Source organism: Pelobates fuscus, chromosome 12 (genome assembly GCF_036172605.1).
Source record: "Pelobates fuscus isolate aPelFus1 chromosome 12, aPelFus1.pri, whole genome shotgun sequence".
NCBI classification, from domain to species: Eukaryota; Metazoa; Chordata; class Amphibia; order Anura; family Pelobatidae; genus Pelobates; species Pelobates fuscus.
In genome coordinates, this window is record NC_086328.1 from 23,245,065 (window position 1) to 23,533,422 (window position 288,358).

The 288,358-nt window shown below is 42.0% G+C and overlaps 5 protein-coding genes across 7 annotated transcripts; 4 read left to right on the forward strand and 1 right to left on the reverse strand.

Annotated features, from left to right (window-relative positions):
• The first annotated feature begins 420 nt into the window (after window positions 1–420).
• On the forward strand, window positions 421–123,943 carry PIEZO1 (piezo type mechanosensitive ion channel component 1 (Er blood group)). Of its 3 annotated transcripts, none has more exons than XM_063437630.1 (51): window positions 421–1,469; window positions 38,937–39,032; window positions 53,456–53,578; window positions 55,394–55,436; window positions 56,301–56,457; window positions 66,898–67,072; window positions 67,947–68,160; window positions 74,664–74,835; window positions 74,963–75,076; window positions 76,742–76,832; window positions 80,991–81,088; window positions 84,185–84,445; window positions 84,826–84,937; window positions 85,889–86,067; window positions 86,465–86,613; window positions 86,777–86,953; window positions 87,800–87,888; window positions 88,052–88,212; window positions 90,248–90,424; window positions 90,685–90,810; window positions 91,209–91,409; window positions 91,527–91,731; window positions 91,842–91,946; window positions 92,038–92,191; window positions 92,561–92,804; window positions 94,346–94,442; window positions 94,952–95,120; window positions 95,807–95,896; window positions 96,692–96,768; window positions 96,954–97,028; window positions 97,515–97,615; window positions 98,012–98,123; window positions 100,890–100,961; window positions 102,614–102,789; window positions 102,919–103,055; window positions 103,159–103,365; window positions 103,519–103,777; window positions 104,425–104,613; window positions 106,372–106,546; window positions 107,448–107,553; window positions 107,782–107,929; window positions 108,034–108,248; window positions 108,457–108,615; window positions 108,904–109,051; window positions 110,604–110,792; window positions 110,900–110,992; window positions 111,294–111,466; window positions 112,398–112,520; window positions 120,264–120,343; window positions 122,174–122,372; window positions 122,968–123,943. In XM_063437630.1, exons 1-51 carry the CDS (start codon window positions 1,406–1,408, stop codon window positions 123,215–123,217), a joined length of 7,506 nt encoding a protein of 2,501 aa, XP_063293700.1. In that variant the 5' UTR covers window positions 421–1,405; the 3' UTR covers window positions 123,218–123,943. The 3 variants fall into 3 exon arrangements, with proteins under 3 accessions (XP_063293700.1, XP_063293701.1, XP_063293702.1); XM_063437631.1 differs by having other exon boundaries at window positions 102,617–102,789; XM_063437632.1 differs by lacking the exon at window positions 96,954–97,028.
• Window positions 123,944–124,323: 380 nt separating this feature from the next.
• Window positions 124,324–158,631, reverse strand: CTU2 (cytosolic thiouridylase subunit 2). Its single transcript, XM_063437633.1, has 15 exons — window positions 158,520–158,631; window positions 157,366–157,440; window positions 153,139–153,217; window positions 150,986–151,045; window positions 150,764–150,824; window positions 150,559–150,668; window positions 139,201–139,463; window positions 137,541–137,676; window positions 133,751–133,882; window positions 133,219–133,310; window positions 131,788–131,888; window positions 131,213–131,363; window positions 129,203–129,260; window positions 126,603–126,661; window positions 124,324–124,881 (listed from the first exon to the last, which is right to left on the reverse strand). Exons 1-15 carry the CDS (start codon window positions 158,570–158,572, stop codon window positions 124,821–124,823), a joined length of 1,491 nt encoding a protein of 496 aa, XP_063293703.1. The 5' UTR covers window positions 158,573–158,631; the 3' UTR covers window positions 124,324–124,820.
• A 5,846-nt stretch (window positions 158,632–164,477) lies between these two features.
• Window positions 164,478–186,720, forward strand: RNF166 (ring finger protein 166). Its single transcript, XM_063438305.1, has 6 exons — window positions 164,478–164,703; window positions 180,039–180,195; window positions 181,499–181,611; window positions 183,044–183,158; window positions 184,437–184,544; window positions 185,012–186,720. Exons 1-6 carry the CDS (start codon window positions 164,537–164,539, stop codon window positions 185,075–185,077), a joined length of 726 nt encoding a protein of 241 aa, XP_063294375.1. The 5' UTR covers window positions 164,478–164,536; the 3' UTR covers window positions 185,078–186,720.
• An 11,294-nt stretch (window positions 186,721–198,014) lies between these two features.
• On the forward strand, window positions 198,015–216,450 carry SNAI3 (snail family transcriptional repressor 3). The gene is made up of 4 exons (XM_063437634.1): window positions 198,015–198,332; window positions 207,494–208,045; window positions 215,815–215,908; window positions 216,060–216,450. Exons 1-4 carry the CDS (start codon window positions 198,173–198,175, stop codon window positions 216,142–216,144), a joined length of 891 nt encoding a protein of 296 aa, XP_063293704.1. The 5' UTR covers window positions 198,015–198,172; the 3' UTR covers window positions 216,145–216,450.
• An 18,795-nt stretch (window positions 216,451–235,245) lies between these two features.
• On the forward strand, window positions 235,246–283,869 carry NAE1 (NEDD8 activating enzyme E1 subunit 1). Its single transcript, XM_063438295.1, has 20 exons — window positions 235,246–235,318; window positions 239,418–239,521; window positions 240,852–240,912; window positions 243,487–243,517; window positions 247,604–247,675; window positions 253,602–253,681; window positions 253,773–253,882; window positions 256,598–256,707; window positions 256,830–256,892; window positions 257,505–257,568; window positions 257,648–257,739; window positions 258,207–258,266; window positions 258,347–258,480; window positions 261,364–261,439; window positions 261,552–261,591; window positions 263,904–263,990; window positions 276,125–276,217; window positions 277,702–277,816; window positions 279,449–279,498; window positions 283,646–283,869. The coding sequence occupies exons 1-20, from the start codon at window positions 235,269–235,271 to the stop codon at window positions 283,753–283,755; spliced, it is 1,602 nt and encodes a 533-aa protein (XP_063294365.1). The 5' UTR covers window positions 235,246–235,268; the 3' UTR covers window positions 283,756–283,869.
• The last annotated feature ends 4,489 nt before the right edge of the window (window positions 283,870–288,358 follow it).

The window sequence follows — 288,358 nt, forward strand, 5'->3', positions numbered from 1 at the left end:
TGATGAGAGAATTTTTCCAATTCAATTGTTTTGGCCTGAAATGTGAAATTCACTTGAAATTCAAAAAAAATTACATTGTAGTGGATTTTAAAATCCTGAACAATGCGAATACAAAGGAGGTGAGAATACTATTAATGCAACACGTAGTATTTGGAATTAATGGTTCATTCCATTTGAGGATGTTATAAGTGATGTGAGTGGGCAAGCTGAGAGCTATGCAGTATGCACAGGCCCAGAGGGTCTTGCGGCATGTGAATGTGTGCAATACCGCGCTGCCACCACCAGGGGGCGCAGTCATCGTGCTTTCCTCATATTTTTGGGGGTTTGAAAATGTTGAAAAAAAGTGAAAGAAAACGTAACAAACAGCCAAACAGGAGCCAAGAATAACAAGAGATCGTGACGCTGGGGACGGCGAGCTCTGGCAGCAGCCCCTTGGGGACTGGTACCCTGCTAACCCTGCCTGCTGACCCTGGCCTGGCACACTCTGCATGCCAGGACATCCAGCTGCAGTGCCCATACACAGGCACCATGGGTCTGACATGGCACTCACAGACCCTCCTGCATCAGGCTGCCAGCTGAGGGCATACAGTATCAGGTGACATGTGCCAACTGCAACATTGTATCTACAGCTTCACTGGGCACAGAGAGAGAGAGGGAGTTTCTGGTGGGTGATCTGTGGGCTGGGTATGGTCTGCGACCCTGGTGTACTGGCACGCTGATGCCCCCTTAGCATGGACTGGCAGACTCTGATGATGACAGCAGGCGGTGGGTAGGGGTGGGGGGCAGAGTTTGTGTCCTGGCTTTTGGTGGGCTGCCCCTGGAAGCTCATCCATGCACACACAGAGGGCAGTGCCCCTGCACCCCAAAGGCAGGGATCATGCTGTGGGTGTAACCAGAGGCTTTATTTGGAAGGAAGTAGAGGATAGTTTTAGGTATCAAACACACACACACACACAGGGAGGAGACTGGAGTTCTATGAAAGCAGAGAGGGAGGTCCATGCCTTGCAGACTGAACATGTGGGGAGCCTCACTGAGCTGCTGGACCCACTCCTAATCCTGGGGAGGATCTAACTGGAAGAGGGCAGCACACCCACCCCTGATACTCCCACCTGTGTTAGAGGGTGCCCTGTACCACTTCAAACGGACCTGGACTCTAGGAGGTGGATCTGGCTGAGGAGGAGGGTGTCCTGAACATGTCTTGTGTGACCAAGTAACTTTCACTCAATGGGACAAACTATCACTCAAACTTTGCAATTCAGACCTGGCTGGCTGAGGACTTGTCCCTTGAGCCAGGGAGAGATGGATATGGCTTGAGAGTACCCCCCAAACCTCTGATTGCATAACTTCGTGCTGGGGGGGGCTGACCCCCTCCTACTTTTTTATAAACATTGCATAAACTTTGGAAATGGAGCTCCAGGTGCTATGTGGAGCTCTGTTTTGGATTGTGCTGCCCCTCTCTCTGTTGGCAGGTAAGTCACAGTCAGTTTTGTTCATTCACTTACTCTAGCCTGGCATGGGGTACACAATTGGCATTCTGTGCCCCTACCCTAAGCCACATGGCGGCAAGATAGGGACATCATTACTGTAGCAAGATCATCACTCAAAATGTAACTGTGTCAGTGAATCATATCCTTTACATGTATGTTACCATTCTGAAAGTGTGAGCCATTGCACAGGGCTCTGTCAGTTTTTTTTTTTATTTTTTTTTATTAGTTTTTTTTTATTTATTTATTTATTTATTTATTTTTTTTATTTTTTTTTTTTTATTTTTTTTTACAAGTATTCATTCTTTATTTTCTGTATCACTGTTTTCACAAAAGTCCAGCTCCTTTTCCCTTTCCTGTATGGAAATATTGACTGAATGGAAAGCCCCTTTAACTGAGAGGCCCATCTCTCAAACAGTAGGTGTTGTGATTTATGAAATCATGCTATATTTAGGGAGACTCCTGCATTATACAATGCTTAACCCCTTCTTGGTAATCCCAACTTTTAGTACAAGCTAAAATATTAGTTTTGATTATTATCCCTGTGAAAGAATACGGTTTGTTTGGTTTTAAGGCCAAAGTTAAAAAATACCAAATATTTTATTGTAAAATAAAAGTATTGAGTTGCATGTTTGGTAGTGGATACGTGGAAATGCCTGCCAGCATTGGTTGAGTAGACGTATTAAATATTGCACCTCCACTTGTTAACTGACCTCTCCCATAACATTCCCTACCTAAATACATTCTAATTAAGGGCAAAGGTTAATGGGATTCCCTAACACTTGAAGGTCCTGAGGTTTTGACACCTGTTGTAAAGAAATAGCTAATTGCATGAGATTCACATTAGGTAATGGGTAGCCTAACTATTGTAATATATATATGTCTGGATTTATTTATTTTAAGGAATAATTATTTTATTTGTGTTTTTTTTTTTTTTACACTTTTATTAACAAAAAGGATTAAAATTATAGTAAAACTTTTTTTTAAATAATAGTTCCAACAGTCTGCAAATTGCATGGCCAAAAATATTTAGGAATCAGAAAAACAAAAATTGTGCTCCTGTAGGTAAATCTTAGACTGTTTTATATTTAGAATTGCGTTTTATGTATAGTTTTTGTAAAAAAAAATTATAATTGGTATTGTAGCCAGTAGAAACACAAATGGCAACTTTTAGGCAAAAATCGCTCATCTGGGTACAGTCTCCATCTCTGGCATATTTTAACCTGAATTTTACAATTCTTATTTCAATTCGCAACAATTCAGAATTTATTGAATAAACGGCTTACTGTTCGAAGTAAACAATTACAAATGGTTAAAAATATCCCATGTTAGCCGATCCTGGGAATATTTTAGATTTAGAGAATATTTTTCATCCCAACTATTGGTCTAAAAATGTTTCAAATGCCATTTTCACTTTACTGTTTAGTTAACAAACCCCTAAGCAAACTGTATAACAAAACCTAAGCGTTTATTCATTAAATGTCAAGTAATAGTGTACTGGTATCCCAATTGCAAAGTCTGACCAAAAGTGATCAATTTTAACCTGAATTTTGCAGTTCAGTTTTTCAGTCCTTGATCATGGTGGGAAATCTGTCACCATGGAAACAAACAGGATCCGCAGACGCATTTTGGTTTCCATGGTGACAGCTTTTACAGAGTTAGCTTTGCCATACTGTACTCTTAGAGATATGTTTTAGAATTCTCCCCGGACAGGATTGTTTATTAAAATGTGATTTGTCAGGAATACAACCAAAGTGAAGGTGAATTTCACATCTTAGGCCGAATAGCCCAGCTGGACGAATTATCCAAATCCGCTATATTTGTACGTCTGCTATTTTGGCCTGAAATGTTCAGTTTACTTTGAATTCAAGTTGAATTTCTGACAGTTCACAGTTTAGCGAATAACCTGTAGGTTTTGAGAGACTTGTTGCCAGTCTCAAGAATGCCCAGTACCAAATCCAAGGCCTGTGCTAACTACACAGGGGAGAGAGTAGAAGTCCTTGTCTCCCAGCCCTGTCTGTGTGCGTGGTGTTCAGTGCTGCATGTAGGTTTTTAGGTAATGTTTACACGGATCCTCCCCCAGACTTATGGAATGTACAGTCCCAGCCTTGCATCACTCTGCAGGCAAAGGCTTGAAATGAACTCATAATCCATAAAATAATATTTGCCCTTGGGGTGATTGAACTGCTGGTGATTCTCCTCATTCTCATGGATCTCGTGGTTTTACAGAAAGAGAATTCTGTGTCTGCTGTAACACCTCCGCCTTAACCCACTGAATGCCAGGGGTGTTGGGGCCCATCCTTGGCATGTAAAGCGTTAACCATTGACGGCGCTGTGCCTCTATATTCTACCCATCCGCTACCACTGTGGCATTAGTCACCCCCTCCTGTCCACCGTATAATGGGCAAAACAGGAATGAGAAGTCTTACACAGTCATGGCTTATTCACCAACGTGCGAATTGTCAGGGATTCAAAGTGAATTTCAAACCTTGGCCACAATACCTGAACTGGGGTCATAGCTCCATTTTACTTTCCAATTCACAATAATTCACACTTTACTGACTTCCCTGTAAACGTCCCATGATTCTCAGCTGTTCGGCTGGCAAAGGATCATGTGTAATGGTGTTTTCAAACCTCTGCAGTGCCTGGGCTAGTCATGCCTTGTACAGCCTATCCCTGTGGCCAGAGTTATGTTTTCAACTTTTTTCCAGTTCTCATACACGTTGAAGGCTGGTTCCGTAATGTCCCAGAACTGATCCACAGGCCACAGATTATTCCACTTACTGATCTAGGCATAGTTTAGGGTACTTCATGTGTGGTTAAAATAGTTTGTGGTTTGTTTTGGATTTTTGTTGTTTTTTGTGTGTCATATATCCGCTGCCTAGCCTCCTCTTGCAACTTAATAACTGCTCCATATAACGTACACTATCACTAATGAAACCTCCACCCATTGTAGAATGCTACGTATCTCTATTCTAACCATGCATTGACACTCTTTCTAACTGTTAATGCAGAACTGTCAACAGTGGGACTTCTGCAGAACTGCATAGCTAACTAAAAGTTAAAGTTTGGTGTTTTTAATTAAATTATCTTTTTTATTTTATTTTTTATAATAATGCATGTAACCTAGTTTAACCCCTGCAGTGCTATTCACATGCATGTACAGCACTACTGAAGGAATGCTTAAGTATGCATGCAGTATTACAACAAATCTGTGTAGATTTCAGAATGCTCGAGGCATCATAGTCCCTTGAAGTTGCCCACAGCACCAGTAAGTGCGTTTGTGTTTTGTTTGTTTCTTTAATATTGGCAGAAGTGGCAATTCCTCTTTAAGTTGTCAAATTTATGCTCTGAATCTGCGTCACCAGTAATGCAACTTGTCACTGGTGACACCTATAATGGGTATGCCCACCTGGGAGCGATGTGGCATGTCACCCTGGCATCAAGCACGCCTCCTGGGTGTCCCCAAGCATGCAGAGCTCTGATGATGCACTCTACGCATGGTCCTAGTGCCCGTTTTATAATTTAAGCAAGCGTTTCTGATGCTTTTTCACTGTAGTGCCTGGGGACACTTCCCTAGTGTCCCTGGATGTGGGATGTCAGGACAGAACCCCGGAATCATGACTCTGCCTCCAAAAGCAGGACAATTTGGATCCCTGGTCCTAGATGTGGGATCTACAAACTATAACTTGAATTATATCCAAAGTGTCCTTTCTTCTCAGGGGAACCAGTGTAAATCACATCTCTCAATATTGCTCCTGAGAAAGCAGTGAAGGGGCATGACTGCTACAGGAGTTCTTTTAATGATTGCATCTAGAGTGGCATGTCGGTATGCCGAATACGATGTTCGCTTGGTGTACCCAAGCTGATAAATGCAAGTCGCTTCTATCCCCGCTCCACATTTACACTATATTATCGTATTTTATTTTCTGTGATTAACAAAAGTAATAAAAATTAAAAAAAAAAGTCACTTGCAGGAGGTACACTAGCAGATTGCTTATACACTTGCAAATCTGCAATACAAGCACCCTAGTCACTGTTTACGTGACCGTGCCAGCACTGCAATGGTAAAAAAAAACACTGGTCTCCATGCTCAAGTTCCACCTCTTTGACTGAGATCATCGAGACTTATGATTTCAGACAATCCAATCCTTTTCCATAGGAGGCGAGTGCACATGTGCTGCGCCAATCAGATGATCTCTCTGAGACCATCAGACTATGATAGCAGAGTTATACTCTATATTACGGAAGCGCCTCTACTGGCTGTTTCACTGGCCGCCACTAAAGACCTTTAAACCGTGCAAGTTATGCTGTTATGCAGAACGTTTCCAGTTGCAGGGTTAAGACAAGGCAACTAGAACACTTTATTGAGATGAACTGGTCTGGGTGCCTGTTGTGTCCCTTTAAAAGAGATTTGCACTTAGTACTTTTCATGTAAATGAAACAAAATACATATACTGTATTTCTACTATATTGTTTGTGATTTATGACGAAAAGAAATCTAATGAGTAGAGTGTTGATACTCGTTAAAATGGGGTTTTTGAGAAGTGCACTAGACCGATTGCTCAGCATTGGTTCCAGAATGCATTCTTTAACCAGTGGCACGCCACATTCCTAAATGATTTCTAAATTTTCCAGTCTGGGCATGGAACCGTGTAATTATGTCTAGTGAGAATGTGCCTGTTTAATTGGTGGCATAATAACAGGATCGCAAACAATAGCACAGCGTCTAGGAAACTGAATGCATTGTCATAACGTTAAACTTCGTAAATCTTCACGTCTGCATGAACCTAGCCCACATTTTAATGCACTATATAGCGAATGCATTTAAAAAAACTACACATTTAGGATATTAAAAAAATTTAATACATCCAATCAAAGTTCTCTGTGGATGCACTGTCTAGTGCAGGGCTAGGCCACCTTTGGTACTATAGATGTTGTGGACTACAAACTGATGTTTTTCAAGCATTTATGGTTTTAAGCATTCTGGGAGATGGAGTGCCAAATGTTGCCTCCCCAAGGTCTAGCGGGTTTACCTGCAGCTACAGGTAGACCACTTTCTCACCAGGAAGATACCCTCCATACAAGAGGTCCTAATTTTTTGTCTATTCCCCAAACCGTTCCTTTTTTTATTAGATGCCTCTTTCAGTTCCTTCCATTGACAACGCAACATAAAATAACACTTGCATGTTAAAATACACACACAGGAGCTATTCAGTAATCCAGGGTTTCCAAAACTGTTTCTCAGACTCCAAATAGCTCGCATTTTATGAATATTTCTTGCATCTGTGCAGGAATGTTGGACTTAGTAGAAAACCTATCTATCTAAATGTAGATCATGCCCTATATTTGTTTTGAATACTACATTCCCGGCTAGAAACAAACTCTTATTGAAGTTCTGGCTCCGTTCATATTTTATCTGGGTCTCGGTAATTCAAGCCCTTAGTCATGTGACTCCAAAAGAGGCAGCTGATCTCTTAACAAACCATAGCAGAAAAAGAATGTCCGTGTTGTTTGTGTTCTAAACGGTTTTATTTGCTAAACATGCTGGATCAGCGACGTATTTTATTTTTTCCCGTCATGTCGTTAATCTACGATTGTCATTATGATTGATCTACATGGTTAGATGCAGAGATATGTAAAAAACCTGTACCCTGGAACAGGTGTTTGGGTAGTGTTGCCTAGAGGTGGAATTCTGGCTAGTACTGCCTAATTATTCAATGTGCTATACAGATAGTGCTTTAACAAAATAAGTAGAAACACATTTAAAATGCTAAAAAGGTACATTTGATTTATTTATTTATTAAACTTTAAGACTTTGCAGCTTCAGCAGTGATTGTTGGCCAGACCAGTGTCAGGATACACTAATATGCCCAACACTCAGAACTTAAGTAAAAATAAAGAAAACCCTAAGGCGTATTACCGTGTCTTAGTATGGCCGGATATAACATATAAAAGAAAAAAAAACAAAAAACACAAGACCGTCTGAGGTCAAGAATACAAATATCGCGTAAATGGTATGCAAGCCAAAGGTCAAGGAATATAGAAGTCAGAATAATCAGAAGCCAAGCCAAAGATCAAGGGATACAGAGATCGGAATAGTCAGTAGGAAAGCCAAGGTCAAAATACACAAGAAACCATACCAGAAACACGCTCTCGGATAACCAGAACGGAAACCACGACAGGGCACAGAGAAATGAAGGAAAAAGGCTAAGGTGCTCCTTGATTGGCTACAGGGGAGCATGTGACAGTGAACGTGTGTGTGTGTGTGACGTCACACACACACACGTTTCCCAAGTTAGGCACTCAAAGGGTTAAGTAAGAACCTTTAAAAGGTTCTAACTTGCAGCGGCCGGCGTCTCTAATGATTACAGACCCGGCCGCTGTGTGAGGGGAGAAGTGCCTGTCAGACCACAGCAGGCATCGCAGGAGGAAGAAAGTGATAGGCGGCATTTCCATTAACACGTGGGAATGCCCCCACAACGAGAGTCCCATACCGCTCTCTGGCAGGAGCGGACCCGGACGGCGGCGTGACAATCAGGAAGTGACTCCGCTAATCACAATGCAGCGTTCCTTGACATTGCTATAACTATCCAATTATTTCAGTTGTAGTTTCGTTGTTGGCTTTGTACAGTAGAAAGTTGACACCTTAACTACAGGTCAATGAACACTTTTCAGTGAAGTCCAACAACAAAGACTGTACTATTGAACCCCCAAAAAACCATGCCGATTGGATGGGAGAGGCCCAAAGGCTGAGCTTATGGTGGAAGACTGTCTATTAGCGTTGTGCACGGAAATACATTTTGTTGGGTTTCAGTTAAGTCCATACGTTTTGGTTCTAATGACGGTTTGAACTGTTAATCCCTACGGGGAATGAATGAATCCAATAGGTGGCATTCACTCGCAACAACCCCCTGAAGGGGGTATTCAAGTTGGGAAGTCCAACCTAGTCAAGAGACTGTGTTTCTATTTCTCTTGCGCCTGACACTTCTAGAAGATGGTACCTTCACCCAGTGTTTAGAAGTTTCAGTCCCTCCAGCTGTCACCAGTGACGGCTTCAGCGCATCGGTTTTATCTATGGAGGATCCCCTGTAATTCATATTTATTTATATATTTTAAATAAACCTGAAGCAGAATCTCTACTAAGCTTTCTATAAGGGCCATACTCGTTGATGGAGCACTATTAATGTAGGGGTACGCAGATTCCTCATGCGAATTACAGAATGGACTATGCATTTGACATCTCTGCACACAAAGTATTCCTGTAGTCTAGATTCTAAACATTGCAAACTGATACCATCACCACATCGTGGGTTGTTTGCCATGATTATGGTGTTTATTCTTAAATGTTGAGCTGTGGGTAACTGACCGCAAAGAGAGACTAATTTAGGTCAAAACACTACAGTTGGGTGAAATAGTTGCACTAGGTATCCTAGAGTCTTTCACGCTAGCTTTTTAACTAATTCACTTTTAAAAGTTGAGTTCATTCTAGTGTTCTTAGAATGGAAATATCTGTTGCTAGATTTCTATTAAAGTTTAATATTAATCATAATCGCACTTGGCTGCCAGGTCTATAGACGACAGTCAGTTTCGCTTTATGTGAAATTCTTTGTGGTTTCTCCTCTCATTGTGTAGGGATATTTCTCGAATAGCTTCTTATTTTTGCGAAATTTAAAACCCATGCGTTGGTAAGAAAACCAGTGATTTATATTTCTATGAAAATGTCTCATCTCGTTAATCAAAACTATATAATTTGGAGTGTAGTGCTGTGTAATTTTTATTTTTTGTAAAAAAAAAATATGTTGTAATTTTTTTTTATATATATGTATTTATTTCTCATTAAAGTTAACTTAACTTAATGTGGTTTACACTTTCCCTAGGTTAATGTGAGCTCTTACATAAGCCAGATGAAATTTCTAGAAATGCTATTCTTATGTGTGTTATATCTCGCAGCATTAACCCCGTGACCTCCTAAATATTCTGTGAAGTGCTATCAATTGATGTGCTGACTTGTCGAAGTGCAGTCACTGAGAGGGGCTCTTGACATGAGTGACATGTTTGGCTCCAGTTGATCTACGGTCATTCCCAATGGGTTATGTAGTGACAAAGGGGAATGACTGTTTTCCTTCGACATGGACTTTCTGATATAGGGGGTATAACTGGTAGTGCAGTGATGGTTTTCCTTTTGACATTTCAGCTGGCTGAGCATCATGGGAAATGGAGTAGATAACAGGTTAGCCATCTTTGTTGTAGTCCTACAGTGTTCATTACTCAAAATACAATGAGCAATGTGTGAGGAGGGTTTGCAACACTATAACAAGGATCACTGGGGGCAGGAAATTGTGTATAATTCTAGTGTATAAATCTTCCTTCCTTCCTATTTTTTTTTTTTTAATTTAATTTAAAAAATATATAAGAAATTTTAACAGCGCTAGGCATACTGACCGGGTACCAGGATATTGTAATGGGCTTTGTATTTGGCACAGTAGTGTTTAAATTTCCAGTATAAAAATATCAGGACATGGGAGTACTCAGACAGGCCATGTGTTTGCGTCTGTGTGACAAAGGAAACTTCACCACTGATTCTTGGATGGGACTATTTGCCAGCCTTTTACCCTGTGACTATGGCCCCTGCAATAGAACCGGCTAATATACCCTAAACAGGCTCTGTTTGTGCAATTGGGACTATATGGTTAGTTTACTGAACAACCGCACAAACAGAGACCACCCTGGAGCTTGTTAACACCTATTAACAACTTGGAACGTTTCTCACCGCAGTGTTCTAATTGTTCGTCTGGGTGGCCGCGATTCCTACGAACAACCATGAGGTGACGGCCATCTTGTTTGCATGAACGCAGGCAGCGGTGTTTGGGCATGAAACTCATGGAACTGAAATCGCATACAGAAACTCCCGAACACCGCTGGACTTCCATCATCGCTTGCGTTTGTTTCTATTCAGCTTAGAAGAGCACTGTTCGGTGAGATTATTCGTCTGGATGAAGGGAACAAGCTCCAGGGTAAGACTATTGACTGCGTTCGGTAGTTTGTTCACTTGCAAACTACCGAACTAGAGCGGCCGCAAGCCCTGATTCTCTGGAACTGTTTTGGGCATGAAACCATGCTTGCGGATGGTCAAAAAGAGACTTCCATGAAACTTTTGAACCCCTGCTCTGATCTGGGTGATTTTTTTTTTTTTTGGATATGTTGTTCACCCAGATACGGGCTATCCGGGAATGTAAAATTTTTGGGGGTTTATTATGTTTTGGGGTACTTTCTGAACTTCGTGAAAATGTGTTTTTTCTGCCTGGGATAATTGAGTTACTTACAGGACTTTACTCAATTATTTCCCAAGCAGAGGGAGGGATTGTGTGCTGTACATGGGCGTGTCACAGACTGGATGTTTGCTCTGATTGGTTTATGTCCTTTGTGTTCCTGTGCCCCATCAGGTCCAGGGGGTGTTCCTCTGGCCTGGAGAATTGTATAAAAGCCAACCTGAACTATTAAAGCTGAGATCATTTTGCACCTTCATGAAGTTTTGGCTCATGTTTGGGGGATTGGAGAACTACACTCTGGGGGGATTGCTATAATAACTATACTCCCCTGAGTATAATCACTAAGCTCTTGTAAGAGCTTGTTCCTGCTACGCTCTCTGGACTAAGAGAGGCTTGCCCCCTGGAAACTGGATCCTGGTCATAGATCCAGGGTGGGTAGGAGACGGCGAGATTCCAACCAAGCTGCGGCGGTTCGTGGGGTTCGCAGTGCTTATGGTACCCATTAGTACTAGGAAGCAGCGATTGTTGGAGGTACCCGGTTGGGGTGCCAGGCGGTCCGTCACAGTCTGCGAAGGAATGTTTTGAATCCTGCTGAAGAGCTATGAGTGTCAGGAGAGGGTACAGGGCAGACCCGTGGCTGGGAATAATCTATTTGGAAGGACTGCTTAGAGTTGGGCCTATTCTAAGAATTCCATGTTTTGGGGTACAGTGGAAGATCTTGTTAGTGTGCTATATTTTGGGTGCAGGGGAGACGTATGATGTGATGCTCGATACTGGGGTACAGGAGTGACCAGCGTGAGAGGATTCTGTATTGTGAGTTACTGGGAGAGCTGTGCTGCAGTGTACTGTATTCTGGGGTACAGGGAGTGGGTGTCTGGGTTAATTCATTCTATTTAGCAGGGTTGCAGGATGGAAGTTGTAGGATTGTTGGGTTCATTGTTGCCTGGGTACAATAAGAGGAACTAAATACTGAAATCTGAGTCAGTTGATGAGATTCCTTACAGTTAACCACCCTTTGGTGTGAATTGAGTGTTGGGTCTGAGTCAGGCACATGAGTCAGGGAGGAAAACGTCTTGTGTTAGAATCACGTTAACCCTCTCCCCTCCCAATGAATGACTCACACTATACATTGTCATATCCTGGACGAACTACCTACCTTCCAGGTATTGTATAGTCAGGACATTTTGTTTTCATTTGGCAGTATGTGTACCTGGACTGCAAGGTCCCCTTCGACACATACAATGTATCAGTCTAGAATAGATTACTGTATTTATAAACCATGTATTATTACTGGAAATGTCGCTTTTAACATTCCTGTGTTCTAAATCCGAACAAGTTCTGCTACTAGTAATCAGGGCGGCTTTAGGCTTTTAGGAGCTCTCATTAAAATGTATTGTCTGTTTTTTTTTGTTTTTTTTATTAATGTATTTATTTAAATGAATATAATATGGGGTTATTAATTTAACTCCAGATGTAGCTAATTAAAATCTTAATGCGATAATTTTAGGCAAAACATGGCTAATCTGAAAAAATACATCTCCAACTCTGTTTTATAGTCCTTAATTGGCATTTGTTTTGTTCCCCCCCCCCCCCCCCCCCAATATTATACATTTTATGGGTTTGGATGGAACAGATGTTTACATGTGCTGTTGGGGTTAAATTACCGAACTCTTACAACTATACATCAATAATATACTGGAGGGCTTGTAGTCTTGTGCAATAATACCTTTATTTGTGCAAAGGTGGTACAGTCAACATTTCAGTCCCTCTCTGACTTTTTTTCTTTTTTTTCCAATATATAAATATATTTAAATCAATAAAATCTGAATTAACATCAGTATGGACAGTTTCAATTATGTAGCACAGAAAAAAAAATGTGAGCAATTTAAAATGGAGGACTCCCACAAAGGAAATGCAGGTAATACCAGACCATCAAGTGGAAAGTCTGACAAATAAAAGTTAATTTGGTGAGAATTTAGAGACCGGATATTGGGCCCCCAGTAATTAAAAAAAAAATGACAAACCCTACACTGGGCTTTCACCCAATCCAATGGAAACACATTGGCTAATTTGGGCTGACAGTAGGTTTATCAAGAGTTGGCCAGATAAGGAGGATGGACCTTCTGGAAGCTGCCAAAAGCATTTGACTAAATCTAGAATATTTCAGATAATGGCAGAAAAAAAAAATACTGAAAATAACCAGCAATGGAAGTGTAATAGGGAATCCATGTAAGATTGAATAGGCCCCAAAACAATGGTATAAATCTAGGGTAATTGATTATACTAAACTTACTTTTAGTGGCTGCCAAAGAAAGGGGGGAGAGGGAGGGGAAGGGGGGGTTATAGGTCAATTTCAGGAAAAGAAAACGAGAGAAAGGGTGAAAAAATAGGAAACCTATTAATTCACTGCATACAAACATAAACACAAATAAATTCACCCTATTCTCTGTGTACAACACTTGTCACTATCTGTGTAAGACCAGCATAACAATATTTTGATCATCAGATGTAAAAATCTAAAATTATGTAAAATATAATAAACACAAAAATCGTAAGACCTTGATTTAACCCCTTAAGGACCAAACTTCTGGAATAAAAGGGAATCATGACATGTCATGTGTCCTTAAGGGGTTAAAAAAAAAAAATTGCCTCGTGAATAATCTTTTTCAAATTATTTTGTGTTCAGGCAATCCAAAATTATAGCTTGTTTCACAGCATAGACCCGGTATATAAAAATAAATTTAAACCTAAAAATAAGTTACAAAGTATCTATCTTAATTAAAAGCAGAGATATTTATGTTGAGACATTTTACTTCGTAAAATATGTAAGCAAGCAATACGTGTCTCTGTTTGGACACCCATATATAGGTTAATAGTTTATAAAGTGCAGGTTGCTCGGCGTCCCGAGTCTTCGCGAGTTTGTATCTGCACAAAGCTATGATCAGGGTCTTGCGTGGACTGGATGCTGGTGATAGGAGTCAATTCCTCTCCAAAATCGCATTTTAATGAGCATATGTTTAAATAAAAGTACATTTTTTTTTTCAATATTTAATTATGTAAGATAGATACTTTGTAACATATTTTTAGGTTTCATTTATTTTTATATACCGGGATTCATGCTGTGAAACCAGCTGTAATTTTGGAGAACCGGAACACCAAAGAATGCAACTTGTTTAAACCCTGCTAAGGTCAATAGTAACATTAACATTTCAGAAAACCAAAAAGTAAGGCTAGCCATAGATAACTGGCTTTTTTTTTTTTTTTTTGTCAATCTTTGTTTTTATTGAGGCATATGATGGTACAGTACAGAAAATAAAGTGATGGGTTAATGCATGTAAAACATACAGTTTGCATAAGTGTACACAATAGTTGCATGTATTCCCAAGAGTATCAGCCTCTTTTTTTTTTTTTTGTTTTGAAAGTTTAACAGTAGAGTTATCCGTATAGGTTACACAGACTAAGCAAATAAAAGAGTTACAAGATAATTACGCTTATGGTTTGTTCGGTGAAGACGATTTTAAGCAAGCTAGAAATGGGTGCAATACCTCAGATAATGCTAATAACAGGTTAAGAGCACGTATAGCGAGATTGCATGTGGCCTAGTACAGCATTTGGTGGTAAGTTACATTATGTTAGGCTACCCGAGGGGTCTACCAGGTAGTACACAGGTATATGTTTTTCGATTAAGTAGCATAGGTTAGTTTCTGTGGTAATCATTCCAGTCATCTGGACTAGGGTAATACACTGCTAAAACATAACATATTTAACAGAAACAGGACACGCTGATTCTGGGCTAAGACAAAAACACTGCCCCGACATCTCCTGCTAGAGCAAAAATATGTAAAATGCTAAGCCAGGCACAAGGGGGTCTATTGGTAGCATGAGAAGGGGAAAATACCACCAGTGGTCTGCCACTCGGGCTAGTCCTCATCATGTCCAGTGACAGGGGGCCAGATCAGGACCCAGAGTCCCGCTTGCTTTCGGTGCCGTTAAGCTGCTGACCAGAGTCTCTGTGTTGGCTATGCTGTTTCCGAGGGTCGCTCGTCTTCCGCCTGAGGCCTTGATGGGCACTCGCGCCTGTGTGCCATTGGTCCCATCTTCAGGACCGTGGGCCCAGGGTTCCGCCGGGCCCCTAGCTTCTCCCTGGGTGTATGGCAGGCTGTGGGGGGGGGATTCCTCCCGATGAGCACCCAGCTCAGATGAAGCGTGTGCGGACCTCTCAGCAACGTAGCGGTATATGTGTCAGGGGTATTTCTGGGTGTCTGTACCCGTACCTGAAAATGCCTCGGGTGCCAGAGCGGGTGGTGGCTGCAGGTCGTCCTGCTGGTCTCCGCCATCTTGTGCACGAGTCTAGGTTGCATGTTAGTGCACGTGTGTGGGGCTGGTAAGCGTGTGTCCTGCAACAGTAATTCTCTGGACTGTAATGCTGCTGGAGAATGTGGGTCTTGGGATTCAGGCGACTCTGTGTACCATGCCAGATCGTTTCTGCTGTCGGCCCCATGCGATCACCGCTCTCGCGGCCTCCGCCATCTTTGCCGCGTGTCTGAGGCCTGTATGATGTACTGCTAGCTCCTCCGCTTGTTGCTTAAAGCATGGACCGGGATCACCCCCCCGGTCCGGTGGGGGGGGGAAACAGGACCGGGTCCGCCGTTGCGCTCAGTGCGTTCCGGGCTCCGTTGGGCAGGATAGTGGAGCGGCGGCCGTCCACTCCACTCACCGCCAGGCAGGCACCCGCTGGTTGCTGCAGGGTACCCCTCCTCCGGGGGGCTAAAACTCCGCGAGCAAGCCTCTCCCCGGCTCCGGTAGCCCGTGTGCCTTGCGGGTCGAGGTTGGTAGTAGTTGTTGATTTCTGATTTATTGTCGATTTTTAGGTGAAATTGGGTAGCTTGTGCGGGAGCTGTGCTTGCCTGCGACCGCTTGGCTCGGCGGCCCGGCCCCGCCCCCGATAACTGGCTTTTAATCGCTAAAAATAAATCTTAATTACCCAAAACTTAAACACACCCCTGTTCTGTGTACTTCTCATGGTGAGCAAGCTTATAGTAAAATGTGAACTAAATTTTACATTTTAGGTAAGAATGCCTATAATGCAAGTATCATTCCCCAAATCCCATATGTCTTGTTTGCTATTTTGGCGTAAAATCGTAGGGAGTTAGTAAACCTCCCATGCAATTTGGCAACAAAGGTTTTCTATATCCTACATATTGGCTCTGTGTTGGTAACCGCTAACCAATTTACTTATAAATGGCAAAAATTTAGAACTTTCAGAAGAATTAAAAAAAAAATGATGTAGGTGGCTGTAAACGAGTTGTATTCACCATAATAGAGCTGCTACACAAAGCTCGTGATAGAGCTGAGTCATTACCAAAGCATGTTTTTGTGTTCGAGAAGTATTGGTAAAGTTCTAGTAATTCTCAGTGAGCCAAATGTACATAAGAGACACCTGTCTGTCACCTGCCAAAAGTTAATTGTACTGATTCAATGGTCTTCAAAACTAACCTAAAACCATCAACTGGTATCCCTATCTGTAACCCAGATCTCTTGGGGAAAAATGTCTACAACCACTAATCTAATCAAATGTTATAAAGCAGATATAACCTTACATTGTGACATGTTGGGATCGTTTTAAAGTACACTGTAATAATGGAACCTCTAGTATGTGAAATTTTGACTTTTTCACAGAGATGATAATGAGCTTTTTAGAAGAAAACGTTGGAGCAGACATCCGAGCTAATGGGTGGAACAATGGCTGGAGCTAAACTACATATCGCATAAACCCCTTCTTTCAGGATTAAAACAAAAAAATACCTGTTTGCACATTTTAAATACATTTTCTGTAGAGCGTTTTAAAAAAAAAGGATTTGGGCCTCTAGTTTGCCCTTTTTAAAATGCTGTTTTATTTAAAATCACTTTTACTAATCACAACACAATCTCTGAAACATCCTGCCAAAAGTACAAAGACAAAGTAACATTTTAGGAGAAACATACAAGTTTTAGCTATGAACAACACTGAGCAGTTTTTGGCAGTGGACATGTGGACCTAACTTCAGGTCAGTGCATGCTATTTCTTCTTAAAGGAACTCACTGTAGGGGCTATGGTGCAACGGTGTCCCATTGTAAATTGTCAACGTGGGGTGTCTTGCACCAATCCTTGCCTGCACTACGTCCTACAGAGTGCTGGAAGATCCTTAAAATGTGTTTACATTAGCTTTCTGAGCAATTCAAGGCTAGCTCCTTGGCTAAAAGCATTCACTAAATGAGCGAAGCCCTGCACTACTGGGGCTTGGCACCTGACGAGCGCTCCATAGGACATATTGCAGGCATGTTTGACTCCTTATAAAGTCATGATACCAAGGCAACCTCCACATCATAACCACTACAGTGTGCTGTAGTTATGAGGCCTGGAGTGTTTCTTTAAAGTTGTTTATGTATCAAGGCAAATCTGATTCGAATATAAAACCCAGAAAGTGTGAGCTGATGAGCCATGCGTTCAAGTCAATTTGCCTATTAGTGTGGAATGATGCTCGAGTCCCAACTAACCCCAAACCTAATGAATTTATGAGGCTTGGTACCTTGGTTGGGTATTAAACTTTAATGATCTCTTCATTAAGGGAAGGCGTGGTGGAGCCTTGGATGGAAAGCTGAAGGTTCCGTGCCACTAATATGGGTGCAAATTGATTACTGTAGTATGTACAATTTAGACTTTCATGACTTAAATTTCTCTTATAAGGTAATCTGACTTGTGAATTACTGGCCGTTGGGACTGAGTGCGGTTCTCATCACTTACTCTGCTTAATTAATTCCCTAAACTTATCTGGTAATCTATTTAGAGGGGACGCACGTTTCACAACCGTACATCATTGATCAATAAATTCACACCTGCTAATTTCTTTAACATTGCCATTTACTCAAAGTTAACATAATCCATTGCTGTTAACAGGAAAGACACACATTCTAGCCTGATCCTGTCTCTGTTTTCTTTACCATTAAAGGGAATCCCTGGGTACCACAACAACTTCATTGGAATCTCGTAATAGCATTCTTACTCTTACAGGGCTATTTGCTAAAGACATTTATGGTAATTTTTAAATGTAGGCCAAAAATACCAAAATGTAAATATTCTCGAAGTCAGTAAAGTTGTTTATATTTTTTTTATTTCATTTTCTTCTTTTTTTTTTTAGTTCAATTCGCTTTGAATTTCAGATAATTCACACTTGAGTGAATACCTTTTGTTAGTTAAAGGAACACTATTGTCACCTAAACAACTTTAGCTTAATGAACCAGTTATAGTGTATATAATAGATCCTGCTTCTCAGGTTTCACTGCTCAATTTGCTGCCATTTAGGAGTTAAACTTTCACTTTCAATCAGATGTAATTTACCTTAAACAATTGTATCTCTTTCTTTGTAAATTGAACTTTAATCACATACAGTAGGCTCTTGCAGGGTCTAGCAAGCTATTAACATAGCAGGGGATAAGAAAATCTAAATTAAACAGAACTTGCAATAAGGGAAGGATAAACCTTAGATGACTCTTTACAGGAAGTGTTTAGGAAGGCTGTGCAAGTCACATGCAGGGAGGTGTGACTAGGCTTCATAAAAAAAGGTGATTTAACTCCTAAATGGCAGAGGATTGAGCAGTGAGACTGCAGGGGCATGATCTACACACCAAAACTGCTTAATTAAGCCAAAGTTGTTTTGGTGACTATAGTGTCCCTTTAAATATAACACAAAGACATAAACGTGACATGATTTGAGTCTGTTCTAGGAGAAATGTGCTATGTAAATTAGAATATTAAAATGATGATTCCCGCCCCTCCTATCTTTTATCAGACCTATAAACAGTTTTGCGTATAACATGTCAAATATTGTCCATTAGGAGAACGACGGTGCTTTGTTTAATTCGCTTACCCTTAGCTGTGCACTTAGAATGCTTTGTTTCTGTGCAAACAACTTTTACTCCTTATGTTTATCTGAGATATAAAAATACTTATTAATTTAGCATAGTTTTATAGAAGTGTCAGAGGGTCACATGCATGAGCAGTTGCTAAGTCTTTGCCAATTGCTTTTAATAACTTTTAATAGTCTTGTTCTGTTTGAAAGGAGATGCAGAAAAGGGTCACTCCATAGATTTAGGGGAAGGGTGCAATGAGGTATTTTGATCCTTTTGCACATATCCTGTTTTCTTTTCTTAACCCCCCCTCCCCCACCCCCAACGTCCTGATATGGTAACATGAATGGAATCCCTTTTATAGGGGAGAGACCTGTGTCTTTGGAATTACCAGTCTGCTTTTGTGTACTTTACCCCACTCCCTCTAGCATGTAAGCTCATTGAGCAGGACCCTCCACCCCTCTGTTCCTGTGTGTCCAACTTGTCTGGTTACAACTTCAAGTCTGTTCGTCCACCCACTGTAAAGCGCTGTGGAATTTGTTGGCGCTACATAAATAATAATAATAATGGAGGACATCTGTGAGTGGTCATGTCTCGAATTGGTGGGGTTTTTTTGGTTTGTTTTTTAATCCTCCTTTTTTGTGTTTTTTTTTTGTTTTGTTTTTTTCTAGTAAAATTAGAAAAAATAGAGCAATAACTCTTTGGTTTCACCTATTTCTGGTGACTAATTTCTAGCCAATAGAAGAATATGAACTCTTTTGAGATGTTGAGATGTACCTTCATGCACATCAACAACTTCTAGGTAGAATGTTGATGCGTGTATTGTGTAAATCTGTCCAGACACGTGCAGTTGACTTCTATCACTATGAGTCATTATGCCTTCTGTGCGATGAGGAACTCCTCAGAAAACCGTTGTTTTTGAGATTAGTTTTGACCTACCATATTACACTACAGACGCAGTTCTGTGCAGAGCTTAGTGGTTCTCATGGTGTTTGTATCTTCGTCTTTTTAGTTCTTTAAACTGCTACTTGTACATGATGATGGTTAAGAGGGATGCAAAATTTCAAACCAAATGACTATAGACGTTTCATTATTTGGCCTCCTCATCTTTATTCCTCAGCTCGGTCATTTGGCTATTTCACCCTTCACCTGCCCCCGTGTTGACAATGTCTTCTCTGATCAGTGGACAGACTAAAATTACATTTTGTTCGGATGAGCTCCGTCCTATTTAAGTTTTTTTTTTTTGTTTCTTCCTAGTTTAGAATATCTCTACCTTTTTCCCTGCTCTAAGGGAAAACCTTCTTAATGTCTTCCTTCGAGAATGATATTGTTTTAGGAGTATTGCTTCTACTCTCTCCACAATCTAACCAATATTCCTAGCTTATGTGGGCATTTTTGACTTCGTGAAGTTTTTTTTTTTTTTTTAATATGTATATAAAACTGTGTAGCAGCGTGGCAGAGCCTCAGTTGGCATCTCTGGAATGTGTAGACGTAATTACGATGATGCCAATTACACGCCCTCTCAATGCCGTCCGTGCATGTTCTTGTACGAAGGATGTGATCCAAGACCTCTCTGGTTTTGCAGTCTGTCCAAAAGCCGTCTCAGATTGTCTTCCTATTAACAACTCATTTGGGTCCGTGGGTTCTTTTCAGATATAAAGAGCTCCCTACTAAAGTGAGACTTCCAAGTGAATCTGAAATGTTGGACCAAAGTAGTTTTAAATGAAAGCTTAGCTGACTTAGAGAATTTTTCCAGTTCAGCTATATTGCCATTAAATCTTAAATTCACTTTGATTTCTCACTTTGTGAATATCCCTGTAAGATACTTGTTTGCAAGGAAGGGGACGGGGGAAGGGGGTATTTGGTGATTTATTTCTGCGTCCTATGTTTCACAGTACAATAATTGTAGACGGAGCTGTATTTAAGGAAGTTGGAGCACAGAAAGTGTACCGGTAAATTATAGCCTATGGAGAACCCTATACTTAGAGAACAATAACCATTTCAAACAATGGATTTATTTGGCACGGATATGAAATGTCATATTTATTCTACAGCAATGAAGTCATTGCTATAATTTAAACCTGATTATGTAACATACTATTTTCAAACAGCTGGATATGAGAAAGAGATAACTGCAATGATAGGTTGACTATAAAATAATAATCTGTGTAACATTTCAGAATGCAAAGGAATCTGTATTTCTGTGATGGAATGTCATGTTAATGCGTGAATTTTCTTGTTCTCAAGTTGAGTTGCAAAACTGGCTTCGGCTGACATTCCCTTTACAACATGGTAAGATGTAATCAGGTTAGGAGTCTCAGTGACTTTGTTCCAATTCTAAAATAATGGAGAATAAATTGGGGAATTGCAAAAGTCTGCAAGACACACAAATTTCAGGATTTTTGCTTAAAATGTGCAATTCCATGTCAGTTAGAGAATAAACCCAGTTGTGGTCATCTGATATAGAATACCAATTGTGGTCATGTGATCTAGGTACCAGAAGAACGGGCAGCACTCCAGGATACAAATGGTAACTGTATTTATAAGATGGTAAGTGACCTCAGCAGTGCGACATTTCGGCTCGTTCGAGCCTTAATCATGCTGAGGTGACTTACCCTCTAATAAATACAGTTACCATTTGTATCCTGGAGTGCTGCCCGTTCTTCTGGAACTTGGACGGATTGGTGGTGTCTGTTATTGCACGGAGTAACTCCAGAGATAGTGGCCGGATAGTAAGGTGGAACCATAGTGTGTCTTGTTTCTTTGTGATATAGGAAGTCTTTAAGTGGGAAGGCTACTGAAGAGACTTGTCAATTTGTTCCTATATCCCATGTGGGAAGTTAGCCTACTAGGTAGGAGACTTGTCTTGTTGCAGACTGCTGCTTCTGTCCAGATCATTTGAAAATCACACAGAGAAGACTTGTGTTACACACTGCAGCTTCTACCGATATGATAGGACTTTGCATTGCAGACTGTAGTTCCACTGTCTAAATGTTTTTTGGTTTTTTTCCCCCCCGAGACTATATTATACAGTAAATTTTGCAAAGCGTTAAATGACTCTATAGTACAATGGACAGCCGTGGTTATAATTATTTGAAGAAAACCAAAAAGGAACCACTTTTGTAACTTTCAAATAATGAACGTGTTCTGTGGCATCCAACCGAGCTCTTCACTTGTTACGGAACTACAACTCCTTTGGAGCACATCCAGCCACTAATATACGCCTCGTCTTGTAGAGGGATCTCTGAACATCTTGTCCTTTTATGATGCAGCTCAGTTGATTAGTTGTCTGTTGATCAGCCCTGATTCATGTACTATTTTGTTCTTGTGTTGTTCAACATTTTCCTAACATCGGTGGCCTATCCGTACTGTAGAGAACTCCATGCACTACGTTCTGAGTTTTCCCTTAAACAAAAAAAAACAAACAAACCGAAACTGCTCTTTCTATATTGTTTTTATTTTGAATTCTTTTTTGTAGAGAATGAGCTAATCCTCGGCTTTCCGTCAGTGCAGGTCCTATAGATAGCAGCTGCTGGTGTTTGGAGGCAATACAAGCTTACTGGATTATAAAAAAGGCACTAGGGATAAAATCAATGGTGCATGAGGATCTGCTATTTACACAAGATAAAAATGTCAGCGCCAGCAAGATACCACGGATCTGTGCAACAAGAACAAATCTCAGTACATGCGACACAGAGTGTTTTATCTCTGTCTATTAGAGCTGTACGGAAACACTCAACACTTGATCATCATGTTTATTGTAGTGTTGCCAGACTTGTTTAGAATGAAAAGACGAGTGTTAATGTTTTTTGGAACGTGTTTCGGGTTAGAAGTGATTTTAACGTGTGTTGTGTTGGATGTAACCATTAGTGATTCCATTAGAACGTGCATTAGTTCTTCGTTGTTGAAACGTTAGTGGAGAGGTTGCTTTTAAATTTATGGAGGACGATGAAGACCTCCGTGGCTGGTAAATACTTTATTTCAAGAACGCATGGATATCCTCATCTCCTGTCTGACATGACCTGCCTTTCATGGGTCTGACGGAAGACTGATTCGTTTACAGCCATCCAAGAAGCAACACTTAAAACGGTGTGCATCCCATCCATTTAAAAAATAAATAAATAAAACACTTCTCCTTCGTGGCCCAAAGTCTGACATACATTGATATGTCCCATGGCTTCGTACCATGGGCCATAGAGCCTGTTATTTTTTTTAGCCATATAGTGCATCTCTGAAGATTTTTGTGCAAATGGTATGTATCAAACCTATAGTTTGCATTTTCTGTATTTTTGTTGTTGTTGTTTTTTTATTTTGGGGAGGGGGGTTGTTTTTTCACCCATAAAAGATTTTATATGGTTTCTTCTCCTACAATTATTCTTTTGGTAACTTACACTCAGCATGTTTTTATGTGTTGGACTATTCCCTCTGGCGACACACTATTTCATGACTTCTAGTTAGTTGGACCTCCTCTCCTGTAATGTCTTTGCGTGTATCACCTGCTATACTCCGGCCCCGGGCACCAGTTAATCAAAGTCTATTAACTCTCAGCACTTGGAGAGAGTAGATTTTGTGGTTACACCTGATCTTTGACCTCCGGTTTTTCTTTATCATGCACACCCATGCCCTCCCTCTAGTTAAGTCATCGTTTCACAATGGGTACAGATCCTGCCCTAGAAGTGCGACGTGTACATAGCACCTGTGGCTTTGTACCTAGAAGAGCAGGCAGTGAGTTCATCTGTATGACTGTCATTGTTTGTTTATGCAGGTATTCGTATAGTTTGTTCTGGTAAGAACCAGAAAAACAGGGACAAACTATCTCTCCTATGTTATCTACTGGTATGTTCCATTTATAATTCAAACATCGCAGCCTTTCAGATTGGCAAGAATTTATTTTACAGGAAATGGCTTTAAATCCATCCTTGTCTCTTCAGAATGTTTCTAACACGTCTCTGTCTCTCTGGGGTACAGTTATCCTGTCCCCACAGATATATCCTTAAAGAGGCACTGTAACCAAAAATAAACAAGATCTACTCTAGCGTTCTATGTGAATCCCTTTTTATTATTATTATTTTTTGTGAGTGCTAAAATACATATCCTTATCTATAGGAGTCAAGATGAAAAAAAACTTATGAAACGCCTCCCAAACATCCCAATTTTGTTCGCTGGTGTCTGCATCCAGACCCGGCACAGCGCAATCGCGTTATTTAAACACGCTTACACTATGCAGAGGGCATTAGGGCCCATGGCAAGAGCACTTCAGCAACACTGGCTGTGGCAATGGGCAGAATTTCAAACCAAAGTCAATCCATAAAATGAATCCCACTGAATAAACAACCACAGACAATGTGGAGCGACGAGAACTGCACCCAGATACTTAGATATGTAGAATTCCAGTGCTGCAGATGACATAGAAATCTAGAATGTTGAAGCATACACATAATGCAGGGCAACACTTTTCATGTGCTGCCCGTAAACATGACATTATACGAGTACAAGAATACATGGTGGATCTGGCAAACCTTCACCCCGCTGGCTCTGCTCTCGCTGCGACTTGACAAAGATAGATACATAGTATATTTGAATCACTGGCCTTATCTTTTCTTTTTTCAATTAATCTGTCTGCAGACTGACACTGCCCTCAGAGATATATGGGTGATAGTTTGCGGTGGTTTGGCCTTACAGCCACGCCTATCCGTTGTCCTACAATATGCGTTTGCATTCCTAAGGTCCTTTCAGCACATGCTTGTGTAGTGCCTTGTGATAATGTTTAGATCCAGCAAGGAAAGCGTTAATGAGCTGTGAGGCCTGCACATTAGGTGCTAGAGCAGTTTAGCATGCCATAGGTAAACAGGATAAAGTGTTGAATCGTTGAAAATTCATTGTGAACGAACAACGTTAAGGCCAAAATAGCAGCTTTGAAAATAATAGCTGGAAAAACAAAACAGATTAATTATCCAATTTGTCTATTGCGGCCTAAATTTTACATTTCAAATTCCCGGCACCCTGACTGACTGTTTCTTGAATAACTAACTCTGTACGTGTATCATGCGTTTACATTTAGATGAGGGGAATAACTCAGACTTTAGTGTTAAGGAGAGGTCATGGCTCCAAACTCTAGAATTTCAATCTCATAACATCATCGCACTGCTATGCTTTGTTCTAACACCCACTCCTCACGTGGCACTGTAGGTTTTTCCGTGGCACAGAATTTTGTTTTTTCCTTTCAAATTTCCTGCCAGGCCTCACCCTTATTGGATCTATCCTCCCCTTATCCCTCTCCTTTCTAGTCCCCTCTCTCCATTGCTATCACAATCTTATAGTGCAAAACACTGCCTAGACCCGTGATGGGAAACCGTGAAATTTCAGGTGTTTGATATCTACATTCCCCATGTTGCTCTGCCAGCTTTTAGGCTGGCTGAGCGTGGTGGGCAATATAGTTCACAAACACCCAGAGTTCTAAGGCTGGTAATCAGTGGCCAAAAACAAATATAGATTGATTATTGCCTAGTTATTTGCCAATTCCACCATATTTTACTTAATACACATCATGCATGCTGTTTGGCTGGGTATGAAATGTGATGCCCTGCTGTATGTAGAATTCATATGATGCAGGAAGTAATTTACAAGGCAGGAGTCAGTTTCCCACTGATAATTTGGAGCCTTGAATTCTTACATTCGCATTCTTTTATTTATTTATTTATTTTTCTGTTTATTGATTTTTCTTTTATCTTATCGTTGTGCTTCAAGGTCTTTTCTGGTCTCTCTTTCTTATCTTTTCTCACTATTTTGCTATAGCTTCCGAATTAGATTCCTGGACTTGTCTCTAATCCGTATTGTTTCCGATATCTTTCTCATTTGTCAACACCATACAGCAATTAGCAAAGTATGTGCTGTTGAGGCGCCGTGTGTGTCTGCATTCACACTGGCAAGTGTACGACACAAGCTGGGGTCAGAGATTCTGCCGAAATGTCCTCTGTACAGAAAAGTCTGAGTGGGTTAGGCGTCCACAGAAGTTACACTGAGACCAGTGTGTCTTCTGCTCGCTGCTGACGTACGTCCAGCGCTCTGCAGCTTGGCAAGGGATTCCCTGCGCTGTTAATCCCATTACGGATACTCTCATCCAAGGAAACCTTTAACACATTCATTGCCAGCAAGATCTGCACTAGAACCAGATCTGCAGGGTTTCTGCACTGCTTGTTATTAGTGTCACCATAACCTTTGCAGAAGAACCTTTCGGCCTGTAGCAGCACTCCCAGTATAGGGGAATACTACCTCTCCTTTACAAATAAACGTAGAGTAAATGGCTCTTTTAATTTCAGGTGACCCTGGGAGGAACTGCATTTGGACTTTGAGTGCGTCTCTATTTCTCATTATTTCCGGAGAAAATATAGCTCTTTTCACCCTTAGGATTAAAGATCTACAGCGACGCGTGCAGTTTAGTTGAGGCCCGAAGTGTTGCCTTATTTTACAGGGCATTCATATGCTGCGGAAGGAAAGACCTTAACGGGATTGGTTAATTATTTCCATTTAGTAGTCCATGTATCCTACATACAACAGGACAGAACTTTTCACACTCTGCCCATCAGCTTGTGGAAGCAGGTTTGCCAGAGCTACAATTTTCCTGTCGCACATATCACTACGTCCCTGGTGGTATGTAGCATTCATATACTGCAAGAGGAGCTCAATTAAGCAAGGAGGAAAAAGAAGGAATTGTGTTGGTTAATTAAAAGCACATCGCAAGCAACGTAACTGCTTATATAGTGTTAAGGTTTTGGTGTTAGTAAAAGAGAACAAATATTTAAAGGGACACTGTAGGCACCATAACCATTTCATCGCATTGAATTTGTAATAGTACTTGGAGTCTCGTGGTGCTGTCCCTCCGTTCAGTACTAAACCGTATTCTAGCAGTTTAACACTGAATGAGGATCCATGGCTGCCCACAGCCCGGCCCCCCCAAGAGGTGTAGCTAAGGCAGAGATTACACGTTTCTTCCTAGCCATACCAATTTATACAAGTAATGAGCGCTGTTATAGGCTGAAAGTGGTCAGCTCACACTCTCAGCCAATCATGCACCATAGAAATTCTATGTACGGCAAGGCAGCAGTTTTCATGTAATGCGTGCTGAACACGGACGTATACTTGGAGACATCGTGGTGGAGTCGGAGAAATCCTGGCTGATGCAGTGAAGAGAGAGCGCACTCAGAAGGCATCATACAGAGCCAGAGACTATATGCACCACAGTACTGAGAGCCTAACTTCCATGCTTTTTAACACATTTGGAATAAAGTATCAATTTATTGATCAGCTGGTGGTAAGTCCACATATTTTCATCAATTGGATCCAATGCACACGAGGGTCTGATCACCCCTAGGCTCAATAGTTTTATGTATAATTTGTGTACTACAGTGCTGCACTAGCTTTTTATGTATTTTAGATCATTAGATCATTAAAGGGACACTGTAGGCACCCAGACCACTTCAGCTAATTGAAGTGGTCTGGGTGCTGTGACCCTTTTGCACTTAGTGCAGTTTCAGAGAAACTCTAATGTTTTCATTGCAGCTCTAAGTCTGCCCACTGTTAGACAGCCACTAAAGTGTTTCTGGAATCCAAACAGACTTTTGGTCCGTTATCCTCATGGACCCCCAACGTCAGATTTTCCCCGTAGGAAAGCATTAAGTAATGACTTCCTATAAGGGGGGGTCTAATGCGCGTGGCCTAGGTCTCCCCCGCCACATTAGGTCTCCCCCGCCGGTTGACATCTGTGGGGTAGGAGCGTAGGCGGAGCCGGACCCGGCTTATCCTCTCATGGCCATTGGAGGTAACTAAAAAACCTCCATTTGTTTAAAAATACATAGGGATTAAGGAGGGCGCGCAGGTAACTTGTTTTTCTTTGTTTTTTACTATATATTGGGGTTGATGTGTACTGTAGTCATTTGCAGCCGCCCAGTGATGTGAGTGAGCGCAGGACTTATCTTTCTGCATTTGGAGCCTGACCCAGCGCCAAGGGACATCGGCGCTGGATTCAGGTAAGTGGTCTTAACACTTTCAGCCCCGCGGGAGGGGGGGGGGGGGGGGGCTATAACCCTATAGTGGCAGGAAAACAGGATTGTTTTCCTGGCACTATAGGATCCCTTTAAGATCATCATATCAATCTCTGTGCAAGTGTATTTTAAACTACTCCCTATATAACAGTGTGTTTTGTGACACTCATGGGTAGCAATATTGTTTGTTTCCTTTTTAGTTGGATACATTTGGTCACTTAAACGTATAGACTTTCTATCTACACTCACATTTCTATTGCGCACCCTATATATTAGATTTGCTAGCAGTTTTCATGTAATGGCCGACCACATGGCAATATTGGTTTCCAAAAATTGAGTCTGCTAACCCTAGACTGGAACCAACATCTTTAGCCGCAAAGAGTATCTCACTAAAAGATTTAAATTCATAATATAAAAAAAAAAAACACTTTCAAATTGCAGATTTTAATAACATTTAGCAGTTAATCATCGATATCACATGGTTCGTTCATCATTTCTTTTGTGTGTGTGTGTGTGTGTGCTTTTTTCTTTTATTGTTTTTGCTTCTACTTCTGCTTTTCCCCAAACTCTACTAACGAATTGAAAGTGTATTTTAAATAACTGGTAGAGACACACAAGCGTCAAGCATAGGGTTTTACTCTAAGAGCAGCAATGAGTCATACATGTTTTTGTGCTGCCCACAGTTTGTGGGAATTGCAATCCTGGGAGACGGCTATAACAGCTGCCTTAAAGCGAATGTTGGTACATAATGCTTGGGAACGTAACTCTCATTATTCATCAGATTAATACTTAAAGTATTACTTAGTATCATAAAACTGAATTGCAAAATTCAGGCTAAAACATCCACCCTGTGACTGTAGCGCAGTGTAAATTTTGGTGGCAAATTTAAATTTAGTTTTAGTCAGTCTTTTGACTAAGAACCCATTTTAGTCGACTCAATCGCCAGTAGATTTTAGTCGATACGACTAAATTCTTTTTTTTTTTTTTTTTTTAGTCAATCTTTCTTTTATTGAGGTATGCAGGATGGGGTACAGAAAGTAAAAGAGGGAATGTACGAGTAATATACAGCATAGGGTTAATACAACGTCAATTTCGAAAAGTTACATTTCCTGGACATTAATACCTCTGTTTTTGTATTTTTTGTGTCTGGTGAGTAGCTCAAGTTATATCTATTCGTTAATATGCAGGTGTGACTTGTCACTTCAACTAGTCAAGATGTGAGTGTGTGTTCTGTGTTACAAGAAGAGTACAGAATGTGCCGCCGCTTAGTCAATCGTAAAAGGAGATGCCTAGATAAACAGGCTACACTAATAGCGGGAGAGTACTCAAACTGTTTTGGTCGCTAGTGTCACGCAACAAATGGAGCAGGCTAAAAGCCGAACGTAATACTGGCATACGAATTTAGTTAATACAGGTAGTGCTTCAAACAGTGCTAAAGTCAGGCCTAGTGTCGAATGGCTAGGACATAGGCTACGTACATCACTTGTCTTAGCAGGTAGTCTAGTTAAGTAGCATTTCACGCAACAAATGGAGCAGGCTGAATTCTGAACATAACATTGGCATACAAAATTTAGCTAAAACAAGTTGTGCTTCAAACATTGCTATAATCATGCCTAGTGTCTAACGGTCAGGGCATATGTTACGTACATCACCTGTCCTAGCTGATGGCCTGGGTAAATAACATTTTCTAGTGGACGGGAGCGCGAAACCTTTCAGCGGTGTGGACAGTGAGAGTCTATTAGCGTTATACAAGAAAAGGCCAGTACATATTGCTTAGGTACTACATTGCTCACAGTTTGTCAAATGATAATTTGCACGGTGGGGTCCGGTCTTGCCTCCGCAGTGAGGACGGCAGGAGTAACGTACATGCAGTCCATTGAGCTTAGCCTATGCCGGCTCTGAGTGCTGGATGGACGGGCCAAACATCGTGGTCGGATCGTTGCCTCTGTGAGTCGTCCTTTCCGACAGATCTTGGAAGGAAGCTTAGTCCTTGTCTGCTGCCGGTGAGGGGCTGTAGTCGTCGAGTGTGGGAGGTGCGCAAGGGCGGCCGGGTCTCCCCGTGGCCCCAGGCTCCGTGTGGGGTCTGCATCTTTGCTCCACAAACTCGGGTGCTACAAGAGGCCCAGTTCTTCCCTGTGAGGGCGCTTCGGAGAGCCCTGGTGTTTCGTCGCCGCCAGCGGCGGTTAGGCTTCCGGCAATGTGGCAGATGCTGTGGAGTTATCCTCCTGGTGACCCCCGGCCCGGGTGGGCAGTCAGTGCTCAACTTTAGCGTTAAAGGGTCTGTAGTGCCCTTAGTAGGCCCGGTCCGCCTCCGTTTCCCCGGTCCACATGCTGTGCCTCCGTATTGCACGCGGGGTGTTGCAAAGAGTCTGTCCAGCTTTTCTATGAATTGTTGGAAGATTAGATCCAGGCTTGTGGCTTGTACGGGTGTAGGTTCTGTAGGGCAAGAGGCTTCTGCGGTAGCGCTAGGCCCAGGGCACAAGCCCGTGTGGGCAGATACCATCCGTTTAGCCATGTGTGTCGCTTCGGTGGGGACCGGGATAACCCCCGCCGGTCCATAGGGGGGGGAACGGGGTGTCCAGCTTTGCTTTGCCGTGTTTGTCTGCAGTGGGAGAGCGGCCGTCTCTCCCACCACCACCATGCTTGTAGGCCGCAAACCTGCGTGGGTCGGGTCCGGAACACAGGGCCACTTGCGTGGTGTCACCATGTCGGGCCCGATGTCCTCTATCGCTTGGGAGCACCGGTCATCGGTTTGCTGCCTCCGGTTAACGAGAATCGGCTGAAAGTTAGTTGAAACCCGGGAGCTACAGCGACATGTGTCTGCTCCCTTCAGCGGTCAGGCCCCGCCCCCCGATACGACTAAATTCTAATGGGTTTAGTTAAAGCCTCTGTCTGTCACTTTTGCCCCTTCTCCAGCCCCTCTGTGTCTCTTTCTGTCCTCCCAGCCCTTCTAGTTGTCTCTCTGCCAAGCCCTGGTCTGTCTCTTTTTCCCCTTCCACAGCCCCTCTGTGCAGTGTTAATTTTGGCGGCAAATTTCAATCTAGTTTTAGTCATAGTCTTTTGACTAAAAAGCCATTTTAATTTTAGTCGTATTTTTGTCATCTAAGTTGTTTTAGTAGACTAAAATTTGACAAAATTAACACTGCTGTAGTGTCGTTTAACATTTTATCCAAATCAGCACCTTTTGGCCTAAATTTGACATTCCTGTTTTCAATTAAATTTAGTGTTTAGTGAATGAACTCCTCTGTGTTCGTGTGGGAGAGCAGGCAAAACTACACTCTCCTATATACGGTGAGGCACGCCGCGTTCCTCGCAAGACACGCACAATTTAGGAATTTTCCATTTTCCTGCTCAAACGGCATCGCAGAATTATCCTATACAACAGAGCAGTGTCTGTGAAGGAAGTTGCCCCATATATTTTGTGCCGGCATGTGCTACTGACATGTCCCACAGATTGTTTAGTGGTTTTTCGTATGTAGATTTACAGGAAACAGATTGATTGTGTGCGAAAGTGAATAGTCCGTCAGCAGATTGTGGCTCTGTTTCTCTTGGTTATCGGTGATTTTTGATGTGTTTGCAAAAGACATCTTGCACGTTGAGCTTTTTGCTCTTTGTGTGTTTTTTTTTTGTTGTTGTTTTTTTTCGTTCATTCTTTTCTATGCATTATTAATTTAATTTGTACAGCTGTTTGTTCTTTTTTTCTGTTTATATCTTCTGAAATGTCAGGTATTTAACATATCTTTCAGTGCTCTGAAGAATTTTCCGTCGTGGCCAAGGGTCTCTTGTTTAGACCCAAATCCTCCCCCTCTCCCTCCCAAATTCTATTCTGTTCTATTCTAATATCTCTATTCCTCATTTATAGACCCTCCATGTAATAGTGTCTGAGTACAGTAATAAAACTCACAGTAACGTGTCTTTGAACTACAATAACTTTGTTTTATACGAGCCTGTGAACGTAAGATATTTGTTCTTGCTCTAAATATTTCCATAATACTTGCGTAAATGTTTAGATGTAGTCACCTAAAATGCCCCGTGTAGGCACGCCCCTGTACATGCCTCCAGTTACACCCCCTAAAATAAAAGTGTCCATCTTCGGAGTTTAAAAAAACCAAAAAAAACCCACAAAAACATTCAAGACTGCATGTGCAATGGCAAGGATCTTTCACCATACAATTAAACATGAAAACACAACTGACATTTGTTTTTTTTTTTTTTGTTTTTTTTTGCATAACATGACCGGTAATAAAAAAATATCTATAAAGTTCCTTGTAAAAATTTTTTTTTCTTTTTTTAACTTTAAAGTTACTTTATAGTTTACATAATTAACCTTGTATGCCTTGCTGTCCTGTCCTAGGTAAATACGCTTCTCCCTTACAGTGTCAGTATACAGCATTTCTTTGCAGATCCCTAAACATGCGCCCTTGAACACACACCTCCCGGAACATGGAAGTGGTGCAGAGCTAAAGGGTCTATTCACTTAATGCCGAGTTTGCTTTTACAAATTCGTCTGATTTCATTCATCTTAAGTCTCCTGCATTCACGTGTTAAAAATCCCGCTGGAGTTTGCTATATTCCCTAACAAATGCCAACCAAACTAAGACAACTGTAACATCAAATGGCTCTCATTACTGCAGAGAGACCGAATTCCAACCATATTGCAGCCAAATTGGAACAGACTAACCCTGCTACCAAAAAAGATAAACTGGGGCTAATGTAAACGTAGGTTTTGGGGCGGTGTTTTAGGGATTTTTGATTTAAGGAGGTTTGGGAGTAGTATTAGAGTGGTTTAGGCAGGGCCGGCCTTAGGCCTCTAGGTGCTCTGTGCGAAAAATCTTCACAGTTTGTGCTGGGTTTATTAGCTGTGTGTGATGGGTATTTAATTCAGTTAAAAATATACATTTAGGCCTGTGTGTGAATGCAGGTGTATATTTTTGCAGAGTTATGTGCACATAGTCCCACAGTTAGATGCACACAGTTATACATATACACTGTCAAATCCACCACATGCAGACAGTCGCAGGTAGATAGTCACATACACAGCATCAGGCAGAAACACACAGGTACAGGCAGTAACACACATGAATAGTTACAGGCAGATAAACACACTCACACACAATTACAGGCAGACATCCCTCCACACACACACACAGGCAGGCAGTAACACACACACAGCCACACATACGGTCTTACATACACATACTTACATGCAGACAGTCACATACACACACACACACACACACACACACACACACGTAGACAGCCACACACATGCACACAGGCAGACAGCTACACACAGCCACACACAGACTATTACATAGACACACACAGGCAGACAGTCAAGCACACAGAGACACACACACAGGCAGACAATCACACAAAGTTACCTCTGTTCATTATGGAGGTGTGGAGGCAGTGCAGCTCCTGGAGACTGGTTGTTGGGAAAGCAGGGACTCCTTCTTGCTTTTCCTGCAGCAGCTACCCGGCACTTTTAACTCCACCCCCACCGTCAGTTTAACTCCGCCCCCGCCTCAATATTGCTATTATTTTTTTATATAATCTCGTCCGGCCATGTGTGAGCTGTGTCGGCCGCACAGCTCGCACACCCCTAAGGCCAAACCTGGGTTTAGGATTAGAGTTTTAGTGCAGTTTCCCTGGACTGCATGAGGGGAATTCGAGCAACCGAATGAAAGCAATTTGATTAAAATTTGACTGGTTTTAAATAGCCGATATAATAAGGAGATTCGGCTGATTTCAACTGAACTGCATCCAAATGGAACTGAATTTGCCTTTTTTGAGTAGTAGGTTAAAACTAATGGTGACAACCGAATAGCATTTGGCTAATATTTGGTTGCCATTCTGCATTTAGTGAATAGACCACTGTTTGTGGTCCCCCTACTTCTGCTGCACTGTTTAACCCAGAAATCGCTTTTATAGTAGTCTGAGGGAATGAGTAACTGTTACTTACAGAGAAATTACAGTTCAGGTTTTAAATACCTCAATTGGGAGCGGGGTTTAGCGTCGGAACGAGCCGGATGCCATTTTTTGGCAGCTCCGTGCAAAACAATCTGAATCCATCTAAGATCATCGAAAATACAAGCCATCCACACAAATAAATACCTGTATTGCCCAGGGAGACCATCCTGCATCGCCCAATGCCATTTCGGTACAGTTCCGAGGCAGGCAAAGCCCAAAACGAAAATCCGGGCCTACTACACGCCGAACTACCGCGGCCTGGAGTACTTGTGCGGAGAGAGCCTGGGAGACCCAAGTGACGAACATCCATAGTACCCCGACCAAATCCACGAGGTGATGGGGCGCAGATCACAAAGACCACACCAAGGTACTGCCACAGCACAGCCTGATATAGGGGCACTGCTACAGAAACAAACCCCAGCCAAAATGGCGGCCGACCAAGGCCCAGACCCCCTACAGACAGAAACCCCTCCAGCACAGGCCACCCAGGGAACACACAGAGAACTCCACAGCCCACGCAGACCACAACCACCAAAACCATACCCCCACAGGGAACAGCAGACCCAGCCACCAAGCAAGACCTGCAGAAGATGCAGACTATACTACAGGACATACAGCGCCTGCTGGCAGCAGACTTACCAGCGCTCAAATCAAGCATGCAACAGATCACAGAAAAAGTGACTACCACTGAAAACCAAGTCAAAACAATACAAGGAGTAATCTCTACGATAGAAGACTCGCTCCACCAACTGCAACACGACCAGCAACTCTTGTCAATACAATACAGGAGGATAAAAACTGGCGCAACCATATAAAAATCAGTCATCCTGGCCTCAGTGAGCAAAGAAGATCTACCACACTACATGAGGCAAATCACACAATCATTACTCCCTCCTGCAGTAACAAACTCACCATCGCAGGGATCTACCGCCTACCCACGCCTCCAAGAGCCGCCGCAACGCTAGCCGGAGATGTCGTCATCATCCGCTGCGTCCTACCCCAAGACAAGGGGAACCTCATGAGAGCAATCAGGGGTAAGACCCCGCTTGATTTCGAGGAGGCCCGACTGACTTTCTACTAGGACCTATCCAAGGCCACACTCCAGTGGAGAGTCACTTGCGGAACTCACCAGCCACCTGCGCACAGCGGGGATACCATGCTCCTTACTCATCACCCACCAAGGGACCACCCATAAACTCTCCACGGGGACTGAGGCCCTACACTTCTTGCAAAACTGGGCCTACAAAACTTGCCCACTCTGGCCACTCCCCACGTCTGGAATCCGGACGAATCAGAAACGTTTGTCCCGAGAGGGCAGAGCATGGACACGCACGCCACCTGACGGACAGGGAGAGAGAGGTCTCTTGCCCCTGCGCGCTCAGAGGCAATACCTATATGCCTTGATTAATACAACCTGTATTCTCCCCACCTTCCATGCAATATAATTCTGATGTTTACGTTACTACCTCTTACCGCACACCCGAGGAGTTAGCCGGCGATGATGATGGCGCACTGCTGCTTTACCAGACCACAAGCCGCAGCCTAAGCCAAAACCTACCCCCCGACAGCCCCTAGCTTAGGGCTACCACCCCTCACGAGTAGTCTCCAACGAAACTAGACCACCAGACCACTGCAGAACGTAGAAATGGGCACATGCACTACTCACTAGACAATCTGCCTGACAAAACGATACCCAATACACCCACATGGGCCCTAGCACCACACCGCACCTCCACGCAACTACTTCCTAACACCTACAGGGTCATGCCTCCAACACCGACCCATGACCTAGGTACCGCACCCGAAGACGAGTTGCTAGACTAAACCCATACACGAACCCAACTCCTACCTAGGATTTTACACGTGTTATACTTAACAAAAATTGTGCCAAAACTCATCAAATGCATTATTGAACCTCCGTTAAAACCTGTTGCCCTCTTAAAGGATGCATATGTTAAACCATGTATAAGTCTTGTGCACGCAAAAATAAAGAATGTGAAAAAAAACAAAGAAAACTCAATTACCCATTAATCCTGCATCTTTATCCATGTCTTTTCATGAATGAAACCACCGCAACGTGCTGAATTATAAATCCCGTAAACCACGGTCGGTTAAAACATTTGCTCTGTCTGTATATCAATAAATGTAATCTTACACTACTTTGTTTTGATAAGCAGAGATATGACAATCTAACCACAGAATGTGTTCTGGGGAATACATTTCACACAGATATCTGATAGTGGCCACAGAGTGACACACAGGATTTGTAATGAGTAATGGCTATACAAAACACCCCTCCTTCCCCTCCCCCCACAAAAAAACCATCTGCGTCCATTCGTTTGGCGACAGGTATGGCCTTGCCGAGTGACAATGTCTGCAGCCGGCAGCTGGGATGCCCCACAAGGTCGGCGAAAGTTTACCTTTCCACAGCCGTTTTGTATGTTGTGCACACACAGTACCATGTTCAAACACGCACTTTTATACACACATCTCCTACACAATGCAATAAGATATATAAATTAATTATGCATGTGTATTATTCCCACGCACTTTGCATTTTTGATGGGGTATTGGCTTTATTTTTAAATTTTATTATTCATTTATACAAGTCCTGTGTTTATGGATTTCTTCAAATAAAGACGTTATGGTAGGGATTTTCTGAAACTTCACGGGGCTTACGGTATTTCGTAAAACAGAAAATATGAATTCAGATGGGGCTTGCAAATTTTAGCTGCTCTGGAAAAAATGAGATATTTGGCCAATAGAGCAATTGTTGTATGAAATGTTTCCTTGTTGATGTTAGACACTTGAACTGTTTAGTGAATTAGCCCCTGTTTTGTCAGCAGCGACCCCAGCACTCTCACAGACCCTAGCGACCAGCTATTTTCTTGGTTTTTCAAGCATAAAGAGATTTTAATACGAATCCCATAAACACCTGTTGTGCTGTGATTTAGGGGATATGCGTAATGACCCCATTGAAAATTAAGCACCAAAATTTGATGCCTAGCCCATCGAGAGCTGCTTCTCATTCATAACGGTCTGTCGAGCCATATCACAAATGTTGAAATGAAATAATAGTGACTAATGCATCTATCACACGGAATGTGGCTTAATTTTGCTAAATGTTTTTTAAATCCTATTCAGAACCCTCCCCCCCCTTTTTTTATTTCTACTTGTATACGTAAAGCATAAAGGGGGTGATTTCCTCTGATTTTATCATTTCCTGACAGCTTTGCAATAATAGATCATCAGGGATTTTCATTATTATTTTATATTCTGCGGGCCAGTTCACTTGTCACAGAAACCTATATTTTGAGGGACGTTAAAAAGCAGTTGAACCCATATCCTGTTTAAAGGGAGAGTGTTTAGAGAGAGGGCATTGTTCTTACCCCAATCTTGAATTATTCTACAATATTAGTCTGTTACCTCTACAGGATGGCTGTGCAATTCATACGCAACTCTTTTTGTAAAATAAATACATTTTAAAAATCCGAATATACCCCACACTTCCAAATTCAGGTCCCTATTCTTTTTTTCTTTCTCTCTTCATTCTAACTTCAATCGATATCTTCGTTCTCCTGTTGGAAGGCATCTATCTCATGAGTTGCAACGTGTCATTTTAATTTCTGCCTCTCCAGCATACAGTAATGAGAAGCTGCTCAGTAGTTTTAGACGTGCAATCAATCTGATAGCCTTGTCAACATTCACTGTTGTTCTGCGTGGCTATGCTCAATGTAATATCTTTCAATCCGATCTTCTAAACAGCCCAGGAATTAAGGGTTAGCCAGTTCTGGATCAGGACGACAGCCGTGACTGTAGCTATTTTAGTATGGTTACATGTACCTTACTTGGACTGTCACTTGAACCATTCAGTAGGGACAATTTTCAATACGTGGTGACAAGTTTTAAAACTTTTTTTTTTTAAAATTTTTTTTTACTTTTTACAACTTTTTTTAGGTAGGAGACTTAGTTACCCAATATGTTTTGTAGCCAACATGTACCTTACATTTTTATATTAAAGAAAAATAAAGTAAAAAAAAGTTTCACTCCTAGGTTTTCAAGTGTCTGTGACCTGAAGGGACTATACACTTTATGAAAGTCATAAAAAAAAAAAAACAGTTGAAAAAAATTGCAGATGAATAAATATAATGTCCATAAAGCAGGTTTTAGATCAGTGCAATGATAATGCAGTTCACATTTTTAAATCCTACCCTAAGCCTAATGTTAAACTTGGAAAATACATTATCTAACTCTAAATGGATAGTCCTAACCTTTGGCAGCCACTTTATACATCAGAGTTGTCCCGTTCGATACAGTATTTAAAAATTTTGGGGGGAGAATTGTGATTGTATGTGGGCTGTCCTCTCATGATAATTCTCTGTACCGATACGCTAGCTGAGGTGCTGGGGAGAGTGACACATGGCATATGAGTGAGGGGGAGAGAGAGAGCACTACGGTATAGGATTGTCATTGATATTATTTTATCAGATTATTGCACAATATACCAGTTTGTTTTTAATTATTAACTATATAGATAAATATGAGTGGTGGCAGGATTGTCTTCATCTTTCAGCAATTTGCCCAATATGAATGTCTATAGTTTTTAAAGGGATATTGTAGACACCAAAACAATTTTAGCTCAATAAAGCAATTTTCGTGTATAGGTCATGCCTCTGAAGTCTCACTACTCAATTTACATCCATTTAGGAGTTAAATAACATTTGTTTCTGTTTATTCAATTTTAGCCACACCTCCCTTGTCTGTGACTAACACAGACTGCATAAAAAATGTTCTAATTTTCAATCAGATGTTAACTTTAATTTAGAAGATTTAATTTCCTGCTCTGTAAATATAACTTAAATCCTACACAGGGGACTGCTGCAGGGTCTAGTAGTCTATGAAAAGTGTAAGGGGATAAGAAATTCTAAATTTAAACAGAATTTGCAATTAAGGAAGTGTAAACATTAGATCTTTCTTGACAGGAAGTGTTTAGGAAGGCTTGTGAATGGCTCCATAAACAAAGTGATTTAACTCCAAAACAGCAGAGAAGTAGGCAGTAAGATTGTGCAGGGGCATGATCTATACATCAAAACTGCATCAATTAAGATGGTTGTTTTGGTGACTATAGTGTCCCTTTTAAGGATCGCATCCTACTGATTTAAGCATAGATCGGTTGGATTCCATTTCCAGCACTTGATAAGCGTATTGCAGACTGTTAATGGCTTTGCCAATGGCTAGACATAATGATTCACTAATTCTCACCTTCTTCTCCTCCACAGCTTGTATTTTCCGCTACAATTCGCTGTCTTTGATCTACTTGCTGTTTCTTCTGCTGCTGCCATGGTTCCTGGGACCTACTGCTCAAAGCATGAGAGGTAATCTTTTTTTTATTATGTCTCCAATCAGTCAATACAGAGAAATGGTAAGAACATGCCTGGTTTTAGATGGACTGAGGTCGGGTATCGTCAGGACACTACAGCTTTAAATTCTAAATGGGAAGTTTTTGAGCTGTATATACTTCTTCTGTTTTGATTTTGTTGTATTTTGAACTGCAAGTTATCAAGTTGTCCAGTAGTGTTATAGAACCTCGGTGATTTAAGATCGTGATACGTCATCCCCTTGTAGGTATGGGAACAAGCATCCTTTAACGGGAATGATATCCTAGCAATACACCAAGTACCAGCAAAGGGTCCGATAAAAAATTGAGAACAAAACCGTTTCCCCACACTTTGAATTAATGCTGGCTTATACATATTTTGACAATTTTGTGTATTGATTTTGTTACTTGTAACTTACGGAACTACATTGGATTTCTACAGATCTTGATGTGCTTTGTTCTTGCTGACTCAAACTTGCAGTGTTGAGAATATTTATTTTCTGTACTGCAAAACTAAAATCCTAATAAATGAATGTAAAAAAAGAAAAAAACAAGCAATGGTAAGAATAAGAGTGTGAACATTGGGTGTTATTAGACTGGTAATAGCTGACGTTGACCACGTAGAACTTCCAAGCGGCCACTCTGATTGCTAGAAAACTATGTCGTTGGCTGTTTTACAGTAAAAATTCACTGTAAATTAGCAAACAAAATTGCAACATGACTAATTTTGCTTAAACTTTAGAAACTATGTTGTCAGTTTCCCTTTTCATATGGACCTTAAAGCTTCTCTTTACTTCACAACATCTTCTCATTAATTTATTGTTATCTTACTGTTTACAAGTCATGCTAAGCACCATAACCACTGCAGCGCATTCTAGTGGTCCTGGTGCAAAGAGGCTTCTAACTCTGTGCGTCCAAACTGGAATGGAGTGATAGGCACAGAGGTAGGTTAGCCCAGCGTTCTCAGCCTATCACGGCCTTCCAGGTTGGAAGGAATGGATATTGGTAATTTCTGGATGTTAAAATAGCAGGGGCCGAGTGGCAGATGGAAGTAGCAAGGTGAGAGGAGGCTTGTGCTCAGATGTTTTGGGCCTACTATTGCATTTGACTTGACCTTCCTCTGTCTGTCTCTATTTATGTTGTGCTTTTCCTGCACCCCCACTTCCCAGCACGTCTCTTTTCTAATTTTTTTTTTCCCTCTTGAGAATTGTGGCAATATTTGTTTTTGCTGGGTCTGGATAATATTCTGTCTTTTTTATTTATTTTACATTTTTTTTTAAACTTACTTATTTTAAATCAAACCGTTTGTTTTGTTTTTTTGATCCTCCCAGCCCTCAAACCCTCTCCCTTCCATCAGTTCCCTCTCTTAAGTGCCTCTCTGTCTGTCTCCTTGCCAGATTACATTTTTGGTTTCATCATCATCGCTCCTAGTTTTTCTTCTTTTTTTTTTTTTTTTTTTTTTTTTTTTCTTTTCTCCTCTTTTGGCCAAGCGACTTCTTCATATAAACCATCTCTTGTTTGAATTCCTCTACAAATTTTCCTATCCCCCGTCCTGACAGCCTTACAGAATATCTTAGGTAAATAATTATTTCACTGCATGAACTGACCCTGGTTGCCCCCTTCCTAATCCTGGCAGCCATGTGTCCTTTTCTCCTCCAAGTCAACTGTGTTGCTTGCTTCCATGAATATATTGACTTGGGGCCAACACTGTATGAGAGAATGCAATATCGTAACCACAGCAAAAATGCATTGCATCTTATAGATCGTAAACTCATTGAGCTAGGCCTGCTTCCCCTCTTGTCTAATATATTCTCTGTGTGTAAATTACTTCTTGTCAAATATCCACATTATATAATTTTAAAGCGCCACAGAATGTGTTGGCGCTATATCAATAATAATAAAAATAATCCCATGAATTTATTGGTTATAAAAAAAACCTTCCCTTTGGGTTAAAATACATTATGAACGGGGGGCGAGGCCTGACAATCATGGCGACTGGTTGTTTCCTTTGTTAGCTCCTGGGGACACGCTGAGCAGATCTACTTTTCTGACTGAGAGACCCATAACCGGGCATCAACCAACCTACTTTCAGCTAAGCTAAACGAAGAACCGACCTGGGAACGCTTCCAGCAGGCTTTCAGGGCACCCCAGAAGCCGAGCTTCAGTGATTCCTAGCCGGTGCTGAGGAATGGAGAGACGGACGATCTTCCGGACCGGTGCAGGCGAAGTGCTAAGCATGTTCCCGGCGCCCTGCTACCCCCCTCTGGACCGGTGGGGGTAATCCCGGGCCCCACCCTGACAGCTTCCAAGCACAGCGGAGGAGCCATGGCGGAATCGCAATTGTATGTGAGCAAAGTGGAATATCCTATAAGATGGCGGACGCCGCTAGTAACCAGACTCCTGTGGGGGAGCGGTCCGTGACTGACCGCCTGGCAGCTATCTTCGATGCCTTCTGGAGGCGACTTGAGAGCAGACTGACAACGAGGAACCCCCTGAACCATCTAACTGATCTCCAGGGCGCCCGCCAGCAAACACCACAAGCCCTACATACCTGAGGAGGAGACGGCCTAATTGGCACGCGGCGGCAAAAGCAGCCCACCCGCCAACTCCGAAGCAGCAGAAATCCGGAGTCACCAGGAGGAAAGCAAACAAGGATGGAGAAATGAGAAGAGTGCAACCGCTGACCACAGATCTGCAGAGGTCACCTGCTACGCGGCTTATACTTCCCAAGGGAACAAGAGGCCGGGAGAGGAGTATGAGAAGCGCAGCAGGCCTTTCTCAGCGAGCACTTCGGATGCTGCCTCAGATGCCAATTAGCCTCTCAGACCTGCCAACCTGTGCTGCACTGCGGGACTTTCACTTGCCCCAGTAGGGAATCGGTACTACTAAGGGGTAGCTCCTTACCACGTTCCCTGCATAAGTCGCTGTGAAGCCAACAGCTCATTGCTATTTTGTTCTTCTCCTCTTATACTCTGCTTCTGTTGTTATCTTTTATCTTATCACTAATATACTTGTGAGCTTCAAGCATACACAGCGAATTGTTAGGCACCAGTCTGACCTATCTACGTGGCCTCCCGGGTGGTTAGCTTGGGGGCATAAAGCAACGGAAAGGTGGTTCTACTGCAGCTGTCTCAATACTATATATAATGCAATTCAGCCTTCCAATACCAGACACCCCACATTAACTTAATTCTCACCATGTCTATGACTTTGCATAGCTCAGCTCAGTATTTCTCCCTCAATAATTATGCCAGACATGTAATGCTTAGCCTGTACTCTACACTATACTAAAAATTGTGCAGTATACTCAAATGCCATGTAACTGATATGTCTTGTTTAATCAATCTTTCTTGCCAGTGCTGTTGTGGCATTGGGAAAATGTCTGTTAATCTAATGCACACAAAAAATAAAGAATTAAAAAAATATATATATTGTAAACTCTGATGACACATGGTGTTGGTGATATGTAGAGATGTCGCGAACATAAAATTTTCCGTTCGCTAACGGCGAACTCGAATTTCCGCAAATGTTCGCGAACGGGCGAACCACCATAGACTTCAATGGGCAGGCGAATTTTAAAACCCACAGGGACTCTTTCTGGCCACAATAGTGATGGAAAAGTTGTTTCAAGGGGACGAACACCTGGACTGTGGCATGCCGGAGGGGGATCCATGGCAAAACTCCCATGGAAAATTACATAGTTGATGCAGAGTCTGGTTTTAATCCATAAAGGGCATAAATCACCTAACATTCCTAAATTGTTTGGAATAACGTGCTTTAAAACATCAGGTATGATGATGTTGTATCGATCAGGTAGTGTAAGGGTTACGCCCGCTTCAGTGACCGACCAAACTCCCCGTTTAACACACCGCAAACTGTTGTCAGAGGCAGACACACCAAAAAAATGCCACACTGCTGAGCTCTGCAATGACGGCATTCTGGTGATGGCAACAGCATGCGTTGCTTGGTGTGCTGTCTGGCTGACCCCGGGTGCCGATGCATGCTGTCTGACTGTGCCACTAGCTCCTTGCGACGACCTCCCCCTGCTTCCAACTCGTCTCCTCCTCCTCTCTGTCTCCCCATCTGAACTTTCCCCCTGTTCTTCTTCTCTTCTAGCGGGCACCCACGTGACATCCACGGACGCATCGTCATCATCAACCGCTTCACTTGTATCTGACAACTCCGCAAAGGAAGCAGCAGCGGGTACAACATCATCATCATCATCATCACACCGTACGTCCATGTGTGTAATGCTGCCTGACTGAGACATATCCCTGTTATCTACATCCTCTGGCAATAATGGTTGCGCATCACTCATTTCTTCCAACTGATGTGTAAATAATTCCTCTGACAGATCAAGTGAAGCGGCTGTGGTGCTAGTGTTGGTGGTGGTGGCAGGCGGGCGAGTGGTAACTTGAGAGGTGCCCGAAGCTAAGCTGGAGGAGGATGGTGCGTCAACGTTCTGAGCGGAAGCTGTAGAAGATTGGGTGTCCTGTGTTAGCCAGTAAACTATGTCCTCAGAACTTTTCGAGTTCAGGGTGCGTGGCCTCTGAACACTGGGCATTATTCTAGGGCCAAAGGGAATCACAGCACCACGACCACGACTGCCCCTGCGGGGTGGCCTGCCTCTGCGTGTCATTTTTTTTTTCCGATTAGTGGTACTATGCGTGCAAGCTACTGTGACAACAGATATGAGTGGCACTGTGCACTGGCAGAAGTTGGCAGAGTAGACGCTGTAGGCCTGACACACACGCTTGCAGACAACTAACTGCTATTCAATCTATTACAGTCAAAAATTTTTTTTTTAAATGTACACTACTGTTACACCAGATATGAGTTGCACTGGTGTGACACTGTGCCCTGGCAGGCCCTGAAACGCACACGTGTGAAGGAAACTGACTGCTATTATATTACAGTCAAAAAAGTTTTGGTCTTTTAAATGCAAGCTGTTGTGACACAAGATATGAGTGGTGGCACTGAGCAAGTGGGCACAGTATATGCTGTGAGCCTGACACACGCTGGCAGGCAGGCAACTGCAATTAGATTACACAGAAAAAAAAAAAGCAGACTGATGTTCTAGCCCTAAAAAGAGCTTTTTGGGGTGCTGTCCGTACAGCAGAGATCAGATGAGTCCTTCAGGACTGTAGTGGACACTGAATACACTAGCCGAGCTATCTATTTCCCTATTAAATCCGCAGCAGCTACACTGTCCCTCCTCTCACTAAGAATGCAGCTTCCGGGGGGCCGGGCCTAGCTGTCATGGAGGAAAGACGCACTTTGTGTGAGCTCCCTCAATATCTCACTTTAAGCAGCTATCAACAAGCGAATTTCACTGCAGAAGGGGATGACCCAGCAATGTTGCTCCTACTTGACCGACGCGACATGCTTAATAGCGGTCAGCAACTCAACAGAGTCTTACTTACCTCCGCTTGGCAAGTGTGGCCTGGTGCTCACCGGGCGGCAGAGGCGGCCGATCTCCCGATCCTGGGATGCCCAGGAGCAGCTACTTCCCGGCAGGAGCTCCGTTACCCCTCCCCTCGGACCGGTGGGGGTTATCCCGGTCCACCCCTGAGAGGCTGTCTGGAGCTAATAGACGCACAGAGCACAGCCGCCCAGGCTGACATACTCATCTGCGACTCTCCCAATATGGCGCCAGCCGCGTGTCCTCCTGGTACCAGCAAAGCATGGCAGGATATTGAGTCTAAGCTGGACAGACTCTTTAATCAATTTTGGAAGCAAATAACAAGCAGGAAGCCCCAACAAGCTACACCACAGCCCCAACAAGCTCCGCCACAGCTAAGCGAAGCAGTCCCCATTAAAATCCACCAACGCAAAAGGCGTTGAAGACGGGACCGGAGGCACAAACAGAAATGCAGAGCCTGCCCCTCGTCAAGCACTCGCCTCCACCTTAAGCCACCACAATCCCGCACCGGACGTGAAGCACCACCGGGACAGATCCGACCACCCGACAAAACAAGCTTCCACCACCTCAAGCCGCGAACCCGGCACTCAGCCAGAGACTTGCCTTTGTTGTTCCAGGTATCCGGGACTCCCAGGGTCTGCACCTGGCGCCCAGAAGGGATCGGATGAGCACAAGCAGTAAACAGCAGCCTGCCAAGCATGTCCCACTATAGCCGATCCTCCACACCATGCCTTTGATCACATGAACTGCTCTCTGCACATTAACTAATCGTAAAGTAGCAAGCGTTTAAACATGTCATTATTTCACCTCCTAAAGAGTTTATTGTCGTAGTTCCTTACATGCCTTTACCTTAACTGTTCATGTATTATGTTATTCACTAGTCTCATGTCATGGGGCGACTTGATTTATAACTAGTGGTGGAGCTGCTGATATAAATACACAGTTGATAACGTGCAAGCTACACCCTAAACATGACAGCCATCTTTCACAACAATGTACTGCTATATACTCATACCCTCAGTGCAACTAGCCATGATATACGCACGTTCAGCCTAGCATGCTCAAATATAACACACTTCTGTCTAAAAAAATAAAAATAAAAAAGAATGCAGCTTCCGAATGAATCTAAAATGGATGCTGTCTGGGAGGGAGGGTCTGCTGCTGATTGGCTGGAATGTGTCTGCTGACTGTGAGGTACAGGGTCAAAGTTTACTCAATGATGACGAATAGGGGGTGGACCGAACATCGCATATGTTCGCCATCCGTGGCGAATGCGAACAAGCTATGTTCACCGGCGAACTAATTCGGGACATCTCTAGTGATATGCGTATTCTGCTCGCTTTCTTATACATATGTAGATGAGGTAATGATTTCTAATGGCACACCCTCATTTGTCACGGATCCAATGGTATCATCCTTATTCATCAACTGAAACCGGTCTTCCCAGAATGGTCCTCCAATCTACGGTTTCTCTGGGACATCAAAAGAAATAACTTAAACTGTCCAATGATTCAGAACGTTTCTATAGTGTATTTCGAAATAAAGCAAATAAACAATCGGAATTCCAATTCTGAAAGAAAAAAAAAAAAAGAATTGCTACACGCATCCTCAGAACTGGCCAAACAACGTCCGCTACAGAGTGTCCTTTTTGGTCAACCGCAATTTAGCTTAGCAGAAACATCGCCATCTGAGGTGGCCTGCTGGAGGGACCCACTCTTAAGTGTGTCCTTGTCGGCGGCGGCCTATGATAATGCTGGGTTCAGTGGCGCTCACAGGCTCTAGATGACGGCTGCTGAGGAATTTAAGTGCCATTCTTTTACTTCTCTTCAACCACAATTGCAGCTTCCTGCTACAGGTGCTACGTTTGAGCCATTTTGTGGTGCACTCTTTTACCTTTTTGAGCATTTGGATATTCCCTGCCTCAATGGGCTCGTTTGCTGGGTTATGGTTGTCACATAGGCTGGGTATCTGCTAGATTCATAACACCACATTGGGGGCTTTTGCATACAGAGTATTATCAGTCATGTCCTAGGGGGGACTTTGGTCCTTAACGGGACACTATAATCACCAGAACCACTAGAGATTAATGTAGTGTTTCTGGTGTCTATAGTCTGTCCCTGCAGTCTTTGCACTGTAAATACTGCCTTTTCTGTCAAAAGGCAGTGTTTACATTGCTGCCAACTAACGCCTCTAGTGGCAGTCACTCGAACCAAAATTTTAATGATTTTTTTTTTTAAACTGAACTCTGTAGTGATGTAGTTGTTCTAGCAAGACCTACAAACCTGCGTTTGTTGCTTATTCTGCAATAAAAATCTACAAACGCAAAAATGTTTTTTTTTTTTTTGTTTAACCCCTTAAGGACACATGACATGTGTGACATGTCATGATTCCCTTTTATTCCAGAAGTTTGGTCCTTAAGGGGTTAACCAAGCTTGAAGAGTGCACATCTTATTTTACATCAAATTGGAGAGTGTTCCTCTTAACCCCCAGGTTTTAGATATTAATTTCCACCCTGTATTTCTCCAGTGACACGTAATGTACTAATGGAGTAAGAAAAAATGTACATGCATGTATAATTTCCTGTTAGTGAGTAAAACCATTTATACAATTCCCTCTCCTTCCTAAAACGGATGATTCATTTTTTTAAATTTTTTTTTCAATTCTGTTATTCCTTTTGTCTCCATATTTCCTTTTACTTAAAGCTCTGGGGACCGAGAGCAATTCCAACGCAGCTTCTTCCGCTCCACATACATGGAGCATACACATACTGGTCCCCTGGAGAATTTTATACGGAGCTCTACGAAAACCGCTACGCTACGACATTCCTGTTATTACAAGTGTGGTTTTTCTTTTCATAGAGTTCTATAAACTGCTGTCCTGGGAGCCGTGTGACCATCAAGACAGACATGTTGGTCGGAGATCTTTTTTACTGTTTAAAAAATGATCTGTCTTGTTCCTGTTTTTACCATAATACATTTCGTGGCGACACGATTTACTCATTTATTTTCTTTTTTTAAATTCTGGCTTTACCTTATATCCCCTCTTTCTAAAGTCTCAGAAATGCTCACTGAAGTAATACTTGGATTCTAACGTATAATACTTTGTATTTTTTAACACAAATGTTTGTGGCAACTCTCCTGTTGACTCCTCTCGGAGATGACATCACACAGAAGAGGTTGCCCGATATTGTGGGGAAAAAGATACTACTTTACCTTATGTCCCTTCTTCCCAAAGGCTGAGAAAGACTTGCTCCTACGATACCTAGATACTGGTATATAATGCTTTTGGTTTTCACACAGCTGTTTAATTAACCTTTACTTTTGCTCCCCCAAAGTATGATACATTGAAGAAACAGCCAGTTAGTATTTTGAAATTGAAGGAACTGTTACTGTCTGTAATCCATTCATTTTTACAACCTCTGCATTCGGACTATTTTTAAAAATGTTATTAGGACTTTATCATGGTAAAAACAAACATGACTGATCCCCTCTAGTATTACAATGTCCGCATGTGTGCTGTGAAACAGTGATATACATTTATTCATGATAAATACTGATAAGCTTGTAAGCTATAGTTAGCGGCTATCTCAGAGCAATCCAATGCTGTCTGAGCCTGTCCTGATAATGTACAGTTACTATGTCACCATACATTATATACAGACCCAAAGCTGTCTGAGCCTGTCCTGATAATGTACAGTTACTATGTCACCATACATTATATACAGACCCAAAGCTGTCTGAGCCTGTCCTGATAATGTACAGTTACTATGTCACCATACATTGAATACAGACCTAGCGCTGTCTGAGCCTGTCCTGATAACGTGCAGTCACCCAACATTGTATACAGATCCAGCACTGTCTGAGCCTGTCCTAAAAACGCAGTCACTGGGTCTACCTACATGAGATACAGATACAGTGCAGTTTTAGCATGTCCTAAAACCCAAAGTCACCGAGTCACCGTACATTATATACAGACCCAAATCTGTCTGAGCCTGTCCTGATAACGTGGTGTCACCCAACACTGTATACAGATCCAGCACGGTCTGAGCCTGTCCTGATTGCACGCAGTCACTGGGTCACCCTACATGAGATACAGATCCAGCGCAGTTCGAGCCCGTCCTAAAAATGCGTAGTCACTGGGTCACCATAGCTGTCTGAGCCTGTCCTGATAGCGCTTAGTCACTACATTATATACAGACAATGTGCTGCCTGGGCCTGTCCTGATACCGTGCAAGTACAGGGTCACCCTATGTTAGAGAAGCAGCTTTGTCTGAGATTAGATTTGTTTCTTAGTTTGGGAGTGTAAATCTACAATACATTATGCATGAACACAGATGGAGCCCAAATACTGTGACAATGCTCCATTTATTACAGAAGCTGCTCAAATCCTGTGTAAGAATAATTTTGGTAGTGTCCCCTTCATGATCTGTCCCTCTGTCTGCATCATGCTGTCCTTTTGAGTTAAACCTCAATATCCGTGCCAGAAAAGCATGTTGGCACAAAATCCAATTTCTTCCAAAACGGTTGTGCATTTTTTATTTTCTTTAAAAAAAAAAAAATACAATTATTACAGGCTGTAGTTTATGTAAAATTAGCTTTCACGTTTTTTCTTTTTTTGTTGTTGTTGTTTTTTTTTTTTTTTTTTAATGAAAGAAGGGAATTTGTAATCCATAAAAAATTGCTACTTCAGGTTTGTACAGTTACCTATACACTGTGCTGGAATAAAGTCCTCTATCATCTCCATATCCCCTGCCATAAATATAAACAAGATGGTTTATAGAAATAAATAGCACATGAAGCATAGCTGAACCCTCCACCATGACGTCATTTATTGTGAATGATGCTTGGGGAGGACCATCGGCACCTGGAGCCACTCTTAATTATTTCAGGTCTTGTCATCGTTTGTAGATTTTCCTGTGCCAATGAGTTGGTATACTAGGTAAAATAATGCAATGTCTGTTATCTCTTTGTTAGCTCTGTGACAAGCACATGGAACCCTTAATGTATCGGCTCCGAAGGAATAGGACGCTCATGATAATATCTCTTTTATAAAACAAATCTTTCCAAAGATCTCACAAAAAGCATTGCGATAAAACCAAATTTGGGCACCCATTGTGACAAAGCCAAACTTGGCCACACTCTGTTCGTGCATGTGGTTAGATCCAATCTCTGAGTTTGTATCCCGATAACTATATGCTTACTGTAAACCATGAGGCCTTCAACCAATCTCGGCCATGTGGTATTCTCATATGATAGTCAACCACAATTCTGACATTTACTAAATAAAATATATCAAGTGACTGTCATGTGTGCTGTGTTTTATTGGTTCCCAGCTTCGTAAAAAAACTTGTGGCTGAGTAGATGAGTCAAGGAGCCTTTAATGATGGACGTAGCCCAATATTTTTGTATTTTATATAGGTAATATGTTAAAAATATGCAGACAAAAAGGCAATTTGCCAGGGTCAGGCTTCCCCACGTTTTTTGTTTTCATTTGTTAAGCTCTTTCACGACAAGGAAGTGGCTTAACCAATCAGAGGTTTTTAATTCGATCCATAAATTTTAGCTAAACAGGAGCTTATAGGATATATTATTAATCACTTGGCAGTAATTCCAATTTAGCTACCTCCTTTGATGTCAGAGCAGTCCTCAGATACAATTAAATTTAACGTCTTGTTAAAAGAGCTGTTTGGGGAGACTTTTCCAACTATGCTAGTTTCTCTTATTTTGTTTTTTTGCTATATTTTAATCAGTGATGGCTAATCACTCTTTAAAATGTAAATCCCCTCGTATTTGGACAGAACATTGGTTGAAGGACATCGTGGAACTCTTTCAAATTGGACTTTGTCAGCCGGCACCTATATGATTGAAGATGTTAATAATAAAGATAATAACAATAAAAATATGTTATTGGTGTTTCTCAAAGGAAGCTTTAGAAAAAATACAATCCTATTACAAACCATTAACTCATTTATCCTCAAATAGGTTTTCTGACACTTTAATTTTTTTAATTTTCTTTTTCAAAATACAGAAAAACATTCGCAAATGCCTTAAGCAATCCATTAAGGTCAATTTTAATGATCTTCACAAGAGTGTTAAAAGCAGGTTCCAATACGGTTTAGATTACACCCCATTAACACCATTAAAAACATTTTAGAACGTGGCATTTAAAAAAAAAAAAAATTTGAGTGAATTAAAATAAATGAAATTAAAAATAAAATAGAGAATAAATAAACCTGTTTAAACAAACATGTTACATATGGTTATTGCACTGCTAGGATAATTACAATACCATTAGTTTTGATCTATTGTATCCATTAATATTAAGGAAATGTGGGTCAGATAAGGAAGTTGGTGAAGTGGCCGACTCAATGTGAAAATAAAAAAGGTGATCATTGGTAATGAAGTCGTTTTTTTTTTTTGTTTTTGTTTTTTCTCAAACTGTTCTTTAAAAAGAAATTTAGAATTAGCTAAGTTTAACTAGTCTCTGATATAATGGCTTTTTTTTTTTTTTCATATTTTATTAAACTTCCCCACATCATGAAGTAACATTTTATTCTGGTCTGCATTTTTGTTAACCACTAACCAACAATAATTGGATGTAAAACCCACGTGTTGAAAGATAGAAGTGTTTTGCTGTTTATGCCTGGTGTACGCATGTTTTTTTTATAGTATTTTATTGTGATGATGGGATAAAATGTATCTGGAGGGTAGTGGTAGAGTAAAATATTTAGAAACAAACCTTTTATTTAAAAAAAAAAAAGTTGTCAGATATTATTATAAATTTATTTTTTATTTTTTTGATGAATAGGCCTGAAGCTACGGCCAAACCTCATTCCAGATGAATTAGAATTGTGCACATTTACAGTAAACGTCCACAAATTTGGCTGTAAATAAAAACCTCAATAATTTCACACATGCAGTGAAACATAAAAAAACAATGCCGAAGAAGTGTGTATATTTAATATATTTGCGTGTACATATCAGTGTATACAATTTGTCCAAATGGAAAAAAAATGGATACTGTTGACTTATTGTCACATGTTCATCACCTTGTGGCATCTCCAGGGTTCACTACCTTCCGGGCATTGGTAGAAATGCTGATCGGCAGCAATGTGCAGGTGTCTGACTCCCGTGGCATAGTGAAAGACGCCGGTCGCTGCAGATCCATACAAATTTGTAGCCCCACGTCCACTCACAATATCAATGGGGTCAGAGGCCGGGTACAGAGAATCAGAGTTAAAGGAGACTTATTAAAACTCCTTTCTTGCCTTTCCTCATTGCCCTGTCGTGGTTTCCCTTAGTGGTTGTCCGAGAGTGTGTTCCTAAATGTTTATTTCTGGTTATTGACGTTGGCTTCGTTTTGACGTCCCTATATTCTGGTATCCTTGACTTTTGGCTTTCCCTCATTGTTGTGTCCCTGACCTCGGCAAGTATTCTGACTATTCTATGGTACGTTAAGTCCGGCCATTCTAAGGCCCGGTAAGACGTTACCTTTAGTCTTAGGTGTGATACAGTTCTGCGTGCTGGATCTACTAGTATACTGACACCTATGGAGCATGACCCCCTCTGGTCCTCCCCCTCTTCCCCCCCCCAAAAAAAAGTTACTGGAGGAATCTTATGAAAGCTTTTATGTATTGGTGAGCATGGTGAGAAAGTATCTTAGATTGTACGTTTTTGTTTGATTACATATTTACAGTTTATTAAAGCCCGGGCACAGATGCCATGCGCACGGATATCTGACAAAGGCAGAAACGCTATCTTGGTGACATTTAAACTGAGGGTATTAAAATCTATAGAAGGTGTGAGTGCCTCTCGGGCCTCCTAGATTTTGTGACCTTTTTACTCTCTTTAACACTTTTTCCTGACTGTGAACGTTAACCGCTGCGTGACGTGCTTGTCTCATCAAATGCATTTTCACAGGGCCACTTACTGTGACATGTTTGTCACCTGCTCCTCCCCTGCTGGCATTTTGGCTGTCTTGATGGGGACACCGGGAACCCGATACAGTCCTTGCTCACATTTCTAGGGGCTTACTATCTTTAATTTAAGAACTGATGTAAGTGACGTGGGACAGAAAAAACGACCCCTGCGCAGGTGGCTCATAAATGAAAGCTTTAAACAAGATTTTGCTGTAATTTTGCTTTGTCAACTTACACACACATTGTGCTGGAAAAATAATATTCCATTAACCCTTTACCCATAGTGTACTCCTGTTTTACGAATGCATTAGGCACCTGTCAGCACCAGTATACCCTCTCCATCCAAATCACTGGCCCCTGCTGGGAATGCGCATTAAGGCATCATTTACTTTGCAAATCTAGCCTCGCATGCCCTTCATCTTGCATATATGTTTCTCTATAAATACCATTTGATGGGAAGGCTCCAGAACCCTGACTGTGTGAAGTTAACCCCCTGTACATGTAAAAAGGGTAAAGCCATGCAAGTGAATTCAGAAACGCTGGAGAGTATGTGCTATAAATCACTTTTAGAAGTCTGTAAGGTTCCCACTTCTGCGAGAGCTGGGTCCTCTTCCGATAATGTTTGGAGACAGGAGTGCAAAAATCTGTCACTCCCTCCTGCTATTAGAGTTGGCATTTGCTCAATTTTTTACTAGACACATGAATCCTGGTGTGATTTGTGTTCCCTTTGGCACTACAGAAATGGTACGTATTGCAAGACAGCATCTTTTGTGATAAGATTCTATTGCATCTTTTTGTTGCATTACTTGACTTATCCTTGCTCAATTAAGGGGCAGCCATCTGGCCAAACATTGTATGAGTTATGGTTCAACAGGCCTACTCCCCTCCATCATTGTCACCTATAACATATAGAAGTTACCGTTATCCACCCATGTACAATAGTTTGTTACTTATTTGGCCTTAACCCATTTTAATAAATTTATAAAGATTTTTTTGCAACCTAATTCTGTGACTATTTTGTAAAGACAAAATGTTTGGTGTTTTGTTAATGGTTGTCTGTTTTTTTGTGTTTATCCAACAGGTCACACGGGGCGTCTGATGAAGGCCCTGCTTGCCATGAGCTTGCTCTTTCTCTGTGCTCAGCTCATTTTCCAGCTCTGTCTATATACTGTACCTGGTTTGGATGACATGTTGGGGTACAACTGTAAGTGCTTCGGGAGGGGACCCCAAGTTATTTGACATTTAATATGAATGTTAGTTTGGACTTCATAGAACATCATGTCCATTGAGAGATATCGGTCACCAAAGAAGTCCGTAAAGCAATAAAATAGATTTTCACGAAAATTAGTAGGACTCTTGCGTGTAAGAGGAGATGTGTATGCACAAAATAAAGGTTTTATGTAGTTACCTCCCAGCATTTCAAATGGACAAAGACTGGCACTTTTATTAAGTGGGGGTGTTATCAGTGCCGGGCTGTTTTGATACATTTTAGGTGACTTGCTAATAACCATTTATGCAACAAATATACAATTAAGAACAAGAACAATGTATTTTTTTTTTTTTTTTAAGACCCATTACTGGGAGTATTATTACTGTGGAGCTCTGTTATACACTCAGACACATTACTGGGAGTATTATTACTGTGGAGCTCTGTTATACACTCAGACACATCAATCATATGGAAAAGAGGGACATTAGGATAGAAGAGGGCATGTGAATTTGTGACTGTTCAAATAGGGACACTTGGGAGGTAGGAGTTACTGCTTCAACAAAGCAGCCTATTTAACTTACAGGGACACTACAATCACCAAAACAACTTTAGCTTAATAAAGCGGCTTTAGTGTACAGATCAAGCCTCCGGAAGTCTCACTGCTCAATTCACTGCCATTTAGGAGTTAAATCACTTTTGTTTCCATTTATGCAGTCCTAGCCACACCTCCCCTGACTGTGGGAAAATGGTTTTTATTTTCAATCTGATGTAAGTTACTTTAAAAGCCTTTATCTCCTGCTCTGTAAAGTGAAATTTAATTACATACAGGAGGCACCTGCAGGGTATAGCACACTATTAACAGAACAAGAGATACATTTTAAATGAAACAGAATTTGCCATAAAGGAAGTGTAAACATTAGATGACTATTTACAGGAAGTGTTTAGGAAGGCTCTGTAAGTCACATGCAGGGAGGTGTGACTAGGACTGCATAAATAAAGTGATTTCACTCCTAAATGGCAGAGAATTGAGCAGTGACACTGCAGGGACATGATCTGTACACCAAAACTGCTTCATTAAGCTAAAGTTGTTTTGGTGACTACAGGGTCTTTTAAAAGGACACTATAGTCACCAAAAGCACTAAAGCTTGATATGCTACTACCTGTCCATGCAGGCTTTTTTAATGTAAACACTGCCTTTTCTGAGAAAAGGCAATGTTTAAATTATTTCCTAGGAACACATCTAGTGGCAGTCACTTAAACTGCCACTAGAGGTGTTTCCTGGGTCAGTGCTGCACTGTGTGGGACAATACTGCTATCCCTTGGCGCTGGATTGGCAATCCACCACATCCGACATCACCCAACAGGGGGTGGGGGGCACTAATGCTCATGTGCTGTGAGCGCATTAGGCCCTCTCTATAGGAAAGTATTGCTTCAATGCAATCCTGTATGGATTTTACCGACTTTGGATGTCCTCATGCAGAGCTTGAAGCCGTTTTGACCCCGCAATGTAAATATTGCACTTTATCAGATTGCAGGGTTATTGCACGTTATCAGATTGCAGGGTTAAAGGGACAGGGACATTGCACCCAGTCCATTTCAATGAGATTAAGTGCTTTGTGTGCCTATAGGGTCGCTTTAAGAGCAATAATGATTTTTGATTGCGTATTTTTTGTTGCTTTTTAAAAATTCTTTCTTTGGGTACATTCCGGTTATTTGTCGCTCCAGGTGGATTTAGCATTTCACGCTGTCTGACAGCTTGTCATGTTTTACCTTTCGTTTGTTAACATTTTGTGTGTTTTCTATTTCCAGGCAGCAATTGGCAGATTCTGGCTCAGCATATCGGGGTCACCAGGTAAGTAATAATCAGGGCTCTCTGTATCTAGAAATGCTACATAAATAACCCCAAAACACACGAGCGATGCTCTGTGTCACAGTAATGGTGAATTATTAAACATGGCTTATGGAGGCAGTCTACAGACTACTGCACTTGGGCACCGTTACAGGAGGAAGAGGTGTCCCGTCAGTGCTTTTGGTAAATAAGAAAAGGCATATCTAAAAGTACACAGTGTTCCAATTTGTTTAAACAGAGTGCTATGATGACGACGGCTTCTATCAGAATTTATCCCCAACGGAACACTCAGATCCTTCCATATATTCTTCCAGGGCTTCGGCAAATTAAAGCCACATTTTCCCATCATTTTTGGGGCTCATTTGCGATTTTCTTACAAAAAAATTATAATAATAATAAAACAATTCTCTGTGGGACTTTTCTCAAGACTTTAATTTGTCTTGAGGAAAGTCCCATAGAGGACTGAAACGTCAACACTTTTTCTGGTGTATGATCGGACAATAAAGCTACTAAAATTTTCTACAAAGCCCTGTGAGTGCACCTTCCTTGACATTCATATTTTGGCACAAGTGATTTGCACCCAGGCAAGAACAAGATCAGGGGTGTGAGTGCTGGATCCACATGTTGCACATACACACATGCACACATTAAAAAAATAAAATAAAAAATATTGTATATATTATATTTATTTGTGTGTGTGTGTATGTATGTATGTATATAGGTGTGTGTGTATGTATGTATGTATATGATCCAATTATCTACAGAGCCCTGTGAGTGCACATTCCTTGACAAATATATACACTGTTGATGTTTGCTTCACATTGTTGCTGTCTGTTTGTCTGTCTGACTTTTCTGACTTGTCCCTAGGTTGGATTTTTATGATATTCCCAACACGGTTCGGATGTTGTCCCCAGATTTTGGCATTTTTCTGGTTTCTGCGGTTTGCCTTGGTTTGTGTAACCGCCTGGTGAAAGGGCAAACGCTGTGTGAAGAGGAACACGAATCGGCAGGACCCGTGGAACAGGTGGGGGCTGCGTATAGGCACAGCGGGTTTTACATGTGGAATAATATTTGTTTGGTTTTATCCAGCTCTCCATCCCTCCTTCCTGCTCTGGTCCCACACCGGGTTTGTCCTCTATGCCAATATCCTGCCTGCCTCTGTTATCTCACACTGTGTGGTTCCTGCAAAACCTGTTTGTGCCTGTGTAACGTTATACGTGTGATTATCCCGCAGGGTACGGGGGCGAAATCCTTTCGCGTTACTCATCATCTCTCACCATAAACTCTGTATTTAACTCCATTGTTTTATTTTTTCTCTCTCTCTTTTCCTCCTCTCACATTTGTTCTTCTGCCCTGTGCCATAAAACTCCCCAAAATTAAAGTGATCTGTCTTATCTGTTCTTTATAAAGCCTTACAGAATGTGAAAACATCCAATATAACCCCTACCTCTCCCACAGATATGTACTTTGTCCTTTTTCGCTCTGTCTATTTCTGTCTGTCTGTTTGTCTTTAAGTAGTGACCGCTCTCATTCAGTAGCGATCTGTCTCGTTCTCTCTTTTAGTAGAGGCCTATCTCTCTTGTTTTCACACTCACTCTCTCTCTCTCTTTCTCTCTCTCCGTAACATACTCTGTCTGTCGTTAACAATCTTTCTCATCCAAGTGTGTTTTCTCTCCCTCTCTCATTAGCCTGCTCTGCTGCTCTCATTAGTGCACTCTAATACGTAATTACCTCCTACAAACACCTTTCACGCACAAAACCACACACTTCAACCCCCCTGCTATGCCCACCCTGTGATTCACTTCCATTTTGTACTATAGTTTTTTTTTCTTTTCTAATAGTTTTTTTTTTTTAAAGATCCTCACTCATTCAACCATCTTTCTCTCTCCTTCTTTCTCTCTCTCTATCTGCCCTTCTCTCCCTCCATCCCCAGTGTGTGGTGTAATGTCCGGCACAGCGCCCAGCCTTATGTTCTCTGCCCAAAACGTTTATTTACATTGATGCTGGCAGCGTGGAGGGGGCAGAGCTAGCTGTGGCATTCATGTGACCCCCTCTCCCCTGCTAGCTTTAACCATTTATGTGTCCAGGGTGGTGTGCTGGTCCCCCCTGTGTAGTTGCAGAGATGTGTTGCTATATTAACCCTTTACCTTCTGAATTAGAAGAAAACACTTGTATACAGTTTAACTGATTGGCAGACAGAAAGTTTTGGGAGGCTTTCCAAGTCTGTATTTTGCAAGGCAGAGATTTATGTAAGCAAATACGAGGCAGAGGAATTCAGCTTCACAAAGCTCAGAGGAGAAGCACGTAACCGTACCTTTAATTTGGAAAACGCTCATTCCTGGATTGCCAGTTCTGATCCTGTTGCAGGTACCAACGATAAGTCAAACGATACAGAATGACCATTTTAAACCATAAAACAAATTTTGCAATAATAACAATTGTCAAGTGTAAATCAGCAAGAGTTTCCCTATATTCAGAGAAAACACCAGTCCCTCTGGGGATCTCTGCAACCGTCCATTTAAAGAGCTATATTCTTTCCATACTTCAGCATTGTCTGTTCTCCCCATCCATATCTGTGTGTGTGTGTGTGTGTGTCTATGTATGTATGTATACATGTGTGTGTGTTTAGGTATATAGCAATAGATTTCTACGTTTTTATATCCATATAATAATATATAGAATATTTAATTCCTTTATGGGATGTTTAAAAACGTGATTGCTATGACCGAAGTATTCTGTAACTGATCCCCTAATTGATTAAAATAAGCAAAAACGGAAGTCGGAGCATCTGCGAACCTACTTTGTATAGCTATAATTTTAGTTCTGTTGAAATTGTGGTGATGTAGACAGCTGTTGCCCCACACATGTAATTTTATTCGAAACACCTCCATCCAGGAATAAAGAAGACACGGGTCGCATTATAGGTCTGCTGGATTCTTCTATCCAAACAATTAAACTTGGCGTTGGCGTACTCTCATCTCTGATGCTGACGATACGCCAGAATGGAATTAGAGCCTTGACAGGCCGATGTGTTTTGTAGGACTAAAGGGTGCTGGAAATTTACTTAATGCTGGGCCCAGCCAAAAAACGAGCAGCAGCCCTCTCTCCTCAACTGTCAGGGGCCAGTGGGAGCAGGGATCTCGTATCTGTGTACTGCCATAGCTCCCATACATTATTAATATCTTCTTATTTCCATGAGTCTCTTTCGTCGTATTCCATTTATTATTGTGACCTGGTAACCTAGAGATTTCCAGTTTAATAGAGAAGGATTTTAATTTATTTTAATAAAGGCTGTGACGTTTTTATGTGGCTTCAACACCTCGATGTAAGCTTCTGTGTGAATGGACCAAGATCTTGAAGAGATGCATTGAGGGTATTGACCATGAAGCATTCAGAGTAAATGTCTCATTTCTTTGTTCCTTGTTTCATGGTGCGTTTGTCACATTAAGTTGAATTGACGTGTATGGTTTTTATCAACTACCCTGGAGAATAGTACTCAGTTGGAATTGCTTCATGGATATGGCAATTTTTAATAATGTAATAATTGTCCTGCTCTTTGCTATGATTCATTGTATTCCTGAAGGTTCTGTCAGCCCTAGGACAAATAATTTGATTGCAATAAATGGTGATGTTTCCCTCCAGAAGTCCATAATCAACCTACATTGCTGTCAATGTAAAATATTCCACTAAATTTGCTTTTGAAAGTTCATCTGAGACGAGCTAGGAATTGTGGGAAACGGAAGTTAATTTAAATTATATGCCCTGACTTTGCCATTTTAGAAGAAAACTATAACATCAAAGTGACATTATAATAATCTAAACCCTATAAAAGCACATGTACACATTCACATACAAGAATAAAAGTGTGTGTGTGTGTGTGTGTGTGTGTCTGTCTCACATTATATCCTGCTTCAGCTCCCAAATGCTGTGCTGCAGGGTCTCGTCATGACTAGTTTAGGGATACGAGTGATGTCATATCTCAGCGCCTTTCTTCTTAGAGAGTCATCAGCACAGTGTGGTACAATGGAGCAGAAATAGGAAGAAACTGGTTCTTTTATTGTTTACATTAGAGAACCCCTGAGGATGAGGGACAGTGTCCGCAATTGAGGCATGAATGGAGGGGACACAAAGACCGAGAGAGGGCGATGGACATAAACTGGAGAGAGAAAAGGGAAAGGGCAGAGAGTTGGACATTAAGGAAGCCTGGAAGGTAGAGGGAGTGAGCAATACAGGAAGTTTGGACTCCGAGACAAGGGGATAAAGAAGTTGGCAGACTTCAAGACAAGAAAAAGGAGAGCTGGGAGAGTGGGGTTTGACATGGTTTCCGAGAAAATGCCATAAAGCTGAGAAATTCAGAGGATTGAGAGCGATAAAAGGGAGATGGATAGATAATGTGGAGGGTAGATCGAGATACACCTATAAAATGACAGACCGTCCATGATAATAGAGGATAATGTGGTAAGATGGAGAGATGCAAAGGAAGATAGATATAAACTGGAAATAGGCTGATTGAGATAAAGATGAGGGGATAAGTCTGAGACGAGAGACACTGATAAAGACATACAGAGATAAAGTAACAAAATAACTGACATCAAAGAGTTCTACATTGACAAACTAGATAGAGGACTAAAAGGCAGAGTTTAGATGGCACGAAGACGATGTACGAATCTGTGTATTATTGTTATTATTATTATTATTGCCATTTATATAGCGCCAACAGATTCTGTAGCGCTTCACAATATTTTATATACCTACATATACACATTACACGTGAATGGTGGACCGCATGTTCAGCCCTCCACTTATATGCTCATCTACAATGCTGCCCTCCTAAGTAAATGATTCTGACTCCCTTGCTGCCGAGCTCATTGCGGTGGTTATAGTGCAGAGTATTTCTGTGCTCTCTCATTATTTTAAAGGACAGAATCCAGTGTTCACATCATTGCTGCCTGAACTCGGACACCGTGCATTGTTCACTTTTCACATTATCCAAGGGGATTTAGGTGCTAGAAAGCCATGTGTAATATGAAAGTGCTCAAAATGGTTTCGCAAAACATTTACTGGGGAGTTGTGCCCAAAAACTTTTCGAAACATAAATTGAGCTGTAGTGTTCCCTTTAATCGGATTTATTATGTAAAACAGATTTTGTTGAATGCGCGAGCAGACTTTTTTTTTCTGTATAGTTTGTACAATTCTGTGACATAATCTAAAAGAATGCATATAGTTGCAGGGTTGTGTTTAACATGCAGTCACAGCCTCAAGAGAAATGCTTCTGGGATCTGATGGGAGGAGAACGGAGTCAACACTTTTCAACTATTTCCAGTTACTATAGAACGGAGGTGTAGTGTTTGGGAGGATTTCAGAATGTTATGTTTTTTTACTGTAATCTTCTAAAAACCAGAGAAATGTTCTCATAGAATTGGGTAGAGAGGTCCGTACGATGGGATCTGCTCGAGACAACTGTTTTAGTAAGAATATAAATTAAAGAGAATTAGTAGGAGGCTTTGAAAAATGTTCCCAAGTAATATACACATTGTTCACTACTGGTTCTTCCAAAGGACATAGCCCCAGTCTAAGGCCCCGGGTCAGTGCTGTCTATCATCATGGTAAAGTCGTGTATCTTTCATTATAATTCTTCTGAAATATTTGAAAGAGCCGTTTATTCTGGGCAGGTAGACCGCGTGCAGGAAATACCTGTTACAGGGCAAACAATAGCCCTGTTACACCTTCCCCAGCAGCTACTGATTAATATGGATTGTCGAGCAACTTAAAGGAACAATCTAATGTTAGGAATACAAATATGTTTGCTTAACATTAGATTGTCAGAATACCGGTTTAGATTTACCCATCCCCCGAAGTTAACCAAAAATAAGTCTTACTTGCCTTTGGTACCCCAGAGGGAAGCATTGGGGGCTAGTAGGCATGCGCGACAATCATAATCTCTATTGGGAGCGTTCGTTGTCATCATGCTTGCGAAGATACTGAATGTTGGTTCTGCAGAGATTGCCGTGACAACCACTACAGGTGGCTTTAAGAGCAATGGAACACTGACCTTTATAGGCAGTGTTTGTCTTGCTGAGACCACAGGGACAGGCTTTGTACACCAGAACCACTACATTAAGCTGTACTGGTTCTGGTGCTTAGTGTGTTTTAAACCAGCTTAATAAACTGTAAGACCAGTGGCCTATAGTCATTTAACTTTTACATAATTTAAATCAATACTGCACTCATACACTTGGGATGGAACATACACCTTTTGTACTTACTTTTCACTCGAGAGAAAATATATATATTTTTTTCCTTTTTGCTGCTTTGATTTGTTTCATTTAAAAAAAAATAAATATACTTTTTTTGTGACCGTTTTTGCTTCTTTAACTTCTTAATTGAAGGGATACAGCAATTTCCTTTATATGATGACTTATACTGGCATGAAGATAATATACGTAATTAAAAAAAATATATATATTTAAACATCCAAAAATTCATAAAATACGGACTTGGCAGAATTATATCTTCAAATCTTTAGCAAGTATTTGTAAAAAAAATTTTCATACATGTTGTTTAATGTTCTGACATGCACACTTTACAGTTGCTTGCGATCACTGCTTTTACCGGTGAGAACCTCTGTTTTTAAATGCAATTAAAATGCAAGCCATAACTGGTTACATTTATAATTGAGGTCTGGTGAATGACTTTGTGGCAGTAAGTGTCGCTAATTGGCTACAATTACCATTGCGTGCCCACAGCCTGATGCACTGCATGGTTAATGATTGTCCAAAATGTAAAGGTCAGCATTTAAAAAAAAAAAAAATTTTTTATCTGTGAATACAATCTTAATTAACATCTCAACTCACGCTATCTAAACTTCTATCTTGCAGGTCCATCAAATATTACAGGTTCATTGATAAACCCAAGATAAAAACCGGTTACTATGTGTACATAAGGTTTTAATCACTAAACCAGGGTTTATGGATTATCAACTAGGGAGTTGAGAAACTGACGCCAAAATACAGCGTAGCAAAAATGGTTTGAACATTTTTCCAATTCAGTTCTTTCAGCCTAAACTAATTTAACCACATGGACACCTACCAGATAAAAAAATAAGTAAAAAAAAAAATAGGGAATTGGAGGAACAATTTAGACCTCTAAATCACTTTAGCTTGCTGAAGTGCTCTATGTGTGAAGAGTGCATCCTATTTTTATTTTTTCATTTTCTAAAAAAGTTAAATTTTTAATAGAAATAGTAATAGCTGTAAATTAACCTTGTTACACATCCCTGGCTGTCAATCAGATGACCAGTTCTGTTACTTCCTGGTTTGATTTGGCTCAGTGGAGACAAACTCAAGAGGCAGTAATTGCCCAGAGCACCTGCCTTACAAAGACTTCTCATTGAGCTGCATTGGGAAGTCTGTGATTGGACAGCCACAGAAAGTCTGGGCGGAGTTAGAAGAGGGAGGGTTTGCAAAGGCTGGAGACAAAAGATCTGCAGCATTTACAGGCTGTTATTAGATATACCTAGTGAAAAAATACATAATTCAATGCTTTCATTGGAGGTCTAACTACTAAACAGTGTTTTCAAAGGATCACTATAATGCCAGGAAAACAAACTCATTTTCCTGGCACTATAGGGTCATTAGGTCGCCCCCACCCTCAGGGCCCTCCTCCCGCTGGGCTGAAGGGGTTAGAATCCCTTCAGCCACTTACCTTTCTCCAGCGCCAGGCTCCCTCTGTGCTGGGGAACATAGAAAAGCATTACTCAATGCTTTCCTATGGACGTCCAGCGTCTTCTCACTGTGATTTTCACAGTGAGAAGCGTGGAAGCACCTCTAGCGGCTGTCAGTGAGACAGCCACTAGAGGCTGGATTAACCCTCAGTGAAACATAGCAGTTTCTCTGAAATTCCTATGTTTTCAGCTGCAGGGTTAAAACTAGAGGGACCTGGCACCAAGACCACTTCATTGAGCTGAAGTGGTCTGGGTGCCTATAATGGGCCTTTAATTTTTTTTTTTTTTTTTATTTTAGTTGGGCAGTGGACTATTTTTAATGTGTATTTTATCTATTTATATAAGCTAAGTTTTCATAAATAGAAACAGTCATGAGCTTATCCTTTTTTTTTTTTTTTAAATTCATTCATGGACTATGTATTTACATTATGGCGTTTACTACTCTTACCAACACAGCCCTCCCTAATTTGATAAACTGCTTTGTCTTCTATGTGTTCGTGCAAAGAATGGTTAGCAGACTGAAAGCACAACACATACAGCTGAGAATGTCATACGTTTTAAATTCTTGTCTCCGTAAATGTATCATTCATCCAGCTGTGCAACTGTTCTAAAGTCGAAACATTAAAGAAACAATATCCCTTAAAGCTAGGATATTGCACGTATCGATAGTGCTTGTCCAAGCTATGTCTATAAAGTGTCTAAAAAACAAACAGACAAAAAAAAAAAAAAACACTTCTCACATCACATACCACATTAGTTAGATTTTTTTTTTATCTGCCATTAGTATTTAGATGCAGCTATTAAAGATCTAAAACTATAATTTGTGCAGTAATTCAGTCGCATGACCACGGAGGTTTCAGGAAGAAGTGTGATGCTTAATATAATTATGTGATCTATGCTTTGCCAGTTTGAAACAATTGATATGTAAATCAGTGTGCATGGCAGTTCACATACAGTGATACTCTGCAGAACTGGTTATTACAGGATTCAGAGCAGGTGCATTAAAGGGACACTGTAGGCACTGTAACCGCTTCATTTAATTTAAGTTGTTATAGTTTCTGGCGTGCCCTGGAACCGTCCTTTTAATTCAGCATTAAAGCCTTTTTACAATTTAATGGTGAATGAGAGTCCCTAGCAGTCCATCCCCCTGTGCTTCTTGGACTAATGAGGAAGCGTTAGTATAAGCAACAATTGGATGCTGTGATTGGCCGAGGATGCCAGCGAACTGCTTTCAGCCTATCACAGCATTCATTGCTGGTATGAATTGGTATGGCTAGAAGGAAGTGAGTGTCTCTGTTGTAGCAATACCTCTATTTGGGGCCAGGCAGTGGGCGGCCAGGCACACTTTTTTAGTGATGAACTGATCAAAACTGGTTGAACACTGAATGGAGAGACAGTGCCAGAGGTCTCCAGGAATTATAACCAATTTCCTGAGATAAATGATGACCGTGACTATATTGTCCCTTTAAGGGAGGGACTGGTATTAAAAGCACAAGCTTGATTAAATGCTAAAATGTAGCTCTGCACTTGTATGGTGTTACAAAAAGCTAAACTACAAAATAGGCAATGATAAAAAACCAAGATGACAATTGGCAGGTTGGCATAACATAAGTTAATAAATAAAGAGCAAATTATTGCATGCATTCTGTACAAACATTGTGCTTTTTGAGGGCTTCCTGTGGAATCAGGACTAGAGAGTGCAAATGTACAGATTTTGGAGTGTGGAATGGTCACTATTTATATATTCATCTCACAGAACATTTATAATATTTGTGAATATGGCATGTAAAATAGCTAACAGAAGGCTCCATGATAGACATATTTAGATGGCATGATCAGGACCGTTTTATGTACGATGCCATTTTGGATAATTCATGTTTCTGGGTTTTATTATGCCATTTTATGCAAAAATATACCCCGTTTGCTCTGGGTGTTTTCCTCTGAGATAAAATCGGAATCATGGGAAATTCGTTTGCACTGAATGCCCTTTGCAGGAAGCACGCTTAATGTTAACGTGAATTTGTATTGGGTCATTTACTTACTTATTCCAGACTTAGACTACAGCTTTTATTAATGTGATACATTGTGTTTGGTTCCATTCCCGAGGGATAAGTGCAATTTTTGAATACGGCAACATCTCTTACACAACCTCCTGCTGATAATGTGGCAGGTGGTAAAAAAAAAAAAAAAAAAAAAGCAGCCAGAGTTAGAGAAGGGTAAGTGACCTGCCCCCGTAACCCTGTAAATGGAATTTACTGAACACAGCTGCTATGTTGCATGATAAGTGACCTGCAACATCGAGTGACAGTTGACGAATAATGTAACCTCTGTCCTGTGAGGACCTGCCGCTGTAAATAGCATTGACGAATACCGCTAACCCAATCGTATGTTGGCAAAGTTTTCAATCAAATTTGGTTGATTTGAATTGAAAAGGTCTAAAGGCAAGCTATTGACATTTGCATTGCGCTTATATCAGTGTCTTTCCCATACTTTGCAAACCATGATATTAGTGTGAAATCCCATATTTGCTTTCTTCATAAAACCGTTGTTAAAAACACATATTTTGCATCCTGGAAATGTGTTGCTCTCATTTCAAGAGTCCTAAATCAGAGGAATGCAGCTGTGTACCTTGAGAAGGCGGCTGCTGGAGTAATGCCAAACGTTCTGCTTATAATGAAAATGTAACTCTTTCAGTAGCAGAGATTTAAGCCATGCGTTGCCGTATGGAAAAAGACCAACACAGCGTAAAGACGTTTGACATAAACCTTTTAATTTATATCTTAAGGAAATTCTACTGATGACTGCCAGTGACTGAATGGGGAGATCCCATGCTTTTGTTCCTTAAAGAATAATAGTGCCAGGCTTATCTCCGTTACCGCTCACGCTACACACTCTCATAGGTCCTTCCAATGATTTCCTTTATCCCTCTAGTATTAAACAAAGAATTCTAGTACTCCTATCCAAAGCCCTCCATAACTCAATCTTGATATCTCCAATAATTAGCACAAGCATCTTATCTCAGGCCTTTCTTTCTCTGCTCGGTACATCTTCCTACCTCCAATTTTCATATAGAGAACAAGACCTGTGCCTGCCCCATTCTTAAGGGAGTCCTCTTCCTCATCCATTTACACCACCCTCAGTCTTTTTTCAAATCTTCAACATTCTTCTTTAAAATCAACGATCCAGACACATTTTCTCCCTTTGGATTTCTACTGTGTACTCCTTGCAATCATTCTTCACTTTGCGTTACGTACATTTTTATTCTTGTGTATTGTTGCCTCTCTTCCTTATCTGACCTGCCCATGTTTCGTTCACCAATTGTACAGTTTTCCAGTGTTGGCACTTTTATAAATAATAGCTGATTAAATAGTCTGATGTATCATCTCACTGTTGCCATTTTGGGTAGCTTAGTTGGTTATGGCACCAAGTGTAGTATTAGTTCAGCCCTCACTGTAGTAAGTTTTCTTTTTTCTTTTCTTTCCTGGGTTGATTCAGTCTGATATATTCCCAAGGTCCATTAAATGGTTGCCATTGAGTTGGGTAATGACATCTGTGAACCCATGGCACACGTCAAGCAAGAGAAATGTAACCTTTTAATCATTGATATTATTCCATTGGCACATGGGACCAGAACTCTGAAAGCTGCCTAACTGGCTGGAGATACCTCATGTTTAGAATATTATGTCTTGCATTGAATGTTATTATTATTATTTTTTTAATGGATTTCTCTGGTATCTACAGTTGGAAGAGGAGGGTATAGAAGCTGAACACAGAGAGAATGTTGATACAGAAGAAGAGGAGGACATCCTGGTGTCTCAGCACGATGGTGATTTGGCCTTACGGATCAAAGAGGCGGCACACAAGCTCTTGGAGGCGGTGGGAAAGACCTTAGCCATAATACTGCTGGCTCTTGCAGGTAAGTGATTAATGCATAACCCATTCTCGACCATACCCTCCATAAATGCATTCTTTGCAGTCTACAATTTCTATCTAAGTTTAGATAACATGGTTTCCCAATAAATGAACAGATGCCTCAGGTTTTAGCTTTGAGTGCTGGAAACTCTAGTTTGTGTCAAACTGCCCAAAAATGGTTAAACAGTAAAAAAACAAAGACAAAAAAAAACCCCACCCACCCCCCAAACAGACCAGGAGTACTGAATCCAAAATGTTTGCACAATACTGACTAGTGTAAGCTGAAGTGGTTAGGGTGCTTATAGGACACTTTGAACCACTGTACCCTCTTGCATCATGTATGGATGGCCAACTTCTATGCGATTTACAATGAACTTGGAGGAAGGTATTCTTCTTGTTTCCTTCCCCCTCCAGTATGTGTACGTAAGGTCATTGCCATTCTTTGGCCTTCTTAAAGTAAAATATGAAGTATTGCTATATAACGTTTTAAGTAAATTTAAATGTTACAATGTAGCTATTCACACATTGTGTTTCTTGGACACGTGGGAATGGTAATAAAGTGTGATTGTCTGAATCTATGTAATTAGCTACCATAAAATGTTTGATGGAATCCAGATTTCCTGTAAAAGCTCTATTATGGTACCTCTATTGTGGCACATTCCAAGATGCGCATCCAAGGTTCATCAATGTAACAAAATCTTTTCTGAAGATTCCAAAACAGGCAGACATCAGAAATGATGAGGTTCCATACAATCTCTTTACGTACATTCCATACATGTTTTCTTAAATTCATATTGCGTTTTATTTTCTGCACGTGTTAATCATAGGAAGGCTTCTATAATAATGTAATTCACTTCCGTTCTACTTTATTGCTCCAGGTATCACTGTTCCCTCAGCGTTCTCGGCTGCGTATTATTTGGCCTTTATTGGGCTGTGCACGTGGTGGGCCTGTCACTTTCCCATCAGCCGCCTGGGTTTTCATGCGCTGTGCGTCATGATTGGATTTTTTGCTGGTGGTCACATCATCTGCCTCTACGTTTACCAGACACAGTTTATACAGAACCTATTTCCCCCGGAACAACTATGGGCAAGGTATGTATGGCTGAAGCTTCCCTGGATCCAATGCCAAATTTACCACTGGTAAATGGTCCTGTAGGCTTCAATGTGATTGCTATTCTTATGTCAAAGTAAAATGTATCTCTGTTCAGATAACCCAGCCTCCTAGGTATAAAATAATGAAATCAATATTAAAGTGGAATTGCAGTGGGTACAAAACTAATTGGCTATATAGAGTCAGTACTATTTAATAAACCATGAATTTATGGAGAATGACAAGGGAACAGATTTAGACCAGAACAGTTCAAATAGAAAAGATCTTAAACACCGCTATTTTAGCCAAAAAACAAAGGTTCTGAACAGAGCGCTGTTTGGGCAAGTTGCTCTACTCATTCATTTTTAGTGTTGCCCTAGGCGTCAGTTTCATTTAATTTTAGTGTTGGTTGCCCCAGGGCTGATTTCTATACATATCTTGGGCTGGTCTCTGTTCTGAATTTACATTCAGAATGATTTCTGCAAGTTGAATAAACCAGATAAAATGCTACGTGCAGCCAATAGGAAATACATGTATTACAGATCCGGTTTCCTATTGGCTGAACGCCATTTTCTCAGAATGTTCTATTAAGTGTTCTTTCAAGTCCGTGGTTTGACCAGCACCAGCCGCAGATTGGTTATTTTCAGCTGGGAGTTGGCAGGCGGTACTCCTGTTTAGAGTGTCTGTACGTTGCGGTTGCTATGGTTTGCCTGTGTCAGTCTAATGAATGATAGCTGTGATTTCTCTCTGTGGATACATTATTTGTTAGAGAGGCTCCTTTGGCATAAATCCTTGTTTGACTAACGTTACAGGTATATTAGCATTTGCTTCCAAACACCTCTGTAACCATTTTGCTTTTACATACAGTTTGGGTTTGATCTTAAATGGTTACTACAACTGCTTTTTCTCTATATATTTTTTTTCATATATATAAATGTTTAGATTTAACATATTGTTTTGTTTATTATCGCCTTCTAGCTGTTATTTCAGTCTGGTATTTGTCCACCTTCTTCCTGATGTTATGGTCATGGGATCTTGCAACATGTGGGCTACTTGTTGTTGGATATCTATCACTGTGATGGTGACTGGTTCCTGTTCTGGCAGCGTGCAGTGGTCTGCTTTCAGGTCTAGAAGCCACTGGGCCTAGGTGTTATGTGATGCTTCTTTCTCTGAGATGCTCTTCCAGTACTGTTCAGTCTCTGCTATGGGTGGGTCTTGGATGGATATGTTGTGGTTACCCTGCAGCTGTACATCCACCTTGGATGGTTCTTTGGTAAACAGGGCATTTATTCTATTGGCCTCTGCTTCTCTGGTGTATCTGCTCAATATGGTTGCCTGTGTGCTTAGCCACTTCCAGGGCCGCTAGTATGGGCATACCTTTGTATTTTCTTAGTAACTAGGATCTATCCTTGATGGTTCCACCTTTGTGAAGTTGATCCAGCTTACTAGCTTCCTTATGTGTTGCCTATATCTTGGTTTCCAGTCTTCAGTCTCCATGGTGGGCATTGGTTCACTTTCAGCTTGATCTTCTAGTCAAGCATTTAGCTATGAGATGAGATTTAATTGACCCAGTTTGGATACCCTGTAAGGTTGTTTTGAATAGCTTCAGTTATGTATTCAGTTTAGAATCCATTACCATTATTTATGTACACTTTTAAACTACCATGGAGTAGAACCAGCATATGTTTATTTACCAGTGTCTTGAAATTATTTGAGAAATAAATACTCGTATTCATGAAATCAGTCATTGGCTGTTACAATTTAAATTAATCTCTAGGCAGTTGACACCACTGTGGATCTATTTTTATTGGATATCTAGGAGTAGCCCTCTCCATGCCGTGGAGGGTCTGTACACAAAGATTCTTTTAATTCTATATTTTTTCATATGTTCTACGCCACCAGCACTGATATGCCTCTATTGGCAACTTGTAGTCCTTTTCTATAAAAATTTAGACGGCAACGACTTAAACAATACACGTTAAGTGTAATCATGCTGGTGCACTGATATTGGGTCCCAGAGTGTGTATCTAATTTTTTTATGGTAGTTTTATTAGCTGTAATTTTGACAGCATCATAAAAGAGGATTTGCAGGTCCTGGTTAATATTTATTATCATTAAAACTTCAGCTATTCAGAATGTTACGATTCATTCTCCTACATAAATCTACTGAACATCCTGAGTGAACACACAAATGTCTTCCCTGCCCAGCAATAGCAGGAAGCCAACAGTCCCCTTACCCTGGGTTCAGTTTACATCCCTATGTATTAAAGGACCACTATAGTGCCAGGAAAACATACTCGTTTTCCTGGCACTATAGTGCCCTGAGGGTGCCCCCACCCTCAGGACCCCCTCCCGCCGGGCTCTGGGGAGAGGAAGGGGTTAAAATCTTACCTTTCTACAGCGCCGGGCGGGGAGCTCTTCTCCTCCTCTCCTCCTCCTCTCTTCCCATTCGGCTGAATGCGCACACGCGGCAAGAGCTGCGCGCGCATTCAGCCGGTCTCATAGGCAAGCATTATCAATGCTTTCCTATGGACGCTTGCGTTCTCTCACTGTGATTTTCACAGTGAGAATCACGCAAGCGTCTCTAGCGGCTGTCAATGAGACAGCCACTAGAGGATTTGGGGGCTGGATTAACCCATTTATAAACATAGCAGTTTCTCTGAAACTGCTATGTTTATAAAAAAAATGGGTTAACCCTAGCTGGACCTGGCACCCAGACCACTTCATTAAGCTGAAGTGGTCTGGGTGCCTAGAGTGGTCCTTTAATTATATAAATAACTTTATACTTGTACAAAAATTTAGAGGGTGAATGAGACTTTTTCAAACTTGGGAAAAACTCACCGAAACAAACATTCCAGTTGGCTATAACTTTCTACTTCACTCTTCATTTTTGTAATCTTCCATTCCACGTCCTCTTTAATTTCTCAATCCTGAATCTTTTCACTGAAGACTGTAGTCTTTTTGTTATGTTTTTGCTGAAAAGACCAGTGTCCGATTTGAAGACCAACCGCAGAACGCTGTCTGAGAATTAAAATACACAGAGCAGATAAATAGGGAAGAGGTGTAATAAATATTGCATTCGTGGTGAAGAAAGATAAAGGCAATAATAGTAGCTTTACTATAATTTGGGGAAATTTGAGGTTTCTCAAGATGTTTCTCTTCGTCTTGAAGACTAGGCTAGATAAAAACAAGAACAAAAAAAATCCATGGATATTAATTTTCTAAATTTTTTTTTTTTACCTTTAAATAAATGTTTTGCGAAATTTGAAAACCTTACTCTTTTATCAAGTTTAGACTTTGTAAAAGCGATCCTATTTTGCTATGTCCCTGGTTAGAATGAGATCCCTATGGAACACTATATGACAATGAGTGAAAAATTCTGGGTACCAAGCAGAGTCAATTTTCAGTGTAGAAGACTAAATATTGTTGGCATATATATATAAGAATACAAGTTTCAAACGTCTCAAGCTTTTTATACCCTAAAAACATCCAAATCTGCTTCCCAGCTGCCAAGTGTCCCAGTCAGATTTGAAAATATTTAAATGACTTTTCTAAACTATTTTTTTTTTTCTTCACTGATTGGCTCATTCCATTCAACCACAAAAAGGTACCTGAAGCTAGATTAATTGCGGAATTTGCAGTGCTTACCCCAAGGTACATTGTACACCAGAGCAGGTTTTTCCACTTGCGTAAAATATTGCTGATTAAAGAGACGCTGTGATAATATATATATATATATATATATATATATATATTTTTTTTTAGAGTATATAATTTCAATAAATTCATTGCATTTAATTTTTCCAAAGTGAAAATTCCTTCTTTTTATATATATATATATTTTTTACTTTTTCAAAATGGAATTACCCTGTATCATTTCCAGTAAATGGTTCTTTCAAAATAGGATATTACGTGAAAAAAAATCTTATTTTTAAGACCGTTCCCAACATAATTCCCTTGATTTATTCCACAGATTTGGGGATATACAAATTTTCATTATTTATTTAGCGCCACCAAGCCCTGTCTGCTTAAACAGTATCTAGTATCTACAGTTTGAAAAGGGAAGAGAAATAAAATAAGAAAAATACACAGACCGGGTTATTCAATAAAGGATGAGTAACTGATCAGGGACATTCCTGGACTTTGACATAATAATACAAGATTGTTAACAAATGTATAAATGTATGTACCCTATAATGAATAACCCTGTAAGTGAATGTGTTCCCTTTATACAATATTTTATTTGTCAGTAAAGCTCACAAAACCGTTTCTCGTTATAGTATTTTACAATTAATGTGTCCATAATAGACATTCCAAAAAAGTATCTTACGCTGCCTTTATGATCCCTATTATTCCAAAAGGTTTGACGGTTTAAGCATGTAGGGTTTATTTACTGAGAATTCAAAGTGAATTTCAAATTTAAGGACGAAGTAGCTGAAATGGAAAAGGGGAGTAAGAAAATGTCTCCAGTTTGACAAATTTGATCTTAAAGGGATACTCCAGAACCTAAAAGCATTTCAGCTTGCTAAAATGCCTTGTGCAGTGTGTGCTCTTTTTAATTTTACAAAAAGGAGAGAGATCAATAGAAAATAGCACTTTTGTAAATTAACCTTGTTGTGATCCCTGGTTATCAACCAGACACCCAGTTCTGTTTCTTCTTTAGTTGTTTAGCTCAGTGGAGCTAAACTCAAGAGGCAGCAATTGCTCAGAGCACCTGCCTTGCAAAAACTTCTCATTGAGCTGCAGTGGGAAGTCTATGATTGGACAGCCACAGAAAGTCTGGGCGGGGTTAGAAGGGGAGGGCTTGCAAAAGCTGCAGACAGGAGATCTGCAGCATTTGCAAACTCCTTTTTTTTTTTTTTTTTTTTAGATCCATCCACCGTGAAAAAGCACCCTCCATTTAGGAGGCTTCTCTACCAATCATAATGCTCTTGTAGCTTTCTTTGCCAGTGCCGAGTTGTTCTATAAATCCCATCAACAGCAATATTTTAGGGGCACAGCAGGGATTTTTAGAAGTTTTAGCTCATTTCTTAGCATGAACTTGTTTGGGCAGAGTGATAGCCCAAGTTCCCCAGTAATATGTTTCAGTGAAGGGGTGTACTTCTAGCTGCAGCAATTTTTGTTAAATGTCCCGGTAGATGAGGAGGTGGAATAATAGTTCTTGTAGTGTCCCTTTAAACAGCACTTTCTCAGGAAATTAGTCAGAGAAAATCTGGTTTTCCAGTAACTAGCAGGCCGTAAGTTATTATTTTTTTATGTTTTATTTTTTTGTGGTTTCATGTTTCTGTGTGGAGTTCTGGATTAGCCTCACCACTTTGTAAATGTCCCCGTGTGTTGTTGTCACACTGCTTAAGGTTAAAACATTTTTATTTTATTTTTAAATATAAGATGAGATGGATTGTAAAAATGGAAAGAGAGGGGATTTTTCTGATTTAATTAAGGAATACATATGTATGCAGATCAGAGTATGTGAGATGCATGAAGCTTTCCAGAATATTTAATAGAAATCATTTAATTTAAAATCATGTACAAAAGCGAGGATGTTAATCAGGAGAGAGGAAATCATTATGGAATGGTAATGGGCAGAGGGAGCAGTATATGTGTTATGAAACACCTAGAAGGTGAAGGGAACAAGGGATGGATTGTGATGGAGAATCCCGTGGGAAACCAAAAATGGCATCCCATTTCAAAACCAGTTCTGCGCCTTGAATAAAGACACATTGGGGGCACCTTTTTGGGTTAGGATCCAAAGTGGAGAGGTGCAGGAAGGAATGATACAAGGGGGGAATAGAAATTAGAATTTTCTTTTCATCCACTGTCCAAGAGTATTGAGTCATCCTGGCTTGGAACTCAGACCATTTTCTAAGAATTCTGTAGATGTCCAAAAATTCATCACTATTTTTAAACGTTTTAATATTTTTTTTCTTAAAACTTGTAGCAATAGAGCAGGGATTAAAATGATAGATCTATACGTACGCACGGGTCTTAATAGAATGGATCTGATTTTCATTCACGTTCAGGTAGATCTGGTCCACTGCAAGTGTTTGAGTGTGTAGCTGATTTTAAACAAAAAACCTTTCAAAAACCAGAGCAAATATTGGCAAACATAAAGAGCAAATATAATTTGCCAAGAAGAGAAGAATTAACCCTGAAAGCGTTGTAATCAGATTCATCTATTGTAGTCCTAGCGGCGGAGGTATTACAATGGTAAAGGAATATTGTAATCAAGAATCGCGTTGCCTCCCAGCAGATCGTGAGATATTTAGGAAATTGGAAGTGGATGAAGAAATTTCTTGTTCAGCTTTTGGAGTGAAGAATATTTTAAATCTGAAGGAATACCTATATTTAACTTCTTACCTACTAACTTGCACGTTTTCTTGTTTTTCCTTTTCATATTCAATTATTTTTGGTTATTTTCGTCTCACCAGTAGGCTTATTTACAAGAGCTGCTTGTTCGCTCATATGTCGCAATCGATTTCATTGCTGCGTGTTGCTCTCGTCGCAGGTTATTTGGTCTGAATGAAATCATAGTTCACTACAACTGCACAGGAAACATCGATGATCTCATTCTAAACCAGAGCTTTGATTGGCCGGTGTATGTGAACCCTGGAATCCTGCTGTTACTTTATTACGGTGTCATCTCCCTGCTGAAGATGAGAACCTGGAGAAAGAGACAGGTTAGTAGAGAAGAGATCTATAAGGCAAACTGGCCTTCCTGGCTCTGACCATGTTTGCAAAGCCGCTCACATTGGATGGTCATGTGTGGTAGCTGTATTAATGATAGGGATTATGTCTCTGGTACAGGAAGAGGTAAAGAGTGGAGGATGTGTGGCCCAGAAATCTGACCACGAACTTATGGAGTTGGCAGAAAGGCACATGTGGGACAAGGAACGGTATAATCTCAGAGAGGAGACTAGGGTGAGACCCTATCACTAGTTTCTGTTATTCCATTTAGAATATCAAGTTTTAACATAAGGGGGGGGGGAGGGGGGGGGAGGGAGGGATTTATCTATATAAATGTGTAACCTGTTCATTATTCCAGGGGGTAAATTATGTTTTTAAAACACAGACTGCACAGTGCATTATTTTCTTTAACGCATGGTTTAACTGCCGCCTGTACAGTGCGGTGTCTTGCTCTTGTGACATGAATGTTCAGGGACTGTCGTAATATTCATTCTGCTCTTTTTCCGATAATGATGTGTCCAAAGGTGAGCTGAAAAGACAGAAACTGCACAATTCGGTCTCCTCTGCTAGTGTAACGCCCACTAATCTCAGATGGACCAAGACCTGTATGTCCTAGTGCTGTCAAAGATAAAAAGAACCGTAACACAAACCCCATCACCAATACCCTAGCCCTAAAATACATAATATGACTGTATAGCAGTGAAGCGGATTTTATGGGATAATGGATTAAACCCTTAAAGGTATATAGTGCCAGGAAAACAAAGCCGTTTTCCTGGCACTGTAGGTTTAATAGGTCTCCTCCTCCCTCGCGCCCCTCTCCCCCACCCTCCCGCGGTGCTGAAGGGGTTAAAACCCCTACAGCCACTTACCTGAATCCAGCGCCGATGGGCTATGCCATGGCTCCTTCCCCGCGCATGCATTAGACCTCCCCATAGGAAAGCGTTATTCAATGCTTTCCTATGGGGAAAATCTGACGCTGGACGTCCTCATGCAGAGCGTGAGGACGTCCAGCGTCAGCTAACGGACCAAAAGCCAGTTTGGATTCCGGAAGCGCCCCCAGTGGCTGTCTGGTAGACTTAGAGCTGCAATGTCAAAACACATCACAGCACCCAGACCACTTCAAATAGCTGAAGTGGTCTGGATGATTACAGTGTCCCTTTAACCCCTTAAGGACACATGACATGTGTGACATGTCATGATTCGCTTTTATTCCAGAAGTTTGGTCCTTAAGGGGTTAAGGACACAGCTTCAGGCGTAAAAGGCCAGCTTGACGGAAAATCTCCGTCATATGTCCTTGAGGAGTTAAATCGTCTTCCACATTGAGAATATATTTATTAAAGCCAGTCCCGTTTTAAGTTAAACACACAATTTTATTTCGAACTTGATAAAACTAGGAGCTTTCTGACAGCTTTGCTGTAAACTACCGTCCATGACATAGCGTCCACTACACGATCCTGCAGCATTAATTCATTTATATGATCGTCATTGGATTAATGCTAATGATCTTGTCTAAAGTTCAGTGAGTACGTGTGTATTTTAATATTTCCATGTGAATCATTTGAGCAGGTTTAGTTATTCCATCTGGATGCTATTATTGAATAACGCATATTGCTATGGGTGCGGTATGGGGTGCACATTACCAGCCTCGTGGCAGCTCACCCACATGTTCTGCAGCTGAATAGAACGGCGGATTTTCCCATCGCACTATAATGGTTCTAGTATAAACTGTTCTGTAATAAGTGAAAATGAGGAAAGGAAAATAACTTTCAAAATTATCATCAAAAGAACCCGGTCATGTCCAAACTCGACAATGAGATCACTTTGTACAACTTTTTTTTCTTTTTTTAGTTTATTTTTTTTTATTTAATTTTTTTTTAATTTCCTTTCTTTCTCTCTCAGCCCATGTTGCCAAATACTGAAACAGGAGCAGCAACCAATCTCCAGGATTGCACTGTGCATGACCTCCAGTCTGCGCCTGCTCGGATCCCTGGTAAGACCTGTTCAGTCCTCTCCCTGTGCCGTATAGAACTTAGTCAGTACGGAAATACACACACACTGACATAACTCTGGCACTCACCCCCCCCACCCCCCCTTCCCAAATTTCTCTCCCTAACAGACACACGCCCTCACTGATGCATGTTCTGACACTTTCACTGAAACATTTACAAACACACACATTAACACTCACACACACTAACACAATAAAAAAAAAAAAATTAAAGTTTAAAGTTCAATCCACCCAGACTCCTACCTTTGGGAGTGCTGCAGTGGATTTTCCCTGTGGTCCAGTTGGACTGGCTGCAGCTTGGCGGGTGGGCAGACAGGTGAACGGTGGAGGTGCGCTTCTTAGTGATGCCGGAGTTACGTCATATTATGGCTTTGGCATCACTGCGGGTAGCGCGAGGGAGCTGAGCAGGAAGAGCTCAGGGGGGAGTGCTCCCTTGCCGCCCACCTCAAAACAGCAGCGCATGCCAGCCTTGGGGGGGGCCCTGAGGTGGCCAGCTTCTTGGCCCCACAGGAAAAGAGGCTGGCAAGGTATTTCCCAGGGCACTTGAGGGGTGGCTTTTTTTGCAGCCCCCTGCAAGTGCCGCCTTGCCCCTGCAAATGCCTTGCCAGCCTCACTGTAGGTACGATGCTGCACACACGCACTCAGGGTTTTTCAGTGTGGGGTTTATTCACTAAACTGAATTCTAGCAACTTTAAAATCTGTGACATGTCATGATTCCCTTTTATTCCAGAAGTTTGGTCCTTAAGGGGTTAAACACCAATTTTGCCAATCTGATTTTAACGTGCTACAGTTCGGAGCTCAGCAAAGTGTCAATTGTTGGGATTTATAATAGCTGACCTAAAAACAGCTGACTTTGGCTGTTTTATCCTAAATTTGAAATTCATGTTGAAGTCACGTTGGTGATTAACCCTATTGACCTCTGTTTTTACCGAGGCAAAACTGGGTCCAACAGGATTAATCAAAAACACAAATTGTCCCATAGTAGGTTGTCGAATGGTTTGTGTTTGCATCATATTACCACGTTGGTCTAACATCTGCACCAATTTCACACTGATCAATCCAGTTTACATCTATAACTCTGTCACCAAGGTCGTGCAGAGAGACCTCAATGTCACAACAGACCGTAAATTAGGATTCATGTGAACCAATCCTGCCATCGGGACTTAGGCTGAAATACAAACTTTCTGCTCGTGGAATGTGACTAGCTGTCTGTATATTAAAGTAATACTCCAAGCACCATAACCATACCAGCACACCGTAGTATTTATGGTGCCAAGAGTGCCCTCCCCCCTCCATTGCAAGTAGTCAAACTGTTATTAAGAATTGTGTGACTACTTACCTGGGATCTGCTGGTCGCTGCTTCCTGCCTCCACTACCTCAGCCAGAGCCGTATGATCTCTGTCTGAGCGAAGCCCGGCGATGCAGTGTTTGTGTTTTGTAGTATTCCTCTAAAGAAACGTCTCTATTGACCTCATGCTTGGGTTAATATTGACTACACATTGTCCATTGCCACGTCCTTGTATTTAATCTCTCTAAACATTCCATTCAGCCTTTCAGTAGGTCATTGGGAGTTTAGCAGAGCCGCTGTGGTTTAAGTGTGGTATACGTTTCAACACAAACACCCAAAAGAATGCAGAATAAAGGCTTCGACCTGGTGCCCACAACCTCTTCCTCTAATACCGTGGCTGTTGTCTCAATAATTCAATAGACACAGTGTAGCTCAAATAGTAGATCCACAAAATGTTTTAGTACCTACTGTCCATGATACTTTGCCGTTCTAAAGGCCAGCAAAGTATCATGAGAGTAGTAATTCTTCTACACCTGGAGATCTATATGCAAATACAATCTATAAAACAGTATAACACAAGAGATGGTGTAGGATGTTTAAAACACCATAAAGTGCGCAGATATATAATGCACTCACAGGATGGAGTTAAATTGCAGACAGAAAAAGGTTTCTTTAAAATTCAATGAAGGTCAACATCTCCTTTTAAACCTTAAATATAAAGGAGAGACACAAGGACATAGTGCACCAATCTGACAGATGACAAAATAATTCATTCAAGTTTCCACTCACAAGATATGAAGTAAAATGCCAGCATGTCACAAATCTCAGACCTCACAAATCTCACACCTGGAGATCTACCTTTTGGGCACCCATTTATTTGTGTATGCTGGGTTATGAAGTCATAAAATAAATGCGGGCATACGTCCCGTAGTGCTGTACATACATCTGGCATCACGGCAATAGTCGGGGCAACTTGGCATACAAGAGAAATTGAAAAACAAAATCTACTGTTTTTTGGGGAGTGGGTTTCCTTTTTGTGGGGTTGTTGTTGTTGTTGTGTTTTTTTTTTTTGTTTGTTTTTTTATGTGTGTGTTTTTGTTTGCAAAAACTGTCAGCTAAGTAAAATGTAGATATTGGCTGTGCAGGCGAACAAACATCTTAGATGTGACCGTTCCTTTCCAGTTTAGAGTAGAATGGAGCCAATACCTAGTGGAAATGTGTGACAGCCACAGTGCTACCCTCTAATACCGCAAAGGTTGAATTTAATTCAGGGCTATGAAGTCTTTGGGCACGTGTGCTGGCATACTGTCCGTAGTGCTGTATGTAGACTCAGCCTGTGCCTATCAGAACGGAGTCCGACTATGATGGGTTATGAAGTCCTCATTCAGGCTTTTTCAGTGAAGCATTAAGGGATCGGGGGAGTTTGGTTCCTCTAAATGTTCAAGATAACGATTGTCTGAGGAATGCAGCTCGGTACTTGTTTTCATAAAAACTGGTCTAGCACGATTAGCTGGTCTTACCGGAATGTCCTGTATCTGTCAAGGAAATAGCGTATGACTGGCGTGTCACCAAAAATCTAGAAAACCTTACAAAGCTGATTGAGTTGGGTATATTTGAGATTGTGTATCCAAGGCGATTGTGTGTATACTTTACACACCGACTTTTAAGGTGGCATTTTATGTGTCCTTTTTGGATCCTTTTGTAGCGTCACGCTTGCTGGAATCACTTACAGCTAAACGCTTGCAATGAATGTGTACATATTATGAATAAATAAAATGTAATTAGCCTCTTTGCAAGTTTGTCGCCTTTCTCCTGTGTTAAAGCTTTTCCCATATTTAAAAAAAGAAGCATAAACGTAATGGATATTCTCACAGTAACTATTCCCTCGACAGAAGGCACAAAATGGAAAAAATAAAAAATAAAAATGTAGGGGAGTTACCCATAAATTGTCAAAGTTATCAGAAAACTGTTTGTTAAGCACCTATGTCTAAAACCTGCTTGATGCTCTCACAAATTGGATTAAACATTAGTTACTGGGTTTGGGTTTCTTTTTGTTTGTTTTATCCAAAGAAATGTTTTATTTATTTATTTTCTGGTGTCGGTGTGTATAGACTACATTGTGTCAGGATCGAACATTTTAAGTAATCCACCAGCATCACAGGTAAATGGGGCCCCAACCAAGACTATAACTGCTACAGTGGGCTGAAGTAGTTATGGTACCAAGAGACCCCCGGTGTCATTCCACATTAAGTAGTCCAATGCCTGCACTCCTGAACCCCATTTCAGTTATAGATAGTAGGGTTCTGCATTAGATATATTAATTTCGTCTATATTTGGACAGAAAGCATGTTCTTTGATCACCAGAAGACACTCCTCAGACAATGAATTATGTCCAAAGACGCATGGAATTGATATCACAAATGCATAAGATGGAACTTCTGCTTTTGCAATATCTGAAGAGGGGATGGTAGGGATGTAGGCCCCAATGGAACCCATGTAAGTGTCAAAAGTTTTGATTCACGTATTGTGGGACGACATCAGAGGACTCCTAACACCATAATCACCATATACATGAGCCCTATAACCTATTTAGGAGTAAAGATATGCCAGGAATGTAGTAATATCCATTTATTTGTCTAGCCCTGGTCCAGATGTGATGAATGTTCATGGCATATAAATCATGGGCCAGTTTCTTATGTAAACTGGACAGGTTTTATTCTCTAGTTTGCCCCTTGCTATGCACCTATACTAATTCTTCTTGACTTCTATTTTACCCACCTCAAACAGTAAGAGAACATTGGAAATAGAAACCAATAAACTCGCTAATAAACTTTATTTAATGATTCCTACAGATGAGGCTCCTCAAAGCGCCAAGGACCAGAGCCCACTTCACGTGCTGAGCAATGTCATCTTGAACCAAAGCTATGTGTGCGCACTTATTGCCATGATGGTATGTAGCACCTTTTTACTCCTAGACCACCACACTCCTCTATTTTTTTCTCTCAACGTGATAGCTGTACAATATGACAGAAATCCCACTACACCCACCAGCATGTAACAAAGATCCAGTCAATTTGGTTTTCATATGCAATCACCATTAATAACTTTCATTAGCTATTGCACTAATAAATAAAACATAGAAAATTCCTTTATTTTTAATTTTTAATAACTTGTTTTAACCTTTTTTTTAATACCACAGGATGCTAAATTTATTTTGCTTTTACGTGTATTTTAAAGGGACACTATAGTCACCATACAACTTCAGCTTATTGAAGCAGTTTTGGTGTATAGATCATGCCCCTGCAGTCTCACTGATCAATTCCCCAATATTTAGAAGTTAAATCACTATATTTTTGCAGGCCTTGCCACACCATATTGCATGTGACTTACACAGCCTTCCTAAACACTTCCTGTAAAGTGAGATCTAATGTTTGCACTTCCTTTATTGCAAATTATGTTTAATTTAGAATTTCTTATCTCCTGCTCTGTTACTACATTGCTACACCTTGCAGTAGCTTCCCGTTTGTGATTTAAAGTTCAATTTATAGAGCAGGAGATAAAAATATCTAAAGTAAGTCAACAGCCGGTTGGAAATGAAACCAGAAGTGTGGCTAGGGCTGCATACACAGTAACAAAAGTGATGTAACTCCTAAATGGCAGAGGATTGAGCAGTGAGCCTGCAGGGGCATGACCTATACACCAAAACTGCTTCATTAATCTAAAGTTATATTGGGGACTATAGTGTCCATTTAACAGTGTTCCTTTAAAGTTTTAGCATGTAACATCACAATCCAGTTCATTGCATTGGATAATGAATATCAGAAACATCTATCTATCTATGCTCTTTGCTCCGATTGACAACTGCAAAGGGCAAAGTTTATAACCGTGATTGACAGGGAGCCAAGATGGAGGCTCTCTGTTTCAGGATTAAGATATATAGAGTGGTATGGATTTCGACATTTAATTTTTTCAACCTTGCAAACATAGATGTATTAGATATAAGAAATATGCCAACCTAATATTACAAATCCTGCAAAGTGACTGTGCCCCTTTAATATTTACCTCTGGACGGAGCATTCGTAAACTATTGTCATTAATCATTAGAACTTTATGAAAGAATTACATCGCAAACAAACTATATGACACTAAATAAATTGACTGTAATGCAATAAAAGGGACGCTGTGTTAAACAGGTATTTAGTTGGAGATCGACTAATAAACCATTTTTCACGGTACGGAGTTTAAACAAAATGATTAAATGTTATGAAGTGGATTGGCTGCTTACAGGGTTATTCTAATCCCCATTGTGGATATAGCCTCCAGTAACGTTCTACTGATGAATGATCTATATTTTAATCCACTGTTATTTTACATTTGTGCACGTGTGGGCTTCCACTAGTATTTAAAGACCTTAGAGTTTCCTAACTATGCCATAATTGTATCCCTTTATGTACGTACTGTACCGGAGGGGACATTTGGGGAGCAACATGCCTAATTTGTGTATCCCCCTCCTTTATTTTCCTCTGCACGGCAGCTGGTAGATGTTCGAGGGCCAGTTTGTTTGTGTAAACTTGGCAGAGGCCCCAGAATAGTAGAGTCAGATAGAGAATGTCACTAGCTTTAAAAATAAATAAATAAAAATGGTTAATTTAAGGCTCTTACTGATAGCTGTCTGTCTGCAGCTAGCGAATCAGATGGCACAGTGTTATGACATCATTGTGTGTTCTAGGCAGAAATAAAGATTGTTTGTGGTTCAAATTCTCCCTATCACAGCATCACTACGGGACATGTTTTATGTAGCATAGACATGTGTTATTTGCAATCTGTGAATTATGTCACACGTAATTAAAGGGAAATAAATGTTTTTTTTGTTTGTTTTGTTTTTTTTAATGAAAATGAATATTAACTCCTTAACCCCTTAAGGACACATGACATGTGTGACATGTCATGATTCCCTTTTATTCCAGAAGGTTGGTCCTTAAGGGGTTAAAGCATTAGCCAGGTGTTTAAAAAAAATTTTTTTATTTATTTATTTTTATTAAGGAATTCTTCTGTTGTTTGTTCTTAATGACTATTACTTAAATACCTGCTTAGTTATTTTTTGTTACATACATTTTTAACAATATTTTAAGTTGCTAGGAGCAACCATCTTGCTTTTAAGGCAGACTGAAACTGATGTCATTGTATTACACATTTCTCTCAAGTTTTAAAAAGTTAAACCAGACATGTTTATCCTAAAAATAGTTTGTAAATTTCTTTCAAAACTTTTGGCGATATTAAACCTGTAGAAAATGTTAGAAACAGAACATAAATTGTTTCATCAAACCTTCCGGGTTACCAGACAAGTGGTGGGCGAAAGCTGTCTACATATCTCTGCAAAGCAAAGACGTAGAAGCTAATTTGCAGATGGACAAACATACCACAATGAATCACAATACTTCCTCTACATTACATATAGTATGGGACCTTGGGTAGACTTTGAAGGTTAGACCTTCGTCTGTATGTAACGATATCCCCCCCACAGAAATTTGTTAACTTTTTTTTTTTTTTTTTACATTTATTAATTTTTAATTTTCTTTTGTAATACACCAAAATATTTTAACTGTGTTTAGATTGGCTTTAATAGATTGTAATATTTTATTAAATGCCAATCTAAATCTGTGCCTTTGTAACACCCCTTTAAACAATGAATTGATCGCTGGTTAAATTGCGGTCAGTGGCCTAAATTTTAATGCAAGACATTTGAGATGTTCTGAACTTCTATCAGATACAATTTTCTTTAATAACTGTATTGGTGCACTAGTTGTGAGCATAGATTTTAACAGCGGTGTAAATGCTAGGTAGCCGAACATGTAAAAATTTTCATGGCCATATTTATTTAACGGTGAGATGTGATCAGTTGATAGCCATTCTAGGTGGTTCTTCACTGGATGTTAAGATTTAGATTTTGCGAGTGCTATGTCAAGCTCATAATGTCTTCATGGTCAATGGTCCATTTGTTCATGCGATTCGTTCGGGGTGCTGATCGATTGTTCTTTGTCTGTAGGTCTGGAGTATCACCTACCACAGCTGGCTGACCTTTGTGCTGCTACTCTGGGCTTGCCTGATCTGGATGGTACGAAGTCGGCGTCAGTTTGCAATGCTCTGCTCTCCATTTATCCTTCTGTATGGAGTAACGCTCTGCAGCTTGCAGTATGTCTGGAGCATGGATTTGGAGCTAGAGCTTCCCACACAACTTGGCTTCATGAGACTGTCCCAGCTGGGTCTTGCACGGGCTCCCTACCCGTGCCTCAATCTTGGAGCCATGGTAATCTACACTCCGGCACTTCAATCACAAAACACTTCAATCCTATTAGATTATTCCTTTAAAAAAAAATAAAAATACAAAAATACAAAAATGATAGATATATATATCTACATGCACACTCACACTTTTATTAAACTGCTCCCTTTTTTAGAGTGGGGAGAAAATAAAATAAAAATCAGAAGGGGAAAGGGTAGGTAGGCAGGTGAGTGGTCAAATGACATGACGTGCAGTAGGTAACCTATAGAGGTCGGTTTCATTTAACTGGGCAATGAACAGTAAGCCACCAACACGTCCCATACGTCATGGAATGTTTTTATCACTTGGTGACTTTCATTCAAGTTTGCCAACTTCCTCAAATAACCGTTGTGTTTTTCCTTCAGCTGCTCTACATGTTGACATTTTGGCTACTTCTACGTCAGTTTGTGACCGAAAAACTTCTAAAGCACAAAAAGGAGACTCCGGCTTTGGTAGAAGTGACTGTGTCAGGAGCAGGTGAGTGGCAAACAATCCTAGCAGTGAGAAGTGTCACAGAAGACGTCTGTTCAACAAGGACGTAAATTAAGCATTCCAAAAGCAGTGATAATTGAATTTATTCTACAACAGGGTTGAAATAGTAACAGCTGTCAGCTGACACTCTCTCAGCCAGTGAGCACCGTTTAATCCTGGTATGAGTTGGTATAATAATGTGGAAGTATGAACTTTTGCTTATTAGATAATCTCAAACTGGAAGGACAGTGGGCACACAACACAGCAAGATGAGTGTCAAACTGTGAATAAACTGCTTGGCAGATTACGGTAGACCTTGCCTGGTGACTCCTGGCACCATAACCACTGCATCAGACTGTAGTGGTTATAGTACCTAGAGTGTCCCTTTTAGAATAACACTAAATGTGCAGACCTGTGTTGGACGTTGATGTGGTTTACAATTCACACTGGATTCCTTGGCAATTCCTTGGGGTTAATGCTGACGTTAAATAATTCTTTTCATTTAACTATTTTAACATTTCTCACCATTTTTCTTTTTGATGTGCTGCTATTGTATCATTATTGTAAAGTTATTACATAGCCCCAGCATGCTTTAAAATCACAATTTTTAAAGTCCTGCAATGAAAATTTAAAAATAAATAAATAAAATAAAACAAAAGTTTAAAAATAAACAATGTCATGGTAAGATGATGGCAAGTGAGTGGTTGCTGTGGCGTTTTGCTAATACTGTGCCAACCTCTGCCCCTTGACGATGTGCCTCTGCCAAAACGTGAATGGTAGTTGGTAAATGCTGCAGCCTTTAATACATGACATGCGTTTGCTGGCCGTGAATAGTATTTAGGGAATATTGCGACCTCTTCCAAGATGGTGAATGAGCCTTGAAGAATTATCGGTGTTTGTATTTTATTTAAGCTATCAAAATTATCTCTGTATGTGTTTTTCTTTTTGATTTATCAGAACCCAGTAAAGAGAAGAACCTACTGAAATGTTTCGGGGAGCAGGTGATGAGCTTCTACGCTAAATACTGGATCTACTTGTGTGGTGGAATGTTCATCGTAGTCAGCTTTGCTGGGCGGCTTGTGGTGTATAAGATTGTCTACATGTTTATCTTTCTTCTTTGCCTGGTCTTCTTCCAGGTGAGTCCTTTCAACGTTCAAAAAGACAACACTCCACCTTCTTTAGTATATTCTAAAACCAGACACCATCGCAGTGGGATAGTTTGGGTTGTCTAGCATTCTAATGCACAAATTGTTCATGGGGGTGTACCAGGTCAGATCACTAGTTCATTTAGTGCAATTTCGACCACAGATTTCATATCTTCATTTGTAAGATGACCGCAAATTTTGCAGGTCTGCACAATGGACTGTTTATTTCCATCAGCTTTACTGTAATCGGACTAAAGAGTTCAAGATGTTCCACATAGATATGCTTACATAACAGGAAGTTCAAGAGTAGAAGTAACTTACTGTATTGACAATTATCCTTTTTCATGGTTCCTCTGATCTCGTACCTATTGTTTTCTTTTTCTTGCAGTTGTATTACACTCTATGGAGGAAACTGCTGAATTTTTTCTGGTGGCTGGTTGTAGCTTACACAATGCTGGTCCTAATTGCCATTTACACTTTCCAATTTGAAGACTTTCCCATGTATTGGAAGAACCTGACGTCCCTCACAGATGAGCAGTATGTGTCCTCCTGACCGTGGCATATAAAATCGAACAATTATCTTCTTGTATTCTATGCCTTGTTTCCAGCTATCAGTCACTCACACTTACGGTCAATCTCCACTACAATGCATAGTCTATAACAAATATTGCTCCACTTACACCTAGCCTTTTTCCTGCAGGTTAAGTGATATCGGACTTGAAATATTCAGCGTGTCGGAACTTTTCACCAGCATCCTAATTCCAGGATTCTTCCTCTTGGCATGTATCCTTCAACTACACTACTTCCATAAACCTTTCATGCAAATCACAGACCTTGCACGAGTCTCACCCCAAGAATGCGCACCATACCACGATAAGTGAGTAGAATTTTATAATGGCTCCTGGGATGGGCCTAATGTGATCCAAATGTGATTTTCTAAGCCCCAAAGTTTCTGATGGAATTAGGTTCTATTGTATCACAACATTGTGTGTGAAGGATCTGACATGTCAATGAATGTGTCCCATTTAAAAAGAGATCAGGCATATCTGATGTTCAGAACTCTTGGGGTTGTGTGTCAACGTTGGACGTCAAGTGTATTTAACTAGTCATGTTTGCACTGTGACTTTTCACAACTCATTACGTATGCATTTTTTTTTTTTTTTGTGTGGCTTGGATAAAGCAGAACAGATTCAGAATTGGATTAAATAGATTGAGAAGATTGTAAGTTTTTTGAGCATGGCCTTTTTGCCTCCAAAGATCTCCTTTCTATACTTGTAAAAGCTGTGGAATATGATATGATAAATGCTAATAAAAATACCAGTATATATCTGCAAAAGGTTGACTGGCATGCCCCAGTCACAGTCCCGCCACCTAAACATTCCATATGGAGTTTACATAAATGTTTTTAGCGCCGTCTCAGATGAACAATAATTTCTTAATGAAAGCTCACCAGGTATGTATGTATAGCCCTTACTGGTCCTTGACTTTTCATAGGTTTAATAGCTTTTTCTACTTCATTCATAATTTAATAAAGCATTTGTTGCAATGTGATGCATTTCTTGATCAACCTAATACGCCAGTTTTTCCTCATCATTTATAGTTTTGGAAATAATTGGAAAATACATGGTTGTGACATTTTCCATGGTTCTGTGTTGTTGTGATGTTTTTGTGTCGGGTATGAAGGTTAAGAGGATAACTTCAGTGACTGAATATTTTTTTATAGCGGAAACCCAAAGGTGGGAGAAGACTTGGCCGGTGCATGCAGTATAGAAGAAGGGCAGGAATGTGTTGAAGAAGGTTCTACAAATGAAGGTGAGATTATTATCCTGGGTTAGGTCATTGTGAGCTTAGTGGTGGTTGGGGCAGACCTAATGCATATATATTCCTGTATGTTCTTTTTGGCATTGAGATGGCAATCCTCTGTTTTTGTTTCTGCTTGGTGGTCTGATGCCAGAGTTTGATGTTTTTCTTACAGGTCCTCTCAGTAAGTGGGATCTGGTCACCCAACGACTCACAGTCCTCTTCTACAAATTCTCTGAGCTTCTTCACCAGGTCCAAGTTTTCCTCTGGAGACTCCTGGAACTTCATATCTTGAAATTGGTGGCTGTGTATAGCGTGTGGGTGGCATTGCAGGAGGTGAGTGGACATCCCCTAATCTCTACAGCAAGGGTACCCAAAAGGTAGATCCCAAGATGTTGTAGAACAACCACTCCCATGATGATTTAGAATGATAAAGCATCATGGAAGCTGTAGTTTTCAAAAATATAAAAATCTTGCGATCTTTTGGGCACCCCTGTTCTACAGTAATGCATTTTATTAGGTGATTGGAAAACGAGGCTGCAGCTAAGAAACCTAGACTGGTGCCGCGTTCTAAAGCTGAGAGTGAGAATCATACAAGGTTATTCACTGATGTCATAATTCAAAGTGAATTAAAAATTTAGGGTCAACGTGTTCCAAGTCCGCTATGCATTCAGTGCAGGTCCTCTGGCCTTAAATTTAAAATTATTTTTGAATTCTCTTTAGTAAATAACCTGATAGAATATGTACTGGATATCCCCTGACTTCTCTGCTGGACCACAAAATAAAGTTGGTCTCAGAAGGGGAGCTAAATTTGGGCCCCGAAGCATCTCCACAATCTTAATTGACCACTACATCTTGTGATGGTTCTGTTCCAATATGATGGACTTTACCTGACCTGCAGTAGGACAGCGGGCTCACTGGAAGCTCTTTAAATATGAAATTTACTGGAAATAGTCCAACTTTAAACCCTTTTGGATGCAAAGCCCATTTGGGGGAGTGTAACTGAAGATAGAATAGCAATATGAAAATTTACAAAACCGGTGAATCCTGGGGTCAGAAATGGTATAAATTCCAGACCATGGAGGGAATGTCTGTGCTAGCTCTGAGCTGGCATGTTTGAAAATCACTGGTTGAGCTGATTGACTAAAAACATCTTACTCCTCCTCTCAATCCATATGTTGTTTTAAGTTTATGTTACTATTTTTTTAAACTTTTCTGAGCAGTCTCCGGAACATACAAGAAATACGTTCCTGGAACCATATGCAAACACTTTAAAGACTATGCAACATGCTCTCCTGTGCCGCAATAGTAGCAAAGCTAATACTTTCCAGGCACACGTGGCTTTGATTTATCGGATCTAATGTCTTCTGCAAGCCGAACAGTGTAGGGAAGAGGGCATAAGTGTTGTACAAAGTCTGCAAAGCCGAAAGGAGAGTTAAATATGGCTGTACTCTGGGGCATGCTGCGTAAATGTTTTAAGATTCATTCCCTGAGTTTAGAAAAGGACAACTTTCATATTATTTAATATTTCTTTAACTCACAAAGCACTACTTACCTCCACCATTGCTCCAGTGAGCGTTTTTCTCCTCTGTAGAGGGCCTATAAATGACGGCTTTCTCCCTCATCCCACACTGTGTAGTAGATCTTGAATTGAATGTGTAATGTCTGTATATTGTAGCAGAGAAAGAATTATTCGAACACTATATTCGGGGCTTGCGGTATAGATGTCTAGATACTTGATGTTTGCCTCGCATCTTTACCGAAAGTTTGTTAAAATGAACTAGAATTACGGTAATTTGATAGATTTTTTGATATTAACCTTCTACAATCTAAGTGTTTAACAAATGAAAAAATAAATCCTCTTCGTTTGAAAATCGAAAGCTGGGAAATCAATGCAGCCAAGAAAAATCTTAATTGGCTCAGGGCTCTTCCCACTGATATAATTGGGGCACTTACTGGAGAATGGGGCTCTTTGTATCCAAATAAGAACTGTATTCTATTTATAAATAGAAATTCTTTAAAATCCCTTTATTTTATTTTTTTCTGGTTTCCTTTTCTTTATTTTATAATTTGCGTTCAGGGTATTGCATGTCACTGTATTGTAGCAGTAAGAGTATCCCATCTTTATGGTGTTATAGTAACTATAAGGGCACCCCATCTTTATGTATTGTTATAACCGAAGAGCACACCATATTTTACTGGTGTATAATTGTAATGATACCCCATCATCTGATATTGTTAGAATTCTAATTGCGCCCCCCTCTTTTGGTATTGTGTAACTGTAGTTGTGCCTTATCTACTGGTATTGTTCGAAATTTAAGAGCATCCCATCATGGGGCAAAGTCTTACGGTCCCTTTTGCTTTTTGCCAGGTCTCTGTGATGAATTTCCTCTTCGTAGTACTCTGGGCCTTTGCCATGCCATTTTCTCGTTTCCAGCACATGACTTCTTGTCTCTGCACCATCTGGAGTTCCATAATCATTGTATGCAAGATGCTGTACCAACTGTCAATCGTTAATCCACTGGAGTACTCCAGCAACTGCACACTGGTAAACACGGGTCCATCTATTACTCCAAACATATTGATAAGAGGGGCTCTGGCTAGATTACTATCGTTTAAAAAAGTAACCACTACTTCCACCATGCTGTACTGTACATTGAGGTTAACGACTCTTCCAAACTACTGTAACCCACACTTGATCTTGAAATGCAACATAATAAAATTATAAACTCAAAGATATCTAGGCTTTTCCCTGAAATAACCTTTATCGAAATCTCTTACCTACTTATTCTTTTTCTCTACTGGCAGCCTTTACCAAATGGCACCAATCTTCTAGAGGAGGAGATTTTGAATTCCACGCTTTACCGAGCCCCAGTTGATCCTGCTAACTGGTTTGGAATACGCAAAGGCTACCCCAACTTGGGTTACATCCAGGTAAATGCATCTGTGCACGCTGGTTACAAGTTATATATACATGTACAACCACAAGAAGTGTATTATGGAAAAATAATGCCATCAAAGGTTTCTGAAAATGTGATACACCAAAATATTAAATATCAAGTGTTTTTATAATCGTCCAATAATGCACCATTACAGATGTCTTGTATTACCATTATGTGTATTTTGTATGTATATTTGTTTTTTATTTGGTTTTTTTAAGAGTGCTCCATATTTCCAGTTTTGGAAGTTAGGATTTAAATTGTACTTGTACCAGCACAGTCAAAGTTTTATTTGTATGATTAAAAATATAAATATCAAAATTACACTTGGTGTTTATCTGTATATGTATTTGTGTGTGTGTGTGTATTGAATAGCTTCTTGTCTTCTTCCAGAACCACCTTCAGATTCTTTTGCTGCTGGTTTTTGAAGCTATCGTGTATCGGCACCAGACGTTTTACCGTAAACGTTACCAGCTGGAAGTGCCACACATACAGGCAGTATTTCCAGATGTGCGCAGAGAGCATCTGGATGAAGGACTATTTAATTGCATCAAATATTTTATCAACTATTTCTTCTACAAGTTTGGGTTGGAGGTGAGTACATGCGAATAATAGTGCACACATGTGCAGATTGGCCTCCACTTCCAGGTGCACTTGTGCCATCATCATGTTACCTCTACCAATTAAATCTCTCCCTCCTGATGCCCTTAGATCTGCTTCCTGATGACGGTGAACGTGATAGGCCAGAGAATGAATTTTATGGTTATATTCCACGGCTGTTGGCTGATTGTAATACTGACTCGGAGGCAGAGAGTTAACATCGCCAAACTGTGGCCAAAGTATTGCATGTTCCTCGTCTTTTTCTTGCTTTGGCAGTATCTGCTGTGTCTGGGTATGCCGCCGGTATTGTGCATAGGTAGGATACTTTGTATTCATGTTACCCAGTATCTTAATCCTCCAACCAGCATAATAAGAAAGGATATGTGGCTTACTTATGTATTTGTTTATTTTTTTTGTCTCTGAAAGAATATCCGTGGAGATGGGATAAGTTTGTTCCAGTCAACTCTGCTTTGATAAAGTGGATGTACCTACCCGATTTCTACTCTCCTCCTAAAGCAATTAACCTCATCAGTAAGTGCTAATTTAGTTCTGCGAGCCTCACAGGGCGTCCATAATCGTGTTGTGCAGCCCATTCACCTCCTACATTCTCTCTACCTTGTAGGTGATTTTGTTCTGCTACTCTGTGTATCCCAGCAGTGGAAGGTATTTGTTAACGAGAAGAAAGAAGAGTGGTATACGATGGCGGGGGAGAATGTGGAAGTAATTCAACCTCCCAAGGATAAACCAAATCCTGTACCCAACTTCATCAACTGTCGGTGGGTCATCACCTGAATGTATTTAATATACAGAGAAAATTCAGAGATCTTACTTTAGAAATGTCGGTCAACCAATACCTAAGATGACCTCTACCCACAGTCAACCACTTTTGCAGAAGCTCATGTGCTTTTTTTTTTTTTTATTGCATTTTTTTAATAATCACTCTGTAGAATCCTTGATTTATTAACTCTAATTATAACTTATGTCTTTACACTGTTAACCACACTCCCCACCAAAACCACATAGACAACATGCTACCTACAATTTTTATTAATTATGGTAGGCTTTTTCACCAACGTTTAGATTGCCATGACAAGTGTCCTCTATGTGTTCACCAAAGATCTATTCTGACTCTCTTGCCCCTACAGGTCTTATCTGGATATGTTGAAGGTGGTAGTCTTCCGATACCTTTTCTGGTTCGTCTTAGTTGTGGTATTTATCACCGGTGCCACTCGGATCAGTGTTTTTGGCCTTGGATATCTCATGTCCTGCTTCTACCTCCTCCTCTTTGGCACAGCTCTCCTACAGAAGCCAGTGAAAGCACGGCTGGTTTTATGGGATTGCCTGATTCTCTATAACATCACAGTTATACTGGCCAAGAACATGTTGTCGGTGAGATTTGTTTCTCGGACTTTCTGGGTTCTCCTTATAAGATTTAGTAGAAAAACGTTAATAAGATTTTCCTATTGTAAAACTGAATAAAAAATATGTGTAAAAGTAACACATGAGAATAGGCACACATTTTATTTCTGGGTTAGAAAACCAGGAATGTGAGGAAGTGACGAGATAAAGAATGTTCCTAGTTTAAGCTATTTTGGTCTACATTTCGCAATTCTCAAACCTTTCCAGTTTGGAGAATAGACCTATTTCTTTTAGACTTATACCTATAAATATATAAAATATGTTTATCAGTGAACATGTATGATGGTATTCTGCTAATTGAGATTAAACTCTCATTTGTGTAAAAATGTCTATTTAACCCCTTAAGGACCAAACTTCTGGAATAAAAGGGAATCATGACATGTCACACATGTCATGTGTCCTTAAGGGGTTAAGCAATTTACTGAATAAAAATAAAATATATAGTAATAACAATTTCCTGATAGGATTATTTCTCCACAAATGTCAAAAGGGGGAATTCGTAAACTGACAGTGCATTGTTTGGGTAAATAAAGAAAGCCTAAATAATTTCAGAATTTGATCAAACCTGTTTCTGCTCTGTGCATCAATAGGTCTTTGTATGATGGTATCCGAATTGAGCCCATGAGTAAATGAACAAGTGGTCCATTAATTAGTTTTATTTCCCGTTTGGTGCATGCACCATTAAAAGGCCTGTCAGGATAACTGTGTATTGATTGTGAAGGCTGTTATTAATAATGAATGGATATGGTTGGTTTAAGATATTGATGTGTGTAATGAATTCTCTCTCTGATATCTTGCATTCCTCTTGGACAGTCAATCAACCAGATTTGCTATCTCAAATTTGATGCTGGGTTTGTGCTGTGAGAGATGTGTTGTCAGGAATGATGATATACACGTGACTTGATCGTTTGAACAGAAATTCTCCCAGAAGTCAAATAAGCTGTGTAGTGCATCAGCAGCAACATACTTTACTACCAGGAAGCGGACCTCATGGTCCTCTGAGCTAGTTGACCACCTGATGAGGCCCTAAGAAAGCCGATATGTTTGGCTGGGGTTGCAGTATCTCTCATGTAGGGAACTTGCTGGCATTTTGGATCTGGACTGATCTTATGGGTGGAATCATCTGATATGTAAATGGTGAAGGTCCTTTCTGTAATGGGCACAAGTCAGCAAAAAGTTTGAGGCCTGAGCGGGGACTATCCGAAGGGCAAGCTATTGAGGTTTCTCTGAGATGCTGCCATTCCCACAGTTGTCATATTCTCTGATTTTGCTGCAATTTTTGTATAAAGTTGTTTTACTTTGCTGTATCTGAGTAAAACAAATAGCCCAACATTGTGCAGTTTACTTCGGAACAGTGAGTGGTAATGTCATGTTTTGTTCCTTTGATTAGATGTTTTTTTTAATTGCTGCTGTGCTGTATTGTTCTCAGTACTGTAATTAAAGTTTATCTAAGCAGGCCCCATTATTCTTTATTATTAATTATTATTTTTATTTTTCTTACTCTCTTCCAGCTCCTATCCTGTGTGTTTGTCCAACAAATGCAGACTAACTTCTGCTGGGTCATCCAACTCTTTAGCCTGGTCTGCACTGTCAAAGGTTACTACAACCGTAAGTATGAGAGTTTTCAGCTGCAATGATAAAAAAAACGATACACTCAGAGGACTATATCAATGCCAGCTTTGTCCATCCTGGACCGTAGTGCTTGGCTAAGAGTATGAGTTAGACCAGTATAATATGGAGGTGTTTATTCTGTATTATACATGTGGTCAAGGAAGAGACAGTCTCCTAGATCTTGAGAGAGCCCTGTTTTTTCCAAACGGCTTCAGTATGGTGTGAGGGAATGGTGCATAGAGAGTTGAACTGTGCATTATTTTCACCCCTTATCTCATTAGAAATGCAGAATGTTGCAAGAAGAGGTTTTTCTGTTTATTGATCTTAACCAAACTCATTGATAGTGCTGTTTAAAAAAAAAAATAATAATAAATAATGTTTTTTAAATGTGTAAAAAGAAATGTAGCCTGCAATTCCATGATGGAGAAGTCTTCATGCCAGTTAACTGATGGTAGATGGTCTTCCTCGTTTGCTCCTTGAAATAAAACTCTTCACTTTCTTTGCAGCCCGGGACATGGATAAGGACCGTGACTGTTCTCTACCTGTGGAGGAGGCTGGTATTATCTGGGACAGCATCTGTTTCTTCTTTCTTCTCCTTCAACGAAGAGTTTTCCTTAGTTCCTACTTCCTGCATGTCATGTATGACCTTCGTGCATCTTCGCTGCAGGCTTCCAGGTCTGGTCCTCTCCACCAACACATAATCTTACATCAGGGGTCTGTCAGATTTCCATAAGAAAGCCTACTACTAATTTACTGGTGTAAATTTGTGTCTTGATGGTTCCAGGTTTTACAAACATGAACCAAGAAGATTTATTTTCTTAACAATAGGCAGATGCCATCCATTACTTTTACTGTTCATTTGTAATGATCTTACAGCAAAAAGCCCTATGGTTAAAATGTTATTACTTTATGATATAACTCTGTGGATGGATTTATGCCATGTTTACTAAAAATCTTGATTTTAAGGAACAGGAAAGTGGTCTCTCAATAGCATTCTACATAAATTACCGTTATGGTGGCAACAGTAACCTTGTTTGGAGATGTGCTACATTTCAAGTTTTCAACCAAGCACAGAGTAGTGCCTTGAGATAAGTAGCATTATCCTTTTTTTTTTCCTAAAAAGAGTGATGCTGAAAACATATACAAAAAAATTGGGATAAGTGCTGAGAAAGGGTGTTGCTGATTTAAAGCACCTGGCAATGGTTGTAGTCCAAGAGTGGTGGAATGTTGATGAGTTTCGATTGTATACATCTCTAGAAATTCAATTTTTAGTGCCAACTAGTGAGTTAAGTTAGGAGTCAGCCACAAATAGTAGAACTTCTTCTGATTCCATCTCTTTGACCATTGTGCTTTTTTTGCAGAGGTTTTGAGCTGTTCATGGCCAGCATTAGGAAGAACATGCATTTCCACCAGGAGTCCGAGAGAAGATCTCTTAGTCAACTGAAGAAGCAGTAAGCATACATTTACTCTTTTGCTGCATAAATGAATGCATATGCAAAGACAGAATATTCAAGGATATAATCTTTCAATGTAGGGTAATAACTGCTTGATTCAAGGATAAATCTGACTGCCATTCTGGGGTCAAGAAGGATTTTTTTTGTCCTAGCTTGTTGCAAAATTGTGCTTCAAACTGGGTTTTTTTTTTTTTTTTGCCTTTTGGATCAACAGCAAAAAACAAATGTGAGGAAGGCTGAACTTGATGGACGCAAGTCTCTTTTCAGCTATCTAACTATGTAACTATGTAACTATATAGCAGGTCTCAAAATGTCCATTTGCCACTACCCATTAGCTAGTGAAAATGTATCCCTGGCAAGAAGAAATTCACCTCAAGTGATTATGGCTTAAAGCCTGGCTGGTGATTTAGGAATTGAAATGTTAAAAAGCAGAATAAAGTATTGATTTGTGCCCCCCCAAAATTACAGGCAGTTGCATATTAACAAGTATATGCAGCACACGCCACCAGACAGTAAAAAATATGGGGACTTAAAGCATGTGCACCAATTTGCCCATGAAACATACCCCCTAAAACTTCCTCTGTCTCTTACTCATATATGCATGTGGGAGGGTGATTGACTGAGCTTTTTGGTTAGTAAAACTTGCTTTAAAGTCAGACAGGGTTTCGATACAGTTTTAGAGTTCTACTCCCTTCTAGGACCACTCTGCCAAAATTTTGGGGAAAAAAACAAGGTGTGGAGGCAGGAAACTGACTATAGTGACCTTTAAAATATTAATTTTTTGACCTGCAGAATGGAGAGGATTCGAGCCAAACAGGAAAAATACCACCAAGAGAGGAGGCAGAGTGAGGCCGACCAAGAGAAAATTGGTAATATTCTACATTTAACCCTAAATCATTGTAGGAAATTGTTTGTATTTCATGCCATGATACTTTTGTTGCAAACAAGGGTTTGTTTATTTTTTGTAATAATTTGTTAAATTGCAAGGGATTTAGTTTTCCATCAATTTTCGTGGGATTTTATCCTGATGTTTACCCTGATTGGGTTTTTTCAGGAGAGGCTGGAAGTCAGAAAGGACCATCCAGACGAAAGATTCACTGGAGCCGGCCATGGTTAGACCATGCTTCAGGTACCTGCAAATAATAAAGCAGACGTTTTGACCTGTAGCCGCCCAGATGTAGTTTCATCATGTGTTTTAGATTTCTACATGCGACATTGGCTGGATAACCACTTGGAGTGGTGTAAGGGTTGTCCAATATCTCTGTTTTTAAGAACCCATCCTACTTCCACCACTCACTATTTTAAGTTTCATAACATTAAATATCAGCTCCACGTTGCATGTGGTTGATCATCTTAGTTGCATGTGGTGACCATCCATTTCTTCCATCTCTTTAACCTCACCACCCTTTTTCATTTAGTAGTCGTCCCTTCAATCTAGCTGATCTAACTGGAGAACTTTAATGAGTTCATCACGAAAATTTTAACAAAGTGTGTTATGCATCAAAATATACAATATAAATATCACTTTTCAGATTTTTTCTTTAAATATATTGTTTCTCTTCTTCTACCTTTTCCTTTCCACTTTCAACATGTGACCTTCTATCCTTCCTTCTAGTTCTGCACTCGGGAGATTATTTCCTGTTTGAGTCAGACAGTGAGGAAGATGAAGAGTTGTCTCAGGAGGAACAGAGACCACCAAAGCAGAGTGCCTTCCAGGTGAAGTCTAGATAACATGGTTAATTCTCTTTTGACTCTTCAAGGGAAAACTTTACTCAAATATTTTATTAAAGCACCCCTCAATGACAATCTACTTTTGGCCCATGTCCAGTCTTTTTGGTACACTCTATGGTAGTTTTGATAAATACCATACGGTCCTTGGCTCAATCGCTTTTTGTGATTGACACTATAGCTTATTGAATGGTGTTCTTGGCTGTTTTTGGTTCATCGATGGACCTGGCCATCAAAGTGTTTTGAAAGCTTGTCCATTGGCCACATGTTCCACTGTCCTTTGGGTCATGGACAAAACTTTCACATCACCGAAAGCCACTCCATTTAATTTTGAACTCTTGCCATGGCATACATATAAACCCCTTAATTGTTCTGTCTATGCAGCTGGCATACCAGGCCTGGGTCACTAGCGCCAAGTCTGCTCTGAAGGAAAGAAGGAACCTGCAGAAAGCAGAACATGGAGCACAGAAGCCTGGAGGAGAAGACAAAGTAGCAGGTGAGTCCCATTTCCCAGTTCAGGTGACCAAGACCTACATCCAGCATATATTGTGAATGTTAAATGTTCAATTTTTTTTAACTCTGTTCATTCTAGCCAAGTTTAAGAGAGCTGATACAATGACTGCATACCTTCCACAGCTTGCAGTCCACAGTTTGGAACTAGGTGTAATAAAGCGTTGTTCTTGATCATGCAAATTAGAAAGCCATGGTTATGTGCATATTTTTTTTTTTTTAATTCTTTATTTTTGGTGCGTTTTCAGTTTAACACAAACACGTCCGGCCACAACAGCCAGGACTGGCACTGTATCAGCAATGCAGGGTAATAATGTTAGATATTGGTTAGAAGACAAGGCATCATAATAAACATTTTGCACATTTTTTTTTATTTGTGAGGTGTTGGCTCCCGGTGGGATGGAGGGGATGATATGTGTGGTTTCCTCAGTGTAGGAGTTGTTTTCCTCTCTCTGGTCCGGGTTGGGTAGAATACTATGTTTTTAAGAGTTCGTGGAGGCTAAGTGTTAGTATACTGGGTATTCATGAGTGGGTTGAAGTTTGTACATGAGGGTACTAGTAGGTTATGTTGTAGTAGTGTGTTAGATCATGAGTGCGCTGATAAGGGAAGCGTGTGGGTAACCAAGGTGTGAGTGGTGTTAACCTGAGGTTTGTTTTGGTTACCCTAGTGGGTAAAGACCCCTAACCAAGGGGGCAACGGGGGGGAGGGCGGTTGTACACCTCTTGTGGGTGTATCTCGTGTGTGTATGCGAGACGGGTCTGAGACTGCCTCTCTCCGGGTCTGTTAGTATGTAGAACGGGTAATAGTAGATTGTTTAGTATATATGAGGGGTAAGAGTAAGGTAACCATTGAGATGGGAGAAATCTGAACAGAGGTTAGTATAACGCATAGTATAAACCAAGAACATTGGGGATGTGTCAAAGTTCGTTCCTCAGTGTGAGGTAGCTGCGCCCTCTTCTTGTTCAGTCAGGTAGTTGGTGCGGCTCTCGGTACGAATGGGATCGTTGACTCGGGGTCCAAGGTGTGTTTGACTTTGGGAGCAGAAGTTGTGGTTGCCATTTCTGTAAGGCCCATCTTGTGGAGTATTGCAGGAGCTTCCGTTTCAGTTGTGAGCTTGTGGGTTGTCCCATTGTGTGTGATTAGTAGGGATCTTGGCGTGCCCCATCTGTACGTTATCCCTGCGGAACGCAGGCGGCTGGTGAGAGGCTGCAGTGATTTACGCCATTGAAGTGTAGTTTTAGTGAGCTCTTGGTAGAAGGTTAGGTGTGTATCTTTTCCCCTCACTGCTGCCATAATCTGGCCCTTATCTTGTGGTGTACAGCATCGGAGGATGACATCGCCAGTGATTGGGGCTGCCGGTTTTAGTGATGGTGGGCAGTCTGTACAGTCCATTTAGAGTGAATTCGGCAGTGCCTATGTTCTTGTGCAGTCATTTGAAGTGCAGTGTTTTCAGTTCAGCTACTTCATTGTGAAGTTTCTCAATGTCCCCTTCAGTGTGTGTTGTCCTGTCAATAAGCTGCTGCATATTAGATTTTAGGGAGGCCATGTCTGCAGTTAGGAGCTTCTGTATTTCCAGCAGTGTATTCTGCATGTTGTGAATATCCTGCTTAGTGGCAGGGGCTGTGCCTCCAGGGATATCCCCAGTCATGGAGTTTGGATCCCCTTGTGTTGCTGAGATTGTGTTCTGTGTCTGGTTTGGCAAGTCAGGGGACGTGTGGATGTCAGGGCCGCCGGCGGCCGCCATTTTGGATGGTACCTGTCGCTGCAGGAAAGTGCCGATATCCCGCTGGTCCGTTGCTGAAGCGGATTGGGGTCTCTGGGAGCGGCGCCCCATTGCTGGGGAGGGGCTGTGGAGAGTTGAAGGGGGGTAAGTGGGGAGATCCACTGCTTTGAGCGCGCCCGCTCCGCCGAAGAGTTCCTCGAGGTCGGCGAGCGTCGGTGCGTAGTAGGCCCTGGCTCTCCTTTTCAGCTTGGTCTGCCTCGGGGTGTATTGAAAAGGCATCTGTCGATGCCGCGGGATGCCCTAGACGCGTACCTGCTATGTTCAGGGTTGGATGGGGTCTTTTTATAGATGATATTCGTCGGATTTTGAGTGCCGGGAAGGAGCTCCCAGAAATGGCGTCTAGCCCGTCTCGCTGCCAGGCTCCGCCCCCTCATGTGCATATTTATTGAATGTTGATTTTATTTTATTTATTTATTTTTATTTCAACCTGCGCAGTTCTCTAATTATCTGATTGTCATCATTTAATATTTCAAAATTATATCATACTTACATACTTTACATATAAAAATATTTTTTTAATAATTAAATCTTTTGTTTATGCCATAACTTTTTTTTTTTTTTTTTTTAAAGATGATCTCCAAAAATATTAAAACAAAGCCTGTGTTTAAATGTAACCTTACATCTCTTATATCTACTTGTTGGTTATTTTGGGTTAGTTGGGTTACTGTTCATAAAAAAACAAAAGGCAAAAGAAACCCTAATACAACATGATGGCGAACTGAAATTAATCACATTTTGCTATTTGGAAGTTTTTGGTTTTTTTTGTTTTTTTTTTAACCTAAAATAAGCTCTACAGTTCCATAATTGGATTTGTCTGTTTTTCTAGCATTTCAGTGACTTGACTTAAGGATGTACTACGAGAGAGGAGTTTTTAACAAATGCTAATGGGCCCACGGATATCTTCCTTGGACATCAATGTGTTTCCTATTTAATAAGCTGAGATTCTTTTTTTTTTTTTGTAATTTCAGAATCTGATACTGATCATCAGGGGATCACAACGGAGATAGCAGAGGATGAGGCAGCCATAGGGGAGAGTCGAGGTGAGCAGCAAGTCTGTTAGTAGGTGGTAAGGAGCATAGACCTAGATAATGACCGTAAAAACCAGTCCCATTCTAACTTAATGGTAAAATTTTACATGAATCGCATCAGATGTTCATTTCAATCTGCTTGTATCCGGTGCAGTTCTTTGAAGCATTGCAAAGGTGGAAATCCGTTTTTTATAATCTACTCCATCCAATACTTGCCATGAAGGGCTAATAATGTTGGAGCTAATGATGTTGGGCTGGAAGGATGGAATGTGTTTGATATCATTCTCATGTTCATCAAACCACTCTTGTTTCAAACATCATCATTGTGAGTCAGTGAGAATTCTAAAATATGAGTCATTAAAAATACCTATTACGTTAGCCCAATAGAAGATGATACCTTATCAGCGTACGCAACATTTTTTGTTTGGAAGAACAAAAGAGGGGAGAGGGTGAGGGAGAGGAATCAACCAAGTTTGTTCATTTCCTATTTCCCTTATCTCCTTTCTGTCCCTTCTCTCATTTTCCCCTTGTATTTTAGTGGGTTGATATGCCTTTGCCATGGGGGGTTGGCCCAGCTATTTTTTTTAGTAAGGTACCAGTCTGTAAATTCAAAGGTAGATTTAATTTTGGATTGGGTACATCTATCCAGAGAGCCAACATAAGGTTGCCCATTTAGAAAAAAAAAAATGTATTCATTAAAGTACATACAGAGCCATTGTGCTGGTTCCAGGCAGGAGTTTAGCTTCTTCGTGTGTTAATTATCCGATCCACTCAATGTGGGTTTTTGAGTAGCAATAAGGACTGCTGTTTGCAGTGCTGAGGAATATAACAATGCCCACCTGCTGTCCTGGGTGATCGGAATGTAGGTGACTGTGGCATGGATGCTTGTAGCACTCGACTGTGTACTTGGGAGAGCAAAATTAAGTGAGGTTTGGGGCCTCTGCTGAAGTCCGCAATGAGTGGTTAAGATGGAATCCGCCCACTCTGTGTAGCCCAAGCCTGGGACCTCCATTACAGCAAATTACAAATGTGGCTGTTGCGGTGACCGTATGCAGCCATCGCTCCAAGCTTGTCCCAGTAGTAGTGGTGAAGGGCTCAGGTAGCTGTTTAAGAGCAGTTTCAGAACCCACCAAACCACTCTTGAATATAGCATAGTTTTTATATATATTATCATCCTATTATGGCAACATCAGGAAGGGGGTACTCCAAGTCCCGTAAAATGACATTTTATTATATTGCTATGGAGTTTAATTGTTACTCCCACAAGGTGACTGTCCACTATATTGAACAGCTGAAAACACGGATGAGGTGAAGTCATCTCTAACTTTCTCCTTCATGTTGATGATCTGTGAAGGTCTCTTCCACCATGGGCCGCTGGTAATACTCGATATTAACCTTTTGGTGTTTCAGTGCAACAAGAAAACAGCACTCACACCAGCAGGGTTAATTACTAAAGTGAGAATTCAAAGTGAATTTAATAGTAAAAATTACCGAACTGGAAAGGTTCTCTAAAGCGGCTATGCTTCCAATTAATTTACTTTGGCCTTAAATGTGAAATTCCCTTGGAGTTCTCATGTTAGTTAATACCCATATTGGTTTAACGTTGTATCGCCATCTATGTGACTTCTTTAACTGGTTAACAACCTGATGTGTCCTTTCTCCAGCAGGAGGCAGTAATGTTGTACAGCGCATACTGGATGTTTTGAGGTTCCTCTGGGTTCTTCTGCTTGCCATGTTAGATGGACTCGTAGACTGGTTGGGCTCTCTTACAAAGCATTATGTGGACATGTCTACAGTATTGTGGGTGGAGAGATATATTTTGACACAGAAGCTTTCTAAGGTAAGATTTTTATTTATATATATTATATATATATATATGAGAACGCAATGGTATTTCATTGTTTGGAACATGACTTTGTATTATATGGTTCTCTGGTGTGTCCTTACTTTGCCTTCTAATCCCACCAAGGGAGAAGAGGTGACTCGCAGGGTTCTAGATTCACTCTCTGAGACTGGACAAGAAAGGAAGGATCCTGGCTCCTCCTTGTTACTAACAGTACCTACAATGGACCAGGCAGTGGATTTACAAAACAGTATGGCCTCCAGGCAAGTGCTTTACATAGGGTTTAGGGAAGGCAGACATTTTCGAAAACCTTTCATAGCTGTGAAAAGAAGAAAAAAAACTTGATTAACCAGTTTCCTCCCACAGTGGCTGTGAAGAAGGGGAGGTGCTTAGTGTCACGGCGGACGTCACCGATGTTACCCCTTCTCTTACAACCGGATACAGCACTACTGACAACAGCCTGGATCAGGTGTCTGGAGCTGGATGCTGGGAGGAAGCAGCATCTGTAAAAGGTTCCCAAGAAATCCAGCCAATGAAACGCTTCCGTACTGCTAGCGAACTCCTTGTTATCAGGTACGCGGGACTGCACACCTGATTTTGGATTATTAGCTCTACGATTGTAGGCTGTTATTCCTTTCTGGTATAGACTTTTAGGTATATATTAAGTATTCTGTAAAGATGAAACATTCTAAACATTTCACTATATTGTGCTTTCTGCACCCACAGGCCGCTCAGTTTCGAGGAGTTATCAGAGTCCCAGCATTTCTTTAAGTCTCAAAACCGTCTCCTGAGGCTTCTCCTTGCTCTCTATCATTTTGTGGCTGCTCACTCAGAGTTACTGTGTTATTTTATCATTATCCTTAACAACATGGTGAGCGCTTCATTCATCTCGCTCTTCCTCCCCATCCTCGTCTTCTTGTGGGCTATGCTGTCTGTTCACAGGCCCAGCAAGCGCTTCTGGATGACCGCCATTGTGTTTACAGAGGTAAGCCTCCAATCGTGCAGGATTAGGCTAAAATGTGGGCAGAGTAAATTATTAAACTTATTCTAAATGTTGTTTTTTTTTGTTTATATATATATATATATATATATATATATATATATATATATATATATAAAACAAACAATTTTCCTTTTAAATTTTTATATTTAGAATCATCCCTCCTTGGAGCCACATATACACATAGTGATATCTAGTCACAAACACCGCTAGCTAAAATAACACATTAAACATATTCTATCTTGATCACATAAAACTGAGCTCCTTAAAATTGTGCTCCGTATAGCTCTACAATGGTCCTCAAAATTTCGCTGACTCTACCGTTGTTCACCCCAAATTGTGTGTGATTGAATCTGTTCCTCCAAACTATAAACTCTTAAATGGATAGATAACCTATTTAGTTCATGCATTGACTGCAGAATGGGTCCACACCTTAGGGTTAGTAGTTATAATCCCAGCATTGTCAGCTCAACTTTTTATCATAGTCCTTATGAGTCCCGCTGTGTTGGGTTGGCTAATCTGTTTACTGACATACTTTAAAATAAAAGATTGTTTGTTTGCTTTTTTTCCTGTTAAAGTTCTTTCACTATTACTAGTAGTAATATATGTTTCCAATTCTCCTGTTCCTTCAGATCATGGTGGTGATAAAGTACCTTTTCCAGTTTGGTTTCTTCCCATGGAATAGTTACACGGTGCTGGTGCGCAACGAGGCAAAACCTTTCTTCCCACCGCGTATCCTGGGGCTTGAGAAGAGTGATTCATATGTGAAATATGACCTGATTCAGTTATTGACTCTATTCTTTCATCGCTCTCTACTCATGGTAAGAAAGTCTAACTTTCAAAGTATTGCCATCTCAACTTTTTTTTTTAGTGGTTGCTAACTGGTTGAATTTTTTTTGTCGGAGGAGGAGGGGAGGCATGAAGGGTTGTTGTTGTTGCTATATCATAAAAGCAGAAGGGGTTTTTACAAAGAGCTGGCTATCTGCCTGCGCTGTAGGTATCTGCTAGAACATTGACCCGTGCGCAGGTGTCTGCTAGAACATTGACCCGAGCGCAGGTGTCTGCTAGAACATTGTCCCGAGCGCAGGTGTCTGCTAGAACATTGTCCCGAGCGCAGGTGTCTGCTAGAACATTGACCCGAGCGCAGGTGTCTGCTAGAACATTGACCCGAGCGCAGGTGTCTGCTAGAACATTGACCCGAGCGCAGGTGTCTGCTAGAACATTGACCCGAGCGCAGGTGTCTGCTAGAACATTGACCCGAGCGCAGGTGTCTGCTAGAACATTGACCCGAGCGCAGGTGTCTGCTAGAACATTGACCCGAGCGCAGGTGTCTGCTAGAACATTGACCCGAGCGCAGGTGTCTGCTAGAACATTGACCCGAGCGCAGGTGTCTGCTAGAACATTGACCCGAGGGCAGGTGTCTGCTAGAACATTGACCCGAGCGCAGGTGTCTGCTAGAACATTGACCCGAGCGCAGGTGTCTGCTAGAACATTGACCCGAGCGCAGGTGTCTGCTAGAACATTGACCCGAGCGCAGGTGTCTGCTAGAACATTGACCCGAGCGCAGGTGTCTGCTAGAACATTGACCCGAGCGCAGGTGTCTGCTAGAACATTGACCCGAGCGCAGGTGTCTGCTAGAACATTGACCCGAGCGCAGGTGTCTGCTAGAACATTGACCCGAGCGCAGGTGTCTGCTAGAACATTGACCCGAGCGCAGGTGTCTGCTAGAACATTGACCCGAGCGCAGGTGTCTGCTAGAACATTGACCCGAGCGCAGGTGTCTGCTAGAACATTGACCCGAGCGCAGGTGTCTGCTAGAACATTGACCCGTGCGCAGGTGTCTGCTAGAACATTGACCCGTGCGCAGGTGTCTGCTAGAACATTGACCCGTGCGCAGGTGTCTGCTAGAACATTGACCCGAGCGCAGGTGTCTGCTAGAACATTGACCCGAGCGCAGGTGTCTGCTAGAACATTGACCCGAGCGCAGGTGTCTGCTAGAACATTGACCCGAGCGCAGGTGTCTGCTAGAACATTGTCCCGAGCGCAGGTGTCTGCTAGAACATTGTCCCGAGCGCAGGTGTCTGCTAGAACATTGACCCGTGCGCAGGTGTCTGCTAGAACATTGACCCGTGCGCAGGTGTCTGCTAGAACATTGACCCGAGCGCAGGTGTCTGCTAGAACATTGTCCCGAGCGCAGGTGTCTGCTAGAACATTGTCCCGAGCGCAGGTGTCTGCTAGAACATTGTCCCGAGCGCAGGTGTCTGCTAGAACATTGTCCCGAGCGCAGGTGTCTGCTAGAACATTGTCCCGAGCGCAGGTGTCTGCTAGAACATTGACCCGAGCGCAGGTGTCTGCTAGAACATTGACCCATACGCAAGTATCAGTTAGAACATTGACCAGATTGCAAGTATCCGCTAGAACTTTGACCATGGCATCTACCTGGTGGTGGTGGTCCATTTGTTCTGCATTAATACCCTACCTTTCCCATTTAAATAATATAAATTTTCCACTGCAGTCTTTGTAACTGTTGTTCGTGCAAATGCTACAGATAAAGTGATAAGTCCACTGTGTGTTCACAGAGCTATGGTCTGTGGGACCGGAAGGACATGAATCCTGTAGAGAAGCCCAAGAGTACAGATAAGGAAAGTGAGACAGAGATCGAAATATCTAAGGATCCGGAGCCTTCGGGAAGCAGGAGCTCAACCCTGCGCCGGCGCAAGAGACTTAATTCTGAAAGCAGTGAGACAGAGAGAGGTAAGGATCTGCAATCAGCTGTGTGAGCCTCAATCATGCATCAGTCACAATTAAAATTATAGAAGGAAAGTAGACCAGGCTAATAGATGATCCCAAATCCAAAAACGAAAGTAGAATAGAGTCGCTTACTCTACTCTCAGAACGGTGGCACTTGGCAGGAAGCTCCAATCCCATGTACAATTCCCCAGCATGAAACACAAGGGGAGCCACACAAAATTATATATTAAAGGAACACTATAGGATCAGGAACACAAACATGTATTCCTGACCCTTTAGTGTCAAAACCACCATTTAGGTGGCTTGTCCACTCCCCCCCCTTTGGCCCCCAGTGAAATGGTTAAAACTTCCCCACACGGAAAGCATTGGATTGGTTGAGATCACCAAGGAGGCGAAGTGGGGGCGGGGCCGAACGCCACCAGGCAAATCAGCATCTCCTCATAGAGATACATTGAATCAATGCATCTCTATGAGGAAAGTTCAGTATCTCCATGCAGAGTGTGGAGATGCTGAACGGCAGTACTGCACACTATGCAGCACTGCCCCAGGAAGCACCTCTGGAAGCCATCTGAGTGGCCGCCACTGGAGGGGTCCCTAGGCTTTACTGTAAACACTGCATTTTCTTTGAAAAAACTGTTTACAGCAAAAAGCCTGCAGGGACTGACTATAGACACCAGAACAAATAGCATGAAACCCAAGAGGGTCCCTGTTAAAACTTCCCTTTTTTCTTAGTTATAAACTAACAAAGCAGCAATTCAAAGAGGTGACATAATACCAGTAGATGAATGAAGCTTAACATTCTTCAAAATCGAGGTTGCTTACCTTTTGGCAGCCCTGTGTATGCCTTGACATATTCACAGGTTTTTCAATCCATATGTTGTATTGCTGCCTTTTTTCTTTTCAGATTCCGGGAAGGAGAAACCTCGAGAGCCAGACAAGAAGAAGAAGAAACCAGCAGCTGTCCGAATGAAGATGATGGGAGCTAAGATGCAAAGTGCCTTCATCGGCATGTAAGTCCTGGGATGGCATTAAAAGGATGATGTACTGGGTACAAGAACACCTGTAATTGTCCCCATTTCTTGGACAGATTCTTCTTGTCTTTTTTACACCCACCTTACTGTAATCATTGCTTATTCACGCAATAAATTGATAAAAAAATAATCTATTTAGTCATTATCCTCCATTTATTTGTCTCTGGTTGCATGTATTGTCTGGGTAACTTTATTATTTTTTTGCAGGGTGCAAGGAGTGTACCAGCCTGTGAAGGGATTTTTCCATGACATCCTGCACACGCCGTACCGTGCTGCCACTGATGTGTACGCTTTAATGTTCCTGGCTGATGTGGTTGATTTTGTGATCATAGTATTTGGTTTCTGGGCCTTTGGTGTAAGTCCTCTTCTCATTCTTCTTCATACTGTTTGTGTTAAATCCACTTTCTACATAAAAATATTTCTTAAAATGTATTATAAACAGCTGTCTTTCCCATGTAGAAATACTCTGCAGCCGCCGACATTACATCATCGCTCTCTGATGACCAAGTTCCGGAAGCGTTTCTGGTGATGCTCCTTATCCAGTTCTCTACGATGGTGATAGACCGTGCTCTCTACCTACGCAAGACTGTGCTTGGAAAGCTCATCTTCCAGGTCATCCTGGTGATCGGCATCCACGTGTGGATGTTCTTCATTCTGCCCGCGGTGACCGAAAGGTACATGACTCACCTCAATGTAGAGATAAATTGTCAAAGACCGTAGATTTTCCCAAGCCTCCATACTGTCTTCTATATGTACAAATTAGATTCTGAGAACATTGAACATGAACTTGAATATATGATGTATGGATGTGGTTTAATGGTCAGTGGTTACCCATGGCTGCGCACACATGTGCTTGACTTGTTATCCCTCTTTCACTTACAGGATGTTCAGTCAGAACCCTGTGGCCCAGCTGTGGTATTTTGTAAAATGCATCTACTTTGCCCTGTCTGCTTACCAGATCCGATGTGGCTACCCAACACGTATTCTGGGCAACTTCCTGACCAAGAAATATAACCATGTTAACCTTTTCCTGTTCCAGGGGTGAGTAAAGGAATAGGATAGAGAAATACAGCCTCTAATAGCGTATTCCTATGAGCATTGTATGGATGTGGTTTTTGGTTTTGCTTGTCTGTGGGGCCTTTATGGTGTTTCGATGTGCGCTACTCCATAGAGATGTGTGTGCAACAAATCTAAATATGGTGAGTTACTTGGCTTGCTCACTACTGAGATAAGCATTGTCCTTTGAGTGCCTGAAGGGTGAGCAATGTGTCCTTTTACTTCACTCAGAGTAGAATGTACTATTAACACATTTTTGTCCCTATTCTTCAGTTTCCGTTTGGTACCTTTCCTGGTGGAACTCCGAGCGGTGATGGACTGGGTGTGGACAGATACCACCTTGTCTCTATCCAACTGGATGTGTGTGGAGGACATTTACGCCAACATCTTCATCATCAAATGCAGCCGTGAGACAGAAAAGGTAAGTCTCAGCTGCCCTCAACCTTTCTCTGACTTTAACATTTAAAGGTGTAATAAAGTCTGTGTTTACTGTCTGGGAATGATGAACACATCCCACAAACTGCTGAAAGCTACCAGTTTTCTTTTTTTTTTTAAACATTTAGACAGAAGCATCTGCTGTAAGCAATATCCTTACCAACTAAGGCAGGCAGAAAGCAAGAACTGAGTTTTGGACCTCACAGGCATTCTATCTACATACATCGTTGACTGTATCATTTCATCAAGGACAGATGGAAGTTTTATAAAGAAAATAAAAAGAGGATGGCTTCAAAATAGATCTCTAGGCTTAATTTTATTAGGAGAAGGGGCTATTGAAAATAGCTGAGATGACATGGCTTATTTTTTCTCACATTTGGCTATTTTGCTTATGATTTGCATTTCCCTTGCCAAATTATCCACAGTTCCCCATTGTTTTCAATTTAGCACCAATGTAATTTAATGATGAGTTTACTGGTTACTGGCCCCTGTTAAAGTGCCGCCTGGAGCCGTGGCCCCACGGCTGCCAATTGACTGGAAGGCCCTGATCGTGGGAATACAACTTGCAGGTTTAGATCATGGGAGATGATGCCGGAACAGCTTGAGATTGTCCCGTTGGCTTCTCCTGCACCACGGAGTGAGTGTAAAGTCTTATTTAGACTCTTAACACTTCCGAAATCCCAAATGTGCTACGGCAACCTTTTAAATGAAATCTGGCTAATCTATTCTTCCCACTCTCTCTACCACTCACAGTATTAACAGCTGTAAGACACCAACATATGATGTCGATGGTTTACTGCCCATCAGTCATTTGACTTGGCATAAAAATATATACAGTTTACGCACATAAGTATGATATGCTAATTCATTGTTTATCAAACCCAAAGCTAAGATGCCTTAAACCTAGGACAGAAAGCTTTTACTTCCAAACAAAGAATAATAGCGATCAGCACAATAACATCGCTGTTCCGCCAATGATTTAGTCATAGCTCACATGTTAAGACTTTATCATATTTTCATACACACGACTCACATGTCTGAACATAGTTAAATTGTTGCGTCTAGGCTCAAACAGAATGCACATTGTCTGGCAGACTTTTCTCATGGATCAGATTGTGTCTGTCACATTGATTTGAAAAACCAAAAAACAAACAAAACAAAAAAATAAGCAGAATCAAATGTATGTGTAAATTTGTGAGGTTTTATAAATAAATGAATACATGAAAACCTATTTACCTTTGCAAGCAATAATAATGATGAAAGAAACAAAAATTATCGTTTTAATATTCTACTAAAAAAATAGTTTCTAGAAAAACATTAATTATTTTAATGCATGAGTCATGCTAATTAAAACCACTCCTGAAGCTGTGCCCTTGGGATTACGGGGTGATTACCATCTTGTAAGAGTCGGTCGGATTAATAAAGCCTTTTTAGTTTATGAAATGAGATGTCCCCTAAATCGGACGAGTTTAATATTTCTTCCGTGAGTCATGTTCTCTTCTTTGGCTGACTGTGTGAAACATTTTCATTTGTTCCAGAAATACCCCCAACCGAAAGGGCAGAAGAAAAAGAAGATGGTTAAATATGGAATGGGTGGTCTGATCATAGTCTTTCTTATCTGCATCATCTGGTTCCCGTTACTGTTTATGTCCTTAGTGCGTTCTGTGGTAGGAGTGGTCAATCATCCAATTGATGTGACGGTCACCTTTAAACTTGGGGGGTATGAGGTAAGAACAAGAAGGGTGACGGAAAGATAATTGGAACGTGGGTGGGACAACCCATGCATCACGTACAGTATTTAGTAATACAATGTCTGATATATTTCCATCCTCAGCCCCTGTTCACCATGAGTGCCCAGCAGCAGTCCATTCAACCATTTACCCAGCAGGAATACGAGACTCTGACATATCGTTTCGAGAGACAGCCAGTGAGTATATCTTGTCCCTTATTGGAGGTTTGAATCAATACATCACAAGAAAAGGAATTTAAATCTCAGGTTTTGGATGTGAACATTTAAAATGTTAAATACATATAATGACAAGAGAAAAGATAAATCTTATGGTGAATAATTCTCAAACCATCTTCAAGAACATTTAAGATCCATGCTTGAGAAGTTCTTCACCATGAGGATCTTGATATAATCCTGTCTGCGGAGTAATTCTCTTGGTGATATTGTTACCGTATCAATGTGCAGTCACAGAGGTCTTCTATGTTCTGTTCCCATACAGATAGCCATGCAGTTCATCTCCCTCTACAGCTTTGACGACATTGTGACTGCTCGAATTGAGGGGAGCTCAGGGTCTGTTTGGGGAATCAGTCCTCCGAGCCGCGAACAAATGAGACGGGAGCTGCAAAATGGATCGTCTGATATTACACTACGGTTTACCTGGGACTTTCAAAGGTAAGAAATGGGAGACATTTCTCAGCATTTACCTTTTACTCCTTTGTGCCAAGAAGTAAATGGGACATTCCAGACCCCTAAAGCACTTCAGCTTGCTTCATTTTACAAATAGTGCAGATTTCAATAGATTTGCCTTTTTTTTTTTTTTAAGAACCTTGTTACACCCCCATAGCTGTCAATCCAGCAACCGATCCTGTTGCTTCTTGGTTTGGTTAGGTCAGTTGAGCTAAACTTAAGAGGCAGCAATTACCCGGAATACCTGCCTTGCAAAAACTTGTTGTTGAGCTGCATTGGGATTTCTGTGATTGGACAGACACAGAAAGTCTGGGCGGGGTTAGAAGGGGAGGGCTTGCAAAGGCAGCAGACAGGAGAACTTAAAGGGACACTCCAGGCACCCAGACCACTTCTGCCCACTAGAGGGCACTTCCAGGTTTATAACACACATTTTGTGTGCTGTAGCATCGCTGGATGTCCTCACGCTATGTGAGGACCTCCAGCGTCGCTGAAATCCCCATAGGAAAGCATTTGTTTTCAATGCTTTCCTATGGGGAGGTCTAATGCGCGTGCGTTTTAACCCCTTCAGCAACTTGGGATGGGGGGTGGGAGGGAGAGGGGACCTGCAGTGCCAGGAAAACAGTTTGTTTTCCTGGCACTGGAGAGTCCCTTTAAGCTTTTGCAAGCTTGTTTTAGATATACCCACAATTAAAACATGCGTGTTTTCATGCGTGGTATATCTATGAAACGGGTATATGCGTGGTATATCTATGAAATAAATTTTTGTTATTTGTTTTTACACTTTAAACCAAGTGTAAAAAGTTACATCTATTCTAGACATTGTACATCAATCCATCTATATTCAGCTCCATGTATCGCCTTTACATATCCATCCACTGACCTCCATGTAAAACATATCCTGTTCTCTCTGTTCCAGGGACCTGGCGAAGGGGGGCACTGTTGAGCACACATTTGAAAAACATACCAAAGACCTAGAGCCTGGGAGTCCTGTGCGGAAGGAATTGGCAGACCTTCTACAGGGGGTACGGGACACCCCAGTGTAAGTGCCAATGTATATGATTAGACCATTGTTTAGAAACCAAATCTGTGGAATCTGAATAGTTTTACACCTGCAGCTTATGAACTCTACCTACTGCCTGGAAGCACTTTCAAGACCTACTTGGTTGCCTGTAGTCTAGGTACATGTTCTGCAGACACATGGTTATCTAGCCAAACCAAATCTAGACGGGACTGTCCTCTGCCTTTAAATCTGCTCTCCAGCAATTTCAGGCAAAGCTACTGTGTGGAGGGGTCCACCCTGAGTTAGACCATGAGAATGCTGGAGAGGATGCATGGATCCCCTAAGGACCCTTTGAAGTAAGAGTGTATGCTTTGGTTTCTAGGACACAATACTTCCTACTGACAAGCAGATCATGTACATTTCTGAATGTAGAATTAATCTGCTGTATGAGGGAAAGCTGTTATGTGAATTAAATGAATTCCGTATTAAAGGGACAATCTAGGCACTATAACCACTTCATCTAATTGAAGTGCTTATTTTTTCAGGAGTTCCCTGGTGCTGACTTCTGGTTCAGTTTCAAACGGTTTACGAACAGTTTAACACTGAAAGAGGGTCCTCAGTCCTGTCTCCACTGGAGGTATGGCTAGGGCATAATGACACTCAAACATGCAAAATTATACCAACGACTGGCAGCTGTCAGCCCATTTCTGCACGGGCTAACATCGAAGCATTAGCCCAAACAACAAAGATGGGATGGTCTGCAGGCAGAGACCCTTATTAAATGTACATGGTTTTAAGCTGAACTGAGAGTTGAATCCAGGCACCATAACCACTTCAATTTAATATGAAGTAGTTATGGTGTCTATTGTGTCCATTCATCAATCAAGCTATTTCATGGCAAAAAGTAGGAGAATGAATGTCAACATAGGAGCCTAACACATACTGTATAGGTCTTAAAGTTATCTGTGTCTAAGGATGTTCACTTGCTTTAATAATACTAATGACCAGGTTTGTACCATGGCTTTGAAAATGTGTATTATGGTGTTTTTTTATTTGTTCTGGTATGCTTTTGAATAGGTTTTAAAGCCTAACCACATAATGGGCATACCAGGGAGATTTTCATATTAAATTATCGATCCAATAGGGGAGGGGAGGGGAGGTATCCATTTAATTTTTTTTTTAATGGCTAAATGACTAACGTCCATAAATCTCTTGTGATGTTTAGAATAGTCTTAATCTTGATTCTGGTCTCTAGACGATATGTACTTTCCAGATAATTCCAAATGATCTTTTGACTTTCTTTTGTTTAAAAATGTGGATGGTCTTTATGTGCACGCAGTCAGCTTGGGATCGGATTAATGATTAATAATGCCCAGCTTGAACTGGAATAGTTAGTAGCATGTTAAATGACATGTGAAATCTTATTTTGGGTAATGATTCAAATTGATTGACCTTTAAAATCCTCCCTCCCCTCTGTTATGAACGGTGAGGCGTATAATTGGAAAGTGCACAGAATTAAATTTCCAAAAGACTTCCGTAATCTATTTAAAGGGAAACCGTCATGTTTTATTATTGAAAAGAACGTATTATGTCCTATGTATACTTCTAATTAACTACCTCTTCTCAGTACATTTCCTAGCCTTGAGATCTGAGCAGGGATTTACCGAAGGGCAAGCTACGGAGTTCCTTTAAGCTTTTGCCAATTCTCAGAGTTCTCATATTATGTTTTTACATTTCCTAGCCTACCCTTACCTTCAGGATGATCATATTTAGGTCCTCTTTGTTCTGAAGCACTGCTTACCTGACCGCAAACCGCAAGCATGAGCTTATTCATCTCAAATCAAAGTTTGCACATGCTAATACTTGGTTACTTGCCTGATCTGCAGTTTGGTAAGCCAGAGGATTTAAAGATAGTGATCTGCAAGGAGCAAAAATTAACCCGGAAATGGCCTCGTATGTTTGCTTTACAAAACAAAGCATAACAAAAATACTGACAGCACAAGAAGGAAAAAACAGAAGACACAGAGATTGACACAACTGCTCGCCTTGTTGAGAAAACAAGAACAACAACATAAGACTACTCCAAACCCACAAATCTTAGAACGACTGGAAGGCACCAGAAGATCCATAACGGAACTGCTTCTGGACGACGCAGCTAAAGCCATCACCTGGTCCAGAAGGACGTTCTACGAAAAGTCAAACAAGATGGACACTCTGTTGGCCAGGACCATACGCCCACGACAGGGTAGAACACACATCACCACAATCAAACACAGGGACGGAACCATATAAAACACCCCGACGGAAATAGCGCAGGTATTCACAGACTACTACAAGAGACTCTATAATCACACTACGAGGGACCCAACTGCACAGGCAGTGGCGAGGGAGAACATGCACACATTCCTGCGAAGCCTAGACATGCCTAAACTCCCGACGGCAGCAACAGCAACAGCAACAATGAACGAAACAATCACCGGGGAGGAAATAGACAGAGCGATAACGCAACTGAAAGGCAATAAAGCTCCAGGGCCAGACGGATTCGACGGGGCCTACTACAAAACGTATAGAGAAGAACTTACACCTCGCCTAGAAAGACTCTTCAATAATTTTATGGAGGGAGGCAACCCTGAGAGCGAGATGTCATTGGCCAACATCATACTCCTTCCGAAACCGGGCAGGGATCCCCTGTTACCGGAGAACTACAGGCCCATCTCGCTGATCAACCATGACATAAAAATATTAGCGAAAGTCCTGGCAGATCGCCTTAACCCGCACTTGAAAACATTGATACACCCGGACCAAGTGGGCTTTATACCAGAGCGACAACTGTTTGAAAACACCAGACGGAACATTGACCTCATATGGCGTCAGCAAACAGTTGGCTCTCCCACGGCAATCATAGCAATAGACGCCGAAAAGGCCTTCGACAGGGTCGAATGGCCCTATCTGTTCCACCTCCTCGAACACCAGGGATTCCCAGAAAAATATGTAGCCACGATTAAGGCAATGTATAATCAAGTATATGCGCAAGTTAAAATTACGGGAGCGAGGTCCACACCCTTTCAATTGAGCAATGGGACCCGGCAGGGATGCCCCCTATCGCCATTATTGTTCGTACTGACCCTGGAGCCGCTATTGCAAGCTCTACGCCAGCACCAACGGATACACGGCGTCACAATTGGAGGACAGGAGTTCTTAGTGTCGGCCTATGCCGACGACGTCCTGTTAACGATTACAGAACCAAAAGATTCCATGGCGGCTCTGCAAGAAGTACTAGCACGATTCGGTGAATTCTCCGGTCACAGGGCTAATCTAGAAAAATCAAGTGCACTAATAATGGGCCTGTCCGCGGCGGACACGGCAGAGCTGGGGGCAACATATAACATCCCAATAGCTACAGATCACATAAAATACCTAGGGATTCAACTCCCAAAGGACCCGGCCAAACTATACCACCTAAACTACACCCCACTGCTACGAACCCTAATTCATGATATGGACAAGTGGATAGATAAACCTCTCTTGGATCGGGCGTATACACGCTGTAAAGATGAATGTGCTGCCCCGTATCCTATTCCTCTTTCAGGCGCTCCCAGTTAAACTACTAAAATCAGATCTAGCACCCTTACAAAAGGCGACCGGAGACTTTATATGGCAGAATAGGCGGCACAGGATATCCCGAAACATATTATACAGACACAAACAGAGAGGAGGATTAGGGCTCCCACACTTCTACTTCTATTATCTAGCTGCGCAATTAGCACAGGTAGCCATGTGGCACACACCTTTGGAGGTGAGGAGATGGGTGGATTTGGAGTCCCTTCTCACCGGCCCCGATCTACCACAATATCACATATGGGTACCCAGAGGAGACAGGCCGATACTGAGAACCTCCTGTCCGGCTATCCTAAACTCCTTGAGATTATGGGACGCGTCTGCGTCCAAATACAAGCTAGCGACATCCCCTTCCCCACTTACCCCACTTCTAAGAAACAGAGCTTTCCCCCCGGGAATGGCAGCCAGGGAATTTGCGAACATGGAAAAGGTGGGATTACAGAGAATATGCCACATGTTTGGTGGCAACGGCATAGTTACGTTCGAACAAATAAAACAAGGGACACATCTCACCCCTAGGGACTTTTTTCGGTATATGCAAATCACAGATTTTGTGCGCAGCCCCCACATACAGAGAGCAGGGACAGCCACACTAACGTTCTATGAGAAAATGTGCTTAAAAGAAACCACACCAACCGGCCTCATTACGATACTGTACGCACACATTTGCGCAGAAACAGAAGAATGGGGTACATTAACATACACAGAGACATGGGAAAAGGAATTGGGAGAGGTCCTGGAGGGAGTAGAGTGGAAGGAAATATGGGAAGCAAACACCGCGGTGTCCATATGTGTATCCCTCCAGGAGCAATCCTATAAAACCATGTTTCGGTGGTATGCCACCCCGGTGAAACTTTTTCACATGCGCCAAACACCGACAGACGAATGCTGGAGAGGATGTGGCCACAGAGGCACATATTTCCACATGTGGTGGGAATGCCCACGGGTACAAACATACTGGTCAAAAATATTTGACCTGCTACAACAGATACTCCACAGGGCACCAGAGCTTAACCCTTGGACATATTTATTGAATAGAGCGTTGGATAATTGGACGGCCAGGGAACAAAAATTAATACACAAGGTAACACTAGCAGCGCGTAGAACCCTGGCACAGGCGTGGCTCAAGGTGGAATTGCCTCCCATTCGGAAGGTAATCTCCAACCTGAAAGACGTATACTTAATGGATAAATTGACGGCCACAGTGAGAGGATCCATGTCCAGATTTGAAAAACTCTGGGAACCATGGACTAGTAGCGAACTCTCCCGAGACATAGGTTAATCGAGGAAGACACCCGGTCATTGGACGCCCTTCACGCAACTAGGGAACGGCACATCCCCCTCCCCCCACCCCACCTCCACCCCTCTTTCCAGATCTCAACTCTTCTTACTCATCTCAGATCTCACCTCTTCTCTCTTCTTTCTCTTCTTCTTCTTCACATACTCTCTATTATCTGAGGGGACTGTTGGCCCCCAATCCTAGAATACCACGGACGTAATGACTTCTGGCCAGACCAGGACAGCTACAGTAGGATTGGAGACACAACCCCCAACCAAATTGAGTAATTAATCATTTAACAACAGCCTCGTTGGCACAGATAGTTTGTTTAGAGATATATTCTGCTGGTTCGTTACTTCAATTGTATGAAAAATATAAAATGTGTAATGTCTTTGTTACAATGCGGGCACGACAACAGCGGCCCAAAGGTACACTTGTAATGCACCAGGAAGGATTTCAAACTTTATATCAACTATACAATGTACAATGCATATTTGTCTGCAAATGTTGTAATGAGACTATCACGCAAAAATAAAGTTTAAAAAAAAAAAAAAAAATACTGACAGGTTTACGTTAATATAAATGTCATTTAGATTAAATAAAGGGACAGGTTTGCAGTAGCCATTATATTATAGTGCAACTCCTTTAAATATTAACTAACACATTGCGTTTTACTGTTACCAAAGCATATAAACTACAGACAGACCGCCGGCTAAATACATTTTATAGATCAGTCCAGGTCTGTTTCCAAACTCTTTAAAAGTTGAATTTGTAGTTTCTCTACATCACATTACTACTAAATCTGCCCAGAGTACAGCAGGTAGACTGACATGGAGGCTACTAAGAGTTAGACAAGCTTGCCTTTGTTCTCCATACTATTTGGATTCTTGATAAACGAGGCAGTTCAGCTTGAAATTTTATAGCACAAAAAGGTCAAAATGATGCAAAATAAATAAATAATTCGTGCCCCCTGTTACGGACCGTTTCAGCATAAAAGGGAATAAATCGGTTTAGGCGATAATCCCCTTTTCCAAACAGGCACAGCTACTGCAGAACATCAAAACTCACGAACTGGATATAGATGAATAAGGTAGCACTCCAGCTGGAACCTCACGAATAGCTGCTAGCAGATGAATAGGAAAAGCAGACATCAGCTTACACTCCTAGCAGTCAAATCTCCAACAGCATACAGTGAATCCCCCCAAGAACGAGACAAGGCTCCGTGTTGAAGGTCAAGCAGTGGTCTGTTTATTCAGGGTTACCTGCCCCTGTATTTATGCAGGTCTCCCACCTGGTGGACACTCCCCTAGGGGACCAGATGGAAGACTGAAACAGCAGACAGACATGTATCATTTTCGTACACACAGCCACAATACTTTCCCACAATGCATCCTGGTTTCCTCCTCCCTGCCCTGGAGATAATTAATGAAGTAATTCAATTATCTCCTAAGACAAAGGCCAGACTCCATTATGCACATGGTGACACAGAAACAGACTATCACTTTAAAATACATACAGACACGTAACATCCCCAGATAGCTCAGGTCTGGGCGCACATTATTAGGTGAATGGCACCCAGACCACACAAATACATTTTAATTGCCATGGAGCCAAAGTCTTTAATTATACGAACAGGCTCCATGGCATTGCTATCTGGGTTACTACAGTTCACATAAAATACCGAATTCCCTGCATTCACCAAATCCATACGAATTAGAACCAGGGGCTGGAGGTTCAGCGGTGCCTGCACGTAAAAGTGTCCGATTTTGGTGCATGAAAGCCGGGCAGAAAAGTGTTGGCTGCCCGGGGAGCTCCAGAACAGCGCCACCTAGCGGCCGCTAAGTGTAACAGCGGCCACACAGTTAACAGGCAATTAACCGCAGCTTCAGGGAGGTAAATTGGCAGCACACTCCAGCTTCTGGGTGGCCAATTAAAAACGCCGGCCGGCTTCCCACGGCTCTGGGGAGGTTGGTGAACGGCTGTTTGTTCGGTAGATGAAATCCCACCAAGGCAGCCTACCGGATGAAATCTACCGAACTGCTGTGCAGAAAGGGAGAAATAAATCCTTCTGCACAGTAAAATTAACCCTTTAGCTGCCGGTCCATAATCCAAAGGCAGCAGGTGGGCAACCAGGCTCCTCCAATACAATGTGGCGAGATTGGTTTCGTCACACCCCCTCTCCTCAAAACAAATATAAGTGTAGACACATTAAAAAGGATAAAGGTGTGGTACAAACCCCCTTCTGAAATTCTGAATCACAATGAAATACCAGAGTATTGTACAAATTATTGCAATAATCGTGTAATACAGAAAACTTAAAATAACTGAATAGGTATGATGGAACCACTCACATCATGCAGAGTATTTAGCCGGTTCTGTAAAAAGTGTCTAAGGTGCCCACAAAGTACAGGCAATCATCTGGACATCTATATAGAATTAATACTGGGACAAAGAGCGCACTACGTCAAGGATTAAAATGGTGATCTTTTAATTGCGTGTTTACAAAAGAAACTCTTTTAGTCGTGGTATTATTCTTCAACAGATTACATTTTTTTGTTTATACTCCTGTTGGGCACCATGTGAATGGCATAACTACCCATTTTGTAATTCTGGGTTTCCTTTACACCAGCCTGATGAGCAGATTAACCCCTTAAGGACCAAACTTCTGGAATAAAAGGGAATCATGACGTGTCAGGCACGTCATGTGTCCTTAAGGGGTTAAAGGAAGTTTAAATTAATAGAAAAGATTGCTAGCTCTTGCATCTTGTTTAAAGCGGCTCGCATTTTGGGCTGTGCTGGGGAGTTATGGTACTTTGTTGTGTGCTTAATTCTCTGAGATTAGTAGGATTTGGATGTGGTTTGTGACTCTATCAATATTCTTACAGCACTGTGCAGCACTTGTTTCCAAAATACATCCGTGCCCCCAACGGGCCAGAAGCCAATCCAGTCAAACAGCTGCAGCCAGGTACGTTAAATTGAATGCCCCTCTTTGTGCACGTTGATACTTGTTCTCTATGTTCTTTATTTTGTTGAAAGGGAAACTCTAAGCATGAAAAGTTTCTCTTTACAAATTAATATAAAGGGGTAGTAAGTTACCAGGAGCTCTCTTTATTCGTAAACGTATTTATAATATTAGTGTTTCTATAACCAATATTTCATTAAAGGGACACAAGTCACCAAAACAACTTTAGCATAAAACTGTTTTTGTGTATAGATCATGCCCCTGTAGTTTCACTGTTCAATTCTCTGCCTTTTAGGAGTTAATTCACTTATTTCTGTTTATGCAGCCCTAGTCACACCCCCCCCCCCCCCCCCTGGCTGTGACTTACACAGCCTGCAAGAAAACAAAATGGTTTCATTCTCAATCCGATATAACTTACTTTAAAAGCTTTTATCTCTTGCTCTGTAAATTGAACTTCAATTAAATACAAGAGGCTCCAATGGGGTCTAGAACACTACTAACAGAGGAGGAGATAAGAAAATCTAAATGAAACACAATTTGCAATAAAGGAAGTGTAAACATTAGATGACTGTTCACTGGACTGTTTAGAAAGGCTGTGTAAGTCACATTCAGGGAAGTGTGACTAGGGCTGCATAAACAAAGGGATTTAAAGGGACACTATAGTAACCAAAACAACTTTAGCTTAATGAAGCAGTTTTGGTGTATAGATAATGTCTCTGAAGTTTCACTGCCATTTTGTAGTTAAATCACGTTTGTTTGTACAGCCCTAGCCCCACCTCCCCTGGTTGTGACTCACACAGCATGCATGCAAAAAATGTTTCACTTTCAATGTTTTTATCTCCTGCTGTCTAACTTGAATTAACACACAGGAGGCTCCTGCAGTGTGTAGCAAGATATTAACAGTGCAGGGGGTACAACATTTTATATTAAACAGAGTGTCCAATAAAGGAATTATACGCATTAGATGACTCTTTACAGGAAGTGTTTAGCAAGTCACATGCAGGGAGGTGTGACTAGGGTGCATAAACAAACAAACTCCTAAAAGTCAGAATTGAGCAGTGAGACTGCAGGGACATGATCTACACACCAAAACTGCTTCATTAAACTAGAGTTGTTTTGGTGACTATAGTGTTCCTTTAACTCCTGAATGGAAGAGAATTGAGCAGTGGTAATGCAGAGGCATGATCTATTCACAAACTACTTAATTGAGCTCAAGATGTTTTGGTGACTATAGTCCCCTTTTAGGAGTGATTCACCATTTCAAAATGTGGTTATATTAGAACAGTAAAATAGGTTATTTATGAAGTTCAGCATTTGCCAAGAAAATTGAGCAACTCAAACGATAAAATGAGTCGTTCAGTAACAACTAAATGCACCCAGAGTTAATGCTCTCACCTGGATCAGGATAGAATTCTGAATAACACTTCTACAGCTAGCTGGGAAATATTGAAACCATAAATAAATGCAGTTAACCAAATGGTGGGTATTAGAAATGACCACATCTTCAGGTCCCTCTTGTTTTATTGTGTAAAGCCCCTGCCCCACAGAAGATTCTGCTATGATAACAGCTTAATGTGGTTAAGGGCTCTATGTACTAAGCAATGCAGTTTACACATCCAAAATTCTAATTTAGAGGGAAAATATCTAGTTCAGCTTAGACAGTTTTCCATATCTATTTAAGTGGAACTTTGCTACTAAAAAGCTCACAGTTGTCTAGTGAAAAAACCTCTTCAAATAAAAAAAGTCCATAAAAACACATGTAATCCGATTGAAAGTAATTTCCAGTTTGGGACTGGAGCTACGACATGTCTAATGTGGTTCTTTGTCTGGTAGATGAGGAGGAGGATTACCTGGACGTAGAAGTTCAGTTGAACAGAAAGCGAATCGGCGAAGGAAATGGCACAAGCAGTTTCGTGGAGTGGTGGGTGATCAAGCTGGCGGACTGCGAGGGTGAAGACTGTAATATACTGCCCATGGTGATTTTCAATGACAAGGTCAGCCCTCCAAGCCTGGGCTTTCTAGCAGGATACGGGTGAGTTCCAAACAGTCTGCTATAAGTCATAAATGTCATCTTCTATATGTTGAAACTCAGTCTTTAAAAATACAGCTAACCGCATTCTAAACACCGTAAATTAACATTCAAAGGTTCTATATTCATTTAATTATGATGGAGTGTTTTAAAGTATATTTGTGTATTTAAGTTAAAGAGGTTGGTTACCTCTAATCCAGTTGCAAGAGGGTCCACTCCACCTCTGAGAGATCTTCATAACTGATCTCCCAGCCAATCTTTCTCTAAGAGCATATATGCAGTTGTTGCCACACTGCTCCAGCAATGCTTCTTATTGGAAAGCCTGTGGAGAAGATCACAAGAGGGCAACCTAGATTCTCTATGAATGTTTTAAATTCAAGAGAAATTGGTACTATTAACCTCTAAAGCACCTCGGCATGCTGCTAAACCGGTTTGGAGTGTTCCTTTGAATATGTTAAGGGATCTCAACATAAAATGAGTCACATTTGTACATTTCAGAAACTTCCATATAGCGTTCACTAGTTTCGCACGTCAAAGGAAAAGTTGAGTCATTTTGTTGAAGTTCTAGTTTAGTAACCCTGCTTCTTGTCTCACACAGGATTATGGGCCTGTACGTCTCCATTGTGCTGGTGATTGGGAAGTTTGTACGTGGCTTCTTCAGCGAGATCTCTCACTCTATTATGTTCGAGGAGTTGCCGTGCGTAGATCGGATTCTCAAGCTGTGCCAAGATATCTATGTGGTGAGAGAACGCGGAGAGTTGGCCTTAGAAGAAGAACTCTATGCCAAACTCATCTTCTTGTACCGATCGCCAGAAACCATGATCAAATGGACTATAGAGAAAGACTAGTGAAAACTATTTTATGGACAATGTACGGGAATGGTTTTAAATGCTGGAAGTACCTGAAGTAATGGTCCTGAAAGAGGAGCAAGTTCCGGACCGTATTTTTAATACTACAATTTATAAACTGCAGAAAGAAGGCAAGACACTACTGATCCACAGTTAAGAGAAGGATTTACGATGCCGCTGTTTTTTTCTATCGCAGCTCCTCGTGGTGAGAGTAACCTTTTAAATCTGTGTTGCTGGTCTTCATAAAAGCACTACCACAGCTGATCGAAAGGAACCTTTTGTCTTGAATACTGCTAGGCACCATCACTAGATATTTATATGCTGCTCAGTGTTGGAAGGTCCAGCTTCTGGCCAAATATGTTTATAACCATTACGGACGTTTGAATAGTGCCGACCTTATTCTCCTGGACTGTGTAAGGAGGTTCTAGAAAGACTTGTTCTGGACAAGCTAATATTTATATTACTGTTACATCAGTAACTTTACACACTGTCAGACAGGCAGTGTGGAGGAATTACTGTGTGCGGGCAGCAGCCTGGATCTAAGAGCAATAATTCTCTTCCTAATCTGTGTTTTCTGATTACTGTACCAAAGACTAGAGTTTCCACTGTGCACTACTGCAGAGCAGGACTTGAGTTTCTGACATCTCATTCACCTATTTTCTGAACAAAAGAAATGAGATTATCACAATTTTTGTTTTTACTATTAAAAATGGCTTCAGTGAAAAAGTGGAATTCTGCATTTAATACAAAAGATGTATTTCCGAGTTAGCTAGTATACAGTATTCACTGAAATAAGAATTCAAAGTGAATTACAACTTTAAGGCCAAGGTTGGAGAATATTTTCACCTTAACCACTTAAGGACACATGACATGTGTGACATGTCATGATTCCCTTTAACCCCTTAAGGACCGAACTTCTGGAATAAAACTGAAATTTGAGTTGAATTCTCACATTAGTAAATAGCCCTGGTAGTATTGGAACATGCTGTAACACCAACAATGCTTTGCAGTTCTACACTAGCCTGGGCACCCGTGTGCTAGCATATGAAAAGTGTTAACTAAATTTAGCATCCATAAAATTAAAAACAATGTGCACATACAGATTAAAAAAACAAACTTTATTTTGTGGTTCCTGATTCACTAAAAGTGTTTACAAGTATTTAGTTACAAATAAAACATAAAATTCGGAGACATTGATAATATCCAAGGTAGTAGTGTCCTCTGTGTGATAATTCTAAAGAGGATTGTAACTGGTTTTTACCCTGGGAAATAATGTTAAGACTTGCTAGAGGAGATTATGGTAGTGTAAGCTACCATTTAATGCCTCTGCAAAGGCACTAACCTGGCATATGATGCAAATGAGCTCAAACTTCCATTGGTTCCCATGCCTACAAAGACACGTGGTAGCATGTGCTCAATTAATGAGGCAGTGCTCTCTACATTGTTATTACCATTTTTGATGTAGTAAAATGTGATGGTTCTTCACCACAGAAAACACAAGACCACTGCTCTTCCAGCCTCATGCTAGAACGTGATCTGTTATTGAAAAGTCTTGCTGCTCTCTGGTCCTTGATGCTGTGGATGGAGATCGTGTCAACTGAGTTCATGCATCATCAGAGCCATCATCAAGCAGGAACTCCTGTATTTCCTTCCTCATCTCACACCTAATGAAAAATGGAGAAGTTGGTCTGGATCAAACAAATGCATTCCACTTTAGTAAGAAATATTGCAAGTACCAAAGAGACTGTATCCAATCCCAAACCTTTTAGCATAACCATTCTTGTCGTCTTGTTTTATTTAACATTTTAAGATCAGTCGCTTAATCAGCGCCCACAGACAAAAATAAGTCATGATGGAAACACTGGATTAAACAATGTTAAGGACTAGTTCTGGCAAAAGGATTTGGAAATGGGTGGGAGGAAGTGCCTTTCTATTGCCTGGAATAATTAGCTACAGCACCCATAAACCTCTGGCAGGCAATTGGCAATACAGGCATCAGCATCATTTATGGGCTTTATACTATGTTAACTGATGGACATCAATACCCAAACTAGTCCTTAATGTTCTCCTACCAGACCAGGATTTGGGGATTACCCAGTTATGTCTAAGGTGTCTTTAGAAGAAGATGGGGGGAAAAAAAAACAAAAAAAAAAAACACCTTAGACATAACTGGTTAATACCTAAAGTCCATACTGGGAACCACTAACCTGCACCTTTGTGATGGGGCCAAAACTAGGTTTATCTTTCAGGGATAGGCAACCTTCAGGACCCCAGATGTTGGGGACTTCATCTCCCTTGATGCTTTGCCAGCATTGTGACTGTAAGAGCATTATGGGAGATGTAGTCCAAAACATCTGGAGTGCTGAAGGTTGCCTACCCCCGTCTTAGGTAATAGAGTATGAAGCTTTACATTTATTTTTATTTTATTTTGTGGAGCACACCTAAAACACGCCAAACCAGAAAAAAAAAAAAAAAAGCTCCATGTTTTTTAGACAATGACATTACAACTGCCCACCAAAAAAGTTAATGTGTCAACTTATACATTTAATAAATATGAATTCAGAATGGAAATTCTCCATCAAGTTTAAATACTAGCTGCAGTCCTATTTCAACTTGCTGGTGCACAAATATATTCATATAGTGGACCAACAGCTGTTAAATAAATCTTGCCCAGCCATTTTGGTTGCTCAAAGGATCATGGGAGTTGGAGGTACATTTGGATAACGCTAAAGAAGACCAGAGCCACTATTTGATTGCTTACACTATGCATGTGATAAAACTGCCCCCTCCAATAAACCATGATTAAGACACTATACACACATGCCCTCTTATAAGAGAAACAGAAACCAGCATTTTTCAGGAATTAAAATCCTCACATGGGTTTATTCACTATCAGCAAAATGAAACCAGACTGCAGTATTTAGGCTAAAATGTTCAAGCTGTGAACATAGAGTGAAGTTTTTCCCCCCAATCATCACTTTAGGCTAAAGCTTGCAATTCAGTTTTGAATTCACTACACTATTCTGTTTAATGGAGAGAGAGAACCAAACTCTAATGTAAAAGGCTTTTGTATACACATTTATATAAAAGAGTTACTCCAAGCACCATAACCACTAGAGCCTACTGTATGGTGCTAGGAGTACCCTGGCACCGTTCCCCCTGTAATGGGGAAAACTGTTTACTCTCTTACCCCACTGAGCGCTCTGTCTCCTTGGCTGCTTGTGTGCAAATAATATGCACAGAATTGACATTAGCCAGTCTGGAATGCTTATTGACAACCTCATTAAAACTGCTTCAACTGCTAAAAAGGTATGGATATCCTTAGAAGTGCAAAGACAGCCATTTTTAGTTCTATGGCTCTGTACTGACTGGGTAGGTTACTTACCTGCGAGTCCTGTGTTCAGCCTCATGGTGGATATACTGGGGTAAGTGATCCACAGATTCCTGCAGAGAAAAAAACAACACCACAATTTTAACTGCTGCTCTCAATATTTGCTCAAGTAGTAATTGAGAGGTGGGACAGTCCAGACACCACTTCCTACTGAGAGTTAATAATTTAATGAACTCCTATTAGTATGCCAATAGTATGTACTTGGACCCATTCTCTTTAATATTTTTATTAGTGATATTGCAGAAGGTCTTGATGGTAAGGTGTGTCTTTTTGCGGATGATACTAAGATATGTAACAGGGTTGATGTTCCAGGAGGGATAAGCCAAATGGCAAATTATTTAGGTAAACTAGAAAAATGGTCAGTTGGAGTTGTGGCAACTGACATTTAATGTGGATAAGTGTAAGATAATGCATCTTGGACGTAAAAACCCAAGGGCAGAGTACAGAATATTTGATGGAGTCCTAACCTCAACATCTGAGGAAAGGGATTTAGGGGTGATTATTTCTGATGACTTAAAGGTAGGCAGACAATGTAACAGAGCAGCAGGAAATGCTAGCAGAATGCTTGGTTGTATTGGGAGAGGTATTAGCAGTAGAAAGAGGGAAGTGCTCATGCCATTGTACAGAACACTGGTGAGACCTCACTTGGAGTATTGTACGCAGTACTGGAGACCATATCTTCAGAAGGATATTGATACTTTGGAGAAAGTTCAGAGAAGGGCTACTAAACTGGAAATACAGGATATACAGGATAAAACTTACCAGGAAAGGTTAAAGGAACTTAACATGTATAGCTTGGAGGAAAGACGAGACAGGGGGGATATGATAGAAACATTTAAATACATAAAGGGAATCAACACAGTAAAGGAGGAGACTATATTTAAAAGAAGTAAAAGTACCACAACAAGAGGGCATAGTCTTAAATTAGAGGGACAAAGGTTTAAAAATAATATCAGGAAGTATTACTTTACTGAGAGGGTAGTGGATGCATGGAATAGCCTTCCAGCTGAAGTGGTAGAGGTTAACACAGTAAAGGAGTTTAAGCATGCGTGGGATAGGCATAAGGCTATCCTAACTATAAGATAAGGCCAGAGACTAATGAAAGTATTTAGAAAATTGGGCAGACTAGATGGGCCGACTGGTTCTTATCTGCCGTCACATTCTATGTTTCTCTCCTGAATTCTAGTCCATGTATTGGGCAGACAGTGTAATCTGAATGGAACTAAGAACATGTAAATGGTGAGTGAGAGAGATGGCAGACACACTTTATGTTTTTTACTGTAGTGATTTTATTGCCCCCGAGTATAGGGAATAAAGGATGGGGAGGAAAAAGAAAACAGATAGAAACATAGAATGTGACGGCAGATAAGAACCATTCGGCCCATCTAGTCTGCCCAGTTTTCTAAATACTTTCATTAGTCCCTGGCCTTATCTTATAGTTAGGATAGCCTTATGCCTATCCCACACATGCTTAAACTCCTTTACTGTGTTAACCTCTACCACTTCAGCTGGAAGGCTATTCCATGCATCCACTACCCTCTCAGTAAAGTAATACTTCCTGATATTATTTTTAAACCTTTGTCCCTCTAATTTAAGACTATGTCCTCTGGTTGTGGTAGTTTTTCTTCGTTTAAATATAGTCTCCTCCTTTACTGTGTTGATTCCCTTTATGTATTTAAATGTTTCTATCATATCCCCCCTGTCTCGTCTTTCCTCCAAGCTATACATGTTAAGATCCTTTAACCTTTCCTGGTAAGTTTTATCCTGCAATCCATGAACCAGTTTAGTAGCCCTTCTTTGAACTCTCTCTAAGGTATCAATATCCTTCTGAAGATAGGGTCTCCAGTACTGTGTACAATACTCCAAGTGAGGTCTCGCCAGTGTTCTGTACAATGGCATGAGCACTTCCCTCTTTCTACTGCTAATACCTCTCCCTATACAACCCAGATTGCAGCACCAGCTTGTTGGCATCCACATGGTGGATGGATGGGCATTTATACAATTACAATAAAATGGGATTTTGGAATTACCAAAACAGTCTGCACTCTAGTTCTATATAACACCCTACATCGCAAGAGAAAATCCAGAGCAAAATCAGAACTACTGGAATAAAAAAAATGGTTTTCAATGCTTGTTGTTGAATATTGTAGTTTACCATTATCGTGTGTGTGTGCGTGCAATATGAATTGTATCCAATTTCTCTACATATAGTCTTTGCTAGATTAAAAAAATTAAATTTAATTAGTGGGAATCTTTAACAATATCAGGGATGTGGAATTAAAATACATACATAAATCTACTTGTTCTGACAAAATAATTTCAATTAAAAAGATTGGGGCCACGGCCAAAAGCCCTGGGCATTGACAGTGCTAGTTGCTGATGATAATCATGCAGATATCATCAAACTACAGACATGGCGTCCCAGTACTCCTGCCAGGCACCAAGTAATCACCATGACAGCCCAAAGGCTTCCCTCTGACAGGGCGAAAAGAATAAAAACTGCCTGTCCTGGGCATCGGGCAGTATAAATTCCACATCTCTGAATACGAAGATAATTCAGTGTTTATCCCTTCAAATAATGAGATTCAACTTACCAGGTCCTTCATTGTCACTTGACAGCTATAGCACAGGATATGGACTATTCCTGCAGCCCTGTGAAATATAAATAATAAGTTATCGTGGCTTTATTTCTGACCTTACTAAAATGAAGAAAGGAAAAAGAAAATAAAAAGCATCCGCTATTGCTTGTAATAGTTTATAAACTGGGCCAGGAAATGCATCAGGGGCACCATCAGCTGAAACCGTGTGTCCGTTACAATGTTACTGGTACTGAATAAAATGGAAAATATTTATTTCTAACTGAACAGACTTGTGATGGCTCAGAATTTAATGCAGACCGACAAACATTCTAAGATCTATGTCCTCCATTCCATTCAATTCCTAACTATTTAACTTCTCATCGCTCCAAGGTATGATAAAATAGTACCGTATATACTCGAGTATAAGCCGACCCGAATATAAGCCGAGGCCCCTAATTTTAGCCCAAAAAACTGGGAAAACTTATTGACTCGAGTATAAGACTAGGGTGGGAAATGCAGCAGCTACTGGTACATTTCTAAATAAAATTAGATCCTAAAAATATTATATTAACTGAATATTTATTTACAGTGTGTGTATATAATGAATGCAGTGTGTATATGAATGCAGTGTGTGTATAATGAATGGAGTGCAGTGTGTGCGTATGAGTGCAGTGTGTGTATAATGAATGGAGTGCAGTGTGTGTGTATGAGTGCAGTGTGTGTGTATGAGTGCAGTGTGTGTGTGTATGAATGCAGTGTGTATATAATGAATGCAGTGCAGTGTGTGTATGAGTGCAGTGTGTATGCAGTGTGTATAATGAATGGAGTGCAGTGTGTGTGTATGAGTGCAGTGTGTGTATAATGAATGGAGTGCAGTGTGTGTATGAGTGCAGTGTGTGTGTATGAGTGCAGTGGGTGTGTGTGAGTGCAGTGTGTGTGTGTGAGTGCAGTGTGTGTGTGTGAGTGCAGTGTGTGTGTATGAATGCAGTGTGTATATAATGAATGCAGTGCAGTGTGTGTATGAGTGCAGTGTGTGTGTGTATGAGTGCAGTGTGTATGCAGTGTGTGTATAATGAATGCAGTGCAGTGTGTGTATATGAGTGCAGTGTGTATGTATGAGTGCAGTGTGTATGTATGAATGAATGCAGTGTGTTTAGAATGAATGCAGTGCAGTGTGTGTATGAATGCAGTGTGTGTATGAATGCAGTGTGTGTATGTGTGAGTGCAGCGTGTGTGTGCGCAGAGCATTGGTGGGGGGTGGGCATTTTATTAATTAATTATTATTTTAATATTTTTTTTAATGTTATTTTTTTAGGTAACTATTTTTTTTTCTTTTATTATTAATTGTATTTTTTTTATGTTATTATTTTAATATTTTTTTTATTATTAATATTTTTATTTTTCCGTCCCCCCTCCCTGCTTGTTAGCTGGCCAGGGAGGGGGGCTCTCACTCCTTGGTGGTCCAGTGGATGGGCTGTAGGAAGGGGCTGTCAGGAAGCTGTAACTTACCTTCACCGCAGCTCCTGTCAGCTCCCTTCTCTCTTCTCCGGTTCGTGCAGCTCCCAGGTCAGCTCCCTATGCAACTCTCGCGGAGCGTTGCCACGGTAACCCGTGGCAACGCTCTGACCCCGCGGCTCTCGCGAGAGTTGCAGAGGAAGCTGACCTGGGAGCTGCACGCACTGGAGAAGAGAGAAGGGAGCTGACAGGAGCTGCTGTGAAGGTAAGTTACAGCTTCCTGACAGCCCCCGGTCCATGTCTGTATTATGGCAATGAAAATTGCCATAATACAGACAACTGACTCGAGTATAAGACGAGTGAGTGTTTTTCAGCACAAAAAATGTGCTGAAAAACTCGTCTTATACTCGAGTATATACGGTAATCTTTCATTAAGGTTATAGTAACATCTAAAGCCCCAGGTCAAACATGTAAACACAAAAATGTGTCACTCCAGTTTAAGTCGTAATCTAGAGTTTTGGGAACTAGCTCTGTTGCTGCACACAATTGTGGCTTCTGTTACATGCTCACCTTAGGGTAAGTTTGTTATCTGTCTTCTCGCAGCACTGTCCTTGCTTACAGCTTAGTTTCCCAGAGTCCTTTGCAGGAACAGCACAATTCTGTTTCATCCTCTGAGAAAGGTTTTGCGATACTTTGGTAGCTTGATATGCCGAAGCTCTGTCTATAATAAGAGGAAGATTGCTACAATTAATTAAGGGAAGAATACTTTGGGAAGGAGCGCACCCCCCCCAACACAGACACACAAAAACCACTACCTGGCACAAAAAAAGATCAAACTGTGATTAATTTACATAACTACTTATAACCGTTACCTTGGAAAATGTCTGAGAAATCCTGTCACCTTGCTTATGTTCACATCCACAAAGACATTCTGGGAAAACCCGTAAAATACACACGCGAAGAGCAGACTCTCTTCAGCATTATATTATTGTTTTATTATGTACTCTTATCACAACTTTCTTTACTATTTAATATTATAATAAAACAGTAAAAAAATAAACTGCTAAAAACACAAACAGAGAAAACCTCAAACATCATACATGTATATATCCTTAATACTCATATGAAATATGTGAATGCCTTACCAGAATGTGTGTCTAATGGGCACAGACATAAAAGGCATTGTTCCTGTAGAACGTCATCTTTCCTGCTTTCTGCGGTGCATGTATTCAATTTTTCACTGGTCCTAAAATAAAAATATATATATTTTTTTTGGTTAATCAGTTTTTATTATCAAGAAAGTGAAACGCATTTTGGGCACACAGGCCCAGATCAGCATTAGAATGTAAGGTTAAAATACATGAACAGTATATCGTCGCATAGATGATACAGTGATATACAATATTGTTTACATTTCAAATGTCAGCTTACATAAGGTAACAGTGTACAAAGACGTATTCGTTTCATTTAAGTAGTTGCATTATGTAGATGTATTGCGGTCCCGTGTGGCCGAGCATGTCCAGGGAGAGTCAGGGCATTTCGGGCATAGCAGAGTTTGTAGATACCTGAAAATCGTGAGTGTACATGCGGTACCCTTATACAATATGTGTCATTAAAGGTGAGAGTGTGGAGTAGTGTGTAGAGATGTATGGTGATTCAACATAGTCCTATGCATGGACCGTGGTATGGTGTCAGTGTGGCGTAAGACTAATGGTGGAGGGAGGAAGAGAGCAGTGGGTCTCAAAGTTTGTAATAGCCTGAACATGGTGTAGGTAGTATCCTTTCTTAGTTCCGGATCCCCGGTAACATTATCTACAGCAATGTTGCGATCGGATAAACTGAACATGACCTCCCTACCGAGGGACACCTTTTGGAGTGGATAAGTCGGGTCAGCACCCGTCTCTTGTGTGTGGTTCCACCTCTAGTTCGAGTATTCTATGTAATGTCCAGGCTATTTCCCTGATTAGGTGTAATGCTGCCAGGGACCAGTGTTTCTGGAACAGTGAATAAGAAATGCAGTTAGGTGCGTTACGCTAATCACTTGGGGCGGGGATAGTGTGGGTTGTGGTGTGCCCCGGGAGGGGGGCAAAGAGGTATTGTGTGTGTGCGTGGGGGGGCATGGGATCCCCGTGCCACCGTACACGTCCGTAGTCAAAATAAAAATATTAAATAAAATGATTTAGCAGGATTAAAGGACAGACTACCCAAGTGTTAAATGTGTCGGATCTCAGAGCTAATCTGTACGGGATTTCGAAAACACGCATGAGAGAGGAACACGAACACGAACACGAACGGATAGGCCTGCCAGTAGCCATGAGACTTCCATTGCTGGGGAATCCCTGTGGCAGACTGCAAACCTATTCACAGATGTAACACTAGCCAGCTCAGCACTCTCGTCCTGGACTGTCTAATGATCCTGCTGGCGTGGTTTACTCCTCCAGCAAAAATGTGCTCTCTCTGTATGTGCAGCGTTTGCAGACTCAAAGTACCATAACCACTTAAAAAAAACACTGAAGTGGTAATGGTGTTTGGTGTAACCCTTTAATGTCGCTCTTGGTATATAAAGCATTTCTTACCTGTACACTGTGCTCACTGTGGATGGGAAATCTGCCTGTAGTTTGGTGATAAAGGTCTCAGTCAGCCGCTGAATGCTGCTATTCTCAGGGGCCTGTCAGGTCATACACAGCAGGAACGAGAGGCCATCGGTAAATAGAGACGAAGTGGAAACAAGACAGTCATTAAGTGCAGGCAGTGGGGAACGACAAACCATCAGTAAGCACATACAGAGCATAACGAGAAACAGTCTGTAAGTACAGACAAAGCGAGAATGAGAAACCGTCAGTAAGTACAGACAGAGCAGGAGCAAGAAACAGCTAGTACAGACAGAGCAGGAGCAAGAAACAGCTAGTACAGACAGAGTAGGGACAGGAAACCGTAAATACAGACAGAACAGGAATGAGAAACAGTCAGTAAGTACAGACAGAGCAGAAAGAGACAGTCAGTAAGTACAGGCAGAGTAGGAACGAGATACAGTCAATAACTAAAGACAGAGCAGGAACAAAAACAAAAGATAAACTACCAAAGAGAATGAAGAAGCCTGCGTTTTACCTTCGTGTCCAGCGTTTTTATAAAGATGGATGAGACATTAAACAACCGGTTATAAAATGAAATTTCTTTCATGGAATATTCTCTCATGGGACGAATAAACAAAACATCTCCATAGCGGCTGTCTGAGAACCCCTTGGGGAAAGAAGAGAGAACGGAATGGATTATATGGTTCTCAATTCCAAGCTCGGAATCAATACTGGGTCCCCATGCTATTTTAAGTGGGTGCATATTGGTTGGAATATGACCATGTTCATCCAAAGCCAGGCCAATTGCCTTCATAAATTGTATATTGTGGCATCACAGACTTTGTCAGTGCAGTGGAGACCCCTTTAACAATAGGAAGACTTTAACAAAGGTGATTTTAACTTGTATAATTATACTACAGGGTTACTCCAGCTGACGTCAGACAGAGGATTGAGATTGGTGCTAATTATTAGAAAAATGCTGACTATAAGCTCTAATAAATCGGCCGAGTCAATAATCGGTAGATTCCTAATATACATTTACACACACTTTACCCTTATGCAGTTGATCCCGAAAGAAGGTGGAAAACCTGTGTCACATAATGGGAACATTTTGCATCTTTACTCTGACAGTGGTTCTAATTGGATTAACATGCATATGAGATTTAATATAAATACAAATTAAAACCAATGTGGCTTAGAAGAGAAGTAAAACAAGAGATTAAAAATAAGAAAAGGGCATTTAAATCGGACAAATCAGAGGCATCCTATATAAGATATAAGGAAGCCAATAATGCTTGCAAAAAGGCAATTAAAGTGGCTAAACTAGAAAATGAGAAATTGATAGCCAAAGAATGCAAACCCAGCCCAAATTTTTTTTCAAGTACATCAATTCTAAAAAAAAAAAAAAATATATGAAAGTGTAGGTACACTGGAAACAGAGTTGGGTTTGTTAGCTAATGAAAACCAGGAAAAAGCAGAAATTTTAAATAACTCTTTTTCTTCAGTATATATTAATGAGGATCCTATGGCAAGAGATATGCAAATGATTGCTGCAAAAAACTTGCAGATAACTTGTGATTGGATAACTCAAGACAAGGTGTTCAGCTATTAAAGAAAATTCATGTAAATAAAGCTCCGGGGCCCGACGGTATTCACCCGCGAGTACTTAAGGAGCTAAGTGGGGAAATAAGTGAACCTCTGTATTTAATTTTTCAAGATTCTTTTGTTTCAGGTATTGTACCGGAGGATTGGAGGAAGGCAGATGTTGTTTCTACATTTAAAAAAGGTTCAAAATCCTTGCCTGGAATTTATAGACCTGTGAGCTTAACTTCTGTAACTGGGAAAATATTTGAAGGGCTATTAAGGGATAATATTCAGAAATTCATTGGGAAGAACATTGTTATTAGCAATAATCAGCATGGCTTTATGAAACATAGGTCATGTCAAACTAACCTAATTGCATTCTACGAAGAAGTAGAAGTATAGATCAGGGTATTGCAGTGGATGTGATCTACTTGGATTTTGCCAAGGCATTTGATACGGTTCCTCACAATAGGTTAGTCTTCAAACTAAAAGAAATTGGTCTAGATTAATATTCTTGTCCTTGGGTAGAACATTGGCTTAACGATAGAGTACAACGAGTTGTCATTAATGGTAAATTTTCAGACTGGAAAAAAGTGGTAAGTGGTGTCCCTCAGGGTTCTGTTTTGGGACCGCTTCTATTTAACATATTTATAAATGATCTTGAAATAGGCATTGGAAGCCATGTATCAGTGTTTGCAGATGACACAAAGCTTTGTAAAGTAATAAAATGTGAGCAGGATATCGCTTTGCTGCAGAGGGATTTGGATAGATTGGGGGACTGGCACTAAACGGCAGATGAAATTTAGCGTAGAGAAATGCAAAGTTATGCACTTCGGAGTTAAGAATGCACAAGCAATTTACACCCTAAATGGTAGTGAACTAGGGATAACCACACACGAGAAGGATTTGGGAATTGTTATAGACAACAAATTAGGTAGCAATATGCAATGTCAATCTGCAGTTGCTAAGGCCAGTCAGGTTAGTCATGTATAAATAGGGGCATAAATTCTCGGGATGAAAATATAATTTTGCCTCTTTATAAATCGCTGGTAAGACCACACCTTGAATATGCTGTGCAATTTTGGGCACCTGTTCTAAAGAAAGATATCATGGCACTAGAAAAAGTGCTACAAAATTGATAAAAGGAATGGAGCATTTTAGTTATGAAGAAAGGTTAAAAAAAATGAAATCTGTTTACTTTGGAAAAACGGCGCCTGAGAGGGGATATGATAACATTATACAAATATATTCGGGGCCAGCACAAACCTTTATCTGGAAATCTATTTATAAACAGGGCTGTACATAGGACACAAGGTCACACATTTAGGCTTGAAGAAAGGAGATTTCATCTAAGGCAAAGAAAAGGTTTTTTTACAGTAAGAGCAATAAGGATATGGAATTCATTGCCGGAAGAGGTGGTTTTGTCAGAGTCTATACCAGGGGTAGGCAACCTTTTAGCAGCACTGTGCCGATATAGGATTGTGATGTCCCGTAGCGTGTCGGTCCTATTTTTTTTAAATTTAGGTGTGTATGTTGTCGTATTCTGCTTTTGTTATTTATACTGCAGTTGCTTTGTATCGTTGTATTTGTGCATATATGAGCTATTATATTGTATATGTTCAGGAGTAGTTTGTGGTATCGTGTATGATACATATGAATGTGGGCTGTGTATGGGGACTGCTTGTGAAATTGTGTGTGGATGGATAAGTCACATTGTGTGTTTGGCAGTGTGTGTATGTGTGGGGGTTGTTTGGGGTATTGCATGTGAGAGGCTGCATGTGGGGTTGTGTGCATGTATGTGGATTGTTAGCGGGTTACATTTGTGCGGATTGTGTGTATGTTTGTGTGTGGGCTGTTCGTATTATTTGTATGATTATTGTTGTAGGGTTATTGTGCATTTCTGTGTATATCTAGCAGTTTGGGTGGCTTCCCTGGGTTCCAGTGGGGGCCAGGCTGGCCAGGTACAGGTCAAGGACAGGAGCTGCAACAGCTCTACTACAGTGTGGATTCCCATTTACAAGTGCTGGGAGGAAGTGATGTGAGATAGTTATCTGAGATCACTTCCTCTACATGCTTCAATGCATAAATTGAGGATTGTTCTTCACCACCTTTTCGTATTAGCAGATATCTGAAGTTTCACTGGGACTCCTGATAGGCCAGACCCGGTTTGGCTCTAGCAGCCTTGAGTGCCGTGCAAAGACACCTTGAGTGCCGTGCATGGCACTAGTGCCGTAGGTTGCCTACCCCTGGTCTATACAGATGTTTAAATTGCAATTGGATAAATACTTGCAAAAACATAACATACAGGGATATAATTTCTGATTAGTGGGGTAATAGCTGCTTGATCCAAGGAGACATCTGACTGCTATTTTGGGGTCAAGAAGGAATTTTTTTCCTAGTTTGTTGCAAAATTGGAAGCGCTTCAGACTAGGTATTTTTGCCTTCTTTTGGATCAACAGCAAAAAAAAAATGTGAAGAAGGCTGAACTTGATGGACGCAACTATGTAATATCTCTATATAATAAAATAAAAGCATAATGAGTTTTTTTAACATCTCAACTCGACACGACATAATCTGATAACTCAACTTACTTGGGAATTTCACATTCCTTTTTATTCTTAATGTAAATAACCCTTTCCTATGCTGTATGTGAAATCTCTATTCTTCAATGGATAACCTCCATAAAGGTTGTATCAAGTTAGCAAAGACAAGTAAAGAGGAAATCTTAATTAAGTCCATACCGTATCCATCGGCAAAAACGCACCCCTCCCAAGAGAGATGTTGCTGAGAAGATTGACAGCAAGACGCGTGCAGCTCTCGCCACTCATTATCTTGGAGTAACCACAGCTTCGTGCCGTATGTAGTAACAAATGATTCCTGTGGAAGGGGTAGATATCATGAGGCTAGGCATTGGTAATCGCAGAGCAGGCTCATATATAACAGCCTATGAAAAGAGAGAAGACTACATAAGAGCCCTTTCCCACTAACCAACTGACGAGGACTCCTAAAAATCTTACTGCCGCCATCTTTTGGATTTCTGTATAGAGGCACGGAGTATCTCTCCCCTAGCTCTTAAATATGGTTAACTGGTTCCTAACCATCTGTCAATCATGAGGGTTAGAATCAAAACTCATAACTGGACCTTCAAAAGTGGCATTTGTTTTGAAATATGGCTGCTCCTTCAATATCTGCATATTCAATATGGTTACATTGATGTCTGATGAATGAACCCATATTATTTTAAACGTTTAAAAAAAAAAAAAAAAAAAAAAAAAACTTTAAATGTCTGAAGTCCAAACAACTGCCCCAAATTAGACAATCTCAAAGAATTAAGGGGCAGGTCTGCAGATTTCAGCTTCATAAGCCTCCAAGTATTGAATTAAAATGATAAAAATCGAGCTGCCACAAGGGTTGTTTCAATAAATAAATAAAAATGTATAAAAAAAAATATAAATAAACAAAGTGGGGATCCCCAGGACCCACTGTTTGTTAAAACCGGGTTAGAATTGCCTGCCTTTTCTTCTCTCAGCTCATGTAAAGGAGTGAAGGATTAATAACATGAATAGGGATGTAAAGCAAACAGACTACTTTCTTCACTGCACTGGACACGGACTGTGATGTTTTACCGGGTCTGTTCTGATAACGAGCATTGGGTGACTATGTGGCCTGGACCGTGGAAATGATAGGATGGGCTGTAGGAAATGTGAGGCTGGCAAAGAGGCTCTGCACAGCAACCATGTGTCAAATAATAATAAGGTGTAAGGAAAAGATGTGGCAATTTATACATTAATAAGAGCAATTCATTATTGATAATTGCAAAGCATGTGTCAATTTACAGATAATTCAATGTTTGCTCGTAAAACACAGACATATGTCAGTAAAATAAATTAACATTCGAGGTTCAAGCTTATTTTGTCTTGCGATATATTGTGTAGATAATGCATTAAATAATGAAATATATATATATATATATATTTTTTTTTTTTTTACTTTTTACTTTGCCAATTAAGATTTGCAGTTTTTGCAGGGTGTTTTAATCAAACTAGGAGTGGTTCAGCCAAACCTGGTTCTCTAATATTTTTCTATGGTAGCATATATGTGGATATTTCTACAGTATTAAGTGGCCAGCTGAACTACAACCGCCATAATGTGTCTCGGAATAATACAGCTACATGGAACGATGGGATTTTGCTCCAGGAAGGGAGATGCGGCCTTTTTATGGTGAGAAAACCCAGCATAAACTATAACCTAACCTACACATTGCTTGTTACTTTTAACTAAAAGAAAGCGCAAAGGGTGCGAGAGAAACATATCCTGCAGATTGCTAAAGATTACAAAAAACGCTCTGTAACCAAAATAGGTCACACACTCACACTTGGCATAATGACAGGGCAGCCTTACCGCAGGGTGTGGAGCAGCTCCTGTTTTGCTGTTAGCGTTTTGACGGAGGTGAAGAGCTGGACCAGTTGCTCTGTGAACTCTGCAGGGGAACTGCCATTTGATGATGTAGGATCTGCAGTACTGAGCTGTGCCAGCTCATCCACGATGCGTTGCTGTGAATCCTCCTGTTCCATATAATGACCCACTGCTTGCTTGTAGTTCTGCTTTTGTGGAGTGGATTCAGAGAGATTCCTCTGCAATACAGAATGCGGCAACAAGAAAACCTGCAGCCAGGAAACAAAGGAGAGAAATACAATTTACGAAATAAAGCTTGGATGTTCAAATACAGGGCTAAAACCCATGTGACTTTCTTTATTTGCCTATTACCAGTGCAATAAGCCCAGCATTTAATAGAAGGCATGTGGGGACAGTTGCAGAGACAGAAACAAAATTCAGTTTTCAAACAGCCAATCAAGTTACAGCTGGAATGCAAGCTATGGCCAGTGATTGGAAGAATGCACAGATGACAGTCCCAGTGTGATTTATATAGCACACTTCCTAACGGAACCTTTTACAAAGAAACTCATTATCACTACACTCTAACGCTCTGGAAAAAAAAATAAGTCACAGACTACGCAGACTCCAGAAGCCTTTTACCGATTTAATGCTGGCAGGAGGCGAAAAGAACTAGCTACAAATGTTCAGAAAGCAAAACACCAGAAATCCTGTGTCACCATCTTTTATAAACGTGTCTGATAAACACGTTAAACTGTTATGAACACAAAGGCAAGTGTGAAATGACACCCAGTGTAAGCAGTCGAGGGCCAGTTACACGGACACTTTGGTGATTAATCACTCACTGACATGCCAAGCATGTCTTTAATGTATAGGATGACACAGAGAGGGACTTGAATAGCAGGGTTAAGTAAACATGGCTTTTACTCCGTCAGTCATTATGTCCCACTCTAATTGAAGATTATGCTAGCGTCAGTGTACTTATAATCTTAATTTTAATAATGACAGGAGGCGAGTATTTTGCATTTCTCTCTTTACTAAACTCCACAGCAGTAAAGAAAGTGAAACATTTAACCAATGAAAAATGCAATAGGGAGTAGGAAGTTCCCAACAATTAGGCTCCTCCCCCTCTTTCAGAAGCGACATCGTAATAGTAAGATAAAGTTCAATACATAACAAAATACAACTGGTGAACGTTCATAGTGGGATGATGAAGACTGTAATCGGCACCAACGGGTGAACATCTGATCTTCATGGGGTAAGAAGAAGTCCGGGTATTTTACTGAAGAAACTCCAGGATGGCACAGAATTAGACTGAAATGAGAGTGTGAAATGGGTTAGAATGGGATCTTCAAACTGTTTGTTACAGTGACCTTTAGCCTTTTACGATATTTTATGATAAGGTTATAACCAATCTTTATTAAACAAATAGGAGTACATACAGATATATATTAGCCCCTGTCTAAATGTGTTAGCAGATGAACAAACTCCGCTACAACAGATGTAGTGATATAAGTGAGAAAAGAGACATGTGGTATCAGAATTCAAATGTTCCCATCTTCCCTAGGGTGGGAAAGGGTGGGAAAATACTCGCCTCCTGTCATTATTAAAATTAAGATTATAAGTACACTGACGCTAGCATAATCTTCAATTTTATCACATGACAGGAGGCTTCCTATTTTGCATTTTTAACGCTGTAATAGTGATAAGGCCGCGTCGGAGTTCGGGCGGAAATAGAAAGTGCGAAAAGTGGATTCTCTAGACCAGTCCGCGGAACGTAAGATATCTGCTAGAGAGGCACCCGCTGTGAAAGCTGAGGAAGCCGCCGCTCCACGTACAGAATGAGCACCGAAGGAAGCGTCTATGCCTGCTAAAGAAAGAATCCACCGAACCCATCTGGCTAGGGTAGTAGTAGTGATGGGGACGTGTGGTCGAACGTATGACACGAGGAGTTGCCCCGAGGGTGGAGTCCGTATCGGAAGCGTAACCTCCACGTATCGCCGTAGTGTGGCCACGACACAGAGTTGTGGATCGGAATTGAAGAAAGGGTAAAAAACCGTCGCAGAGTCAGACTTCGTGCGACGCGATATCTGGAATGTGACTCCCTCCGGGGAGACCGAGAACGCGTCTATGTCGAACGCTCGGACGTCCGATACCCTGCGGAATGAAACTAGACAAAGTAGAACTGTTAGTTTCGCAGAGAGTTGCCGGAGGGAGAGATTGTCGTTGGTCGGCCATTCCCTCAGGAAGCGGAGGACTACCTCGACATCCCAGAGTCGTGAATATTTTGGTTCCGGGGGTCGTCGTAGTCGAATGCCTCTTAAAAGTCTGCATATCAGTGGGTCTTTTCCCACTGGGATTCCCAGTGTGGGAACATGGGCCGCTGAAATGGCTGAGCGGACTACGTTAATAGACCTATATGATCGTCCTGAGGAGAATAGGTGTGTTAGAAAGATTAGGATGGTAGGAATAGAGGCTGTAAATGGATCGATATTCCGTTCCAAGCACCAATTGGACCAGGAATTCCACGCGTGTAGATAGGATCTTCTAGTTCCTGGAGCCCATGAGTCCCATAGGAGGTCCTTAGCAGCCTGCGGTAGTTCGCCGACTTGCCAGGCACCCCGGAAAGAGTCCAAGCCACTAGGGTGAGTCGGTTGGCCAGGACGAGCGGATGAGGGCTCCCTTTCGGATCTGTGAGAGTATATTGGTGTGAGGGTAGTAGGAGAGGGTCCTTGTAAGATAGGGCTAGGAGGTCCGGGAACCAAGGTTGTCCTGTCCATAGAGGTGTGATGAGTAGCAGGGATACCCGCTGCTGTCTCAGGTAGTGAATGGTCCGTGCTATCATGGCGAAGGGGGGAAAGGCATATGCTCCCGTGATCGGCCATGGTTGTAGGAATGCATCCGTTGCTTTGCTCTCCGGGTCTGGGAGCCAACTGAAGTATGTTTGAGTTTATCTGTTGTTGCGAGACGCAAACAGATCTAGGTGAAATGGACCCCGGTGTGCCGCTAGACTCTGGAAGATCTGTGGATCCAGTTTCCAGTCGCTGGCATCCCTCCAGTGGCGTGAAAACCAGTCTGCTGTGAGGTTCGTTTCCCCCGGAAGGTATTCCGCTTTGAGGGAGATGTTGCGGGGTAGGCAGAAATCGAAGATCTCCTTCGTTATTTCCGAGAGGATCCGGGATCGGGCTCCGCCCAGGCGGTTGATGTAGCGGACTGCCGAGATGTTGTCCATCCTTAGAAGGATGCAGCAGTCCGTCTTTTCTTTTGCTAAGCTGCGGATGGCAAATGATCCTGCCAGGAGTTCTAGGCAGTTTATGTGTAGGTTGAGGTCCTGGGAGGTCCAGGTCCCGCCTGTTGATGTGCCTGCGCTTGTGGCGCCCCATCCCCAGAGGCTGGCGTCCGATTCCAGGACTAAGTCGGGCGTGCTCCCGAAGATGGCCCAACCGTTCCATGCTTCCATGCTGTCCAGCCACCATCTGAGCTCGTCCCTGACCTCCTCCGTGACCGGGATTGGTTGGTCGTAGGATGGGTTGTGTCTGAGGAAGGATGCTTTGAGGCGTTGCATTGCCCTGTAGTGGAGTGGTCCCGGAAAGATCGCCTGTATGGAGGCTGAGAGTAGTCCCACTATTCGAGCGAGGGTGCGGAGTGGAATGGTGTGGGCGCGGATGGTCTTGCGCAGTTCTTTGCGAATGGTCGAGATCTTTGAGGCAGGTAGCCGTAGGGTGCTCGTGGTGGAGTCTATCTCGAATCCTAGAAATTGTACCGTTTGGGATGGTGACATGGCTGACTTGCGAAAGTTCACAACGAAACCCAGGGATGATAGTAGGTTTGTGGTATAGTTCGTGTGTTGCGTCAGTCTGGACTTGTCGGAACAGAACAGTAGGAGGTCGTCCAGGTATATAATGCAACGAATTCCTTGTGCGCGAAGATGAGCGACTACCGGCTTCAGTAATTTGGTGAAGCACCATGGAGCCGAGCTGAGGCCGAATGTGAGGCATGTGAATTGCCAGGGGCGATCTTGCCAGTGGAATCGTAGGAATTCTCGACAGGAAAGATGGACGGGTACTGAGAGGTATGCGTCTTTTAGGTCCAGCCTCGTGAACCAATCTTTGTCCTGTAGTAGGTCTCTCAGGAGATGTATGCCTTCCATCTTGAAGTGTCTGTACGTGACGTACTCGTTGAGTCTTTTCAAGTTTATGACGGGTCGAAACTCCCCTGATTTCTTCTTTACTAGGAATATGTTGCTGAAAAAAACGTGAGGTCCGGAGGCCGGTTCTATTGCGCCTTTCGATCGAAGTTCCACTAACTCATTGTGTATGAGTTTGGTATCTTCTGTCGAGCATTTGATCGGGTGCGGTGTGACTGTTTGTCGTGGGTGCGACGTGAAATCGATGATGTACCCTTGAACCGTTTGTAGGATCCACGCGTCTGTGGAGATGGTCTGCCATTCCTGAAAGAACAAAGATATGCGACCTGCTGGACGGAGAGTAAGGTAATGAGTTAGGTGATTGCTTACCTGTGGAGAAACGTGCTCTGCCTCGTGTACGTGGTCCACGGCCTCTATCCGCTCCTCGGGTATATGAGGATTGTTGTCTGTATCCCACCACCGGGTAGAAAGAGTGAGGTCTTGAGTTACGGGGGCCTGAAGGCCAGAATCGGCTGGCAGCACGGCCCCTTTGGCGGCCAGCCCGTCCAAAAACACCCCTGTTGGGGGTTTGTCTAAATACTCTCCTCATGGAGGACTGAGCCTTGTTCAGGGAGGTAAAGATATTTACGTGTTTGTTCAAGTCCTTGAGGAAAGGATCGCCAAACAGTTTGCCCTGTGCCAGAGGACCTAACTCCTTGGTGCCCAATTCCACCAACTTTCCGTCGATACGGAGTAGTGCTGCCTTGCGCCGCTCGGAGGAGAGGGCTGTATTCATGTTACCCACAAAGCAAAAACATCTTTGTGCCCACTCCCGAACATCATGAGCCCATTCGCGAACCATGGTCGCGTCAAACTGGTCTGCCTTTGTGAGGGCATCGTCCGCCAGGTACATGATCCTGGAAAGCGGTCCTACTGCGTCTAGCAGTTTGTCCTGGACTGCTCTGAAGCCCTTCTCCACGCCTTTGCATGGGTCCCGGCCACCTCGGGACATGAAGGTGGTCATCACCTGGTCAAATTCTGGTGTCTCTGCCACGTGGTCGGGTAGAGAAGGTCTTGGACATTCGGACCGAAGTCGGTTGCGGACCGTCTTGTCCATGGATTTCCTCAGCCAAAGGTGCATGAACTTTGCAAGATGATCTGGGGGTGTCCAGTCCCCTGAACGAGGATGTCTTAGGTTCCTCGGATCAAACAGCTTCTGACCTGATTGGTCAAAAATGGCGTCTTCGTCTTCCTGCGGGTTATCCATGGTGTCCTGAAGTTGGGAGTCTCCCAGTAACTTGTGTGTTACGAGTTTATGTTGGGATTCGGACTCGGAGCCCCATGGGTCCTCGTAGGAGTCTGATCCCTCCGCCTGCCATTCATCTATAATTGCCAAGGATTTTTTGTTTGCATCCTCCTCATCCGAGGAGTAATCAGGTGGCGGGGGCGGGGTAGTGTCCTTTAAGGGCTTAAGCTTTTTTGCAGGGGTCTTACCCTTGGCCGGGTTCTGTCGGCCCTTTTCCCCCTTCCAGTGGCGTTTGCCGGTGGAGGGTTCTTGGCTCGTATGTGGTTCCGAATCCTCGGAATCCGAATCGTGTCGGGGTCGGTGGGTTTTTGATGGTTTCCTCTTCTCGGCATTAGAGGCCATCATTAAGGAGAGAGCTTTCTCCATGGAGGCTGCTACCGCCTCATTAATCATTGTTTGGAGGTCTGCTGTATTTTGAGCAGCTTCCATATTGAGGTTAATAAATTTTCTGGCACAGGGAATATTAGAAAAATTTAATTAGAAAAATTTAATTAGAAAAATTAATTAGAGGTCAGTTCAGCTGTATATTTTTTATATATGAATAACACTGTGTCGGCCCCAACAGGGTACCGTAGTGTGTAATATATATATATGTACTCCAAGTATAGAGTAAAAACCCCAGCAGGGTGTGTGGTGGTGATGGTACTGTGGACTCCAGCAGAGTCTGATTATAAGGTGTGATTAAGATCCCAGCAGGATCTAAGCTGCCTAGTCAGGCAAAGGGTAATCGTACCAAAACAGTAATAGCAAAATACAGTAATAATATTGAGAATATAAATGACACCACACTATTGGGCTTTAGTATTTCTGGGCCTCACCCAGGATCACAGAGGTGGCCACAAGGCGACCTCCACAAGCAGCACAAAATAGGGCAGCACCCTTGTGGCGAAACCAACCTCGCCACTGGGCCCTGGAGAAGCCTGTTTGCTAGCCTCCTACCTACTGACTATGGCCCCTGGGTTATTTGGGGCATATTGTACTTTATATGGCGGCTACTGGCCCTTTAAGCACAGCGAATGGTATTTTATTGTACTGCTGCTGGCCCTTTAAGAACTGTCTGGGGACATATTGAGACTTTGGGTAACAATACCCTTTAAGACTATGGCCCCTGAAAACGTATGGACTTTTATTTGGTGTGTATGGCCCTTTAAGAACCGGCTGGGGACATCTTGTAACTTTGGTGAACAATGTCCCTTTAAGACTATGTCCCCAGACCTGTAAAATAACTGGTTCCTGGCTTTCCCCCACTTGGTTCAGTAAATAGGGCTTACTGAACCAAGTACCACACAGGCGGACCACCCAGAAGTTAAAGTGTGCAGGCAATTTACCTCCCAGGCTGTGAGGTTACTGCAGGTTAATTGCCGAGCGCTGGGTGGCCGCCATTCGGCAGCCGAACACGTGGCGGCGGCCATTTTGGTCATTCGAATGCGGTCAGCGGTGTATGTTAAAGATTCTGTGGAACTAAAATCGGCTACACATTCTGCCGAACACCGCTGACCCTTACCTTCTCCCATACGGAACTTGCAGCTCCAGAGACTAAGTCCCGTTCGAAATGGGACTTAGTCATTTTTTCGCATGAAATTGACCGACCGCACAGCCCAAATCTATGGAACTGTTTTGGGCAGGAAATTGTGCTTGCGGTCGGTCATAAAGGACTTCCAGCTAACTTTTGATCCACTGGAGGGATTTGGCTGATTTTTGGAAGTGTTTATGTTTGATGTATGCTGAGTCTGAATATGCAACTGAAATTGGATGTATGGTTTTAAAGTTACAGTGTGTATGTGAAAACTGTATTTTTATTGTATGTAATAATTGGTTTAACTGTTTATCTGAGGGGAGGGAATGTGTGGGTTGCACCAGATGTGTGATTGGTGATTTTATGCCTCCCCCTGGGTGTGGCCTGTAAGTGTACAAGTGTAATAAAAGCCAGGCTGGATGAGCCAGTCCAGAGTTCCTGTTTTACCCTCAAAGTGATGTGTCGTCTCATTATTGGGGGAAGGATTTAATGTATGCTGTTCCAGTTGACTGCTAGGAGTACAAGCCTATTCATATGGTTCCTATTCAATGGTCTACAGCATTCATACGCTTGGGAGAATTTAAAGGTTTCTCGGATTCGGTGATTGTGGTGTCTGCCAGAGTGCTTGGAGTCCTCAGGAAGCGCTAGGAGCATCCATTAACGGAGGTACTCAGTCGGGGTGCCAGGTGATCCGTTACAACCCTTAACAGGCACAGGGTTATGATCCCTTAAGTGCCTAGATACAGCAATTTATTTTTAGCAAAAAAGACTGACCTCTAGAGGTTAACCGGACTGTCTCTGGTCGCAGACTCGCCGAACTGAGTGGATACTCAAAATGGCGGCCGTAATCTCGCGAGGCGCGAGATTGCAAATGGCCGCCGCGAGAATGCCGGTGGGGGTGGGAGCCGCGCAATGACAGAGCCGACTAAGCGGCTGAAAGACTGGGATAGGGGATAAGGTGACCGACGGAGGAGGAAAAAGCGTCGTGCGGTCGAGTCCTCCCGCGGGCGGGAAGGAGGCTATGCGGCAGAGTCCTCCCGCGGGCGGGAAGGAGGCTATGCGGCCGGTTCTTCCCGCGGGCGGGAAGAAAAGGGGGCTGGGCGGGAGCCGAGCAGAGAATGAGATTACCTCATGAAGAAGTAAAATAAAGGCAAACGAGCAGGGTGGTTGCCAAGGGGAAGTCCCCCCAAACTACAAAATATAGAAATACAAATAATAGTCTTACAGGGTAAAATAACACCATGAACAGTGGGGAAAAGAATAAAAAATAAACTCTTAGTAACAATTTTTTACCAGAATAAGCAAATAAATGTATGAACGTTTTTCAAACAGTAGAGGTGACTACAAGCTTAAAATAATAATCCCCAACAAATAATAGTAATATGCATTAAAATCAATGAATTCAATATATATATATATAGACATATAAAAGGGGAGCTAAAAGCTCTGACCTGTCTGCGATGGAGCAGTAAAGAAAGAGGGGGAGGAGCCTAATTGTTGGGAACTTCCTACTCCCTATTGCATTTTTCATTGGTTAAATGTTTCACTTTCTTTACTGCTGTGGAGTTTAGTAAAGAGAGAAATGCAAAATAGGAAGCCTCCTGTCATGTGATAAAATTACAGTTATACCTCCAGATGCCTTACCAGCTACTACATGGAGATAAGAAAACTGGGTCAGTGTCATTCCATTTAGTGCTGTGTTCAAGGACTAGTTACACCAACTGATGTCTCTGTTTATTATTTGACCTGTCTTTGCCTTCTCAAGACTGTTGTTTCTCTATTACAATAGAACCGAAGTTCATCCAGCTAAGAAAAGAGTCCTAAAGCTCTCCCATGTAACTTTTACCAGCATACCTTATCAAAGTCAATTGGAATGGCTCAAACATGGAGCACAGGTCAAGTTAATGGCTTTCTGTTTGAAAATATCCGCACAATGCTAACCATTCCTTTTTTTTTGTTTTATGCATTAATGCTAGAATTTCCTCATTGTAAATACTGCTTAGAATACACACATTACATGGATTTAAATATCGTTAATGGGATCCAAAGTGACTATACCACCCCACCACCTGCGTGTTCAGGACAACGGCACCTTTAAAAGATCTAAATGCATAAGATGCAGCTTTCATTCACAATATCCTGCTATTTATTTATCAATATAGAATGTAAGCTTGATTGAGCAGGGTCCTCTGCAACCTATTGTTCCCGTAAGTTTATTTGTAATTGTCCTATTTATATAGAGGGAGGGGGGGGGAGGAGGGGGAGGGAGGGGGGGAAATCTTTCTTCACTCCAAAGAGGCAATTATTTCATGGGATCAACACTTTAAACAGTAACTTTAGCATCCATTCTCAATTCGCTACACTCTGATAGGTGTAACTGGCACAGAGAAAAGTCAATATCAGAGACACACATGCCCAGATACAATAGTGATAGTTGCCTTTGGTCTACAGTAGGGATAGCCTGAAGGTAGAACCCAGCAAAAAAATAAAAAATACAATAAAAAAATAAAGCATTGTGAGAGGTGTAGTTGAATAGCAGTTGTAAGTGTACTGTTTGGACACCCCAGCACTACAGTAAGCACAATCACACCAAATTGACATTTATTTTCTGCATTTGGAGTCTGTGAAAAGTTTGCCCCCTAGTGACAACATTTTAAAATTCTGCCTGTTTTTTTCACAATTGATTGCAATTTCATCCAATGCACTATTTTAGCATGCATTTGATATTAAGTGTGTTTTAATACAAATGTCAACAGCGTGATGTAGGGGACCCTATTCCTAACATATTCCCATGGAAGCAGAGCTTACGTTGTAGCAAGGGTTTATGGATTGGATACTATAGAAATCCCTCAATAGTGACCTTCAATCTGTGTAACCACATTATACATGGATCCTTCAGTCTATCTACTCTGTTAATATATAAAAATAAAGAACCCAATTAATTCAAGAAAGTGAATTGTCTGGAATTTAAATGGATTTCCAACATTAAATTGTTTTTGAATTACCGGTACCCAAAATTAACCGCAAGAGTCTTGGTGTAATGACGCAAAAACAAACTGTCATCCCAAAGAGGAATCGATTTTACACTAATTTAGAATGGTCAGATCAGTATAAATCATTTAAGCAAATAAGACATGTTGGTCTTTCCCACCTAATAGCGGTATAAATCGTATACTAAAAGACAAATCATTTGTAAACGTAATGAGAACATTTTATTCTTGGACAAAGGATTTTAGTTTACATCTGTAAATATGCCCATTTATGAACTCTCCAGGTAACCAAAAAGTAAGTGCTTGCCAAGAGACAGATAGAGAGATATTTTATATTATATTTTTCTTGCCATCCAAGATATCTGGTGTCTGGTGTCACAACTACTTAAAGTGGCTCCACCACCTCAAACTTTTATTTCTCCTATTGTTTCCTCCTCTTTTCTTCATTCCTGATCTATTTCTCTTTAAAAACACAAGACAAAGTAGGGACTATTTCATCTTGTGTGTTTGGCTATCTTGACAAAGGGTGAAGCTTAAGGCAAGATTCATCCTTTTTTGTCCGCTTGACAAAAGAAGGGAAGTTTGCCTTAAAGGACCACTCTAGGCACCCAGACCACTTCAGCTTAATGAAGTGGTCTGGGTGCCAGGTCCAGCTAGGGTTAACCCATTTTTTTTATAAACATAGCAGTTTCAGAGAAACTGCTATGTTTATTAATGGGTTAAGCCTTCCCCCAAATCCTCTATTGGCTGTCTCATTGTCAGCCGCTAGAGGCGCTTGCGTGATTCTCACTGTGAAAATCACAGTGAGAGCACGCAAGCGTCCATAGGAAAGCATTGATAATGCTTTCCTATGCGACCGGCTGAATGCGCGCGCAGCTCTTGCCGCGCGTGCGCATTCAGCCGACGGGGTGGAACGGAGGAGGATCGGAAGCAGAGATCTCCCCGCCCAGCGCTGGAAAAAGGTAAGTTTTACCCCTTTTCCCCTTTCCAGAGCCGGGCGGGAGGGGGACCCGGAAGGTGGGGGCACCCACAGGGCACTATAGTGCCAGGAAAACGAGTATGTTTTCCTGGCACTAGAGTGGTCCTTTAATGTACAACCTATTGTCACAATAGTCAGGCGTAGGAAAAATACACAACATAAAGTAGGAGTAAACCGACGCTGTACAGAGCTAGTCAGCTCCTTCCCAGCAAACTGTGCAGACACAGATGCAGTACGATACGGACAGGTTTACAGGTTAAGCACAGATTAAATACAGATTTACATTTATTCTTTGTGCAGACTTGTCACTTGAATAACAACAACAAATATGATGGGAGAGACACCAACACAACATAAACACATATGGCAATGTTCTTTTAGCATTACTGCCTCTTTACAATAGAGATCTCTGAAAATAATAACACATTGATAATAAACAGTCCTTACCTCTTCCAGCCTCACTATGTGAAATGGAAATCCGGTGTCTTCAAGAACATGCCGCACGTTGGAGACGGTTTCCTCTCGTTCCACCCAGCTCTGACCAGACACTGCTCCTTCTGCATTTACCAGAGAACACCAAAGTGGTTACTGCCCAATCATTAGTGAGAAGCCCCACATGCAATGCTCGTTAAGGGTGGAAAGGTAAAATTACCATCAATGAAGACGATCCCAGGGACAAAACGTAATTTTTTAGGAGCATCTCGACCCAAGCCCTGCAACAGAAAGTTACATAATGTCCATTATAGTGTTCGAAAAAAAATAAAAATAAATCACAGATCCTAACAGAGGCTAATTGAGAGCTTTTCAGGGACAATAGTCATCAAATCAGTAACCAGTGATCTAGAATTTAGGAATGAAGAACTTGGCACTATACCTCTTGCACCTGTTGGATCACTGCACTTGAAGACGGACCTCCTGAATATGCCAAGAGAACCTGAGAGATACAGAGCGGAAGACCAATGGTTTATAAAAAAACAAAAAAAAACAGAGTTTAACATTTACTCACGGAAATTCTAGCCTTCCAGTGGGTCTGATAGAAAGTGTCCAGGAATTCATTTTTTCTTCATTGGGACTCTATCAGTTCTAACAGTGAGGATTTATTAGAGAAACCCATCAAGGTATACTCTATGATTGTTATGGATATAATCATGGTATTAGCTGATGAGATGTATGTATTCATTTTATGTAAATGTTTAATAGAAGCAATTGTGTGTGGGGGGGCTATTTACAACTATTCACACATGATTTTGGGAGCCTGGAACTCTTTTCCAGGATGTCTAATGTCAATTCTGTGCATATTTTACGTCTGTCATCAGTGCACTCTGCACGCTGGCGACAGACATTCTCTACTTTTCCCTTGCAGGTAGAACCTATGAAGAAAATCTTGAGACTCCACTCCCTCCTTCACTGCATCCCTCCATCTTCCCTATCCGCACCCCAATTTATTTTTTTCCAACCCTTCCTCCCCACTCCATCTCCCTTCACTGGCTCAGAGTGTGTGCATGTGCTTGGAGCCAGTTAAATGGTTCAATCAAAGGCTACTCTACAAGAAGTCTTTGACTGAACCTCTGCCTGAATTCTGTGACGTCCCATGGAGCTCTCAGAACTCTGCCTGGTGATGGCTTAAGGAAAGTGACGACTTAAAAACCTTTTTAATCTTAAATGTTTGAATGTTTAGCCTCTCAAGTATAGCCTTAACCATAACTCACATTAGCTACTGAAGACGCTCTGGTTATAGAGAGGGGAATGAGAAATGGGCAAGCTTTCTTTGATACCTGAGCTTTCCCATTATAGTTCATTCACCTTCTAGAGCCAAAAAGGTGCAGCATTTATGATACACGAGATCGACCTTCCTTTTTTATTTCTCTCTTTTCTTTTAAGCATGCCTTTCACTAAGAACGGCCTCAGCGTAAGCGGAGAACTAACTGTAACTACACTCTAACAAATATAATCCAAGCTCTGCATTATCCCTGGTTTAATGCGTAGAATAGGTCAGGGGTTATACTGGAATGTATTTTGACATGCTAGCTTACTTTACGTCCATGCTAAAACAAGCAATATAACGAGGTTAAAACGTTTAGCATTTCTGTTCTGTTTTCTTTAATTACAACCTATTTTTATCCAAGCCTCTCTTGAAAATTAACGGTATAAGTACACAATAAGTTAGACTACACTTGTGACACTCTAGGTTACCCAAATATAGTTGTCTAGATATACCAGCGAAGTTACCTTTCAACCAAGTAACAGAATTACCTGTCGGTACCTACAAGGTACGCTGAAACAGACAAGTTATTTAGCAATCTGTTTATTGTAGTTCATTCATTACTGCCTAACTTATCACTATGCTCTTTAAAAAAAAAAAAAAAAAAAAAAAAATGTTGTGCCATTTCTCTCTGCCACTGTTTCACTCATATATGTTTCAATATAAATGCACGCTGTTGTGGCGTATGTAAATCGTATGTACTCACCTGCACACCAAAAATAAAGAATTAAAAAAAAAAAAAAAAAAAACCTTTTTAATAGTCTTTTTTTGGGGGTGGGAGGGACTAAAGAATAATGACCAATAGGGCATTTTCAAAGAAAACAAAAAGGGTTGGTGTAACCGTTTCGTTCACAAAATTCGGAGTTTTGTAAATAACCCTGAAAGAGTATAAAGTTTCCTTATACACTGTGTGTTCCTTTGAAAACACCATTTTCTCTCAAATAACATAGAACGTGCTACTTGCTGCAACTGTGTAACAAAGTTTTAACTTTGTGCCTGTTTTATGCTCCGTTTATTGCAGATTCATTCATGTCACAATATTAGCATGCATTTGATATTAAGTGTGTTTTATTTTTTATATTTTTGTATAAGTTCTAATCTAGCAGAAGAACCACTCAGCACCACTTGGTCACTACTCATCATTTCCCAGGGCCAATTATGGTGGATCTGGCACTGCTACTTATTTATTATTTTTAAGGCTGTGCTGTATTCACCACAACCTCTAAAGTAACCCCATGCCCTCTGCCTCTCATCCAGCTCTGTACCTTCTCTCCTGGATATACTACTCTGTTCTTGCCCAGCGTAGCCCGGAACTTGTGCACAAAGTATTCCTTGAAGCAGGATCTAAAATGAAATGAGCAGAGGATACATTGTATATGCAAAATATTGGAACACACCAAAAAAATGTATACGTATAGATTTACATTGCATAGTTTTAAAGCGTCATTGTCATGGCTGCATCTAATTATTCTTATTTATTTTTTTTTTTTTGAGTTTTGCTTTGCATAAATTCCACATTTTTTATTTTACTATATATATATATATATATATATATATAAAACACTGAGGTGCTGTGTAATACACTAGAGTTTTCTTTTTTTTTTTTTAATTCTTTATTTTTGTAGTGCTTAGATTGACAGACATGCTTATATCGCCACGACAGCAGATACAAGTCGATGGCATAACAAAGAATAAACAGTTTCATGGCGAACATTGACAGCACAATTTTTTAAAAGGAGACAGGCTAGATATAAATGTCTACAACATTAGTTTCAGTCAGGCTGATAGTTACGAAAAAGGTAGGATAGACATTTCAGTTAACGTCAGGAGCTTATAAGGTTTAACAGCTTTAAAACAAAATTTCACTATAGAGGCAGTCTAAGTTATGCTAATAAAACACGATAACAAAACCCGTTAATAAAACCTGTCACTGATTAGGTTTATAGGCAAACAAGATATGTATAGGCATATAAGAAGGTTTCTGTCTAACCTGCGTGTTGGTTAGGAAGCGTACATATGTAATTTGTGTCAAGCAGGAGCATGTCTTATATGCGCTATACTATAGACCATACTACTCCTGTTCTGCGCTTTCTAATAAAGGTGATGCCTGTGAATTTAGTTCCCTGCTTGCAAAAGAATTATTTGGAGTGTGGCGTGTGATTGCTGCAATGGGTATTAGGGTACAATATAGGTCATTGTGATCAGTGTCGCTTGTGAGGATGGTTATACCGCTAAGCATAACGCTACCGAAGTGCTCGGTGTATGTGTAGACCGTACAAGGCGGGTGTTCTAGTGTAGCATGAGATCTCATAACAATATATAGAACTTAACACGTAAGACATCCTCTTATTTATTTTTTTTTAACTACCCTCCTTCACTACATTTTATTATCCCCTTAGTCATCCCCAAAAGCCTCTAGGTCCTGCATTCCAACTTTTTTTTACCTTTATATTTTCTTGCCTTGATCTACAGTGAGGGAAAAAAGTATTTGATCCCCTGCTGATTTTGAACGTTTGCCCACTGGCAAAGAAATGATCAGTCTATAATTTTAATGGTAGGTGTATTTTAACAGTGAGAGACAGAATAACAACAACAACAACAAAAATCCAGAAAAACACATAACAAAAAAAGTTATAAACTGATTTGCATGTCAATGAGTGAAATAAGTATTTGATCCCTTCGACTTAGTACTTGGTGGCAAAACCCTTGTTGGCAAATCACAAAGGTCAGACGTTTCTTGGTAGTTGGCCACCAGGTTTGCACACATCTCAGGAGAGATTTTGTCCCACTCCTCTTTGCAGATCCTCTCCAAGTCATTAAGGTTTGGTCATACCCTAAGTTCCATCCACAGATTTTCTATGGGATTAAGGTCTGGAGACTGGCTAGGCCACTCCAGGACCTTAATGTGCTTCTTCTTGAGCCAATGTTTTGTTGCCTTCACTGTGTGTTTTGGGTTATTGTCATGCTGGAATACCCATCCACAACCCATTTTCAATGCCCTGACTGAGTGGAGGAGTTTATCACCAAGATTTGACGGTACATGGACCGGTCCATCGTCCCTCTAAAACGGTGCTGTTGTCCTGTCCCCTTAACAGAAAAACACACCCAAAGCATAATGTTTCCACCTCCATGTTTGATGGTGGGGATGATGTTCTTGGGGTCATAGGCAGTGCTCCTCCTCCAAACAAGGCGAGTTGAGTTAATGACAAAGAGCTTGATTTTGGTCTCATCTGACCACAACACTTTCACCCAGTTCTCCTCTGAATCATTCAGATGTTCATTGGCAAACTTCAGACGGGCCTGTACATGTGCTTTCTTGAGCAGGGGGACCTTGTGGGCGCTGCAGGATTTCAGTCCTTCACGGCGTAGTGTGTTACCAATTGTTTTCTTAATGACTATGAGATCATTAACAAGATTCTCCCGTGTAGTTCTGGGCTGATTCCTCACCGTTCTCATGATCAATGAAACTCCACAAGGTGAGATCTTGCATGGAGCACCAGACCAAGGGAGACTGACAGCTATTTTGCGTTTCATTCATTTGCGAATAATCGCACCAACTAGAAGTAGATGTGGGCCCTGCGGGACACATCATCTGCCCACACTAGATAGCACTGTGAAATTCCCATGCATGTCCAATTGCAGACTTGGGCAATTGCTTTTGTCTGAAATTAGGATGGGAAATTCGGCTATTGGTTCATGAATAGAAATTACAAAGAGCGACCAAAGATAGAATTGCAATTCAGTCTTTGTTCGTTTGCTAATTACAAGGAGGGAGCTACTGGCTCACGGCTCCCTTCTTGTAAAATAGAACAATAGAAGCGTCAGGGAGCTGTGCTCCCCGCTACTTCCTAAACCCCCTCCCCATGCTTCCCCCAATATACGGGGGTCAATATGACCCCCATATTAGCATTAGGGAGGTTAAAATCTCCCTTCGGCCTCTACTCGCGGTGCCGTCATGTATACTAAACAGTGAGCCAGTGGCTGCTCACTATTGTTAAATAAATAAATAAACCCTCCCCCATCCAATAAAGTGAAACCTGTTCCCAAACCCCCTAGTAACCTCCCTCCGGTGAATAGGGGTCCCCTTCATGGGATGGCTGGAGGTTTTTTTTGTTTTTGTTTTTTTCTTACACAGCAGAAGGGAGATTTTAAACTCCTGTATATACAAATACTAAGCAATTTTTACTTGGTATTAGTAAAGTTGGCTGAAAGACCAATTTTGATCTTTCCGCTTATTAGGAGATAGCTCCCTAATCCTTGTTGGTATTAGGGGGTTATCTACTAAACTGCTGCAAGATGCAGCGAAGCCACGGATCGGAATTTTACTCTCTGAAAATATTGCCTGAATTTTGTCCTAACACAAATTAACAAACTGTACTCATTCTGTTAGGACAAAATGCGATCATTTCACCGGCGTCCTAGTCTAAATGATAGAACGTTCGGGAATGGGGAATAGAGATCATGCGATAACATAGAGGAAATGTGCCACTCTTTGACCACAGTAAATGAAGCGGATTTAAGCTCCTCGTGTCAGAAAATGTCAGGTATAGTAAATATACATGGGGTAAAGTAGTCCCTACTTTATCTCATGTTTTAAAGAAAGCTAGATCAGAAAGGAAGAAAAAAATAAAACAGATTCTGAGAGAGGAAGTCGAGAGGAAACTATAGGAGAAAGGTAACTTCAGCATGACAGTGGCGCTTTAATCTATGGTAAGGTACTTTTACTTTATTTGTATTTTTTATTATTTTAATAACGATAAGACTAAAACTCATCCAACATACTGACCACTGTAATGCATACTGGAAAACTGTGCATTATTACAGGAAATAACTGCACAGATGCAATCACCATCCTTGCACTATAGGAAAAACCAAAGTAAAGAAAATGTTACTTGCGCTTTCTCCTTAATCCCTATGTATATTTAGACAAATGGAGGTCATTTAGTTGCTCCAATGGCCATTGGAGGTAAGGCCCGCCTGCCAACGTCAAGGCAGACCCCCCTAAGCGGGTCCTAACACTGACCCTTCAGCCTGCTTCCTTGAGCTTCTGGCAAAAATATCTCTAATGAGACAGAAAGGGGTATTTTTTTATATACACCCCTATACTATACTGAAAACATAACCTCCCCATTAGTGTGTGCCTTCATGCCATCCCACAGCCCCAGGTCATAATCTCTTGCTTCATGGCCATCACATGAAATGTTCTGCCATTCAGTATGTAGAATTCAAATGCTGCAGGATTCACAACTGATTTCCTTCCTGCTGCATTTGAAATCTAGTACAAGGCAACGCATTTGGTATACTGCCCATCAATGTGCAAGTTATATTTGGTTATTATGTATTTAGTTCAGAACCTTTGTTATGATACCATATCTTCTGCTAAACTACGATAGTATCAGCAAAAAAATGCAGAAGCCACAAGTTACCCAAAAACTGCAAAACTACACACTTTTATCCATGCAGGACGCCACAAATAACAGTAAAGATCTTACTTGCAAAAGGCATCTCCTACTCGAATGATCAGAACAGCAGAACCTTCCTTGCACTTCATGCATTTTTGACCCAGCCTGAACAACAGAAGCACAGCAATGACAATAGGCAATATCAGTGGCTTATTTTACGTTTTTTTAATAGGAAGAGAACAAGTAACCTACATCAATCTATAATTTTCGCTTACACATGTGTGTATGTATACTTAATAAAAAAACAGCACTCCAGGGACTTTGTAGCCAAATACTGCAACTTGTTTATTGTCAATGTTTCTGTTAGACAATGGTAACCTTTCTTTGTACTGAAGAAGGTTGGCATTGTCTAACTGAAACGTTGAGAATAAACAAGTTGCAGTATTTGGCTACAAAGTACCTGTAGTCGTCTTAATGCTTAACGTTGCACCAGGCAGAAAAACAGTGAAGTCCTCGAGTGCAAGATTTGAGTGGTTTTATATATATATCACACATTTTAAAACGATAATACATTTCGATAAGGGTTTTCATGATTTAAAATATCTAAAACACTTATAACAATGTTTAGAATGGGTTAGAAAGACCTGTGGTAAAGAATGGAATGTAAGTAAACGATAAGGACAACAATAAGCAAACTGTGCATTGTGGTGAAGTGATGGTGAAACAATTTTAATCTATTTAAACACACAATGGGAATCCCTGGCTAGTGGTGCAAGCGCTGCTTTACACCCTCAGAAGACCGAAGTGTCTTTAACCCCTTAAGGACACATGACATGTCTGACATGCCACTAGAGGCTGGATTAACCCTAAAGTTTCTCTGAAACTGCTATGTTTACAGCAGAAAGGGTTAATCCTAGGTGGACCTAGCACCCAGACCACTTCAATAAGCTGAAGTGGTCTGGGTGCCTATAGTGGTCCTTTAAGGGTTGTGGTTGATCAGTTTGCTATAGTTGTAGTGTGTGGACAGAGTGGAGGGTAACATTGAGTGCCAGGATGTTGTTTGTCAGCTGCCGTCTATATTTTGGGTCCTTCTGCTAGGACCAAGTTCATCTGCCAAGCCCTAAACTAGAATAATAGGACCTGCGTTTAAACTCTTAATAATACTGAGAGAAATACAAAGGGCTGCTTTAGGTGCACTGAGACATGGGCAGTTTATTTCTCTCAGAATCCTTGTCTCTCCTCACCTCTTCTCCCTTTCCCGCAGATCCCCGCTGTAATCGTCTTCTACTTCACACATGGCTGCAAATCACCCACAATCAACGTGCCTGACAGCCCCAGACAGCTGCTTCCGGCGCACACTAACTACGTCATGTACACAGACCAGGCACACACTTGTGACGTCAAATGATGACGTGAATTCTAGGTTACTATTGCTGTATTCACAATAACTGAAATGTGTGAAAACGAATGTCCTAAGCAATGGCTTCCAAATCAGTAAGAAGGCATTTCACAATGAAAATACATTAGCAGTCCAGTGCTAATTACAGGGTGTACTTCTGCTATCTGCCCTGCACTAGAATAGAATACCCCACATTATCTGCCCTGCACTAGAATAGAATACCCCACATTATCTGCCCTGGACTAGAATAGAATACCCCACATTATCTGCCCTGCACTAGAATAGAATACCCCACATTATCTCCCCTGTGCTAGAATACCCCACACTATTCTACCATCTGCCCTGCACTAGTATAGAATACCCCACACTATCTGCCCTGTGCTAAAATAGAATACCCCACACTATCTGCCCTGCACTAGAATAGAATACCCCAACCATCTGCCCTGCACTAGTATAGAATACCCCTACCATCTGCCCTGCACCAGTATAGAATACCCCACACTATCTGCCCTGCACTAGAATAGAATACTCCTACCATCTGCCCTGCACCAGTATAGAATACCCCACACTATCTGCCCTGCACTAGTATAGAATACCCCACACTATCTGCCCTGCACTAGAATAGAATACCCCACACTATCTGCCCTGTGCTAAAATACCCCTACCATTTGCCCTGCACCAGTATAGAATACCCCTACCATCTGCCCTGCACTAGAATAGAATACCCCACACTATCTGCCCTGTGCTAGAATACCCCTACCATCTGCCCTGCACCAGTATAGAATTCCCCTACCATCTGCCCTGTGCTAAAATACCCCTACCATCTGCCCTGCACTAGTATAGAATACCCCACACTATCTGCCCTGCCCTGCCCTGCACTAGTATAGAATACCCCTACCATCTGCCCTGCACTAAAATAGAATACCCCACACTATCTGCTCTGCACTAGAATAGAATACCCCACACTATCTGCCCTGTGCTAAAATACCCCTACCATTTGCCCTGCACCAGTATAAAATACTCCTACCATCTGCCCTGTGCTAAAATACCCCTACCATCTGCCCTGCACTAGAATAGAATACCCCACACTATCTGCCCTGTGCTAAAATACCCCTACCATCTGCCCTGCACCAGTATAGAATACCCCTACCATCTGCCCTGTGCTAGAATACCCCTACCATCTGCCCTGCACTAGTATAGAATACCCCACACTATCTGCCCTGCCCTGCACTAGTATAGAATACCCCTACCATCTGCCCTGCACTAAAATAGAATAACCCACACTATCTGCCCTGCACTAGAATAGAATACCCCACACTATCTGCCCTGTGCTAAAATACCCCTACCATTTGCCCTGCACCAGTATAGAATACCCCACACTATCTGCCCTGCACTAGTATAGAATACCCCACACTATCTGCCCTGCACTAGAATAGAATACCCCTACCATCTGCCCTGCACTAGTATAGAATATCCCACACTGCCTGCCCTGCCCTGCACTAGTATAGAATACCCCCACACTATCTGCCCTGCACTAGTATAGAATACCCCCACACTATCTGCCCTGCGCTAGAATAGAATACCCCACACTATCTGCTCTGCACTAGTAAATAATACCCCACACTGCCTGCCCTGCACTAGTATAGAATACCCCACACTATCTGCCCTGCACTAGAATAGAATATCCCACACTATCTGCTCTGCACTAGTAAATAATACCCGTACCATCTGCCCTGCACTAGAATACCCCACACTGCCTGCCCTGCACTAGTATAGAATACCCCCACACTATCTGCCCTGCACTAGAATAGAATACCCCACACTATCTGCCCTGCACTAGAATAGAATACCCCTACCATCTGCCCTGCACTAGAATAGAATACCCCACACCGTCTGCCCTGCACTAGAATAGAATACCCCACACTATCTGCCCTGCACTAGTATAGAATACCCAAAACCATCTGCCCTGCACTAGTATAGAATACCCAAAACCATCTGCCCTGCACTAGTATAGAATACCCCACACTATCTGCCCTGCCCTGCACTAGTATAGAATACCCCACACTATCTGCCCTACACTAGTATAGAATACCCCTACCATCTGCTCTGCACTAGTATAGAATACCCCACACTATCTGCCCTGCACTAGTATAGAATACCCCACACCATCTGCCCTGCAATAGTATAGAATACCCCACACTGCCTGCCCTGCACTAGTATAGAATACCCCATAATATACATATCCCTATTATCTGCCTGCACTAGCATAAAATACAATTACCATTCAGTTCCAGCTCAATGGTAGCACAGTATATACCTATTCTATCTGCCGAGCAATAAAATACTCCTTCACTGCTTCATGGCAGAGTACCATAGCCACTTCATCTATTGTAGGAGAAAATACTGCCTCCCGACAGCACTGTACCATTAGCATCTATTCTACCTACTCTTGTCACATTGGCAGCACAGAATCCCTGCCAACTTCCTCCCTAGAATAAATATACAGGGTTATTCAGCAAAGTTAGAATTCAACGTGAAATTCAAATTTAAGGTGAAACTAGCCGAGCTGGAAGCATTTTCTCACTCACATATGCTTCTGTTCGGCTTCTCTGGCCTTAAAATTCATTTTGAATTCTCACTTTAATGAAAAACCCTTAGAGTCCTCATACTCTTTTCTTTACTGTTAAATTAATGCTACCGCTTTTCCTGTTCTAGGAGAAACTCCCACCCTGCCAGCACCGTACTAGAGCTCTTGTCTAAATCTAGAATTAATACACTCATGCTCTCTTTCCCGATTTGAAGGATTATACGCTACCACTTCTTCTGCTCTAGAATACATTTAAAAAAAAAAAATCCTGATCTCATCCTATCAGCATGGTACCACAATCAATCATCATTGTCTAGAACAGCGGTTCCTAAACTGTGTGCTGCGGCACCCCAGACATGCACACAGGGGTGCCGCAGAATGTTTCCCCGATGCTATGATTATAGCACCAGGGAAACATTACTGCTGAACAGGGACCTGGTCGAGTGCCACGGTCCTTTAAGACTGTGACCGGGCCCCTGTTATGTCGGCCGGCTCACCACCTCTACATCAACGTTTCGACCCTTGAGAAAGACCCTGAAGGGTTGAAACGTTGATGTAGAAGTGGTGATTTTTTTAAAATACATTTTAAAATCCAAAAGAGTTCTCCTGTTCTCATTTTTGTTTATACTTGTATGCATCTGTGTATGTATGTATGTGCATACATCCAAGCAGTCAAACACCAGCACAACATACAAGCACACTCCTGCATCTAACACAAATATTACACACAAACACACCCCTGCATTACATACAAAATATAATATTCTATAATAATAATATACAAACAAATACTTCACACAAATGTACATCCACATTTAAAAGTGAACATTACATTCAGACACACCCCTGCAATCAAACACAAACATCACATTAAAACACAATAAATGTATACAAGCACCCCTTCAAACACCAACACTGTACATTACACTATAGCGTATAACGCCAGCAAATGTGGCAATGCTGTACAGATATACAACCTAGACATTTTGACTTGGGGTGCCTTGGAAAAATGCTAAAATATTAAATTTGGGAACAACTGGTCTAGAATAAGATAATACTACTGTAGTCCTCAGGGGTATCATCGTATCATTACCACCTGTTCTGCTTTTAAACATAGTACACAGCTTACCTTATGATAGGACCCCGCACAGGTCTCAAACAATAATCTCTAATTGAGTCAAACATACCCATATTTTCTAACCTACATTACAATAACATTTATATGTAATACTAGCGCTATTACCAACCTCTAAAGGAACATTTCAGGAACCATAACAACTTCATCGGACACGTCAATAAGGAAATCTCACACTTGGCGCTGCTGACGCACTCAGCCTATCACTAGCTTCCCATTCGTAAAACTTTGTGAGAAGGTATGGACAATTTTGTGAATAGAAAGCTTGTGACACTATCACCTGATCAGTGGTGCACCTTCCAAGGCTTCCTGATTGGCAGTGGTGCTGCCCCTTCCAAGGCTTGAAGCCTTGGACGTCGCTGGAAGCTAGCAGGCAGAGTGGATGGGTGCCATCTTCATAACTTTGGGTAAAACAGTTTGTAAAGGGTTTAATCATTTAAATTAAAATTGCGCCCAGGACCTCCTGGCACAATAACAACTTCATTGAGAGGTTGCTGTGGTGCCTGGAGTGTTCCTTTAAGTATCATTGTACAGGCAGACCAGAAAACATGTTCTTCAGTGGAAATAATATTCCTGTGAAAGTGTAAGTCAGTATTTCATTTAAAAACAGCGGCAACACTACTTGAATAATACAACACAAACTGTTCTTACTGGAAGCAGAACATTACTACAATAAAGAACATTAACTGCCCCACAGACCAACAGACCATTACCCCCAACATCATCTCAGGAAAAGGGAATTCCCATCATCGGATGCCTGAGTCATGTAGTTCCAAGAGCCAAAAGCCGTTTTTTGTGGGTTTTTTTGCCTTTAGCCCTGCTGCAGACTAGCAACAGATCTTCTAAAGGGAAGCCTGTGGGTTTAGTGCAGGGGCTGGAAGCATGAGGTCTGCACCTAGGGCACATGCAGACCACAGAAATCGCTTGCAGTCTCAGACCTCACTGAGTCAGTTGTGGGCTGAGAATACCAACGGCTGCACTGTGACTCACTCACCAGGGCCACGTGTGGTCTGCACCCCACTCAACCAGCTGGGAGCTTAACCCATGTTGGACCATCAGAGAAACGAGCACTAAAACATACATGTGGGTATGCCATCTGGTTCATATTTGCCAGTATGACACGCAGCCTTGCAAGATCGCAAACTAGGGCAACCCATGAGACAAGAACTGTTGCCAAAGCATTTTTACCCAGTAAGCAGTCAAACCATTTGAGAACAGTTTGGCAACTTACCTGTGGTCCAGTGGGTGATAGTCGCCCATTCTGGAACAAGAAGGTTGTACAAGGAGCTTCTGTTAGCTCAACTAAGCCAAGTCGTGCCGTGCAATGCCAGATCATTGGCAGAGAGCAACAATTGAGCGCTCTCATTCAGTGAGTGTCTCCTTGCACCACATGGCTTAGCTAAGCGCAGGGAGCGTCTGGGTAGTGAGGAGGCGGCAGAATGGCCTTATGTAATTTGTCAAACCGTTCTCTAGCGGTATGATTATTTACCCTGGGACGGTGCCCTGACACCACAAACACTGCAACAGGCTGTAGTAGTTGTGGTGCATGGGGTGTTTTACTTTGTTTTTTTCCTTTTAAATCTAAATGGCAAAATGTAGGCGTACAAATGATGTGATAGAGCTATAGTCACAAGCTATGGGATAAAACCTTCTTTTCCTACTTATGTCACAATAATTGTGTAATGTTCCCAATAATTTGGAGTTTATTCACTAAACACCGAATTGTGGTGAATTGAAATCTAAATACCAGCCTTTAAGCTAAAATAGTTGATTTGAAGACATTCCATCCCCACTCATCTATAGCCACGTTTCGGCGTCGGTTTACTAACAATAACTCTGCCCTGCCCTTACTCAAAATGGCGGCAGCTGCTTCATTAGACATTTTAATTTTCACTCTTAAATCACGTTTTTTATGCTACAGTAAGAAAGAACAAAAAAACAGGCCAGCCTCGCTGGCCCTATCCACCCGTCCACCATAAATGAGTGCAGGCAGCGAGCGTAAAAAAAAAACAAAAAAAACCCAGCAAGGTCTCCATGGCGACTGCCCGTCGCGCTGGTGACGTCACGCCCCTGGTCGCGGCGGCGATGACGCGCTATGTTTATGTCCTGCAGCCGTTGAGGTGACGGTGCTGCCGCGGCCATGGCCATGTTTCGCAGCCTGGTGTCGTCCTCTCAGCACCGGCAGCATCACCCGCACCAGCCCCCGGCCGCCCCGGCCTCCGCCGACAGCCTGGAGGCCCAGTACGGCTGCCCCATCTGCCTGGAGGTCTACTACAAGCCCGTGGCCATTGGCAGCTGCGGACACACGTGAGTCACCGGGGGAGAGGGGGCCGAAACGTGAGCCACCGTGGCAGAGGGGGCCGAAGCGTTAGTCACCGGGGGCGAGGGGGGGCGAAACATGAGTCACCGGGGGAGGGGGGGCCGAAACGTGAGCCACCGGGGGCGAGGGGGGCCGAAACGTGAGCCACCGGGGGCGAGGGGGGCCGAAACGTGAGCCACCGGGGGCGAGGGGGGCCGAAACGTGAGCCACCGGAGCGAGGGGGGGCCTAAACGTGAGCCACAGGTATAGGGATACTCATAAATGGGGGGCCTCACAGCTGCTGATCCCTTCCTCTCCCATGGGTAACCACAACCACTTCAGCTGCTGGAGGACATCGATTCCCCGGGTGCTGGGCGTGCTGAGAGTCGCAGTCCATACCTACTTGAGTGGCCAATCTACAGATACTGACCAGGGGTAGGCAACCTCCAGCTGTTGTGGACTACACCTCCCTTGATGCTTTTCCAGTATTAAGACTGGACATGCATCCCATTGTACAGCGCTACAGAATTTGATGGTGCTATATAATTAATAATAATTATGGAAAATGTAGTCTACAACATCTGAAGTGCCCAAGGTTGCCTACCCCTGCTCTAGACTAGAAGCTCGTTTAACCCCTTAAGGACACATGACGTGTGACATGTCATGATTCCCTTTTATTCCAGAAGTTTGGTCCTAAAGGGGTTAAGCAAGGTCCTAATCAACCTATTGTAACATTTTTGTAAATATCTAATTTTCTTATGAAATGTAACCCTTTTTTATAATATTGTAAAACAATGCGGAAAACTTTGGCGCTATATAAATGCCAAAAATAATAATAATAATCTGTGTTTATTTAGGACTCTAGACAGAACCCTACATTCACTGTCATTGGCTATCCACCCTACAGCTCCCTAATATTTGAGATCTTTTTCCAACTTGGGTCTGTTCATATAATGCAATTGTTGTAGCCTCAGACTGGCCGGTTTTGCTATTTTATGTTGAGTTTAGAACAGGCAGATCACATTCATCATGTGCCTGGCGACTGTCCACAGTAAATAGTTGACTTTAGCCATTTCCAAGGTAACTGAGACAACTGCCACTTAAAAGAGTCTAATTATCACTATCAATGCAATGATAATTAGCATTTAGTGCTTTATCTGGCATATTATATCTATGTACTTTTCAACCAAGTTTACTTATTAAACAAGCTTCAGCACTAGGATGCTGGTCAGCGGCTAGTGCCTTCATCCTTTGCTGCATCTCTACATGCATAACTCCTATTTTCCCAGTTCTCTAGTAATGATGTATTTAGCACCAACTGAACATTTCTCCACAAACTATTTGTCCATTAGTGTTCCCCAAATAATTTGTAGTGGGTGTCCAGATGAAATTTGAGAAATCACTAGTTTATTTGTTATGAGACAAAAATGGGTACATCCATTGAGGTCTGTATTTTGCAGCCTAAAAAGTGAAACGTCAAAATGTTTTAATAGCTACTTGTCATATAGGATTTGCTTAGCCTTGTTACTGGGGGGGGGAAACAAATCTCCACCTCTTATTCATCCAATGTACATCTTAACTTTATTGTTTATTTCCCATTCGTTGGAAACTGTAGTTAACCCCTTAAGGACAGAGCTTCAGAAGCTTGTCTTTCACTTAATGACAACGGCATTTTTTGCTATTTGCGTTCAACTGCAATTTTCTTTTTACTAATTCATTGCACCGACACATATTATATACCGTTTTTTAAAGGACAGAAAGGGCTTTAAGTTGATGTAACACATATATATATAAATGCTTATTTATTATTAAAAAAATACAGAAATATGCAAAAAAATGAATTTTTGTGTGTTTTTTTACAGTTTTTTGCAATAATAATGTGTACATAATTAGTGCAGGTTAAGGAAAGTAATTAAAAATAAATTCATTTAGTTGTTCTGAATTACAGAATATATAATGTGTCTGGGATTTTAAGTTTTTTTTGGTAGTTACAGGTCACAAAGCACAAGGAGTAAAATACACTTTTTATGTGGAGCGATTTTAGAATTTGGTATGTTTGTCTTGTAAGCTTAATAGCCATAAAAGAAAACAAAATTGCCACACAAAAGTATATATTTATATAAAGTAGACACCACAGGCTATTTACCTAAGGTTGTTTTGACACTTTCTACGTAGCCATTTTACCGCCAACCTCTGCTAAATATTGGAGTAAAATTGTGTTTTTTGGGGGTTTTCGCACACAAACTTATAACAAAGAACTTCTCATGTGTATTTTGTAAAGTTGGTGTGTGCTATTCCTGTACAAAGTTTTATTATGTGTTCAGTTACTTCTGCTGAGTACAACGGTACCCCCATTGTATGTCTTTGGCACTATTTCGTGAAGCTACAGTGCCATATAGGAGACCTGTCCTTTTCAGTATTCACAATAGAATTTTGAGAGACGGATTTAATGAGCCATTATTGGGGTATTATAACAGTTTGACTGTGCATATTGTGCCTTAACATGCCCCCATTTTTTTACCATTACATGCCAAAGTATGTGGTAAAAAATAATTTTGTGCATTTTTTACATACGGATTGCATTTTTGCTGGGCATTTTGTATATTTCATATGTGCCACTAAGTTCAAACCCCCCAAATTATGCTCAGCTAAGTCTTCTGAGTAAAAGGACACCCCCATTGTATGTCTATGGCACTATTTCGTGAAGCTACAGTGCCATACAGGAGGCCTGTCCTATTCAGTATTCACAGTAGAATTTTGAGAGACGGATTTAATGAGCCTATGCTTCCATTTGGGGTATTATAACAGTTTGACTGTTCAAAAAAAACCCACAAAGGCCTACCATTTGTAAAAGTAGACACTCCAGGGTATCTCATAAGGTGCATATTGTGCCTTAACATGCCCCCATTTTTTCACCAATAGATGCCAAAGTATGTGGTAAAAAATAATTTTGTGCGTTTTTTACATATGGATTCCATTTGTGCTGGGCATTTTGTATATTTCACATGTGCCACTAAGTTCAAACCCCCCAAATTATGTTCAGCTAAGTCTTCTGAGTAAAATGACACCCCCATTGTATGTCTTTGGCACTAGTTCGTGAAGCTACAGTGCCATATAGGAGACCTGTCCTTTTCAGTACTCATAGTAGAATTTTGAGAGACGGATTTAATGAGCCTATGCTTCCATTTGGGGTATTATAACAGTTTGACTGTTCAAAAAAAAACCACAAAGGCCTACCATTTGTAAAAGTAGACACTCCAGGGTATCTCATAAGGTGCATATTGTGCCTTAACATGCCCCCATTTTTTCACCAATAGATGCCAAAGTATGTGGTATAAAATTATTTTGTGCGTTTTTTACATATGGACTGCATTTGTGCTGGGCATTTTGTATATTTCACATGTGCCACTAAGTTCATACCCCCCAAATTATGTTCAGCTAAGTCTTCTGAGTAAAATGACACCCCTATTGTATGTCTTTGGGACTATTTTGTGAAGCTACAGTGCTATATAGGAGACCAAGCCATATCAGTTTTTACCGAACTTTGAATTTTGACGCTGGGCCTATGTGCAATTTCCAAGCATCTTAGCAGGTTTTAAATTCAAACTACCCCACAAAGGCCTACCATTTCTTAACCCCTTAAGGACACATGACATGTCTGACACGTCATAATCCCCTTTTATTCCAGAAGTTTGGTCCTTAAGGGGTTAAAGTAGACACCCCAGGGTATTTCAAAAGGTATATTCTAAACCTTAGTGTAGGATAATTTTTTTTGTTAGTTTGTACCAAGTCTCGTTGCAATTAGCATTTTTGTCTGCCTTTTTGACACACACTTGGAGATGTTACTGTATATTCTGCTATCCTTATGTGTGCTATGGCAGTATAACACCCAATATGTTGCTCAGCTATGTCATCTTAGTGCAACGATACCCACATGTGTACCTTTTTCATGGTTATGTGGATGTTGAAGGGGCACATTGGAGACCATGTCATATGAGTTTTTACCAAACTTAGAATTTTGACGCTGGGCCTATGTGCAATTTCCAAGCATCTTAGCAGGTATTAAATTCAAACTACCCCACAAAGGCCTACCATTTCTTAAAGTAGACACCCCAGGGTATTTCAAAAGGTATATTCTAAACCTTAGTGTAGGATCATTTTTTTGTTAGTTTGTACCAAGTCTAGTTGCAATTAGCATTTTTTCTGCCTTTTTGACACACACTTGGAGATGTTACTGTATATTTTGCTATCCTTATGTGTGCTACGGCAGTATAACACCTAATTGTTGCTCAGCTATGTCATCTTAGTGCAATGATACCCCCATATACAGAATAGTTGGGGTAAACTTATCCGGGGGTAGTACACAGTCATCTGCGTCCCGGGCAAAGCTGTCATGGATTCCGAAACCAAAACACAGACAGACCACAAAGAGAGAGAACACAGAGAGAGAAACTTGTAATACCGGTCCTTAAAATGGCCGGGCTATACAAGCAGAGAATTGTCAAGGTACAAGCCGAGGTCAAAGGAGTAAAGAGAAACGGAACAACGATAGGACAAGCCGAGGTCAAGGATCAGAGAAGACAGGATAAACGGTAGACAAAGCCAAGATTCGGTAACCAATCAGACAGATGACTAAAAATCACACCCCAAAACTGGTCTACTTATTCGGCCTGGGTGTGAAAATTTTTAAAACAATGGCCAATACATAGGCCGGGCTGAGAGGGGCAATCAGGGCAGTAATAGCTGGTCTCAACTCTTACGCCCCTCTTGTAACACACCCTGCACCTTTTCTGGGGGTTTTGTTTTTTAGGGGTTGGTGGAATCTTAAAGCAGAAGTGACCTGCCTCCATTCTTCTGCTAGGCTCCACTGATGGTCTCCTTGTGTGGCATTCTAGCAGCTTAGAAATTATCTCAAACTGGAAAGAAAGAAAAGTGCTTTTCAGCCCAGCATTTGCCTTTTTAAAAATAACAAAGGCATTGTGGATTGCATCTGCAAAAGGTATATGCCCACTTTTTTATACCATGCCCTGGTCTTTCTCATGATCAAATATGGCTGCATCAGTTGATCGGACAGGTCAACGCCCCCCATATGCCGATTATATTGCCGTATGCAGACTGGCACCCGTTTATATTCATCTCTGCCACGAACTGCGACCCTCCGAGTGTTTTCACCATGGATGGTGGTTAAGATGAAAACATCCTTTTTATCCCTGTACTTGAGTGCCAGCAGTTCATTCTGGCAGAGAGCTGCTGTTTCCCCCCTTTTCATTTTTTTGTTCGCTAGAGCCTTTGGGAAACCTGTGCGACTCTTCCGAATAGTGCCACAGGCCACGGTCTCGAAGCAATACAACATTTGTAACAGTGGGATGCTATTATAAAAGTTATCGATGTATAGATGATAACCTTTATTAAGTAGTGGCATTATTAAGTCCCAGACAATTTTTCCACTTGTCCCTACTGTATCTGGGAAACCTGGGGGATCAAGGTGGCTATCCCTTCCTTCGTATACACGGAAGGTGTATACGTAGCCACTGCCACTTTCACATAGTTTAGATCTTTTGGATGGGATATATTGTCTAAACCCCAGTCTTCCCTTAAACTTCATTAGGGACTCGTCAATGGAAATGTTTTTATTGGGGGTATATATAGCTGCAAATTTACTGTTAAAGTGGGCAATTAAAGGGCGTAGTTTGTAAAGAAGATCATACTGCGGATCACCTTTTGGGGGGCACTTGTTCTCACTAAAGTGCATAAATCTTAGTATGTCTTCATATCTTTCCCTTGTCATTGTCTCGGCAAAAATAGGAGTATTGCAAATAGGATGTTTAGCCCAATACATCCTAATTGTGGGCTTTTTAATTAGCCCCATTAACATGGTCAGTGCCCAGAATTGTTTAAATTCTGGCACACTGGTTGGGTACCATCTCTCTTTCCTAGAGATAAGAGAGTCTGGATTGCGTGCCAGATATTGCTCCGCATAGAGATTAGTCTGGGTGACTATCTCCCCAAAAATCTCATCCCCCAAGAACAGCTGCATAACATCCAGCGCACTATAGGCAGACAGGTCCGCCTGTATGCCAGGATTGCCTGTAAACACTGGGATGTCTGGGGAAAAATTATTAGGGGGTACCCAGTCATCTGCGCCATGGTCAGCATTAGGGGAATCGTCGATTTCTCCTGATGGTCCTGCAGTATCTGGCACATAGTCCATGTCCCCTGCATCCCCTGCGTCACTCCCTGCTTCACTCTCTGAGGCAGTGTCAGTCGCCTCTGAGTCTGCCGCTAACAGGGCATAAGCCTCCTCCGCGCTATACTTTCTAAACATTGTTAATACAGCTAACACAACCAGGGCCGGACTGGGAAAAAAATTAGGCCCGGGCATTTTTCAATCAGAGCGGCCCCCTAAGAAGGGGGCGGGGCCAGAGAGGGTGTGTTTTGTCATCACTAATGACAAGCACACCCCCTCTCAAAGTGAGCAAGTTGGTTCAATGCGCAGAGCCGCGCTGAAGAGCTCTGGCATTAGAAAAAGGCTTGCGCTGTGTTTGCTTTTAAATTGTCTCTGGTGTCTCCACAAGTGGGATACCAGAGGACAATTGGGCCAGGAAAGTGTATGGTGCATGTGTTTGGAGCCTGCTTGTGAAATTGCGTGTGTGTAGAGTGTGGTGTGGTATTGTGTAAATAGGTCAATTTCATTTGTGTTTGTGGTGTAATATGTGTGGCTAGGGGCTGTAGATAGTGTGTGTATAGGGGGCATAGTGTTATAGGGGATGTAGCGAGTGTGTGCATACAGGCTGTAGTGTGTGTGTGTGTGTGTGTGTATAGGTGACGTAGTGTGTGTAAGGGTTGTAGAGAGGATGTGTAGGAGATCTAGTGTGTAAAGGACCCAGAGTGTGTATAGGAGATTGTGTGTGTGTGTGTGTGTGTGTGTGTGTGTGTATATATAGAGGATTAAGAGTGCATATAGGGTAAGGGATCTAGCGTGTATCTGGAGCGTAATGTGTGTGCTGGTGCAGTGTGAGGGGTGCTGTAGTGTGTGTGTTTGTGTGTGTGTGCATATATATATATATATATTTGGACGTATTGTGTGTGTGTATTTAAGAGGGGTGCTGTGTGTGAGGGTGTTTTTATCTGCCGTCACATTCTAGGTTTCTAATTTTCTTTGTCTGTTAACTCACTGAGGGTTATTTTATATATGTGTATGTGTGTGAGCGAGGGTGCTGTCTGTCTGAGGGTGCTGTCTGTCTGAGGGTGCTGTCTGTCTGAGGGTGCTGTCTGTCTGAGGGTGCTGTCTGTCTGAGGGTGCTGTCTGTCTGAGGGTGCTGTCTGTCTGAGGGTGCTGTCTGTCTGAGGGTGCTGTCTGTCTGAGGGTGCTGTCTGTCTGAGGGTGCTGTCTGTCTGAGGGTGCTGTCTGTCTGAGGGTGCTGTCTGTCTGAGGGTGCTGTCTGTGAGTGAGGGTCCTGTCTGTGAGTGAGGGTCCTGTGTGTGTCTGAAGGTGATGTGTGCTGAGTGTCTGAGGGTGCTGAGTGTCTGAGGGTGCTGAGTGTCTGAGGGTGCTGAGTGTCTGAGGGTGCTGAGTGTCTGAGGGTGCTGAGTGTCTGAGGGTGCTGAGTGTCTGAGGGTGCTGAGTGTCTGAGGGTGCTGAGTGTCTGAGGGTGCTGAGTGTCTGAGGGTGCTGAGTGTCTGAGGGTGCTGAGTGTCTGAGGGTGCTGAGTGTCTGAGGGTGCTGAGTGTCTGAGGGTGCTGAGTGTCTGAGGGTGCTGAGTGTCTGAGGGTGCTGAGTGTGCTGAGTGTCTGAGGGTGCTGAGTGTCTGAGGGTGCTGAGTGTCTGAGTGTGCTGAGTGTCTGAGGGTGCTGAGTGTCTGAGGGTGCTGAGTGTCTGAGGGTGCTGAGTGTCTGAGGGTGCTGAGTGTCTGAGGGTGCTGAGTGTCTGAGGGTGCTGAGTGTCTGAGGGTGCTGAGTGTCTGAGGGTGCTGAGTGTCTGAGGGTGCTGAGTGTCTGAGGGTGCTGAGTGTCTGAGGGTGCTGAGTGTCTGAGGGTGCTGAGTGTCTGAGGGTGCTGAGTGTCTGAGGGTGCTGAGTGTCTGAGGGTGCTGAGTGTCTGAGGGTGCTGAGTGTCTGAGGGTGCTGAGTGTCTGAGGGTGCTGAGTGTCTGAGGGTGCTGAGTGTCTGAGGGTGCTGAGTGTCTGAGGGTGCTGAGTGTCTGAGGGTGCTGAGTGTCTGAGGGTGCTGAGTGTCTGAGGGTGCTGAGTGTCTGAGGGTGCTGAGTGTCTGAGGGTGCTGAGTGTCTGAGGGTGCTGAGTGTCTGAGGGTGCTGAGTGTCTGAGGGTGCTGAGTGTCTGAGGGTGCTGAGTGTCTGAGGGTGCTGAGTGTCTGAGGGTGCTGAGTGTCTGAGGGTGCTGAGTGTCTGAGGGTGCTGAGTGTCTGAGGGTGCTGAGTGTCTGAGGGTGCTGAGTGTCTGAGGGTGCTGAGTGTCTGAGGGTGCTGAGTGTCTGAGGGTGCTGAGTGTCTGAGGGTGCTGAGTGTCTGAGGGTGCTGAGTGTCTGAGGGTGCTGAGTGTCTGAGGGTGCTGAGTGTGTCTGAGGGTGCTGAGTGTCTGAGGGTGCTGAGTGTCTGAGGGTGCTGAGTGTCTGAGGGTGCTGAGTGTCTGAGGGTGCTGAGTGTCTGAGGGTGCTGAGTGTGTCTGAGGGTGCTGAGTGTGTCTGAGGGTGCTGAGTGTCTGAGGGTGCTGAGTGTGTCTGAGGGTGCTGAGTGTGTCTGCGTGCGCTGAGTGTGTCTGCGTGCGCTGTGTGTGTCTGCGTGCGCTGTGTGTGTCTGCGTGGGCTGTGTGTGTCTGCGTGGGCTGTGTGTGTCTGCGTGGGCTGTGTGTGTCTGGGGGGGCTGTGTGTGTCTGGGGGGGCTGTGTGTGTGTCTGGGGGGGGCTGTGTGTGTGTCTGGGGGGGGCTGTGTGTGTGTCTGGGGGGGGCTGTGTGTGTGTCTGGGGGGGGCTGTGTGTGTGTCTGGGGGGGGCTGTGTGTGTGTCTGGGGGGGGCTGTGTGTGTGTCTGGGGGGGCTGTGTGTGTGTCTGGGGGGGGCTGTGTGTGTGTCTGGGGGGGGCTGTGTGTGTGTCTGGGGGGGGCTGTGTGTGTGTCTGGGGGGGGCTGTGTGTGTGTCTGGGGGGGGCTGTGTGTGTGTCTGGGGGGGGCTGTGTGTGTGTCTGGGGGGGGCTGTGTGTGTGTCTGGGGGGGGCTGTGTGTGTCTGGGGGGGCTGTGTGTGTCTGGGGGTGCTGTGTGTGTCTGGGGGTGCTGTGTGTGTGTCTGGGGGTGCTGTGTGTGTGTCTGGGGGTGCTGTGTGTGTGTCTGGGGGTGCTGTGTGTGTGTCTGGGGGTGCTGTGTGTGTGTCTGGGGGTGCTGTGTGTGTGTCTGGGGGTGCTGTGTGTGTCTGGGGGGGGCTGTGTGTGTCTGGGGGGGCTGTGTGTGTCTGGGGGGGGCTGTGTGTGTCTGGGGGTGCTGTATGTGTTTGGGTGCTGTGTGTGTCTGGGGGGGGCTGTGTGTGTCTGGGGGGGGCTGTGTGTGTGAGGGGGCTGTTGGTGTGATTTTTTTTAATTTAAATATTTTATTTTAAATATATTAATTTTTTTTTTATTTAAATATATTATTAATAATTAAAAAAAAAAAAAAAGTTATATCCCCCCCCTCCCTTCTTACCTTTAGCATGGGAGGGGGGAGCCGTTCTGCCTGGGGGGGGGGATCCTTTCTGCAGCTTCCAGGGTGCGCTGTGTGTCTGGGGGTGCGCTGTGTGTCTGGGGGTGCTGTGTGTGTCTGGGGGTGCTGTGTGTGTCTGGGGGTGCTGTGTGTGTCTGGGGGTGCTGTGTGTGTCTGGGGGTGCTGTGTGTGTCTGGGGGTGCTGTGTGTGTCTGGGGGTGCTGTGTGTGTCTGGGGGTGCTGTGTGTGTCTGGGGGTGCTGTGTGTGTCTGGGGGTGCTGTATGTGTCTGGGGGTGCTGTATGTGTCTGGGGGTGCTGTATGTGTTTGGGTGCTGTGTGTGTTTGGGTGCTGTGTGTGTCTGGGGGTGCTGTATGTGTTTGGGTGCTGTGTGTGTCTGGGGGGGGGGGCTGTGTGTGTGAGGGGGCTGTTGGTGTGATTTTTTTAAATTTAAATATATTAATAATTAATTATTTTTTTTTATTTAAATATATTATCAATAATTAAAAGAAAAAAAAAAGTTATATCCCCCCCTCCCTTCTTACCTTTAGCATGGGAGGGGGGAGCCGTTCTGCCTGGGGGGGGATCCTTTCTGCAGCTTCCTTCCCTGGTGGTCCAGTGGTGAGAGTGAACTCTAACCTGCCGGCTAGAGTTCACTCTCGCGAGATCTGAGCGTTGCCGCGGTAACCGCGGCAACGCTCAGACCTCGCGAGAGGACCCGGCGGAGCTGCTGGATTGAGCTCCGCCGGTCCTCTCTGCTGCCTCCCTCACACCCCACAGCCGGCGGCCGCCTGTCAGTGTCTCTGGGCCGGTGAGGGAGATCTTTGATCTCCCCACCGGCCCATGGAGGCTCAGAGCAGGGCCGGCGCTCGGGTAGCGCGCTGGCCCTGCTGGGGCTGGCAGGGGAGATCCTGTGATCTCCCCTGCCGGCCTCGGCCCCACGGCCATCGCGGCCCACCGGGCATTTGCCCGGTGTGCCCGATGGCCAGTCCGGGCCTGAACACAACTAACAAAACTCTAACAAAAAAATTTTTTTTTTTTTTTTTTTTTTATTCCCTAATTCCCTAATTCCCACTAAATTCCACCCACCAAAATAACTAAATCACAAATTAATAAAATCAAATAATAAAATTTAACCCCTTAGGGTTACAAAAAAACTAAAAATTAACCCTTGAAAGTAAAAAAAAAAATAGATCACAGTAGAGTACTGTGACCTGTATATTGATCACTGCTAGCAGTGATCAAGCAGCAGGGAAAGGGTTAATTTTTTTTTAACTCCAGAAAAGTGAATTTTATACTTAAGTATAACTTTGCAATAATTTAGGGACACAATGTAGCACCGATCCGTCTCTCTCCACTTCACAAACCCACACGAGGTGGAGGGAGGCGGATCAGATATCCCAGCAGCATTGTGACCGCTGTGACTGGCTGTCACAGCGATCACATGGGCTGGGATATCCGGATTTGCTGCTGCTGGTCTGCCCCTGACTCGGAGGGACCCAGCAACAGCATTAACCCCGCGATCGCCGGCACTGCGCGATCGCGGCGTTAATTTTAACGCGTGACGGACGAGGTCCGTCACTCGTCATTAACGCATTCCTCTGAGTGACGGACCTCGTCCGTCACTCGTCGTTAAGGGGTTAAAATATAGTGATCTACCAGTACAATGAGTTTCCAATATTCTATAGTAGGTGAGATATGCTTAGAATATTACTGAGATTTACTCAAAATATGTTCTCTCCAAATGCTTCATGGACTATATTTTAGATAAGCAGTTTCAGTTAATGTATGGAGAGCACAAGATATACCTCAAACTATATTATTAATGTGCACAATTAGCAAGAACATTTCCCACAAAATCATTACCTCTAAAATCATTGTTTACAAAGTGCCCATACTGAGCATGTGTGAAATGTAATACTCTCCAGAATTCCCAACATCCAGATTGGATGTCCAGAACAAACTTCAAGCTCATATGAATATATTCAACAACAAAATACAGACTCCAAACTATTAATATGTATCCCTGCCACTAAATGACACAACACATCAGCAGTACATATTTGATCTAATCTGAAAACACAGAACACTGTGGTATACTGAAATCTCTACTGCTTTTACCAAATGATTCTACAGTTAATTGTTAAATCACCAAATCGCCGCCTTCTCTCTGTTTTATAGTTGTCCAGTGTTGCAACAAATCCCCATAACCTGCATAACTTAATCTCGATTTATTTATTTATGTTTAGCTTTATTCGGCACAATTGGAGACATACAGGTTTATCGATGAAACTGCAAGATTTAGGGCAAACTATTTATAATGATAATACAACTGAAGCAGGATGGATTAGGGATTGATCATTTGCAATTTAGTGAGGTGTTGGAATTTAAACATTGATCGTGTTGGAATAGCCAGAACTCCATAAATAGAACCCAGAAATCACATGATTTATTATTTATATAGCAAAAGCAAATTCCGTAGCACAACAGGTATTGTAATCTACATCAGAAACGAGATTGTAATGGAAGAGATTGTAACAGAAAAGGAATTGGGGGCTCAACTGAAACATGCATTTTGCAGGAATGGTGCTGCTGTAGTGGCCAAAATTCATACATAATACAGATAAAGTTACAAAATCGATAGACAGATACAGTTTAAAATCGCCTATCTCAGCAAACAAATATGGGTATTCAGTTCCACCATGTGGCCATGTTGCGTTAATCCTACTACTACTTAACTGTACGGGGGAGACACATTAACCCTTTAAGGACACAACTTCTAGAATAAAAGGGAATCATGACGTCATCTGTCCTTAAGGGGTTAAATACTGCAAGTGCTAAATAAGCTAAGGGGTATTTAATTAATCTATTAATATATATATATATATATTTGGATTAGTCAAGAAGAGAAGATGCCAAAATACCAGCGTATTGCAGTATGCAATGATACCTTTTTTATTGGACTAACATAATATTTCAAAGACAAGCATTTGAGAGTTCCCTCTCTTCCTCAGATAAAATACCAGATCTGTTTCAGACCTATCTCTCTATATCTGTCTATCTAGATCTCAAATTTCATTGGATAAAAGCAATTAAGAACAGTGTCAAAACTTAAGAATTAAAGTGTAGTATAGTAGTGACATTTCTGTCACAAAGCAATTACAAAAGGAAGTGTAGAAATAATAAGAAAAAAAAAAAAAACAGGGAAAGTGAAGAAAGACGGGGGGGGGAGGAGAGAAGTAGTAACAGGGGGAGGGAGGCGGTGGGTCATGTGTCTCTTTAACATCCATCTTACTTCACTAAACAGCCTACTCTGTCCAACAAATGTGGAGTGCTCCATATATGGAAAAATGTGCCTGGGGCATCATTGCATCTCCAACATCCACCATCCTGAGAGGGATCAAACCTATGTAGGGCATGTGGAGTTTTATACCAAAGAGATAGCTTATAGGCTGTTTCCTGCATTATGCTGGCCACATTGGTGTACTAAATTACAAATCTTGTCCCATTGGGGAGATAAAAACATGGTGTTCAGAGCCATCTCCCAGTGGCCAGATAGTAGGGGTAGGAGATTTGCGTTGGCACTGTAGGGTGGCGTACAGAAAAGAGATCCTCAAAGCTTATTAAGTCCCACACAAGGTAGTGACCTTGTGTTAAATATTTTAGTGCTGGGGGGCTGGGCTTGGACGCCAAGCGGGACAGTTGCAGCTTGCTTGAGCTCCGGAGAAAAACCTATACAATAAGCTATTTAGGGGATGCAATTACTCTGCAACTTGAATCCCAGACATAGGCACACATGCCTGGCACCTCCTGTGCAATTCTGGTGCTGGCTCCAAGGCTTTTTTCGCTGAGGCTTATTTCTGCCTGGTGTGGCTTCGATGGGAGACGCGGACGATCTCTCCGTCTGGTGCTGCCCAGACCTACTTGCTGACTGCCAGAGCACTGTACTCTTTCCCCCCTCCTCCTCTGGGCTTGTGGGGGTAATCCTGGTCCCCGACAAGCAAATACCCACCTCCACAGCGCATCTTGGCGAAGCTTGTGAAAAAAGCTCCCACGCAGTCCAAAATGGCCGCCGGCAATGCAGCTACAGAGCATGGTGAGCCGGCAACTGCCTGAAACTGGGAAGCTGATTTCCTGAAGGCAATCGATTTAATATATGCAAGCGGTTTTGGATGGGCTTGGAGGCTCTGGTGGCCTACATCACCCGCTCCTAGGGCACAATCACCAGTCAGAGCTCCGGCTCGGCACCACCTCCCAGGTGGAGAACCAAGAGGGTTCGTGTCCGCAGTCCACATTCCCGGGTGAAGCACTGCCGCCCAATATCCCGAGACTTTCTCCCCATAGCGGCATGACAACGGACACTTACAAGAGAGGCACTGGCTCCCTGGCAGAGAACCAAGAGGTGTACCTGCCCGCAGTCCACGTACCCGGATGAAGCACTGCTGCCCAATATCCCGAGACTTTCTCCCCATAGCGGCACGACAACGGACACTTACAAGAGAGGCACTGGCTCACTGCTTGACCCAGGGAAGAGGTGGTGAGAAGGGATGAAGTACTAAACGGCCCGCTCGGACTGGCAGCAACATTTCTCTCCACTACTTGCCAGAGGCACGGGGTATCGGGGCTACCATGCCAGGGATCGCTCACCTGCCCTATATTTGCCATTCACGCACTCTACCTGTCCTGAGTCGATGTGGCCAAGAAGAACCCAACTTGAAAACATACCACCTGCATTACTGGACTTTGTCCTGATCCTGGCCTCAAAGGACTTACACTCCCAGTTCCAGTGGCTTTGCAGACTAGGCATCGGTTGATCCCAGACAACAAGGGGATTTTGTTTATTATCTTTCATGTGTCCTGGGGATGGCTCCTGTAGTCTCACTTTCTACTGTAGTTTAGTCGTGTATAGGACCAACAGTTACTGCTGTATGACAATATGACAAGCCTGTTTAACTACAGATATCTAATCTAACACCTTTTCATGCAACCATACTGAAAATGATTAGTCTGCTATATAAATGGTCATACCCTCCTATTAGACTAACGAAGCATGTTTTTTTTGATTGCTTTTACTTTTATAAAAAAGTGCAATGTCTACTCTATCACGCCTTTGGGCCTATGTTGTTTCTAGCTATACATTTGTTACTGAGCTTGGCAAAACTGACCAGCGTGTTTTTACTTTAGCAAAAATTGAGACGGTTATTACTAGGAGTTTGCTCTCTTAAGCTGTGTATATCATAAGTAATGTCAATCCCCCTAACTCCTTCTTCTCTTTATTCTGTACCCTCTAAACCTCAAGTCTCAATAAAATAAAAATTGACATAGTTTAGTGCTAGTTTTGTGTTACCATTAGTCTTACAATACTGTCTTTTCCTGCTTGTTTTATGTGTTGTGTGTTTTTATTTTTTTTATTTTTTTTTATGGGACTGGTACATGGTAAAGATGTACAGCTACTCTGCCTTTTTGTTTTCTGAAGTGAAAATACTCCAATGAAGGAAAAGGTGCAATTTTCTTTTTATTTATTTTTTTATTTTATTTTTATAGCTGGACTGATATTGTATATTGCTTGCTGTCAGTTCACGACTAATGCTATTTGTACCTCAATACCCCCGCCACTCCCCCATTTAAAGCACAAAAGTGATATACTGACTGACTTTCTTGCAGGTTTTGTGGGGAGTGCTTGCAGCCTTGTCTCCAGGTTCCATCCCCTCTATGTCCGCTCTGCCGCATGCCATTCGACCCAAAGAAAGTGGACAAAGCCTCCAATGTAGACAAACAACTTTCTTCATATAAGGCTCCCTGCAGAGGCTGCAGTAAGAAGGTGAGTCTTGTCATTGTATTATATTAATAAGAGGACACTTGATCCATAGAAGTAAAGTGTGTCCTGTAATCTTGTTGCTGTCATTGTTGTATAGAATGCTGACATGCCCACACAAGTAAGGCAGGTCCTATAACCATGCAGCCTTATTTGGTGGAGGGCATATCTTTGTACTGCAATTACTCAGTGTTGTATCCAGTGGGGGACCAGTTTAATTTACCAGATCACATATGGCATAAGACTGAGAACCCACCGATTAATGGAACCTTTTCCTGGGCAGATCTCACTGCTGTTTGCTTGCCTGTGCAAGTGCAGCAGCTGCAGGATATTTAGAGGCGAGTGTATATTGGGTAGTGGATCTAGCTTTATGACCCAAGTAAAGAAGAGTGCTTCTAGTCTATAGTTAAAACTTGTTAATTCGACCCTAGGAAGGGCTATTGATCCTGCAAACCATATTGGTTCCTCCTGTTTGGGTTCATATCGCTACGTGCGTAAATTGACATAGATTGATCTGGTAATCTAACTGCATTCAAAATGGCTCTGTCTCCTATTGTTTCCTCTTCCAGAATCTGTTCTTCTTTTCCTAATTTCTGATCTATTTCTCTTTTTAAAAGATAATACTCAGTAGGGACTACTTTATCTTTTGTATTTTTCCTACGCCTGACCATTGTGACAAAAGGGTGGTGCTTAATGCAAGCTCCACGTCCTTTGTTAGCTTGACAGAATTTATAAAGGAAGTGGAGCCTGCCTTAAGCTCCAACCTTTTGTCACAATTGTCAAGTGTAGGAAAAATACATAAGACCAGGTAGTTCCTACATTTGTCTTATGTTTTGAAGAGAAAGAGATCAGAAAAGAAGAACAGGTTCTGAAAGTGGGAACAATAGGAGAAAGGTAAGTTTGAGGTGACTGAGACACTTAAGTAAAATATATGTAGATCTTGGATCCAAGTAAGGAATTTTGTTTGCCTTTTGGTTGTGGTTTGAAGGTAGAGGTTTCCAAAGTGCTGAACAAAGGGACCTTACATTTGATTCCTCCAGTTTTCACCATGTGAACCAATGGTGTTCCTGCTGATTGCTCCACAGTGGGAAAAAATGAAAACCAGTGGAATGTTCCTGCGGATTGCTAGAGTTAGCTCTATAGTAGAAGTCTATTTTACATGTATAAGCCATCACGCCTTTTAAAGCAATCCAAACAGACTTACCCATTATTATGTGGTTACACTCTGTGAAACTGATTACTAGTTGTTTTGGTCACAAAAGCCAGGAATGCGTTATTAATGTTTGCGCCATCTTTGCTGTCATTTTAGGTGACGCTTGCAAAGATGAGATCTCATATTTCATCATGCACCAAGGTTCAAGAACAGATGGCTAACTGTCCAAAATTTGTTCCTGTTGTCCCAACATCACAGCCCATTCCTAGGTATTGATTATTATTGCTGGATTGCCTTGTGTAAATATAATATTGTTGTTTATATATTTTTTTTTTCTCGAAGCTAATAACCTCTTTCTAAATTTAAATTATTCAGACATCTATTAAAAAGTGTAAGCTGTTTTCTCATATCACAATAATTTGTACTACGTAAGTTTACAGTCAATGTAGCACTTATTTGCTGAGGCAACTGTCACCGCAAATATTTTAATCTAATTACATCAAGTATTGAAAGGAATTTATTTTTATATTTTTTTTAAGTTAAGTTAAGTTTATGAAAGAAAAAAAAAGAAAAAAAATAACGGACCCTTATCCCTGCCTTTAGTATATGGCCAGATTCTTCTTTAAATACGGTATCTGAAAGAGTAAAAAGAACTTCATCCATGCCTTTTAGTATACAACAGGCTTCTTTAGCCACAAAAATGCACCTTTGGTCGGACAGTGTTTGAAAACAGACAATTAGTCTCTATGGTCTACCCAGCTTCACTCTGTCAGGATTACAGTATGATTCAGCACGTAGAAGTGTGTAATACAGGAGACTAATAGGTAACGTATACCAGGCCTTAGAATGGCCGGACTAACGTACCAAAGAATAGTCAGGAATAGCCGAGGTCGGGGGACACAGAAAGGGACACAACGATAAAGGAAAGCCAGAGGTCAGGGATACCAGAAAACAGGGAAGTCAGAATCAATGCCACAGTGGAATAACCAGAATAAGGAACGCGCTCTCAGACAACCACTAGGGAAACCACGACAGGGCAATGCGGGAAGGTATTTTTAGGTTTAAATACCTGCTTTACTATTCTGATTGGCTGGAATCGCTCTTTGACCCCACAATGTGCGCAACGTCACGTGCACGCCGACGTTGTCAATTACGTGAGCGGATGTGGGGGTATATTTTGCCGTGGATCCGCAGCAGCCGGCATCCATTAACATGCCGCAAGTGTCAGTCATGCAGACGCACGGCCACTGGGTGCAGAGACTGCAAGGTGAGACAGAATATGTTACACACTCTTTGTGTAGGAGCAGGGAAGACCATAAGAGACTGTCTGTTTTTAGACACGGTCCGACTCAAGGTGCATGCATATAGCTGAAGGATCATATTCTAAAGGTATGTGTTTTTGTTTTGTTTTTTTAAGTATACTTTAAAAATAAATTTATTTCCTTTCAATACTTGATGATAGGATTATTATATCAAATATTTCGAGGTGGCAGTTGTCCTTTAAGTCTCGGTCAATAAATTGAGCAGTAGTGTTTTTTCTGATAAGAGAGATCCTTTAATAGTTATAAAATAATCCAGAGAACTGAATTGTAAGTTCTTTCATATATTGCATAATAACTTCTGAATATGCCAGTATTGTGTGCACCTTTCCATTTTATTTATTATACAGAATCTTCAATAAACTACTGTTGTCTTTCTCAGCAATATCCCAAACCGTTCTACATTTGTATGTCCATACTGTGGAGCTCGAAATCTGGACCAGCAGGAGCTAGTTAAACATTGCATGGAAAACCACAGGAGTGATCCTAACAAAGTGGTAAGAGCTGCTATACAGTAGGGCACATCCTGCTTATTGAAGGTATTAACCCCTTAAGGACACAACTTCTGGAATAAAAGGGAATCATGACGGAATATTTTCATCATGTGCCCTTAAGGGGTTTAACAGGCTTGGGTGTTTAAACCAAGCCTAGATCCTTCTCCAGTTGGCTTTCAGCCTTATGTTCCTCTACTAGTTATTCAGGTAACGTTTTGTTTATAACGAGGTATTATATCTCACATTAAAATAGTTAAAAGGGGGGTAAGTTCCTAAAATGTGTATTTTGCACACAGGCCGAATTCTGTTCTCCTATGACGAAGATGCAGAGGTGTAGCTAGTTTTTATGGCACTCAGGATAGAAATATTTTGCCTGTAGAACTGTATTTTATTTTTTATTTTTTTTGTCTCCCCCCTACACCCTCCAAACCCATCTTTAGTTACATGCACATACTTATATTCATATACATACACAATTTTATTTTTTTCTGTGCACGCCATGCCCTGCCCCCACTTGGTACACTTCTGTGTATTTGACATGCAGACACTGCCTTTGCTTGAATTTGAAAATGTGCTGGAGGTGTCGAGGTACAGTGCAGTATATCTGGTGGGACTGCACATTATATATTGGCACATGGTTAGGAATACACTCTCTCCGCTATATTTGGGACACTGCCTTTGCTTGAATTTGAAAATGTGCTCCTTCACGTGACTCTCTTGCCAATGTCGAAATACAAAAAAAAAAAAAAATCAACTCTACGACATTTACTAAATACTGCAATATTACTATTGCCTGCTCTCTGGAAATGTCCTGAATCCCTTACAAATGAACAGTGGTTTAACAGAGTTGAAGGGATACAGGAAGCTGAGACCTTATTGGTATCCCTGTCGGAGTATAGCATAAAACACTCTTAACACTGGTTTTCCTGGATTGATTACATACTCCAGCGATATACATTGAAATGGGGATGGGGTGGGATTTGGGGTCTTCTTTTACTTTTTAATTTCTCTCTTTATCTATAAACCGATTTTTCTTTTCACTCACTACTCATCTGTTTAACTTCCTCACATCCGAGTCCGGGACCAATATGGGATTTGGGGACACATGGGATCTAAAACTGGCTCATGTGAACAGAGACCCCAATTAAAAGCCTAACTATGATTATGTAGTGAAATTGATATTCTCTCTTCTGTAAACACTGACACAATTTAAATAAAGATTGTCACAAAACCCCACCAGATTAGAACAATTCAGTTTAGGAGGCCTGCTTTGTTTCCTAGGTGTGCCCCATATGTTCAGCCATGCCATGGGGAGATCCCAGTTACAAGAGTGCCAATTTCCTGCAGCACCTGCTACATCGGCATAAATTCTCTTACGACACATTTGTGGTATGTACTTCTGTATTGTCTGCACTACAGCAGTCTTTCTCTCTGGTATTATATCAACTGGTTTTTGTTTTCACGTTTCTTTTAGCTAGCTGGAATACTTTTAAAGAAAGACTTGACACATTTCCATTTGCTGGTTTTTATGGAGTATTCACCTTTTAGTACATGGAACGGTTGTAAGGTTTTGTCACATTACAAATCTAAATGTGGTAAGGGCTGCAGCCATTTTGAATGAAAACCACATGTTTATGGCCTTTGTGTCAATCTGTGTACTCCTGCCATGATTCTCTTTGTTGCTACCATTTGTGAACAATATGACATTTTAGGCCAAAATAGGCAAATTAGGAAAAGAAAATTCTACTTTTGGTCTTAACTTTTAATTTGGTGGTTTATTCCCAGCTTAGTGAATAGGCAGTAAAGTGTGAATTATGTTTACTGGAATGACAGTCTGTGCCATGTGTCTCTTGCAGGATTACAGCATTGATGAGGAAGCGGCACTTCAAGCAGCCCTTGCTCTGTCCCTGTCTGAGAACTGAAGACCCCATTTAGACGTCAGATCCCCTCTCTCGGTGCTGCCAACCACGGCCGAGGCTTGTACATTCCTTCCAAATTTATCCAATCACATTTCCTTTCTCCCCATGCCTTTTTTATGTTAGTATTATTTTATATTAAGGTGGAATCTTTTTTGAATTTCAGAGGGGAAACGTGGAAGGTGAGGGGACGGTGGTTAATTTTAAGGCCAAAAAGGGTTCACAGTGCAATTTTAAAAAGCTGGATGCTACCGGGAGACCTTTTCAATATGTTTATGGGTGCCAGTGCTGTGGTACCCACCCGTGGTTGCTTACAGAGGCATTACTTTGGCAACATAAATGGTATAGTCTGGCCACAAACCTACATTTCGCAAAGGCTGCTCTTTTGCTTCTGGAGAGGCTGATGTCTTCAACAGACTTGCCATTAGTTAACCCTTTATATGTCAGTAGCAATTGGCATCTTAAGTGAGTTGCTCATCCTTACATGCAAGGGTTCACAAAGTCTGTTTAACAGTAATAATTTGTAAAAGGGATCGCTGTATATTGTGATAGGTCTCCTGAGGTTTCTATTTTGGGTAGATGTGTCTGATTCTCTGAAGCTTCCACCTTTTAAGCAGTGATGGTACCACTGAAGCCAAATTGGGTAGCACTTGAGTTCCTTCGGAGGAAACCACAAAGCGGGCAAACAATTATTTTTATTTTTTTTTCTTAAATTTGGTTTGACCAAGTAGAAGTGGGGTAATCCCCGCAATCGCACCTTAAAGTTTCCAGTAGCTTTGTGGGCATGGACCAGCAATGTAGGTTTCAGCTGTGCCAACAGAGCTGCCAGGAAAAGATCTTAGCTGGGCGGCAGTGGTACTCTTGCTGTGTACACCTTGTCTCTGAGGGTTCACGTTTGTGCTGATTGCCCCGGGCTTCTCATAGGTGACATCACACTCTTGTGGACTAGAACACTGCAGGAGGTCGTCCCCTTAACCAGTAGTTGCCTAAATTTTAATAGCACAGTCTTGTTTAAATTTTTTAACTTATGGGAGTTTGGATCCCATTGGCCAGCAATGTCTCCCTCTAGCATCCTGTCAGTTGTAGTTTTCATGTTCATTGTATTTATTTTATAAACTTTTTTAATACAGTATTATGACATTCCGAATTGTAATGAGACTAGCAAACTGGATACCCCCCCCCAAAAAAACTTGCTGTTTTAACATATAGGGGTGGTGTTTGGCTAGTCCCACTATTCCCCCACAAATCTTTCACCAACCATTTGGGGTGATTCCAATCTTAAACACAAACCACGTCATGTCACGGACCAGTTTGCAAAACATTCATGGGGCTGGGACCATCTTTTTCTTTACAACAATCGGCATGTATGCAAAGTATTGCAACCCAATAATGTAACCCCTGCAGTGCCCTAGGCCTTGACCACATGACTCGGAGGTCAATGGGTGACTAGTTTTGTACTGGCTTTTCTGATAAGTTTTTGGCATTTTTACTGCATTAGTGTGAAGCTTTGATATTTTATAGTGTAAAAAGTATGTAATATAAACTAAAGAAAAGAAGAAATGTTTTTCTTCATACTGCAATGTTGTGTGTTTGATTCGTAATAATAGTATTTTTATGGAACATAGGATCTCTATATTTTTTTTTTTTTTTTTAAACAAGTCATTTTGCAGCATTACGGTACGTGGGTGCAAAATATGTTATGGCTCAAGGAAAATATATATTTTTTTTTTTAAATTTTCATTATTCTAGTTTTTGGATTGTCTCCTTAGACTAATACAACCAAAAAAAATGTTTTTTGGGGGGGAAAAAGATGCAAAAGTCTTCTAAATTAATTTTGTACTTTTAGAATGCTCATTTTAATATAAGATAATTTGGCTGAGGTGCCAAGTTTTTATTCTGAATCCACCTCCAACTTGTATATACAAGCAGTTTTTTGTTTTTTTACAGATAGAACAAGATGGCCATAAAACAGTGATTGCCAAACTTCTTTCCCATGATGCTTTGCAAGCCAGAGGCTAGCAAAGTACCATGGGAGACATAGTTCCTGCAAAGCAGCCAGAGAGCTACATATTGGCTGCCACCTGCTGTAAAGTGATGGAGAAGAGTCTGTCTGAGCTGCAAAATGTTGTGTATTATTTTTGCAATCACGCTATACATGAGAGATTTGTTTACTTTTAACAGGGAATCGACTGGTGATTTAACTTTGGGGTTTATTTACTGCACTGTGAGTTGACAGCCAAACTGCAAAATTTAGTTCAGAATGGGGAAAACCAAATCTTCAATTTAGTTTAGCCTCTGCCTCGGCTCTTATGTAACATTTTTCAGTTCACACAGTCACTGTTTAGTCAATAAGCCCTAGGTGTGTTCAAACTGTGCTTTCATTATTCCCAGTGCCCTGCAATAAAGGGTTTTTCCACCCTAAGATCTTACAAATGAAAGTAAAACCTGGAGGATTGCCCTGTATCAGATTAACCAAGTTGAATTTAGGAGAATGTGTAATACGCTCCACGCATAGTTCCAAAATGTTTACAGACACAGCAGGAAATACGTACCAAAGACCCAAATCTAGATAGACTGCAAATCTTTCTCCTCAACACATTCCCATTGCCTGTGTGCATCTTGGCTGTCCAGTTGATGAGTTTAACTTTTCAAAGGGAAAAATCTGCTTAAGGTTATGTATATTGTTTCTGTGCCCTTTTGATGGCTCCTGATGTGTCAATGCCAATACTCAGTTTCAAGTAGTTTCCCTGTGAAAAGCCCAAATTGCATGAAAGCGATTGAAGGTGTACTTGGGGTTTTCCAGCTGCTTCTAGCCTGTCTTATTTTTGCTACCCAGAAGAGGGCAGCAGCCATAGCTTGCATTCAGGCCATTAAACCCAAGTTGGAGATTGGGTGGCACAAATGTATTTAATTCCGGTTTAATACTGAAAGGAATGTGTCAACTACTGCAAACACTCCACTAGAAAAAGATGTCATGCTGCGTGAGGGACCTGCAGCACATTGCAGCGTGGTCGATATGACCAAACTGGCAGTCTTATTAATGCTTCATAATACAGTGTTGTGGCACATTCAAATATTCGGCCGTGAAAGGAGGTAAAGGTATTTTAATTACACTTTTAAAGGAATCTAGAACGGTATGTTTGTTTTTTTTAATACAGTCTGTAATGTTACAAATTATTTTATTCTATTACCACATATAGTACCTGACCCTTCTTCTTTTCACTTTGTCAACTAAGGCCCTTTTTTCCTGTCCTTGACCTGCACTTTTCTTAAGTCTTATGTTGACAATAGATTCCCTGTGATGTGTAATTAATATCATTTTTATTCCAGTCTCTAATCTTGGTGACTCTGGGCACCATAACCACTGCAGCATTAGGTTGTGAAGCAAGGAGTCTGTGGGCACCCCTCCTCCAATTGTACTAAATGAAGTGGATTGACAAAATCTGCAGCCCTCTTAAGCTGCTCGGCCACTATAGAAAATCATTTTTGTATTAGTCTGTCAAACTTTAGACAGTAATAATAATCTGAAATCACTGGAGATAAGTTAGCCTTGCATTCACAGCATATCATTGCCTAAGCGTGGCTTAAAGTTTCCATAATACTTTCTTCATTATTAACTGGCTATTACACAATCCACTATATTTGTATACCAATCCTGCATTTGCATGCCACAGTTGGTCTTCTTCCTCATTATAGGGCAAATTAATACATGTTTAAGCCATTGGGCTTGTTTGGCTACTGTCCCAGAATGGCTTTGCACCCAATACTCTTATTTAACACATTTTGAGTTTAGGGAAAGGGGGTAATATTTCTGTCCATATTTCGATGTTTGTTAGGTATTTTACCCCAAACCACAATCTCTCTACCAAATTTCCACTTGAAAACCTGCTTTGAAAGGACATTCAAGTTTGGCCCAATCTCCAGTTTGCATACCCAAAGTTTCTTCATATGAGTTCAAATGATTCCATGCGCACCATCACAAGATAAATGGTTGTATTTGGCTGTGCATGAAGAAAAAAAAAATAATCTTACCTCAGATGAACAATGCAAATAAGTATTTTGTTTCTGTCTTCTCGTTATCAGTCTGTCCTTGTTAATATTATTTTATTTCCTATTCTGTGATGAAGCGTGGCACAACAAAACCAATTGTCCTCTTTGATTTTTGTGGTACTTTCTTTTAAGAGTAATGCTAAAATCAAGGCTAAATGCGTTAAATGGGAACATTTGTGAAACAAGGCACCTTTCACTGCCTTAACCAGGCTAGATGACGGTTATAGAGCAACAACAGATGGATAGCCTCAACAACAGATGGATATAGCCTCTATATCCTGTGGTCCTAGTTAGGCCTGAGAGCAGCCATTTTGTCACTAGCTGCAAGATGACCCAAGTTCAGTTTTAGGGTGTATATTTAAGAATGGTGGAAATCTATATACAGCTGCTGATAATACCAACAGCAGATCTACTGCTATTCAAATGCTGCTTCTTACAGAAGTCCCAGTAGTTGGTTTATCTGCATTTTATGTAACAGTGCAAGAGCTCCCTATACCTATTGGCCTGTAGTGATAGTCAAAAATTAAATGAGCCATTTGCAATGACTAATAGAATGCAGCTAGCTAATTTTAATATGACAAAGGGCACAGGAATTTTACATAAATATTTCTTCTTAGTGGCATTTTTGACCAAGTTAGCCAATTCCTTGCTGAAATCAAATGAATCTTAACTTCTTATGAACCACGGACATCTCAGGATATAAATGGATATACATAGACTGTTCTTTTTAGGGATTACTGAATAATACAACTTGCTTGGCTATGTTTTGGCACTTTTTGTAAATGGTGATGTCTGCTTTGAGTAAATCCAAGTCTGAAGGCTTTACTTGCTAAACGGTAAATCGAAAAACTAGATGGCAGAACATGCTGATCTGCAAAAATTAACCATCTCAGCTGTAGACACAGCTGGATATTTTAGACCAAATTTTGCAAACCTGTTTTCAGTTCAGATTTGAAGGAATATGCCTTAAAGTGTTGAAATATGGTGACTTAATATGTCCACTGTCATGATTTGCGGCTATAAGTAGATATACCCCCCCCCCCCCCCCCCCTGTTATTTCTAAGTCATGTAAACTGTAGGAGGTACACGGGATGACAGCGGGACATGTCATGTTCTTTTAGACCCTTTTCCTTTCTTCCAGGCTTGTTTTACACAAAGTGAAGGATGTAAGGGGCGCACATGGTCTGTGGAAATTGTCTGTCTGTGAAGTTATTACACCGTGTCTCTGTTACCTGTGTTATTTTGCATTCTATGCTGAATACTAGAAGTTTTGACAATAAATACTGTTTTTTGGAAGTAAAAACAAAATTTATTATGTATTTGTAGCAAAATCATTTTTCTCAGTAAAATCCTGTTTCATTCCAAGAAAAAGGCGTCAAACTGTCTTTTTTTTTTTTAAATCCTCTTTACACAAACCTTTAACCCCTTAAGGACACGTGACATGTCATGATTCCCTTTTATTCCAGAAGTTTGGTCCTTAAGGGGTTAAAGGGACACTAAGCACACACTTCCTTCTCACCATACCGATTTCATACCTGCAATGGCCACTGGAATAGGCTAAAATCAACTAGCTGACACCATCTGCCAATCACAGCTACCAATTGCTGCTCAGGCGAATACTTCCTCTTGAACCTGAGTAGCACAGGGGATGGGGCTGCTCGGGACTATTGGAAAGCATTAAAATACTGAATGAAAGGATGGTGTCTCGGGCCTCTAGACACTACAGCCACTTCAATGAGGTGATGCACTTAAAATGCCCATAGTGTCCCTTTTCATTACACAAAAGGTAACTCAATGTGTTGCACACACACAGGTTTATTAACTAAAGTGAGAATTCACGTTGACTCTTGGCATGATGGGTATGTATGAAATAAGACCTGGCGACACCAGCACAACTTAAACGATCAGTAATGCTGGTCCTAGGGTAAGGGAGACATGGGTTGGGGGGGGGGGGTTGATTTGGTGACCGAGCCATTTTTAAATTCACTTTGAATCCTCACTTTAGTTAATAACCCTGAAAGTCTCTTATAGTTAAAATGTGCTTCAAATTAAGCTGTCCCTATTGGGAAAATATGACACTCCATATAACATCTGACTGTGTGGATATGATGGCTGCCTTGGAATTACAGAAGAAGAATCAATGTGTATTGACAACCTATAGACTGGACTTTGTCCTCAGTACTTCCATATGAGAAACATGTGACTGGACAATGCTAGCACTAACAAGGAAGGAAGTGGTGGATCTTTATAAGTTGCATTGGCCCGTTCTGTAGCTAATAAAAAGTACCGTATGTTTTTAGGGCTTAGTGCAGATTTCAGTAAATACACACACTCTCTCTCTCTCTCTCTCTCTCTCTCTCTTCCTCCTCCCTCCCCCCTCCCCCCCCCCCCCCCCCCCCCCCCAGAATAGCCATATTGGAAGAATTCTCCTTGCCATCTATGTTTTCCGTTCAGTGGTTTTGGTCTAAAATGTTAAATTCCTGCCAATTCCCATGTTAGTGAATAACCCTGCCAGGCTGATAATTCTGAGACACACAGTGATGTGTTTGAATTCCTGTCCCTGGACCCTCTTATCTTTCAGCATTAGGTGTGGCCTGAAGAGGTAAGTAAACTTAGGCTGCTATCTTCAAGTGTTGCTTGCTACACAGAGAAAGCAAGTGGCTGGTCATTGTAGCCTTGGAAGCTGACTTATTAAATACTTGAGAATATCAAAGCAGAGTCTGAAATATTTTCAGCACTTGTCAGATTACGTTTGCAATCCCACCCCACCCTTCACCAAGGCCAGTAACTCAAACTTTGCATTCTCTTCAATCCTTTGTCCTTGGCCGTGATATCTTATGTACTGTTTTCATTCTAGTTGATAACTACTACTTTAGATCCCGGTTGGCCAAAATATAGACCTCTGCATGTCCCATGATGCTTTGCCAGTTCTGCAGCAGCTAAAGGGAGCTTCTGTGGGTGTGTGGTCCCCCCACCACCACCTTTTACTGGTTTAATGTAGGAAGTATTCACTAAACACAGTATTACATGACTTGAGCCAAACTAGCTCATTGGAAAAAACGGAACTCTGTTTTAATTAGAATAGAAAGAAGAGGTATAATAAGTGGCGCTAAGTGATTGCTGCTGAAAACACACTAGTGGGAACAATCACACAAATCCCACCAAAACAGAAATACACAAAACAGAGTAGTATGCAGCGCATATATAGAGTACCCAAAGATAAGTATATCACTTAATACATAGGTGGGTAAATATGCAAATAAGTAAAAACAAAATTAATACCCCAACACTGGAGATATCAGTTGATCTTTTTCCTATGTATTATAAAACAAAGAGAAAAAAAAATCTCATAGCATAATACTATAGTGCAAAGTACAAGATATCATTTTCTGTATGGTCCAACTCACATATTTATGAGCCTGTTATATAGGGAACTGTTTTAATTAGCTGGGAAAAAAATTAGCATTTTGTATTTTAATTCAGGACAATTTGGTGTTTAGTGAGCACATTACCTGTTTTCCAACCAGTAAAGTTCTGCCTGGCACAAGTCATTCGGGTTCCCTGGCATCTGCTATCAACAGCCTAGACATTTATCACCTGTATCAACTCGACAGTACCAAGGCCGCAATTCAATGACTGATGCCGTCAGATTGCCTTGGATAATGTGCACATCCAAGTTCAGGTTGTGAAACTCGACTCAAGCAATTAATTACCTAAGTCTACTTTCCCCGTAACCCATCTATGTACCTCCAGAGCCATGTAGAATGAGCAACCATTATTTTATCATTGGCTTAAAGACGAGTAATAAAAACCCCCAAACCTTTAGGTTGCAGTATTCATTATATATATAAAAAACTTTTCAAAGCTGAAAAGGCTCTCAACCTTAAGTTTAAAAGGAAAGGGTTTTATTCCCTCTTCTAGAGTCTCTTCTTAATTATGTTACAGTGAGCTCATATCTGTGCTTTTCCTCCAAGCAGTACATGTCAGGCTGATGATTTAGGTTAAAATAGCAACGCTGTGGCTGTAGCGAGTTTAATATTTAGTTATAGTTCAGCGATTTTAGTCTAATTTGTTACCATTCCGTTTTCAATTTGCTAGAATTCTGGGTATAGCAAATAAACCCTATAGAGTTTCCCACATCCACAGGATCAACACAGACAATGGACAGGATATAAGGTTGCAAAAGTATTTCACTGTTTCTACGTCAACTCTGCAACTGACAGTGGAGCAGAAACTTCTGTTTCAAGATATGTGAGTGATGAGAAGTTTGATTCCCTCCCTGATCATGGCAGAGAAGTTTCAGGATACTCGCATCTTAATAAAGCCCGTAAACCGGACAGCCCACTACTGCGATAACTGAAGATCTTAGGTGACATTCTGCTTCTAAAGTTAACTACTAGTATCGTTTCCACTACAGATGGTGAGTTGTACTGTGACACCCTTTCAGCATATATCCTGAGAGATGGTAAGGACTTGGGCCGATTCTCACCACAGGCCCATCACCTTAATAAATGGTTCTGTTACTAACTGGTTGCTCAGTGTAACTTAACTCAGAAGGCAGCAATTCCCCAGAGCACCCCTGCCCTTCATTTATTCCCCAAAGCCTTTTTAGAAGCTGTCAGGCATAACTCGGGGAACAGCAATAGGGTTCACAAGGTGTGCCAATAAAACACTGTTTTTCATTGAGCAGCCACATATGACATTCCTAATGCTATAGTGCACTGTTAAGTGTTTTGATCCCAGACCCCACCTGTAAGGAGTTAAAAAAGCAGTTAAAGGGACACTATATTCACCAGAACGACTACAGCTTAATGTAGTTGTTCTAGTGTCTAAAGCCTCTGCCTGCGGGTATTTTAATGTACACACTGCCTTTTCAGACCAAATCTGATCTGCATGGAGGCGCTCCCCATAGAGATGCATTGATTCAGTGCATCTCTATGAGAAGATGCTAATTGGCGCAGTGTGGCGTTTTCCGCGTGTGTGCATTAGCCTCCCAATGCATTCCTATGTGAAAGCATTGGACTGGCTGATTCTGATGATCTCAGCCAAGGGGGTGAAGCCAGCACTGGCAGACCTGCGCAGCAATAGAAAAAAGGTAAGTTTTTAAGGGGTGACTGGCCACCTTACATGAAGATTTTAGGGTCAGGAATACACATTTGTAGTCATGACCCTATGGTGTTCCTTTAACTTACCTTTTCTTCCTTTTTCTTCCACACTGAATTGCTCTGTCCACGGCTGGCCCCGCCTGCTTGACAGAGATCATCGAGCTCGATGTTCTCAGTCAAACTAACACTTTCCCATAGGGAAGCATTAAGAAGCTAGTGCACATCAGGGCTGGCACAACCATGAGTCGGTACAGGTGGCAGCCTTAGGGCACACTTAGCCCGGGAGGCACAGGGTTCGGGTAACCAGTAGGAGGGAAGTGCACAGCACTCCCCCTCCCACCAGGCACTTCATATTGCGTGGCCAAGCAGACCGTGGGGGAGGATCTTCTGTATCCCCTACCCCGTCTAAAAGGAAGCTTTTTACTGCGCTCACTGAGCTTCCTGTCAGACTGTGTAGAGGATACAAAAGAACCTTCACTGCAGTCTGCTCAGCCACACTAGATGGAGGTAAGCAGACACTGGAGGGGTGGAGAGACCACAAAGATGTGGGGACACACACACACACACACTAAAAGACACGCAAAATGTGCTGGGGGGAAGAGAGGGACAGAGATACACACAATGGCGTTAGGGAAGGGGAACATGAGAGACAGAAATGCAGTGGGACTGGGGAAGAAGAGAAAGAGCCACACCAAAGGGTCTGAGGGATAAAGAGAGAAACAGGCGATGGGGGTGGGGGGCATGAGACACAAAGAGGAACTGGGGAAGTGGAGAAAGACACACCAAGGGTCTGGGGGAGAAACAGACAATTGGAAGGGGGGAGACACAGAGGCTTGGGAAGAGAAGAAAGACGCACAAAATGGGCTGTGGCAGGGAGAAATGCATGTGGAGGGGTTGGGGAAGAAGAAAAAGAGACACAAATATGCTGGGGAAGGAGAAAAAGAGACACACAAAAGGGTTGGGTAGCGAGAAAAAGACACACAAAATGGCTGGGGAAAGGAAGAGAGACACACACAAATTGACTGGGGGAGAGAGGCACAAATGGGTGAGAAAGAGAAACACAAAGGGGCTGGGTGAGTAAGAGGCATACAGGGGCTGGGAGGGGGGTAGTAAGAAACATACAAAGGGGCTAGGGGGAGTAAGAAACATACAAAAAGCTTGGGGGGGGGGATAGAGAGACACACAAGGGGTGTGTAAGACATACAAAGGGTTAAATGGGGTTAACGAAGGGTGTAAGACATCCAAAAGGGGATAAACACAAAAGGGGGTGAGAAATTAAATAGGGGGTTAAAAGACACCCTTTTGTTGGAGAGGGGGGGTGGAGCAAAATGCAAAAAATCCTTGCACTGGCCACCAGAGGCATGTAAACCCTGCAATTTAAATATTTCAGTTCTACAGGGACATGGCACCAACACTACTTTGTTGAGATGAGGTGGTCTGAGTGCCTATAGTGTCCCTTTAACTTCACCACCATTAACGGGCCTGTGAAAGACTGTAATGTAAAGTAAACTTGTCACACAAAAAAAATGTATCAAGGGGTTTATTCACTAAATGTCAGGTTGTAGTGAGTTTGGAAACATGCAGCGTTATTCACTCAAGTGAGAAATCAAAGTGAATTTCAAATTTAAGGTCAAATAGTCAAACTGGAAAAATCCTCCCAGTCAGCTATGCTTTCAGTTCAGCTAGTCTGGCCTTACATCTGAAATTCTCGTTAGTAAATAAACCTGCAAACTTCTCTCGAGTCACAGCTGGCCTACTTTGTAACTTTTGCAATTCGTTTTTTCAGTTTGCAACAATTCACGGTTTAGTGAATAATCCCCATAGTGTAATATATTTGTAATAAACCTCCTTGAAAATATTTAAAGAAGAACACAAACATGATGAGAGGGCTTCGGGCCCTGAGTGGCTTACATTATGGGTATTGGATTACACTGCGTGCACCTGTTGCATTGTATTAGTGATTAAACCACTCGTGCGTAAAGAGTAAATTCCGTAAATGTGTGAATATGGAACATCAGAGAGAACAGCTTCTCCCTGCCCATCCTGCGCAGTGTAATATTTTATTAGATTTTTTCACTAAACAGTGAACTGGAGACAATGACTAAATGCAGGCCATCTAGATAAACTATTTCTAAATCAACTGTTTCGACATACATTTTACAATTTAGTTTTTGATCTCAGTACAGTTTGTGACTTACTGAATAAATCTTTTACCAGCTTATTTACTAAGCTGACAGTTGTTGGAAATCATGGAATTTCACATTCTAGCTTCAAATAGCTATCTGAAAAAGAAAACAAGAAATCTCTAACTCCGTCTAGCTGTTTAGGCTTGAAATTTGCAATTCCCAGTTAAATACTCCAAAATTCACAATTTAGTAGATAAATATATTTGTGTTTTCTGTGTGTTCATGCCTTAAAACCTAGATCGTGACAAATGTTGGGGGGGGGGTTGAGCTACATTAGTACATGCTTTTTCAGTCGATGTGTGATGGCCTGGCCAAGAGCCGTTTAAACAAACGTCATATGATTCTCGTATAGCTTTTGGCTAAGGGGCCTAGGAGCTGTGGTTCAACAACAGTTGAAGACGATTGGCTACAGAAGATCGTAATTTTTAAACAGGTTCTTCATAACTAAAGGTACCCTAAAGGTAGATCCCCAGAGGTTGTAAAACTACAGCTTCCATGATGGTTTGTCATTCAAAATGCATGCAAGGCATCATGGGAGTTGTAGTTCTACAACATCTGGGGACCTGCCTTTTGGGCACCCCAGATCTAGAGTCTGCGTTTTATTTTCATAAATAAAAATAGTAATCATTTTCACGGACTCACCTGTGCAATGTTAGGGATACTCTCAAATCCTGACCTTCAGGCAGACCCACAGCTATTCTAGAACTACTACTCCCATGAGGCTTTGTTAGTCTTTAGGCAGGCATTGAAGTACGGTGGTGGTAGTTTTCAAACACCTGTCTACCTGTTGGTTAGCCCTGCATTAAACAAAATTCAAGCTGATACACTCACACACTTATTTACTAAAGTAAGAATTCAAAGTAAATTCCTAGTGAATTTCCAATTTAAGGCCAAAGTAGCCGAACATAAAATATAGCTGAAAGAGTATTTTTACAAATCGTCTATTTTGGCCTTCGATTTTAGATTCACTTTGGATTCCTACTTTAGTGCATAACACTGTCAGATTATGAACAAATAGTTGTCTAGCTTGATATATTTTGGAATTACATTTTGCAGGGATTTGTTTCAAATTGTTGTTTAGTGAATAAGCCCCGCACTTACCTGGACATTGAACGCAGACAGGCCGACCCTATACAAGGACTGCTCTGTCCACCTGACCGTATTTACATTGAAAGGGAACTGCGCATTCTGGTATCAAAAAATAAACAAAGCATTGTGTTCTTAAATTCTCTTCAATGGCACTTGCTGGGACAGTCAATAGGGCAACAATGATCCAGAGATACCCATTGAAGAGCAAACTCGAAATCCTGATTGCTGGGTTAACCCCATAAGGACCAAACTCCACACTTTGGGGACAGCACAATATGTCCCCTGAAGAACTTATATGTCAGCGTGGAGTGCCCTGTTTATTTAGCGTTGGCATCGCCGGGCAATCTTTAATGGAATGGGCTATCCAACTTTGGAATAGAATCTTTAAAGAACAGATTGTTATGGCAGCATAGGCTGTGATGGGCCCTTGAGGGGTTAAGGTATGAGATTGTATGGGCTTTGCTATGCTGGGCATGTTTATTTTACAGTAGGACAGTTAGGAGTCTAGGAGATTACAGCAACCTGGTTTGAAAGAGCAGACCCCACACTGTGCCAATATATCGTCTCCTACATATGCACCTGCTGCAACTGGGAAACTTAATGGAAAAACCCTCCTCTTAACACTCCTACTGCACTTGTCTCAATGCCTGGTTGGCTACGACTTAGACCACATGGTAATTAGCCCAGAAACTTTCTACTCAGACGGTCGCTGTCCCTGGCTGGTGACAGTAAGAGTTGCAAAGTGGCAAAGAATGCCCAGGTCTTTCCTAGTGAAGAAGCCTTGCAGCCATCGGATCCCAAACTACGGACAACTACTCGATTCAGACACAGGTAAGGAGGAACACCTGGCACAGGTGCCCACTACTATATCTGCACATAACGGGGAGGTCAACCAGATGGTTCTTTAGAAGGTTCTTTGATATCTGGGTATTAGGAGATAGACAATACATAATTCATACAAAACATAGATCAAAACATGCTCCATTATCAGGACTGGCTAGTTTTGTATCCAATATTAGACATCTGACTGTACATTAAAAGGACAGTGCTGGGTCAATGGGTATGTAACTGTTACTGTATTAGATGTACAATGTAGAACATCTGACTACTTTATTAGACAGCGCTGGGTCTGTATCTAATGTATGGTGACTTCACGTTATCAGGACAGGTTCAGGCAGCACTGGGTCTATATGTAATGTATGGTGACCCAGTGACTGTGTGCTATCAGGACAGTCTCAGACAGCACTGGATGTGTATCTAATGTTTGGTGACCCCGGTGACTGCACATTATCAGGACAGGCACAGACAGCGCTGGGTCTATATGTAATGTATGGTGTCCTAGTGACTACACGTTATGAGGACAGGCTCAGACAGTGCTGGCTCTGTATGTATTGTATGGCATCTGCATGTTATCAGGACAGGCTCGGACAGCATTGGGTCTGTATAATGTATTGTGACCCAGTGACTGTGCGCTATCAGGACAGTTTTAGACAGTGCTGGGTCTGTATGTAATGTATGGTGACCCGGTGACTGCACATTATCTGGACAGGCTCAAATAGCCCTGGGTTTGTATATAAGGAATATTAACCAAGTGATTTTGCGTTATCAGGATAGGCTCAGACAGAGCTGGGTCTGTATGTAAATATAGGGTGACCCGGTGACTGCACTTTATCAGGATAGGCTCAGACTGCGCTAGTTCTGTATAATGTATTGTGACCAAGTGGTTCCACATTATCAGGAAAGGCTCAGACTGCGCTAGTTCTGTATAATGTATTGTGACCCAATGGTTACACATTATCAGGACAGGCACAAACAGTGCTGGATCTATATATAATGTATTGTGACCCAGTGGCTCCACATTATCAGGATAGGCTCAGACAGAGCTGGGTCTGTGAATAATGTATGGGGACCCGGTGACTGAACGTTATCAGGACAGGCTCAGACAGTGCTGGGTCTGTGTATAATGTAGGCTGACCCGGTGATTGCACGTTATCAGGACAGGTTCAGATAGCGCTAGGTCTGTATATAATGTATTGTGACCCTGTAACGGTGCCTTATCAGGACAGGCTTTGACAGTGCTGGGTCTGTATAGAATTTATTGTGACCTGGTAACTGGATTTCATCAGGAAAAGCACAGACAGCGCTAGATCTGTATGTAATGTAGGCTGACCCGGTGATTGCACATTATCAGGACAGGCTCAGACAGCCTTGCGTTTGTATATAATGTACGGTAACCCAGTGATTTGCATTATCAGGACAGGCTCAGACAGCATTTAATGTATATACAATGTTTGGTGACCTAGTGACTGCACTTGATCAGGACAGGTTTAGACAGCACTGGGTGTATTGTGACCTAGTGACTGCACTTTATTAGGACAGGCTCAGACAGCGCTGGGTCTGTATATAATGTAAGGTGACCCGGTGATTGCACGTTATCAGGACAGGTTCAAACAGCAGTGAATCTGTATATAATGTAGGGTGACCCTGTAACTGTGTGTTATCAGGACTGGCTCAGACTGCACTGGGTCTGTATATAATGTAGGGTGATCCTGTAACTGTGCATTATCACAACAGGTTCAGACAGCGCTTGTTCTGTATATAATGTAGGGTTATCCTGTAACTGTGCATTATCAGGACAGGCTCAGACAGTGCTTGGTCTATATATAAGGTAGGGTGATCCTGTAACTGTGTGTTATCAGGACTGGTTCAGACTGCACTGGTTCTGTATATAATGTAGGGTGATCCTGTAACTGTGCATTATCAGGACAGGCTCAGACAGTGCTTGGTCTGTATATAATGTAGGGTGACCCTGTAACTGTGCATTATCAGGACAGGCTCAGACAGAGCTTGGTCTGTATATAATGTAGGGTGATCCTGTAACTGTGCATTGTCAGCACAGGCTCAGACAGCGCTTGTTCTGTATATAATGTAGGGGGTGACACAGTGATTTCACGTTATCAGGACAGTCTCAGACAGCGCTTGGTCTGTTTATAATGTAGGGGGTGACCCTGTAACTGTGCATTATCAGGACAGGCTCAGACTGCTCTGGGTCTATATATAATGTAGGGTGCGTTATGAGGACAGGCTCAAACAGCGCTTGTTCTGAGGGTGACATAGTAATTGCACGTTATCAGGACCACAGACAGCTAATTATACATACTTTAATGACAAAAGCAAAGTGAAAATCATTAAAGGAACACTATAGTCACCTAAATTACTTTAGCTAAATAAAGCAGTTTTAGTGTATAGATCATTCCCCTGCAATTTCACTGCTCAGTTCAATGTCATTTAGGAGTTAAATCACTTTGTTTATGTTTATGCAGCCCTAGCCACACCTCCCCTGGCTATGATTGACAGAGCCTGCATGAAAAAAAAATGGTTTCACTTTCAAACAGATGTAATCTACCTTAAAGGACCACTCTAGTGCCAGGAAAACATACTCGTTTTCCTGGCACTAGAGTACCCTGAGGGTGCCCCCACCCTCAGGGACCCCCTCCCGCCGGGCTCTGGAGAGAGGAAGGGGTTAAACTTACCTCTTTTTCCAGCGCCGGGCGGGGAGCTTTCCTCCTCCTCTCCAACTTGATCGCGACGTCTATGTTCTATACACCGAAACTGCTTCATTAAGCTAAAGTTGTTCAGGTGACTATAGTGTCCCTTTAATATACTCAGCAGGAAGGGTAATCCATGAGTTGAGGAGCCTTTTGCAATAAAAAAAATTAAATTGAAAAACCCCAAAAGCAACATTTCCACTTTAACTCTTTTGATGTTCAGACATCAACACCTGACAGACTTAGAAACTGTAATTCTCCAAATGCTGCAGGGGCATGGTTAGATTGCTATATAGCGGCCTGGTAAGATTGCCTGGGGACCCTAAAACCACATGGGAACTGGTTACAACAATAACAGTTCCATATATAAATGGTTTCAAATAATCACCAGGTGGTCAAACAGTAGCTTCCTGGCTGGTTAGGAAAGGAGTGGGCTAATGGTACCCAAATGTTTAATTATCCTTTACCATCCTATACACTGGCAAAGCATCACATACTTGGCAACATTGTTTAGGTGAGCAAAGAGGGGCACTTTTATTTTAGGGACGTGAGTGGGGGAGTGGCCAGGGGCGGGGCTGTTCAGAGAAATTTTAGGTGACTTACAATTTAGATATATAAATTAAAACAAGAACGATGTATCTTATTCATACAGACTCATTTCTTTTTTTTAATTCTTTATTTTTCTTGTGCATAGATTGACAACAAGCGTGTAGAGCCACAACAGCATCTACAAGCAATTCCATAACATTGTACAGTGTGGCATTTTAGACGGCACATTTTTTATATTATATGAAGATAGCAAGCTCTTAAACAACGTTTTTTTAATAGAACATGCTAAGCTAGACATGCATAAAACAGATCTAGTTATGAGATGCATATAATTGATTAACTGCACGTTTTTAACTATAATTATCGCTTAGCAAGCATAAAGTATAATCGGCTATAAGTCGTCAGCGCGTGCGAATTATTATGCACAGAAACCAGTACAGGGTTAAAACATGCATTAGTGTCTATGCTAGGCAAGATTTGGATTTATAGCGTTAGTTAGGTGCCTTACAAGGAGAGGATTGGGCAGCACAGCCTGCACATTCACTGGTCCTACAAAACTACAAAGGGTTTATCTACTGAATAGTGGGTTGAGTTAAAACAACTAAATTTCAAATTTAGGGCACAACAGTGGAAGTGCAAAGATCTCTAAACATGGTTTCCTAGCTATTTGGTGCTTAAATTGAATGTTAAGACTGCACATGCTAGTTATACACGGGTACTATACATCTCTTAAGGAAAAGAGGCCATTAGACATTTTAGTAACTGGGCGCTGGGGGTAAGTGGGATCAGATGGAAATGGAGACTTATGAGTTTAGGCATGAAAATCACATGTAGTAGCTAGAGAGCAGTGCTGTTTGCGAGAGGGGACAACAGGCTAATGCTCTGGCATGTCTAGTGACCCCCAGTGCCTCTCACACTCAGCCTATGCCCATAGCTGTCGTGCACAGTCCAGACCCATTTGCAGGATAGTGTGTTTCTTCCCGTATGCCTCTTCGGCTCACCGCGTCAGTGTGGACCGTCTCACAGTATCTGCAGGCCGTCCTCTCCGTTTGTGTGCATATGTGTGTGGGCCCGTTTGATGGGTATGGACAGCAGCTTGGTTTACAGTCCAGGTGGGCCCCTGGCCCAGCGGAGCAGCGGGAGGCTGGTGTAGCTGAATGCTGTGATGGAGTACCCGGAGAGGTGAGTTTCCATTTCGCCCCCGACCCATTGCAGGGGGTCGCTTCCATGAATGCATGTGCCTTGTGTGGTTTTCAGCCCACCGGTCTGTTTTGTAGCCGCGAGCGGGAACTTAGTTTAGTTCCCCTTTCTCCCGTGCCATGTGGGGCAGTTGTGTCGGCGGCCATCTTAGAGGGTGAGCCGGTTCGCTCCGGTGTTGCAACTCCGGATCAGCCAAGTAGCCGTCTCCCCTGTGGGGACCGGGATATCCCCCCGGTCCAAAGGGGGGGGTGAACGGAGCCGTGCAGGCCTCAGGTCAGTCGCTTGGTAGTAGTGGCCGGGACGGAAAGCGAGGCAGCGGCCGTCCGCCCCACTCCCCTCCCAGGTAGGCCTCAGTCCCCAGTCCCCGAGCATCTCACCAGGACCCAGAGTCACCCGGTATCAGGAGCTCCAGCTGCACTGGGACACTTCAGGGTCTCGTTCCACGGGTTTCCAGGGTGTTACCAGCTTTAAAAGGCCGGTTTCTAGCCAGAAATAGCCATTTTCCTCGGGAGCCGTGGTGACTTGCAGCCTGCTGGCATGGCCGCCCGGCCCCGCCCCCATACAGACTCATTTCTAAACTCATTTATTGTAGTTTAAAGAGACATTACAGGGAGTATTATTGCTGTGGGGCTCTGTTATACACAGGGCCGGTGCAAGGATTTTTGGGTACATAGGCGAAGATGCATTTTTCCGCCCCCCCTCTAAAATGAACATCTTCACCTATGTGCCTCCTAACCAGCCCCTCCCTCTTCCCCGTCCCTTAGTGTTCCTCTCCTCTCCCCTCCCCTCTCCTTTCCCTGTCCCTTGGTTTTTCTCTCCCCTCCCCTCTGCGCTCCGCTCCGCCACGCTACACTCAGTGGTGTATACACACTAACAGCCACACACACTCAATGACAAACACACAGACGTCACTGACAGACACAGACTCACTGATCTGACACACACTCATTCATTGACAGACACACACTCAATCACAAACATACTCTCACTGATTTGACAGACACTCACAAACACACACTCATACACTGACAGACACACACATTCATACAATCATTCACACACACATACACACAGAAACACTCACAGACAAACACATACTCACACATACACAGACACACTCACAAACACATACAGACACACACTCACAGACAAACACATACAAAGACAAACATACACATACAAAGTCAAACACATACACACACACTGACAAACACATACACACACACTGACAAACACATACACACTCACAGACAAACACATACACACTCACAGACAAACACATACACACTCACAGACAAACACATACACACTCACAGACAAACACACACTCACACATACACTTTCAGACACACACTCACAAACACATACACAGACACACACACAGACAAACACACACTCACACATACACTTTCAGACACACACACTCACACATACACTTTCAGACACACACAATTAAATATTAATATCCACCCAGCCTCCCTACCTGGAGAGCTGGTGTGGATGTGTCCCTGGGGTCCAGTGGGGCTTCCGTGCGGCGGGCGGCAGCGTTCTAACGAGAGGCGGTGAGGGAGCTCTAACCTGTCTGCTCTGCTCCCTCGCGGGCTGTCTGCTGATGCCGGGAGCCGGAATATGATGTCATATTCCGGCTCCCGCAGAATCAGCACACGGCGCGCGAGGGAGCAGAGCAGACAGGTTAGAGCTCCCTCGCCGCCTCTCGTTAGAACGCTGCCGCCCGCCGGGGATCCAGAAGGTGACTTGGCAGGAGGGAGCGCTTCCCTCCTGCCGGTCACCGAAATCTTGCGCCCCCAGTGCCGGTGCGCCCTAAGGCGGCCGCCTGTGCCGCCTTATGGACGCGCCGGCCCTGGTTATACACTCAGACACATTACTGGGAGTATTATTGCTGTGGAGCTCTGTTATACACTCAGGCACATTACTGGGAGTATTATTGCTGTGGAGCTCTGTTATACACTCAGATACATTACTGGGAGTATTATTGCTGTGGAGCCATGTTATACACTCAGACACATTACTGGGAGTATTATTGCCATGGAGCTCTGTTATACACTCAGACACATTACTGAGAGTATTATTGCTGTGGAGCGCTGTTATACACTCAGACACATTACTGGGAGTATTATTCTGTGGAGCTCTGTTATACACTCAGACACATTACTGGGAGTATTATTGCCATGGAACTCTGTTATACACTCAGACACATTACTGGGAGTATTATTGCTGTGGTGCTCTGTTATACACTCAGACACATTACTGGGAGTATTATTGCTGTGGAGCTCTGCTATACACTCAGACACATTACTGGGAGTAGTATTACTGTGGAGCTCTGTTATACACTCAGACACATTACTGGGAGTATTATTGCTGTGGAGCTCTGTTATACACTCAGACACATTACTGGGAGTATTATTGCTGTGGAGCTCTGTTATACACTCAGACACATTACTGGGAGTATTATTGCCGTGGAGCTCTGTTATACACTCAGACACATTACTGGGAGTAGTATTACTGTGGAGCTCTGTTATACACTCAGACACATTACTGGGAGTATTATTGCCGTGGAGCTCTGTTATACACTCAGACACCCTAACAATAAGGAGCACCTATAAAAGAGGGACAGAGGGATTTGGGTCCCGCCTCCATAGGGACACTATGGCAGTTATAGTTCTTTAACATCTGGCGATCTTACTTTTGCCCAGGCCTGGTTTAAGTTCTGGAACACCCCACCCCCACCTTTCCCCAGAACTGTCAATTATGCAGCCAGGACGCTCAGTTCTGGCTACTGGCTACTTGATATCAAATATTTCCAAGTTGCTGACGCACTCCGCTTGCCACTGCTATCCAAATATACTAAATTAAAGGAACACTATGGCGTTAGCAATACAAACTTGTATTCCTAACGTTATAGTGCTGCTGTCCCAAGTTCTATACAGCCCCCATCCCCCTGTGTGCCATGAAAATAAAAGTTTTACTAACCTTTTTCCAGTGCCGAGGCTCTGTGCGTGCACCCAAGCTTCCCCACAGGACAGTATTGTATCCAATGCTTTAGTATGAGCCTCTGCATCACGTGACCATGTTTTACTAAGTCAGTGTTGCGGAAGCACCTCTAGTGGCAGTCAGGGAGACTGCCACTAGAGGTGGATTTATTCCTACAATGCAAACATTGCAGATTCTAAAAAGAACAAGGCCACGGCACCCAGACCATATAATTGAGATGAATTGGTCTGGGTGAGTTTAGTGTCCCTTTAATACTGTTAATGCAGAAGTCTAAATTCTGCAATGGCAATTTGGCAGACGAGGCAGCGGATCTGGGGGCCACATGTTTTTTTTCAAACTGCTCGGGAAAAAACCTTGACACCTATAGCCTACTAGTTATGGAGCTTAGACCGCCCCTTTAATATTTGAACAGTCTCATATCCACCATAAGTCCCTATCTATATATAAGGTCCTGCAGAACATCTCCAAATGGTGGCTTTGTGTCTCTACACTGACATGGATCACACATCTGACAATTAAAGGGAAAATTGGGTAAAGATTACTGGTACCCATCATTTTGTAATGCGTTATATAGATGATACATGAAAAAAAAAATCAAAACATAAAGCTTCTGCACGTGTACAGCAAATGTTAGTAGCATACAGACCCCTCGCTCGTCAGGAAAAATCCCGCCCCCCCCCCCCCCCACTCTCATTTTGGTGTATGGGGCCTGAGCACATCTAATGTTTTCTTGGATAAGTAGTTTATCCCCCAACAGCAGTTCCACTCATCACATAGGATGAGTGAAACAGCTCAACATACCATACCTTATCCATCAGTTTATTGAAGGTCTGATTCATAATTTAAACTTGGATAAAATGATCACAGGTAGCCCAGAAGATCAGCTGCCTGATTGACAGCTTTGGTGGGCTGGCTTACAGTTGCAGCAATTCTTACAAATTGTTTTCCGGTATAACCCATTCCCACTTAAAGTAGCGCAGTGAACTGTCTGCCCTATCATCCCATAATAAGCAAAATTGTTGTGGTGCTAAGGATGACCTTTTAATGACTTTCTACTCTTAAAGATCTCCACATCTATGAAGTTATTTCGTATAAGAATGACAGCATGCCAAGCTCAGTAGTATAATGAAGGCCAGTATAAACACCAGAAAGCAGAATGTGAGTACCGACGTAGGTGATTAGATTAGATGCCAAGACTAGCACATCAAAAATACATTTTCAGTCTGAAGAAGTCTTAATCATGCTTGATTATCAGGTTGTGTGATACATTAGACAGCTTGGTTAATGTGCCAACTCCGTAGAACCTGTTAACACATCATGGCTGCAAATACTATTGAAAGTAGTATTATTCCTCCTGCAAACCATTTACATGCACAGAATGTTCAGAATATTAATGTATCGCTTTATATGTACATTGTTTCAAACTTCACATATGGAAGTACATAGAGGCATTTTGCAGTTTGTACATTTTTAGTAAAAACACATTCCAGCTGTTAGCCCAGTGGCTCCCAATCCCCATCTTTAAAGCACACCAAGGGTCCAGGATTCAGGTATTCACGAGTTTTGGTTATACTGATAAAACCTAAACTGTTATACCATGAGGAGTGGATTGGGAGCGATCAGAGCTAACCAGGTGTTTTCATCTCTTGCTGGCTGATATAACATTGTGAGTTTTCTGTTTAGGGTCAGTGGTCTCGTTGCTGAAGAATGGAGGGTCCATTCCACATAAATCAGAAGTCACAGAACAGCCAGATGCACCTCTTGAGATTTCAGTGGAGTCGCCAGGCACAGAACATAATGAGACATCTGGTAAAACCTCCCTGGAGATCATAGAAGAGGATGCTATACCAATCTTAGCAAATGGATTACCGCTGAAAGACAGTATGAACAACTTAAATATGCACATCAGGAGGCTACCCGATACAGTCTATGCCCTGCCCGGTGTTAAAAGCATGTTGCATCTTTCTTCTCAGTGTGACACTTCCTACGAGCTGCATTCTGTAGGGTGTCCAGACTTTCAGAAATCATATGGGGTATTACCCCTCCAGAAATCAAGGCACTGCCATGGTCCACCACGACGAGTCTTCAGTTGCCAGCAGTGTGCCAAAGTCTACACTAGCTTGGGTGCCCTAAAGATGCACATCCGCACCCATACCCTGCCCTGTTCCTGCGGGATCTGTGGCAAAGCTTTTTCCAGGCCATGGCTACTACAGGGACACATCAGAACACATACAGGTAAGACGGATATCACAGTGGTAGTCAACATATAACTTTCCAGTTATTTTAGACCAGAGATAGGCAACCATTAGCACTCCAGATGTTGTGGACTACTTCTCTCAGAATGCTCTTACAACCAAAATGCTGCCAAAGCATCAGAGGAGATGTAGTCCAAAACATCTGGAGTGCAGAAGGTTGCCTACACTTCCCCTGTTCTAGGCCTAATGTCCTATGATCCTTTGCCGTTCTTTGGATGGTGACATATGTACCGAGCATCAATGGTGGCACAGTCCCCCCTCCTCCCTCTCCCCCCCACATGCCACCATGCCCTCCCTTAGCCGGTCAGCGACTTCCCTCCTGCTCACAGTGCCAGAGGAGCATCTGGCCTGCTAGAGAAGAGCAGGGCTGGAACTGGAAGACAGGCGGCTCATCTTAAGGTAGGAGAAAAGGAGCTTGCAGGACCTTCCTGTGTAGTGTGTAAAACTGGAGAGGGAGGGCAGTGTATTAAATTGGGTAGGGAGTGGGCAGTTTATTCATTTTAGGGAGGGGGCACTGTATATATTTGTGGGAAGGAAGGGGGCTAGTGTATTAAATTGGGGAGGGGGTGGGACAGTGTTTTAAATTGGGTGGAGGGAGTGGGGCAGTGTTTTAAATTGGGGGGAGGACAGTGTATTCATTTTAGGGGGAGGGAAGAGGGCAGTGTATTAGAATGGTGGGAGTTAGGGCAGTGTATTACAGTGGTGGGAGGTAGGGCAATGTGTTAACTTGCAGAGAGGGCAGTGTATTAAATTGGGGAGGGAGGGGGACAGTGTATTACATTGGGGAGGGAGTGGGACAGTGTTTTAAATTGGGGAGGGAGGGGGACAGTGTATTGAATTGGGGGATGGCAATGTATTAAAATAGAGTGGTGGGCGGAGGGGCAGTGCATTTAATTAGACTGGAGGGGGAAGGGGCAGTGTATTAGATTAAGGGGCAGTGTATTAGATTGGGTGGAGGGGCAGTGTATTAGAGTTGAGGGAGGGGGCAGTGTATTTGATTTGAGAGCAATGTATGGGATTGTGGGCAGTGTCTTAGAATGGGGGAAGGGGGCAGTGTATTAGATTAAGGGGCAGTGTATTAGATTGGGTGGAGTGGCAGGGTATAAGAGTGGAGGGAGGGAGGCAATGTATTGGATTTGTGAGCAGTGTTTTAGAGTGGAGGGAGGGGGCCGTGTATTGGATTTGGGGGCAGTATTAGAATAGGAGGAGGGGGCAGTGTATTAGATTGGATGGAGGGGCAGAGTATAATTCAATTCATGTATTGAATTTAGGGGCAATGTAGTATTGGATTTTTGAGCAGTGTATTTAGAGTGGAGGGAGGGGGGCAGTGTATTGGATTTGTGGACCGTGTATTAAATTGGGGTGGAAGGGGGACAGTGTCTTGAATTTGGGGGAGGGCAGTGTATTCAATTAGATTGGGGAGGAGGGACAGTGTATTAGATTAAGGGGCAGTGTATTAGATTGGGTGGAGGCAGGGGGTCAGTGTATTCGATTAAGGGGCAGTGTATTAGATTGGGTGGAGTGAGGAGGGCAGTGTATTGGATTTAATGGCAGTGTATTGGATTTGATGGCAGTGTATTGAATTTGGGGGCAATGTATTAGAATGGGTGGAGGGGGCAGTGTTTTAGATTGGGTCTGCATGGAGGCGTTAAAACGTTCCCAACGGAGATGCGGATTGGCCGAGCAGTTTTTTTCTACACATACACAATAGCCTCCCAATGCTTTTCTATGGGAAAGCATTGGATTGGCTGAGATCGTCACGTTTGATGATCTCAGCCAAAGTGAAGAACACACTCATAGGACTTCAAAATCAACAAGATGACGTCATTTGGTTTTTACAGCTGTGCAACAGCATACATTCACCATTTTAGACCCATTACCAAACATTTCTTAATATGTCAAGGTAGTTGGACTGAAACGTTGGTTATATGCAAATTCACGTCTCCTTAAAATAAATTCGCTCTTTGTTTACTTTAAAGCCCTACGAGCGTGAGGACGTCCAGTGTCAGTTGGGCAACTTTTTTTCTTCTGTACTTTTTGGTTTTTTTGCGGCTCACATCAACTTAAACCTTGTTGATTGTGTTGGCCTTTGAGTTTGACATGCTTGCCTTAAAGCATTTATTCACACAGTTTTCCCATAGCACTGTACATACCTTAGTAGCATCCTGACATGCGCCTAACTAGCAAAGCACTATTCCTGCTGTAATACATTCAGGTAGGATCATTAGGAAGCTCTAGTTACAATTCCATATTTAGATGATCAAAATAGTCTTTTATATTGGAACAGGATCGCACGAATTAAAGGATTTACGGATCCCTTAATATATTTGTCCCTCCTCCTCATTTTCGCTGATTTGGAAATAACTTTTTGTTTCTATTTAACAGGCATTCCAAGTGGGAGGTAACCCCATTCTCTTATTTGATTATGTCTAATACATTAAAAAACAATGCCAAAAAAAGAAATAAATACAAAATAAATAATGATCAGCTAATATGTGTAGGGAAAAGGGACAGTGTACCTCCTTAAAATATAACCTATACAAAGAACATAAGCTGTTACAGGGCTTGGAGTGTAACTATAAACGGGAAACAGGGGGAATGTGAACTACAAAAATACTGAAAATGCCGATTTGAAAAGGATGCCTTTCCCCTATACATTAACACATGATATTGATAGGAGCTGCAGTGTAACGCATCATAAGTCAACTCTTTGATACACCAGTCACGTGTGAACCTATGGTGAACCTGCTGATTTCCATGTGGTCATGTGACAGGTGAAGCACTTTAATAGTACCAGGTGGAACCAAGAGTCTTCTCGCATGTACAAGACTTCTCCACTCTAAAGCTGCTGTTTATTTGACAAAATTAAAGGGACACTATATTCACCAGAACAACTACAGCTTATTGTATTTGTTCTGGTGAGTATAATCATTCCATTCAGGCTTTTTCCAGACAAAAAGAAGTGTTTGCATTAAGGCCTACGGACACCTCCAGTGGCCACTTCTCAGATGGCTCTTAGAGGTGCTTCCTGGGGCAGTGCTGCACAGTGTGACTTGCGTTCAGTGTCTCCACGCTCTGCATGGAGACACTAAACTTTCCTCATAGAGATGCATTGATTCAATGCATCTCTATGAGGAGATGCTGATTGGCCAGGGCAGCTTGACCCTGCCCCGCCTCCTTGTCGATTTTAGCCAATCCAATGTTCCTTGAAGGAAAGCATTGGATTGGCTGAGATCATCAATTCTGAGGCGGATCGGGGCGGGGCCAGCAACTGCAGACCCATGGAGAGTTGAAAATAAGGTACGTTTTAAACCTTTCTAAGGGGGCAAGACACCTAAATGATGGTTTTAACACTATAGTGTCTGGACTACATGTTTGTGTTCCTGACCCTATAGTGTTCCTTTAAATATTAATCAATTTTGTGAAAAAAGTACACTAATTTACATACACAGTATGAAATAGTGAGAGTGTGTAGCGCTTAGTTTAGTGAACTTACTCCACAGGAGATCCCTCAGAGTATGAAGGGTTGATAATCTATTTAAACAAAAATAGAGAAAAATATAGTGCACACTGTGTAAAACGTAGTATCAATACACCACACAATAAAGGACACACTCACGTGGTTTAGAGCCTATTAGGATTGGCTCTGATCACTTGCGCCTTGTGTCCTTTTAGGTGACACACACCTTACTCTCCAAACGAAATTTTTCCTCAAAAGGGAGAGATAAAGACAGGGGAAAATCGCCCTAGTATTGAAATCTTTAACGTATTCTGGTAGCAAATTTAAAGGCACATAGGTGAAGATTGCTTCTCACCTGGAAGAGAGCCTGTGACCTGGCTCAAAGTAGATCAGCATATGAGTCCTTTTAGGGATGACTCTTATCCTCTTTGATAGGATGGAAAATGCACCAAATATGTATTCTAATAAAAAACTATTTATTTCACAAATTATAAAATCAACTGATACATACAATATGAGGTGAATCCGAAACGCGTTTCGCCGGTTCCGTCCGGCTTTCTCAATCGGTATTTTCCATCCTGCTTACTTCCTGGTTATAAACCCCGCCTTCCGTCCTGATTGGATGCCGAAAATTTGATGTCATCCAATCACGGGCGTCGCTGCGAGGGAGGGCAGAGTATTTCCAGCTGTATTAATTTATCCCTTAATGCGGACGTCATCACGCACGCACGTATAATCGTGCGGACGGCGTCACTTCCGGGAATGTGAAAGGGTTGTATTTCTCCTGTTGATCTATGAGATTCAATCATTTTCTTCTATACGTGTCACTTCCGGTCTCGTAGGTTCTCTCCTTTAGTCAGTTTATAGCAGTTCAAACGTCCATTTTAAGTGATGGCAAAAGTCCTGGAAGACCGGAAAGGTCATCCATAGCATTATAAATATCCTTCAATCCTAGAAATATGCTCATAGTGAGCATAGGTGACAGACAATAAAGTGCATTAATGGATTATAAATATACCAAGGTGATACCACACATCTATACATAGAGGGGGACATATTACAAGCTAAAAGATTAAAAATTCAAAAATTCAAAAATGCATAAAGGGGGTATATTAAAAGATTAATAATATGATACATATGTGTTAATGATGTTTTAAGCCACTAAGTCTTAAAAATAGAAATATAAAATATATATAGAAAAATATCAAATATGTGCAGAATAGCAATTTTCATATAAATAATTTATATATAAAAATTGTAAGAGGATTACTATTTGGTAACGGCAGACGTCAATTCCTTGTACACAATAATCTCTCATACAAAAGGCTGTGAAGCAACTAAGCACTTTCTGGAAGTCTCCAAGAAATTCCCACAGAAACAGATAGATTTTATCATAGAGGGGATCAACTGGATTTTAACGAACAACTATTTTTGGTACGATGATTTATTCTTTTTACAAATTTGCGGTACGGCGATGGGCACGAGGTTCGCGCCCAGCTATGCAAACCTGTTTATGGCGTATTGGGAGGAAACATTTATCTATGGTGACCATAGATGGGATGCGAACCTCGTGACCTATCGCCGCTACATCGATGATATATTTTTTATCTGGGAGGGAGACGAGACATCACTCACGTCTTTTTTAAATCACTTGAACAATAACGAGTGGGGTATAAAACTTACAAGCAATTTTAATAAGAATTCTGTGGAATTTTTAGACCTGAATATTTATGTTGAACAGAATATACTCAAGACCTGCACCCACTTTAAAAAGGTAGATGTGAACAGTTATATAGGGGAGAATAGCTGCCATTTCCCCCCTTGGCTGTTAAACGCCCCCAAAGCGCAGCTACTGAGAATGAAGAGAAACTGCACTGATTCACATAAATTTCAGGAACAGTCGGAAAAAATAATGGAAGACTTCAGGGAAAAGGGCTATAAAGAAGAACTCTTAAGACAAGCCCTTAACGAAGTAGAAATTGTAGATAGAACAAAATTGATAGAGTACAAAAGAAAAAAAGAAAATATGGAACCTCAGAATGTAAAGTTCATTTGTGATTTTAATCATAACAATAGACGTCTAAAGAAAATCATCCAAAAATACTGGCCACTCCTAAAAAATGACCCTATATTAAACTCAATACTCCCAGATACACCGGAGATTGTCTATAGGGGAGTACCGAATCTCAGAAGGACACTGATTAAAAATCACATACCATCTAGGAAATTAAGAAACCAGTTTTTTAAAGAAAAAACTGGATTCTATGGATGTGGTATGTGTGGGGCCTGCAAGGGCTCCAACAACAATAGGAGGACATTACGTGAATTTTGTCACCCACAAGATAAAAACAAAAGTTATAAGATAAAACAAATAATCACGTGCCATACAACCAGAGTAATCTATATGATCACATGTCCTTGTGGATTAGCCTATGTAGGTAGAACTAATAGAACTCTGAACACTAGGATTCAGGAACACATCAGAAACATCAAGAAAGGTTTCCTGAATCATAGTGTATCCCTGCATTTTAAGAATCAACATAACAGTAACCCCCAATTAATGGAGTTTATGGGAATTCAAAAAATAGTAGGTAATTGGAGAGGGGGCGATCTCAATAAACAAATTGGACAAACAGAGATGAAATGGATTTTTAACTTGAACACTATGCAACCATATGGTCTTAATGATGACTTCGAACTATGCCACTTTTTATAATTTGTACAATTTTTATATATAAATTATTTATATGAAAATTGCTATTCTGCACATATTTGATATTTTTCTATATATATTTTATATTTCTATTTTTAAGACTTAGTGGCTTAAAACATCATTAACACATATGTATCATATTATTAATCTTTTAATATACCCCCTTTATGCATTTTTGAATTTTTGAATTTTTAATCTTTTAGCTTGTAATATGTCCCCCTCTATGTATAGATGTGTGGTATCACCTTGGTATATTTATAATCCATTAATGCACTTTATTGTCTGTCACCTATGCTCACTATGAGCATATTTCTAGGATTGAAGGATATTTATAATGCTATGGATGACCTTTCCGGTCTTCCAGGACTTTTGCCATCACTTAAAATGGACGTTTGAACTGCTATAAACTGACTAAAGGAGAGAACCTACGAGACCGGAAGTGACACGTATAGAAGAAAATGATTGAATCTCATAGATCAACAGGAGAAATACAACCCTTTCACATTCCCGGAAGTGACGCCGTCCGCACGATTATACGTGCGTGCGTGATGACGTCCGCATTAAGGGATAAATTAATACAGCTGGAAATACTCTGCCCTCCCTCGCAGCGACGCCCGTGATTGGATGACATCAAATTTTCGGCATCCAATCAGGACGGAAGGCGGGGTTTATAACCAGGAAGTAAGCAGGATGGAAAATACCGATTGAGAAAGCCGGACGGAACCGGCGAAACGCGTTTCGGATTCACCTCATATTGTATGTATCAGTTGATTTTATAATTTGTGAAATAAATAGTTTTTTATTAGAATACATATTTGGTGCATTTTCCATCCTATCAAAGAGGATAAGAGTCATCCCTAAAAGGACTCATATGCTGATCTACTTTGAGCCAGGTCACAGGCTCTCTTCCAGGTGAGAAGCAATCTTCACCTATGTGCCTTTAAATTTGCTACCAGAATACGTTAAAGATTTCAATACTAGGGCGATTTTCCCCTGTCTTTATCTCTCCCTTTTGAGGAAAAATTTCGTTTGGAGAGTAAGGTGTGTGTCACCTAAAAGGACACAAGGCGCAAGTGATCAGAGCCAATCCTAATAGGCTCTAAACCACGTGAGTGTGTCCTTTATTGTGTGGTGTATTGATACTACGTTTTACACAGTGTGCACTATATTTTTCTCTATTTTTGTTTAAATAGATTATCAACCCTTCATACTCTGAGGGATCTCCTGTGGAGTAAGTTCACTAAACTAAGCGCTACACACTCTCACTATTTCATACTGTGTATGTAAATTAGTGTACTTTTTTCACATTGAATTACGACAGGATTGGAGAGTTCCTGTTTTTTGTGTGGGAGCAGCTGTCACTTTAGAGCACTTGATGTAATTTATACAAAGCGCCTGTAAACACAGAACACTTTTGTTATACTATTAATCAATTTTGATCTACAAACACTGTATACAACATTCAATTGTCGGAAGATGTAGCTTTTCAGATGGTAGTCTTCATTATGAGGTTAGTAAAAACACAAATAATTTTATTTGATGTCATATTCAGACTTTTTTTATGGTATGTTGACAGGTGAGAAGCCGTTCTCCTGTTTCCACTGCGGACGTGGATTTGCCGACCGTTCCAACCTCCGGGCTCACCTGCAGACACACTCCGAAGTCAAGAGGTATATCTGTCCAGGCTGTGGCAAGTCCTTCTCTCGAATTTCTCTTCTCTCTAAGCACCGTGATGGCTGTTGTTGTCCTTTGTCTTGATATCTGGTCTGGGCACTGCTTTATCAGAAATCTCAAGAACAAATTTATTTTATTTTTTTGTAGTGAGGCAGAGCAAAGTTTACCAAGTGCCTCTACCATAGGATGTCAAATATCACATGAAGACATTTGGGATCATGGAGCAAACTAGTGAACAGAGGGCTGTGCAAGCTAAGGCAAAGGACCAAGCTCTGCCACTACATGGCTTAAAAGCTATTCCTCTGCCTGTGTGCCCAAGAAAGTTATCCACCACAATTTAAAGACTTATTACAGATGTTCTCTTGATAAATGTCCAGTGTGTTACAGATGTTTTTCTTGATAAATGTCCAATGTGGTCCACATGTTCTCTCCATAAATTTCCTGTGTGGTCCACATGTTCTCTCCATAAATGTCCAGCTTGGTGCCCTCTACATCCATCTAGGCCTGAAGACTAACCATGGACTAAAATGTAGTCAAAACCAACAAGCAACTAATGGTTTGGACCAGAGTCTTCAAAGATAATCTCGACTGCCTATGCCAGAAGAGGCTTGGCAGTCGACGTGATGACACAGAAATGAGCAAAGTGTCACATGGCTTCTCTGATTGCCCAGTATTGTAATGAACCATGCTGCGAGAAGAGGTTCCATCTGCCAGCATATTTGCAAGGGAGCAGCTAATTCCAGGCACGTAGGACATATTTAACATGTACGTTTTCTGAAGAAACTGGCACTGGGGATGTATATCAATGGTTAAAATCCACAAACTGGACAATGAATCAAGAACGAGACAAAGTCCAAAGCCACATTTCAGTATTCATAGTAATTTATATTAAAAATAAAACTTGCCTCCCCCCCCATATTAAAACAATTCAACACTTTAGGGGATGGAAACTTGTAATTATCCAAATATTACAAAACATCAACTCCCACCGACTGACATGGGATTCTAGTTCCACAGATGCTAGAACGAGCCATAGCCCTCACTTCACTATATGGCTTAGAACTGATTGCACTGTACCCTAAAACAATTACTTGTTTAAATGTGAATGCAAAAGATAATCTGTATAAAAAGGGTTTTCATTTAAAATAAATATTTTTATAGCTCTGGCCTAGACTGTTTCACTTTGATTTTGTCCCTAAGCACAACACTTTTCCCAGAATTCTATCTTGTATGTATGTATGTATGTATGTATGTATGTATGTATGTATGTATGTATGTATGTATGTATCTAATCTGTACATATATTTGATCTATACATCGTGCAAAAAGTGCATGCATTAAAGAACAGTATACAAAGCAGGACACTGCTGATTTATGCAATATACTTTTTAAGGGAACAGCACAAAAAAATAGGATTAAATCTTACAAAGCTACTTAATAAAATCACTCATGGAACCAAATAACTATGGGGAATAAGTCACAACATATCGCCATACCGTGTTAAGCCCACCACTGCACTAAAGTACATCAAATCTTTTTTGTGTATGCATTGTTCCTTTAACCCCTTAAGGACACATGACGTGTCTGACATGTCATGATTCCCTTTTATTCCAGAAGTTTGGTCCTTAAGGGGTTAATCTGTGTTTTGCTTATATTTTGTTTTTTTACAGCAGTACTTTTAATTTTTCTGTGATTTTTCTGTGGGTGTATGTGTATTGTTCCCTTCAATGCAGACACAACTAAGAAATGATAGAAATCATAATTATATATGGAATAACAAAAAATATGAATCAATGTGTCAATACACTAGCCAGCACATGGCCAAGAAATTAACGGTAAAAAAAAACGAACTAAATAAAAATTGTTTTGTATGATGTCACGAGTCTGATGTCATTTGGCTAAATGATCACAAAAAACAAACTTCAATACAGTGTTAATGAAATGAGCGGAGAGGTATGCATGTGTTCACGGAGCATTGTCAATGTGCTTGTTAGCAGAAAGCATCGATCAAGAAATTAGCTGCAAGTAACACGATTTTGTGGTTTTATTTTTCTTGCATGATATCACTCGAGCATCATTTACCAAGTCTTTACACGTTGGCGAATCATCCTCTAAATACCCATTAACAGATCTCAAGAGTGCATTCCTGTTTGTTACAACCTGTTTAACGTGGATTAGGCAAGGTAAACACACACAGCGCCAGGTCGTACTCCCAAATATACAAATAGTTATTGGTGCCTTGTGTATCAACTCACAACTTTATCTTCTCTCTGGAACGCTGTAAAAATTATACAGCTAAATCTAAGATCACTCAAGCTATAAAATGAAGGACAAGCATTAACTAGAACCTGATACTGAAAGTAGATTGGAAAAAGGCAGATAGAGCTGTTGCGGTGGAGATAGGTTTCTATGTGATATGCTTTGAAAACGTATACTCTGCGATCCTTGGCCATCTGTTACAAGCACGACAGTGTTGTGGTCCAGACTAATGCACTGACAATACAAATATTTGCATGCAGGGGTAACCGCAGAACATTTTCTGGAGCGAGGGAGGCCATTATTTGTTTGGGCACTGTCACTTTTCTGAGGGTTGCGTATTTTCTCCCTCTTGCCTTATGTTGTGGACACCCATGGCTCTACAGACCTGATGGAATGCAGGTTGGAATCACAAGTGTCTTTTAGGGTCCACCACAGGTCGATAGCGATCAGGACTCATTGTTCAGTAACATCTATTTTCAGATCCGATGTCTAAAAGTGGCTTTGCACCTGTCTCCACGGGGAAAATATTCTGATGATCTAAAATAAGACCAGATGCTTTCCCCTCTTGGAAAATGCTGGAGTAATATTTGCACAGAGGCAGGTGGAGAGGTTGATGCGGGTTGAGTGAATGAGATCTTCATGGCTTTCCCATACTCTACCTCCTGTGAGACATTTCACACCCCTCTTCTATCTTCTTACTGCACACAAGCAGCTTGTGGTTGATGTTCCCCACGTTTTGTTCTTTAAATACACATGGACTATTTTTCAGACTGCCACACCTTGGAGCAGCAATATGACAAAGAGCTAAGCTGTAGTTTGTGGAATCTGAAAATGAGTTACCCTACCAAAGGTCTCCCCCGTTTCCCATGGTATGGGCATGTCCGTATAACTGATGCACCTGCTATAAAAACACAAATAAGCGAAATTCAAGGGAATTTCAAATGTCAGGCATAAAGAGCAGAACTGCAAAAGTAACAAAACAAAAAAACAAAAACAAAAAAAAAGGATTAAAAAGGTTTTGGAGTGCTAAAACTGATTTAGGTATATTTCAGAATATCCAGTTGTGCTCTACCTGAACATCTCAAGGCAAACCTTTGTTTAAAAATAAAAAAACAAACCGTGTCGGGTAGATTAGTTCTGATCGCACAGTGTCCTTCAAACAAAAACAGCTGGAACATCAAGATGTTGCAATTAGCAATGGAAAGTCCATTCCAGTAGAAGATGACTTGTTGGCTTGCAGGCTGCTATGGCAACCAAACAACAACATTACTTGCTAGGGTGAGGCGGAGGAAGTTCCAATGGGTATAGATGGGGCAAAATTGGACACAATGAAAACAGGAGCAGGCCCAAACAAGCCACATCGGTCATGGGCCAAGGGTTCATTGGATCTTCCCAACCATCCCTGTCGGCTGGCTTGTTACAGGAGAGCAGCAAATGCGATTTTCTGCATCAGCTTGCATCAGAAACGAACGATCAAAGGTAATGCAGGAAGCAACACGGCCCTCTACAGTCCCCTACATCGTAGCCAACAAGCGCCTGCATGGGGAGACAAGGAAGACAGTAAAAGTAATAGCCATGGGAGCAAGCTGACCAGGCCGGAATGGGCTCTTCTTGGTCCATTCTAGTCCTGAACAGGATTCACAGTTAGATAGATGAATAATGGGCATAGAGAAAGAAGCAAGACAGATTAAATACGCACGTGTTGGGGTTTATTCACTTAATCATGAACAGATCAGAAATAATAAGGAATTTACACATTTTAATTAAAAACAACCAAATTGCAAATATAGTTATGGTGGAAAACTTTTTCCAGTTTGCCTACCGTGGCTTAGATTTTGCAATTCACTTACAGATTCCAACAATTTACTGTTTAGTGAATAAATCCCAGTCAGCTGAAAGAGGAAGGGATGTAGTTGGCAACTGAAGGCAAAAAGGCACCGCAAAGTATTCCGAAATGAAGGTTTGTAGCGTGGAATGGCGAATATTCTTATTTGGAATCCTGACGTGCTTATACAGATACTTTCTAATCTGTAGATTATTTTGAAAAGTATGTGTGTATATCAGCTAAGAGCTTCGACAATAAACGCTGAATGGATTTAAGATGAATGGGCAAACAACGGCTAGCAATGCATTAGAATGCAATATTTGCGGTCTGCATGGAGATCCTCCATTCACATTGTTTGATCAGTGCTCACAGAGCAGTTAATCTGTTTACTTTGATGGTGTCCTTGTCATGTTTCTGTTTATTGTGTGATCCCCTTAAGCTGCTGTGACATGTTAGGTGCTGTCACAGCAATGCTGGAGTCTATAAATATCCTAGCGCCAGCTCAGAGAAGGGGATTTCTCCGGGGTGCCATGACAGAGAGGGCTCTTTAAATAGCCTCAGTGTTACTATGTATATCTGCGAGTGGCACTCCCCCCACACCCCTTGGCATCCACTTTGGATCTTTTCCTGGCGCAGTGTAAGCCTCGAGACTTTCCTACGGTCCCTCGCCAAGGCCGGACATGCCTATTTCAGATGCCACAACTACCACCTGTGAATATCAAGGATTTGGGATGGGTTAACCTTCTCCATACCAATGTAGCAGAGATATGGAATATCATCTGACCGCAATATGCTTAAATCATCTTCTCCCTGCTATATGCGTTGCTAGAGTCAGTTTGTATTTCTACAATACACAAAGGTGAATTGCACATTACAGGGAAAAATGTAATTGGGGTTCTTCTGGTTTTTAATGTCTCCAGCACTTCCAAATGTAATTTTTTGCCCCAATACAAGCTTCAGCGTATTATAAAGAACTCTGTAAATATGTATTGCATTTTCTTCCCCTATGGCTGGAATACACACACACACACACTCACTCTCTCTCTCTCTCGTTTGTTTGTTGTGCAGCATAACGGCATGTGTTCAGGGCTGATAGAGATTGATGGGAGTCACACTTCTGGGCACAGCTGTGATTGATGTCTGCTGTCATTCAATCGGTCCTTCTCCATTGATATGCATACCTCCTAACATTTCAAATAAACAAAGGGGGAAACGTTAAAAGGACCACTCCACACCCATAACGCACTTCAGCTTGGGTGAGGAGTATCCCATAATAATGACAGTTTATAAAACTTTATAAATAATTAATGAAACACCCCTTGTTTGTCAATCAAACAGCCGGGAGAAGGGGATCCCTGAGCAAATGGAAGTGGCATGTGCCCTCTGCTTGACACAATGTATCTTATTTACACAGACTGATTTAAACACATTTATTGTAGTTTAAAGATACATTATAGGGAGTGTTATTGCTGTGGAGCTCTGCTATACACTCAGACACACCAACAGTATGGAGCTCCTAGAAAAGAGGGACAGAGGACTTTGGGTCCTAAATAGGGACTGAACCTGACATAAAGAGGGACACTTAACAGGTACGGATACGCCATGTGCTAAGGAGAGAGAGTAAGACAACATTTCTCTCCCTAACTTCTAACCCAACATATGATTAATAGAAGATAGTAGATTTAATGTCTGCACCTCTGAAATAAACCTTGTGTCAGAGTGTGGGCAATCCAGGGCAAATACATCCTGTTACTGCAACAGGACAGACAGACCCTGCAATGAACACTCTAACAGTCACATAAGTGATAAGTGACAAAGGAATCCACCCTTTGAACTCTGCTTTCAGAACTTCCCATAAAAATACCAATTTTAAGTATATTATCCAATAAATGCCATTTGTGAAATTTAGGAATATCTTGATGGTAGTGTCTGTACGATAAAATGACCTCAAGTATAAGACGTGTTCGGCATCATCATGCTGTGTGTGATGACACTGACCATCAAGACCTTTAACTTGCAGCCACTACAGGTGTATTCTGTGTTACATGTCAACATGGAGTTTTCTTAGAAACGGTAATGTTTAACTTTGTCAGCGATTAATATCAGCATCCATGCACCAAAGCAGCGTCATATACTATAATTATTATTATTATATTTACAGGGTAATTCACCAAACTAAAGTGAGAATTCAAAGTGAATTCAAGGCCGGATAAGTTGAGCTGAAAGTTTAACTAACTTAGAGAATTTTTCCAGATTGGCTATTTTCACCTTAAATTTGAAATTCAATTTTAATTCACTTTGAATAACCCCGTTAATGTTAAAGGTCCAGTTTGTACGTTATCCTTCTCGGACCTCGGTGCGTTGGCTCATAATGTGCAGTTTTTTTTTTTTTTTTTAGTGTTTTAAGCATTTTATTTCTCAGAGTTAATTGTCAGCAAAATTCGTGGATGTGGATGCGATGAATAAATAGAGGCAGCATGCAGAGAGATAATGTCACAGGGTGAATGTCCCCCGTGCTGTAGAAAGGGATCGTGCCATGACACATTTATTCCTGGCCGTGGTATGAATACGTGTGTTTACACTCCCTGGAGCTCTCACATGTGTAGAATAGTTTCCGTGTGAAGTGGTCTAAACAGGAGATGGTCAGGAGTCTCAATACTATCAATACACACACATATACCTCGAATATAAATATACGGATAAATTGCAGTTTAAGCAGTATATGTGTATCCATCTGCTTATACTCCATAATATATAATTAAAGACAGCTTACAACATATCTACTCAAATATATCTATGCACTGCTCCTTTTGTCATACACAAATGCTAGCATATTTTACATATACGTCTGTATGCCACGTCTAAGAAATATACACCTATATCCTCCTACATAGACATGGACACCGCGGCACAGACATATATACCTATACAGTGCTCTACTGATGTATACACTGATACACAGCCACAACATTAAAACCACTGACAGGTGAGGAGAATAATATTGATTATATCGTTACAATGGCATGTGTCAAGGGGCGGGATATATTAGGCAGCAAGTAAACAGTCAGTTATTGCATTTCATGTGTTGGAAGCCGGACAAAAGTGCAAGTGAAACAATTTGAGTTACTTTGATAAGGGCTAGGTAGTAGTGGCTAGATGGCTGGGTCAGAGCATCTCCAAAACGGCAAGCCTTGTGGGGTGTTCCTGGTATGCAGTGGTTATTACCAACCAAAAATGGTACAAGGAAGCACAACTGGTGAAGCAGCGTCAGGTTCATGGACGCCCAAGGCTCAGTGATGCAAGTGGGGAGTGAAGACTAGTCCGTCTGGTCCGATCACACAGAAGACCTACTGTAGCTCAAATTGATGAAAAACGTAATGCTTACCTCTTTGTCACACAAGAGGGACTTTCTCGCCTTCAAAAAGCAGACATTGACCCAGCCACATGGTCAGACCATAGCTCGGTGAGGGTCGAACTGGCATCCCCCCTGTTCCGGCCTTCTATGTGGACCTGGCGTCTCAATGAGACACTCCTGATGGACCTAGACACCAAGGCACAAATAACCCAGGAGCTGGAGCAGTACTTCCAGGAAAACGGCACTCCGGAAATATCCCCAATAACCATATGGGAAGCTCACAAGAGTGTCATCCGCGGCCCCCTTATATGCATCGCTACGCAAAAGAGGAAAGCAGCAATACAGGAAATGACCGAACTATGCCACTCTATAGCACTACTAGAACGCCAACACAAGAGATCCCAACTAAACGCACTCTATGGCGAACTAATGGAACAAAGACGGACTCTTAAAGAACTTATTACAAAACGACACCTCAGAACGATGCAACGCTCGAAGGACTTTTACTACGTTCAAGCGAATAAAGGGGGTAAGTACCTGGCAAGACTTCTGAAGGGATCTACGCCCCACATTTTACCAAGCCTTATACAACCTACACCCCCCAGAAGAGGAGGGGGAACAAAACGCGCTCCGACACTCGCAAATTCAAAGATATTTAAATGGCACAATCACAAACACGATCACTCAGGACGCGGCTTTGACCCTAGACTCGCCAATCACCGTGGAAGAACTAGCGGCAGCACTTAAATCGTCCAAGACGGGCAAGGCCTCTGGCCCGGATGGTTTTTCTGTCGGGTACTACAAAAAATTCTCGGGTACACTACTGCCATGGCTGACTAAGGCAATTAATGCGGTGGGAGACGGGGGGACCTTGGGAACGGAATCACTGACGGCGACCATAACGGTCTTACTGAAACCAGGGAAGGACCCACTGTCGTGCGGCAGCTACCGACCAATCTCCTTACTAAACGTAGACACTAAACTGTTTACCAAAGTGTTGGCGACCAGGTTGAAACATCTTCTCCCGGACCTGATACACGCAGACCAAACGGGCTTCATCCCCGGAAGAGAAGCCAGAGACAGCACCCTCCGACTCTTCTCAATCCAGCACCACGCAAGACGGATGAACACCCACCTGATGTTACTCTCAACAGACGCAGAAAAAGCGTTTGACCGCGTCAACTGGACCTATATGATGGCAACACTGAGACAGATGGGCTGCAGACAGAAACTCCTCGCATGGATATCCGCATTATATAACAAACCACGCGCAACAATTAGGGTCAACGGGGCCACGACGACTGACTGTAACGAGTATATACCCCTACACGCAGGATCCAGCCTAACAGAAGACAGTACAGAGGAGAGATACGTCTACCGGACCTTAGAGTGGCCGGACTCGACGTAATAGGATAAGACAGAGTCAGGAACGATCCGAGGTCAAGGGCACAAAGAGACAGCGTAAACGAAAACTAGCCGGGGACTGGTACACAGGAATCAGCAAGCCGGCAAACAGTACAGAATAGGATAAAGCGAAAACGAAGTCAGAATACAAAGCCAAGGTCAAATACGGAGAAACACAACTGAACACAACAAGCACTAAAGGGAACTGTAGCAGAAACCACGATAGGGCAAGGAACTAAGGGAAAAGGGTAAGTATAAGTAGCCTTCAAACTAATGTGATTGGCTCCTGTCACTTCCACTCCCCCAACAGGTAAGTGTATGGGGTGATTGGCATGACAGGAGCCAATGGGAGCCTTTTTGCAATTTAGGCTCCCACTGTCTCTTTAAGAGCGCGCCCGAGATTCGCGGCGCGCTCTTAGCTGCAGGCGGGACACGTGACCGCTTCTCGCGGTCACTGCCCGCCTTCCTGTCTGAACAGTCGGACGAGCCGCGCGCGGCTCGTGCAGCCGCAGGACCGCGCGCGGCTTGAAGAGAGGACCGCGTCCGGCCCCCGGATAAGGTAAGTACCGCTACACTGACTTCATGATCAATAACGGCACCCGACAGGGATGCCCGCTCTCGCCTCTGCTGTTCGCAATGTCCCTGGAACCACTCCTGCAAGCGATCCGGCTGAACCCGGATATTCGGGGATACGAATGGAAGGGGACGGACCATAAAGTAGCCGCATACGCGGATGACTTACTTTTCTTCCTACGCAACCCTAGAATTACTATACCATGCCTCCTCTCAGAACTCGATAAATATGGTAAGATATCCGGATTCAAGCTTAATCTTTCTAAATGTGACGCCTTGAACATCACACTAACCGCAGCGGAATAATCATCCCTGACCTCGCAATTCGCATTTCACTGGTGCCGTGACAAGATGAAGTATCTTGGCATCTGGATACCCACGGATCCGGCTGACATATATCAATACAATCCCCAGCCACTACTTAAGAAAGTTCTGGCTGAGCTGACTAAATGGTCATACCCGCACGTCACTTGGCACGGGCGGATAGCGGTGTTAAAAATGAATATACTCCCGAGAATCTTATACCTCATGCAGACCATACCCATCGCACTACCAACGATATTCTTCTCATCTTGAAGTCGGCGATCATCAAATATGTCTGGCGAGGCGAACGATCCAGACTTCGATATGACATCCTATGCCGACCCAGACAACACGGGGGCTTAGCACTACCGGATTTCAAAAAGTACTACCAAGCTACGGTACTACAGCGCATCTTGGACTGGCACTCGGAACCACCACGGAAACAATGGGCAGAGCTCGATAGAGGCCTTATTGGCCCTACGTTGGAGGCGAAGATTTGGGGCGGAGACGGGAGTAGCGTGTCACAATACCGAAGGGAGGGGACGATCTGACAGACGATACAAAGCTGGAAGTCACTGAGGGATCAGAACCATATATCACCCGCGCCAAGTCCAATGATCCCCCTCACGCATAACAAAGCCATAGGAGGCAGGATTCCCGCTAGAGCTTGGCCCACTGCTGGCACCGGAACGTTCACCCCCATGCACAAGGTCCTGAGTAATGGTGGATTGCATACTCTGGACTCGCTACTGGAAGGCGAACCCAGAACCCCCCTCGTCGTCATGAGATACTTGTAATTGAAACATTACTACGACTCAATACCCCACAAAGACCGCATACACAGAGACCTTACCTGGTTCAAAGAACTTTGTGACCGATGCAACCCCCTAGAACATGCAATCTCAATACTCTATCAACACCTCATAACAGCTGGCACAAATACTGCCAACACGTTTAAACGACAATGGGAGGAACAACTGGGGACGACTTTCACAACCCCACAATGGGATAAAGCACTGATCTGTCAACAGAAGAGCTCTATGAGCTCATATTACCAAGAAGTGAATTATAAGTTGCTCTCTTTTTGGTACAGAACACCGGCACTGTTACACCGGATCTTCCCATCAGTTCCACCCACATGCTGGAGATGCCAAGCAGACAGGGGCACCCTGGTACACATATGGTGGTCGTGCAGGAACATAACCACATTTTGGAACATGATCAAGGACGTGGTGACGACTATCCTGGGAGACATCCCGGACTGGAGCGCTGAACTGGCCTTACTCCACGTTTCGTCACAACCAATCCCACTATACAAAAAAATCGATACTCCGTCACCTCCTAAATGCGGCCAAAGCAACCATACCGGTATACTGGAAAACAACGACGGCACCAACTAAGAGAGAATGGATCCGCAGGGTGGAGGATATTCAAGAGGCCGAAGCAACATACGCGTCTCTGACAGACCGGGGAACCAGACATGCGGAGATATGGCTACCGTGGTTCTTATACATATCCCAATACCGACGGGATAGGGATGCCGCTAGGGCTGTCGAGGGGATGTCGGCGGGGACAGGATCCGCATAGCACAGATCGAACTGTACGCATTTTTACCTCACCGTCCCATACTATCCCGTCCTTTCTTGTTGCACTTTGTTGGCCGATGACCGGAGTGCCGGGGCGGGGGGGAACAGGGGGAGGTCCGGGGAGACCAACTACAAAATACATGGCACGCTGAGACCATACTGAATGCAACACAAATACGGACACCACGACTTGACATAGGCACTCTACCTCCTGTGAGTAGCTACACATATCATGAATCACTCTGACTACAGGGAGCACACTCGTAGAACTGACGCGTGATACCCACAACATTTCATGACTCCCAATCCACCAACCTTCAACACATATACCATCCTCCATATGAACATCACAACGCTCGCAGTAAGACGTAGGGGAGAAACACATCACAACTTACTCTTGACCCACAGACCTAGGAGACAGAGGCCAAGTAGTTCGGTCTTAAGACAGACACCTCCAGATACTACAATCACGTACGCCCGACCGCCCGCACGTATGTCCTCAAGGGTGAACCGAACCCTAAACACAACGCCTCACTGTGACTTTCGGGTCTAACGAGATTAATTGGAAACGTACCTCCTCACATACCAGGCTTGCATCCTTCTTGGACTACTCCAGTTATAAAAACGACACATAAGGCCTATAAGTCCGTCACTACTCTGGGCACGCGAGCCTCGAGGCTCACATTTCAAACCTGACATCATTCCTCGAACACACTATGTGAGGGTCTGTATAACCTTATCTTTTACTCTATGCCCACCTAAAGTGATCTATGTATTTAGTACCTGTATCCCTCAACTTGTTACCTAAATCCTAAACTCACAAAGAAGATTGGAAGATGACTCCATACACTAAGTCTTGGGTGACAATTATGATACGTGTTCATGTGTAGATCAAGGTTTAAAGGCATAGACATCGACCTTATGGCATACTTACCTACAATGCAATTTTACTTTTTTTACACTATGACTATGTATCTGAGCGATGTTCCGCTTCATATTATTTCATATTAGTTTATATTATATTTACAACGCTTGACTTGTGGCCTGTACTTTATCTTTACAAATGTTGATCACGGAGGCCTGCGCGCCTACCTTTCTCACCTACATTCTTCAATAAAAAGAGATTTACAAAAAAAAAAAGAAAAACGTAATGCTGGCTACGAGAAAAAGGTGTTAGAACACACAGTGCATCTCAGTTTGCTGCATTGCAGGCTGGTTAGAGTGCCCATGATGACCCCTTCAATAGGGGCGTGAGAGTCAGAACTAGACTAGAGAGCAGACCTGAACAACATACAGCCCTCCAAAGGATTTCGGGCAGCCTGTGAGGAACTACCGTTGGATGTACATGGATGTACACACAAAGGAAGTCCATCGGGTGGCACATGCACTTAGAGCCACCCAGTGGGCATGTGTAAGAAGGGGCTGACACTTTCCCGCAGAGAGATAAGGAGCTGTGTGGAAGGGGGAGGAAGTAGAGAGGAGGGGCCGGGCTTGGAGAGAGACAGGAGGACTGAGCAAAGGAGAACGCTGGAGGAGGGGGCACAAACTGCAAGAGTCAGCCCCTAACTCCCAACAGCCTCAGCCTGCAGACTGGACACAAGGGAAGCCACCCTCCAGCACCCAAGTGGTAGGAATCTGGATGGTAGCTATAAAAGTGTATATTTTGACTTGCATGTATGTGTGTCAGTGTGTGACAGACATACATGCAAGTCAAAATATACACTTATGTGACTTGTATGTATGTCTGTCAGTGTGTGTGTTTGTATGTGTCAGTGCATCTGTATGTGTCAGTGTATCTGTATGTCTGTCAGTGCGTGTGTGTATCTATATGTCTGTCAGTCTGTGTTTGTGTATCTGTATGTCTCAGTGTCTATGTGTGTGTCTCAGTGTCTGTGTGTATCTGTATGTCTTAGTGTCTGTGTGTGTGTGTGTCTCAGTGTCTGTGTCTGTGTGTGTATCTGTATGTCTGTCAGTGCGTGTGTGTATTTGTATGTCTGTGTGTGTGTGTGTGTGTGTATCTGTATGTGTCGGTGTGTGTATGTCTGTAACTGTGTGTGTATATACAGTGAGGGAAAACAAGTATTTGATCCCCTGCTGATTTTGAACGTTTGTCCACTGACAAATAAATAATATGTCTATAATTTTAATGGTAGGTGTATATAGGCGTGCGCACGGGGTGTGCCTGGGCACACCCTAATCTAGGGTGCCCAAGACGTGTCCCGGATCGCCCAGGACAGTCCCGCATTTTGTGGGTCTGTCCCGAGCACCTTCTTCCCGGGACAATGTCATTTCCAAAAATGATCTGGGCCACATATTAGTGCCAGCAGTGCAGACCCCCGTTTGGGATGCGGTAGGAGGGATAAATCGCCAGACCAACAATGGTAATGAGGAGGGGTTTGGCAGTCCTTAAGTAGGGAAATCATGCCCCTCCCACAACTACAGGCCCAGCCTTCCATTTGTGTTCAGGGCATAGAAAGGCATAATCCCTCCTGAGATGTGTGCAAACCTGGTGGCCAACTACAAGAAACGTCTGACCTCTGTGATTGCCAACAAGGGTTTTGCCACCAAGTACTAAGTCGAAGAGGTCAAATTCTTGTTTCACTCATTGACATGCAAATCAATTTATAATAATTGATAATTTGACATGCGTTTTTCTGGTATTTTTTTCTTTTTTTTTTATTCTGTCTCACACTGTTAAATTGCACCTACCATTAAAATTATAGACTGATCATTTCTTTGTCAGTGGGCAAACATTCAAAATCAGCATCAAATACATTCTTTTCTCACTTTACATGTCTGTCAGTGTGTGTGTCTGTATGTCTGTCAGTCTGTGTGTGTATCTGTATGTCTCAGTGTCTGTGTGTGTGTGTATCTTTCACTATGTGTGTATATACATGTCTGTCAGTGTGTGTGTCTATAGGTCTGTCTGCATGTTGTGTATCTGTATGTCTGTCAGTGTGTGTGTGTGTCGGTATGTCTGTCAGTGTGTGTGTGTGTGTATATCTGTATGTCTGCAAGTGTATATGTGTATCTGTATGCCTGTCAGTGTGTGTGTCTGTATGTCTGTCAGTGTGTGTGTGTGTGTGTGTGTATGTCTGCAAGTGTATATGTATATCTGTATGTCTGTAAGTGTGTGTGTCTGTATGTCTCAGTGTCTGTGTGTGTGTATGTCTGTCCCTGTGTATGTGTATTTTTGTATCTCTATGTCAGTGTGTATGTACCTGTATCTCTAGGCCGGTTTGTATGTACGTACGTGTGTGTGTGTGTGTGTGTATCTGTATTTTTATAGGTAATTTTATACCTTTACTTGGAACGTGAGGTGCTAAAGACCTGCCGCCTGAAGAACTTTAGCATATTTAATTTTGGCCCCTACCTACTGTCAAGTTGTGCAGGTCTGCCATAGAGCAATGGAAAAAGGTTGCCTGGTCTGATGACTCGTGTTTTCTTTTAGATCAGATGGATGGCCTGGTGTGTGAATGTCGTTTACCGGGGGGAAGAGATGGCAGGAGGATGCACTGTTGAAAGCCGGCGGAGGCAGTGTTGTGCTCTGTGTTCTGCTTGGAAACTTTGGGTTCTGGTATTCATGTGGATTTACTTTGACACGTACCACATACCTAAAGACTGCTACAGACCACATCCTATTCATGACAATAATGTTCCCTGATGGCAGTGACCTATTTCAGCAGGATAATTGCCACACTGCAAAAAATCTTTAGGAATGGTTCGAGAAACATGACAAATATTTCAAGGCGTTGCTTGTCCTACAGATTTTCCAGATCTCAATCCAATTAAGCATCTGTGGGATGTGCTGGAACAACAAATCCGATCCATGGAGGCCACACCTCGAAACTTGCAGGATTTAAAGGATCTACTGCTAATGTCTACTGCCAGATACCACAGGACACGATCACAGGTCTTGTGGAGTCTATGCCTCGACACCTCAGAGCTGACTTGGAAGCACGAGGGGTACTTACCTGATATTAGGCCGGCGGTTTTAATGTTGTGGCTGATGAGTGTGTACCTATACACTGCTCCTCAGACATATGCACCAATACAATCCTCCATAGGTATACACATCTATACTGTGCACCATAGACATATACATTGCAACAAAGACATGGAAACTTATAAGCTGCTCAACAGACAAATAATCAGCTCAATAGACATATACTCTGCTCCAAAGACATACACTTTAACACATCCAAACACAGCTCTATAGTTATATATTCGCTGCTCTGAGATCACATCTATATAAGAGATGTGTGCTTACATGGCATACAGCTATCCACATATACTCATTCACGCATATCTTATACAGACATATACACTCACGCATCATACATCCCAGGTTTGATGTCAGGACATGAAGGAGACTGGGCCAGTAACTAGTACAACACTTTAACCCTTTTTTACTCATGTGTTGGTGTGTATCTTCTCTACCTTCAGCAGTTTGCAGAGGTAGTCGGGGTAGTTAGACTTGCCAAGCCCACTTCACTAGCCTCTGGCTTTACACTTTTGCCTTTGAAGTACCAGCTATTGCTGCAAATTAGCTGCATTGCCAGCTTACTAAATCTCGTTATTGATGATTTACGATTATAAATACAAAAATTTAGGAAAAAGGTTCTCACTAGAAAATAAATTAACAAAAACTAAACTGACTTATGTGAATCAGTTTATTCTTCCTGCATAGTCACTCTGCCATACAGCCTGTACTATTGGATATTCTTAGTTTTATCTTTCTATATATCTGACACATTGGAGTACCTACCACTACTACGGCTGGAAATATATCCTGTGACGAGGATTATACCGTCTACGCTCAATACAGCAGAGCTCTTTATAGCTCTAAGAAGTGTGTGTGTTTCTGGCACAGCATTAGATTTTTCCTTTGTTATATTGCACTATAATTATTCTGTCTCTTTCTTTTCGAGATATTTGACACTGTACAACCCAGACAAAATACTCTATTAACATATGTATGTATACGTAAAAAAAAAAAAGCTTTTTTGCAATTTCACATAAGGGTTATAAATTGATTTTGTCGTAGCTATCTACTTATCTTCTTTGATGAGTTACTGTGTTTATATGTTTCTTACCTTAACACTAATGTTCTGCATTCCAATGTTAGTTTCACCTATACCAGTTTCTGAAAGAACATCATGTAGAATCTGCCCCTCACATTGGGAACCAGCAATGAGATAATCACAAGTGCCAGTAATAACAGAATTAATCAGTATAGTGATACAGCAACACCAATGAATTGTTAATAGTGTTGCCACCATCTACGATAGACCAAAGGATGTTTCAACATAAATGGGTATTGTCAAATCCAGAATAAAAAAGTACTCATCTGGATTTTGTGTAAATCCCCGGGCACCATGTTATTAGCCTTACACTTCACCCACAGCAGAAGGTGGCTTGACCTCTCATTCTTTTCAGTGAAGTCTGAACTGTTGCGCATGTTTAGCCCAACATTATAATAGTTGAAGTGTGGGAACAGGAGTGGATTTAAAGGACCACTCTAGGCACCCAGACCACTTCAGCTTAATGAAGTGGTCTGGGTGCCAGGTCCAGCTAGGGTTAACCCATTTTTTTTATAAACATAGCAGTTTCAGAGAAACTGCTATGTTTATAAATTGGTTAAGCCTTCCCCCTAATCCTCTAGTGGCTGTCTCATTGACAGCCGCTAGAGGCACTTGCGTGATTCTCACTGTGAAAATCACAGTGAGAGCACGCAAGCGTCCATAGGAAAGCATTGTAAATGCTTTCCTATGCGACCGGCTGAATGCGCGCGCAGCTCTTGCCGCGCATGCGCATTCAGCCGATGGGGCGGAGAGGAGGCGGAGAGGAGGAGGAGAGCTCCCCGCCCAGCGCTGGAAAAAGGTAAGTTTTACCCCTTTTCCCCTTTCCAGAGCCGGGCGGGAGGGGGACCCTGATGGTGGGGGCACCCTCAGGGCACTCTAGTGCCAGGAAAACGAGTAGGTCCTTTAAACTAGAGTGGCACTAGAGTGGTCCTTTAAACATTTCAAAGTTCTCTGTGAACCGCTTCGGCTCTGCCCAAAGCAAGGATTTCTGTAAATTGTAGTCAGTTATCAGTTCTTCTTATGAAAGTGGTTAGCTAAAATAGAGCTCCCAGTAATCTTTATTTTGCTTCCCGATGACGAGAAGAGGAGGGAGGGACAGAATAGGAGCTGTACACAGTAAGAAAAATGTTTGTAGTATGGAGATAGAATAGAGGTGGCAGTATGTGGCAAAATATTTATTATAAATAAATATATACAAAAGTGTCAATTTAAAAATATACAGCTCATTATGTAGTCCGAAAGTTAATAATGCATAAAGGTTATGTTTTTGCCTTTAACTAACATCACAAATGCCTTCTCATAGGAAGTCTTTTGAAAAGCAAACCATGCATTCAGGGAACATGGGTCAGATGAACACGTTCATGACAACGACACTATAAAGGGATACTATAGTCACCAAAACAACTTTATCTTAATGAGGCAGTTTTGGTGTATAGACCAAGTAAGCAGTGATTTACACAGTTTACTGCGATTGCGGCTTTATAAACAGAAACAAAAGTAATTTAACTCCTTAATGGCAGAGAATTGAGCAGTGAGACTGCAGAGGCATTATCTATACATCAATACTGCTTCATTAAGCTAAAGTTGTTTTGGTGCCTATAGTGTCCCTTTAAGCACTATCTGGAGTCACTTAAATAAAAGCACCCTTCAATTTAAAAACTAACCTTATCAAGTCTCCCTGAAGTGTCGGAAGCAGAGCTGCGGGATCAGCTGACAACATCACATCTTGTTTTCTTCATTGTTTGCCTAATGTCAGCCTTGTATTGACTGCCTGTCTCTGACCTGCAATGAAGAAAGTATTTGTCAGTAATTGAACTTTGACTTTTATTGGCTCCTCATGCAAAGTTTTGATTATTTTGACTACTTTTACATTTCCTGCTGCTCTGTGATTGTTTTACACATATATGTAATGGCTACAATGCCAGGATTGCCTTGGTGCTTCCCTTCCGATTGTACGTACTCAGACACATTTTAGAATGGTTTGACTTCCTGCCTGGGGTTTAATGGGCATCAGGGAGGGGAGGAGGGGGGAGGGGGGAGGAGGGAGGGGAGGAGGGAGGGGAGAGGGGGGAGGGGGGGAGGAGGGAGGGGAGAGGGGGGAGGGGGGGAGGAGGGAGGGGAGAGGGGGGAGGGGGGGAGGAGGGAGGGGGGAGGGGGGGAGGGGGAAGGGGGGGAGGGGGGGAGGGGGGGAGGGGGGAGGAGGAGGGGAGGAGGAGGGGAGGAGGAGGGGAGGAGGAGGGGAGGAGGAGGGGAGGAGGAGGAGGGGAGGAGGAGGGGAGGAGGAGGGGAGGAGGAGGGGAGGAGGAGGGGAGGAGGGGAGGAGGGGAGGAGGAGGGGAGGAGGGGAGGAGGGGAGGAGGAGGGGAGGAGGGGAGGAGGGGAGGAGGAGAGGAGGAGGGGAGGAGGGGAGGAGGGGAGGAGGAGGGGAGGAGGGGGGGAGGGGGGGAGGAGGGGAGGAGGAGGGGAGGAGGGGAGGAGGGGGGGAGGAGGGGAGGAGGAGGGGAGGAGGGGGGGAGGGGGGGAGGAGGGGAGGAGGAGGGGAGGAGGGGGGGAGGGGGGGAGGAGGGGAGGAGGAGGGGAGGAGGAGGGGAGGAGGGGAGGAGGAGGGGAGGAGGGGAGGAGGGGAGGAGGGGAGGAGGGGAGGAGGGGGGGAGGAGGAGGGGAGGAGGAGGGGAGGAGGGGGGGAGGAGGAGGGGGAGTATCACTAACAGGTACACAGAGTTGGTTTGTGACTGCTATGGCTTACCCTTGGCACGCCAGCTTTCAAACTGCTGGCTGAGCCTGATGTGAGGTGCAGTCAAACAGCTGAGTGTACTACTTTACATGCGGAGTAGACATGCTATATTAGGTAAATTAATCATTTTTGACAGAAACACTCCTGTCATACTGATTGCAGCCAGCCCCAGCATGGCACATGTGAGCCCTCTACCGGCAGGAAGTGCTGTCTGACTACTTCCGGGTTACAGACATGGCGCAGGGATTACTGGCAAAGGAGCAGAAATATGACAGACAGCTTCGGTATGATGATACTGTAATCATATAGCTAGAATATTAACTCTGTATATACAGCATGCACACTATACACAGTATCCCTCCCTGTATACAGAGCATGTACACTATACACAGTATCCCTCCCTGTATATACAGCATGTACACTATACACAGTATCCCTCCCTGTATATACAGCATGTACACTGTACACAGTATCCCTCCCTGTATATACAGCATGTACACTGTACACAGTATCCCTCCCTGTATATACAGCATGTACACTATACACAGTATCCCTCCCTGTATACACAGCATGTACACTATACACAGTATCCCTCCCTATATATACACAGCATGTACACTATACACAGTATCCCTCCCTGTATACACAGCATGTACACTATACACAGTATCCCTCCCTGTATACACAGCATGTACACTATACACAGCATCCCTCCCTGTATACACAGCATGTACACTATACACAGTATCCCTCCCTATATATACACATCATGTACACTATACACAGTATCCCTCCCTGTATACACAGCATGTACACTATACACAGTATCCCTCCCTATATATACACAGCATGTACACTATACACAGTATCCCTCCCTGTATACACAGCATGTACACTGTACACAGTATCCCTCCCTGTATATACAGCATGTACACTATACACAGTATCCCTCCCTGTATATACAGCCTGTACACTACACAGTATCCCTCCCTATATATATACAGCATGTACACTATACACAGCATCCCTCCCTGTATACACAGCATGTACACTATACACAGTATCCCTCCCTATATATACACAGCATGCACACTATACACAGTATCCCTCCCTGTATACAGAGCATGTACACTATACACAGTATCCCTCCCTGTATACACAGCATGTACACTGTACACAGTATCCCTCCCTGTATATACAGCCTGTACACTACACAGTATCCCTCCCTGTATACACAGCATGTACACTATACACAGTATCCCTCCCTGTATACACAGCATGTACACTATACACAGTATCCCTCCCTGTATACACAGCATGTACACTATACACAGTATCCCTCCCTATATATACACAGCATGTACACTATACACAGTATCCCTCCCTATATATACACAGCATGTACACTATACACAGTATCCCTCCCTGTATACACAGCATGTACACTATACACAGTATCCCTCCCTGTATACACAGCATGTACACTATACACAGTATCCCTCCCTGTATACACAGCATGTACACTATACACAGTATCCCTCCCTGTATATACAGCCTGTACACTACACAGTATCCCTCCCTGTATATACAGCCTGTACACTACACAGTATCCCTCCCTGTATACACAGCATGTACACTATACACAGTATCCCTCCCTGTATACACAGCATGTACACTATACACAGTATCCCTCCCTGTATACACAGCATGTACACTATACACAGTATCCCTCCCTATATATACACAGCATGTACACTATACACAGTATCCCTCCCTATATATACACAGCATGCACACTATACACAGTATCCCTCCCTGTATACAGAGCATGTACACTATACACAGTATCCCTCCCTGTATACACAGCATGTACACTATACACAGTATCCCTCCCTGTATACACAGCATGTACACTATACACAGTATCCCTCCCTGTATATACAGCCTGTACACTACACAGTATCCCTCCCTATATATACACATCATGCACACTATACACAGTATCCCTCCCTGTATACAGAGCATGTACACTATACACAGTATCCCTCCCTGTATACACAGCATGTACACTATACACAGTATCCCTCCCTGTATACACAGCGTGTACACTATACACAGTATCCCTCCCTGTATATACATCATGTACAATATACACAATATCCCTCCCTGTATATACATCATGTACACTATACACAATATCCCTCCCTGTATATACAGCCTGTACATTACACAGTATCCCTCCCTGTAAACACAGCATGTACACTATACACAGTATCCCTCCCTGTAAACACAGCATGTACACTATACACAGTATCCCTCCCTATATATACACAGCATGTACACTATACACAGTATCCCTCCCTATATATACACAGCATGTACACTATACACAGTATCCCTCCCTATATATACACAGCATGCACAGTATCCCTCCCTATATATATACACAGCATGTACACTATACACAGTATCCCTCCCTATATATACACAGCATGTACACTATACACAGTATCCCTCCCTATATATACACAGCATGTACACTACACAGTATCCCTCCCTGTATACACAGCATGTACACTATACACAGTATCCCTCCCTATATATACACAGCATGCACAGTATCCCTCCCTGTATACAGAGCATGTACACTATACACAGTATCCCTCCCTGTATACACAGCGTGTACACTATACACAGTATCCCTCCCTGTATACACAGCGTGTACACTATACACAGTATCCCTCCCTGTATACACAGCATGTACACTATACACAGTATCCCTCCCTGTATATACAGCATGTACACTATACACAGTATCCCTCCCTGTATATACAGCATGTACACTATACACAGTATCCCTCCCTGTATATACAGCATGTACACTATACACAGTATCCCTCCCTGTATATACAGCATGTACACTATACACAGTATCCCTCCCTGTATACAGAGCATGTACACTATACACAGTATCCCTCCCTGTATATACAGCATGTACACTATACACAGTATCCCTCCCTGAATATACAGCATGTACACTATACACACAGTATCCCTCCCTGTATACACAGCATGTACACTATACACACAGTATCCCTCCCTGTATACACAGCATGTACACTATACACAGTATCCCTCCCTGTATATACAGCATGTACACTATAAACAGTATCCCTCCCTGTATATACAGCATGTACACTATACACACAGTATCCCTCCCTGTATACACAGCATGTACACTATACACACAGTATCCCTCCCTGTATACACAGCATGTACACTATACACAGTATCCCTCCCTGTATATACAGCCTGTACACTACACAGTATCCCTCCCTGTATACACAGCATGTACACTATACACAGTATCCCTCCCTGTATATACAGCCTGTACACTATACACAGTATCCCTCCCTGTATATACAGCATTTGCATTGTACACAGTATACCTCCCTGTATATACAGCCTGTACACTATACACAGTGCAGCTCTTTATATATAGCATGTACACAATCCCTGTGGAGCCCTGTATATACTGCATGTACACAATGCCACTCACTCTATACATAGTGCAACCCTTTATATACAGCATGTCCACTATACACAGTATCCCTCCCTGTATATACAGCATTTACATTGTACACAGTATACCTCCCTGTATATACATCATGTACACTATACACAGTATCCCTCCCTGTATATACAGCATGTCCACTATACACAGTCTCCCTCCCTGTATATACAGCCTGTACACTACACAGTATCTCTCCCTGTATATACAGCATTTACATTGTACACAGTATACCTCCCTGTATATACAGCATGTACACTATACACAGTGCAGCCCTTTATATATATAGCATGTACACAATCCCTGTGGAGCCCTGTATATACTGCATGTACACAATGCCACTCACTCTATACATAGTGCAGCCCTTTATATACAGCATGTACACTATTCACAGTCCATCCCTTTATATACTGCAGGTACACAGTGCAGATATTTATATAAAGCATATAGGTCATTAAATTTGTGGTGTACACAATGCCAGTCACACTATGCACAATGTGTTGTCTATTGCACACAGTGCAGCAATAGTGAGTAATGTATATGCAATGCATCACATACACACAATTCCTACATAATGTGTACAGGTTTACAACATCTATATACAGTGATTTAAGTACTGTTTTATGTAGTGTACATGATGCAGGTTTTTTAGGACCTAAATAAAGAAGAAATGTGTTCAGAAAAATACCATAAAAAAATATTCCATGATACCGAAACAATATATGATGCAATCACAATATATGATTTTTACACTGATCCCCAATTTAAGTTTGTGCTATGACTGTAATGCATTTTAACCATTTGTTCTTCAGGCTGTGGGGGGACCATGGTCAGGGAGCGTTGGAATCTGCTCATGTCTGCCTTATAAATGCCACAGCTACCGGGACAGAGATTCTGAAAAACTTGGTACTTCCTGGTAAGTACTTAGCATGATTTGAGATGAGTATTTCATAAATGATTATATTTTGATTTTCACTCTTAAGTATCATAACCACTAAAGCTCATTGTAGAGGTCATGGTGCAAAGAATCAGTGGATGCTGGTTCCCAGTTTGTATTAAACTACATTTGAGCAGATTTTATTTGCCAGGAGAGACCTGGTTTTCTTATCAGATTGGCCCACATGCTACTACTAAGCTAATGCCTAAGTAACTCCTGAATTAGTTGAATCTTTGACAGCAGTGATAGGCTGAGAATGCTGAGAGTGGTTTAACTACAGCTTATTGTATTTGTTCTGGTGAGTAGAATCATTTCCTTCAGGCTTTTTGCTGTAAACACTGTCTTTTCAGAGAAAATGCAGTGTTTACATACAGCCTAGGGATAACTTCACTGGCCACTCCTTAGATGGCTGCTGGATGTGCTTCTTGGGGCAGTGCTGACAGTCAGTGTCTCCACCCTCTACATGCATTAATTAAATTTATCTCTATGAGGAGATGCTAATTGAACAGGGCTGTGTTTGACTTGTGCTTACTCTGCCCCTGATCTGCCGCATTGACAGTCTCAGCCAATCCTATTGGAAAGCATTGCGTGTGGTTCAGAGAATCACTTCTGATGATGTCAGCCAAACAGGCTGATCGGGGCAGAGGCAGCAGCTGCAGACTTGACTACAAGTAATATTTTACTATATTTAGAGAGGCCAGTGGGGCCTGACCCTATAGTGTTCCTTTAAGGTGTCAGTTAATTCTGGAAGAGCACCATTGGGTTCTACAATAGCTGGGGATCCACAACTATCCCTGATTTCCCACCTTGACATAAAAATGAGCACAGACAAACGTAATTTATTACATCCTACACATTTGCTGTTGGCGATTTTCTGCCAACACATTAGAGCACCCAGTAGTATGTGACAGAGGGGGTGCCCATGGCTCTGTTTGTTCCAACCTCCCCATAATTAAGAATATATGTTTAAATGCACTTTCTAGTTGTGGAGTATGAAGGAACATTTAAAGTGAACTACACCCACCCATGGTGCAGACTGTACAGGTACTGTGCTCTAACTGCATTAGGGCATGTCTGGGCAAAAAAAGAGAAACTTCAAAGACAGTCTCTTACCAGAACCTCTACGGTAAGCTGTAGTTGTTCTGGTGCCATATGATTCCCTGTTACACTTCCTCAGTGTTACATATAAATCAGCGAAATCAGAAAAAATAATTTGCAGAATTTTACATATACTATAATCTCTCAAGCAGTTTTCCAAAACTGTTTTTCCATATTGTTACATTTCCCTTAATTTCTCTTTCTTCTCCAGGCATTGGCTCCTTTACTATCGTAGACGGAAATGTAGTCCATGGAGAGGATGTTGGCAACAAGTATGTGTTCCTATTCAATGTTACATATTGCAAAGTGTGGAGAACCGGTATTTGTATAACTGCATTAAAGCTACCCTAAAACACTTGTCATGTGGGCACTATAATCACATCATCTCAATAGGTACAGCTTACTTCTACTGGTAATAGGCGGCCAGTGATGGGCCCAGAGTGTCAGCTAACGCTCTCAACCTATCATTGTCTCCCATCAGTGCTTGACTGAATGTGTCTACACTTGCCAGGCACCAAAGGAGAGGCAGCATGATGGATCAGTTTTAAACCAATTAAAAAATAGTTTAACACTAGAGGGTAAAGCAGTGCCAGGGGTTGCCAGGCACTATTGAGACAGATAGCTCCTTTGCTTTGCAGGCAGGTTGTGCTACCTGTGGCTTACCAATGAAACTCCAAGTTGTATACCGAAATGCCAGATGGGGCTGTGGGGAAGATCCAGTCGAGGTTGAAGGATTTCCTGGTCAGGATGCCATGAGATGGAGAACTTGCATTTGAAATAGTACATCATAATTATCCATTTTTTAAACTGCTAACCAAAGTAAAATACCCCTTTCTAAAATACACTATTCCCACGCAGTTCTAACCCTTTGTGGTTCACAATCGTCTCGGCAGTTCTCAGAGTTAACTCTTAAAAGACTTTAAGAACCTTAATGTTAAACATTGCACTCATACCATTTCTTAAGAACCTAATGTTAAACATTGCACTCATACCATTTCTTAAGAACCTTAATGTTAAACATTGCACTCATACCATTTCTCCCAAAATACCTAATGCCAACATGGAATGGCAATTAACCCTTTGTGTGCATACACACATTTCTTGTGGAAATTAATTAAGTTCTCTTAGCTATGGCCATAGCTGACATGACTAAGTGACACATTGCTACCCAATGTTAAATTAAAAAAAACAAGAAATATAGTATATTAAATAAGATTAGATAATCAATGGTTTGTAATCATTTATTATTACACATTTTCATTATTGACTACTTTATAGCGCTATATATATATATCTCATCAAGATTTTTGGAATGTGGGGTAATATCTCTTCTTCTCACACCGCCAAGATAAGATTACTAACGCTGAAGAAATCTCTCACCAGATACAGTGGGATGTGGTCATGCTTCTTTCTTTAATCAGTTGAACTCGAGAGATAGACAGTAGCATTTAACTGGAGAAGTGCGTACTATGTTCCTAAAATACCAAACATTACTCCTACTTAAAATGTTATAAAAAATGTTTGACTGGTACCCCTTTTTCCCCCTGTTAAAAGGTTTATTTGTTCCCCGACCGCATGGAACCATTACTAGGGACCCCCTTTCACCTTGCTAAATCAGGTTGACTACCTAACAGACAGACTCCAATGAAGTACCACTGATCACCGCACCTGGTTGTAGTATCTCCCCTGGTTGCACCGGGGAGGGGGAGGGAAAAAGTATGCCAGCTGCCTGGAACTTGCAACCAGATCAGAAGGCTGCCATGATCCAGTCATACGTTTACCCAGGTGCCTGTCAAAACCATCCAATTAGGGCGCTTTTTGGTCTGTGTTTGTGAGGAGTTTAGGATAGTTTAGAAAATCCACTGTTAGCGCCAGAACACCCTTACATGCATTACTAGCTGCGGGGGAAGGGAGAAGGGACTTTTCCCACACATAGAGGTGTGAGGTTTGACAATTACCCCCTGCAGTGGGAATACACATTTCTGACTATTTAAATATGCTGTGTTTGTGTCAGTAAAAGATGTACCTGTTTTATCCTCACTAAGCCTCGACTAGTGTATGTGGAGTGGGCTATAATCACTGCTCTGCTGATGCTGAAGCAGCTGGACAAAACAGAGACCCTGTTCTGATCCAGAGATTCGTAACAATAATCATAGCTTACCATTCCATGACTGTAACGCCCCTGATTGTATAAGAAGATTGTTCATTATTTGGTAATATTGATAGTTAAAGGGACACTAAAGTCACCTGAACAACTTTAGCTTAATGAAGCAGTTTTGGTGTATAGAACATTCCCCTGCAGCCTCACTGCTCAATCCTCTGCCATGTAGGAGTTAAATCCCTTTGTTTATGAACCCTAGTCACACCTCCCTGCATGTGACTTGCACAGCCTTCCATAAACACTTCCTGTAAAGAGAGCCATATTTAGGCTTTCTTTATTGCAAGTTCTTTTTAATTAAGATTTTCTTATCCCCTGCTATGTTAATAGCTTGCTAGACCCTGCAAGAGCCTCCTGTATGTGATTAAAGTTCAATTTAGAGATTGAGATACAATTATTTAAGGTAAATTACATCTGTTTGAAAGTGAAACCAGTTGTTTTTTCATGCAGGCTCTGTCAATCATAGCCAGGGGAGGTGTGGCTAGGGCTGCATAAACAGAAACAAAGTGATTGAACTCCTAAATGACAGTGAGTGGATCAGTAAAATTGCAGGGGAATGATCTATACACTAAAACTGCTTTATTTAGCTAAAGTAATTTAGGGGACTATAGTGTTCCTTTAAGATCCTCCATAGTGACCAGACCTTTATGTTTATGGAATAATCTGAGCGTCTTTCTGTCTTTTGCAGCTTTTTTCTTCATAGAGGAACTATTGGTCAGGTAAGGTCTAGTTCTTTAAATTACATTTACTGTTCCTTTTATGAGCCGTTCTAAAAGGCTGTGTGTCTGCCACACCAGAACATGGTTCCCACACCTTGTAATACATCCCCATTGCTTACATTTGTGGCTGATGACATTAAGGTGAAAGGTCAGTGTTTGAATGGGCCCCACACCTCTCTGTTGTCTTGATGGCACACTCCTCTGTGTAACAGCAAGCCTTGGTAAGAGTGTGCTATAGTGCCCACAAAAGCTCTCCTGCAGGGGGCAGGGCCTAGCGGGCGAACGGCACAGATGCCATTTTAGGAGCTCCGCTAATCCTGCAGTGAAAAAAGAGAATAATACCTAAACGAGCACACCCCGACCGCCGGGGCGACCAGATTCGGTTCCGGGAGAGCAAACGGCACACGACGATGCCTTTCTTTCTGCAAAAGGGTGCAAAGCAGAAACGCCGGCCTTCAAAGGCCTCCCAAGCGGCCAGCCAGAAATACAGACCGCATGCAACCGCGGCCTAGTGGGATACAGACTGGCTCACACCCGATCAACGGCAAGCGCAGACACCAGAGCCGGAGGAGATGGGCGAAAAATCCCACATACCCCAAGACACACAGGACATTGGCAAGCTGCTTCAATGCACACCCAAGCCCAGAGAGCTGGAGCAGGCCGAACCAGGGGCCTATGACTACCAGGAGAAAGCAGGGGTGAGTGAAGACACACAGGGACCATCCACAGGGGGGCTCCCATCCCCACAAACCCCAGTCAACACTGAACCTGCAACAAAACAGGACATTGATAACCTCTTCGACATAATCCAAAAGCTTTTTGCCGCAGACATAGCAGCAGTGCGGACCGAGGTACGGGCGGTCACTGCCCGCATCCAGGCGTCTGACACAAACATAGCTGATCTGCAAAGCAACCTGGCAGCCGTGAGAGACACCGTAACGAAACTACAAGAGCAACACTCACACATGTCTCTGAGACTAGACTTACTGGATGAAAGATCCCGCCAGAAGAATGTAAAGATCAGGGGGGTCGCAGAAGCAGTAACTACGGAAGAATTACCGCCCCTCATAAGACGCCTATTAACTACATTGCTCCCAGCAAAACAGGCGAAGCAATTCGCACATGACAGCACATACTGTATCGCAAAATCCGCAGGAGCGGAAGGTCCAAGATACCAGTGGGACATGGGATGTCGACAACGTCACCCCCTTTGTCCCCCGACATGGAGCAGTGACATAGGGAATCACACCTCAGCCACAGATTAAGACTCCAGTGCTCCTTTGACCCAACCTTCATATTGAGCACCCCTACTTCTACTCCCACTGCACTGATTTGACGGATACCCCAGAAAAAGTCTGTGCCCACTATAGCCCGTACTATAGCGACGAACATAACAGGGCCCCACGTAGGCCTGCTTCCCAGCACCCCCCACGTCCCCTCCGGTTAGGGACTATGCAAGACCCTCAACTACCAGACGACAACTAATAGCCCAGACTAAACGTTAAGGTCCCCTATTCCAGTACTCTCCTCTCCCTTTTTTTTTTATGTCAACCACAACCTATATTATAACTAAGCGTCCAAGAGGAAAATACACGACCTGACGAGCTCCTAAGATACACAGATGACTTTCATTAGGGGGTTTTACACCCCAGACGACAAAGCGACATAAGAGCAAGCTACACAAGACATGGATCCTAGTTTATAGGTCATAGCCCACTGTAACACATTTCAAGCGTTAAAGTTACTACAACATACTACTGTCTTTTTCTTCAAAATATAAAATGTGGGGGGGCGGGGCCTGACCGCCGACGGGATCAGACGTGCTCTGTCTGAGCTCCCGCTTCAGGGTCCGAAAGCCGGCGCAAATTGAAGGTCAACCGCGACTAGAAAGCCACACCGGTGACCACACTGACCCCTAGACGCTGGGGTAAGCGGGGATACCGCCTAAGACCCGGTCCGGCACCGACAGTAACCCGACTGGGGCCTGGAGCTCGTTGGAGCTTGAGCCGGGACGAGACGGACGCTCTCCTGGGTCTCCGTCCGGTGTCTCGCTCTCCCCCACCCTCTGGACCGGGGGGGGTCATCCCGGTCTGCAAGGGCACCTAACAGCGTACCAACCTGGGCCTAAACAACCGCCCTGGCGAGGAACATCCACCGGGCGACAATCCAAGATGGCCGCCGCACGCCAACCATGTGCGTGATCAAACTGACTGAAGGGGACCGTCAGACCACCATGAAAGCCTGTCCCAGGTTTCAGCTGGCGGACCATGCTGAGCAGAAAAAGGTACAGGCTTCAGGCAAATACCAGGGAGCAAAGGGGTATACACAAAACGGGACCCCACTAAACCACCCCTCTAAAGCAGAACCACAGGGGCCACCAGACCCTAAAGCTGCCAGGCCAGACAAGACAAGCCAGAGGGACAGAACACCAAGCCCTCCTCCCCGCCTCCAGCTAGAACTGGCCCACCATACCTGCCCAGACCTATTATACCACAACTACCGCCATATGTCAACGAACAGCGCAGGATGACTCCACAGCACCACCAGGGCACAAGCGGCACTTACCAAGCAAACACAGCGCAGCGAGAACCACAGGAGAACTGCTCAAATCCTGTTCAACCTGACGGACTCATGTAACTAAGCCTGCATCCATGGACACTGACTTAAGCCAGTTATCTGCCCTAAAGTTGAATCCTAATATGCTCAGCCAGACACACTACCTACAGTGCCTACAGCATGATTTAAACACTGTATTAAGCGAGGAACTCAAACTAGAATGCCACACTAGCAAACCTTAGGGCTCAGACACCCACTTCAACTAATGAAAAGCGTTATCATACTTAACCCTAATGTAAAGCTGCATAGAATGTTATACCTGAGGCCTTCCCATAACCTATGAATACACTTAAGCTTAAACACTTATGCTTGTTCACTCACTCAGTGCCCAGGGCACATACGTCAGTTAAGATAGCCTGAGTACTAAGCCATAGAGTTTCTCTTAACTACTGACAACTATTACTCTACTATTGTGATTTGTTTGTTATTACACTGCAAAAAAATGTGCAAATCCTACTAATGCCATGCTACTGATATCCTATGTTTGTCTTGCAATGCTTGATAGAGCTGTTGTAGCATATGAAGCTCTACTGTACACACTTGCACGATAAAAATAAAGAATTAAAAAAATATATATAAAATGTGCACTGTTATGCATTCCTAACAAATGTTATTATATGTTGATTGATGTGCCGGCAAAAGCCGTTGGGGCAATGCTAGCGAGTATGCTAAACTTACTATATGCACCAAAAATAAACAATTTAAAAAAAAAAAAAGCTCTCCTGCAATCCTATTAGATCACAGAAAAAAATGAAGTAGCCAGGCTGGGTACCTTGGCTGTTTTCATCACCGTTACACCAGTGAGGGGCAGAGAACTGTGACATTATCACGGAAATGCTTTTACATGTATAATCTAAACATTTAGTTTACCAGCAGCAATGGAACCAGAAATAACTTGCAGAATTCACATTCTCCTTAGTAACTTGTGGGGCTATCATTACACTATTTGCTTTTTCTGTTTCTATTATTCTTGCATTTTGAGGGGGTGAGATGTATTTTTTTTTTTTTTTTTTTTTAATCCCCAAAGATTTTCATGTTCGATCATGTTTAGTGTGACATGCATTAAGTTATTTGGTTTGTGTTACTGTGATTGCTCCAGATGTTGAACTTAACTTTTTCTTTTATACTAATTATGGGCCATTATGTTTCCATCTCTGTACTGTTAAGACTAGTTCCAGGGAGACCATTGACCTTTCTCAAGCCAGCATTTACCCTCATGAGATTGTTTTACTGAAATATTTTATTTAAATGAAGTGCACTTTTGAAAATGACGTAAATACTGTTATTTTACACCTGTGTCGTCGTGTACCCAATCCAACGAAATTTTAGTAGCTTCACAGTGGTTGGAACAAGTACATCATACTTACCAGGCACTGATCACAATAAAGTGTTTAGTTTAGGTTTGTTACTGATAATTTGTATGCCGCCATACGATGTAAATATTCATGTATTTTTTCCCATTCTTTATAGAATCGAGCACAGGCAGCTATGGAGCTTTTGCAAGAGTTAAATGACTACGTCACTGGCAATTTTGTCCCAGAGGTTTGTTCATTTACATGTTGTGATGTATAAGTGTATGGCTGTCAGATGCTGCAATGTAGCAAATATTTAATAATGAGGAAAGGAAGTCATAACAATATTAACCCCTTAAGGACACATGACGGAAATATTCCGTCATTATTCCCTTTTATTCCAGAAGTTGTGTCATTAAGGGGTAAAGTTATTTGTTAAACCAAGATAAGATTATCTATCATTGTGTTAAGTCATACGTTACTCTGAGAAATGATGTCTTGCTTTTCCCTTAAACTTTTAACTTCATCCAGCTTACAATACAATATTACCAACATATAAATGCTATTTTCATTGAACCATGCTATAGTTAATTTAGTTTTATTTCATTTTAATTGCCTTTTTTTTGAAGATATACTGTTTTGTCTGTGTGGAGGTGCATGAATACTTTTTTCAGAATCAGTTCTTACGTGACCAAAGATCACTATATGTTGTGCAGCAGCACGTTTAAATGGCACACCTGGCGATGACCGCAGATGCCATCACAAAATGGGCAAATGATCTTTGGTCAGGTTAGGGCTGTTCCCACCCGAGCGTCACTTAGATGGCAATGCTCAGGTATTATTTCACAATGCTGTGCAATGGCGAGTGTAGACATTCCGGTATATTGAAAAGATAACAGAGATAACAAAGGCCAAGCTCAAATGTGCTTAGTAAATAAACGGTGTTTGTAAACCAACAGTCTCTATGGTCTTCCCTACTTCACTCTGCACGTAAGCAGGAAAGACCATAGAGACTAACTGTTGCTTTTTAATCACTGTCCAGCCAAAGGTGTATGTATATGGCTGAAGAATCCTGTCCTGTACTAATGGTAGGGATGAGATTTTCTCATTTTTTTTCATATACTTAATTTAACAAAAAATATATTTCCTTTCAATACTCGATGAAAATGATTATTGTATTAAAAAATAGTTTTGAGGTAACAGCTGTGCTTCAAACGAGCTTGGACATCTATATAGAAATACTGTATGTTTGCGCAGAGGCTATATTAAAGGGACACTCCACTGGCCAAATACAAAATTAATTTTAAAAATCACTGTTTAGGGGGCGGGGCCTGACAATCATGGCGACTGGTTGTGTTTCTTGGGAGCTCCCAGGAACACACTAAGGAAATCTCCTATTTTGACTGAAATAGCCAAAACCGGGCATCAAGCGACTTACCTCTAACTATATGTGAAGAAGACCCGACTTGCGAATGCTTCCACCAGTCACTTCGAGCACTCCAGACACCGAGCTTCACTGAGGCCTAGTGAGCGCTGAGGAGGGGAGAGGCGGCCGCTCTCCCAGCCTGGCGCGACCGGAGTGCGGAATATGCGCCTGGAGCCCTGCTACCCCCCCCTTTGGACCGGTGGGGGTTATCCCGGTCCCTACCCTGATGGCTCCCAAACCCTATCTAAGAGCAGCACCAGAGCCGCAAACACCCGCGAACATGGCGGAGCACCATCTAAGATGGCGGACGACACGTGTCCCCACACTCCTGGAGGGGAGATCTTTGACGCCTTCTGGAGAAAGCTGGAAAGCAGGCTGAAACCCAAGGAGACCACCGAAGCACCTCCTGAACCACCCCGCTACTCCCCGAAGCGTCCTACTGCACACACCACGAGCCCGACATACCGGAGACAGCGACGACGGCCTAAGCGACGTAAGGCAGTAAAATCAGCCGGCTGGCAAACTGCAAAGCTTCCTAACCCCAGCAACATGCAGCAGGAAAAGCACAGGGTCAGGGAGAGGAGTAGAATTCAAGTGCAGCTTTACGTTATGCAGGAGTCTCCCCTGGCTGACAGTCTAAGGAGACAAGCACCCTGGGACACTAAATTCCCTATAAGAGGGATAGGATGATCACCAAGATGGGCCTCTGACCCCAGCGCCTACCCAGCCTGGGGTACCTGGGCAGTACTGGACTTCATACTTGCCATACTTGTATAATCTACTAGAGTTGTGCCTCACACTTTCTTTGCTTTACCAGGTCCAGAGGGTAATGCAATCTATTCTGCTGCCATTCCTACAACCTATTCTGATGGGGGGTTGGGGCTGTCTGGGGTGGTAAACTCTACTGTATCCCTTACCTTACCATGTCTATCTACACACAGTACCTCTCTCTTATCAGTAAGGGGATATGTTATGTCATGTCATGCTTGTTACTTAATCTACTTTTACTACTCTCATGTCTCACCAACGTTACTGCTACCATATAATATAAAATTGTGCATTGCCTAGCGATTACCCTACTTGTTACTTATGCTAAGCAGCTCGAGGATTGCCTTTGGGGTACCTCAAGCCAGTTTGTGTCCATAATATGCACTGCAAAAAAAAAAAATTAAAAAAAAATAAAAAATCACTGTTTAGTTCATACACCCCAAATAAAAAGGTGCATGCATTTAATTATGCATTTTTTCATAGTTATATTTAAAAACAGGTTGCAAACTTGCAGTTCTGCCTTTGCAATCCCTTCCCTTCAAACCCCGCCCAGACTGTTTCTGTCCAATCACAGACTTCCCATTGCAGCTCAATGAGAGGTATTTGCAAGGCAGGTGCTCTGGGCAATTGCTGCCTCTTGAGTTTAGCTCCACTGAACTAACCAAACCAGGAAGTAACAGAACCTGCTGTCTGCTTGAACACCAGGAGGGTGTAACCAGGTTATTTTATAAAAGTGTCAATTTCAATTGAAATCTGCTCTTTTTGCAAAATGAAATAAAGAGCACACACACTCTTCACACACAAAGTGTTTCAGCAAGCAAAAGTGCTTTAGGGGTCTGGAGTTTCCCTTTAATTTACATGATGCACTCTGGCTGTTCCAGGCCAGACTAACATACAGTGAACATTACACATGAAAACACGCAAACTGAAACGTGTTTGTTTTTTTTAAAGCATGACCTATGATGCTTTAGTTATCTACCAGGTTGTGCAAAAACTCACAAGTGACAGTTCTGCCGTCATCACTGAAACAAACCATACTACTGAGAGTGTGATGTAAGCAGCCAGTCAGAACCTGATATTTTGATAGATGAGCTTTAAACTCTGATCCTTCCTCTATGAAAGCAAGAGGAAATGGTTATGTGACCTCCCACATGATGTAAGCGCCCCAAGGAAATTTACAAGATAGTGTCGGTTCTTATGATACTAGATAGCAGAGCAAAAGACGTTTTTTGATGGAAGAATCCCGTATAGACTCCATAGCATATTTTTTGCATTTGCAAACGTTTTATTGCTATATTCCTCTCTTTGTTTAAGCTGTAATCTCACTGGCAACACAAGTTATGGTTTCTGCAGAGAGGTCAGTGGGTCGGCTCTGTTCGCATAAATAAAAAAAAGTCCTTATTAAATTGTAACAGTGTGATAGGCATTGACACATGGGGTAGAATGGAGGAGGAAGACTATGGAGTAGGAAGAATATATAAATAGTTGTGCACTCAACTATTAATCATAGGTTAAGGGTATTATAAAAAGAAAGAAAGTGGGTGTGTTATACGTTAGGGATTTTTTTTTCCCCCTAGCTTATAAGACTATAGTCACCAGAACTACTACAGCTTAATGTAGTCGTTCTGGTGTCTATAGTCCGTCCCTGCAGGCATTTTGCAGTAAACACTGTCTTTTCAGAGAAAAGTCAGTGTATACATTACAGACCAGGAGAACCTCTAGTGGCCACTCCTCGGACGGTGTGCAGCACTGATTTTCAGTGTGGAGACATTGTTTCAATGCATCTCTGCAGAGATGCTGATTGGCCAGGGTGGTGTTTGGCTCCACCCCCTGCCCCGGCTGCTTCGCTGAGATCATCAGAATGATGATCTCAGGCAATCCAGTGCGTTCCTATAGGAAAGCATTGTGATTGGCTGAGGTTATCAATTCTGATGATGTTAGCCAAGGAGGCAGATCGGGGGAAGCGCAAGCACCGGGGAAAATAAGGTGAGTTTTCCAGTTATTTAAAGGGGGTTATACACCCTATAGCGTTCCTTTAACTTATGCCAAATAAAAATACAGTAAGTGTATCATGTTACCTTTCTACAATCATAATGCCAATTAAATAAATAATACTCAAGAACACTTAGCAATAAGCAGGACATATTTGAAAACGAGATACATCTCAATGTATCCTTCCTTGCAAAATAATTTATAAATAAATGTGTAGAAAATGAATAGATTAAAAATCTCTAAAAATAACTTAACATTTGTTTTCTCTGTTTGTGGTTAAAATGATGGTTCGTAATAAAATGGTTGAAATTAAAATAGACTTATTTTGGTCATTTCAAATACAACCCCCCACCATCATAACCACCTTTGAATTGTGTTTACTTTGACTTTGTGAGTGCGTTAATAAAAGGTTCAGCATTTAACATATATTAAATAACTATTGAAATGTAATACATAATTACAAAGGTTTGGGTGGAGGATGGGGTTCATTCAGTAAGCACTTAATTGTAAGAATTGAAAAAATATATATATTTGTTTTTATAAGCTCACTTTGCCTCATGTTTACATGTTGCTTTTCAATTCATTACAATTCTGTGTTTGGTGTTTTCATAGAAATTTCTCTGTTTGTCTTACAGCGAGTTAATACTGTCTATGACTTATTTAAAGGGGCCTTTAAATTCCCACTTTGCAGTACTTTTCTCTCTCCTTCTTTACAATTGTTAATTTATATTGTTTTGTTTTTTTTCCGTGGTGAAATGTTGGCCTCATTTTTTCTGCTTAATGCTAATTACACTAACAGCCCCCTGCCAATGATTCACTCTGCAGGCATGCGCCCTTTATCACACAAGGCATTCAGCCAATCAGCGACGGCTGGTGACTCACCCAGGGACTCTGCATGCTTCATTGTGAAGACTGGCAGCTCCAATGCAGGGAATACAATGATATAAATGTTTAAATGAATGTGACATTATGTTCAAAAGCCAAGCAAGTTCTCTTCTCTGCCTCTAGCTGTCTGTCTTTCTGTCTCTCTCATTCACACAGTGTAGCCATATGTTGTGACTAAAATCCCCATATTTTATACATCAGACGGTGATTTTTAAATGGCGAAAGATTTTTTTAAATGTTATCTGTGTGTGCTGAACCTTATATCTTTAGTAAAAAAAAAATATCTGGGGACTTGATTCCTATGAAACAATTGGCAAGCTCTACTAAGGAACTGTTATGTTTTGATATGTTCTGTTTAACATTTTTTTATTATTATTAATTTCTAGATTGGATTAATTTGATTTCATGCTGTAAAGATGGTTATGGGTTCATGTCACGACTTTGTGGCTTCCTGCTCTAACCGCCCGTGCCTGCCTTACATTACTCATATCCACTTCTCCCATGGTTAGGAGTAATAATTTCACTTAACCCTACGTCGTACGCTGAAGCATATCCAGCATGCATACTGTGCCTAAAACAACACCTTTCTTTTGTAACCTCTTATACTCCTGTATATGGAGTGCTCAAAGGCAGCTCAACTTGCTTGATTATACTTATCAGATACGTAGGATATTTCAGTACGACAATTTTGACACAGCCGTAGTAAAGGTATCCTGACATTCCCCTTCGAGATACTAGTGATTCTTAATAATTTGTTGTTTTCTTTAATTATTTTCTAGCTGATAAGCAGGTTTTCATTTTTTTAATTAAGATGTTAAGTATCGACATACAAATTCGTCTTTATAGTCAAGTAATTTATTTGTACATGCTAAATGATTGTCCTTGCAGCTGTTAAACTTGACTCAATGTGTATCTTCCACCTACACAAAAAAAATTAGATCTTTGTAATCGTTGTGAATTGTTCTCACACTACCTCATTATACTACATCACTAATGCCTGCAATTACTGCATCTTCTATATCTCACTAAAAAAGGAAATTGAAAAACAAAATAAGAAAACATTGTCATTCATACAGCCTGGATCACCTTTCTTAATATTTTGTAGAAGCCAGAACACCTCTTAGAAAAGGACCCTTCCTTCTTCTGCAAATTCACGGTGGTGATAGCGACACAGCTCTCAGAGAGGTATAACGGCGCTCTGCGCGCTGTGCGTATGTCAGACATGTAACCTGCTGCTATGTGTTGTTTCCCTCATTGTGTCCTATTGATATTTCAGCACGCTGCTGCGTTTGGCTGAAACCCTCTGGGACTCTGGGATTCCTCTTCTCATTTGTCGAGCGTATGGATTTGTCGGCTACATGAGAATTGCTGTGAAAGAACACACCAGTAAGTCCGGTTTTTCGGGTTCTGTTTGTTTTAAGGTTGATTTATATTGGTGATTTATTCATTAATTGAGGAACTAATGAGAGAATTCCACATGTTAGGTCAAAACACCCAGGATAGAATAATACTTTTGTTCAGCTATTTTGATTTACAATTTGCAAAGCCTCTTGTCAATTCTCCTCAGGTGTCCCTAGATTAAACTAACTATTGACAATATTCCTCCATTTTATTGAACTTGTGTAATTTACATCACAAGTTCCTTACAGTGGGGAACGGCAAATGGCAAAGTTAAAGGGACACTGTAGGCACCCAGACCACTTCAGCTCATTAATTCAGTGCTTTCCAATGGGGAGGTCTAATGCCGCGCATGTGCATTAGACCCTGCTCGTCGCGGGTCGGAGGAGGGGGCGGAGTTCCAACCCAGCGCTTAGGGACATCGGCGCTGGGATCAGGTAATTACATAAAGGGTTTTTAACCCTTTATTTACCAGGGAGGGGGGAGGCAGATGAATTTGTATTCCTGGCATTACAGTATCCCTTTAATGATTTTGCTTAGTTGCATTTTACATAAATAATAATTTATTTTGTAATAGCTTGCACAGTTCTAATAAGTAGGCTCTTGGTTGGGGATATATATGTTTTTTTTTTGGTTTTTTTTATTGTTCATGTTCCTGATTTTTTAGAAATGCTAATAACAACAGCAGACTTTACCTGCTCTTCAATTTGATTGACATCTGAGACGAACCAATTGTCACATTTGTAGGAAGTAGTGAAAAGAGGCGAATGGCTTAAGGCACCATAACCACTACTGCACTCTAGTGGTTATGGTGCCAGGAGTGCTCTGGAAATTTCCCCATTGTAAGTAATCAAATTGTTTTAGAACAGTTCGACTTCATACCTGGGGTCTGCCAGGTGCTGCCCCCTACCTTCCCTACAGTCTCAGTAGGAGCCAGAACCTGTGTCTGCCTGAGCAAAGCCCGGCAGAGCATGGCCTAGTGATCAGCAATAAGCTGACATGCTGTGCCAGTGAGCTAGCCCTCAACATCACTAAGCAGGAGGTTCTGACTCTCCTGGCTGAGAGGAGGAAGCGAGCATTGTCACAAACGCTCTACTTCAAGAGTGTGCGTGACGTAGTTGTGGTCGTGAAAGGGTTAAAGTTTACTATTTGTCTACACTAGACCGGAAATCATGATAAAATCCCCCTTAACACCAACCACACCTTAAGCATAATAATATAACTATTACTATTTTAACGTTGCCACCACCAAAACTATTTATAAATGGGGTGCGTTGGTCCCCCAGGTAACTTACTAAGAAAACGCACCAAACATAATTTAGCACAATATTTAAGAAATTGCAAAACACTAATTAGTCTCTTCAGGTAACGTGATTCTTTACCAGACAAAGGCAGAACTTAATAAAGGAATATTTATTATGAGCAAAAAATAGTCACAGTGCATACAAAAATATAGATGACAATTAAATTACATACACCAACGACGGATAAAATAACAGAAGTCCTCACTTACTCAGGTTTTCAAAGTAAAACTTCTGCACAGGGGGGTCTCTGGTAAGAAAGCTGGTGACTCACCTAGAATTAGATTCTGCCTCCAAGCAAGTACAATGCACACTTCAGTATCATTAGAGATAACCCTGTGGATTACAATGCCTCGCCCAGAGGCGATGTTAAGGCGTATTTATAGAGACAATAAGTGACCACCCCCTTGGGCCCCAAACCAACATTAATCCAAAAGGAAACATTTGGTTCTATCTTCTCTCATGTACTTGCCACAGAAATAATAATTGCATCTGTGAATTTGTTACAATTTTTCCAATCCATAGATATGTCACACTCCTTACTTGTGACCCAATATTGCAGACATCACAATCCCTTCCCCTATGGTTAAGTTACACAAATCATGTTTGGCCTTGATTAGAAGATTGTGCTCGTCTCATTCCAAATATAACAAAAACGAGGCTCAATTATTATTCTGTGAGTAAGTATTAATGTTTCTTTTGGATATGATACTGGAACACAAGGCTTGTTTTTTGTTTTTTTTTCTTTTCTTTCTTGAAAGTTAATGATCATTAACATATCAAAGAAATCAACTCCTCAATTAAAAGGTACAAGCGATATGGCTAAAGCCAGCTAGTTTACAGTGGGACTAGACGTACAGGCATCGCAAGTGTAGAATCTCACACACTGCAGAGCTTTTGATTAATCAAAGAATCAATCCATGTTGCAAACCATCTGCCCCTTTCACATTCCTATGCAATTTACATCACCCCTTCTGTCATCTGACCTTGCAACCAAGTGGCCAATTTATATATGCTCTACACAAATTACATTAAATGGCAATATTCTATTATGCACCCTTGGCGTGACAAGTGGTGTCTGGTAAGAAGTCAAATTGTTCTTAAATGGTTTGACTGCTTGCAATATGGGGAACAAGAGCACTCCTGGTACCATAACCACTACAGCACGCTGTAGTGGTCAGGGTGCTTGGAGTGTTCCTTTAAGTGATTGAACTAACTTTCTAATAGTACCACCAATGACTGAAGGAAAAAAAATATATTGTAATGAAAAAGACTTTAGAGCAGATTCATTTGATAGATTTAATCCATCTACACTTGGAGAGACCAAACAATATTGCAGAGAGTTAGGGTTTATGGTTGGTGATGGATCTAAAGCTTCCGTGTTTGGTTATTGTTCTTCTAGTAATAGAATCTCATCCAGACAATGCACTGGAAGATCTGAGACTGGACCAACCATTCCCTGAACTCAGCGAGCATCTTCAACTCTATGACCTGGGTCACATGGACAAAAAAGTAAGCAATTTTAATGGCTATCTTGGACTGGTAGTGTGAATTATTAAACTAATTTTAAATTCATTTTATTTGGTTTAACATGCAGATTAATTGTCTTCTGTGCTGCTCTGACTCCTTTCTAGGACCACAGTCACACACCATGGGTTGTTATCGTTGCCAAATGTTTAGAGAAGTGGCGCGGTGAGGTAAGCTTTTTCCTTATTGTGTTTTTGGCTGTAAATGGGATGGGCAGCCTAATACAGAGAGAGCCAAATTTGGCATTGCAACTGCTTGTGTCAAAGGCTGGCTGAGCGTTTGGGAAATGTAGTTATTGTAGCCCAAAGCTTGACAAATCCACAGCTCCTATTTTCCATTGCAAAACTGAAATGGGATTTGGTGCTGATAATTGTCTCCATGCTAGCCAAGAGAAAAAATAGAATGTCCCCCGACACTCCTCATAGACTGGAAGGAATTTGGCTTCAAGGATCATTTGCACTTTACTGGGGCATCTTGCTCTAGTCTAGAGTTTTGAGTCAGGATACCACATGTGAGTGCAAGAGCTCTAAAGCTGTCTCTGCTGATGAACACACAGAGACTGCTCGCTCACCCACTAGACACCTGGGACAGAACTGCATGCCTCTAGATATACTTTTCCCAACAAGACTCCTGTTTATTTCTGTTGTAAAGAAGCATCTGTATACTTTTGCATCATCATGAAATCTAGTTGAAAAACAGCTGCAGTCCTATTACTTGCCAATACTGGTTTGGTACAATATCTGATAGTAGCATAATGATTGTGAACACTTCCTATCTTGCAGAATTTAGGGCAAATCCCCAAAAATTACAAAGAAAAAGAAGCTTTCCGAACTATGATCAGACAAGGTACCTCAACAGCTGAAGATCTTGTTTTTGCAAATAGTGTGAATGTTGCCGGATCTAATGTGATTTCTCTCCCTGGCAGGTATATTGAAGAATGAGAATGGGCAACCAGAAGAAGAGGAGAACTTTGAGGAAGCAGTAAAAAATGTGAATACTGCATTAAACATCACAAAGGTATGAACGATCTGCATCCACCTTCACAAAGTCTAAGTCTGGAGGTATGTTGCAAAATACCAGCTAGTTAGCAAATATTTTGAAGGATACATATTCCCTTATTAACGGTGTGGCTAAAGATCTAAGGAAAGGTTCAAGAATACTCTTGTTGTAATAGACATCTGAGAGCACGAAGCTGTGTTGATCATACAATCAATTTATCTCTAATATAGGCAAATATTGACACTTTATTTTTAGTACCAAAAGTAGGATACAAGTAACCTAGGCAACTTAATTGTCCCTAAAAACTAAATATGTTCTCTGCAGCATGTGTAGAACACACAACCTAAAAGTAAATAATATACTCAATTTGTTTTTGTGTTGTTGTTGGGTTTTTATAGTAGGAGTAATTTATAGTGATCGATGCTGCATATTTTTCTAATGTATTTTATTAATATCACTAATTATGTATTTCATCACTTCTTTAGTTACCAAGTAACATTGAAGAGGTTTTCAATGATGAACGCTGCACTAACCTAACTCCACAGGTACAACTGGTTTTAAATATTCATATCCATTCTATCCACCAGTTTAATACAAACGTGACACAGAATATTATTGTTTCTAGTCCACGCCGTTCTGGATTTTGGCTCGCGCCGTCAAGGACTTTATCTCTATGGAAGGGAAAGGAAACTTACCTCTGCGAGGTACAATTCCCGATATGATTGCAGACTCCGACAAATTCATTAAATTACAGAATATGTAAGTTTTCAACTAACTCTTCATTATAGTGTTATCTATTGGACTTTCTTACTGTGTAAATTTTACTTTAAGGTTAAAAAAGTCAGTTTTCTGTGCACACATACACAGATAATGTAAAATACCTTGAAATGTTCTATTTTGTGTAAATTAAAATGCCATGGTTTTATGTAGCAAGGAAATGAATCTGATGTAATGAATGATATATTGATGACATCACATTCGCTTTGAACGTTCTAAGTGCACTTCTACTGTGCCTTCTTACTACATCTTCCATTTGTTTTGGGATAGAGGTATTGAAACAGAGCCAAGAGCACAGAGGCAGACCGAAATCTAGATAGGGAAATGGGTTATGTACAAAAAGGTCAGAGTACGAGAAATATCTACAGAGTCATAGAGCAATGCCAAAATACACGCGCATGGAGGAATAAAGGCAGGGACTAAGGCAGCTATAGTGACACTTCAAAATGAGTTTCAATTTCTTTTTTTTATATTTCTTTATTTTTCTAGTGCAGAAAAGATACACAAGCTCGTCATGCCCCAACAGCATAGGCAAGCGGAACTTCTTACAGAGAGAAAACGGTTTAAGGCATTTGAGAATAGTGCACCATTTTTGTATAAAACTGACATAGTCAGGCTATAGCTTCATATCTAGACATTGGTGAAAGACGAGTTAGCTAGGTATAAGGTAACTAGACATGAGGAATAACAAGATAAAGTGAGAAACACTGTGGTAAGACACACTTGAGTTCTAATTATTGCATTGAAGGAAAGTAATTGAAAGATTATGGAAGATTATAGATTAACAGACAGCATTAACCTTCCAGGAAGGCCCCCAGCTTATCTATTAACAATTGAAATTGCGGGTCGATGGAATAGCGTGAAGCTCATAGGAGATTAATACAAAATTATATTGGATAACAAAATGGGGAACAAATCTACATTTATGTCTAAAAACATTCCCAGCCCATGCCCTTAAAGGACCACTCTAGTGCCAGGAAAGCATACTCGTTTTCCTGGCACTAGAGTGCCCTGAGGGTGCCCCCACCCTCAGGGACCCACTCCCGCCCGGCTCTGGAAAGGGGAAAAGGGTTAAAACTTACCTTTTTCCAGCGCTGGGCGGGGAGCTCTCCTCCTCCTCTCCGCCTCCGTTCCTCCCCGTCGGCTGAATGCGCACGCGCGGCAAGAGCTGCGCGCGCATTCAGCCGGTCACATAGGAAAGCATTCATAATGCTTTCCTATGGACGCTTGCGTGCTCTCACTGTGATTTTCACAGTGAGAATCACGCAAGCGCCTCTAGCGGCTGTCAGTGAGACAGCCACTAGAGGAAAAAGGGGAAGGCTTAACTAATTGATAAACATAGCAGTTTCTCTGAAACTGCTATGTTTATAAAAAAATTAGTTAACCCTAGCTGGACCTGGCACCCAGACCACTTCATTAAGCTGAAGTGGTCTGGGTGCCTAGAGTGGTCCTTTAAGTGTCCAAGCGTGGTCCGGTGTCATGAGCAGTTGCTTCAGCTTTGTCAGCCCGGGCACTTGCGTGCGATACAGGATCCACGGCACCGGCGGTTGTCTTATGTGAACCGCTGTCACACGCAACGTGTGGCAGGGAGCAGCCAGGCAGGAGGGCCTCAGGAAAGGACTTTGGAGCATCAGCTGAGGGGACTGTGGTGAGCCTTGCTGTGGCCTCAAAGATCCCTTCCTGGACTTTGCCTCTCGGATCAGACCAGGAAAAGGCTGGTCTGAGGGTAGGATGTGCTTCGCAGTTCTTATTATGTGGCAGTCCTTGTGTCTCCTCCATCAATCCCAGTTCGATCTTCCAGTCCAGGAGCGTTGCTGGATACTGCGGGATGGTTGATAACACAGCTCCTGTGAAGCATGATTGTGTCGTTGCTAACAGAGCCTGTTTTTTAGCCGTCTCCAGAAATCGTCGAAAAGTCTATTTATTTGGGATTTGATGTCGAGTTACTCAACGCTGGGGATGGGGAGACATGCGGTCTCCACCATGTCATGTGGATCACAGGAGAGTCTTCCAGCTTTGAAGGCTTCATCTCTCGGTCTCGCCAAGTACAGGTGGCTGCCCAGAAGTGGTCCGGGATCACCCCAACAGGTCCAAGGAGGGGGGTAACGGGGCGTATGTTCACAGGTAGCAGCGTCTAGGCACCTTAAGACCGGGAGGTCAGCCGCCTCTCCCCTCCAGCGTGCACTAGGCCGCATTTGTCACGATGGGGTAAGTGGATTTTTGACCTGCCGCACAGGGTGTCAGGTGAGTCAGGGAGTATAGACCTCGTTAGATTTATCACCGTGCAAGGTTATTGAAGACATAATGTGCCCGTTAAAGCAGTGTGGTGGAGGAGCTAACTTGGGATGCATCCATCCACCATGACAGTCAGGCCCTGAACCCGTGAGTTTCAATTTTAAGGTCAAAATAGTCAGCTGTGCCTACCATTCAGCTACTCTGACTTTTAATTTGAAATTCACTTTGAATTATCATTTCAGTAAATAGTCCTGAAAACGCTACAAAAAGTTGTCAAAGGGGTTACATGGGTTTTACAGCTGAACCACAGAATTGGAATGTCAGTGTTCCCTGAATTTTATATTTAAAGAAAAAAAAATAGTGTTTGGGACTTATTCACTAAACATTACGTTTTGGCTAAAATAACCAAGCTTTGACTGTCCTGGAGATGGATTTTTTTGCAATTTAGTTTTCAGTTCAATCTTTATTGAATAAACCCCATTGCATTGTCAACAAAAGGTGCTGTTGAAGAGATTTGTTCCCTTGCCACATAAAATCCCCACTGTTTCATTTGTGATATTAGTATACAGGATATAGAACATACACATGTTTAGTTTTGTGATCATTATACTTTTTTTATTCTGGGTTTAGATATCGGGAGAAAGCGACAAAAGATTCAGTAGCTGTGGAAAATTACGTTTCCAAACTTCTGCAGTCTGTAGGCAAAGTAAGCATTAAATAAAATCACAGTGTAGTTGTGTTGCCATTCCTACACTCTTAATACGTAGCTCCCGCTACACGTTTATAACTTAGATTTATTCTGATCCTCTTATTTGCAGCCCCCAGAATGTATACCTGAAAAAGACATTCGCCTGTTCTGTAAGTAATAGATCATTTTGATTTATTTTATTGCTTGTATGTTTTTTTTGTACTGTTGTGATCCCGCAAGACTGACATAGCTTTACTCATTAAAGGACCACTATAGTGCCAGGAAAACAAACTAGTTTTCCTGGCACTTTAGGGCACCCAGACCACTTCATTGAGCTGAAGGGGTCTGGGTGCCTATAGTGGTCCTTTAATGTGTAATAGTACCATTTGTATTAAGGAATAGATTACAATCTAGCATTTTATATTTATCAACAGGTTACTAGCTCCAGATGAGTCATTAACTATACCAAAACAATGACACCATACGCATAGATTTCAAAAGCACTTTTACCATTACTGGCTCAGTGAAAGAGAGCCCAGTGCCTTTCATTAAACACTCATGTTGAACCCTTTCCAGAACTTACGGCGTGCTTTGCCGTCCTACAAAAGGAGGGCTTTAACACCGTTTGGGAAGCATAGCACGCCCCAATGATCGGGCCCTTCTTCTAATCTTCACCAAACTGATATACCAAACTGAAGTGGGCAAGCCCTATTTGACCCTGTACTTTCAAAAAACATAAAACCTGTACATGGGGGGCATCACTGTACTTGTGAGACATTAATAATAAAATGATATAGTAAGTGTGGGTGCAATTAATATGAAAGGGGTAAATTGTGGTTGAACAGACATATAGCTCAAATTCCAGGTTTTGTTTTGGTTTAGAACTTGTACAGTTCCCTCCGTCCTTAAGGGTTTAAGTGATCAAAGTCCTGCTGAAGAAGACCAGGAAAGGTTAAAGGATCTTAACATGTATAGCTTGGAGGAAAGACGAGACGGGGGGATATGATAGAAACATTTAAATACATAAAGGGAATCGACACCGTAAAGGAGGAGACCATATTTAAAAGAAGGAGAACTACCACAACAAAAGGACAAAGTCTTAAATTAGAGGGACAAAGGTTTAAAAATAATATTCTGAAGTATTACTTTACTGAGAGGGTAGTGGGTGCATGGAATAGCCTTCCAGCTGAAGTGGTAGAGGTTAACACAGTAAAGGAGTTAAGCATGCGTGGGATAGGCATAAGGCTATCCTAACTATAAGAAAAGGTATTTAGAAAATTGGGCAGACTAGATGGGCCGAATGGTTCTTATCTGCCGTCACATTCTATGTTTCTATGAAGAGTTATCGACATATTAATGGGATGTTTAAAACTTGCTAAGTATCAATCGCTTTTCTATCAATTAACCAATACTCTAAAAATTGTCATAGTGCTTGCATATGAGCCGAATTAACACCGCAAACACCTTACCATAGTTGATGATGTGTGGAGGTAACATCACCTGACTTATACTAATAATTATCACCATTGTACTATGAATAGGGACAAACTGTCAGATGTGATCATTACTAGATATATCCACTTTTGCATATTGTTAACCTTGCAATCTCAGTGCAGCATTCTCAAGAACATGTGATTAATGATGACAACTGAAGTCAAGCCCAGTTGTAATTTGATAACGATCTCTAACTGCTGCATCATTACTGCCAAAAAACGTGGTGATGTTTGGATTGTGATCACATTGAAAATACTCACGCGATTCTGCTGAAAATCAGAAAGCATTATCGATCATATACCCAACACTGTATTGTAATTAGCACCGAAGTAATGACAAACTCCCTTTTTAATTGACGTTTCAAAAGCATCTAAACTCTAAGTTCAGAAAGCAGAACTGACATGAGTCCCTGGGGTGAGAGAACTGTCACTTAATTAGAGGTGACAGATCTGCTTTTGGCATCCATTTTGCGTTCGGCCGCTACCCTTTTATTGTTTTCAAAAAAGTCCCTAACATTTTCACTATGTTGTTACAAATTGCACACCCACCCGGAAGTTGTAAATGGAATTGTATGATCTGGATTGAATAGCCCCATTATGTAACATAAATGACATGCAATGCAAGTGTCATATGTTTGGAGCAGTCTGCCTGTGATTTATGTGAAAGCAACCTGCTGTACAATCTTACAATCCTAATTTGGGAAGCACGTTTGACCAGGGCCATCATGACTTCTTGTTCCTGTTGTAGTTTAATACATTTGCATAAAAATAATACAGCACTGTAGAATGAGGATGTTGTCACTTTGTAAATGAAAAGAAAGATAACTCATTTTAATTGGCCAGTGGAGCGGAAACAGCATTGTGGTAGATGTAATTAGATCGTGAAAGATGTAGTGATACTTATTCGCTCACCCAAGGTAAATTGAAATCTGCATATGTGGGCTTAAAGCCTATTATAATGCTCATTCTGACGTTCTTGTTTGATGCAGGTAGAAATTGTGCTTTCCTCCGTGTTGTACGGTGCAGATCACTAGCAGAGGAGTATGGTGTTGACACTGCAAAGAAGGATGATATTGGTAAGGAACCTTTCTGGGTTTTACACCTTTGGTACCAAAGGACATTCAGCGCCATGACCCATTCCGTGCCCTATGAATGCTGTTGATGTGCTCTTGAATGGGCTTGTTATGGTACTTTTTGAAAGTAAACCAAAATGTTCAAAGTCTATCTGTTCCTGTCCAAATCAATAAAGTTAAATTGCGTATATACGCTGAAGTAATTAAGTCTGACACACGAGGTTCAGGTTAAAATAACTTCGAGAAAGTTTATTGGCAAGTGAAGAAAAAGCGGGCGCGCAGGCCCTTTTAAGAGGCATTTTGCGTCATCATTGATTATTAGAATATCAGCAAATAAACATCATCAATTGGATTAATTATTAAGTGACGGAGTTAGTGTCTTACCTATTGGTTAGTAAAATTAAGAGGTTAGTCCCGTGCCCACCCATCAGAGGTGGGATTATTCTGGACACGGGTGGGGGGCAAGGGGGTCCTAAGCGTCATTTTACACGGTCAGTGATATCAGGCTTTATGTCCAGGTGCAAGGTCTCTTATGAATAGAACATTTCATTACTACTGTGTTCTGTGGCCTTCAAACTATACTATCTTACAAGCTCTTAAGGAGTAGCCGGCAAGTCTTAAGGAGTAGCCAGCACCTCCTGGTACTTGTCCTTGAAGGAAACACGGTCTTTGTCTACTGTATTAATTGGGTTGAGAAGTTCAGTCACGTAATGTAGTTTTAAAATGAACAAGTTAAGTCATGAGGACAAAATGGAGGGATTGAAGAAGTCAGGTTAGGAGGACAAAATGGAGGACGAAGTCACAGTATAAAGTTAAAATGGAGTTAGTACAATAATTCAATACAAGTACAATAAAGATTTTTAATAATTCCACATCAGTCCCCCCTATGAAATGTTAGATTCTAAGAGATAAAACTTTATTATGTTAGTATCAGAAGACGTGTTAACCCAAAGGCACAGAAACCCCGTGGCTGCTAGCTAGATGTTAATGCAAAGTGCAAGGCTGTCCCTAGATCTGACCCTAATAGGCTAACCATCCGTCAGTATGGCTCTCGAACGCTTCACACCCAAGGGTATCCCATGGCAGCTAACCCACCACTTCTCCACATGGGGCCTTTACCATTCACTGACAGATGCTGTCCCTGAGCTAGTCCCTTCCTAGAATTCCTGCACTTTATCAACAAAAGGGAATGTTTGCAGCGGCAGACAGGGTGAGTTGATGTCTTGGAATTCTTGGTCATCAACTTCGAGATGGGTCAGAGTGGGTGCCGCTTGGTCAACAGTCTTCATGAGGGATTTTCTCAGACATGGGAGGACACAACAAAAGAGAAGAGCAAAAATAAAAAGAAAAATTAGTATAGCCATACCAATCTGCATTAAAGCCTTTTGCCATCCTGTCATCCAACCAAACCATCTTTCCCAGGGATCTTTTATCCCAGAATTCCTTTTTAACTCTTCTGACAGGTCATTTAATTTTTCTATAGCTAGTGTGACTTTACCATTAGGGCCTGTGTTTTCTGGGATGTAGGTACAACATGTCATAGTGTCGGGCAAAATCTTACAAACCCCTCCTTTTTCGGCTAAGATCATATCTAGGGCCATTCTATTCTGGAAAGTCATTTGGGATGTGGCCTGCAACTGTTCGGCCAACCCCTGGAGGGCGTCTCTGGTGTAATTGACAAAACGCTGTTGATTATAATAAATGTAATTTATCCAATTTAGATTCTTGTTTGCGGTAACTATGGTAAAAATTGATTCAAATCCTGCAGCAACTTCATCCCTAGCTTTAAACTCGTTGGGCACCCCCCTGGGCACTCCAATGGCATCAATATATACATGAGGATCAAAACTTCCTTTCACTGGGGCGTCACGTTTAACCTTAGTGTGGCTGAACTCATGGGTGTTGAGGTGTGTATCAGAAATAATATGTATAGGCATAATGGCCTTAGTCAGAGTACACTCTCCCCACCATTCTGTGTCCATTCTGGATCTTAGCTGTAAATCCCCACACAACCAATAAATGTCCCCTAGTGACCTAGTGTGATGTTGCAGCAAACGTACAGGGACAGTTCTGTATGTAGCACAATAGCCTTTGGAAAAGTTACCTACAAATTTACCAATACCATCGTACATGGCATAGCAAGTGTAATTACCTTTATATACGGTAATACCATCAGGGGGTTTGACATCGTTGGCTAGGAGAGGATACTCCTTTGTCCATGCAATACATATGGACCTGTTAAAATTATAGTGATAGGCAAAAAGGCTTAAAATACATTCTTCTATATCTACAGGTAGGATTAAAGGTACGGTACCCAGGTGAGGCCGGGCACCTCCACACACGTAACATGCAGTTCTATTATGCTTATTAGCATTATATTTCATCCATTCTAACCATAAATTTACATCATTAAAACCTGTTTCAGCGGCCATGGTATCTTCAAAGGTGGGGTTAGCAATGGCCATCATGTCTTGAAAGGTCTGGATATGAGGTTTTAATGGGTTAGGGACCATATGGGTGGCCCCTTGCCACTCAGAAGAGTTGCACATATCTTTAAGGTAGAAATGCCCTAATTTTTGGTAGGAACCCTTTTTCCAATACATTCCCATCACATACTGGTCTGCATCTGTTGGGCTTGGGCGCTCAATGTTAAGGATTAATTTCATTGGTGTACTCCCCCCAGGCTTTCTCAAAGTCATTCTCTGGAGGAGGGATCTACCATGATCATCTACTTTAGATACGGCACTTTTTGGTTTGTAACCCCAGGCAGGCCCGGCATTCCACCCCGCCGCCCCCCAATGGTCACAATTGTGCCCCCATTGCTTGTCAACTACACAAACATATGGGTCTTTCGAATGAGGGATATCTCTATAGATGCTCTGGATTTGTGGTGTGGGAAATGGGCATTCTACAATATCACAATAGTCAAAGGTATAAGTAGCCACCTGGGTGCATGATGAATTATACCAGAAGGTGTACCCACTAATGTCTTTGGTAATGGCTACTTGCTGGGCCTTCATAAGGCTAATTAAGGAGAAGATGTACCAGAGATACATGTTTGTGCGATATTCGCTTCCTCTGGGGCAGGAGATTTCTTGCAGTGGGAAGCGTGGACCCAATTTGGCCTACCGGCCAATTTGACGGAGGTTGCGGTAATCAGGAGAACTTGGAATGGACCGTCAAATCTCGGTTCTAGGGTATTTTTCCGCACAAACTTCTTAACCAGGACCCAATCTCCGGGGAGTAGGTTATGGGAACCTGTATCCAATTCGGGATCTGGAATTGAAGAGAAAACTTGGGCATGTATTTTGTTTAAAACACTTGCAAGTTCAGTTACATAATCTACTAAAACATCTGATTGGAGCTGTAACTGCTGCGGATAATAACAACCTAGTCTGGGTGCTGTCCCAAATAGAACCTCATATGGGGACAGTGAATGCTTCCCTCTAGGTGTGTGCCTAACACTGAATAGAGCTATTGGTAGGCTTTCTGGCCAGGGCATCTTTGTTTCTTGTGACATTTTTAACATTCTGGTTTTTAGAGTGCCATTCATGCGCTCCACTTTACCACTACTTTGTGGGTGGTAAGGGGTATGGAAGGCCAGAGTCACCCCTAGAGCAGTCCAAATTTCTTTAGTCACAGTTGCTGTAAAGGCTGGGCCTTGATCACTCTCAATGACTTCTGGGAGTCCGAATCTGCATACAATATCTGTAATTAGGCGCTTTGCGGTTGTCTTTGCAGTGATATTGGCCACTGGGTAGGCTTCTGGCCAGCCTGAGAACATGTCCACTATTACTAGTGCATATTCATGGGGCCCACTCTTGGGCATTTGGATGTGGTCAATTTGAATTCGCTGGAAGGGGTACATAGGCTTTGCCAGGTGTTTCGCGGGCACCTTAATTGGTCTTCCTGGATTGCATTTTGCACAGATGACACAGGCCTTGCAAAAGCTATTGATCAATGTTGTGATTCCAGGTGCTTCATAATACTTCTGTATGAGGGCGGCCATCAATTCTTTTGACAGGTGCGCAGGCCCATGTGCCCATTGGACCACTGCTGGGTATAAATTTCTGGGAAGACAAAATTTGAAGTTGTTGTAATATATTCCGTCCTTTTGGACAGCTCCTTTCTTTTTCCACTTCTGGATTTCCTCAGGAGTGACTGCAGCTTGTTGTTCTTGTAAGATTCGCAAATCAGTAGGAAGAGTTTGCAAAGCAAAAATAGGGACTTCTTCTTCTTCTTCTTCTTGTCCGGACACTTCTTCATCCACTTCCTGCAAGTCCCTGGCCGCTAACTTAGCAGCTTGATCAGCCAAATGGTTGCCCTTTGCTTCATCTGTATCCAATTTCCCATGGGCCTTGACTTTCAAAACGGCCACCTCTTCGGGAAGTAGGAGGGCATCCATTAGCTCCTTGATTGCAGTGCTGTGTTTGACTGGTGTACCGGCGGTGGTAAGAAATCCTCTAGTCTTCCAAATTAGGCCGAAGTCATGTGCCACACCCAGAGCATATCTTGAATCTGTATAGATGTTGGCACGTTTTCCTTCGGAAATTTTGCATGCTGAAGTCAGGGCCTGTAATTCAGCTTCTTGCGCAGACATTGCTGGCGGTAAGGATGATGATTTAATGACTTCATCTGTTGTGGTTACGGCATATCCTGTGTGATATGTTCCTCCTTCATCGGCATATCTCGATCCGTCCACAAACAGGGTAAAATCCGGATCTGGTAATGGGTTCTCATGCACAGTTGGTAAGTGCACTGTTTCCATTTTCATCTGTTCAAAACAGTCATGAGGTGTTTCTGGGTCATAATCATTCTTTATGACCAGGTCTTGAAATTCCTTTTCCAGGAAATGGCGTGGCCATGCTTCTAGAAGGTCAGTTGTTGGGTATTTGGCAATACCGTTTTCCTGTAGCTGTTCTTCATTCATGGTGGCCCATAGTTTTGCCATGGGCCCAAGGTCATTCCATGACTTTGTCTTTAACTTGGTAACAGGAATATGTGGGATAGCGGTATCCCAATGGCGGTAGAGGTAGTTAAGTTGTTGAGGTAGTTGGACCAAGACCATGCTATTACCTTCAGAGTCGCAATAAAAGTCTTGTGCAGTGAGCTTTACATCGGTCCGGTGGTAAAGCTCATCTTCATAGCAAGGTTCAGGAGTAATGTTCGGTTTGTACCACATGGTGCAGAAGGCGTGATCTGGGCCTTCACAGAGAGGTTTTTCGCCTTCATAAAATGTCAAATGTGGATGCATGACTTTCTTAATACATCCACAGAGCAGGTGAATGTAGGTTTCATCCGTGATAAATCCATAATAGATACCCCCCTCAGGGAGTGGAAGAAGAGTGGACGGATTAAGCACTTGACATCTTTGGATGGAAATGTTGTCAGGCAAAAGAAGATGACACTGTAGGCGCAGGTGTCTGGCTGGAGACACGTGCTTGAGCTGGACTTGGTTGACGATGGCAGAGATGTCATGAGGGGCCAAAACAACCAGAGGGTGGCCAAGGACCAGGTCTGAGGTCCTCTCTATGAGTTCTCTCGCAGCAAAAACAGCCCTGAGACAGGAAGGAGTCCCTCTGGCCACAATGTCCAGTTGACATGAGAAATATCCAATAGGCCTCTGGCGGCCTCTTAAGTCATTAGTTTGGGTGAGCACTCCTGTTGCGTGGCCTTGTCTTTCAGAGACAAACAATTTGAAGGGTTTGGAGTAGTCAGGTAGGCCCAAGGCAGGAGCAGAGGCAATGGCCCGTTTTAAAGCATCGAAATTGGCCAGGGCTTCATTGGTGAGACAGAACGGGTCAGACTTAAGAGCATCATAGAGAGGTTGCATAAGCAGAGAGGCTTCAGGGATCCATGCTCTGCAGTAGGAAATGAGGCCTAGGAAGGCATGAAGAGACTTTGAAGTCCTTGGAGGTGGAATGTCCAGAACAGCTCTTACCCGGTCCCGAGTAAGATGTCTGGTACCTTGAGATAGGCAATGTCCAAGGAAGATCACTGAAGATTGACAGAATTGTAGCTTGATGAGTGAGGCTTTGCATCCCTGTTCTGCCAGATAGGAAAGAAGACTGATTGAACACCTTTCAGTAGCGGGAATATCATCTCCACACAGCAGTAGATCATCCACATACTGAAGTAGGACAACTTCTGGGTGCTCAGCTTGCCATGGGTCAAGGATGGTGCCCATGGCCTTAGCAAATTGACTTGGAGAATTTTGTGCCCCTTGGGGCATGACAGTCCAGGTATACTGTTGCATTTCATGAGTGAAAGCAAACAGGTATTGACAGGATGGGTCCAGTGGGACACTGAAAAAGGCATTGGCCAGGTCAATAACTGTGAAGAATTTTGCAGATGGTGGGACTCCGGAGAGCAGAGTATGAGGGTTTGGTACAAGAGGGGTGTCTAGGACGGTAGCTTCATTAACAGCACGGAGATCCTGAACCATCCTGTACTTCTCTGGCTCACCCTTTGGAGTTTTCTTTTTCACGGGGAATAACGGGGTGTTGCATTCAGATTTACATTTGACAAGGGCACCCTTCTCCAAGAGTGCCTTGATGTGGACAGAAATTGCAGCAGACTGTGCTGGTTTTAATGGATATTGTGGTTTTCTTGGTAACTTAGCTCCTGGAATAAGCTTTACCACCACAGGGGGAACATTTAGGTGACCTATGTCCTCTGGGCCTGAGGACCATAACTTAGCGGGCACCTGTGTTTTTAATTCCTCTGGGAAATTGGACCTTAATTCTGCTGCCTCCTCACGGGGCTTTTCTATATGCAGCATCAGAGGCAAAGAGCATAGGGCTGAAGTGTCTGATACAGACAGAGGTGTAAACATTTCTACCTGCCCATCTGGGGTAAAGGTGATGGATGCTTGCAGGCGTGAGAGAACATCAGCACCTAACAGGTTAATGGGGCATGTGGAGGATACTACAAAGCGAGCAAGCAGGCTAGAGCCAACTCGTAGTGGAGTTGTTAAAGGGCTACGTCTTGGCTGGCCATCCACTCCAACACAAGAGACATCAATACTGGACAGGAAGGATGGGTCTGGCAGGTCTTGTTCTCGTAGAACACTACGGGCTGCACCTGTGTCAACTAGAAATGTAGTAGGATGGTCTTCAATGGGCAAAGTCACTGTGGCAAGTGGCCCTCCCTTATCCCCTGTAGACACTGCCATTACAGGGGTTACAGACACAGGCTTGCCAGTCTCCTAATCGTCCGGTTCTTCAACAATTGGAACCTTTGTCTCGGTCCTGGGGCCTGGGGCAGGCTTAGAGAACTTCTTGGGTGCCCCTGGTTCCTTTTTAGGTTCCGGACAGTCGCCTCTGTAGTGTCCCTGAGCCCCACAATTGAAACAAGTTACATCTTCTAACCTGACTTTCTTAGTGCCAGAGGTGACGGGGGTAGCGCGAGCCACCATGAGGGGAGCTGGATTGGATCTTCTTGGGGTCTGAACAGATTCCAACCCTCTAGCAACTAAAAGCAGGGTATCCAGGGGAACAACCTTATATTCAGGGCGTGCGGCAATGATTCCCTTGCGTATAGAGTCTTTAACACCTTGGACAAACGCACCTGACAGCATTTGTGAATGAATCTTGTCAGTAAGATCAAACCCCAAATCTGTGAACATTTGATACAGCCTTGCATGAAACCTTTCCACTGATTCTCCTTTATCTTGAATAACATCAGTAAGGCCAGCAGCCTGATCCGCAAGTTTGTCCTTAGCCCATTCTCTTAATTGGGTGCAAAAAGTTACTCCGGAGGGGTAATCAACGTCACTGCCGAGCAGATCCGTACTGAGGTGTCGGGCCATACTTGGCCAATATGCATCCCCTGCTTTTATAGCACAAATGCTCAGTAGATCACGCCATGCTGCGGAATAAGTCTTTTGAATTTGAACTATCCCTCGATAGAAGGGCATAGGCTGTTTTTCTGGGTCAGGGAGTGATTTCATTAGAGCACTAGCTTGAGTGGGGTTGAAAGCAACATATTTAGGAGGGGCCTGTTCTCCCCGACCCTTGTGGCCAAAGGGGTCATCGATAGAACGATGAGTTGGGGCTCCCGCGGCAAGCTCCGATGAGACATGGGACACCCTGTCCATCTCGTCATCATCGAATTCTATGATATTGGCTCTTTTGCGTGGTGCAGGGTCTGAATGAGGTGAAAGGATCGGTGGTTGGGAACGAGCCCCAGATGCAGGGGTGGCTAGCGAGTTATAACCTGGGGATAGGTAGTCACCGGGAATTACCGGCATCAGGGCCGAACTGGGGGCCGCCATATTGGTGGCCGGAAAAGGTACTACATTAGGGTTAAGGGAAGAAGTGGCGGCCATGTTGGAAGAGGGCACATCCGGGGCAGACTGTGCCGGACTGGGCATGACCGGAACCTGGGGCGTGGCTTGGGGAGTGGGGAGTGGATATCCGGGATAGGGCAGGGCCATGGGATATGGGAAGGGGTAGGGCCAGGCTGGGGAGGGGAAGGAGGTGGGGTATTGAGCTGGGGTGGAGATGGGAGGGAACGGAGAGGGATTGGTAGGGGTGGGTGTAGAGGGAGGAGCCGGGGCAAGGGCGGAGGAGATGGTTAGTTGGGTGGAGGAAGAGGGGAGGGGGTCATGAACAGAGAGAGAGTGTAGGGCAGGAATGGCAGATGAAATGTTAGGGGAAGGTATAGCAGGTAGCGTAGGGATGGATGAGGATGATGGGAGTGTTAAAGATGGGGCAGGGGAAAAGAAAGATCCATCAGAATTCAGGACCGGGCAGACAGGGGAGGTGATGGGATGGGTATTGGGAGTGGGGAACATAGTCAGCTGGCTATCACTTATTGCTGACTGAACCTTGGGGATAGACATTCCCTGGGCGCCGGTTTTGGGCGCTGGCTGAGGATAAACCCCAGCAACACAATTATTATGATACACAAACAATTTCACACCCTTGTGATTTATCTCTTCCTCAACCCAACCTTCTAGCTGAATAGCCTTCGCTACTCTATACCATGCTTCAGCAGTCTTTAATAAACCATTATCTGTAAGTTTGCCTTTCTTTTCTGTCAGTAACCTGCGCCAACTTTCTGGTTGCAATCTCCCACATGTCGGTACAGCAATTCTACATACTTTCGCAATCTTTTCAACACCTTTAACCATTTCCTCACCCTCTCTGTCTTCGACTAAATCACATGCTAACCAGCCCTTACTGGGCTTGCTTAAATCCTGTCCCATAATCCCTTTACCCCTATACCAGCGTCCTAGATATAGGGAGAGAGAAGGAAAACTGAACAAGAACGTCTACAATGCTCGACTGCCACCCGAGAATCGTGGGACTTTCTCAGGTGCGTCTTCCCAAAACGTAGACTAGTCACTGAATCCGCCTACCCGGGGTGGTAGACACGGATTGGAGCGAGGTGAGAAGTGTGTGACCAATCACTTCTCTTTCAAGAGAAATGGGAGTGGATAGTATAATAATATAGGAAGTATAGAAAAGATGAAAGACAAGGAAAATCCTTAGAGACAGACACAGGAGTTCATGAGACTCCTAATAAAACAGACAAGACAACAATACAATTGAAATACAGTGCATGCATTACAGTTCAAATTAAATCAACAATAATCCCTTTCCTTCTACATGTGCTTACTCCAAAGTCACCTTTCTCAACCTCGTAGTGTCCCCGCTCGGAGAACGACTTTCGTAAGTCTCACTACCAGCGGCCAAGGATAACAGCTAACACCGGTCCGAAATCCTTTCCAGCCTCCCTCTACTCTGCAGTCCACAAGAATGTGGCCACGTCTATCCTCACTCCCGTAGTGCCCCTATAAAACCCACTTATAAGTCTCACTACCACGTGATGCGAAAAACAAGCAATACCTGCCTGAATTCCCCCAGGAAACAAAGTCCCCTGCCACAAGGCTCAGTCTCCTACCACAATTAAATAACCAGTGGATCTCCGGCTCAACTAGAGCCGAAAGGTCCGGGCCAGGACGTCCCCAACTCAACTAGAGCTGGATGGTCCGAACGTGCACAGTGAAGCTAGCTAGGCTATCAAAGTGACACACCATTGGATCACAGAAACCTATGATTCTACACAGATCCCACAGTTCCACCAACTTCTTTTTCCTTACAGCCACAGCCACGAGGCTCCTAAAAGAAGTAAACAGGCAACAGAAGACCCCCAGGAACACATCCACAGGTCAACCCCCCTTTTTCCTTACAACCACAGCACAGTGGTTCCTAAAAGAGGTAAAACAGGCAACAGAAGACCAAGGCAAATCCCCTCAGATCCACCCCCCTTTATCCCAAAAGAGGGAAAATACAAACAGATAGACAGTCACACCGAGGACCCAGGCAAATCCCCTCAGGTCCACCCCCCTTTATCCCAAAAAGGGGAAAACAAGCAAGACAGAGAACCCCAGGCAAATCCCCTGCAGGTCCCCACCCCCCCTTTATCTCAAAATGGGGAAACAGGCAAACAATTCAAACACACCCAGGCAACAGATAGACTAAAATGCAGGTAAGCAAGTGAGTAACGAGACACCGGGCAAGATATTACCTGTCTTTGATGTCCTCCCGGGAAGCAGTCACAGACACGTGGACGGGTCAATCAAAGGGGCCGGAACGTACCGGTGGCTCTGCAGAAGTCTCTACCGTGTATCTGGAGGTGATCAATCTCCCTTCCTTCCCCCTGGATTCCTCCGTCCACCCTTGTCTTCCTTAGGACGGCTCACCGGCCGGACATAGCCCGATGCCCCACGTTGGGCGCCAAGTTGTTATGGTACTTTTTGAAAGTAAACCAAAATGTTCAAAGTCTATCTGTTCCTGTCCAAATCAATAAAGTTAAATTGCGTATATACGCTGAAGTAATTAAGTCTGACACACGAGGTTCAGGTTAAAATAACTTCGAGAAAGTTTATTGGCAAGTGAAGAAAAAGCGGGCGCGCAGGCCCTTTTAAGAGGCATTTTGCGTCATCATTGATTATTAGAATATCAGCAAATAAACATCATCAATTGGATTAATTATTAAGTGACGGAGTTAGTGTCTTACCTATTGGTTAGTAAAATTAAGAGGTTAGTCCCGTGCCCACCCATCAGAGGTGGGATTATTCTGGACACGGGTGGGGGGCAAGGGGGTCCTAAGCGTCATTTTACACGGTCAGTGATATCAGGCTTTATGTCCAGGTGCAAGGTCTCTTATGAATAGAACATTTCATTACTACTGTGTTCTGTGGCCTTCAAACTATACTATCTTACAAGCTCTTAAGGAGTAGCCGGCAAGTCTTAAGGAGTAGCCAGCACCTCCTGGTACTTGTCCTTGAAGGAAACACGGTCTTTGTCTACTGTATTAATTGGGTTGAGAAGTTCAGTCACGTAATGTAGTTTTAAAATGAACAAGTTAAGTCATGAGGACAAAATGGAGGGATTGAAGAAGTCAGGTTAGGAGGACAAAATGGAGGACGAAGTCACAGTATAAAGTTAAAATGGAGTTAGTACAATAATTCAATACAAGTACAATAAAGATTTTTAATAATTCCACATCAGGCTGAATACCTAGGTTCAGTTTGCACATACTGAGGACTTGTCTATAGAATCAAAAGCACGTGCCTGCTTACAAAACCTCCAAAAGGGGTAAAAGGCCCAATACCATTGTCTTCATTGCTAAAACAGTTCCCCTTATTTTTGTTAGACTTTACAAATTAGCAATACACTGCACATAAAAAAAAATCTAAATATAAAGAAGTCCCACCTCCATTTCAAGCCTAATGCATGACTCAAAATTTTAACTCCCCATTAGCCTTTGACAAATCAAATTTTAGTAAGTAGAAATTCTCCCCTGGTAGGTATGCTATGGCTTGCAGGGGTGCGTAATTTTAAGGCCTGGTTCGTAGCATTGAACTAGAAATTTTAAACTCTGGCCTAACAAATTTTGTTTTTCCAACACATATCACAGTAAGAAACAGTAAGAAAAGCAAAATAGATTTCCCCATGTTCCTGGGTATTTGCAAGAAATCTTCTTTTTTGTTTGAGAATGCAGATTTCCATAATATCAGTAGTATTAGAAGTGTAAGTGGGCTTTCTTAGTATGAACCTTTATGATCTATAAGTCAACTTGTTTTTCTTTGTAAATTCTGCCTGTAATGCCAATTTGTTTTCCAGTTTCTTTCATGGAGAATCCAGACAATGAGATTGTTCTGTACCTGATGCTAAGGGCAGTCAACAGGTTTCAGAAGCAACATGGCAGGTACCCAGGTAAACGCTGAGTTTGTCTATTTTCCTGCCAATATATAAATATATTCATCCCTTTAAATGGTGTATATATGTCAATGGCAGAGCAAAAAAATTAATAAAAATATGCAGAATGTTTGCATGTATTAATGCATCTTAGACGGCTTATTAAAATGTGTACAGCTAAGATTCCATGTTATGGATATATTTACCGAAAACCCTAAAAATATTACGCAATAATTTCACAAAGCAGACAGATTCGATAGACTTTGTGCAAAATGTAGGTCTAAATGGTTGGCTTGGAGATTTTAATTCCGGCTCTGTTAAATTTAGTACACATGCCCCCAGTAAAAACATGCATGCGTTTATTGCTGCTTTTTTACTTTTGAGATATATCTAAAACCAGCTTGCAAAAATATCTCTGCAGAGCGCACTAGCTCATGGCTTTCCAATGCTTCTCAGTAACCTGTAATAGCACAGCGCGTCTGCCACTTCTTTAGTTCCGTGGAGCTATGGGAAGAAAGACTTACCTGACTTCTTTTGGTGTTTTTTTTGGTTTGATGGAGAAACCTATACTTAAATTCCTATCACTTTTTGATACAGGCCTGCCTTATTCAAGATGCTATTTACAGTTCTTTTTATATTGTTGATATCTGTATTTATTTTAGGAAGATTACAGCAGGTTTATTTGCTTAGCATTTGCAACAAGATTCACTCCATTTAAAGGGACCTGTTTTCCTGGCACTAGAGAATCCTACAGTGCCCCCCATCCTATGTTGCTGAAGGGGTTAAAACCCTTTTCAGACACTTACCTGAATCCAGCGCCGATGTCCCTTGGCACTGGGTTAGGCTCCGCCCCCGCTCCTCCCACGCTGACATCCGCCAGCAGGGGAGACCTAATGCGCATGTATGGCAATGGCATTATTCATTGCTTTCCTATAGGGATTCCGGCAACGCTGGAGATTCTCATGCATAGCAGAGAGGCTGGATTAACCCTCAACGTAAACATAGCAGTTTATCTGAAACTGTTATGTTTACAGCTGCAGGGTTAAAACTAGGGGGACCTCTCACCCAGACCACTTCATAGTAGTCCTTTAATGCTTCTTTTTCCTTTGATTGTCATAGTAGCCTAGCCACCATGTAGGGCTTTGTCTGTTTCTTTTTGAGCTATAATGCCCAGTTGTTATCTAGCAAGCTGCTGAACAATATTGGCTAAGGATAATTTATAGTTAATATATTGTAAGGAATTATGCCCAGTGTCTTGTTTCAATGATAGGAGACAATATAGTTGAATCAGATAGATATATATATATATATATATATAGATGCTTTATATTTTGTGCATGTTATGGAACATTTCTTCTTTACATAAATATATGTGTCTGTATACCCTCTGCCAAAGATGTTTTCAGATAAAGGTTCTATTTTTCGCGATGGAGTTCAGGATTGAGATTCCTTACATACCCCAGTGCAGTGTTTGGTTAAGCTTGTGCATTCTTTAATTTCAGGGATTTATCATTATCAAATTGAAGGAGACTTTGGGAAACTAAAAAGCTGTTTGCAAGGATTCCTCCAGGAGTACGGGTTGTCGCTGAGTGTGAAGGATGAGTACATCCAAGAATTGTAAGTGATGCAAAATTTCACAGAGTTTAGCACTTTCACTGACAGACCAGCAGCTTTTCATTAAAAATACAGCCATTCATTCCTTATAACTGCTACGTGAACGTTCTTATGTTGCCCCATGCATCTTAGTTACCCGTAGTTAAGCATGACCATTTTTCCCCATGAGCTACATTTTATCTCTTTAGAAGATTTGTGGACAAAACCCAGACATAAGATTATGTCAGGTTATTCTAATAATACGTTAAAGGACCACTCTAGGCACCCAGACCACTTCAGCTTAATGAGGTGGTCTGGGTGCCAGGTCCCTCTAGGATTAACCCTTTTTTTTATAAACATAGCAGTTTCAGAGAAACTGCTATGTTTATACTGAGGGTTAATCCAGCCTCCAAAACCTCTAGTGGCTGTCTCATTGACAGCCGCTAGAGGCGCTTGCGTGCTTCTCACTGTGAAAATCACAGTGAGAGCACGCAAGCGTACATAGGAAAGCATTGTAAATGCTTTCCTATGCGACCGGCTGAATGCGAGCGCAGCTCCTGCCGTGCATGCGCATTCAGCCGATGACGTCGCAAGGAAGAAGGAGAGGAGGAGGAAATCTCCCCGCCCGGCGCTGGAGAAAGAGGTAAGTTTAACCCCTTCCTCCCCCCAGAGCCCGGCGAAGTGGGTCCCTGAGGGTGGGGGCACCCTCAGGGCACTATAGTGCCAGGAAAACGAGTATGTTTTCCTGGCACTATAGTGGTCCTTTAAATATAAATAATATGATATATGTAAAAATCCATAGCGTTTGATTTTATTATAATCAATATTGTGGATTTCATAGCTAGGGTAGGATAACCTTTTAATTTTTAAAAAAAATCCATTTTAGCTAAAGCAATTAAAGGAAATAGTAATTTTATTATTATTTTAAACTATTATGCGCATTTTAGCCTATGTGTGTTATTTAATATTTATTTATTTACTTGTAATAATGTTGAATCATTTATAAACATGTATTTTCATTGAGTATACTGCCTTAGCCTTGCTATAGTGGGGACTTGTATCCTAAATAATAAATTAAAATTACACTTTTCCTTTATTGAGGATTTGTTTTGGATATTTTCGTTTCCTGGACCTTCGATGTGTCTTAAGGACTGGGTTGGTGATAATTGCACTAATCCTAGGCGAATCCTCTAACCCAAGTTTCAGTATTAAGATATTTTACATTAGGCTATTAGTGAACTACATGTCCTATAAAACCCTGGACAAAACAAAAAACCTGCAACTTTTTGGAAAAGGTTTATGGGATTTGTAGTTTGCTGAGTGGTGGAGATCCGTTATTTTTATAAGCTTTCCCCAGCTAGCCCTGTCTTGCCATGGACAGCACTGTAAGTTCATTGTACTGTATAAACCTTTATGTACGTGTTAACGAACTTTGAAGAAATATATTGCAAAATGCTCCAGTAACGTAATTCCCAACTGAGCACCTCCTTAGTTCCTCTGGCGAGAGACACCCACATTATATTTTCCCCCTCCTTCTCCCTGTGCACTTGGAATGATGTAATTTGACTGGACAGTGTTTCTTGCAAGAAGTAGGTCAGCAGCTAAAGGCTGCCGCTCTCTGTGACTTCACAATGAACATGCATTTTCTTTTTTCAGCTGTCGATATGGAGCAGCTGAACCTCATACCATTGCGTCTTTCTTAGGAGGTAAATATTTGCTCACAAACCCTACTTGTGTGAAGAAAATGTCAGCGGAAGCCATTATCCAAATAATCCACTACAAATGACAATTGATGCTAAACATCTTAGTTTGCTGGCAGCATTTCTTTGGGTTTACTTATAACAACTTACTTATGTACTTATAACAATTAGCTAATTAGAACAACTTACGTCTGCACCCTATCATTTCATATTTTACATTTATTTAGTTTCTAATTGTAATCCAGCCTTTCTTCAATCACATTTGATTGCCTTTCACATATCCCCTGCTTCTTACAACTGCAGGCTTCACTGCTCTGTACCAAATCACACATGCCATATAATCTGGCCTTAGCGCTGACCCTTAATGGCTGACCTGGTACTTCTGCATGCCTAGTCCTTAATTTGTAAAATAAAGGATGGTCCAGGCACTCAAGTAGGTAACAAAATAGCAGCTTTATTGGGGAAAACACAGCAATGTTTCCACCCGACCAGGTCTTTTTCAAGCTTGACAAAGCTTGGTCGAAACATTGCTGTGTGTTTTCCCCAATAAAGCTGCTGTTTTGCTATCTACTTGAGTACCTCCACCATCACTTTATTTTACATATTTAATGTGGGTGCAGCGCAGTCTCCTGCTATTTACTGCCATTAGTCCTTAACTTTGTTCGATTTAAGTTGCTAGAATATTGAATACTACAGGAGTATTGAGTAGGATGAGCCTATTATCCAATAAGTTCTAATTAGCTGATTGGGATAACATCTATGAAAGGTGATTACTGTAATTATGAATTAATTTTCTTTAATCTTTGTGATAAATTAGCCTTAATAATGGAATGCTCTGCTGTGCACTAAAATTAGATTTCCGCTTGGCTTCTGTTCCCTGCTACTTTCACCTTGCTTGTCTAACTCATTGCTCAGAGAAAGTTCTGCAAGTATAGTCATGCCCTGAGGTAAATCTCTGACTCAACTAAATATCTCCGATAAACAGCTGCCCTCGCTGCCCCTAAACATTTTAACCAGAAGCAATGCAATCACCCATGCGCCCTCCAAGCCTGCCTTGTCAGGGGTGAATGGGCAAAAAAAAAGCGCTAAACACTGACCTTTTAAAATTGTTGTTTGCCAAAAATACCAGCTAACATGAAGAAATGCAACATCTTTCTTAACCCCTTTAGTGGCAGTCATGGGCTCATCCCAGTCACTCAAAGAGTCAAGGCTATGATTGCTCTCCAATTCTTTTCACAGTCCCCAAGCAATGAAGGGTTAATAATGGGCTTTCTACTGAGATCCCTTTAGAATGTTCTGCTGTCTTTTTAAATCTTTAGTTTTGCAGTGAAATGTGTTGGTCACAGCATATACACATGGAAATTGATATCTCTATTGCTCCTCTTCATTTTAAATATGTGCAAGAAGATAACATATCGGATTAAAATCCCAGCCCTTTGGAATTCTGTTTTTATTAAACTTTTAGTATTGCTTGTTGCTTTAAATACAAGACACAAATGTGTGCACATTACTACTTAAAGGAACACTATAGGGTCAGGAACCCAAACATGTATTCCTGACCTTATAATAAGATTACTATCTAGCCCTTCTGCCCCCCTGTCTATGTAGTAAAATATTGCCTTATTTCCAGCGCCGCGCAGGGCTCCTTGTGTTTTGTCCCTCCTCCGATCTGCCTTCTTGGCTGACATCATCAGAAGTGATGATCTCAGCCAATCACAATGCTTTCCCATAGACGGGCCAAAGAGGTGGGCTAGGGGCGGGACCAAACAATTGATTGAATCAATGCATCTTTATGAGGAAAGTTCAGCGTCTCCATTCAGAGAGTGGCCCTGGAGGTGTTCCTAGTCAGCAATGTAAACACTTCCTTTTTCTTAGAAAAGGCAGTATTTACAGAAAAAAGCCTGCAGGGACTGGCTATACTGTCCAAAACAACTACAATAAGCTGTAGTTGTTCTGGTGACTATAATGTCCCTTTAACATTATGTCAATGCATTAATCCATGCACCAAAAGATTACTTAATTATTCTTGCTTCTGTCTTCCTCTGATTTGTTTTTATAAGCGTAATGGATTACTAGTAAATGAAGTCAATGACGTGGTCAGGATGCAGTACTCCTGTCATTTTAGCCTTGAAATGCAAAACTGCTGTTTAGTAGAAACTGCAATGTTTACATTGTAGGGTTAAATATACCTCTAGCAGCTGATAGTAAGCCGCTATAGGCACTTCCTCCTCCAGAACCGAGTGAAACAGTCCTGGAATCAAATGATACTGAAAGTAGCACTTTATTGGAGGTGTGCAGTGTTTGGCCATGCATGCATATCTCCAATCCATTGCTTCTCTATGACAAACACTGTATTTGAGATCGAGGAAGACATAACAAATTACAGGCTGAGTATATTTAAAATTCAATGTGCACTTAGAAAGGTTTGAGCAGTATATAAAATTAATATTTGCTGACTGTTTTAAAGTGATGGGGAAACAAATTCAACTTTAAAGTATTAAGTCTCTTATTTAGTTGTAATACCCTCCTCTTGCTCTAACAGGTGAGCATCATGGGAAATTTATAGCTCACAACAGGTGGAGTGCCATGGGGTAGCCATTAGGTGTGCATACCCATTTAAAAGATCAAGACATACACAGACTGTTCTTCTTAACATAACATATAGATCAGGGATAGTTTTGGAACTGCATATACTTGTGAACTATATGTCCATTTATAAGCATCACAAGAAATGTATGCCAATAAACACCTGCAATGTAAAGTTTCACAGTAAGTGGTCAAGGTACAGAAAAAGGTAAGGTACGTATTAAAATATATAAGTGGGTGTGATCTCCTATTTAATGCAGTTTTTGAAACCATTCTTCTAATCGTGTGCTTTTGGGATTTCATATCCATGTAATAGGTTATACTTCTAAAATTAATTGTAAAAGTTTACTTTAGTGACTTTTCTTCCTGAAAACCATTATCAGATTGTAAATGAGCTTCTAGTGCTTAAAGGGATATTCTGGGCACCATAACAAGTACATCTCAATGAAGTTGTTATGGTGCCTGGAGTTCCCCAGTGCCATCTTACATGTAAGTGTTCAGATGTTCTCAAATTATATTTCTACTTAAAATTAGTCCCCTGTTTCTCCCTCTCCTTTTCTGCTTTAGGCCTGTGTTGACGCATTAGCAGAAGCGGAGATTGTGTGGCAGAATTTGGTTGAGCGCTTCAGCTGACACTTTGTGTGTCACTGGCTACCTGTCAGGATAGGTAACCCAACACACAAAAAGGGGTCACACAAGTACAGGAAATAAGAGTAGGTATTACCAGACCTTAGAGTGTCCAAGCTTAAAGTGCAAAGAACAAAAGATAGAAATGTCAAATAACAGGCCATAGTCAATGAAGATACACTGAATCAATAAACAAGCCTAGGTCAGTGATACAGAGAACAGAGTAGTCGAAACGAACAAAAAACAATAATCAGGAATCAGAGTATGGGGGAAAAATGCGCTGTCGGATAATCAAAAGGGGAACCGCAACATGGCACTGAATAGATGGAAAACTCAAGTAAATATAGGCCTTGGGGGTTTACTTGATAGCCACATTCAAAAACATGAGTGGGCGTCAGCAATGACGTGATGACATCATGAAGTGGCGCTACTTATTGACATCATAAAACAGGCAAGGCTACAGCATCTGGCTTTAGAAACGGTGGCAAAGGTGTCTGAGGATGTGACACTGATGTGGTCCTTACTTGGGGAGGAAGGGGCACCAGGTGAGTGCTGTAGTGCAAGGGTATGTATCCTTACACCGCCCATCACGAGTAAACATACGTATATTTCTAACCTTTACTTGTGATAGGTTGAGAGCATCCGCAGACCAGAATGGTTTAACACTTACAGTGGACTCCAGGCACAAGAACAACTTCATTGAGATGACGATGTTATGTTGCCTGAAGGATTCCTATAAGCCTTTTTCCTACAACTGACATCCACAAATCAAGTTCCATAGCAATAGAAGTCCGTTAACGCTCTGGTATTGTCAATCCAGTAGAAAAGCCCAATTTACACAAAAATATATGCTTAAAAAGATGACTGCTTTAAAGGCATAACAGGAAAAAATGTTGATACTTTTTAACACCCTATTTTTGTTTTGTTTTTTTTATTTCAGGGGCCGCTGCTCAGGAAGCAATAAAAATAATAACCAGCCAGTTTGTTATATTTAATAACACTTTTATCTACAACGGAATGTTACAGACATCTGCGAGCTTTCAGCTATAAACTGACTCACTGTATTATAATACCTGTAAATGTACTGCTATCCGAGCTCTGTAAAATAGTCATTGTTAACTGTAACCTTCTCAGTAGCCTGAAAATAAACATTATTAGTCTTTCGATTTGTAATTGATCTCTTTTGCAAAACTGCCAATGTATTGTGTAAGCCGAGGATATATTATTAGACTATAATAGTGGTTTTTAAAATTGTTCTTTGTCAGCCCAGCACGACAACACTCAATTCCCATGGATATTAATTTTACTACAAGAAAGCTAGCAATCATATTTTTTAAATCAATACAGAGCTGTAGGTGTTTCATAACTTCCTCTTAGATATGGGAGTCAAAGATATAGAGCTATGATTAGAGAGGTGTTTATGTTTGTTTCTGAAAAACAAACAAAAAAAAAAAAACCTTGTTGGCCGCCTGGGCTCCCATGCCTTTCTGTGTAATAAAAAGTGCAGTAAGTACCGGTATGTATCTGTCAATGTGTTTGTACTGCATAGAAGCAAATGTAAGACATTTCTACCTACGAAAGAGCTATTCTGTGCCAGGCTAACACATCCCCTTTCCTGCCTCCATGTGTCACCAGTAATTAACATTCTGTCACTGTCATTGCATTACTTTTTTATTTTCTTTTAAATTAGATTATATTAACTTTTAGAAATATGCATGTGGTTTTATATATAATCTGAAAAATTACGAATCCAAATGAATAAACCTATGAAAATGTTTTAAAATTATATGTTACGGTTCTTCAGGTACAAATCAGGTAAGACTATGTGGATGTTACGAATGGCTGTAAGCCAGTTCTGAACTGTGAAGTGTATACTGAAAGAAGCAGGATTAGCAGGGGTAACCAAGCAGGGGTAACCAATACATGGAGATGAGAGGGGATCTCCCAGTGTTTGTTGGTTTGAGGACCTACCAGATGCATACATTTTCTGCGACAAGTACCCCTTTAAGATAAGTATTTAAGTACTTAAAAGGAGTGCTGTCTGTCCTGAGTTGGATAAGCTCAGGGAAACCTCAAAGTTACCGTAGCTGTCAGTGAATCTCTTCAAGCAGAACTATTATTGGAGGTTTTACAATTGTTTGCAATGATATCCTCAGTAAATACATTAAGTGTTATTTGTTTTCTTTGTAGGTTTTTATTGCACATGGCTTTGAACAGACTTAAAATCCTTACCCATTCTTTCCTTTACACATTACACTTCAACAAGATACAAGTATGTCTGTGTCTTTAAAATAAACTAAAAATTACTTCATGGAAGTCAAACATGTTTCTAAAATTAGGGTTTATTTAATAAATTATTTTACTGAAATCCAAACCAAATTCAAAACTTATGAACATAAATACTAGAATTAATTTTGTTGTGTTTTAAAACATCAAATCGGATATTGGTCTAGTCCCTGATATATATATATATATATATATATATATATATATATATATATATATATATATATAATCTTAGAAAAGGGGGAATAACTTGTTTATCTATTTTAACACTTTTTTTTTTAAATGCCCTTAAAACATTGCCTACTGAACCTGAATATTTTTATGATTTACCTATGGAATCAGTGCTGACAGGTGCCTGAACTAGGATCAGACCGTACCCATACAGCCATCTTTTATTGTAATCCGTACATTTTTAAAGTTCTACAAGCCCAAATTAATGACACAAAAATTCAATTTGCACACTGGCGAACATCAAAGGAGTGGCTAGTAAGCACCATAACCACTACAGTCTGTGTTATGCTGCCAGCAGGATTCTGGTTTTATTTTCGTGGTTTGGTGTCAAATATTTTCATTAATTGACCGTCTGAGAATGCCAGGCAAGGGTCACTTTATAACTACGCGGTGACACCTCAGCTCATCACTTGGTATTTATAATACTGTTGAGTATATGCGACAGCCACATCTCATGGAGAAATTCACCCTTTATTCATAATAACAGGGGTAAAAAAAAACTCAAATTTGCAGCGGCGCGGGTTTACAAAGACTAATAATGTTTACAAGTATAAAACACATATGAAGAAGGATAACTGGTTTCATTATTTAAAACAAAACTCTTGATAACCTGTTAGAAATGCCAGGAACAGCCGGACACACTGACAAAACCAGACATTTAGACTTCCTCTGGGAATCTGGGGCAGGCTCCCATCTCTTTTAGGATTCCTTGGTCTAAAGGGAAAATAAATATGTATATTTATTAAATATATTTTATTAATACTGTATAATATGGCTACATTTGTGACAAAACTGGCATAAGAAATATTTAATTACTTCATACAGGGAAATCAATATTTTTACAGCAATTCAGTGAGAAAAGAAAGAAAAATTGAATCTAGTAAACTTGAGGGCATGTTTAATTGGCATGCCAAATACACCTGCCAAGATCAGCCAAGAAAACTTCCGGTCAGATGCTCACGGGAGTTGGAGTTTATTTACAGCTAGCTCCAGCAGCCAATAGTCTGTCAGGCACGCGGCACGCGCCTCTCCCTTCCAGCCAATCACGGCATTGGAAGATGCAGCTCCTCTGCTGGCAGGTAAAAGGCACGCCCCCACGCTGTCAATCAACCGTGCTTTTCCCGCCTAATCTCTCCCTCAGGTGATCAGTCCTTGACCGTATTTGGGCGGGAAACGCGAGAAAAGTCGTCACTTGAGTAAATATCGATGTGGCTGCTGACTTAAACTAGGACACCTCACATGTAAGCTTTTTAGGGCTAAAATACTTTCCCTTAACATTTTCCCAGCACAGGAGATGCTCACATAGATGGTAAATACCTCAAAGTAAGCTGCTGTGTTATTATAATCTGCCAAGTTCATTTTTCTAGTCATTTTATTTAAAAATGTAATTGGTGATGTATGGAAAAAACAACTATTTTATTCATTAAGGATAGAAAAATACCACAGAGCAGTGTTTGTAGTAATTATTTTTTATAAAGTCTTCCACATATTAAAATCAGCCCTTCACATCGTCAGGTATACACAATTACTAGAGTGAATACAGGATTTGCATAATTGCTAATTATTTTTATTTTTGGCATTTATATAGCGCCAATTTAATCTGCAATGCTTTACAATATTATAAAGGGGATACGGTAAGTTTAACAATAAACAAGACAATTACAAAATGTTACAAGAACAATAGGTTGCTGAGGGCCCTGCTCAAACGACCTAGCAGTGTAGAGCAGGGGTTCCCAAGCCGTGGTACGCCCCTGGGGGGGTACGCAAAAAAAAAAAAATCGGCAATGGTGGCGGTGCCGGCCGCCACACTGGTTGGTACAGGTACATCGGGTGGTCCATGCACTCAGGACCACCCGATGGACATGTGCCACAAGGGGCCCGGTCGTGCGTTGTGGCTCTTTTATAGAGCGACCGGGCCCCTTCTAACCTGCCCGAAGAGCTGGGAGGAAGTGAGTAAGGTGGGCACTTCCTCCCAGCTCAAAGAGAACCTGCCGCGTGGGAGCAGGGAGAGGGAGGAGCAACAAGACCCTCACACCCATCAGCCCCAGCCATGGGAGCCACCCTCCAGCACCTCCAAGGTAAGAAACTGGAGGGTGGCTAGAATTGTAGCTTGTGTGTGTCAGTGTCTGTATATGTCAGTGTGTATGTATCTTAGGTCTCGACAAATCCCATAGCGACTGGGATATGCGAGCCCCTTACCTCCGAGGCAGGCGGATGGTGAAAAGGTAGGGGATTATGGAGGTGGGCAGCATGCTGGATGGCCATGGAGGCAGGCGGCTAGCTGCGTGAATAGAAGGAGTGCGGCGAGGGAGCTGTCACGTCCCTGCTCTGCTTCCCCGCGCACCGCTTAATGAGACCAAGGCCGGAATATGATGTAATTTTTCGGCCCCGGTCTCACTAAGCGGCGTGCGGGGGAGCAGAGCCATCACAGCTCCCTCGCCGCTGGCAACAATAGGCGCAGCCAACCACCCGCCTCCATGACCACTCAGCATGCCGCTCTCCTCCATAATCCCCAAACTTGCCGCTTGCCTGCACGATCCCCCAGCATGTCGCCCACTGGACCCCAGGTACAAAATCAAGCAATAATGTGTGAGTATATGTCTGTCATAGTGTGAGTGTGTGGGTCTGTCATGGTGTAAAAGGCAGTAAAGGGTACCAAACCACTAAAATTACATAAAACAGCAAACCTACTAAATAGTGTGCCCTCTAAAACACCAATACAATAGTACAACAAAAAAAACTAAGTAGGAATGCAAAGCAGGTCAAATGAACACTTCTAAGGTGTAGATACAATTATATATACAACCTTATAATAGTGTGCTGGACGATATCTACAGGAAAATATATCAATTGCACATAGTGTGATAAAAGTATGAATATAAAGACACGCAGGATGACTATATAAAACTCACAAAATATCAGGCCCATCATCCTTAATCAGAAGTGGTCTTCAGGGTAAATTAGGAAGAATCTTCTTTCACACTTGTAAGGTAAAGAAACCAAATAATAGTGCAGAATGAAATAAAACTTCAAAGAATTTATTATATAATGCACTTACAAAAAGGTCCAGGTAAAACAGCATATGATCCATTACAAGGTGGTATTAAAAGCATCAGCAGCAACAGCAAGTCCCCCA

Bases quoted from the DNA above. Each gene is read 5' to 3' on its own strand.
- SNAI3 (XM_063437634.1), top strand. From the start codon at position 198,173: ATGGTAATTAGCCCAGAAACTTTCTACTCAGACGGTCGCTGTCCCTGG. The intron at 208,046-215,814 runs GTAAGACGGATA...GTATGTTGACAG, and splicing joins ACACATCAGAACACATACAG to GTGAGAAGCCGTTCTCCTGT. The intron at 215,909-216,059 runs GTATATCTGTCC...ATTTTTTTGTAG, and splicing joins ACACACTCCGAAGTCAAGAG to TGAGGCAGAGCAAAGTTTAC.
- PIEZO1 (XM_063437630.1), top strand. From the start codon at position 1,406: ATGGAGCTCCAGGTGCTATGTGGAGCTCTGTTTTGGATTGTGCTGCCC. The intron at 86,614-86,776 runs GTATGTGTCCTC...TTTTTCCTGCAG, and splicing joins ACGTCCCTCACAGATGAGCA to GTTAAGTGATATCGGACTTG. The intron at 108,249-108,456 runs GTACATGACTCA...TTTCACTTACAG, and splicing joins CTGCCCGCGGTGACCGAAAG to GATGTTCAGTCAGAACCCTG.
- RNF166 (XM_063438305.1), top strand. From the start codon at position 164,537: ATGGCCATGTTTCGCAGCCTGGTGTCGTCCTCTCAGCACCGGCAGCAT. The intron at 180,196-181,498 runs GTGAGTCTTGTC...CTGTCATTTTAG, and splicing joins GCAGAGGCTGCAGTAAGAAG to GTGACGCTTGCAAAGATGAG. The intron at 183,159-184,436 runs GTAAGAGCTGCT...TTTGTTTCCTAG, and splicing joins GGAGTGATCCTAACAAAGTG to GTGTGCCCCATATGTTCAGC.
- CTU2 (XM_063437633.1), bottom strand. From the start codon at position 158,572: ATGTGTGAAGTAGAAGACGATTACAGCGGGGATCTGCGGGAAAGGGAG. The intron at 151,046-153,138 runs GTACAGAGCTGG...TGTATCTCTCAG, and splicing joins TAGTATATCCAGGAGAGAAG to GTTCTCTTGGCATATTCAGG. The intron at 124,882-126,602 runs GTAAGTAACCTA...ATTTTTCATTAG, and splicing joins GCTGAACACAGGACTCGCAG to GTGTGAGATGAGGAAGGAAA.
- NAE1 (XM_063438295.1), top strand. From the start codon at position 235,269: ATGGCGCAGGGATTACTGGCAAAGGAGCAGAAATATGACAGACAGCTT. The intron at 253,883-256,597 runs GTAAGTCCGGTT...TTGTTCTTCTAG, and splicing joins TGCTGTGAAAGAACACACCA to TAATAGAATCTCATCCAGAC. The intron at 263,991-276,124 runs GTAAGGAACCTT...TTTGTTTTCCAG, and splicing joins TGCAAAGAAGGATGATATTG to TTTCTTTCATGGAGAATCCA.